Raw genomic sequence first — 288358 nt, forward strand, 5'->3', positions numbered from 1 at the left:
TGCAGTGAACCACATCCCCACAACAAGCTTAAAGGGAGCACACAGAAGTTTTATAGGACTATTTGAACAGCATTACTCAGTGAAAGCCCATGGCATCTTTCACAAAGACAGTGGAGAATAAACACCTTGACAGCCCCCCATATAAATGTTACGGTACAGAGACACAGATCTCTGGTGATCCGACTTAATCCAGAAATAAATATAAAGATCTAGAAGAACATGTATAAAGATACAGAGCATCACTTCCAAGAAAAGCTCCTTAGAGACTACTTTGCTCAGCTGAGTTTTTATTTAGAACTGAGTGTCAATTGCTACCAAATGAGAAACCAGCCTCTGGTCAGGCATTGTTTAGTTGGTATTATTTAGGATCCTCAGACATTGTTTAGGATCCTCAGATCAACCCCTCTGATGGGTATTATTATTCATATTATGTTCATGAGGGAGCTGAGGCTCTGAGAAATTAAATAACTGCTCCAAAGCCTGGCATGCTCCATTGCAAAGAGTCAGACATGACTGAGCGACTGAACAACACCACAAAGCTACCACAGCTAAAGAGGAAGGTAATAGGAATTTGAAACACAAGGCTTGGTTCCTAATTTATACTTGCTTTTTCTTAAATTATAAAAATCCTCAAACATTCAGAAAGACATAGAGATTAATATAGCAAATAGCCATATACTCACCTGTGATTAGACAGATATTCACATTTTCCCCTCTGGTCTATACCTCAACTTGCCTCCTCTTAGTGCCTCTTTCAGAGAAGGCAATGGCACCCCACTCCAGTACTCTTGCCTGAAAAATCCCATGGATGGAGGAGCCTGGTGGGCTGCAGTCCATGTGTTCGCTAAGAGTCGGACATGACTGAGTGACTTCACTCTCACTTTTCACTTTTATGCATTGGAGAAGGAAATGGCAACCCACTCCAGTGTTCTTGCCTGGAGAATCCCAGGGACGGCAGAGCCTGGTAGGCTGCCTTCTATGGGGTCACACAGAGTCGGACACGACTGAAATGACTTAGCAGCAGCAGCAGCAGCAGTGCCTTTTTGGTATCTAAGAGATGGAAACAGTAACCAAATGGACTATAGTTTTTTTCCGATTGCACCAGTAGAGAAATTTTCTTTCTGTCTTCTCTTATAAATCTCTAGTTGCTCCAAATGGCTTGGGCTGCATTATTTAAAATATATTGTACCCTTTTTCCTTTGGCTTTCATGAAGACACAGTTGGAAACTAAAACCTTAATACTGCCCTAGAGAAGAAAAAGCTCAGCTGTTGGTTCATTTGCCAACTTCTGATGAGGGTTAGTGCCCATTGCCCCTCCTACACCCCCAAAGAATCCCTTGCAACTCAAAACAGTGTCATTGGCCATTTTTTTCTTCAACTTGGCCAAATGTAAACAAAACATGATGAGAGAACATTTATTTCAAGGGTGCCATTTTCTGAGGAAGTGAGTCTTTTTATCTAAATCTAATAGTGACAATTTTAATTTAATAAGTTACAGTGAATTCAAGATCTCACAATCATGAGTAAAGTGCTGATCTGAAATGCATTTCTCATCTTTTTCCACATTTTATTTAGTGTAGACATTCTAGGCAGCCAGAAAAAAAGTAAAATAATTTTTCTATACCAAAAATAAATAAATTGAATTTCAAAAGTAAGAATGAAAAATACTTCACTTGGCCAACCCCTTAACTCACTTGTTAAAATCTCGCTGAGAGGCTAAAGACTGTTCTAGGAAGAGCAGTACCAAACACTGACAGAAATATTCATATGTATAGATCCTCTTCAAATAATTGGTATGAAACTCGACAAAGTGACTTATTTGTTACTTCATTTAAAGTTCTTAAATGGTATAGCTTTATTCTCATAACTTTCATTTGAACAATTATGACTAAATCACCATAAAATTTAAAGCTTGTGAATACAATTAAATTTGAGTTGTAGTCCTGAGTTCCAAATTTCCTACTTTTGGCAACCAAAGACTGACAAGAAATATCAACAACAATCTCTCAAAAAAGGTCAGTTTGCTCAGCAAGTTATGTGTACCAACTTATCTCAGCAAGTACTTGAAATCTTTTTTTTCCTTCTGCCAAATTGTAAAAATTGGCATTTAGCTCAAATTTTTTAAAGATTTTTTCAAAGCTCTCTTAAAGTTTGCTTGTGTGACCTCAAATAATTTTCTTTCAGATCCTTTTTCCTTTCCAGGAAGACAGTAAGTGCTTAGACTTAGCACCTAGGAATGATATAGAGTGAGAGCCAGACATAGCATGCCTGGGTGTACTGAACCAGAGACATAAAACAGTTCTGGATCCTTTGGACAAACAAAAGAAAAGTCCACAATTTTTGTGTGGTCATGTGTTTCCTGAAAATTTCAATTTGTAGTCATAAGTATTTGCAATTAGGAAGTCCTGAGTGATCTTAATGATTAATTTTCCTTCAGTTTTTGTAGAAATGCACACTGAGGCCAGAAAGTTGAAGCGGTTTGTCTCCAATCACGTGATACGGCCATGGCAGTCAGCACTTAAAACAAGCCCCGTGACTGCACACCCTCCACAAACCCTGCATTGGGTGTCTGAATTTCACAGACAATACTTCTGTTTTGACAGATGGGGAAGCAGTGGAAATAATGTCAGGCTTTGTCTTTTGGGGCTCCAAAATCACTGCAGATGGTGATTGCAGCCATGAAATTAAAAGACACTTACTCCTTGGAAGAAAAGTTATGACCAACCTAGACGGCATATTTAAAAGCAGAGACATTACTTTGCCAACAAAGGTCCATCTAGTCAAGGCTATGGTTTTTCCAGTGGTCATGTATGGATGCGAGAGTTGGACTGTGAAGAAAGCTGAGTGCTGAAGAATTGATGATTTTGAACTGTGGTGTTGGAGAAGACTCTTGAGAGTCCCTTGGACTGCAAGGAGATCCAACCAATCCATTCTAAAGGAGATCAGCCCTGGGTGTTCTTTGGAAGGAATGATGCTAAAGCTGAAACTCCAGTACTTTGGCCACCTCATGGGAAGAGTTGACTCATTGGAAAGGACACTGAAGCTGGGAGGGATTGGGAGGAGGAAAAGGGGATGACAGAGGATGAGATGGCTGGATGGCATCACCGACTCAATGGACGTGAGTTTGGGTGAACTCCGGGAGATGGTGATGGACAGGGAGGCTTGGGGTGCTGCGATTCATGGGGTCGCAAAGACTCGAACATGACTGAGCGACTGAACTGACTCACTGACTTAATGGACTTCTGTTTTCCCCTTCTCCTCCTCCTTTCCTCTTTCTCCTCTTTTTTCTTCTTCTTCTTAAGCTGTGTACTTTACCCTATGTGTGGAGACAGAGATTCAGCTCTGGTTTAACTCACATTGAAAAGACTTTTTTGTAGCTGTTCAGAAAGAATAAATCTATTTGTTTTAAAAGGCAGGTTTATTCCTCCAGTTCTTGCAGAAGCAACCATTGCCCTTCTATCTTTCTTTGACCCAATAAAAAGATGGTATAACCAGGTCAAATATTTTTAATATCTTCCCTCCCCAAAAGTACACACACACACACATACACAAAACACCCACACTGGAGCAACAAAACTGATCACTGGAAGGCAATACAACAAGAGAGACAGAGAGAGTCTTCTAACAAGGGTAGTAAAAGTTTTATTTCATCAGCAAGTTCACACCCTTGAACTTTGGTTGATCCTGCTCTAAAATCCTCCTGTTACCGTTTCTTAGTACCCCAGCTCCAACTGGACATTGGATATGGAGCAGGAATCTGTCCATTAAGGACACTGTGCCTGTAATCAAATACTAAGACAATATTATCTCAGAGAGTACACTGGTATCACTTTCTTGCTCTTCTTAAGTATTCATAGCTAAATGATTTATGGGCACACAAATGGATGTAATGTCCTATAATATATAAGAGGACTAATATTTAATGTGTTTCTTTTTTACTTTGTTTGAATAAAATCTCCCAAAATACTTTTAGCAAATGATCATTAATTATGTGCATTGTCAAATGCTCCTGGGTTCTAATAAGCAGGCCTCAGAATTTACAGTCCCCAGCTCTCTGCTAGAGCCCATAAATCCAATGTGGGTGACAGTGCTCAATAAAGTGGTCCCATCACCGGAATAGACGCATCAAATCGTTCACATTTGGATACACCACAGATTTTTTTTTTTTTTTCAATGCCTATAACCTAAGCAGAAAATACCGTTTCCAGGATGTTATTTCAAGGTAACTCCCAGATTATCTGAGTTATTTTTTTAATAGGACTCTATGACCCACAAGGGCTAAATTTGGCTGTAAGCCTGTGTATTTTATCAACTGCATTTTTGGGATCAATGGACTACCAGGGACAGAAATGAAAACCACAGTGGTTTCTTGGGGAATATTTATCAGCAAATATATTTTCCAAAAAAAATAAAGATTTTAGAGGGAAATGTTTAAATAGAGTTGTGACTTCATAGTTAATTTACTTAGTCTTCAATGTCTTCGTGAATCCATTATGCACTTGGGATGTCAGAGGGGTCTACAAATTACTAAGTTGTTTGAAGTTTGCTGCTTTCTGAAGTGGCTTTGGTCATTTATTTTCGTGGAAATGTTATTTCTTCAACTTGCAAGGTATGTAATAGCAAGGCCTTTTGAGACAGCTGTCTGAAAAGAAAATGATTATCCATGTTTCTAAAGAAAGATGACTTGTTCTTTATGTGAAGTCCTCTATGGAACATTTAGCATTTTAAAAATATGAAAATACCAAACTTCAGTTTTCAAAGTCTGTAAGAGATATCCAGGCAAAATGAGAGAAGTGCAGCAAAAATAATTAAAGAATAAATTGTTTTGATCTGAGGTAAGGAAGAAAAAAATGCAATGTACTTATTCTGAAATTCTTTTTTATCTGAAAACTTCCAACTACCTTAGATTTATAAAGAGCAATGGAAGAAGGTGTTCTTGTCTCACTATTTGAATATCAGGCTGAGTATTAAAGAAATATTTGGACCTTCAGTTTAAGCTTGAATTAATGATTGACTATAGCAAGCTAGATATTAGTATTAGAATAAATGATGAATCATATCAAGGGTTTTTTTTTTTTTTTTTTCACTCTGAAAAATCTGTCCTGTAGAGGTTTAAAGTATCCAACTAAGAACAGGAAAAGTCCTACACTTCTCAGCCTTTTAAATGTTGGAAACTGCAGAACAGAACATAAAAGCTGATCCTGGGCACTAGAGATTTCATCTGAAAGATACACGTCTAGTCAACCTCCGACCCGAGCTAACACACAATGCAACACCACCACAAAAGAGGAAAATGCATGCAATGCTACAAAAGAGAAAGAAAAAATTGGAAATACCACCTGTCCAAAAAGTTCAAAGAAAATGGAATGGAGTAAGAGAAACAAACGTTAAGACACCTAGATCCAAACATAACAATTTGCATTTGGGGAAATAGCACCCTTGGGGTATGGAACACAGGTTTCTTGATTCTCTGGCCCTTAGACAAGGCTAAATCTTTGTAAAGCTACATTGTACGGCAAACCACAAATTATTTTGGCCCTTAAGTCCTTAAGTCAATTGCCAGCCTTTGGCTAGAACCCAGCCTTCCAGTTTCTCTTTACTGAATAACAGGCCTTTCCTGGTTTAATTCGGGTATCATTTTCTATGCTGATATCACCTCCGTCCTAAAAGGAGAGACTCCTACCCCTGAAACCAAAGGAGCTCATCTAACAAGCAAGATACAGTTAACACATTTCTGCTTCAAAGACATGAAGAAATCTCCCCAGTGTGACAAAGACAAGCCACTCCTCCCACCCCAGGAAAGCAGTCTGCTCTGGTTTCCGGGATAGACAAACCTCTTTCTTGCAGCAGGCATTGCCTCATCTTCATGTCATTTGTCATTATCTGTTTCTCCCATTCTTTTGTTTCTTATTATTCTAGGTAGAGGTCAAAATAAGGAATTCCCTGGTTTCTTGAAATTTCATCTATTGTTTAGCCTTCTCTGGGTCCATTCAGGGATCTTTTAAGGAAGCTGCTTTTAAAGTCTGTGCTAATCTGCCTGCATCACTGTTTTAACAACTTGCTTGGTTTTAGAGGGATTGTGTTAAAGTTATTTGGTACAGTAAGTAAGTCTCAAGGCGCATAGTCACCATTGTTTTTCAAAAAGTATTTTGTTTCTGAGCTCTTTGATGGTTGAAGTTATTTATTTGGGTTTGAGGGTGTACTTTTAGAATGGGAAGAGGGGTTATAGGGGTCAGATATCCTTATTAAGGAAGGAATTAAACATTTAAAAAGAGCAACAGGGTAGAATTTCTCATTTTCTGAGTGATTCACCCTTCAGGAAGGAAATATTTGCCTCTCTCTAGCAGAGAGAAATTGTTTCACAATGTTCACAATTGAAACTAAGGTAGAAAGCAAGATTAAAACTAGACATATCTGAATTTAGACATCTCCGGCAGATTTTTTTCTTTTGATTCATACATTAATGATCAAGAGGTAGGTTTGGAACATGTGATGGGACAGGAAGGCATAAATAACTTCTGTAGAATGGAAAAAAACAAATTGTGAATGTTCAAAAGATACTTTAAAACCAGAGTTTTCTCTACCTTACCTAGGAAGCAGAGAACCCCTTTTGGTATAAATTGTTCAAATAGTGCAATCTGCCTGCAAAACTTGCAAATGTCAATTTGTTTAGAAGGATAAGATCAGAATGATGATTCTACCTCTATCATGTGCTCCCTTAAAGTGGAGACTCACTAACAAAAGCATCTCAATATTTTGGCAAGTTGTCACATCTGGCAATTTCATTAACCGACAAGTGTGTAATTTAGAAATGGATCCAGATGTTTCAGGAGAATTTGTATTGGATCTGAAAGAATCTGAATCCTTTTGGCGAAGTGCTATTTTGTAGACTGATATCAGACCCTCAAGTTCCATCCACATGAAAGGGCTCAGATTTTGTTTCTGTGTGATTTAGATCCATTGGAAAGGTAAAAATTCTTTTGCAATATGTGTGCTCCATCCTGATGGATCTGAAGACTTGTTCTTCTGGCTCCTACAGACCACCCATAAAAAGAAAAAAAAAGAAAAAGAACCATCCCTAGACTTTAATGCTAAGTGTAAACTTTTACTACTTTATTAGATACTATGTCCTCACAAAAACTGGCTATTCCCTGCTGAACTTAAACCAAAAGAAGCTTTTATTAATCTGAAAGTCCTAAAAAAGTGCTCTAGCACATCCCCCTACTCATCTTCTGAGCAGATTGTATTACAACAATTCTAACCAATAAAATGTCTAGCACTTTTAAAACTCCCTCCAAAAGCAGATTATGTAATCATTACTATTAATCCAATCTAGTTCTTATAAGCTCTTAATGAAAAGGAAATTGTGTTTATTTGGACTTGCTGAGTATTAACAAACTACCCTCCCTATGTTATGGTTTCTGGCTATTCCAAGAAGCAAGGGAAGAATTTACATTACTCACACTCTATGTTTCCTAACCATCAGGCCCATGTGATCCCATGGCCCAAGACATGTGAGTGATTAGTCGCACAGTTGTGTCCGACTCTTTGCGACCCCATGGACAGTAGTCTATCAGGCTCCTCTGTCCATGGGATTTTCCAGGCAATAGTACTGGAGTGGATTGCCATTTCCTTCTCCAGGGGGTCTTCCCGACCCAGGGATCAAAGCCGGGTCTCCCGCATTGTAGACAGACGCTTTACCATCTGAGCCACCCGGGAAGTCCAAGACATACCGGTAGAGAAGCTGGTACTGGGTTAATTTAATCGCATTGCCAGCCTAACTGCCCTGCTACTTTTGATGGATCCAGATCGGATTCCCATTTACAAGCTGTAAGCCTGCACGTGCATGTGTGCTAAGTCGCTTCAGTCATGTCCAACTCTTTGTAGCTCTATGGACTGTAACCCACCAGACTCCTCTGTCCTTGGAATTCTCCAGGTAAGAATACTGCAGTGGGTTGCCCTGCCCTCCTCCAGGGGATCTCCCTGACCCAGGGATCAAACCCGCATCCCTTACGTCTCCTGCACTGGCAGGCGGGTTCTTTACCATTAGTGCCACCTGGGAAGCCCACATACTGTATGGCTTTGGGCAAACATCATTCATTCAGTTTTTCATCTGGAAGTAGCAATTATAATTGTACGTACTCAATGGGATTTTTCTGAAGCAAATGGGATTATTTCTATAAAGTTCTTACCATGGCAAGTGTTCCAAAATTGCCACCTATAATAACATGCGTACTTAAAATTACATCACTTGTCCTTCCTTCATGCTCCGCTTTACCTTTATCCACACTTCATCTATCGCTCATATCTTTCACTCAGACCTTTAAACTCTTGACCACAACACAGAGATTCCCTGTATACTCATTTCAGAGCAAATGAAGCAGTCCCAGAATTAAGCCATGGGAAACTTGACATGTCCCTGCACCCAACTACCTGAGGTTAACTTTTTATATTCTGTAGATCTTCCTTAGTTCTTGGAACAAATCTATGAGATGAATAGATATACTCACAGACCGGCAGACAGCTTTACTTTAGAGTGCAGATTTCTCAAAAGACTTTCCGGCCTACAGATCACTTTGAGAAACTCAAAAGAAAGTTCATGAGAATCAGCTCTACAAAGACGGGCATGATGGTCACGGCCACCTCCAGACATGTTTGAAACATTAAAGGTTTTAGATGTGACCTGAATTAATTTTCTCTCCAATTCTTTGATGCTGTAAAGGCACAAAGTCTGTTACTATCTTCCGCACTATATTATCAGAGCCATATATCTTAGAAATAATAAAATAAAATTCACCATTACCGATAGCAATAATTTAGGACCCATCCACTGTTCCCTATAGATAATGCAGCTGCTTTTAAAATCACCTTAAGAAATAGCTGGTGACTGCTTCAACCCTGTCAGATGACTCTAATTTTCTTTTATGACAGTGTCAGACTTGCTATATTGCAGGAAAGTGATCTACATAATATAGATTCTTGATGCCGCACATATTACATGATCAGCAAATTTCGCGTGAAAAAAAAAAGCAATATCTCGAGTGGGTGCAGAAATAGCAGAAGGGAAGTAGAGTGTAGCAACTACCAAGAGAAACTATGAGAGAAAATTTACAACGTCCTAGGACTGGAGCTGCTTCTGTCTCAGTGGGGAATGGGAGTACATACATCAACATGTACTGGAGTGTTCATTAAATATTCAAATATCTGTGCCCCAGTCCACGAACCATTGAATCAAATCCCCTTAAGTGATTCTTACACACACTTAAATTGGGAATTACTACTATGGGGCCAGCTACAGTCAGTAGGATCGCAAAGAGTCGGACACAACTCAAGCGACTAAGCACAGCACAGCACTATGGGGGTTTTTTTCCCTAACGAGGAAATTTTAAGAAATGAGAACCTTTCAGCATGTGCTGAGGTTAACATAGAATGTACTTTACTTTTTGATAAAAGGGAGGAAGACATGGGAGACGCCAAGGCTCACTAACCTCTTCCTCATCTCTGCCCCTCTGCCACCTCCTCCTCTGTGGTTTGCCAGTCTCCAAGTTAGTGTGAGGATCAGGATTTTCAGATAGGATTTCAAGACAGTGTAAAGTGATGGGGGAAGCTTTGGGCTCAGAGACGTGGAGCTAGGGTAGAAGTTCTCACTCTTCTCTGTGGCCTTGGATAACTGATGGCCTTCTTATGACCTTCAGTTTTCTCATTTGATGATCTAGAACTAATTATAACGGTTCTTTTTAAAAAAATGTATTTTACTTAAGTATAGTTCATTTACAATGTTGTGTTAATTTCTACTAATCACAGCAAAGTGATTCAGTTATATACATTTTATATATATACATACCTATATATACATTTTCATATTCTTTTCCATTTTGGTTTATCATAGAATATTGAATACAGTTCCCGGTGCTCTACAGTAGGACCTTGTTGTTTACCTGAAGGTGAAAGTGTTAGTTGCTCAGTCATGTCTGACTCCTTGCAGTCCCAAGCACTGTAGCCTGCCAGGCTTCTCTGTTCATGGGATTCTCTAGGCAAGAATACTTGAGTAGGTAGCCATTCCCTTCTCCAGGGGATCTTCCTGACCCAGGGATCGAACCCAGGTCTTTGCATTGATGGTGGATTCTTTACCGTCTGAGCCACCAGGGATCGATCTTGTACGTAGTAGTTAGTATCTGCTAATCTCAAACTTCCAATCCATCTCTCCACGCTCCCCCTTGGCATATATTTATGTTGGTTTATATTCAGCTCACATCCAAAACCCTTAGTGTTCCAAATGTGTCTGTTGCAGCTTTGACATCATGCTTACCTTTGTAGACTTGATTTTCATGAGCTTTCCTTTGAGTTTCTCAAAGTGACCTAGAGGCTCAAAAGTCTTTTGGGCAAACTGCAGTATGATCTAAAGTACAACTCCCTGCAAGTCTGTGTGGATTCCTAACTTGGGTGTATATATTTGTATGTGTGTGTGTTCATATAAAGCAATAAACAAACAAATCGACAAAAGTTAAAGTGTAATCACAAAAATATCTGGGAAAGTTTTATGAGATTGTTTGCTATGAGAAGTATAGATGAAATACCAACATAACACATAATCACATATATGTGTGTGAGAGATAGAGATACAGATACAGATACAGATTCTAGATCCCAGGTCCATCTAGAAGTAAAGAACCTGCCTGACAATGTAGGAGATATAAGAGACCCAGGTTCAATGCCTGGGTCAAGAAGATCTTCTGGAGGAGGACATGGCAACCCACTCCAATATTCTTGCCTAGAGAATCCCATGGACAGAGGAGCCTGGTGGGCTACAGTCCATGGGGTCACAAAGAGTTGGACACGTCCAAAGTGACTTAGCATGCACGCGTGTAGACATACATATAGATATGCAGGTAAGTGTTTAACTACCTGCATAGTTAGGGAAAAGCACTGGTTCACAATGTTTGCCAAGTTCCATGGTGTAAATATTCCCATAAAGGCTGATTTAAAGGTAGCAATGCAACTGAACACACAAAATCTGCTTTCCTGAGCTGGCAGGCTCTAACACACACCTGCTATATCTACTTCTCTCAATTTTTCTTTGTCAAAGAGAAAGATTTAACTAGCTGACCTCAAAGGTGTTTCAACATTTAACATTATGCTTTCTCTATTTACACACACACTCTATAATTAATTGATATAGCTTGAGTAGGAAAGTAGGTGGTCCACAGTGCCTTTAATCCTACTGAAAGTAAAAAGTTTATCAAAACAGAGATGTAAAAGCCACCACACAAATTTAAGGCTTTGAAATTCATGGCTTCTCCCGAGATTTCTAACCCCTTTTGCTTGCTGAAATGGATCTTCAATTTGCCAATTTATCATTGGAATCACCCCTTCCTGTAGGATCTGCATATTTTTATGAGTTTTTCCATCAAAATGATTTTCTTTGTTTCAGATGTTAAAGTAAGACATTTTATTCCATACCCCACCAAAAAGAAAAGGGGGACAAAAGTTAATTGTATCTGAACCAAAGTATAACTATGGCCTTATTAAAGAGGTGTCGTTATAGGCTATTGATCGCAGCACACAGGAAAAGCTTGTCATGTAAAGTCAAGAGGTTAATGTAATTACAAGAATGGGCAGCAGGATCAGCTGTAGCCAGAAGTGGCGAATAACTAAAAGCTGCTTTAGAGACACATAATATTGTCAAAGCATAAATAATTCATCCTAGCATTCGAGAAGAAATTACTCCTCTGTTCCAGCATATTATTCAGCCATTAAAATCTTGCCTTCTAAAGACTTTTGATGGAGTCATATTTCCAGTTCTAAGTCATTCTGAGGCATGCCATCTTCATTAAGGCTCATATTGTGTAGTTTTCAAAGTACTGATATTGAAGAGGATGTGGAATAGATCCACAACTTGTTTAATAACCACAGTGCAGTTAGATACGAGGGAAGAAGCTGGGAGGATTTAGGCTGCACCTAGGAGCTAAGCAGGGATGAAGATGAAGCACTGTGGAGTGGAATTCTTAATTCTTTAGCTGGGCCAACTTCCATTCATTCTAGGTCCTGGCTGGCTCCAAATTCTTGCTGATTCAATGCCTAAAGCATTTCCCGAACATCAAAGAAATAGAAGAGGCATGAGAAATAGTGATGGGTGATGGGCCCCACACCCTCCTTGTCATATTTATACGTCAGCTTCTCACTGACTCAGATGAAATTACTCTGACAATGTGGTTTGAAGTTGAATCTGCTTTTTTGCATGTTTTCTTTCAGTCTGTGCATTTAGAAACAAAGTTTTGCATATCCATGAGCACTGGCTACTTGCTGGTCTCTCAAAATCAATAGCCAACTGCTGTCTATCTCAACAGTGATTACACCTGTTATTACTATGTGTGTGCTCAGCATGTGAAAGGGGGCAAATAAAACTGAGAGAAGAATGAATATATATCTGAATTCATAGACCCAAAAGTGACCTTGGAGGAACAAACAGTAATTTCACCCCAAATCCATTTTCTGCTCTTCTCTGTCTTGCCCTGGGCCCCAGGAGGAAAAGGCCTGGATCCTTGAGCCTCTGGCTCCTATTTGAGGATCAGCCAATGAAAGACCCTGGGGATCAAAGAGCAGGAAGAGGAAGATTGGAATATTTCTTCCTTGTTTGCTCCCTCCCTACTAGGGTTCACTGTGGAGGTGGCTGTGACCTCTATAGCTTCTTTGTAGGGAACTTTTTTCACATTTCTGGTTCCTTGCAGGTTTGTAAGCCCTTTTGCCATACCTTGCTCCCGCACACAATCAAGAGTTTAATACCACTGCAAGTCTTGGGGCATTTCAGCATCATATGTTGGGTCTTTATCAATAGTCCTTTTATTGTGAGTGTTAGTTGCTTAGCTAACTTGTGTCATACTCTTTGCAACCCTGTGGTAGCCCACTAGGGTTCTCTGTCCATGGGACTCTCCAGGCAAGAATACTGGAATGGGTTGCCATTCCCTCCTCCAGGGGACCTTCCCGACCCAGGGATCAAACCCAAGTCTCCTGCATTGCAGGTGGATTCCTTACCATCTGAGTCACCAGTGAAGCCCAGTCCTTTTCTTACAAGTCTTGAAAAATTCCAGTGCAATGTGCTGTATATTTTTGTCACAGATCCTGACTGATATATGCAGCTGGGCTAGAGGACACCTCCTTCTTAGTATATTTTCTAGAAGAAATGCCTCATCTACACTTCTTAAAGCATCATAACAGTGGCTAAAGTCATCATAAAAAAACTTGGAGAAAGTCATGGCAAAACAAGATTCTGAAACTCTCAGAGTGAAATTCTAAGAAAACTGTGGTATCTTTTTCAACATTCTAGGTCATACTTTCAAACACTTGATTATCATCTAACCATTCCTGCCATCAGATCAGCTTCCTCCCCAGCCATGTGAGAAATGGACCTCGCTTCTGCTTAAATGCCAAGAAGCCTAAGGTCCCCACCAAGGGAAACAACTGCATATCCCATCACTGGGTGAGCCCCACCAGTGAGACACAACTCATTGTATATTTCAGCTCCTTGTATATGACTCATTGTGTATACTTAGTACTCTTTAATTCTATCATTTGGAGGGTTTTTTATGCTTTTTATGATTGTTCCTGCCAAATTTGCAATGAAATAACATAATTTTTATTATAAAGAAAGAATAGAAAGTATTTATTTAAAATGTCCGAGACATTCTCATCCATGAAGCTTGTCAAGGGGAGTGCCCTGGGCGATGAATGATGTAACAGTTATATTGAGGGTCACCTCAAATTCTGTTCAGCTACTCTCCACAGCACTCACCAATATTTCTACTTAGTATCAAAACAACGATGTCAGCCTCAATTTCACTTTTTCTCACCTCCATGCCAGATCCATGAGCCTATTGAATCATTTTCATTTGAAACATATATCATAAGTTTCTCTATATTTGTATCATCCTTAATGTCTGGTGAAACCTACCATCCTCTTTCACTGGGATTAATATTAATGTAATAACCTCGCTGCTTCCATTCTTGCCTCCCAACAATCCCCTCTGTACACAAAGTAGCTAATGTGACCTTTCTAAAATGTAGATCAGATGACATCATCTCTCTCCATTAAATCCTCCAATGGCTCCCTTGATCTACATGGCGTCTATGTAAACTTGCAGTTTCCTTTCCTTGTTCCCCTGACTCGTGACATGCTAGCCTTGTCAGCCTTCTTTCTAAGCTCAAACACAGTTCCTTCCTCCCTTGCAGTCTTTTTGTCTTTCTTCCAAAAACAATCAGACCCAAATCTTTACTGAGCTGCCTAGGTCTTACTATGCAAATCTCAACTTAGATGCCACTGCCTTAGGGAGACCTTTGTGAGCACACTGCAGTGCCCCACACTTGAGCTGTGTGTTCCATCACATCAGACTACGTGATTTTCAGCCAGTATTTACCACTATCTGAAATATACCATTTATTTGTACTGTCTTCACACTTAAAGAATGTGAGCTCTGTGAGATCAGTATTTTGTCTATATTGTTTACTCCTTAGTCCGAACTTCCTAGAATGCCATCAACCTATAGGAAGAACTCAAAAAGTTTTGTTGAAGTTGATTCTCTTGTCTACTGCAATGGAGTAGAGAGGCAAAATGGTGTTGCTTCACAGTTATTATTTTTTTCCATATATTATCAATTAGTTCTTCACCTTATGCTCACATTATTTTGCCTCCCTACTAGAAAACATCAGCTAATCCTTAACCTGCTCCGTTCAGGGGTAGAAAATGCTAGAACTTGTGCAACAGAAGATTGTTTTCATTTTTAATGAATGTCTCACAAGGGATTTTTAAAATGTTGATTCTTACGTATAATACTAACCTACTTGTCTAGTAAAGAACATGGAATTTAAAAATACAGAAAAAGGAGCAAAATGAAGGAGACATGATGAGAACCAAAAAAAAAACAACAACAACAACTGAGATACCAGTACTTCCCAGGATGAACAGATCCACCAGACCAGGGGAGAGGAAGAAGAGTGCTGCCTCTGTCTGAAAACTTCAAAATCAAAGGTTATCATGAAAGGCTGGACATCTTCTGATCTCACTGTCTACTCAGACACACTTAACTTCAGTGTCCAGTGGGGGAAGTTATCTCTGAATCAGAGATCTATTTATTAGCCCTTGAGCAAGGTATGTCACCTGGCTGAGGCTCATTGTCCTCATCTGAAAATAAAAAGGGTGATAATATTTGCTTCCCTGTACAGGACTGAGGTGAGTCAGATGATCCGGTGTATGCGTATATGCTTTGTGGCAAATCAATCGATGCACAAATGCACACCATTGCAATCATTGCCGCTACAAGAGAGAAAGATGACTTACAGACACAAGTGGTAGAAATCGACACCAAACATTACAAGGCGCACAAAGGGCGTTCCCTAATGCTGAACATTTATAGAGAAAACAAAGAGGACATACCTTTGCAAAGGAGTGCTTCCCAGGTGGCTCAGTGGTAAAGAATCCACCCACCTGCCAAAGCAGGAGACACAGGAGACACAGGTTCGATCCCTGCATTGGGAAGATGCCCTGGAGAAGGAAATGGCAAGCCACTCCAGTATTCTGGCCTGGAAGATCCCATAGACAGCGGAGCCTAGCAGGCTACAGTCCATGGGGTCGCAGAGAGTCAGACATGACTGAGTGACTGAGCACGCACACGCACACACAGGAGCTAGGAAAGCATGGTCTAGAGGATTTTCAGAGAACGTGGACTTGAAAAAAGACCTGAAAAAGGAATGAGTCCTCCTGTGGTATATAGAAAGGGAAAATGATGATTTGAGGGAAGTAATGACTGCCAGAGGTCAGCAAGATTTTAAAAAGTGAAGCAGGAGCAAGTGTTGGTAGCATGATTAAGTCAGAGGTATATGTGAACGTCCACTTACCTGAAAGCCAGGCAGATTTGTCTGATAGAAGGACAAAAGCCAACGGTGTAACAAAAGATGACATGAATGAAACTAGAGAGAAACTAAATAGTGGAAGGGCTTAGAGATGGTAAGTAGGTCTGGAGGCAGGCAAGGGCATGATCAAAAGAATCTGGGACCACTGAGAGTGCTAACACCCTTCTGCAGCAAGAGAAGAAGTGGGGCCGGATTAAGGGGGGAGAGCCGTACTGCACTTTGTCAAGTCAGGTCACATCTGGAGAGCTGGGTTTTGTCTCAAGTGCCACATTTTTCAAAGGACATTGACTTGAAAATACCCAGATGGGGCTGGCTGGACTGGAGAGGTGAAGAAAAAGTATTCCCTGCAAGAAAGAGTGGAAAGTTCTGGTTATACGTAACCCAGAAAAGTCAAGAAATGAGAAGCAACCTTCTTTTCTGTTTGAGTTGATCTCAGCTCATTTCACAAGATCAAGGAAAATTCAAGTCTTAGGAGATGCCACCTGACTGAGAAATCTAAGTTGTGAAGTTCACTTACCTGGCAGCCAGAAGACTTGTATTTAGTTCTAACTTTACCCCAACTGGTGGGTGCATCACTCACTTTTGAATTTCTTAGTTAATTCATGTACTTTTTACAAATCTAAATAGACTAGAAAATCTCTAAAATATTCACTAGCTGGCTAAAGCAGAGGCAGAAGAATTTGTCTAATCATGCTAAGTCTAGTAGTTCATTCCCAGAAATACTGATTAATCTCCCGATCATCCTCATTTAGACTTACCTAAAAGAATGCAAAACAGAACATCAGAAATGAGAGGAGTTTGTTCTAGTGCAAACTGGGCAAAATAATCAACTCTGCATGGTATGTTGAAGCCCAATTACCCAAGAGATAGTCACAGGTTAGAACATCTCTTGGAAAGTGTGGCTTAGAGATAGGGTAGGTGGGAAGCCAGAAAGAAAGATGCTACTTCTGTTCAAACTGTGTTCAACAGAAGCTCTGTGTTCTGGACTAAAAGTTTGCTGCCCCCTCCTTCCCCTTAGTTCATATGCTGAAACTTTACCCCCTAATGATGGTATTTGAAGGTGGGGCCTTTGGGAGACAATTAGATCTAAATGAAGTCATGAGAGTGAAATTAGTGGCCTTAAAAAGAGAGGAAGAGAGACCAGAGCTCTCCTCTCTCTCTTCCAGGTGAGGACATAGTGAGAAGTCAGCCACTTACAAGCCAATAAGAAGGCTCTTTATGTGAACCCAACCATGCTGGAAGCTTGATTTCAGACTTCCAGCCTCCTGAACTGTGAGAAATAATTTTCTGTTGTTTAAAGCCAGCTAGTTTATAGTATTTTGTTAGAGCACCTTGAGCTAAGACATCTAGTGTTTCTGAATGCGCCATGTCATTACTTCTCAGAAAAAAAAAAAATGAGTAAAAAGAGTTCCATGGTCAAATTAATTTGGGAAGTGATAGATTCAACAAAATAATAGAGATTTCTTTACTGTAGTATTTCTCAGCACCTTTCATTTGTTCAAGGGTCTTGTGACTCAATAAGGACATTGTACAAAGCAGTTTCTTTCTCTTTTCTTTTAAACCACAGAGGGGACCTTCCTTCCCATAATACCCACCACTTCCCCCTTGCAAGCATTTTAGGGGAAGGAGTCTTTTTCAAACACCACTTTGCAAAAACCCTGGGGAACTCTGCCCCTGGTTTGGAGTATAAGAGCATTCAACTTTGTGGAAATAGAACAAGAATCCTTAAATCAAACACTAATTAAGCACCTACTGTTTGTCGGTTGCTGTATTGGACATAGACACTAAAACCTACTGTCACTATTCCCAGAGGTTTTCAAGATACTGAGAAAATAAAACTGGCACACATCGAAAGATAAAAACCTGTATAAGACTCTCATTTGCTAAGTGTCAAAAACAGCAGACTGCCATGGACTCTGAGTCCTGCAGGAGTCCAGAAAGCTTTCCATAACTTGGGCAGTCAGTGAGGGGGCTTCTCCAAGAGGGAAGTTTGGTGCCCTTCCTGGAAAGACAAGAACCAGATTGGCTTATAAGAGTCAAACCTTTAGTAGAGAGAGTAGTATGATCAAAGGACCAGGCAAACACCAGGGGTACAGGGGGATATTAAAGAGATGAGTCTGAAGCTGAAAGCTCAGAAACAGAGAGATAATGCAGCGTGATGGGGGGCTGATTAAAAAGAGACTCAAATACTAACTGTAGGATATCCAGCCCCCAACCTACAAGCAATGGCAAGCTGCTGAAGTTCTAGAGCAAGATCAGAACACTCATTCATTTTCAACTTCTCTGAGACAGAAGGTGCCAACTCTTCACGAGCCCTTATTTTAAGGCAAAGAACTTTCATTTCTGGAGTGAAACATTTGCTTGCTTTCAGAAGGAATTCAGGGAGAGGGTGAAGAGTGGGTTTCTGTTTTCTCTCTTCTGGCAAATAAACAATCCTTCTGGCGGAGGGAACCGCTCCGTGGACTATTTTTAGCCTCCTGCCAGTGGCCCCCTGGTGTTAGAAGACATAGCTGTGTTCTAAGAAAAGATTCTGAGATCCTGCACTTCCAGCTCTGCACACTTTTTAAGTAAACATTCTAAAAATAATACAATAAACTTATAGAACCCGAAGAAACAAGCTGTGAATTGCAAGGTGATTTAAAGGGTTTTCTCATTCATTTTGGAGATTTCTCAGAATTTCAGCCAAGAAAAAGCCACCATTGTGTCTAAAGGAAGGAGCTTCAAAAGAAGCTTGGAGAGATCTGCTTCTGAGGTATTTTTATGGGAACTGGATTGCATTTTACGGGAACACTCAGGACCTTTTCCTTGCCCGCTGGGAGCTTCCCCTTAGTGAAGAGCAGGGCAGCGTGTCCAGGAGTGGTGTTTCATGGACCCTCCTTGTGCCCATGCTCTGCCTGATCCCTAGAGGGATCTCAGTGACTTGAAGCTGATGATGGGGATGGAAATGGAGCAGAGAGAGAAATGACTGGTAGAATGACCAGGAGACTGACTGGTCCTGTATTGTCCACTCTCCAGCCTCATCCTGCCCCATCCCCATCGGCCTCACCTACCACCTGTTCAGTGATACTGTAGGACCAGCAAGCAAGTAAGCAAGTAAGCTCTCTCTCCCGCAAAAGTTTTCTTAGGTGAGGGAGTCAAGGCGTGAGGTCGTCTAGGCTGTGATATAATAGGAAAGATGTTCTGGTCTCTGATCTGAGTCTCTGATTCTAATGTTGTAGCCACGCATTCCAGAAAACAAACTCACTCAGGACAATGCAGATAGTGAAGTGCAGTTTATTACACCAGCGGGCCCAAGGCAGCGTCTCCTCTTAGCCCAGGACCCCGACCCGTTTTTGTGAAAACGTTATATACCCTAAGTGTACATGCTCATACCCACTTCCCCAAATTCTCTGAAACTAGTCTGAACAAAGGAAAAGAAAGGTACAATCAAACTTAACCCATGATTCGTATGCCTTAGGCCTAAGTAGTTAACAGTGGACAATTATCAACAGGCTTGTGGTCATACCCCAATAAGCATAATAGAATTTATGATTTTATTTGGTTACACAAATAATTAGGGTATTCTTTTAGGTGATGGAGAGTCTAGGTTCCAGCCCTGGGGCCCTTCCATGGGGAGTCTGGTTTTCCAGTTGGCATGTAGTTCCATAGATACTGGGCATATAGCTCAAAGTCCACAGTCCGGCCCAAGATGGAGTCCTGCTTTGAAGATGGAGTCTGTTCTGTCTGTTTCCTCCTTCACTAACACAGGGTCCCCTTATAATTTCTGGGGTGATTGGAGTGTCTTTTGTCCTAATGACTTGACACTTAATAGGATCCTAAAGAAGGGTTGGTGATTGGAAAGAAACCATAATTAGAAGCTTGGGATTTTCAGCCCTGATCCTCATTCCTCTGAGAAGGGAAAACGGTTGAAAATGGTCCATCATACCTACTTGATGAAGCCTCCATAAAATTCTCAATACTATGTGGTTTAGGAGCTTCCTGGTTGGTGAAAACATCCACGTACTGGGAGGGTGATGAACTCCAACTTCATGGGGACAGAAGCTCTTGTGCCCAGAACTCTCCCAGGTGGTTCATCTGGCTGTTTATCTGTATCCTTAATCATGTGTGTGGGTGTGTGCACACTAAGTCACTTTAGTCATGTCTGACTCTTTGCAACCCCATGGACTATAACCCACCAGGCTCCTCTGTCTGTGGGATTCTCCAGACAAGAATACTGGAGTGAGGTGCCATTTCCTACTCCAGGGGATTTTCCTGCCCCAGGATTGAACCTGTGTCTCATATCTCCTGCACTGGCAGGTGAGTTCTTTACCACTACAGCCATCTGGGAATCATATCCTTCAATCATATCCTTTAATAAATGGGCACACATAAATAAGTTTCCCTGAGACCTAGGAGCCTCTCTAGTAAATTAATCAAACCTGAGCAGAGGGCATTGGGGAACAGATTTGTAGCCAGTGGACAACAGTTGTGGGTAACCTGGAGGCCTACTGTTCAGGATTGGTATCTGAAGTTGGGGGCAGTTTTATAAGACTGCACCCTTAACCTGGGGGATCCAATCCAGATAGATGGTGTCAGAACTGAACTAAGTTGCGGGACACGGTCTTGTTGGCAGGGGAAAGCCTGCACACATCCAGTGACCACAAGTGGTAGAAGTAAAGGGTTCTTTATAAGCAGGAAAGAAAAACACAGGAAGAAAGAACTGGGTTTTTCCCTACATAGTAGGGAAGAACTGGATTTTTCCTGATACAGATGTCAAAGTCTTACTCTTGGGGTGAGACCCTTTGGTTACTAGTTCAAATATATTTACAAGAGTCACTTTAGACATCAGGGTTTTTTGTTTGTTTGTTTGTTTGTATGTTTTTCCTATGAATATCTCTAAATATTGCTTCCCGATAAAATACCATGTGTCCATATTGGGAAGACTTCTTTTCAATTTATATATATTTTTTATTATGAGATTCTGCAGGCCCTATATACTTTAGTTAACCTAACATTTAGAAGATCTTTCTTCTAGTATGTTTTATCATAAAGAAAAAGAAAAGGACTGATTTTGCTAGGCAAGTAAAATATCAGACATTCTGAAATTGTTTTCCAGACTCCTCTGCTGATCCCCCAGGAAATCTCCAGTTCCACTGAGCGCTAGTTAAAAACCACTGCTGCCTTTGCTTCTTACTCCTCCTTCTTGCAAATGTCACCAGCCTCCCAGCCAGAGAGGAGAGCCATCCTGGCAAGAGCATGTGCTCAGCGTCATGAATGAATGAAATCGCATGGAAAATAAGAATGAAATCCATCTAGAACAGAGAACAGACCATTGCCTGGATATTCAGTTGTCACGCCCCTCCTTTTTAAATGAAATGCCATCAACTCTCCCCCTTTGAAGGAAAAGTCTGAAAGTCAAGCGCTTTGCTTTTTTGGGTTATGCTTGTGCTAAATAATGCAATCAATCCAGCCTTGCCCTGGAAGAGACCATGGGGTGACAATATCCAATCCCATCACCAATCCAGCCAGCTCTATCAAGACAGAGCCTGACGTTCCCCTGAAAGCTCATTTATGGAAAAATACAATCAAGCCAGCCTCTGAGGAGCTGCCCCCTGGGGAACTTTTGTGTCATTACCTTGAGAAGAAAGAAATTCACCTTGAGCTGCAATAAACTGACATTCTCGCCATGGTGTTATGTGCCTGATTGAATGCAGCAAAAAATAAATCCAAGCTGCCCGTCGTCTATCCGCTGATGGCTGTGTGGGAGCAAGGAGGCAGGAAAGATGCTGTTATGTTGTTGGGACACGTGGCATTCATCTTCTTAAGATGATGAATCAGGAGACACACTATTCATCCTGTGAGAAACAAGAATCTATGAACCAGGGAAGAAAACCAGTGGCTCATTATCATTTCAAAACCACACACAGAGCAGGGGGTTGGACTAGAAAATACAAGAAACTGAGATGCAGCGCAAGAACTCCTGCCCTCTCTGTGAGAGCTTGACAGAGTGCATAAATCTTCCCCATTGGAGACACCAAGCAGTCCCCATGGACAAGGGAGTCGGGGAGTGCATTTGTACTCCCTGAAGTTCCAGAAGCATCTTTAAGGCTATTCATCTATGGGAAAACCCAGATGAAAGATGGTCTGGTCTGGAGTGGCTGCTGGAAACTGTTGAGCCCTCTTCTCCGTGAGTGCACAGGCATGTTGAGTAGGCAGGACAGCAGGTACTGAGCCGCAGGTCCCAACACTTCACAGTTCTCTCTGAAAGGGGCTGGCCTCTGACCTCACTCAAGAGTGGATTTTCAGGCAGATCATTTGGGAACCTGCCCATCATCTGGGAAAGCTAATGTATTAGAGCACAGAAAGCAAGTCACTGAAAATAAATAAGAAGCAAAGTGGGGAGTGGAGGCTAGAAGACCAGCTACTAGTCACCCAGGACAGTTGGGGAACAGAGTCACCAAGTGATGTAGAGTCCACTCAGGGATAGTCACTATGAATGATGATATAACCGGAGAGAACGGAGACGGCTCTAGCCAACCAGGATGGAAGGTCACTCTAGTTATGGACACTATCAGGAGAGAACATGAGAGTAACTTCATTTTAGCTCTTTTCTCCATGAGGAATGTCTGTGCCTATTCCCTCATTCAACTCTGGAGTCTGGAAAAAGAGAAGTTCTCACTCCAATTGGGCAGAATCTCAGGTCAAGATTAGCCATATAGGAGTGGAAGCTCCTTTGTAAATGGCATGATGCCAAAGGCTCTCCTAACTAAAGACAGAAAGACAATTATTGGATAAGATGGACCTGTATTTGGGTCCAGACTCTGGTACTTATTTAACCTCTTTAAGTCCCACCCTGGACTCCCAGGTGGTGCTAGTGGTAAAGAACACACCTGCCAAAGCAGGAGATGCAAGCGATGTGGGTTCCATCCCTGGGTTGAGATGATCCCCTACAGGGGGGCATGGCAGCCCACTCCAGTATTCTTGCCTGGGAAATCCCATGGACAGAGGAGCCTGGAGGGCTACAGTCATGGGGTCTCAAAGAGTCGGACACAACTAAAGCAACTTAGCACTCACAAGACCCACCCAGTTTTCGCACATCTGAAATAAGAAGTAGACTTCTTCTTATATGAGGTGACTAGGAAGATTCAAGGAGAGAATATAAGCTTATACATATCATTGCAACTCACAGGGAATCAGGAAGTGTTGTGCCATGTATGATTTACCTGTATTTATGTAATTATTTCTTTCACAGTAAGAGTGCCCAGCACAGAAAATAATTTTCCAAATGTGCTAATTTATTAACTTCTATGATTTTCGTCCCTTTTTCTTTCTTGGCTTACAATTTGCACTATTATAGGAAGCATGAAAAATACAATTAGAACAAGAATATGAAAAATCTTCAATATCACTAATTACTAGAGAAAGGCAAATAAAAACTACAGTGGAATATCACCTCACACTGGTCAGAATGGCCATCATCAAGCATTCTATAAACAATAAGTGCTAGAGAGAGTGCAGAGAAAAGGGAACCCTCCTACACTGTAGGTGGAATGTGAACTAGTACATCCACTATGGAGAACTGTACAAAAATTCCTTCACAACCTAAAAATAGAGATACGATATGATCCAACAATCTCATTCCTGGGCATATATTTGGAACAGATAAAAACTGAAAGCTGAAAAGATAAATGTACCCCAATGTTCCTAGCAGCATTATAAATAATAGCCAAGCCATGTAAGCATGGATGCAGAAAGTTATGGTGCTTCGTTCCTTTTTATGGCCGAGTAGTATTCCATTGTATACACATACATATATACACACATGAAATATCACTCAGCCATAAAAAAGAATGAAATAATGTCATTTGCAGCAACATGGATGGACTTAGAAATTATCACACTAAATGAAGTAAGTCAGACAGAGAAAGACAAATATCACATGGTATCACTTGTATGTGGAATCTAAAAGAAAATGATACGAATGAACTTATTTATAAAGCAGAAATAGACTCACAGACACAGAAAAGAAACTTCTGGTTACCAAAGAAAAAGGTATTGGGAGGAAGGGATGAATTAGAGTTTTGGATTAGCAGATACTACTATATAGGGAGGAGCCTGGTAGGCTACAGTCCATGGGGTCTCAAAGAGTCAGACATGACTGAGCAACTTCAATCACTCACTCACTCACTCATTCACTATATACAAAATAGATAAACAGCAAGTTCCTACTATATAGCGCAGGGAACTATATTCATTATCCCGTGGTAAACCATAATGCAAAAGGATCCAAAAAAGAATATATGAATACACGCATATATATATATATCCTGGACTTCCCAGGTGGCTCAGTGGTAAAGAATCCGCCTGCCAATTCAGGAGATGCAGGAGACACTGGTTCAATCCCTGGACTAGGAAGATTCCCTGGAGTAGGAAATGGAAACCCACTTCGGTATATTTGCCTGGAAAATTCCTAACAGCTTGTCTGGTAGGGATTCAGTAGTTTTTTGGCTTTTTTGTGCAATAGAAAGAATCCCTTTGGCACTGATTTCTTTTGTAAAAATTGTTCTTAAATTTTAAAGAAAGAATATTTGATATTCTTTTCAGTCTATCTTCCTACCTCTTTATTAAAATTGAATTTATAATTAAATTACAGTAAAATTGTCTTTTTCAGATGCACAGTTCTGTGAATTTTAATACATGTGTAGATTTATGTAAATGTGACAACAATCAGGATACAAAACAGCTCTTGCACACCCAAAAATTCCCACATGCTGTTTCTTTAAAATCAACTCTTCCTCCACCTCTACTCCCTGGCAACCTCTGATTTGTTCTCTGTCACTACACTTTTAACCTTTTGAGACTTTCATATGAAAAGAATCATGCAGCATATAATCTTTTGAAACTGCTGTCTTATTTCACTCAGTATAGTGACTTTGAGATTCAGCCAAGGTGTTCTATGTGTCAGTAGTCCATTCCTTTTTATTGCTGAGTAGTTTCCCAATATTTTGATACATCATAGATTGTTTACTCATGCATTGCAAGATAGCTGGAATTTGTCCATCATTTGGTGATGATGCATAGAACTGCTGTATACACTCATGTTCAGCTCAGTCCAGTTCAGTCGCTCAGTCATGTCCAACTCTTTGTGACCCCATGAACCGCAGCACGCCAGGCCTCCCTGTCCATCACCAACTCCCAGAGTCCACCCAAACCCATGTCCATTGAGTCGGTGATGCCAACCAACCATCTCATCCTCTGTCGTCCCCTTCTCCTCCTGCCCAGCATGTACATCTTTCCCAGCATGTACAGGATTCTATATGAATGCTAAGTTTTCATTTCACTTGGGTAAATTCCTAACAATGGGATGGATTCTGAGTTATATGAGAAGTGTATGTTCAACTGAAAAACTGTTTTCAAAATGGTCGTACTATTTCACATCCCCAACAGGCATCCATGTGTGAGCATTCCAGTTGCTCTATAGCCTCACTGCATCTGCTATTTAGGTATTTATTTTTAGTCACTTGAATTGGTATGTAGTAGTGGCTCATTATCTTTCTTTCAAAAAATTTAATTTTCTCTTTCTAAGGTTCCATTTTATACTACTGAAAACCACATCTTCTAACTCCCTAAATTCCTGGACAGAGGAACCTGGCAAACTACAGTCCGTAGGGTCACAAAAAGTTCAACACGACTTAGAGACTGAGCACGCACACACGCACATATATGACTGAATCATGTTACTGTACACATGAAACTGAAACAACTATGTGCTGTCTGACAACAACTTAATCTCAATTTAAACAAAAAAAGAATATAATTGGAACCAAATAGAGCTAATATCACTGCCCTGGAGACCTCATGATGAAACTATCTCATAATTAGACAATAAATACAGGCTAAGTTTTGTGGAGCATGAGATAGGATCAGATCGCAGAGTGAATCTGCCTTAGGCAAGACGTTTAGAGAAGGCCTTGCAGAGGAGGTAACACCTCTCCTGACCCAGGCAAGAACTTGGCACATTTCGGGACCTTGAGGGGAAGTGGAAGAGGAGGGAAGAAGAGGAAAGGGACAGAGGGCAAAAGACTACCTCAAGTAAGCCTCCAGCAGTGGATAATAGCCACTGAGGGCCTTGGGTTCCATTCATTCAAATAAATATTTCTGTGTGCCTACTATGTGCTCTTCCAGATTCCAAATGTCTGAATTTAATGGAAGAGTAATGAAAAGCCACTGAAGAGTTTCATGCGGAAGAAACATGATCTAATTACACTTGAAAATATCATTTTGATTGCCCAGTGGAAAATCAGTAGGCAAGCAGAAAAGGAATGTAAGGGAGCAGTTAAGAAGCTCCTGCTGTAATTCAGGAAAGAGTGCAAGGTGGCCTGGACTGAGGCCATCTTGATAGAACTGCAAAGAAGCGGCTGACTGGTAACATATTTGGAGATGAGCAGTCTATGGGGTCACACAGAGTCGGACACAACTGAAGCGACTTAGCAGCAGCAGCAGCAGCAGCAGCAGATATGACTTGGTGATACTGAATGTGGAGAGAAAGAAAAGTATGAAGAATAATTCTACTCTGAGCCTAGGGCCCCTGGATGAATAAAGACTGGAGAGGGTCAGGTTTGGGAAGAAAATTAAAAGTGCTGTTTGGATATATAAAATTTCAGATATTTGTCAGATAATGAAGGAGATAGCTCAAGTGGGCATATCTGTGTATGGCTGTGAAGCCCAGCAACTTGATGGACATAATTAGGAGTAGTTTGAATACATATGATATGTAAGGACAAGAATAAATGTAACTATATGGAAAACACGTAGAAAGAGAAAAGGGCAAAATGTAAAAATATTTATTTCTCCATTCCCTCATTGACCCTAAGAACCATTTTAAAAATAATGTTTGATCTTTGGCAAAAAGAAGGCATCTCATTATTAGCAGCTTGATTTTTTTACTTACCTGCCTGTGTAAGGTCTTCTCCCATATTTCTTTTTTGATTCATGAATATGCTTTTTATATTGAGGATATATACTTTCATTTCTTATGTTGCAAATCTGTTTGTCATTTGTCTTTTAAAATCCTTTTAAAACTGAGTTTGTTTCTACTGTTTTTTCAATAGTGTTTTTTTTAATAGAGAAATTTAGGCTTTTTCTTCTGCCTTTGGTACAATGTTTAGCTCATTATGAAGGTTTTAGAATAAAAATATAAAAACATAGAAGTTTAGTTCAACATTGTTTATAATATTTTAAAAAACTAGAATACCTAAGAGTACATAAAAAATTGATTTTCTAAATATGTCACTTTACATAATAAAATGCTTTTCCGATTTTAAAAATAATGTCTGCCTCTATTTACCATTTACCCTACTAAATACTTTGTGGGAAAAAAAGAATATAAAACATCATTGTAGGATGATTCCCTTTTTGGAAAATTTTTTTGTATTAACCATTTTTATCTATAGCTATTTCTATACTTCTCTGTTAGCTGAAACGGCAAAGCGTCTATCTACAATGCGGGAGACCTGGGTTTGAGCCCTGGGTTGGGAAGAACCCCTGGAAAAGGAAATGGCAATCCATCCCAGTACTATTGCCTGGAAAATCCCATGGACAGAGGAGCCTGGTAGGCTACAGTCTATGGGGTCGCAAAGAGTCGGACACTGAGCAACTTCATTTTTCAAAGAATCTGCTTACAATGTAGGAGACACAGGAGACCTGGGTTCCATCCTTGGGTCAGGAAGATCCCCTAGAGAAGGAAAAGGCAATGCACTCCAGTATTCTAGCCTGGAAAATTCCATGGACAGAGGAGCCTGGTGGGTTAGAGTCCATGGGGTAGGTAGCAAAGAGTCAGAGATGACTGAGTAAACTCACATTTCTTTAAAAATAAAGTAATTATTTTATTTATGTGTATATTTTATTTCCCAATTAGTTCTTGAGCTTATATGTTCTCCTTATGTGTTATGTATGAAAAAATTAACTCAAAGTTTAAACACATTAATAAGAGATCATTTATGATTTTAAAAACTTTACTACTAATGACGACTAGCCTTTCTTTAGCACATAATACATGCTAGAATTTGGCACACACATACATCAGTTTAGAAGGATAGAGAACTAGCAACAAATATATCAGTGAACACGGAATGAAGTTATCACTGCCTTTCACCTAATTGGCAAGTCAGACATTTTGCTGTTGACTGTCTTTTACAAAACTCTTCCAGCTCTTTTCCTGGAGGCCATCAGGCTGGGAGCTTTTCCTCCCTTTCATGGCCAGGGGCAAACATTTCAAATAATCCCGTATTGACCTTGACAGCCTCCTACCCACCTTTTTTCTCTGCTCCAGACATCTCTAGGTACCCAGAACCAGCAAACTATCCCGAGCCTCAGATTTTATTACCTACAGAGACCTCTTCTACCCTCCCTCCAGCCAGAGTTCTCTCTGACAAATTCCCTCCCTACCCTACAAGGGTCTTAGTTCTTTAGCACAACTGCCTTTATCTAGGAATCATACAGAAGGCAATGTGAATCAATTAATTTATTCTGAAGTATTAATAGCTGACAGGCTTTTGATCTTCCAGGATCTATTTGCATTGAAAATAAAATTAAGATGTAAAGGAGGAGGGAACCCTATAACAAAAATGGCTCTTACTGGTGGAACGCCAATTAAAGCGAAGAAATCCAGGCAGATGCCTGTGGACTGTTCTGTTTTGGCTAAGGGTCTAGCTGGAGGAGAGGACAAGAAAGTGAGTATGTTGGGGGTGGCAGGGGTGGGGTGGGGTGAGGACAATTTCGGGGAGAGGAAGGGAGGGCCACTTTCTTTATGATGCTGTTGATTTTTGCGATGTCTTCCTTTTCAACCTATATATCCTCAAATCTCCACATTTGGTCTTGCCATATTTTGGCTTTTCTTTGTAGACCTTTTTTCCCACTTCAATGGCAGCGAGATCTCTGGCAACAGAAAGTGACCCAAGAAGGGAAGCGGGATCCTTATGCCTTTCTACACTCACCACAGGGAAGGTCAAGGAGACACACAGTGCAAGGAAGCCCCAAACCATTTCACAGATTTGTGCTCTGCTACATCCAACCTCACATTTCCTGTCTCCAAAGAGTCTCACCATATCCTAAGCTGGCCAGGCCTTGAGAAAACTGAGAAACCACACTGTCTTGGTCCAAAGAAATGGAGACATAAGGTTGACATTTTTTTCTTCCATTAGCATTCAAGTATTTTAATGAACACCAGATTTTACTATTTGTTCCTAGGGGAGGATACTTGAGTTTTCTGTGGCTTGCTTTATTTTTAATATTTAAAAATCTTTTCCCTCAATGAGGCATAACCATAATTGCATTTGTAAGAAGTAGGTTGTATTTGTTTAGTGGAACTGTTTTATAAATGTGGTGACAAAAATTAACTTCATGTTCCTTTTGTAAAATACTTTTCTCTTTTTTTCCCTTAATTTGTCAAGACCTGAACGTTTTTAAGACAACGCAGATGTGGTAATGTGTGATTACCAATGCATAATAACTTATAAGAACCCATCTAAGCAGGTATATATAAAGGAAAACTCATGTGCAATAGAAAGGGTATTCAAATTGCTCCATCTAACCACAAAGAAAAGGAAATCATTCCCAAAATATAAAGTGGTTTAAAGACAGGGAATTGAAAACTAAATTTGAAGCTGACATCTTGACAGTCTCATGACCTAGTTTCAGGCACAAATCTATACAAGAGTGACAAATGAGGGAAAAGGAGAGGCAGATGGAAGGAGCCAGAAAAAAAAAAAAGAAGAAGAGAAAAGGTGATGCTATAGAGGGAGAAGGAAAAGCATTTAAAAAAAAGAATAAAATACAATATTTTAGATCAACTACACTTCAGTTGGGCTTTGCTGGTGGCACAGACCGTAAAGAATCTGCCTGCAGTTCAGGAGACCCTGGGTTCCATTCCTGGGTCAGGAGGGTCCCTTGGAGAAGAGAATGACTACCCACTCCAGTATTCTTATCTGGAGAATTTTATGGACAGAGGAGCCTGGCAGGCTACAGTCCATGGGGTCACAGAAAGTCAGATATAACTGATCTTCTAAGCGTAGACAATCAGATACAACTGAGCTACTAAGCATCATACTTCAATTTAAAAAAAATGAGATACTATAACACAATATAGCAGACAGATTGCCTTAAAGCAGTTCTTTGGTAGGTGATCAAAGCATGAAATAAATGTTACACATTTCAGTTCAGTTCAGTTCAGTTCAGTCACTCAGTCGTGTCCGACTCTTTGCGACCCTATGAATTGCAGCACGCCAGGCCTCCCTGTCCATCACCAACTCCTGGAGTTCACTCAGATTCATGTCCATCGAGTCAGTGATGCCATCCAGCCATCTCATCCTCTGTCGTCCCCTTCTCCTCCTGACCCCAATCCCTCCCAGAATCAGAGTCTTTTCCAATTAGTCAACTCTTCGCATGAGGTGGCCAAAGTACTGGAGTTTCAGCTTTAGCATCATTCTCTCCAAAGAAATCCCAGGGCTGATCTCCTTCAGAATGGACTGGTTGGATCTCCTTGCAGTCCAAGGGACTCTCAAGAGTCTTCTCCAACACCACAGTTTAAAAGCATCAATTCTTCGGTGCTCAGCCTTCTTCACAGTCCAACTCTCACATCCATACACGTTTAAATATTTATTATTTTTATTGTTATATTTATGAATATAAATTTACATTTTTCAGTACACTGGTGTCTAATTCTCTGCCTACCAAAACAACAATCCAGTGAAAACTGCAGGAGGTGAGATAAGTTTTAGGCTATTTCTTCCAACTTCTTAACACCAAGTACCCCAAATATATGGAGAGATTTTAATGATATATGATATGTGATATCACAACGAAGGAGGTGAACTTCCCAGGACCCTGATTCAGAGTTTATGGTTGCTGCATCTTAAATCTGTGCTTTGCTTTTGACAAGTAGATTGCTTCCAATGTTCTTTTTTATTTTGTTCACTCTCAATTCCTTTGGGTTAGAATACAACATCGGACCACAAAATAATCAGAGAGAAGAAAAAGACTACAGCATTGCTTGGGGTTTGTAGCAGTCTGTATCTCAGCTTTCAGACCAACCCCACATGTCCACTACTTTTAAGTACATAAAGGTTTATTGGAAAATTACTACTCTTAGTCCCGTTTTCTGTGCGTCTATGAACCTCCTACTCAGTATCTCTATCCTGAACTGAAGTGAAAGTCGTTCAGTTGTCTCCAGCTGTTTGCATCCCCATGGATTGTAGCCTGCCAAGCTCATCTGTCCATGAAATTTCCCAGGCAAGCATACTAGAGTGGGTAGCTGTTCACTTCTCCAGGGGATCTTTGGCATAAACCAATTGCATAATTGAAACCTGAAGAATGTTCTTTCAGGTGGGTGTTTTTCAAACATTTAGATGTTTGTTAATAGAAGAATCTTAAGAGTTGCTTGGACTGCAGGCAGATCCAACTAGTCCATCCTAAAGGAAATCAGTCCTGAATATTCATCAGAAGGAGTAATGCTGAAGCTGAAACTCCAATACTTTGGCCACTTGATGTGAAGAACTGACTCACTGGAAAAGACCCTGATGCTGGGAAAGATTGAAGGCAAGAGAAGAAGGGGGCAACAAAGGATGAGATGGTTAGGTGGCATCACCAATGTGATGGACATGAGTTTGAGTAGGCTCTGGGAATTGGTGATGGACAGGGAAGCCTGTCGCAAAGAGGCAGACAGGACTGAGCAACTAAACTGAACTAAACTGATACATACCTGTATCAAGTTTCAATTTTAGATACTCCTTTTGGTGGGAATATTGCTAAAAGCAATGTTCCAAGATGGTCAAATTTAGCTATGAACTGATCCCCTGTGGACATAGATTTATAGTAAATTAAGGGATTGATTGAAAAAAAATCAGGTATGTGTTATAGAATTAATTATATGCAGTTTTCTAGCAAACATGCATGTGTATAAAGAGTTGCTAATAATACCTAGATACATCTGCAGTGTACTCTTGCTGTTTACTGCTATAATTTCTCACTAACAAGTTCTTAGGTCCCACCCTGGATTGTTAGGGAACATGATAGTAAGCAGTATTTTTAGAATGCTCAGATGATTCTGGTACAGATGGTTCTGAGACCAAATTTAACTCTAGATTGTCATAATTGTAAAGTAATAAAGGGACTTGTAATTTTTTGCCTCTACTACTTAGAGTTCAACAGCATTTTTATTTCACTAATGCTTGAATGGAGAATCTATGGGGCTCAAACATGCTTCCCTGGTGGCTCAGTAGTAAAGAATCTGACTGCAATGCAGAGGACCGTCTGCAATGCAAGAGATGTGGGTTTGATCCCTGTGTCAGGAAGATCCCCTGTAGTAGGAAATGGCAACCCACTCCAGTTTCTGGCCTGCAAAATCCCATGGACAGAAGAGGTGGGCAAGCTATAGTCCATAGGGTTGCAAGAGCTGGACATTTAGCGACTAAACCACCACCACCGCCTAGAGTGCAACAGTATTTTTACTTCACTCATGCTTGAATGGAGAAGCTATGGTGTTCATACCTGGTGGTCAAAGAACTCAATAACAGCTCCTACCTTAAAGAATCCACTGGAGCTTAAGACTTGCATTTTGATGAGAGTAGAATTGGTTGGATCCCTCCCCCAAGAATCTGCTTGCCTCTAATTAACAAAGATGCAAAGGTCTCAGAGAGTCAGACAAGACTGGGCAACTGAACAACAGCAAAGGCGTTCCCCTGGGGGGAACCAAGACTGCATTCTGTTCTTAATAGAGAGTCAAACATGAATTCCTGATTCTTAGAATAAGCCTAACTGAGGCTAGATTACAAGAAAGACAAGAAAACTACTGTAGGTGACCTCACCACAAGTTCATACATCAGCCAGATAATATTAGGCCTAAGGGTTGCAGAAGAGAGAAAAAGGATGTCCCTAGTAGGGTGTGCAGGTAGTCCTGGAGCCAGCCTGGAAAGTTACCCAGTAGTGCATGCATCATAGTTATGGAGGAGGATGTATAGGCAGCTATCCTCTTGTAAACAGTAGAGGTGGGTCTCCCAGACATCAGTCATGATACCACAGCAGCAACAAGATGACAGAAGGAAAGTCTTGCCTGAATGAGGCAAGTTCACAACATCATCCAAAGTTTGGGCTGCAGGCAATTGGCACGAGGTATTACAGCTTGTGAGCAGCAATGCCCTAGATTGATGTGTGGACTTTATAAGCAAATCTGGGAAACCAAAGATATTTTAGGGGGATGGAAGACTTAAACAGACTGTATCTCCTGACATCAATCAGATGAGGTTTTGGAACTAATGAAAACTGGGGCTTAATCCACTCTTTACCCTAAATAGACGAGGATGGGTAAACTGGTTCCATCCATATTGTTTTTTGTTTTTTCCTGTTGGCAGAGATCCACTCAACAAAGGAAACCCTAAAGACTTTTAATTCCTGAGTGACAGCTTTAAATGCCCAAAATTCCTTTCATTAATAGTCTCCAATTTATGCTTCTTAGATGGAAGGGTTGTTATTTTAAAAAGATATGCTATGATTTAAGGTGAAAAAAAAATGTATGTCTTCCAGGTTAAGTGTTACATAGCACACTGTTATTACTCAAATGCCCATTATTCTGTTATGCTTTTTCTACTTTTTTTTTTAGCAGGGCTAGGGGTAGCAGGGACCTTTGATGTTTCAGGTTTGTGAATACAGCATGTGGATTTCAGCTCTAGCACTAACACATTCAGGCTTTGATAAGTAGCATCTCAATGTATCAGTCCAATGCTTAATTTCAAATTCCATTTAATGTCCTCTCAAGGTGTTTCAAAATGAGTGAACTGAGATTTCATTTATATGTAATTTGAACATTTTAAATCATTAAGATAAAATCTGTCATAACAAAAATGAACAACTGGTTAAGATAAATGCCTTGTCTGGGACTCAGTACACTTTTTCTGAAAAGAGCCAGTAAGTAAATATTTGAGGCTTTGTGTGTTATATAGTCTCTCTCACAACTACCCAGATCTACCATTGGAACATGAAATAAACAATGGTAATATACAAATAAATGGGTGTGACTGTGTTCCAATAAAACTTTATTCACGAAAATATGCAGTCAGCCTACAAGTCAGTTTGCTGACTCCTGTTCTAGCCCTCATATTCTGCCACAGATACTTTTGTTTTGCTTGCTGTGTTGTGTTTTATAACAACTTTAGACTTGCGTAAAGACAATAGATTTCAGAAGACAGAAGTACAGCCATTATTAGAACTGTGAAATGCCAAGTTCTGTTCAAAAGCATCTGATTGTTAAATGAACAGAAAATTAAGTTAGTTTAGTAATCAAACACTCCCCCATGTTAAGAAAAAAAAATCACAAAGGAGAAACATAGACCATGGTAAACTCTTGGTATGGAGAACTTACAATAAGGATCTGATAAATTTATAGCCTAATAATAAAATCACAGCCATGAACACAGTGAAAAGGATGATGCTGTACAAAAATCATAAAGGAACTACCTCGTTATGTGAATTGATGAATATTTGAAATGTGTGTGTGATAGTCGCTCAGTCGTGTCCAAACCTTTGTGACCCCATGGACTGTAGCTCACCAGGCTTCTCTGTGCATGGAATTCTCCAGGCAAGAATACTGGAGTGCAAGAATACTGGAGTGGATTGCCATTCCCTTCTCCAGAGGAACTTCCCAATCCAGGAATCGAACCCTGGTCTCTTGCATCAGCAGGCAGACTCTTCACCGTTTGAGCTACAGGGAAGTCTACTTAAAGTCACAACGAGCCCAGTAAGCAACAAAGCTGTGTCTCTTGACTGCTGATTAAGCCCATAAATTCTTGGGAATAATAGGTATAAATAGCAAAAGCCAAAGAGTTAAGCCAAAAATAAAAAAAAAAAAGGAACCCTCTTACTTTGCTCTGGTCTCTTTCCATGGTAAGCACTCTCAAATCCAGGAAAAGGTCGGAAGAGAAAGTTGTCTGTTAAAGAAGCCAATGGTTTTTCATTAGCAAATGTCATTTCCAAAGATAATATGTTGATTTAAACTTTCAACTTTCTTCAGGTTATATTTTTTTTACAGGTCTACATTTGAGTCAAGGCTCTCCTTCAAGCAGTGAATACGCAAATGGGGAGGGAGATGTGGCTGTTCTGTGGTTTCTATCATAATATAAACATAAATTCCTCTTGCAATTCTGCACTTTGTAGATCAGAAAAGTAGTTTTATTCCAAGTTGAAAAATAAAATGATGAATTCCTAGGAATTCAGTAGTTTCTTTGACTTCTTTGTGCAATAGAAAGAAATCCCCTTGGCACCACATTCTTTTGTAAAAATTGTTCTTAAATTTTAAAGAAAGAATGCTTGATATTCTCTTCTGTCCATCTTCCTACCTCTTTATTAAAATTGAGTTTATAATCAATATACAGTAAAATTGTCTTTTTCAGATGCACAGTTTTATGAATTTTAACACATGCATAGATTCCTTTAAAAACATAACATTTAAACACTCCATTTAAAACATGACAATAATCAGGATACAAAACAGCTCTTGCACATCCAAAAATTCCCACATGCTGTTTCTTTAAAATCAACCCTTCCTCCACCTCTACTCCCTGGCAACCTCTGATCTGTTCTCTGTCACTACACTTTTAACCTTTTGAGATTTTCATGTAAAAAGAATCATGCAATATATAGTTTCCTGAAACTGCTGTCTTATTTCACCCAGTATAGTGACTTTGAGATCCAGCCAAGCTGTTCCATGTGTCAGTAGTCCATTCCTTTTTATTGCTGAGTAGTTTCCCATTATATTGATGAATCATAGATTGTTTACTCATGCACTGCAAGATAGTTGGAATTTGTCCATCATTTGGTGATGATGCATAGAATTGTTGTAAACGTTCATGCACAGGATTCTATATGAATATCAAGTTTTCGTTTCACTTGGGTAAATTCCTAAGAATGGTATTCTGAGTTGTATGAGAAGTGTATCTTCAACTGAAAAACTGTTTCTAAAATGGTCATACTATTTCACATCCCCAACAGCCATGTATGAGCATTCCAATTGCTCCACAGCCTCACCAGCATTTGCTACTGTAAGTAATTGTTTTCAGTCATTCGAATTGGAATGTAGTAGTTTTCCCATGGATGGAGGAGCCTGGTGGGCTGCAGTCCATGGGGTCGCGAAGAGTCCGACACGACTGAGTGACTTCACTTACACTTTTCACTTTCATGCACTGGAGAAGGAAATGGCAACCCACTCCAGTATTCTTGTCTGGAGAATCTCAGCGACTGCGGAGCCTGGTGGGCTGCCGTCTATGGCATTGCACAGAGTCAGACACGACTGAAGCGACTTAGCAGCAGCAGCAGCAGCGGCATCAGTGGCTCATTATCTTTCTTTCAAAAAATTTGATTTTCTCTTTCTAGGCTTCTATTTTATACCCTCACTAAAAACCGCATCTTCTAACTTCCTATTTTGTTCTGAGTTCTACAGAATCTATGCCCTAAGGAAGATCGCACTCAATCCTTCAACATTTTTCCTATTCTTGGTGCTCCACTCTGATTGTAGAAGTGATTCCTATTTTACAAGGAACAAACTCATTTGATTAGGTCGTGCTAGTAAGTTAACAGAGGGTGAATCACCCGCTTTGGAGCAACACCCCTATTTGCCAGGAATCAGCCATGTTGATTCAGGTGTGTGTGTGGAGTATTTTAAGAGCAGAACAGCATTGTTCCAGAAAGGTAAGGTACCTACAAATTAAATCAAGGCTTGACATCTAACGCAGATTTCTAACAAATACAATGCATCTCCCTGTATGTTGACAATCCGTATAATAATAGGGTTATGCAAGTAGCTAAATACCAGAAGGATAAACTTGTCTCTGCATATCTAATATTTAGGTAAAGGGTATGTGGAGTAATTAACAATGGTAATAATGAGAGGGTGTAATTCGAGACTTAAGCGCAAGGATTCATCCTGAAAACTGCCAAGACAGAGTTGGTGGAGGGAAGAGTGAAGAGAGATATGATGCTGAGTGACCAGGGGTGTTGTAAGAAAAGTGTTTGTATTTTACTCATTGGAAGTTTTCAAGATTGTAAGTAATATATAATTTAAAGAAAATAGTTTTAAAGAGGGATAACTTGAAAGCTTAGAATAACTCGGAGAAGGTAAGAGGAAAGAGGGGAAACTTATTGAGAGACTCTTGAAATAATCTGGACCTAAGATTGTGATTCAGATTCTGCTTTGTCTCTTGTCTGGCCAATCACAAGTGTGCCAAGTCGCTTCAGTCACGTCTGACTCTTTGCAACCCTGTGGATAGTACCCACCAGGTTCCTCTGTCCATGGGATTTTCCAGGCAAAAATACTGGAGTAGGTTGCCATTTCCTACTCCAGGAGATCTTCCTGCCCCAGGGATTGAACCTGAGTCTTTTACGTCTCCTAGGTTGGCAGGCAGGTTCTTTAGCCCTAAAGCCTTCTGGGAAGTCAGTCTCTGCTGCTGCTGCTGCTGCTAAGTCACTTCAGTCGTGTCCGCTCTGTGTGACCCAATAGACGGCAGCCCACCAGGCTTCCCCATGCCTGGGATTCTCCAGGCAAGAACACTGGAGTGGGTTGCCATTTCCTTCTCCAATGCATAAAAGTGAAAGTGAAGTAGCTCAGTTGTGTCCTAACCCCTCTCTATTTTGTCTTTACATTCATATGAGCCCTACTTCAATCAGTACCTTGTTTCTTCACTCTTCAATTACAATGGTTCCATGTGAGACAGTGAGCTTGCATGCTCAGTTGTGTCCGACTCTTTACAACCCCATGGACTGTAGCCCACCAGGCTTCTCTGTCCATGGAATTTTCCAGGCAAGAATACTGAAGTGGATTGCTATTTTTGTCTCTTGGAATCTTTCTGACCAAAGGATTGAACCCAAGTCTCTTGTATCTCCTGCATTGGCAGGCAGATTCTTTACCGCTGAGCCACCTGGGCAGCCCCTGGTTCCATGATTACTAAACTTTCTCTCCTGCACAATGTATGGAACAAGTATCTCATGAGGACAACATACATATGGATAATATTTAGATGGTGAAGAGCAGAGGCTTAACAAATTTTTATCAAGAATAATTTCAGTGTAAATTTTTTATTTTGCACTTAATTTTCCATTATATGAGAAATTCAAGTTCAATGTGACATGTGTCAGCAGAGCTCCTAAACCACTCTTCACTAAATATATTACAACAGCACCACCCCCGCCCAAAAAAAAAAAAAAACTTAAAATAGACTAAGGACCCTTCTTAAGACTACTTATTCTTGACATAGCGGAAAAGAGGGTGCTGCTAGAATCTGAACATTCCCAGGGTCAGGAGCTAAGAACAACATAAAACTCTATAAAAATGGCCAGACTGAAAATTCAAGGATTTAGCACAGGCCTTGTAGGTAGTAGTTACTTAGAGTGTACTTCCCAAATTGAATTGGATCTCACCATTTTATTTGAGGCTTCCCTCGTGGCTCAGACAGTAAAGCATCTGTCTGCAGTGCGGGAGAACCGGATTTGATCTCTGAGTTGGGAAGATCCCCTAGAGAAGGAAATGGCAATCCACTCCAGTTCTTGCATAGGAACCTGGAATGTTAGGTCCATGAATCAAGGCAAATTGGAAGTAGTCAAACAGAAGATGGCAAGAGTAAACATTGACATTATAGGAATCAGCGAACTAAAATGGACTGGAATGGGTGAATTTAACTTAGATGACCATTATATGTACTACTGTGGGCAGGAATCCCTTAAAAGAAATGGAGTAGCCATCATGGTCAACAAAAAAGTCCATAATGCAGTACTTGGATGCAATCTCAAAAACGACAGAATGAGATTCATTTCCAAAGCAAACCATTCAATATCACAGTAATCCAAGACTATGCTCCAACCAGTAACGCTAAAGAAACTGAAGGTGAACGGTTCTATGAAGATCTCCAAGACCTTTTACAACTAACACCCAAAAAGATGTCCTTTTCATTATAGGGGACTGGAATGCAAAAGTAGGAAGTCAAGAAACACCTGGGGTAACAGGCAAATTTGGCCTTGGAATACAGAATGAAGCAAGGCAAAGGCTAATAGAGTTTTGCCAAGAGAACACATAGGTCATAGCAAAAACTCTCTTCCAATAACACAAGACAAGACTCTGCACATGGACATCACCAGATGGTCAAAACTGAAATGAGATTGATTATATTCTTTGCAGCCAAAGATGGAGAAGCTCTATATAGTCAGCAAAAACAAGACAGGGAGCTGACTATGGCTCAGATCATGAACTCCTTATTGCCAATTTCAGACTTAAATTGAAGAAAGTAGGGAAAACCACTAGACCATTCAGGTATGACCTAAATCAAATCCCTTATGATTATACAGAGGAAGTGAGAAATAGATTTAAGGGACTAGACCTGATAGAGGGAGCGCCTGATGAACCATGGACAAAGGTTCATGAGATTTGTACAGGAGACAGGGATCAAGATCATCCCCAAGAAAAAGAAATGCAAAAACCAAAATGGCTGTCTGGGGAGGCCTTACAAATAGCTGTGAAAAGAAGAGAAGTGAAAAGCAGAGGAGAAAAAGAAAGATGTAAGCATCTGAATGCAGAGTTCCAAAGAATAGCAAGAAGAGATCAGAAAGCCTTCCTTGGTGATCAATGCAAAGAAATAGAGGAAAACAACAGAATGGGAAATAGTAGAGATCTCTTCAAGAAAATTAGAGATACCAAGGGAATATTTCATGCAAAGATGGGCCCTATAAAGGACAGAAATGGTATGGACCTAACAGAAACAGAAGATATTAAGAAGAGGTGGCAAGAATATACAGAAGAACTATACAAAAAAGATCTTCACAAACAAGATAATCACGATGGTGTGATCACTCACCTAGAGCCATGCATCCTGGAATGTGAAGTCAAGTGGGACTTTGAAAGCATCACTACGAACAAAGATAGTGGAGGTGCTGGAATTCCAGTTGAGCTATTTCAAATCCTGAAAGATGATGCTGTGAAAGTGCTGCACTGAATATGCCAGCAAATTTGGAAAACTCAGCAGTGGCCACAGACTGGAAAAGGTCAGTTTTCATTCCAATCCCAAAGAAAGGCCATGCCAAAGAATGCTCAAACTACCGCACAATTGCACTCGTCTCACACTCTAGTAAGGTAATGCTCAAAATTCTCTAAGCCAGGCTTCAGCAATACGTGAACCAAGAACTTCCAGATGTTCAAGCTGCTTTTAGAAAAGGCAGAGGAATCAGAGATCAAGTTGCAAACATCCACTGGATCATGGAAAAAGCAAGAGAGTTCCAGAAAAACATCTATTTCTGTTTTATTGACTATGCCAAAGCCTTTGACAGTGTGGATCACAATAAACTGTGGACAATTCTGAAAGAGATGGGAATACCAGACCACCTGACCTGCCTCTTGAGAAATCTGTATGCAGGTCAGGAAGCAACAGTTAGAACTGGACATGGAACAACAGACTGGTTCCAAATAGGAAAAGAAGTACGTCAAGGCTGTATATTGTCACCCTGCTTATTTAACTTCTATGCAGAGTACATCATGAGAAACGCTGGGCTGGAAGAAGCACAAGCTGGAATCAAGATTGCTGGGAGAAATATTAATAACTTCAGATATGCAGATGACACCACCCTTATGGCAGAAAGTGAAGAGGAATTAAAAATCCTCTTGATGAAAGTAAAAGAGGAGAGTGAAAAAGATGGCTTAAAGCTCAACATTCAGAAAACGAAGATCACTGCATCTGGTCCCATCACTTCATGGGAAATAGATGGAGAAACAGTGGAAACAGTGTCAGACTTTATTTTTTTGGGCTCCAAAATTACTGCAGATGGTGATTGCAGCCATGAAATTAAAAGACACTTACTCCTCGGAAGGAAAGTTATGACCAACCTAGATGGCATATTCAAAAGCAGAGACATTACTTTGCCAACAAAGGTCCATCTGGTCAAGACTATGGTTTTTCCAGTAGTCATGTATGGATGTGAGAGTTGGACTGTGATGAAAGCTGAGCACTGAAGAATTGATGTGTTTGAACTGTGGTGTTGGAGAAGACTCTTGAGAGTCCCTTGGACTGCAAGGAGATCCAACCAGTCCGTTCTAAAGGAGATCAGTCCTCAGTGTTTTTTGGAAGGTCTGATGCTAAAGCTGAAACTCCAATACTTTGAGAACTCCTCATGTGAGGAGTTGACTCATTGGAAAAGACTCTGATGCTGGAAAGGATTGGGGACAGGAGGAGAAGGGGACGACAGAGGATGAGATTGGTGGATGGAATCACAAACTGCATGGATAACAGTTTGGGTGAATTCTGGGAGTTGTTGATGGACAGGGAGGCCTGGCATGCTGCAATTCATGGGGTCACAAAGAGTCGGACACGACTGAGCAACTGAACTGAACTGAACTGATTTTATTTGATGTAACTTTTTTTTTTTTCTGCTCCATTTTCTTCCTCACTTGAACAAGTAAAGATGAGCAGTTAGAGAGAACATGTTTTTGAAAAAGAAAAACACTAACCAAATAGCTGTTGAAATCTTAAATGGCTATAAAACTCTTGGCTTGTGGAGACCCAATTTTCATGGTGTCTTAAGATGAAGCACTGCATTGTATGTGCATAAAACTCTCTGGATGATGAGTTTGATAATACACAATCAACCTTGCCTTTATTTAGAGTTCAGAGGGAAATTTCATCAGAAATTCTTCTGATTGGCTCCCATTGTCAGTTTTTTATTCACTCTTATTTTCTACCTCTATCTAAGTAGCTAAAGGCAATACAGAAGGGGCTAAATCCTTGAATCACCTTATCTTCTCTAGACTCTGTTTAATTGTATGCTTTTGACTAACATTTACTAAATAACTACCAGGAAGTCAGATAAGGTTAATACCACTTTCTAAGCACTTCTTGGCAGTACCACTTTACCCATTTAGTCATTTCATCAATCTGTAACTCAATCATTCCACATTTTCTGAATGAATCTGCCCATATAACTTATTAGAAACAAAGAGACCCAAATTAATGCATCTGATAAGAAGTGTGTTGGCATGATCTTAAAAAAAAATCTGAATGAAAACTAATCTCATCAGTTTGGAGGTAAGGATGGCAGAATTAGCTACTTTATATATATATATATATATATATACACACACATATATACATATGCATGTATATAATAGTCTAAGATGAGTAAGTGGGGTACTATGGTAAGGAATACATTATATCCATCTGCAGTTTGTCTCTCCATCTGAAAAGGATATCATGTGCAGGGCTTCCATACGAGATAGCCTAACCAGTACCAGATTGACCTGACCAACCCCCACTGGTAATGATATCTAGTTTTCCTACTTAGTAGGGAGTATGTTTTTAATTGACTACACTTTTAAAAGCTTCTACAGGATCAGTTATATCATTTTCAGTGTTATGGCTATGAAAAATTTTTTTTTAAAAAGCTCCTTTTTGGAAAATCTTTGCATTTCTTATTCTGCTTCTATTGTCAGAATCTGAGTGTGACATTTCAGAAGAGTTACAGAAAACTATACCCACCCTGTGCATTTTTCCCTTTTCCTTTTCCCATTTATCTATATAATCACACATCTGCATATAATCCATCAAAAAGATTATCAAATGTAACCCTGGGAAAAGCCAGTGTAAGTATAATTTCACAAATATTTACAGGCTTTGTCTGAGGCTTTGCATATGGACATTTACCATTTTCATTTGTGCCAAGTTTTAGTTATATCTGGATGATCAGATTCTAAAAGAAGAATGAGAGAAATACAGGTTTTAACAGAGTCTGCTACTCATCTGAGACATGATCTTATACAGAGGACATCTTGAATCCCAGTGGCTACTTCTATAAATGCTGAAGTGAGACAACTATGCCAGGTAATCCTCCAAGCTCCCTTCATCAGCAGTAGCCTAAGACTCCAAAGATAAATTTATTTTTGCTGTCACCAATCACCATACAATTATATGCATGTTTAACAAACAAGTCAAGACGGAAGCACAGTTTCATGGCGCCATGTTTTCCCTTGCGCTCCTGGTGTCCCTGTGTAATTTCCAAGTGCAGTTTGTCTACCAGAGAGGGATCCCTAAATGACATCTCACACTTCGCTCTTTGAGGTTCTTGAGTTCATCCTTTTACTTCCCCTCTGCCTCCATTTCATAATCTCTACAATAGCCAGGTGGCCTAGTCTAAATCACGTAGGGTTAATTAGTCACTGTTTATTTGTAAGCCTCAGTCATCTCTGCTTCTAACATCTGCTTCTTGTATTCAGTGTTTAGCATCAATCACTGTTCACTGTTGCCTCTGATGAGGTAGATTGGTCATCAGAGCAAGGTTCAGGCAAATTTTAAGGCAGTTTTCTTCATGTTGGCACACTAAACAAATATTTGCTGAAAAATGACTGAATTTGGTTAGAGAGAATCTAGAGACTCATGTTAAGTCCATGGTTTCTATTAAATTTTGTATTAAATTTTGTTAAAGTTATTTACAATCATTGCATGGATGTAATAGTGGTAAAGAAAGACAGTACCATGTTTTACAGAGTTCTTTTAGTATTAGCTGCAACAAATGACTGCCTAATAGCTGGACCCTAATTTTTGTGTGTTAATTTTGTAACCTGCAACTCTACCAGACTCAGTGATAGGCTCTAGCAGTTTTCTGGTAGCATCATTAAAATCTTCTATGTATAGTATCATGTGATCTACAAACAGGAACAGTTTAACTTCTTCTTTTCCAATTTGGATGCCCTTTACCTCTTTTTCTTCTCTGATTGCTAGGGCTAGGACTTCCAAAACTACGTTGAATAAAAGTGGTGAGAGTGGACATGCTTGCCTTGTTCCTGACTTAAGAGTAAATGCTTTCAGTTTTGTACCATTGAGAACAGTGTTAGCTGTAGGTTTGTCATGTATGGCCTTTATTATGTGAGGCATGTTCCCTCTACGAGTTGGGCCCTCATTTCTACCTTGGCATCCTATTAGGAAAGAAAACTGTAAGACTGATCCTGAAGAGATTCTTATCTTGGAAAACCAACAGATCTTACCCCTCTCCAAAGAGCTTTTGGGGGCCTATGAGGCAGCTTGGCTGCACATTGTACAAGGGAGGGTCTTGACCAATTTCCCAAGTGTGGTTTAGTTAAGGTGTCTTCCAAGAGGAGCATGTAAAGATGATCCTCAAGAAGTTTTAGTCCTGTCTATCATAAATATGACTCAGGATGGCAATCCAAAAAGATTTGTGTCTACTCCCAACAATAATGGGGTTGGAGTCCTTCTAAAAGGAGAAATCAGGAGAGAGAATAAATACTGTTTTTCTAACACTATGAAGATGGTTTAAATTGAAAACAATATCTGCCATTTCAATTGCAGACAATAGCTGAAAATATTTTCAGCTACTCCACCCATTACTCTTAAGTAAAAGCCATTTTATCAAACACTGATGGACTTATTATTTGTTCTATGTCTTGAGATATTAGAAAGAAGCTTGAACTCCAAAGAATCAGGTCTGAATTAGCAGCTGATAGTGATTCCATGCTGCTTTCCAGAGAGGTTCAGCCACGGCTCAGGAATTCAAACACAAGTGGAAGTAGGAACTCGGCTTGTCTCAACATCAATAAACTTGTCTTTATAATGAAAGACAAGACTTGTTTGCCAGACCTGGAAGAAAAACATATCTGTTTTGTGTATTGCAGAAAACTGGTCCATGGACAGTGTCATGAAATGAAGGCAAAGGCCTTTCATGCCAGAAAGAAAGGTCTAATGAGACCCGAATTTGGGGCTGTGTGAGGGTCGCCTGATCTTAGCAAATGCTCTCAGATGCTGCCTTCAAAAGATTAACTGTTTTTTATCCACCACCAATTGTCCCTTTTTAGCTAGTCCTGAAATCTATTTAAATTTTGCCAGTCACATTTCTGGGGTTTGATACCAAATCAAGACAGGCTGATTGATGCTGATTTGGAACTTATACAAAGCAGGAAGAGTGCATACCTTTTCCATGTGATTTTTTTACAGGACAAAAAAATCTTAACCTGGCTTTGTTCATTTATAAGTGAAATCTTGAGGTTTATTTATTTATGTTTGTCAGTTCCTTAAAGAGAAAGGAAGAGCAAGGGGAGAGAGAGAAGCTGATTGCCTTTGCAGTGTGAGTTTCATTAAACTGTTCTAAAATGGAGCAAAATGATTTGTTTCAAAAACCCAAAATGATAATGTCCATAAACTCTCTTGGTAAGCTTGGTTGGCTGGGTATAAGAGAAAATAATTTAATTAGGAAGAGGAACCAGGAAATTGCATTAATTTAGTGATTTAAGTATGAAAATGAAGGTTAAAAAAAAGTCCATCAGCCAGATGCATTTTTCTATTCATGAAAAACACCATTTTCTTGTTTCTCCTTTTGGCATTCTGAAGCGCTCACATGAGCTGAGTAGGGAGATCTGATCTCATTAGAAGCAAGAGCTTGAGCCAGGTAACCACGGTGAGCGTATTCTTTTTCCCCTCTTGTTCAAGACAGTCTCTACTTTAAAATTCAACTATTCTGTGTTTTACCTTTTTCATTAGAAGCATGAAAAGCAGACATCAGATCCCCGAACTCAAGAGAGCAATCGCTTGTATGTCCCAGTGAGTGGCATAAGTTATTTCAGTCAGCTAGTACCACACAGTGTAATGGTTAGAGCACAGGCTTGGGGAGCATAACAAATCCCAAATTAAATTCTGACTCAGTCACTACCCTCTGGTTGAACTTGGGGAAAATGTGTGCAGTCACCTAATGGAAGTAATAAGTCTCATCTCAGAAGGCCATTGGGAGGATTAAATCAAGACCGATTTGGTCACTTGTGAGCTGTTACATGGTACCTGGCACATATGCTAGGCTCCAAGGCTGGTGATGCTAGTGGGATGTGTATTTTTTTATGTCATTTTAGACAGGAGAAAGTCAGAGATGCTATTCTAATCCTTGTTTCCATCTTACCAGTATATAAGTGGAATGCTTCTCTTCCAGTCATTGTTTAGAGCAAACAGAGAAGTTTTGCTCCCTTAGTCAAGAAAAAAGAAAAAAAATAGAATTGTTATTAGAGGTGCCCAGGAGAAGTAACAAGAATATAGTAAATGTACTAATGATTCAAATAAGAAGAATCAAAATGGAAATAATCAATTTTTCCCTTTGTCCTAATTTAATGAAAAATAAACACCAGAGGCAGATTTCTCTTGAAGACAAAGATAGCCAAGTTTCTCACTTCCTAAACACTTTCTAAGCAATGTTTACTTTCGGGCTGAATTTTGTTTTTCCTCAGAATCATCAGCTTCAAGCTGCATAAGACCCGGATCCACTCTTGTGAAAGTTGTTTCTAGTTACATTTCCTCATATTCCTTTTGCTCCTCTTCCATTCTAAACTGTTGATTTAAATTTTGAATGTGAAATTTGGAATCTGATGTGCAAAACAAACAAAAGAAAATGATCATCTGATTAACTGGCAGAACTCTCACACTCCCAAAGCGCTGACATATGTTCACTCAGCAATAGAACAATACATCACATTTGGGTTATTGCTTGCTTAGTTATAAAGTATCATTTTAAAACATTTTAATTGAAAAATAGCATATACATAAAAATGTAGGCAAACCATAAATAAATAGCCAGGTGGATTATTAGGAACTGAAGGCATTCTTGCAACAACCACCCATGTCTAATTAAATAAACAGCATTACCAACTTCCCAGAAAGCCCTCTTATACTTTGTCATATGCTTATTTCCTCCATTATTTTTTAACCTGGAAAATTCAACCTTCAAAGAAATAAAATAATACAATCAACACAGAACACATTTCACCTAGATTCATCAACCATTAACATGTAGCCATATTCCCTTGTTCCTACAACCTCCTTCCCACCGTTCTTCTTGTTTAACCATTTAAGAAGCATTCTTAACCCTAAAAATTTCATTTTTTCCTAAAAGAACATTTTCCTACATAACCACACTACCGTTATCACAATAAGTTAAATATTGATTCAGGGACATCTAATATCTAGTCCCATTCAAATTTCCCAATGTCCCCCAAATTTCCTTTTTAATTTTTTCTCCATCCATGATGGAGTCAGTGTTCCTATATTACTATTCTTCATGTTTATTTGGTCTTTCCCACTCTATAACAATCTCAACACTGTTTCACTTTGGAATATTAAAAACTCAGAATACCTAACAGAGTGTCTTACAGTGCATTTTCAAAGTGGATCTTCTGACTTTGGGCTTCTCTAATAGCTTACCTGGTAAAGAAAACACCCGCAATGGAGGAGACCCTGATTCCATTCCTGGGTTGGGAATATCCCCTAGAGAAGGGATAGATGGCCCACTCCAGTATTGCTGGGCTTCCCTTGTGGCTCAGCTGGTAAAGAATCTGCCTGCAATGAGGGAGACCTGGGTTTGATCCCTGGGTTGGGAAGACCCCCTGGAGAAGGGAAAGGCTACCTACTCCAGTATTCTGGACTGGAGAACTCCATGGACTATAAGTCCATGGACTAAAAGTCGGACAAAACTGAGCAACTTTCACTTTCACTTCACTTCTGACTTTGTTGTCATTTGTATGTATTATGTTTACTCCTAAGGGTGGTGACCTCAGATGTCCCAGGTAAGAACAGCGACTTAGTTATGGAAACTGTAAAATCAAAATTCAGGACTTCTTGTTCAAAAAGCAGGGGGAAATGCTGTTTAAGAAAATAAAATATAAACTTCTATCTTTAAAAATATTTTATTACTATGAACTGTAATAGGGATAGCAGTAATACATAAGAAATAACATAAACTTGTAAATTGTGGAAAAAAAAAAATGGGAGGACTTCCCTGGTGGTACCCCTGCCGATGCAGAGGATTTGGGTTTGATTCCCTGGTCTGTGAAGGTTCCACATGCTGCAGAACATCTAAGCCTGTACAACAACTGCTGAGCCCACACTCTAAAACCCACGAGATGCAACTCTGGGGTCCACGTGCTGCAGCTACTGAGCTTGTGCGCCACAACTGCTGAAAGCTGCACATCCTAGAGAACACACGCTGAAACTCCTGAGCCTGCACGTTTGCTGCCTGAGCTCCACTAAAGGAAAAGCCACCGCAGTGTGAAGCCCGTGCCCGGCAACAAAGACCAACCCCTGTTCGCTGCAGCTAGAGAAAGCCCGCACAAAGCAACAAAGACCCAGCGCAGCCAAAAATAAATAGCATCTAAATAAATACATAAAATGTTTAAAATAAATAAATTTTGGTGTCATATTTTTATATCATAAATAGTAATACTAATAAAGCCAATACTTTATGGTATCTTGATGGATCATGAAATTTTTCTGGCTCTTTTTTTGTCTATTTATTTATTAGATCAAATTTATACTTTTAGCAACTTTATTCTCAGTCAATAAAATTGAAAGCAACCATTTTTGGCAAATAAAATATAGGAGATTTTAAAAATAATTTTTGACTTTGAAAAGGACTTTATGCTGATACAACTATTATTACAGCTGTTAAGAGTACTTTATATGCCTCACAATATTGGGATAAATTTTTGACAAGGTATTTTGAAAGACAAAATCTTAAAATATCTAGATTGATGATTCTTGAGAAACAATTTTTCTAAAAAGATTTAACTCTTCATACACACCCATTCTGTGGATTTGCCTGAATCCTCTTGCCATTTGCCTGAATTTAATTTTAAGTGTAAATTTATACAATGGCATATTAATGTTTGTTCTGACATTTTATGTAACTTGCAGAGCTCATATGCATGCAGGCATTCTCAGTTCCTTCAGTTGTGTCCGACTCTTTGTGACCCTATAGACTGTAGCCCACAAGACTCCTCTGTCCGTGGGATTCTTCAGGCAAGAATACTGGAGTGGGTCGCCAAGCCCTCCTCCAGGGGATCTTCCCAACCCAGGGATCAAACTCACGGCTGTCTGCTTCTCCTGCATTGCAGGTAGATGCTTTACTCACTGAGCCACCTGGGAAGCCCCAAAGGTCATATAAGAAACTAAAAATGGCTTCATGGTGTGTATATAATGCAAAAGCCTATTTTATGCCTTATTCTACTGTATTGTTACTTACAGCAAAATATTCATCATAAAATTGTTTTCTTGCTAACAGATGATTCATTTAAAGCTTCATATGAAAATAGCACTCTTTTCTATCCAATGTGATAACTTTTTAATTTAATTTCTAAGTTTCTGAATTTTTGTTTTGCAATGGTGCAGAAGTTTTCGGCCACAGAGATTCTAACATTTTTGAAGAATTCTAATAACTCATAATATGTTTTGTTGCAATGTCCATGGATACACTACTGCTCTGTAGTAATTTACGGACAAAATTTACAGCTTGAGCACCATGAGTTCCTGCCCCAATTGTATGTAGCCAAAAGGCTGTTAGTCTCATCACTCCTTTGAGGATCCACAGTACCCTAGACTGCTCTGGGCATGCACATGGGCACTGGGCACCAAGGTCAATTGCGCAGCATGTAAGCTGCCCATCACCCCTCTGTGTCCAACCACCTGAGCCCATACATACTGCCAACTAGAGTATCTTCTCTGCCCACAAGCATGTTCCATTGTCCCATCACACTTCATATAAAAACCACAGAATCAAAGATAGAAGGATTAAGAATGTCAAGACAGAACAGCAGAGCAGAGAAGGAAACTCAGGACACTGAAAGTAGGGCCCTGTGACTGCACACATCACACACCCATGAAGCTGACTGACCCCAGGGACCGGGGAAACTGTTCCTAAGAAGGTCAGACAGGCACACTCATCAGTTCTACAACAGGGTCCACAGCCAGCTGGAACAGCCAAGACCAGCAAGAAAATATCTGCTTCCAAGGAACTCCGTGGACTGCTGCTGTAGGGCAGAGGGTCTCACACTTGGTGCACCAGGGTAACCTGGAGGGTGATTAAGAGACAGGTTGCTGGGCCGAACCCCAGAGCTCCTCACCTAGTAGGTCTGTGAGGGCTGTGTATTTGCACTTCTGGGTTAAGCTGATGTAGCCACTGTACTTTGAGAACCACTGCACTTTGAGAACCACGGCCATAGGGTATAATGGCTCTGATTTGCTTAATATTCTATTTTTGTTAAGAGAGAGAGAAATCCAGATTTTATGCAAAATATTTCCATTTTTTCACATGCTTTGAATGAAATCTTCCAATTGAAAAAAAATTTACTCAAAAGTTTTCAAACACCAAGTGAAACATATGTGTAGGTGGAATTTGACCTGAGTGCTCTCAGTTTATCACTCACCTGCCAGAAATTATGTTAAATTAAATGGAAATAACACTCAACATCTTAATGTTGAAAAGTCTATGAGCAAATTGGGTCAGGGATACAATTTCTGAAAAGCCATCGCCAGTGAAAGTAGAATGCATTATTTATTCTTTTAGATAAAACTGCTATTATTATTCCCCTGGACTCTAGGGAAAAAAGCAAAAATTATGAGTAAAGGCATAGATATTTTCAGACTGGTTATTTAAGTAAAAGGAAAACACATTATACAAATTAGGTGATGGATTCCCCACCGCGGGTAGAAGTTACAAGGTGAAATAGAGATGTACTGCCTTTGTAAGTCCAATTTGTTCATAAGTCCAACAAATTTAGCTCAGGTACCCAATTAATACAATCAGCTATATAGTATTGTACTGTATGTAATCGGTCTATAATACTTTTCACACAAACAATACATTAAAAAAAAACACAAAAAAATAAAGAAAAATTTTAATTTTACTGTACAGTACCTTGAAAAGTATCAGCAACATCACTGCTACTTTTCCACCTGCTTCTGAATATCCTGGGTTTGGGATAAAGATACTGTATTACTGAACTCTATACAGAACTGTACTGTATACCGAAGCACAGCCACCTGTGGAAGCACACACACGACAATGCACACCAGACGTATGACCTAACGTATGCAATTGGATATGAGAACACAAATTTGCATTTTGGAAGTTCTCAACTTGAAGGTTGGTATGTAGGCGACTTACTGTAGCATACAGTTGGCTGCACAAATCCAATATTCAACCACTCTATTTAGGACTGGGGAAAAAGGAATGAAGGCACATTTTTCATGAAGTGAAAAAACTACAGCTGAATTCATTTTACTTAGTAGCAATTAAAACACATTTGTGAATTTATAAATATTTTGTAGCATGGTTCAGCAAGTGTTTCTAATTTGAGCAATGACAGGTGTTTGTTGTTTCAAATAAAAAGTGATCCTGGGGTCTTTTACTTAGGATTCAAAATATGCCACGGTGGAAGTATGAAATTGAATGCAAGCTTCATTTTCTCCAGAAACCAGTTGTGATATGCCCTGTTGAATTAATTCTGCCGTCTGTCAGAGTAACATGGGAAAAGTACCTACTATGTGTCAAGATCTAGTTCTCCTACTTGCAGTTAACCTTCGGAGCAATTCTGAGACCTAGGTCTTAGTAGTCTCATGTTATGGATGAGGAAGCTGAGTTCAGAAAGGGTAAAATGACTTAGCCAAGGTCATATGGTCAAGAGGAAACAGATGGAATTTGAACACAAAGCCTGGATCTTAGGCATCAAATGGTCACATTCATCAACCCTAGCTCAGCTGAAAACTTGCAGGGGCTGTCCCACTAGATCAATGTCAGTCTCATACACAGTGTATGGGGACTGGGGAGCCAAGGGCTTCAAGTGAACAGTGATCCAGGTTCCTTCCTATGTTTGTTTTTGGGAGTTGATTGCAAAATTAAATCCTAGACTGTGAAGTCAGACTGTATTTAAATCCAGTCTTTGTCACTCAGTAGTTTACAACCTTTGGCAAACTGCCTAGTTGCACAAAGCCTCAGTTTCCCCCCTTGGTAAAATGAGGATGATAACGGCATATATCCCAGGGAATGCACTGAGAAGAAAAGGAGATGATGAGTATAAATCACTGGGCAATCTACTTAGCACATTGTGAAAGCTCAATAAATCTCGGTTATTATGCTATTCTTTCATTTAAAAGGATCTTTGGGAGCCCCCACATTTCCAAATATCTTATCAACACAAGATCTCCATCTGAAGCCACAACAGCACAAGTTCAGCAGGTCACTGACTCCCAGTTCAGGTGTCATTTCTCCCAGGAAACTTCCCCAAACCTTCCATACACATTTGCCTAGCATTCTACTTATCATACACTATATTAAATTCCTCTCTATTATGATGTTTACTAATGTGACATTTGCTTTACTTAGGCTGTGTGTTCTCTGAGAACAGACCTTCTTTCTGTCTTACCCATTTTTGGGTAGATCCAGAAGTACTGGGTCTTGCCCTAACTGGTTGGTCCAAGGCCCTGCCTCTGCAAAGCCACCCCTCTACCAGAAAAGCATTTCTGGGAAACCAGCAGTGTTGCTCTGCCTGGCAGGCACAGGGCCCTGCTGAGTTCTGTGAACTCAGCTGCCTCTTCCACTGGATGTCACTTCCCCTTGTCCACCCCGATCATCACCCACCAGGTTCTTTGGGAACACTCTCAGTAACAAAACTGAGTCTATAAACAAGAGGAAAGAATCTTTGTTGTCTGGATTTTGCTTCATTATAGGATTTCCCATGACCACATTGGAGTAGAACAGCAGAAAAATGGGATTGATTCAGATTTGGCAAAGGCGATACAAGGGGGCATTGCCTGCAGACATTAAAAATAATAAAACCAATTAGAAATCAATCTGCTTTTTAATTTTTTTTTCTTTTTAGACACACTGCACAGCTTGCGGGATCTCAGTTTCCTGACCAGGGATTGAACCCATGGTTGAACCCAGGTCAGTGGCAGTGAAAGCCCTGACTTCTACCACTAGACCACCAGGGAACTACTCAATCTGCTACTCAAACTAATCACTTCTGCTGCTGCTGCTGCTAAGTCACTTCAGTCGTGTCTGACTCTGTGCCACCCCATAGATGGCAGCCCACCAGGCCTCCCCGTCCCTGGGATTCTCCAGGCAAGAACACTGGAGTGGGTTGCCATTTCCTTCTCCAATGCATGAAAGTGAAAAGTGAAAGTGAAGTCGCTCAGTCGTGTCGGACTCTTCGCAACCCCATGGACTACAGCCTACCAGGCTCCTCCATCCATGGAATTTTCCAGGCAAGAGTACTGGAGTGGGGTGCCATTGCCTTCTCCGATACTATCACTATGCACTGGCAATTTCAACAGTGCTAAACTACTGCTTCCTGAAAAGCATCTTCAGTTGAGCTAAGTTCTGCACAACTGCTGCAGTTATTGTAGAGCTTTAACAATAATAATAAAACAATAACATTAGCAATAATAATAATATAAGCTCCAAACTAGCAAGTTCTGTTACTTATCCTTTAATAAACATGGTAGCTACACAAAAGTTAATCCAGAGAACTCCTAGTTTTACAGTCAATCTCCAAACACACAGATTCAATGTGTAATTTCATTTGAAGAGTTTGGAAGTGTTTGGAATAGGTCCAGCTCACTAAGACTGTAGCTTGTGTCTTCAATTCCCTACATATTCCTGCATTAAATGATAGGTTCAAAATAATAACAACAAGATGATTGAACAGACAGAATTTTAATTACTTCAATTTTATCATTATAGATGACCACTGGAACTTTTTGTGTTTGAAATTTAAAAATAGGATAAAGCACAAATTGTGGATTTTGCCTGGTAGATGCAAATTTTAGTTTATGTACCAAAATCTTTCTGAATTTTAATTTTAGTAATATCATTACATTGAATATTTTAACTGTTTTTCTAATGAATGAAGGCAGATCAAGAATGATTATGGTATGAAATTCTAAATTAAAATCTGAAAGTCATAAATTATTACTGAAAACAATTTTATTGAGTTAGGAAGTATCAGTGATCTACTACAGGTGTCATATATATTAGGAACGCTGTGAAAAGTAGTATTCCCTGGACCCTGATATCTTACAAAGAATGATCTTTCAGATATTACTGAAAACCAGAAATCTATATTATAGACTATACATACAGAAATCGTGTTATTGGCTATATGTATATTGCTGAAGTATGTTGTACAAAATATATGACGTTACTAAAATCCAGACCAGAAGTAACAAAGTCTAAGCTGGAGACAGAGATCAAACCCTTATTTCCTGGTCAAGCGTGTCCTGCTCCTCACCCTCTCCATTCCTGTTCCCAGGGTTTCTGGGCTTTGGTGCAAAAATTCCTGAGGAGCCTGCCTCACCGGTTCTCCCACAAGCCACTCACACAGCTTCAGTTCATTCTGGGACCCCTCTGCCTTTGTAACCATTTCAAGCGTAGAGCCCAACAGCGAGTAATACAGCCCGTGTTAAATGGGTAAATGAAAGAAAAAGATACGTGAAATTAAACCACTCCAACATGATTGTATGTAATCATTTCTATTTTCCTCTAGGGTGGACAGTGAGGAAATTGATGTGAGTGGAAAACAAATAAATTACTTCTGGTCACAGGTGCAAATAAAGTCTTGATGAGTGGGTACCAAGTGGTAGCTCAAAGACTCAATATCCTTCCTTCTGATGGGTTTAGCATCTTCAGTATATGGATTCCACAACTGGCATTTGTGTCTGCATCAAACCCTGAAAAGGAAAAGAGGGTGGAGAATCAGAATGAGAGTTTTTTTATGGGTCGGTGTTAGGAGTGACATATTATCGTTTCTGTTCACATTCCATTGGCTAGAACTCAGCCGTGCGTGCTGTGTCCGACTCATTGTGTCCCTAGGGACTGTAGCCCGCCAGGCTCCTCTATCCATGGGACTCTCCCGGCAATACTGGAGTGGGTTGCCATGCCCTTCTCCAGGGGAATCTTCCCTACCTAGGGGTCAAACAGGCATCTCTTACATATCCTGCACTGGCAAGGTGTTTCTTTACCATAGCGCCATTTGGGAAGCCCAGAACTCGGTCAAATGGCCACAGCTACCCTCAAGGAACTTGTAAAATGTAATATAACTGTATATTCAAGAAGAAGAGGAAATAGGCTTGGTAAGAAATTAGCCATCTGCTGCCCACAACCCCTATGCTCATTCTTGTAGTCACCATGATGTGACAATGTCCATATGTGCATTTTAGCAGGAAAACAATGGCAGACAGGTGAGCAGATAGGACTATGAATAAATAGAAGTTTTTTATCTTTTAAGGTTAAATGGCAAAAACCACGTGGTATACCTTCAAATTGCTTCCTTGTTTTTATTTTTTTAATTGTTTCCTAAAAACACCACTGGACATATCCATTTCATTATCTAAAAACAAGTTGTATACGCCATCCTATACATAAATGTGGTCATGGGCAAAATATGTCCTCTTATCTTCACAATATGGGTGTAAGACTCATTGGGGCTTTATTTTGTAATTATCTAGTAAGTAGAGTGAATCTCCCAATACATTTATGAAACAATGATCTTCAAAGGAAATAAATACAAATTAATCTGTATAGTTCCCCTGCTTGTTCGGAAGTTGAGCCCCATTGAAAGTCGCTCTCCCAGGTATTTCTTAGATTCTCCAGGGGTAGTAGCCTCCGGTGTGAACTCAGCAACAAACACACTCCTTGCTTCACTGCTTCACTGTCTTAGCAAGGCACCTGGCCATTGACTATAGCCAAGAATCCCCTGGAGAAATACTATTCCACCATGTTCATCAATTCTCCACTGGTGGCAGCTCTAAACCCTGGATGCCAAAGCTGCGCAATGGATCATGGCACTGTTTGGATCAACACTCATGACTACTTCATGAACACATATCCTTACTTTCTGGCTTTACCACTTGTGGTACATTATAATATTGTTCAGGAAACATTTATTCACTTACCCCACTCCCTCACGACAGGAGAATATGTCCACATCCATTGACATGGTTTTAAACATGTGGTTTGCTTTGACCTCATGGTGGGTGAATGGACTGTCATACACTTTGCTCTTGAATTCAACCATGTAACTTATTTCTACCATTGAGATATTAGTTTATAAAGCACATATAGAAGTCTGAAATGTGCTTGGCATTTTAAGATAACTTATAAGCAGATTATGAGTTAAGGGCCAGCTTTCATCATCTGCTATGATCTCAAAATCAGTCCTTGAGGCTGAGCCGGAGAGATAGACACCAATCCATCCATTCCATTTTTTCACCTCTTCCTCTGTTTCATTCAGACACCCCAGGACCAAACCAATCAAAATGAAACAAGGACCTGAATCCAGTTTGGGACTTAGCTTTGATCTCTTTGTACATTTAATTAACAGTGACCTGTCCACGTTCTTCACAAGTCAGCTTGTAGAATTTCTTAAAAATGGCATTTTAAAAATAAAACTTTTGAATGAGTTTTCACTATCACCTTAAAAATTCAGGCTTAACATTTCCTTTGAAAGAAACATTTACTGGAGTTTTCTCTGATTAAGCTTTCATGAATCAGGTCTTCCACATAAGCAAACTCTCCCTACAGGGTTAGTTGGGTCTTTGCTGGCAAATATTTTACAAAGCAGGTATTTGTTTCAGAAATAAACATTTAATTTGGATGAATCTTAATAGTCACAGTGCTTGATTCTGATGAAAATGTTTACTAGCAGCATTTCTGCTTTGGAACCATTTGTTTCTATTATTTTGACAGAAATAAAATTTGGTTGGTTGTTGTTTGAGATGTGAAATGGTTTTGTAAGCATTTCAGCCTGATGCCCAGGCAGGCAGTCACAATAATTCTTCTCCAAATAAATGGGAGCCACCATTTCTCTATTCATTATTTCAGTAAGAAAAGTTTAACCAGTGAAAGGATTTGCAAAACATTGCATTGTAAAAACCTTAATGAAAATGGCAACAAAAGTTAGAGCACTGTAAATATTTTTGCAAAGGTCTGGGCAATCTTTTCTTTCGATAAATACTTGTCTGCACAGTAAGAGAAGTTAAAAGCCAAATGAGAAAGATGTGTTGTCTCATGTGTAGTTTTGAACAGCAAATATTGAATTTAGCAGAGGATCTTCCTGTGCCTTATGTGTCACATGTAAGGTGGAAAAGTAGAGTAAATTTCATGCCAACATATTAGCAACATAAAGGTGACTTCTGTAATTAAATCATTTTTTAATCATCAAAATTGAAAATAAGAGAAAACAACTTCTGAAGAAGTCCAGGGTCAATCAGCTAAATAAACTAAAGTCATTCAGTCAACTAGCATTGATTGGATTTTAGCAAGATGAAATTGACTTTGCTCCAACTCCACCCACTTCACAAACTAATTAAAAAAGCACATCAGCAACATCTTCAATCAGCTAAGGAAGATAAGTAGGCTTCAAAGCAATCAACTACAAAACTCTGTCAAGAACAGCAATAGATCCTCAAAGAACTTCGGAGAGCTTTCTGAAAGTTACTCACATCAATCAAAAAAACAAAGCAAAACAAAACAAAACTCAGAGCCATGCACTTGTATTTTGGGGGGACTTTCTTGGACAATGTATTGGCCGACTTATAACTAAAAGAAAACCACACATCAGCAGGGCATATATTAGCATCCAAGATCTCACTCAACTTCAGTCCACCTAAATTCCCATCAAGCAGGAGTAATAACAATGCTTGGATCAGAAGGGCATGAAGGGTCATTGAGCAAATCATTTAAAATGTCTAGAAATGTGCAGCTCCTATAGTCCTTAAATAGAATAGAGGATTATTAGATTACCTTTTGCAAGGAACAGTGACTACAGGTCAGTAAAAGACCTTGCATTGTGAGCGTCTCATTCTTTTTACCATCCAAAACACCACAGACCATTCTGTTCATTTTTTGAATAAAGAAATGAATAAAAAAAAGCACTTGAGGTTATTTAATAGCACAAGAAATGTTTTCATCTATGTGTTTTCAGTCTCAAAGTACTGAAAGTCTAATTTTTTAAATGACAGGTATCTTCCTATTCAAAACTCTGTGCTGTTGACAAGTCTAGCAAAAAGATTCAGAAAAAGTCTGAAAATATTATTTCTTTCACTTTTGGATGATGTAAACGGAAGAAAGAAAAAGGAGTTTGGAAAAAAGGAAAGAAAAGACAAAAGTACACAGAAGACTATGCATGTCTAATATGGTGTTAAGTTTTCAGGTCATTCTTATTGGCGTTTAGTGAGAGCCATTGCTTTTCTCTATCTTAAGTGTCTTTTTTAAATGTATGTCCACGTACTCTATTCAGAGTTACTGTTACTTTATACATGCAAAAGTATTTCTAAACCTTTCAAAAAATAAACTTCCATGAAATACCTTGACTCAGTGATTGTGGGACTGCATAAGGGGATAATATGTACAGCTGGGGTAATGTGAGCCACTCAGGGTGCCTCAGAACAGAAGCCATGTGCCAACTAGCATGAAAAGTACTTAAATATACAACTGCTACAGTAATACCAGTGTGTATCTGCTAAATATCAACGCTGCCTTTCTTTTCTGTCGATGTATAAACATTCTGGAATTCAGAAATGCAAACGTAGGAACCCAGAAAGTTAAATTATACATTGAATTTTAGAGCAGAAAGGGATTCAGAAGCACAAATCCTGGTTTTAGAATAAGGAGTCATGAGTGACATACTTGCACTCATAAAGCTCTTTGTAGCAGAATTGGGGCAAGATCAAGTATCGAAACTGTACAATATTCTTTTTCAACAGCTCAAGGAGAGAGTACCTATTACACTAAGTAGATTTTCTATCACACTGGTCAACAGCTGGTGGAAAATCAATTTCAGGCCATCAACCAGAGAATTAAAAGTCTTCCTGAAGAAGTGAAATATTACTGGTTCTTATAAAAATACAAACTTCCTCTACATCCCACTCCTCCATCAAACATTCATAGATAATAATGAGAGATAATTTATACCAAAAGAATGGCTGAAACAAATGGAAAACAATACTCTCGTGGGTTTGCTTTGTGGAAATGCCACAGGAAATTACCAGTGAATCACATTTCACTTCTATTTCACTCCTTCAAGAGGCATGATGATCTCATAGAGAGAGCATCATTTTCAGTGGCAGATGGATACAGTGAAAATCTCAGTGTGGCCACTTCATAAATAGCTAAAATTTGAATTTAATTATCAGTGTTATAGCTATCTAGCTATAAGATATTGATAGAAATAATAATACTTGTAACCTGATTGTTGTAGAAATTAAATAAAAAATTTATGTATGACTCATAAGACATCAGCCTTACCTGCCTGTGGCTGCAAAATGATGTTGCATTTTCTCTTCATGTCCAGACTGTTAGGATCTGAACTAACTCCTGGCAGATGACCTCCTCAAAGTTTTCTGGGTGTTTCTCAGCATCTTGTCTCCCACGTGCTCCAGAGTAAATCTGTTAGCTTCCTCACCTACATCTGCTCCTGTGCCCTGACAGTCCCCACAATAGCAGTCCTCTTCTGGGCAGCTTTTTTTTTTTTTTTTGTTCACACCACTTGGCATGCTGGATCTTAGTTCTCTGACCAGGATCGAACCCGTGTCCTCTGCAGTGGAAGCGTGGAATCCTAACCACTGGACTTCAAAGGAATTTCCTGGGCAACTATTTTTGACTATAGGTCCCCACTGCCATCCCCTTGGTTTTATCATGAGCTTACTGCTCAACCCAACTTCCCGCATTACAATTGGGAAATGATTAGGGATGATGTGATTTACTCCCAGTTTAATTGAGGTTTAGGTTTATAGGAAATAACACAACTGCTAGCATCTCACATGCCCCAAACCTTCCTTAGCTCTGCTTCTTAGGTCAACACCCATTCTCTCCCTCAACTTGCCTTCTTGTACAAGGGCTCACTAATTCTCCCCACTGGAAATGCTCCAAATATTCCCATGCCTAGAGTCTGGGATCACCTTCACTTTCCCACCTGGGGACCCATAAAAGAAAAATGTCTTCCTCACCAGTCCAAGGCCAGTTCATACCCAGACCTAGAACTTCCTCCTTACAGGATAACTGACAGCAATTAACCCTTTCTTCAGGGCAAAATGACCACCTAAGACATAAGGTCTGGCCTGATGTCTTAGTTGTGACATATTTTGGAGTCAAGGGGATATTTTCCAAAGCCTTGTATATTCATTCTTAAATAACAACACATGTAGGACAACAGTTACTAAGACATGCCTAGCATTTTTAAAAACACTATCAAAGTGTTTTTTCCAAAATGAAATACAAAAACACAACAAAGTATGCCTCACTCATGTCATGGTCTGGACTCACATTCTAATCTCTTGTGAGCGAGGCACAGTGAAATGCAGCCACACACAGGATCTAATGAAAAGAAAAAATAGAAGAAGAAATGGATTTAGAGATAAATCATAGCCTTACCCTAAAATAAGAAACTTCTTGCAAACCTATAAATAATAGACTTTCAGCTTTAAAAGACTCTAGTGCCCCTTGGGATATAGTAATATTTGTGGCTATTGTTATTTATGATTATAATTAGTATTCATAGGAAAAATGGAAACAGTGACAGATTTTATTTTCTTGGGCTCCAAAATTATTGTGGATGGTGACTGCAGCCATGAAATTCAAAGATGTTTGCTCCTTGGAAGGAAAGTAATAACAAACCAAGACCCAGTATATTAAAAAATAGACATTATTTTGCCAACAAAGATCCTTGTAGTCGAAGTTATGGTTTTTCCAGGTCATATATGAATGTGAGAGTTGGACCATAAAGAAGGTTGAATGCTGAAGAATTGATGCTTTCGAAATGTGATGCTGGAGAAGACTCTTGAGAGTCCCTTGTACAGCAATGAGATCAAACCAGTCAAACTTAAAGGAAATCAACCTGGAATATTCATCAAAAGGATTAATGCTGAAGCTCCAATATTTTGACCATCTGATGAGAATAGCCAGCTCATTGGAAAAGACTCTGATGCTGGGAAAGATCAAGGGCAGGAGCAGAAGGTGGCAGCAGAGGATGAGACGGTTAGAGAGCATCACCACTCAAAGGACATGAGTTTGAATAATCTCTTGGGAGACAGCGAAGGACAGGGAATCCTGGTGTGCTGCAGTCCATGTATTGCGAATAGTCAGACACTACTTAGTGAGTGAACATCAAAGAAATAGGACGCAGTAGTTAGTTTGCAATATCCAAACGAAGTAAACAGAGCTCAGACACCAAATCTTAGGTGATAGTCTCGGGGGCAGGGAGGAAATATATGCATTACGTTACTAAAGTCATGGGCAATAAGATAGAGTTGCTATTTCTTAAGTGTCTATTACCATGCATCTGGCCACTTAACAACTATTTACTTTCATATAGGAACCTTAAATGTTGGACATCAGTCCCATTTTACACATGAGGAAAGCATACAAGTTGCCTAGGATGACCCAGGTAGTAAATGATGGGGCTAGAATTGATGCCCAGTCTATTTGATACAAAAGCCAATGATCTTTCTAATCTTCTCAACACATGCTTCTGCCTGCCTAATACCGAGACAGACAATGCCTGATGATGAGACATGGTGATACTGAACATGAGGAAAATGAAAAAGACCAAGAGTTTTGATAGCTTTCTCGTGATTCTCATATTTAGCATAAGAGTATGTATTCAGGGTAATGACAGAAGATTTCTTCTTTCCTTGAATTTCAGTGCAGCAAAACACATGACATGGATTTATTGTTTCATTCCTTCGAGTCACTCAGCCAGCATTAGTTAACCAGGTACCTTGTGAAAGCCATGTAGGCATGAAGATATAGACAGTAAAATGAAAAGATTTCTAAGATTCTGTTCATCTTAGAGTCTAGTAGGGGAACCAAGAGGGAGATCAATTAAGTACTTGACATTGTTAAAAACATTGCCAGCAAGATAGGGTCAAGGTGATGTAGGGTGTCATATAGCTCAGACTAAGAGGATAAAGAAGACCTCTGTGAGGCACTGACTCAGAAACTTGAAGGATGATAGTCATTAACCAGGTGGACATGGTCTATTAAGAGAATAAACAGCATAGGGGAGGCACTAAGGTGTGAAAATGCTTGGTGCATTTGGAAAACTCTAAGTAGGTCTCTTTGAAACTTCGACAAGTGGTGCTTAGAACTTAAGGCTTAGTTTCTTCACATTTGAATCAGAAGTAATAAAAGTACCATTTTATTTTGTAGGAATGGATGTTTAATTTGAGCTAAATTTGGGCTTAGCACACTTCTTGGTCCTTAGCACAGTCTTCATAAATGTTAGCTCTTATGATCATGGAGAACTTTGCAGGTCAGGTGGACATGACTTTGGTGAGCAGTAACCAGAAACCATCTGGGTCAAACTGACTTACCAACAAAGAGAGACTCTAGACTTCTGATCTGAAAAGCACCGAAGTAAGCCAAGCTTTCAGGCATGATTCAGTTGGAGATACAGCCTAAGGAAAGCTAGTAAGTGCTTAACCACTGGATCTGGAAGTGAGGAGGAGGAGGGAGAAGAGGGAAGAGGAGAAAAAAGGGAAGGAGGAAAAGAATCAGTGGCCCTGATTTTTAGTGTTTGCAAAGTTCCATGGTGTGAATACTTCCACTGTGGCCAGTTTATGTTTTAAGCTACAAACATAATGTTAACCAACTCACAAGATCCCTGAAAATTTAGCAGTTGGCTCTCATGAGCTAGCTGGTATGAACCAGCTCCAGGAAAGCTGGACCCAGCTTGGTTTCTTTGAGATTCTTTTCACCTATGTGTGCCACCATACTGAAGATGACTTTTCTCATGATCTCAGAGTGCCAGAGAACATGGTACTTTTTCTTCATGTGGGGGTGGGGGTGGGTAGGGTTCCAGAAAGATGGCTTCTCTTGCTATGGAAAAGGAGTCTCAAGTTTCACTTTGTTTGGACCTCCCCTGAACCAGTACTTGTGTTAAGCGTTTATTCTGATTCAGATCCTCTGGGGATAGGTCATGGGTCCATCCTTAGCTTCTCAGTCATGTCCTACTCTTTGTGGCCACATGGACTGTAGACAGGAAGACTCCTCGGTCAATAGGATTTCCCAGGCAAGAATGCTGGAGTGGGTTGCCATTTCCTCCTTCAGGGGATCTTCCCAATTTAGGGATTGAGCTAGTGTCTCAAAAGTCTCCTGCATTGGCAGGCATGTTCTTTACCATTGAACCACCTGGGAAACCCAAGGAGGAGTCAATCCCACTCAGATGACATAAAGAGAGGTCATAGACCTCGTGTTAGGTGCTATTAGGAAGAGAACCAAGGGAGAATGAATTCTGGTTGAACTACCAGCAAAAGCCCAGGGAACAGCCGAGGGAGTTTACACTGTATAGCAAGGGTGATGCAAAGATCCTGGGAAGACATATCATTGGAAATGTAGTCTTCCAACATCAGATGCCAATCTTTATTTTAAAAACATATCTAAAAACTATTGTTTCTAGCATCATGGCTGATTACACCAGCTGCTAAGTTGCTTCAGTCGTGTCCGACTCTGTGCGACCCCATAGACGGCAGCCCACCGTGCTCCTCCGTCCCTGGGATTCTCCAGGCAAGAACACTGGAGTGGGTTGCCATTTCCTTCTCTAATGATTACACCAGGGAAAGTGTTTATTATGTTAGCTCAGGTTTTAACTTCAGATATTTTATAAATAGCCAAGACCTAAGTTATAAAAGAGGCAATTTACAAGGATCTTCTCATTTTACAAATGAGAATTTGTTTTGATTCTCCAGGTTTCTGGCCATTTTGAGGTGGAGAAAGATGAACTCAATTAAACCTTAACTGAATAGTAAATGAGGGGGTGATTCTATTATGTCATCCACAAGATAATGCATAATCAAGAAGAACCTATAGGGCAATTAGCCTCCTGAGAGACTCTAATATTTCAATAAGTCACAGAAATAAATTCTGGGGAATTTAAAGACAAAGACTCTATTAATTGCAATGTTCTCTTATCCACAGCAAAACATGCGCATGTATGTCTTCTTGCCGTTTTTCTATCCAGTTGTTCTTGAACTTCTTTGCAACTTTCCAGCCCCTCACATTTGCCTCTGGCTGATTTTAAATTATGCTAATTGGAAGAGGGAAAAATGCTAGTAATGGAATAAAATAGAATGCTATTTCTTATAGCATCTGGTGCAATCTGAGCCATTTAAAAGTGCATCTTATGGAATAGAGATCTGAATAAGCAATGCCAGCCTGATTACAAACAACATGGGTCTCATTAGAATATGTCAATCTGATTGCTAGGTAGTGATACACTGCAGATTACTAAGCCATAATTGCCTCTTACACATTATGGGTATAATATATAGTTTCTCTGGGTGCATGTTAAAGTTGCTTTCTCTCATGGCTATCTTTTCCAGCTCTACACAAAGCAATGTCTATGTTTTACTAAGTTAATTTTAACTGGGTCCTTAAGTCCTAATTCTATTTTCTTCTAAGCATTCATGAAGTTTTCTACAGCAGCATTGTAAACAAAGAATTATATCCAAGGAGTTTGCCAGAAACAAGATATGTCAGGGGTCTATTACCCATTCAACTGGGAGCAGTCAATGGCTCAAGGCACTTCCTCCAAAGGGAAAGGGTAAAATCACTGAGGCTAACGCCCACAACATAGCTACGAGTCTTAATTAGGTTGTTGATTCAAGTGTGTGGGGTATTTTTTCATTGTTAAAATTCATTTGATTCTTTATTATGACTAGAAGAATTCAGAGATTTAGCCCAGATCATGACTGGCTCACAATGGTCATTTCATGACTTAAAACCTCCTACACAGGTTCCCAAATCAAGGCTCAACTTTCACACTTTCCAATAACACAATCTCTCCAACTTATGCTTCCACCTCACACAAGAACTGGCTCTACCCCAGCCAGAACTATAGCCCCTAGACCACCAATGAGCAAAAGGCAAATCTCTGTGCAGCTGAAAATCCAGGTAAGTCCCTGGACTCTGTGTTAGGGGGTATGGAGGTAGATGCACCATGAGCTGGGAGTCAAGCTACAAGAATTCAAAGTCATGCAATGTGGGATGCATCTGTGGTCCTCTCCTTCAGTTTTCTCATCTGAATCCACAGTGAATAGATGTCTAAATTGTGTTTCCAATAATTTTCATTCTATGGAGATACTGTTGTTGTTGTTTAACTGCTAAGTCATGTCAGACTCCTTGGAACCCCACGGACTACAGCACGCCAGCCCTCCCTGTCCCTCACCATCTCCCAGAGTTCATCCAAATTCATGTCCAAGTTCATGGACATTGAATCAGTGATGCTATCCAACCATCTTATCAACAAGAAGATATTAAGAGGGCTTTATTTTCAAATGTGTTTGGAAAAAGCTTAAACAGGCAAAATTGGTTTCTTTCCCATGGGACTTCTTAGAGTCTTTAATGTATTAAGTTAAAATGCTTTACGAATCTCCAAAAGGGATTAGTGAAATACATTACTGTTTTCCAATCTTATTTGATCATAGAATTCTTCTGGCACCAAGCTACCATTTATTTAATAATACTCATCAACATTTTATCAACCTAATGATTTATCTAAATACTTATGTACTCTCTATGGTGTCACATTTGGACAACATGGCTCATTCACATGGTCTGATTGGCTCATGTAAACATCCACAAGAATTGTCTTTAGAACTGATTACACTGAATTCTCACAAGACCCTGACAAAGAAGGGATCACCATGACAAAGAAGGCTCTCATATTAAAGATGAGTAAACTGAGTTTCAAGGGGGTTAAGGGATTTGTCCAAGGTTACACAGATAGGGTCCACATAAAGTCTGTGCACTTTTTTATTCCATCATGCTCAGTCTCTCCTTTGGTTAATTTTTCTCTCATCTTTGGACTCATCTCTTTTTTTCCTGTTTAGTTAATAACTAGCCTCTTTGTCAGAGGCCATCATCAAAATGAAGAATGGCATTTGCGAAATGTTGTCCATAGCTTTTATAATTAAAGAAAATCACCACTTCCTCCCCCACTATATATCACAGGTGGTATCTTAGCAATAGTAGATTACACTCTGCTTTTAGTGAAAAGGAAACAGTGGAAATTAATTATCATGAAACACAATGGCAAACACTGTACTTTAGCGCTTCCCTGGTGGCTCAAATGATAAAGAATCTGCCTGCGATGTGGACCATGTGGGTTCAATCCCTGGGTTGGGAAGATCCCCTGAAGTAGGAAATGACAATCCATTTTAGTACTCTTGCCTGGAGAATTCCATGGACAGAAGACCCTGGTGTATTATAGTCCATGGGGTCTCAGAGTCAGACATGACCGAATGACTAACACTTTCACTTCAGACTTTGGAAATAAATTCTCACAAAACACAGTGTGGAAGGTGAACACTGTTCTTAAGGTATAGTTTGATTCACTAGAGTTTATCGAAAATAATTAACATGACAAATCAGACAAAAGTAAGCCATCTGGCACCAGAATAGGCAAGTGGTGTTTAGGGAAGAATGTACCGACTAACATATCTGCTCCCAGTGGTGTGTAGCATCATCAAATGGAACACACCCACTGGACAAATTGATTAATTAGATAGGAGGGGGCAACCCGGCTTTATCAAAAGGTACGGTGGTGGAATAGAGGCGGCAAGCAATCTCTGGAGTTCAACTACCTGTCTAAATTTCAACCTTTATTAGTGGGGTGGCCTCAGACTAGTGGTCCAATCAACTTATGCCTTAGTGTTTTAATCCATAAAATGGGCCTGAGTGCTTCTGTCTGTCATAAGCTGTTATATATAAATAAACAGAGTTCAGTACATGGCTAGCACATGGTTCAAGTGTTTACAATGTTTAAAGGACTGAAACCCTCTAAGACTGCACTTTAGCTCTAATTCTTCAGAAGTCTCAGAACAAGCCTTCAGGGTCTTGTCCATCTGGGAGACATCAAGGGGTTAAGGTGGTTTTGTGCAATAGCTGTATCTTTATTTGGAGGAAAAAATAACACCTCAAAATTGTTGCTTGGATTAGAGTTTATTCTATGTCCCCCCCTTTCTTCCTAGGGAAACTGAGTGGCTAAGGCAATTTAAACTCTAAAAGGCAGGCACTTTTGTGTACAAACAGGAGGTTGTAGGTAGCCAACGTTGTCTAAGTAGAGATCTGTGATGCAGAAAGGAAAATACAATCCTTAAAGCATCTAGGTTGACAAGGGTGAGAATGCAAATGTTGTAACAAGTCTGAACATTGCTTGTGCTTGTCTGCATCTCTGGGAAATGGCTACAGGCACATTTACGGGAGATCAAACAACGCCTTGAGATGCGCTTGACTTCTACAGGAAGCTTTCCCTGACCCCCACTAGGTGCATGGGGCTCCTGTACTCATGATAGAACCTGGCTACCTGCTCAACTGTTTTAGTTCCTCTTCCTATGCATGCTGCCCAGCCTCCAAAGAGATCAGGTCCATGTGATTGGGTTCCGGTCAGTGAAGCAGGAATACAAGCCCTTTCCATATCTGACCATACAGTCTGCAGCACCAGCTTCCACATTCTCTTCCCCTTATGTGGTGGCCTTGGACATCGTGTGTGGCAGCCTCACAGGAGAGGAACAGTTTGGATTCCTGAGTCACTGCTTGGAAAGTTGCCAGGAAAGTCCTCTGAATCTTCTCTAGGCTGTGATGGAAATCACACTTAAGTGTGAAATCAAACTTAAGTGTGTCCAGCACGAAAAATAGGGGTCAGAAGTTAGCATGCATTACCATCAAATAATGTAAGATCCCACAACACACTTACACTGAAATTAATCTTGAAATTATTAAGATTGCATGTGGCACTCTACTAGCTCGTTCAAGAAAATGTAAGGGAAAATATTGATGATGTGATGGTTAAGTTTATGTGTCAGACTGACATGCCACAGGGTGCCCAGATTAAACATCATTTCTGGGTGTGTCTGTGAGGTGTTTTCAGTTGCGATTAACATTTGAATCAGTGGACTCAGTATGTCCTCCCCAGTATGGGTGGGTATCATCTAATATGTCAGGATATGGATGGAGGAATCCCCACCTTCCTCTTTTCCCAGCCTCACCCTTTCAGCAGAGACATTTCATCTCATTTTCTCCTGCCCTTGGACATAAATTTATACCATTGGCTCAAATGGTTCTCAGGCCTTTGAGTTTGGGCTGAATTATACCCCTGGCCTTTCTGGATATCCAATTTGCAGACTGTGGAACTTTTCAGTCTCCATAACTTCATGAACCATTTTCTCATAAAATGTCTATTTACCTATATTGTTCTATATCCATATGCGTATGCAGTCGCTCTGTCATGTCCAACTCTTTGCGACCCTTGGTCCATGGATTTTCCAGGCAAGAATACTGGATTGGGTTGCCACTTTCCTCCTCTAGGAAATCTTCTCGACCCAGAGATTGAACCTCATTTCCTGTGTCTCCTGTATTGCTGGCAGATTATTTACCCGCTGAGCAGTCAGGGAAGCCCTTGTCTCCATATAGAGAAGACATATCTTCTATTACCAGTTGCTTTTCTATCTTGTTAAATAAGTTGTGGAGGAAATGTCAAGCCTAGTCTCTTTACAATCACAAATACATTCCCAATTGCTCTACATTTCAATAAAGCTGATTCTAGATCGGTGTTTCAGTAAGAAATAAACACAAAGTAGCCAGACATAGCCCAGATTCTTTTCATTTCAAAGCCCATGTTTTAAAATGTCACTATTAACACTAAAAGGCACATACACCCCTGCTCTCTGAAGCCAGCTTCACCCAGGATTTTAATTTATTACAAGTCTTTGAGTCTGATTTTCAGTTAACAGAGGCTTAGTCAATGGTAGCTTGTTGAATGAAATAATATCATGAGGAGAACATTCATTCTTAAAACTGTGGCCTTTCATATTCATATGTTCCACACTAATTTGATGAAATTTATGTTCTCCCCATCATAACACACATATAATCATTAAACCTGCACCATGTTTTAGGAAAACTTTTGGAAACTTGGAGCTCCAGTGGTGTAACCTCAAGGGTCTATGTGAATGTTGCTCAGCTGTGTCTGACTCTTTGCAACCTCATGGACCATATAGTCCACGGAATTCTCTATGCCAGAACACTAGAGTGGATAGACGTAGACTTTGCCTTCTCCAGAGGATCTTCGCAACCCAGGGATCAAACCCAGGTCTCCTGCATTGCAGGTGGATTCTTTACCAGCTGAGCCACAAGCAAAGTCCAAGAATACTGGAGTGGGTAGCCTATCCCTTCTCCAGAGGATCTTCGCAATCCAGGAATTGAACTGGGGTCTCCTGCACTGCAGGTGGATTCTTTACCAACCGAGCTATCAGGGAAGCCCCAAGGGTCTGTGGATTCTGGAATAAAGCCCTGTGGTAAGGACACATAGCTGGTCACTTGGATCAGTAGCAATGGTATCAGAGAGGGTACAGAACTGGGAATTTTAAAGACAATTTCTATCACTAGCACCTCCTCATCAAAGTTACTGTTTGTTGAGTTCTAGCTAAAGGCTAGACACTGTGCTAACATTTTAATATATTTAGTCTTTATAAAAGCTCTTGGCATTGCAATTGCCATTCCACAAAAAAAAATAATAATAATAATAATAATAAAGGCACAGGGAAATTAGGACACATGCCCTAGTATGATGAGTAAAAGGTGCAGCCTGAATTCCCAGCAAAGTTTGGTCTTAATTAAATAGGATATAGGATCTTACGGAATCTAAGTTAGATTTCTAATAAGTTGTTCTCAAGCGCAAGGGCCATTTAGATGTCAAAATGCTTTTTATTTTCTAAATAAGTATGCTTAGAATTGAAGATTTTGTGTTCTAACCAAATGACAACCAGCAAGTAAGTAATTTAGAAACATCATGCATGCAGTAAAAATTGTTGAAAAGAGACAACTAGATTCCACGTTTGTATACGGCAACTACTTTATTATTTTCAAATGCAAACTCTTTGCATTTAGTTTGCTATTTTACAATTTACAAACTAGGTATAAAAGACCATAAATAAATGACATAAGTTATGTGTACCTAAAGTTCATGAAGGGAAGAAAAATACCTTGACAAATTAAAACAAAATAGAAAATCTCTATGTCTAACTCAAGAGATTGTTCAAATTTTGGAAAATGTATGATCCAAGCATTGTTCTGTAATTTCTTCTTCAGTATGAACTAAATTATAATATGCCTTATACATTCTAATTTTAACCACAGTCCTTGCATATTCCAACATACTTGGAGTGATACAAAAAATAAATGCACTCTTCAGTGTGTATCAATGCTTGATGTTGTTTGGAGAATGTTTAAGAAGTGAAAATATTGCTTCTAGAACTTTCCTTTCCTTGTCAGAATTTAAGTGTCTTCAGACAAATATTGAGGCTATAAGTGTGTATGGATTAATACACATATCCTTCACAGATTGAATACAAGAGGTCTCAAAAACACACACACCAGCAATGTAGCAAGCATAACCTTTCTTTAAAATAACTTTGTAAAACACACCAAAGTATTTCATTCTTAAGATTGTTAAAAATAATTTGGGGCCAGCAAACACATGGTGAAGCTACTTAATTTGGTGCAGGGGAACAGCTTAATGCTGCCTAATGATTTAGCGTCTGAGCATGACATAGCATCTGCGTTCACTAGGGCAGCATTCATTCTTGGGGCCAGATACAGCCCCTGAAGTTGGTCTCCTGCCCTGGCCTCTGGGGAAAGAAAACCCGCTCAGAGATTCAACCTCATTTCTTTATACATATTTTTTTCAGGCATCAATGCATAGGCACATCCCTTTAAAAATATATTAAAGTCCCCCAAAAGGGGTGAATTAACTTTGTCACTCTGGCATAGTTATGAGAATACAATGCCATACACCCTGTCAGAATGCAATAAATATTTATTGATGATTTTCTCTACTTATTCAACAACATAGGGTTCAGAATTTTTTCCCCATTTTTCCCTGATTTGATGTTATAGCTTATACAAATGGCCGCAGTTTCTGCAACCATAGCTTAGAATAAGCAAGGCAGCCACTCCGATTATGAAAAATGGCAGTATGTTGGCTGGAGTTTGGAATATGTATCAGACCAAAACTGAATCTTCACACACTGGACCTCAAATTCCAGGAGGCTGATGCACCTTTGAGGGCCAGAGAAGTTAGCTGCATATTCACAACAGCAGAACTTTCCATGTACACTGGGAACCTGAAGTTGCTTGAGGCCATTTCATCCCAACTATGCTAACCTCAAGAGTCACTGGCATGTATTTTTCTGTGACACTGGGAGACAAAGTATTAATCCAGGACACATCATCTCGAAGCTGACACACACATCTACGTTCATCTCCGAAAGTATATGAATTGCATATATTTCTTCGCATTCAACAAGTCCATTTATGCAGGAAAACAAAGGCTACTTGTATTCCACTGGGGGGTACCAGACAAATTCCATCCCCTTCTCTCCCTCCACCAAGCAAATGGTGATTCAGATGAGGAGTTCAATCAGAATATGTGATTTCAATGCTGGGTTGTCACCTGCATGGATTTAAATTCTAAAATCACTCCACCACTAAGGTGAAAATGCCTCTGTCCAAAGCTGTAAGATGACTTATTAAGGTTAGGGTGGCTGCTACAAAATACACGTATAGATACAGGACATTTAATGCTTCCTGGCTGTTGTTCTAAGGGGACGGGGCACGGTCTCCAGGCCCGCTGTCTCATGTGGCTCTTCATCTCAGAACAGGTGGCAAACCAGACCCCTCCATGGGTAGCATTCCACAACATTCACAGGCAGTTCTAAGCATGAGGTTATATACTCATACACACATACACACGCGTACACACAGGCACACCTATGTACACACATCAAAAGAGATAGTCAGCTCATAGTTAGTCTAGGAAAAAATATATTTATATCACTGTGATGGCACACCCTGGGTATAACGTTACTTCAGCAATGCATATCATAGGCAGCTCATGGGAACTGGCTTTGTTCTGCGTGGTGGCACCTGACCTGGTGTCCATGGTAAAACCTGTAGCCTTCAGTCATTTGCTGCCACACCAATGCAGCAGGGACGTACAGGAATGAGATATGGAGATACATATAAATAAAACCGAAGGAGTTCAGGAACAAGGGCTCTGCAGAGTTGGTGCTGCCAGACAGGACATTCCTCAGTGCAATGGGAGAACAGATGCTGAAGCTTGAATATCTGCTGTTTCTTTCACCAGGAAAGAGAATTTGAAAGTCAGAAACATATTCTTTTCATCAATGAGTATCATTTCATCAGTGTCTTTGCTCCAGAACTGTCATAGTAGAAGCAGAAGAAATACGTTCAGGAGGAATTGAGGAGGGTGTGTTTTGTTTGCTCCTGTGGGCTTTGTAATCAACAGGAAGGGCTGTGAGACCAAGATAGCAGAATCTACTCCCTGTAGAGAAAAGAACAAGACTTCAGACAAAACAGCAACTGATCTTGCCAGCCAGTTGTCAATCCATGTAAGTACAGAAATGACTAGGTAAGGAGTTCAGGAGGGAGGCCATAAATTCTCACTTTCCTCTTCTGACAAGTGATAAATAAAATAAAATAAAAACAACAAAAAAGTTTATTAACATCTTAATCATTACAACTCTGAGTAAGATACTATTCACTTTCCTGCTATATGGATGAGGACATGGAACCACAGAGAAGCTAAACAACCTGCTTGTGCTCATACATTCAGAAGTAGCAGAGCTGGAATTAGAACCTACCCAGTCTGAGTCTACAGCCAGGCTTTACCCACTATGGGAACAGTTTTTCTTTGCAATAAAAATTCTGACCTGTTATAGTTCATTTGTGCAAGAAGGACTTAGAGTTAATGAAAGAGTGCACATTGTATTATTCTAAAAAGTCCCAGTCTTTCCAAAGAGGAAACTGGTGTATTCTGGGACACATCTGGGAATATCCCAATCCATCAATATTCAACAATATGATTGAAAAAAAAAATGCCAACCATGAAATAAAAAGCATTAGGTATTTTTAATAAAGAGAAAGTGACTTCTAATGAAATATCTGATTAGTAAAGGATCCATGTAATCTGCACATAACAGGTAGAGAGAGGAGACCCAGGGCCATGGGTTCAGTGAGGGAGGTCTTGAGACTGAAGTCCACCAAGAGCTAATAAGCCACAGCTGCCCTATTGACCTAGGTTCCAATGAGGCTGGCACAATGCAATGGAACCACTCTCCTCTCGGTCGTCAAAGAATTGACTTAAACCAAAAGAAACAATTCCTCTTCTTTTCTTTTGATAACTTTCCAACAAGACTGCTAATTGGACTATAAACACAGTGGTCATGTTAAGCTGTTGCTGGCCTCAAGTGTACAGCAAAATTAAGACCAAAATGCATCTCATGACAGATAATTGCCCTTGTTTTATCAAACCCATTTATCTGCTTGTTTTGTATATGTGCATGTTTATTGTAGGAGGGAGATACATAAAACTGAGTTTCTTGGTGGTAAATGACCATTATTTAAACTTGCAGAAAATATTTGGAGAAAGAATAACAAAATTTTCTTATAAAATTTTCAGATAGATATTACTTCTTAAAGTTATAAATGTGGGTAAGGGCATAACTGCCAAGCCACTTATCAACATCATTTATTTTTGACAATTATGAAAAAAAATGAAAGAAAAAGGATCAGATTTATTTTTTGTACTGTTTTTTCCTCTGGAAGCCAGTAACTCTGTCAGACAGATATGTATTTATTTATTTACATGAAGGACAAAGTGGACTCAAATTTGACCTTAAAGACTGTAATGGAGAATAACAAACTCCTTAGGGATATGCACGTTTTTAAGGTGATTTTCTTTTACTCCTAGAAACCCCACCCTTCGAGGAGAGTTGTCTCAAAAACACATCTCCTTTGCGTCTGCCAACTTCCTTCTTCACTAAATACCTAGATGTAAATATATTTGTAATATTAAGTAGGCTATCTGGAAACTCAGTGTGTATATGAAAAGGACAGGATTTGGAAATGAGAAGTGTGGGAATGTGGAGACATATCTAGTTGATGTCAGAATGAGAGGGAGAAAAATAAACCTTTTCTTCTTTGAATTCAAGCAACCTCTTTATGGCGGAGAATTGCTTGAACAGAGACCAGACAAAGCATGTGGTCTGTGTGGGATCAGGAGTGAAAGATGTGACTTTCATGGTGACTAAATACACAAAAGCATTGTTCCTTTGAGTCATTCATGAAGACATCAAAGTGTCTTTACCAACCAGTTCTTTTCATTGCAGTGGGGTCTTGCCCATTTCACTCTTTCCAATTATAAAATAACGATTTCATACATTTTAAGGCTGAATAATACAGGAGTGATCTTCCCCCTTTTGTATAGATACACACTTACCCCCAAACCCTCATAAACCCACTGCAAGTGAACAAGCTTCACCTGGATGATTCCCTACCACTGAACTTCATTTCACCCTGCTGTGGCCTGTTGCAACAAAACATTTGGCTTCACAAGTGAAAGACAGGTGAATAACACCTGGGACACCTTGGAGGAAGAATACACCTTTCTTCTATGATGTTCAGTGTGTTCTGCATCTGAGCATGACATATATACAACAACACCATGTGTTGGGAAAGGTGTTTCTATTGAAGTGTCATTATCTCTAATTTACAGGTGGAGGAACGGAGTTATAAAGAAACTTCCCAGTGTCAACATTGCGGTTGGCTTTGGAATCTAAGCTGTCTGGATGCCAGAATCTGGCTCCACACCCTGAGAAATAATACAAACTCCTATTGTCCTTAATCTCTCTTCCAATGTGGGTAGCTTCCTGGAAGCAGTGGAGTTCCACTTTTACTGTTACTGGATATTATTTTAGCCATTTTGGGGCCCTTCCATTGGCCTGGACTCAAATTCAGACAATGTGTCAAAATTAAGATTCAGAGGGCAACCTTTGAATGAATTTCATATTCTACTTTTCTCTCAATTCACATCTGAACATTGCCAACATACCTGCTGAGATGTAACAAATCCACTCCCACACAGTATATAACATTAACGTGTTAGGATATTTTAGAATTGGCACACTCTTTTTATTTTTTTTAAATATTCTGCTTTGAAAGAGACTCACAGATTAAGAAAACGAACTTGGTGGGTTGCCAGCAGGGAAGGGATAGTTAGGAGTTTGGGACAGTCATGTACACACTGCTATATCTAAAATGGATAACCAACAAGGTCCTACTGTATAGCACATGGAACTCTACTCAATGTTATGTGGCAGCCTGGATGGGAGGGGGTTTTGGGGGGAGAGTGGATACATGTATATGTATGGCTGAGTCCCTTCACTGTTCACCTGAAACTATCACGACATTGTTAGTCAGTTTCCAATACAAAATAAAAAGTTCAAAAATATAAAAATATTGTTTTGACTATGTTTAGAAAAATACCTCAAGTCTTAAGCTGTTGATTGTAAGAAAGCAAAACTTTTAATTATTCAATGTATGAAAGGTAACATTCTCTTTTTACTCATAGGATAACACTATAATGCCACCTTATTTGAATTGGACTATGGGAATTGAAAACAAAATACCCCACAGCTTTACAGAAGGAAAGAAGTATACAATTTCTTTTTAAAAAAGCAAGTGATCTCCCTCACATTTGTCAGCTCTTAACATGAATATCCAGAACTCCTAAACTTCAGCAAAAGTGGTGATAAAACAAAAATTCTTGGAGTAGTTTAAAAAACAAATTTCACATTCCTTTTGAACAGAAAAGCTTTTACAACTAATGCTGCAAAAAGGTTTTTACTAAACTGTCATGATTTGACAGCATCAAATTTAACATTTCTTGCTCTTTAAGAAACAGCTTTCAGGATAAAACCAAGGGGGGAAAAAGGTCATTAAAATCAACCAAGCTCTTGTTTAAAAGTGATAAAAGGGAAGAGTTTAGAAAGTTAAAATCCGTCCAGTTAAAAAAGTTAGGCTATTTGCTTCTAGGAATGAATATAATCATTTGAATTCATGTGTTTTAAGAAGAAAATTCTAGAATTAAAGCACAGGTACCTAAGGCTACTGGGCTTGATGGGTGAAAAGTCTGATTTTTTAGTTGGTCACTTTCTAATAATGAATCGGTCAAGGTGACTTCCAAGTCTCACTGCTGCCATCTAGACAGGTCTCTCCCAGCTGATCTAGTTTGGTATTGGAGGCACTGGAGCAGGACAGGAACATGGCTGGGCATGTGTTTGGAGAAAACCACACTCCAAAAAGAAACATGCACCCCAATGTTCATAGCAGCACTGGTGCCAATAGCTAAGGTGTAGAAGCAACCTAAAGGTCCATTGACAGAGGAATGGATGAATATATACAATGAGACACTATTTGGCCATAAAAAGAATGAAATAATGCCCATTTGAAGCAACATGGAAGTAAGTCAGAGAAAGAAAAATACCATATGATATCACTTATGTGTGGAATCTAAAATATGACACATATCATATGATATTGCTTATATATATAATCTAAAATTAATGATGCAAATGAACTTATTTACAAAACAGAAACAGACTCACAGACTTTGTAAACAAGCTCATGGTTACCAAAGGGAAAACGTGGGGAAAGGATAAATTAGGAATTTGGTATTAACATATACACAGTACTATCCAGGTGGCTTAGTGGTAAAGAATCCGCCTGCCAATGCAAGAGACACAGGAGACTCAGGTTTGATCTCTGGGTCAGGAAGATCCCCTGGATGAGGAAATGGCAACCCACTCCAGTATTCTTGCCTGGAAAATTCCAGGGATAGAGGAGCCTGGCAGACTGTAGTCCATAAGGTCGCTTAGAGTCAGACATGACTGAGTAACTGAGCATGTTCCAAATAGGAAAAGGAGTACGTCAAGGCTGTATATTGTCACCCTGCTTATTTAACTTCTATGCAGAGTACATCATGAGAAACGCTGGGCTGGAAGAAGCACAAGCTGGAATCAAGATTGCCGGGAGAAATATCAATAACCTCAGATATGCAGATGACACCACCCTTATGGCAGAAAGTGAACAGGAACTAAAAAGCCTCTTGATGAAAGTGAAAGAGGAGAGTGAAAAAGTTGGCTTAAAGCTCAACATTCAGAAAACGAAGATCATGACATCTGGTCCCATCACTTCAAGGGAAATAGACGGGGAAACAGTAGCAGACTTTATTTTTGGGGCTCCAAAATCACTGTAGATGGTGATTGCAGCCATGAAATTAAAAGACGCTTATTACTTGGAAGGAAAGTTATGACCAACCTAGATAGCATATTCAAAAGCAGAGACATTACTTTGCCAACAAAGGTCCATCTAGTCAAGGCTATGGTTTTTCCAGTGGTCATATATGGATGTGAGAGTTGGACTGTGAAGAAAGCTGAGTGCCGAAGAATTGATGCTTTTGAACCGTGGTGTTGGAGAAGACTCTTGAGAGTCCCTTGGACTGCAAGGAGATCCAACCAGTCCATTCTAAAGGAGATCAGTCCTGGGTGTTCTCTGGAAGGACTGATGCTAAAGCTGAAACTCCAGTACTTTGGCCACTTCATGTGAAGAGTTGACTCACTGGAAAAGACTCTGATGCTGGGAGGGATTAGGGGAAGGAGAAGGGGATGACAGCAGATGAGATGGCTGGATGGCACCACTGACTCAATGGACATGAGTTTGAGTGAACTCTGAGAGTTGGTGATGGACAGGGAGGCCTGGCGTGCTGCAATTCATGGGGTCACAAAGAGTCAGACACGACCGAGCTACTGAACCGAACGGATGCATATATAAAATAGATAACCAACAAAGACCTACTATATAGCACAGGGAACTATATTGATCATCCTGTGATAAACCATAATGGAAAAGAATGAAAAAAAGATGGACACATGTATACATATAACTGAATCATTTTTTGGTATATCTGAAACTAATACAATACTGTAAATCAACTATACTCCAATCTAAAGTTTAAAATAAAAAAATTAAATTTTAAAAAGGGTATGTTACATGTCAAATACTCAAAAAAGAAAAAAAAAAAACAAAAAAAACGCCAGGAAATGAAACCAATGGAAAAGACCTTCCAGAACTCCTCAACTGAAAAAAAATTCTCCAAAGAATGGAACACATGCAGGTCAATAAGGTTAGAGGTTATTACCCAGTACCCAAAAGATGCTCAATAACCATTTGTGGCAGGAATGAAGGGCACCAAAGGGCAAGAGGACCCACACAGTATGAAAGAAAGCACAGCCAGTGGAAGTCTAGATGCTGTCCTGACCTCATATGGTTTCTATTTCACTTCTTCCTGGAAGAACAGGAGAGAAGCCATATTACTTTGGGTCTCCTCTCCCATTGAAATCTCAACCCAAACTACCTGATAGGCATGACAGATATTTACTGCTCAGTGTTTCAAATAAGATAAAGTTTAAAAAACACTTTCACTAGAGAAAGACTCATTGCTGGTTCTTTTGTCTTACCTTGTAGATCTGGGCTTGCTTCTTTAAAGGAGGAAAGTATGAAAGTTCCCTACACAAGATTGTCACAATCCACTATCCATAAGGTAGTTACGATAAGTTTGTAGAGTTCCCAAATAAGACTTATATGGCACAGCCTCGGGCCCAAAGCCCCTGGTTTGCCCAGGAAGAGGGTACGGTGTTTGGGATTTATTATTATTATTACTTTAAAATACACTTTGCTTTTCTCTCCAGCCCCTCATGTTGTCATAATCCACCAAGTGGCTGGAGCACAGGGCAGCAACACTGATGAATCACATGACGTTCACTTAGGTTTTATCCATTGTACGAACCAAGCCTTAAAAGTCACAACTGGGTCCTTTCAAAAAATGGTCCTGGGCACGGTCTTCGTTCCAGTGAAAGAAGAATGGACTGTAGTTTATGCCACAAACAAAATACTACGGTTGTAATTCCAAATGAAGAGACGATCGAGGATGTCTCAGAGAAGCTCAGCGTCTGGCAGCAAATACGGCATTGAAACTCGGAGGCGGTGGTCTATTTATATAGGTACATGTAATTTACAGATTAGTGATGGACGGATGTACTTCTGAGAAACAATTTGTTCCAAGTCTAATTCAAATGACGGTTGTCATTTCTGTAAGCCCCACGGTTTCAGCAATCTGTACACCAAGCAACGCTGCAGATTTTTTTTTTTCCTTTAATTTCAGAGGGCGAAGACGAAGTAAAAAAAGTGCAGTTCTTCAATTAAAGTGCATGGATGAGGTAAACTAATTTCAAGAGTTTTGAGTTTATTTAATACTGGCTCAGACTGGAACCATTCTGCCGTGTATCTGCTGCATTTGGGTTCTCATTGCCTGGACGCTGCTCAAGACCTTATTCTGGTGTGTGACAGCTGTGATGCCAATCCTGGCCAGGTCACTGTAAGTTGGGGGAGAAAAAAAGAGGGAGAGGAAGATATGATGAGGGCTGAGAATCTCTTCCGGGCTTCATGCAGACACACATTTGAATCAGCCACAATTAATACAGCATAACAAGGCAGGTGTATTAAAGTGTTTAATTAAGTAACTGAATGCAACAATGTAGGTGCTTTATAGAGGCTGTGCAAAATTATACTCAATCAATCAAAATGAAAGGCATTCCAGTTTTCTTTAAAAAAAAAAATGAGGATGATGATTATGCAGCTCAAAGCAAAAAAAAAAAAAAAAAGGAAAGGAAAATACTATTAAATCTAGATTTACCCTTTGTGTTACATCGCTGAGTACTTACTCCTGGTTCATGTGCACTACAGCCTCTAGCGTGGTATAACCAGCAGCAGTGAAGTTATCCTTATATCGGTCCATTTTAATAGCTTGGAGCCAATCGCCTACTGATACCATGGCGGAGAACTCAGGGGAACTTGGATCCAGCAAGGCAGTGTTAGGTCTGGAAATGGAACGGGAAAGTATAGACAGACAATTTATCAGTGAGATGGCATGACTCAGAAGTCAGATGGTCCAAGACTGGGGAGGGGAACCAAAGTACCAAGAACAGACTATAGATAGAATCACCAGCGACAAACATCGTCATGTTATTTTTCAACCCTAATTTCATAAAGCTGCAAAAGCATGTCTCAATCACCCTACTTGTTTTGAACTTCATTTCCTGCATTTGTTTTATGTGGACCTCTTAATGCATTAAGGATCAGAACAGGTCTTTTAACAACCTAGCCTGGGGCAAAGGTTGGGGGGGGGGTGGGAGGTGGGGGCGGCCCTTGTTGCTGAAACTGGCTCAGTCTTTGTAGACAGTCCCTGCCAGGACAGAGTATCACAGACTTTAGTTCAGCAGCTATGGAAACCTTAGTGAAGGATAAGTAAGGAAAACTGAGAGCTTGCAGCCTGCCAGACTTGATGGAAGGAGAGAGAACACTGAGAGTTCAAGTCCGGCATGTTTCCAGCCAGGTTCGCAGGAAGGCTCAGTTCATTCAAACAAACGGGACAGCAGGGAGTTAATCCCCTCTTTAATCAACCCAGCCTGACCAGCACGTGTGCCAAGACTGGCAGGAAGAATGGCCACTTTGATCACTGTTTGGATTGTGGAATGTGCGTCTCGTCTTCCTTTGCTGGGGCTCCTAAGGAATGATTTCAACAAATTCTAAGCACTTCTTATTAACTTATTTATTAGCTGATGCATTTCTCAGGCCAGGTGTTTTACATTAGATCACCATCAAGAGCAACTAGAGTTCAAGGTAAGTGATCTGTCATCCTTCATGAGATTCATAAACAATAAATAACCTATTCATGGAAAATATTTATTAAGTGAATTACAGTCATCTTGATCATCAACCTACTTAATAAACATGGGATAAACATTAATAGGGTATTTTATACACCTTCACTACAATTTCCTGCATAGTAACCTTGCTACTTATTAAATTCTATTTTCTTAAACTTCCTTTCCATAGAAATTATAGAATGTGGTTGCTCTTAACATTTTGATCTGATTTTCATCCTGTTCCTTGTCCTTGAACATGAACATCTAAATCAGAATTATATTATCATCCTGAATTTTCAACCAAAAAAAATCCTTTTCTTGTTAAAAAAAAAAAAATCAAGCCTATCTAATGGCCTAACTTTCTACATAGTAGAATTAATCCAATCCATTTTTATTTTAATTTTTCCCTAAGTTGTTTTGATTTGTATTACCTCTATTTTATATATTAACAAAAACTTGTTTTATCAATCAGTTCTGTCCAAATAATAGCTTGTTTATGACCTTTCTCTTTGTCCACTATATTAATTAAATTGAATTTTTCAAGTAATATTCTGCAGATTTTTATGGTAAGAATACTCAAGATTTCATTTTTTCCTCAATTTTGAGCCAGTAACAAATATGGCCACATAGAGTCTGAGACATTAGTGTTGCATGTTTACCAGGAATGTTTGTTAATGGACAAAAAAAAATAGTTTGCATTTACTTCTAACTTTAACCAAGAGCAGTAGAAGAGCAACATGGAGGCACTAGGTACCTGACAAGGTTAAAATGAGCTTAGAATGAAAATATCCTTACTCAGTATTAATTAATTCTAAGGGTCATTCTTAAGCTTATTCTGGAAGCCTTTGTGCTCTGTGTGGAACACCATGACATTCAGCACATAATTTTGTGCTGAATCCCATACCACGCTATACTACATCCCATTATCAGCAAGCAGTAAGAAGTATCAAAGCTCTGTAAGTACTATCAATGAGAAAAATTCAGAAGTGAGAAAAGTGTATCCAATAACTCAATTTGTTCTGCCTTTTGGTGCAAAGCACTATACAGAGTTAGCATGCTACCAGGAGAAGCCTCAAGTACCAAAGAGCTGGACTTGGACCTTCAGACAAACTACATGGGATCAGGAGCTGGAGATCTAAAAGGCGGGGGAGGTTTACCTTGGAACAGAAGAAACTAGCTACACCTGGAAAAGAGGTCTTAGCATCATCTATTTTCATCCTCTTGGGGAAGAGAAGAACCAAAAATAGGCCAGAAATGATGGGAGGTTTTATTTTAGGTCACTTGCAGTATCTTTATCTTCTCTCTGGACTGAAATGCTTCTTTTTCGCTCTTTCCAATGAAGTGCATATATGTGTGTTAAGTCGCTTTAACCACGTCTGACTCTTTGCCACCCTACGGACTGTAGTCTGCCAGGCTCCTCTGTCCGTGAGACTCTCCAGGCAAGAATAATGGAGTGGGTTGCCATGCCCTTCTCTAGGGGACCTTCCTGACGCAGGGATCGGACTTGCATGTTGTGAGGCTTCTGCCTTGCAGGTGGATTATTTACCTATGAGTCACCAGGGAGGCCCCTTCCAGTGAAGTAACTATTTTCTCAAATATTCATCTGCATGTTTGTAACTTGATCCTGTTTCCTTCTCCTCTTGAAAGACTCAAAAAAGAGCAATTTTAAGAACGAAAACCAGTGAATCTCTTGCCTCAATTCACATTTTATTAACTCAACTTAGAGCTGTCTTGGAATCCTTATTTTTTGTTCCTACGTTTCTTCCCCTTTCAAAATATAGCATCTAGTAGCCTGACTATCTTCCAAAAGTTCATTTCATCCCTCTCAAGTTTTCAGTTCCAGTCTCACAAAATAAGCACTTGAGCTTTTCCTTTGTTGTTTTTTTTTAAACATTTGTTTTTCTGACTTTTGTTTGAGGCCTGACAGGTACAAGGCTCTTCAAAATGACGAACGGAAAACTACCTGAAATACTCCACTCAAGGAGGAAGAGGCCACCCAGGTTGCAGACGGCTGTGACGTGGCCTCTGACTAAAAGCCAGAAATTAAAGTGAGTTACCACTTGCGTGCCACCACTGAGGTATTCTTTCATACGTCACTATTAAGAAGCAGGGCTGACCTGGAGCTCTCGGTCCCTGTCCTCTTCAAGCTGTTGGGATTGCGGATGAGTTTGTCCAGCATGTTGACAATCTGCCCAAATTTTGGCCTGTCGCTCCTCTCCTTCTGCCAGCAGTCTAGCATCAGCTGGTGGAGCGCTATGGGACAGTCCATTGGAGGGGGCAGCCGATAGCCTTCCTCGATGGCTTTAATCACCTAGCAAAAAAAAAAAAAACCCACAGAATGGTATGTTAGTTTGCCAGGCAATCTGTTGTTAGAGGTTTACCCTCCTGCTCAGCAAGTTGCCTGTCCATTAAGCTGCCAGCAAGCTTGAGCATGGGAATGGCTCCAATTCTTTCACAGAAGCCAGAGCTGGACCTGAGAATTGCTGGCAGCAGGGCAGGGAAGCCAGCTGTTGCTATGAGGGCAGGCAATACCCATCAGGAACTCCAAAGTGAAGATGCATCAGGGTTCCAAGGTGGTTAGAACCCAATCAGACCAACTACATGGTATTGGCCTGGCCCCCAGAGACCCAAGGGCAATGACCTTCTCTGTTCTTCTATCAGCTAAATGATCTTAGCAAAAGGGATTCTAGCTTAGTTAAAGGCTTTAAAGACATTCCTTAGGATGCCTCCAAAATGCAAGTCCTTTTGCTTCACTTTAAGCCTGTGTCCTCTTTTATTTATTTATTTATTTATTTATTTTGGCCACACTGCATAAGAGGCAGAATTTTAGTTCCCTGCCCGGGGATGGAACCCACACCCCTTGAAGCATATCTTAAACACTGGACCATGAGGGAAGTCCCATGTCTATGTCCTCTTGCTCAGACAGCTGATGGGTCAATATCAGAGCCCATCTTCCAGTTCAGAAGACACTACTTCTCTGAATTAGCACATTCTTCAGCTCCTCCAGATGCCCCACCATTTTTACTTTGGGAAGACCAAAATACATAATTTATCAATTCTGTGTCTCTTTCTTGGTCTCAGCTGATCCTGCTAAAGGTGCTAATAGCTAGATTAAAAAATATAAAAATAATAATTTAAAAACCTTTTTTGGGGGATTTATATTTTAAGGGGACCCTGACACATCTAAGGAAGGCAATTATAATGGTATGTGACAATTGCCACCCATAATTCTGACTTTTCTAATTATCTTCACAGATATTACAATATTTTTCTCATTGACTCTTCTCTAAACCCCTGTTCTTCAGGGTGTGATTCCCAGTAACAATGATGGTAAGCCTCCTGCCAAAGTTAAAGAGGGGAATTATTTCTTAATTTCTTGGCTACTCATAAGCTTTGTTTATTAGTATTCTATATGATTCTGGAGGTACTTTTGTTTGAGGATGTTTAAAAGTTTTATTTGTTTTAAAATCAGTCCTCCCCCACTCCCCCAAAATGATAGTTCCTAGTGAAACTGGCTCTGGCTGTAGCGACGAGTTCCCCTGTGGTGCGTCGATTACTGCTCAATGATCAGCCTTCAACAGAAAATAATCAATTCAGTTGGGTCCAGTTTCTATACAGCAGTATTCTGTGGTTCTTTTTAACCAGGATACTGTTTCCATGTAACAATTATCTTCTGATTTATTAAGCCCTCTGAATCCTTTTCTCCCATGTATTTTTGCCAACCTTCTACCATATTAATCTTAATTTACTCCTTCTAAAGCAGACTTCTATATGCTAATTTACTGAACATGCTTCTATTTATTTCTGGCAATGATATTAGGTCAGTTTGATCCTTTGACTTTCTTTTATCTTTCCAGGTGCATGGTGTTGACTCTAGACTTGATGAAAACATTTTACATTGAATTGATGGGAATGTGAGCAACACTGGGCTGACGCCAGGTGAACACAATTTGTTATAAACCCTCAGACTACTTAGTATTCTTTCACTAGCTTCCTACCCACTGCCAGCTTGGAAGATGGCTTGTGGGTGAACAAAGCATATTTTCTCAGTTTACTGCTAAATGTTTGGGGCTGGGGGCTGGGGGGAAAGAGATGATTAAAACAAATTTGATGAAAAACTTGATAAATTTAACATATTTTTAACAGTTACTTTGACTCCATTCACCATATGCCAAATGAATTCTCCCATGAAAGTAATTCTCCAGTTACATTTCCTATTGATTGCTGTTCTACACAGACTCAACACAGAGAAATACATGTGAATAATAGATCAATAATATTTGTGAGGGTGAATCGGCTTCAGATGCTTTTACATGGATAAAGGCAGACAACTAAAAGTTTAAAACAATGAAATTGTTTTAATATAATACGGAAACTGTCAAAACTAAGTCTTAAAATATTTATTTAGGGTGGGAAAAATGACATCTTTAGATATTCTGCTTTTATGAGCACTTGGCTGCTGCTCTCAACTGAAATAAACACAAGCGTAAAACATACAATAATTAAATAAGTAAATACAGACACTATTCCCTCTTTGAGGGCTTCTCTGGTGGCTCAGTAGCAAAGAATCCAGCTGCCAATGCAGGAGATGCAGGTTAGTTCCCTGGGTTGGGAAGATCCCCTTGAGAAGAAAATTGCAACCTACTCTAGTATTCTTGCCTGGGACATCCCATAGGCAGAGGAGCCTGGTGGGCTACGATCCATGGGGTTGCCAAACAGTCAGACACAACTTAGAGACTAAACAACAACAAACCCCTTCTTCTAGGTTGTTGGCCTTTGTTTCTCTGCATGTCTCTTACTCAAAGCCAAATGTTACTACAAGAAAGGTAGTTGAAGGTGTCTTCATAATCACATCAAACAGTAGATTACACACTGCTCACTTTCGTAGTCTGTCTCTGTGAGAGTTGGACTATAAAGAAAGCTGAGAGCCCACGAACTGATGCTTTTGAACTGTGGTGTTGGAGAAGACTGTTCAGAGTTCCCTGGACTGCAAGATCAAATCATTCAATCCTAAAGGAAATCAGTCCTGATTATTCATTGGAAGGACTGATGCTGAAGCTGAAGCTCCGATACTCTGGCCACCTGATGTGAAGAACTGACTCACTAGAAAAGACCCTGATGCTGGGAAAGATTGAAGGCAGGAGGAGAAGGGGACGACAGAGGATGAGATGGTTGGATGGCATCACCGACTCGATGCACATGAATTTGAGCAAGCTCTGGCAGGTGGTGATGGACAGGGAGGGCTGGCATGATGCAGTTCATGGGGCCTCAATGAGTCAGACACAACTGAGTGACTGAACTGAACTGAACTGAGTCTGTCTCCAATCTGTAATTATCTATCAGTTATGCTAGCTGTTGTCTTTCTTCCTATTTGTTATGAACCTTCCTTTATAATTTATAGGTACTACAGTATCAACACTACCATTCCTCTTAATCTGGTCAGAGAATTCTTTTTGCCCCATTGGACACAGAGTACATTAGCTTCTGTATTGCTCTAAACATTCTACTGATTAAGCAACCAGCATCCTACTTCTTGAGTGCACCTGGTTTTTCACTTAATTGCCAAGGTTTTGCAACATCCTGTTGTTTCAAGACAAGGCAAATGGTCAGGTAACATTCCACTTCAGAGAAAATTTAAAAAAAAAAAAAAACCACACACCATTTCTAAAATAGCTTTTATTAATGAATTGAGTATCACCCATTTGTAAACACACTAGATGCTAATATTTCACCTCACCCAAAAATATTAGGAAAGTTTTAAAAATGACCATTTTATTTTGCTCTGATTTCCAACCCTTCTAGAACTAATACTTTCCTAGAAATAGCTAGTAAGTGTCCTAAGAAGACCCCCCTGGTCTAGGTTTTTGTTTTTGTTTTTTCTTCTTTCTCACTGGAGATGTTTGTAATTAAATTCTATTACTCTGGAATCTTATTAGTGTCATTATTGAATGCTTTTCTAAAATTGCAGGCACTGTGGATACTCCCATACGAAGTAGTCCAGATGGTACATTTAAAGGGATGTGCATAATTTACAAAGGGTCATTTAGTGAAGCTTTATTTTAGAGTCCTCAAGGGGCAAGCTCTAATTACAATTTTGCCAGCTTTAAAATATTCAGTAGTTTTCTTCCAATAAAACTTTCATGTCAATTTCACTGACTATGAAATGCGTTTTTCATATATCCCTGCATTTTCTTACCACTCAAAGTTTAATTTTGTTTCAGTATGAACTTGCAAGCTAACCAAGTAAAAATACTGTCCCATATCACTAATCAGTTGAGCTATGCATCTATCTGTCTATCAGTCTATCTCCCACACTATACTATTAAGGCTTTGTAGTTTTGGTCCTTGAAATCAATGACCAGAAGTTTTAGCTAGATTACTAGACACATTTGTATTAAGACCCTGGAGTTTAATGTATCAGTTCACACTCAACACTTACTCCATCATGTGGTAACATGAAAGTGAAAGTGAAGTCGCTCAGTCGTGTCTGACTCTTTGCGATCCCATGGACTGTAGTCTACCAGGCTTCTCTGTCCATGGGATTTTCCAGGCAAAAGTACTGGAGTGGGTTGCCATTTCCTTCTCCAGGGGATCTTCCTGACACAGGGATTGAACCCAGGTCTCCTGCATTGCAGGCAGACGCTTTACCCTCTGAGCCACCAGGGAAGCCCATTAATATGAAACTTCCTGCATCTCAAAAAACATATCTTTCAGAACATAAAGACTCACATCTTGATTGGACATGTCCCAATAAGGTCTCTCTCCATAGGACATCACTTCCCACATAACGATCCCGTAGCTCCATACATCACTTGCAGATGTGAATTTACGATAGGCAATTGCTTCTGGTGCAGTCCACCGGATAGGAATCTTGCCACCCTGTGAACATCCAAGCTCTAGATTATTCCCCAAGTATACTGATGTGCCCTTTTAGTTTCTGAATGTTATTACTGTGTGCCAAGCAGGACAACAACATTCCTGAGATAGCTTTCCAAACAATCAAAAGATACTCACTTGTTTATTCTAAATAAAATGTTCCAGATTGAGACAGTTCTCATATGTTTTCTTAAGTTATGGGGAAGTAAACAACTAATCTCCTTAATTATTTTTTTAAAAGCCAACCTATTATCTGGGCTCTGCTTAAGGCAATACTATAGTGGAAAGGATATTTTAAGTTTTACAAAATACACATTATCTGTGGTGTATACCAATGAATGTGCAGCTGACAGTAATTTTGACTTCTTGTTGGATTCTCTTACCCAGCAGCACAAAACCAATACTTAGTACTGCTTCAGAAATCATGAACTAAGGAATTTAAATATGAATATTTCTATATACTCCATTGTCATCCAATTCTGACAGAACATAAGAAACATGCCTAACTTAGCTAGAAGATAATTTGTTGAACAGGCTCTTAGAGGAAGTCAGATAGTACCAGATGCTAGAGCCATTACTGATTTTAATGGAGGGAGGGCAGGATTTTGATTATTTAATTTTCTAAAAAGACACCTGCAAAAATGGTAAAGCAATTGAATATCACCCCCCCCCCAAAAGCTTAAAAGTCTCAAATGTCTCTTCTTGATTATGCTTATGTGCAAGGTATTTTTAACGGAGTTTCAAATTTCTTAGGGTTCCATCTGGGGAAATTAATTCAACTTTAATTCAGACCCTTAAACTGTTCAAGAGGACATCATTTAAAAGTCTTCTTTGCTTCATTAGGGCTACTAAAGAGGGCAATAAACTGTACCATAAATTTCATTGATTCGCTATACTTTACACTGTTATTACATTTATGCTTGTTCCATGCAGTGAGACACTTGTCCTGCCTTCCTTAAATATTTTGGCTATATAAATGTATCATTCAAGAAGCTTCTTTGTACTTTCCTTTCTCCAACTACTGGGTGGGGGGGAGGGTGGGGAATAAAAAGTCTTTAAAAAGTCTTTAGCATTGACAAAGGTGTATTCTTTCCTGAATGAATGGACTTAGAATTTTCAAGAAGGTATGTGTAAGAATCAAAACTACAGCCATAGAAATGGAACACTAGCAGGAAACATGCACACACACACACCAAACTATACCAAAATAAACCCCTAATGCTTACTATTACAGATGCAAAATGGTTAGCATTAAAGGAGGAAAATGGCTGGTCTGCCTCATGTTGATTTTACCAGTGTCAGCCCTAATGGCCAATGACTTTTATGATTCTGTGTTTATTCCATTAGTATCTTATATTCAGATTGTCCAGCTAAGATAGCAAAGCCATTAACTGTATACTGATAACTCTTCACCATGCCTTAATCCCAGCTTATCTACTAGTAGTAAAATGCAGGCCATTAGATACTGGGAAACCTTGTGTAGTGTAAATGTTTTATAAATCCTGTATATACATTCTCAGATTCGGTAGGCAGCTGACTAGAAACATTGTTCTGTCTTGTTTAAAATAAGATTAAAAAAAAAAAAAAAAAACAAAGAAAAGGAACCACATATAAAATCTAAAACAAACTAACTGGAAGAAAGGAAGGGAGCAAAGTAGATTAAGTGTGAAAAAATACAACAATGTGATGCTCTAAATTGTGATCATACATCTAGAGCGTATTTCAAAATTTCCCTTCGAAACATGGTTTTAAAAGGGATGCATGGCTATGAAGAGGCTCTGAAGGATGAAGTAACTTATAAATATCATAAAGGGCTTAAACATCAAGTGAGAGGAACAGTTTCATTAGAGTCAAAGCTCAGAGGTCACAAATCCTTCTTACCCTGGTGGTATATGCTGCTTCCGGATCGTCCTCTAGCACTCGGGACATGCCAAAATCAGACACTTTGCAGACGAGGTTGCTATTGACCAGAATATTCCGTGCAGCCAGGTCTCGATGGACATAGCTCATATCAGATAAATACTTCATCCCAGACCCAATGCCACGAAGCATGCCCACCAGCTGAATGACCGTAAATCTGCCATCATTCTTCTGCAGAGGAAAGGAATGGTACAATCTCATTAACATTAAGCCTAATTAATTTTCATGAAGCATTTATTACTTGGATCTTTTTTGATATCTGTATCCGCTGTGCAGTGAAATTCAATACGATTTCCGGGCCTTTTGGACCAAAGTCACTAATTCATGGGTAGAGTATGAGCAAGGAGCTGGGTTTGCTTCCTGTGATGGATGGAAATTATCCAACGGTAATGAATCTATGGCTCCAACAGCCCACAATACAAAAATAAATCAAATGCTATCCTCCTTGAATATGGACTAGTAAAGAGCCTTTAAAAATCACATCGTTCTCTCTTTCTCCTCGTCTTCCTCTGCCCCATTAAAAAAGGTCTGTGTACAACCAAACAGAACACACATTCAGAGTGTGTTAGAGTTTTCTAAATACCAACATTCTTGGGTTTAATATAAAGTAGTTACATACCCTGAGGAATGCATCCAAGGAGCCATTCTCCATGTACTCTGTTATGATCATTACTGGTTTACCTAGAGTTTCCAGAAAGAAAAACACAAAACCCTTGATGAGCACTGCAGTTAATGAGATAAAAATGGGCTGTGCACAATTTTCCTGCCAAGACACCTGTCTTGTGCGATCTAATTTAATTAAAACAAGCCAAGCTTATGCCTCAGCTGTGGGGAGCTAGGAATGAAATATTAAAAGGACGAGTAGGTTTAAATTCCATCTGGAACGTTAACCCTTTGGGTAGCTTGTTGACAAGGTCTTTAACTAAAGTGGCCTCCAGTACCCAGGGGCATGTGATGAGTATTTGCTCTCTCAACCAAATGGAGAAGAAGATAAATGATCCATTTAAAGGAAAAAAAAATCTTTAGGATAATTAATTAATTTTGCCCCAGAAGAGACAAGTGTGCAATGCTGAAAGAATCAATGAACAGAGAAAGGCTGTTTTTTGTTTTTTTTTTTTTTTTAACTTATTTAGAGAAACCCAAGTTTCCAGGAGCAGTAGCTATGCTGAATACTTCATTACCTGGAACCCATCTTAAAGCTCAAGCATGTACAATCTTAGCTTTCCCCCCTGCCTCACTCAGGTCAGGGACTATAGCCTTTCTTTTCCCTTTTCCTATCTATCAATACACTGTCTATCTGCTTCTTTAAGATGCCAACCTCAGCAGCAGCAACAACATCACAGGAAAGGGTCAATAAGTGGTTTCATCTTAGCAACATCCCAGTCCCCTTTGTAAGCAAAGAAATCAAAATGATTTTAAGGTTTGGAGATGTGGGACACACTTTCTCTTTCATTTTCTTTCTGAGGACCTAAGGAAATAAGGATGGTTCTTCAGTTTCTTAATCCCTGGCAATGGACTCAAGGTCTGAAGTTCCTTCTTCCTAAAGTTACTTGTAGGGTCACAAAGACTCAGACATGACTGACTTTCACTTTCACTTTTTCTTTTATGGGAGTGAAGAGGGAATCGAAAGTAAATCTTTGATATTTTACTAAGGCTGGGGTAAAGCTGGAGAAGGCAATGGTACCCAACTCCAGTACTCTTGCCTGGAAAATCCCATGGACAGAGGAGCCTGGTAGGCTGCAGTCCATGGTGTAGCTAGGAGTCGGACATGACTGAGTGACTTTGCTTTCACTTTTCACTTTTATGCACTGGAGAAGGAAATGGCAACCCACTCCAGTGTTCTTGCCTTGAGAATCCCAGGGACGGGGGAGCCTGGTAGGCTGCCGTTTATGGGGTCGCACAGAGTCAGACACGACTGAAGCGACTTAGCAACAGCAGCAGCAGCAGCAGGGGTAAAGCAAAGAGAATAAAAGAGAGTCCCTGGAAGGAAAATAAAATATTAGTTTGATAAATGAAACTAATTTTTGACTTATCAAAAATACTCATTGTTGTCCTTGTGGTTATGACTTAATCATGGAAACTGGACTGGGATGTGTCATTGCCAGAAAGTCCCCAGAATTATTCTAAACGGATACATTTTCACCCTAACTCTATCAAATTAGACTCTCTACTGGCATAGGGAAAGGGTATATGTCTTCATTTCAAAGGCCAAATTTTAGAAGGGCAGAAGTTTTTAATATCAGTGAAGCCCTATTTATCAATTTGTTTTTGGGATATGCATTGGGTGTTGTGCCGAAGAAATCTTTCTAAGGCAAGTATGTTGAATTAGGAAACAACACCTTGGACATTTTATTTATAGGGGATGAAGGAAAGCAGACAGAAGCAGCAGGAATCTCGGTGTAAAGGATGAATAAAACCACTTCTAATCTATTTGCCCTTGGCTGCTGGGAGAGGTCCCTAACTGCCTTGCCATCCTCCATCATATAAATAGGAAGCCTGAGTCCTTAGACTCACTGATCCTCTATATCCATGACCACACAGAACAAATGCATCTAAATGAGTTTTAATGAACCTGCCTCGATCAAATGCTACTTTGTCAACTCGTGAGAAAGGGTGATCCCCCTGGAGGTACATTAATACCTACTTCCTTTTCACCAGGCCCCTCTGGAAATGTGGGGAAGAGAGCACCAGGTTCTAAAGAGAGGCGGGTAGTGGTGAGAATTTATAGTCTCTGACCATTTACAAAGTTACTCAAGGAACTCAGACTCTCACTTCGCCTTTTCACCCTTACACCTCCCTAATCTGACAGTTGGCATCATCTTCACAATTTTTCTACATTCCTTTTCCTGTTTATTGAAAGTATCCATTTGTCAGAATCTATGAGCGCTACAAGACAAATAAAGATGAGTGTCTGCATCGGCACAGAGGGGCTTATAAAATGGTTCCTGGTTGGACTCCTGGGTGGAGGCATACCCATCCCCAGAACAGGCAGGGATGCCGTGGGGAAGGGAGAGGTGGGAGGGGAGGAGTGGGGGAAGGGGATAGCTCCTCTGGTGGAAATTTTAAATCATTTTAATTCATTGACAACTGCATTATGCAAATGCATCCAGTCATTTATAACAGTTACAGCTGTAATAGCTACGGGTTTTAGAGAGGCGCAGTGGGATTTTAGCACAAAGATCCCCTGTTTCTTCTCTCTTCTGCAGAGGTGCTACAAAAATCACTGTCTGCCCCAGCAAAAACACCCCAAGCTGAACAGAGCCTCCTTGTGAGAAAATGGACCTGCAGAAGTATTTAAAGGGAATGTTATCTTTTAATTAAAGAAGTGAAGGGCTCCGGGCAAGCCCAGAGGCCACAGGCTACAAAAAAAAAAAAAAAAATCCTGTCTGTAAAACTAATCTTAAAAAGCAAATAGAGCTATTCTATGCTAATTATAGCCTTCACCTTAGGTGGAAAATTATATACCCTTAGCACCAAGGTTCCTTTTTTAAAGGATTCCAAAGCTGGGGGAAAGATGTACTTCTTAAGACATAACAGTACCAGTTAACACTTGTGTTTTTGTTTTTTTTTTTAATTGGCTATATAAGCATTATGCCATACACCCTAAATATTTCATTCAAAATAACCTTATAATGCAAGTTCTATTTTTGTCTCTATTTTACAGATGAGGAAACTGAGAGCTTGAGCAACCAGTCAAGACCTCACAATTTACTAGCAGAAGATGGTGTGCAAATCTTTGGTCACTAGGCCAAAGAGACTCAAAGGGTGGTCCCAGGGACTACAGAGTGGCTGACCTTGAGCTCTTTAGATCGTGAGCTCATGGGCCCCTAACCACTGAATCAAACCTCTGAGGATGAGGTCCAGGAAAGTGTTTCAGTGAGTTTTCCAGAAATCTGATGGATGAAGTATGAGGACCGCTAAATGAATGTATATTTTCCGTGACTTTCTAGTAATTCCTTATTTTCCCTGCCTAAAGATTGTGTACCCTTGCACGTTATTTACCTCTTTGCCCCAGACCTAATGTCCAATGTTTATACTCCGCTTTTCCCAGGCACCTGGAATCAAATGGTACACTGGCTTCCTGGAGACATAGCCCCAGGCTTACACGATCCTTGACTTGTAGTAACTGTAGTAGGTACTAAGACTTCTGGAATATAGCCATTTTCAATAGGAACCATTTCACCTGCCTTGTTCATGTGGTGCTTTATAAGTGGGTCTTAGCCAGCCTTACAGATGTATTCAGGGTTTGCTTCGCAAAATGCATCTGTTGAGCTGTGTCGTATTTTAACTGAAGCGTGGTTCACGGGCTCAGCGAATGCTAATGGACTAAAAAAAGGAAGGTTCAACCAGGTGTTACTGGAAATAGGTGCTGAACTGCAACTGCCATAAATCAGGCCGAGCAGACAAGCAAATCCCCCAATATAACAGAATTCCAGGATGCACTCCTCGCATCTGGAACCAAAGCTTCGAGCACAAGGTGTGGCGAAGTTCTCTAGTGTTTTATAGGAAAAGTACTTAAAATTTATTTTGCTTACCATCTGCTTGCGCCTACCCTGTGACAATCGGTTTGGTCTAGCAAACATTTGAAAGATGGCGAGGCATACTAAAAATCTGCAATATTAATTTTGCTAAAATCTCACACAAGCTGCTTTGGAAATAGAGTATCAGCCTACAGCACAGACCCATTTAGAACTGACTACAAGATTAATGACTTGTCCTGCACTGATTTCCTCCTATTAGCAATCAGTGGGTCTGTTCCATCTGTCATTTCCCTGGAAAGAAAATGTGTGTTTAATTTGCCAGTAACTTCTAACTTGGCTTTGTAAAGGGAGCGACCCACATACATTTGGTGACAACTCCTTCCAAGTGAATGATATTCGGGTGATCAAACTGTCCCATGATGCTGGCCTCGCTTAAGAAGTCCCTTCTCTGCTTGTCTGTATATCCAGCTTTCAGTGTCTTGATAGCCACATAGATTTCTCTTTTGCCAGGCACTTTGAGACGCCCACTGCATACTTCACCAAATTCACCTTTGAGAGAGAAAAAGAATTGACTCTGAACCAGAAACACATTAAAAGTAAAAGAATAATAGCCAGCATTTGTGAAGTGTTTATTACACACTGAGCACTGTGCTGGTGTTTTATGTAGATTAAGGAAATTTCAGGTACACAGCTATTTACATATATAGACACACACAGTATATTCATAAGCCTTTATATAATCCACATATATCTATATTTAATATTTACGAAGAAAACAGGCTTATAGATACAGACTTACCCACTCCTATGACTTTTTCAATCTTAATGCAGGATGCGTCGATTTCTTTGGCAAATTCTCGAACTGCTTGGTTGGGATCTTCATACGTAAAGGGATCCACGTAAGTTCTAACACCTGAGTAACAGACATGCAAAAGATTGGCAGAACACTTCTATTAGTGCATGCTAAGTTGCTTTAGTCGTGTCTGACTCTTTGTGACGCTACAGACTGTAGCCAGCCAGGCTCCTCTGTCTATGGGATTCTCCAAGCAAAAATTACTGGAGGGGGTTGCCATACCCTCCTCCAGGGGATCTTCCTGACCCAGGGATCGAACCTGCATCTCTTACATCTTTTGCATTAGCAGGTGGGTTCTTTACCACTAGCGCCACCTGGGAAGCCCGAACACTTTTCAGGAACCACTGATAAACTGAAATTCTCTGGATCTAAAAATACTCGGCACAGGAAAAGTTTTCTTAGCATGAAAAAAATAGCATAGGAAAATGTTTAAAGTCTCGCTCTATGTTTTGTTAGCAGGTAAACAAGAATTGTTTGCTACGTAAGAGGCTGTAGCTCTACAGAGTTCCTGGAATGCCTTCACACTTCAAGGATGACATTTTAAAAACCACCTATCCCACGGAGGGAAAGAGAGTCTCCGTAAGGGATTTGGAATGTGTTAGCTAAACATTGTTGTTCTGGGGACTTCCCTGGTGGTCCAGCGGTTAGGTTTCCACGCTTCCAGCGCAGGGGGTAAAGGTTTGATCTCTGGTTGGAGAACTAAGACTTCCGCAAGCCACGTGGCACAGCCAATAAATAAATAATTGAAAGCAACAAAAATGACTTTAAAAAATATATTGTCCCAATCAGCTGCTCAAGTCCTATGCACCATCTCCAGCTTTCTTCCCTTAGGGAAGATTCAGAAACTGTTTCAAACGGTCGGGCTACAAGGTGTCACATTTTGCCCATATCCACCAACAATTGATAACAGTAAACAAAATAAGCCTAGGTTAAATGGACAAGAGGGATAATTAATCTACTAGTGGATTTGAAAATGCAAACTCTATATTGGAGTTCCACTTTTATTCAGTTTTGGAAAGAAGGTGCTGTAAGTAAAGACACTGAATTTCACCTGGACACTTCTGTTGAAGAAAATACTGTAGCTGAATCATGAATGCTTTGAATACCAGGAAGGGTAATTCAGCCACACCCTACAGTCACTTGTAAGCTGAATTCAGAATGTGAGCACCTAGGCAGCCAGAAATGTCTGGGACAAGATGCATTAGAAATTAGTGGGGACTTTCCACTGGCATTCACACCTTGCCTTTCCCTTCTGGAGCTCCTGGAGCTTTGGGGCACTGAGAGGTATAGGATACAGGTATAGGATACAGGAAATCCCCTTGATTTCCCAAGACTGTCAGTTTTGTCCTCATCTCAAAGAAAAAAAAAATTATATCATTTTTGATATTAAAACTATATACTACATGCAAATGAGAAAGTGTGCTTTTAGCAAAGGAACAAGATGAACAAAGGGAAAATTACCGGATATCCCATGACCCTTCATCACTTGGTATGCTCTAGCCAAAAAAATCTTTCTCAAGATTATTCTTCCTGCCTTGCCCCCTGCTAACAAGGTAGCTATTAACCACTTGGTACTATTTAAATGAAAATTAGTTAAAATTAAATGAAATTAAAAATTTACTTCCTCATTCACGACTAGCTAATTTTCAAGTATCCTACAGTGTGTGGTCACTGGCTAATGAATTGGATGGTGCAGATAAAGACCTACCATCACATCAGCAAGTTCTAGTGGATGGTACTCCTGAAGAGTCACTAACCACTGTCCATCTCAGAGTCCTCTATCTTCCTCAAGTCATTCAATTCTTTGAATTTACTCTTTGGAGCCACTTGGAACATCAAAATAGCTAAAGTCTACTAAAGAAATATTGACAGTCTTGATTTCCATAGCACAAATTCTGCTGTGTGTGTTCAATTCCTTATTGTATTTGTCCCCCAAATTTTTACTTCAGAAAAATTGTTACCTGTTAAATCTTGCCACCAAGCTAGAAAACTGACCCAGCTACCAAAACTTTTTCAGGGTGGAGGGTAAAATAAGGGGAAAAAGCATTTAAGGAAATCCCCCAATCTCCATCTTTAATCTCACCTTAAACAAACACCAATCACCTATTTTAGTTAGATATGCTGAAGTATATTATTTGGATAATTCCATGAACAGAAAATAATATTAATAGCCAAATGAATATTATTTAGACATTTCTAAACTGAAAACACAAGAAATGCTCTAAAAATAAAATTACTTTTATCCCAATTTTCTGTACCTTGGTTCAAATGTTTCTCTTCATCTGCTTCTTGCTTTGCTTTACTGTATTTACTCCGTCTGTTAAAAGATAAAAAATATATATTTTTTCAGAAGCTGTAAACCACAAGTTCTTTGCTACCATAAGTCAGGTAGTATACACATTTCACAGATGAGAAAACTGAGGTTTATGGGAGGTAAAATAATAGGGTGAATAACTTGTCACCTTGATATTAACAGTAAACAATGGTTTCAAATACAAGCAGAGTCCAGAGTCTCTACTCTTAACCACAGTATTAAACTGAGGTGATAAAGCAAATATCTTATAATTAGAATTTTAAATCTTCAGGAGAAATTTATTGTATTGAAGATAGATTATAATTTACTGGCTAATTTCCCCACATATAATCTCCCTACTTAGTTTCTCTAAGTTTGGTATTGACATGTAAATAGTGCCACATTGAAAATGGCTAACTAACAAGGTCCTACTGGATAGCACAGGGAATTCTGCTCAATATTATGTGGCAGCCTGGATCAGAGGGGAGTTGGGGGAGAGTGAAACATATATATGGCTGAGTTCCTTTGCTGTCCACCTGAAGCTGTCCCAACATTGTTAATCGGCTATACTACAAAACAAAATAAAAAGTTAAATAAAAAATAAGTTTCCCTTGGTGAATTCTGCACAAGGCAATAATGGTCATTATGTGATAAGCAACAGTAAGCCCTGTTGCTTTCACCACAATAACCACTTCCACACACACACACACACACACACACACACACACACACACACACACCCTCATTATCTCATTATCATGTTATATGATATCCTTAAAACAATAGTTTTGTGGTTACTGGCTTCAATTGCTGCATACAAATTCCTAAATTATTAATGACAATTTAAGAGGTAAATATTTGCTTCATACTGGATTATATTCCTTAAGAGTTTGTAGACAATACTGCAAGAGTAAAAATAAGTTTCCATTTGTAGCTAATTCTTTTTTCTAGAAAACAGTGTATGGTCTTACAGTTGGCATTCTACTCTCAATGTCCCATAGGAGTGATATCTGACTTGGTTATAAAAAGTCTTGGGAAAAAGAAACGTTGAGTATATATAAAGCTTTAATCAGTAATCTTGATACATTATACATATACACAGGTGTCCATGTGTGCATGCTAAGTTGTCTTAGTCCTGTCCAACTCTTTGCAACCCTATGGATTGTAGCCCGTTAGGCTCCTCTGTCCATGGGATTTTCCAGGCAAGAATACTGGAATGGGTTGCCATGCCCTCTTCCAAAGGATCTTCTTGACCCAAGGATCGAACCCACATCTCTTAGGTCTCCTGCAGTGGTAGGTGGGTCCTTTACCACTAGCGCCACCTGGGAAGCCCCGTGTCTACAGGTAAATATATTAAATAAACTGGAAAATCAACTCAGTTGATGTTAGAGCTCTCTAAAGTTGGGAAATGAGACCACATTAGTGAATAAAATATGTGCATTTATGTTTCAGCCAAAAATGTCAAGTTTACATTGCAGTTTATAATCATCTTGTAATTTTCTTAGCTCTTTAAAAATGAGGTCAGTCAAGACTCTTACATATGTGGAAACTGAAGCTCTGTGGTGACAAAGGATTCCCTGATGGCCACGGAGGGTCGAAGCAGTGTGGTCCTGTCTGAATCCGATAACCTGAACCCCTGCACCTTGAACAAGCTGAGAAGGGCGGGATGATCATGGAAGAAAGAGGGCCACACAGACCAGAGAACAGCCCCATCACAGTCACATATCCCAGCTCCTCGCCCACATTCCTCTCCAAATTATCAGCAATGCAGGAACCAGCTCTGCAATCAGACCCTCGGAGCCTACAGATGTTTCTCTGCATGCATAATTCCCTTGCAAATAATAATACCTTGCCTTTTTACACTGCATTTAACTTTTCAAAGTGCTCTCATTACACATATTATCTCCTCCCCTAACTGTTTGTAAAGCAGGGACCAGCTTAGTAAACACAGACCTCAGACCTCTAGAAGTTACTAGAGTTCACTTCGAAGGCAAGTTGCTCAGTCTTAAATAACAGCTTGCATTTTCACTTTGCATTTAACCTTTAAAAGAACCTTCACATGTATTATCTCATTGCATCTTCTCAACAACCCTATGAAAGCAGTCCGGCAGACAGACACATGCTCAGTCCCACTGTACAGATGAGAACAATGGAGGCAGAGGGGCAAGCGTTCACCCATGACTCTCCAGCAAATACAGGAGTGTATCTGCCACATCCAGCTCACTGCCTCTCACAGTGGAGATGAAGTTACATGATGATATCTGGCGAGAGTTAATTATAAGTAATAGCACATTTCATATGAGTAAATCCACTTAAATTGGATTCCACTTGCTCTCAAAAGCCATCACTTCATCAAAGAAGCTAAACAGGTTTAAACAACCTGAAATCAGACGCTTGTATGAAAGATGTAGTTCCCTCCAAGCCTCCCCCCTTTCCTCTCCTTTTAAAGGAAATACAAGCATGTTAGGTCAGGGTCTTTGAAAACATTTTATGTCAGGGAAACTCGTGGCTAGGTCCCAAGGGTGTGATAGGGCCCTGCCAGCCCAGGAGATTGTATCTTATCAGAGCTCCTAAAAGCATTATCTAAAATTACAAGTATATCTTTTAAACCACTTTACATCAAGAATACTGATCTGAATTTCTTTCCTTTAAAGAAAAAGAAAAAAAAAAATGCATTGTGCAAAGAAGCTTTTCTCCCAACTTTAAATTGTCAGTGAGTTCGTCAAAAACCCTGATAGATACCAGAAGAAAGAACAGTCTCAAGAAGCCTAGGAATGCTGATTTCCATCAACACTTTCATGAAATCTGTGCAAAGCCAGAGGAAACGCAGAACGGCAAGAATCATTCATTACAAGGTTGACCTGCCTGTCCCTTCCTCATACTTCTAAACACAGAAGGAGGAAGTAAATTAGAAGAGAAGGTGTATTTTTAAAGAAACTTTACTTGGAGTGTTACTTGGAAAAGTCTCTAGAGGAGTACAAGGAATGCTGACAAAGAAACACAAGGATTACTGTTCAGGGGCTAATTGTAGCCTATTAGCTACTTAATAATACCTTGAAAACTAAAAAGCCTGAGTCCTGCTCTCCCTTTGTCACCTGATGACCCTTTCTCCTTTGGTTCGGGGTAGGACAATGCGTCCGTTATTGTCCAGAGAAAGAAAGCCCACTGGAGCTTATCACTGGGTCAGCCAGCCCACAGGAAACCACACCATCTAAAAGGGTTCGAAACTGACATCTGAGGCAGATCACCTGAATGACAGAAGGGAACCTTTGTGGAAGATTTTCTAATTATTGAGATGTGGGCAAGCTGATTAAACAAACAAACAAAAAACTGGTAAATAGGGGAGTGGTTTGTGAGTGAATGCTCCAGAAGGAAATACACCACCTTTCAACGAAGTTAAAGGGATTTGTCTGCAGGTGAAACTTTGAAAGCTGTGAATAAGCCCACTGGAATTGGGGTATTAACAGACAATGTCCAGGAACAGTAGGAGCCCCTGGTGCTGCCCCCACAACCAACATGTTGCTCCTGGCTCCTTGACTATCCCATAAAACCAACAGAATAGTAGAGGGAAGTGTGGCAGGGCCCAATATACAGCCCACTTTTATGAAAATACTAACTTCCCTGATCAAGTCAACAGATTTGATTGATGGGGTTCACTGTTCCAAAACTAATTAGCAAAAGGTAAGTAATTTATTCAGCTAAAGTGCAAATTAAAGAAGATAAAGCAATGTAATAACTAGCATGGCTCCAGGAGGACCCTTTCCAGTGTTTAACGGCATCACCCACGAAGATTCATCGAAGTCATCCTTCTTTTTCCCCTTCCTTAAGCTGTCATTGTTCCTGCACCAAATGATGGCTAAATGCTCTTCACAAGCAACATTTTGAAATGGGTGGAAGTGAACCGTACGATTGCACACAAATTGTTTAGAAATGTTCCCGCAGTACCATCTGCCCCCTAATTGTAGAAATTTACATGACTTCATCAGAGCCAATTTAGGCTAACATTTAAGTGTATTCATTCTTATGTGATCATAATATTCCAATTAGGACACCAGGAGAGATAGAGACTGAATGATAACTATTTTAGCATTATGAAAAGAGTTTCAGCTCCAAAGTGGAAAACTGTAACCTTCAGAATACAACACCAACTTGCAAAGTCTGACTTCTTAATAGCATGCATTAGAAACACATCAAATCACAGAACACAAATGTACCAACATCACATCGTGGAGAAGACTCCTGAAGCTCTGGTTCGCTACAAGTGTCAATGTTAGCATTTGATGTAGGTCTATTTTCCAGTTCAAAAGATATTAACATAATCTATCTAGACGCAATATTGGAAGTCAGGAGGGATGGACTCCTGTTCTGATCAAGCAACTAACTATCTGTGTGACCTTCTGTAGTTAACTGTTTAACCTCTTCTCCAGGCCTCAAATTCTTAATATACAAGATGCCAGCAATTTCGTACCCTGAGCCATCCGTGTCCCTCCTTTACAAATTGTGCCACAGCCATTTCATTTTTTTCTTAACATCAATTCATTACTGAACTTCGTTGGTGGTACATAGGATAAGAATCTGCCTGCCAATGCAGGGGACCCGGATTCCGTCCCTGGTCTGGGAAGATCTCAGATGCCTGGGAGCATTAAGCCCGTGCACCACAGAAGGCCCTGTGCCTAGAGCCCACGTGCTGCAACAAGGGAAGCCAGCGCAATGCAACCAAAGAGTGGCCCCACTCTGTGTAACTAGAGCAAGTCTGTGCACAGCAACGAAGACCCAGGGCAACCAAAAAAAAAAAAAAAAAAATCAATTCACTATTTTTCCTTTAATTCAGGTAAGAGGGGTACTTTATAACCCTAACATAGAGAGAAACCCAGCAGCACTAGCAATGATCAGAAGATCAGTATAAAAGCCACCTATGGCTGGTTATCAGGCAATACTTGTGTCTGATCACCAAACTGTCCTTTAGAAGAGAAGGGCTCGCCTTGCATTCTAGTCCTTTCTTAAAAGTGTTTCTCATACATACTAAACAAACAAACAAAAATACCATTTGGGGGAGACACACTAACCTAAAGCAACCTGAATTAAGACTATTCAGGACACCTCTGGAGGTAAACTGATGAAGTCATTAACAGAAAAGGGTGGGGGAAGTTGTCAGAGGAATTTAACATGGCCAGTCACTAGGATCATTAGTCCTGAGGCTATGACCTTACCACTGCATTTTATGATGTCATTGCTAACAGTCAAAAATCAATTTTAAAAGCAATAAAGTAGTTACACTGCGGCAACCACAAATGTACACCTACAGGAATATAAAGAAATGGTGCCATGTTGCCAATGGAATGTACATACGCAGTCTAGGAGAAGATTTCTAGGGACAACATCACATAAATATAAGAAATGCTGCACCTCTAACAACCCCAGATGGTAGATATAATTACATGCTCTGAAAAGCTGACAGAATCCTTAAATTATAACTTATATGATAAGTGACACAGGAAGACACTGACCAAAGATGCTTATTAAAAATGTAAGTTAACTTCCTCAACATAATGTGGATGGTAAAAACATATAATAGGTCTAAGTCAATGTATTCTGTATATCATTTTAAATAAATAAAACTTATAAACTTTGAAGTCTGATGCTTTCACTGAGATCCCCAAATTTTACATTTCCAAGTTGGTCAAAAGGAGAAAGTGGATCTTCTCATTGGAGAAATCAGAGATTAACTCTGATTTGCCTAAAGCTCAGGCTTCTCAGTATAAAGTAAACACAGTGAAATAAAAAACAATTGTTATATAGTTAAAAAAAAAAAAACTAGCAGGACGCTGGCTATGAGCCTGAGGACATTTTTTTTTTTTTAATGACAAAAACTAGCATTTTTTTTTTGAGCTAATCATGAGGACTAAAGTTTTTGTCACTGTGTGGGTCTCTGCTCATTCACATCTTTAACCTCCCCTGTCATCACAGGAGACACAAAGGTATAGGGAGTCACCGTATCAGCAGTAACATCTCTTGCATCCAAATTGCTATCGACCATCCAGGGCTTCCCTGGTGGCTCAGGTGGTAAAGAATCTGTCCGCAATGCAGGAGACCCAGGTTCGATCCCTGGGTTGGGAAGATCCCTTGGAGAAGGGAATGGCCACCCGCTCCAGTGTTCTTGCCTGGCGAATTCCATGAATAGAGTAGTCTGCCAAATGACAGTCCGTGGGATCACAAAGTGTCAGATCAACTGACCCCTTCTCTTTGCACCCGTGGCTGTAGGAGGCAAGAAGCAGCCCCATCCTTTTCCAGGCAAGGATGTTTTATCTGTTCCTTTCCCATATGGCTGACTGCAGCGTGGGTTTTAGGCATACCATTTACCATCTTTCATTTGCACTCTCACTAAAAGCATGGACCGGATTTTGGTCTGCACTATACCTGTCTCCTTTCTCCTTACCTGATCTTATTCCATTCAAACATCTACGGTCGTCATGACAGAGCACACAGCCTGCACGCGGAAAAAAAAATCAGCTGAGTGTGCACCCGCCACTGCAAAGCCTGTCAGCTACCTGGCTCCAGGCAGCCTTTCCTTGACAGCTTTATGTCTGACACTAAAGAAGAATCAATAGGAGGCCAAAGGGTTGACATTTCATTTTCTAAAAAGTGATCCATTGAGGACCAATCACCAAGCAGTGTTTATCAGCCTTGGAAAGTGACTTATTTTTTTTAAATGGGGAAGAAGGTACAGGAATCATGGCTGGGTAACTTGACAGGCTCAATTCTCTAAGGTGGGGACTCATAATTGGAAATTCGATCAATCCTGCCTTAAATAATAAAGTGTTCAATAAAAGCAGAAAGGAAATTAAGTCATCAAGCTTGTGATGCTATTTTCTATAGCTACAGATTTTAATAAACTTGTCTTCCTGCATTACATTTTCATCTGCTTTTCCTTTTCCTTTTTTTTTTTTTTGTTTTGTCAAAGAAGAACATGGGGGAAAAAACACACTTATAACGAGGCAAACTATTTCTAATTACTCCTATCTGACTGCTGTATTTAGGGCAACTTAAAATGCAAAAAACAAACAAAGAAAGTCATGCTAAAGGAAATCTAGACTACAAATAGAGAATTCTCCCAGCCAAAATCTTGGTTAAGACTCAAGATGAGATCTGTTGCTGTTCAGTTGCCCAGTCATGTCTGACTCTTTGCCACCCCATGGACTGCAGCACGCCAGGCTTCCCTGTCCTTCACCATCTCCTGGAATTTGCTCAAACTCATGTCCATTGATTTGGTGATGCCGTCCAACCATCTCATCCTCTGTCTTTCCCTTTCTGCTTTCTATAAGCAAGTGTTATCTCCAATGGTTCTGAGCATTCTGGGGAGTTGAATTTCAGTTAAGTATTTTTTTGAGGTGGCAGTAATGAATGATTTTATTCCTCTTTTTAGACTTTTAAATGTCTTTGTTTTCCAACGACACAAGTAGTTTATATACAATGTAAAAACTTCAAATATAGAAATATGTAATGAAAGTAAAAGGGCTTCCCTGGTGGCTCAAACAGTAAAGCATCTGCCTGCAATGCTGGAGACCCAGATTCAATCCCTGGGTCAGGAAGATTCCCTGGAGAAGGGAACGGCAACCCATTCAACATCTTTATTTTCCAATGACGGAAGTTTTTATACACACTGTAAAAATTTCAAACGCACCAAAAGCAAATGCTGATGTACTTTCAATATACTGCTCATCCTGCTCTATCAGGCCTGCTGTCAGACGGATAGAGATTAAGGTGTGTAATTTTCATGTTTATGAGCCCGACATGTGTATATGCACAAAGTCAAATGGCAACGGACAAGAAAGAGGTCCATCTTGAACGACTGCCAAAACCAGAAGCATGGGGAGGAAAGAACTCTGGGAATTCAGATTCTGCTCAGGCCAAGGTGAAGTTTCCAAAGTCTAAGGTGTACTATTATACAGAGGGCAATGGGCATGTCTAGATGTATGTCCGTATGTGTGTAGGGTATGACAGCAATGGGACTGAATGTGGTGGATTTAACTTCTTCAAGACAAAATTCAGTGCTGTACTCCAACAGACTTTGCATCAGAAAGAACAGTCATAATGGCAAACGCAGGTGCCCACACTCAATAAGGAGCTTTTCTCTACTATGTGAGCGTGATGATGCTCGAGCTCTATATTCCAGGACATTCTAGAGAGTGAGAATAGATACATGATATTAATAAATACCTGTGACAACTCAAACCACCCAGGCAAACGAAGATGTATGGTCATCGTGCTAATTATAATGTATCATAAAGTGAGAGAAAATCATGGTGGCTGGCCCAAGCCAGTGGAAATAGCCAAAGGCAGTGTTCTGATACCAATGAGCTGGCCAACCAAAGAGGCAGAAAGAGACAGTGCCAACAGACAGTGGCCTGAGGCCAAGCATGGCGGTGGTGGTCCAGGAACAGATCTACTGCTAAAGCAACAGGGTGATTCTGGACAAGGACTACAGTTTTCTGAGTATCAGTTTCCTCTTCTGTAACATGAAAAGATTTATAATTAAGATGATCATTTTGATATCCTGGGTTCTACATTTTTTCTTAAAAGCCCCACCTTACAAAACAGTTGATGGCATAGGGAGGGTGAAGGTTGGAGAAGGGGAAGGTCCCCACATGTGAGACAAAGAAGGCCTAGATGTGGACACACACTGAAGATGGGCTGCTGCTGCTGCTGCTGCTAAGTTGCTTCAGTCATGTCCGACTCTGTGCAAAGCCACAGATGGCAGCCCACCAGGCTCCGCCATCCCTGGGATTCTCCAGGCAAGAACACTGGAGTGGGTTGCCATTTCCTTCTCCAATGCATGAAAGTGAAAAGTGAAAGTGAAGTCACTCAGTTGTGTCCGACTCTTAGAGACCCCATGGACTGCAGCCTACCAGGCTCCTCCGTCCATGGGATTTTTCAGGCAAGAGTACTGGAGTGGGGTGCCCCCCAAATCCCTCCCATTCTTCGGGAGGCTCCAGGCATTGCTGAAAGTAGGTGGAGACGATGACAAGGTAAGAAAAACTGGGTCAAAAAACAATATGCTGTCAAACTCATTCTAGTTCTCTTTTCTAGATTGTTTCTCAAGTACCAAGTTAGACTGCAAACTCTCATAGAGTAAGTAATTGCTGTTTTAGATCCTTTTCCAAGAACAATGCCATGCCCACAAAGCTCTCAAAGGGTACTCTCTGGAAAAGTCTCTGGCTTTCCCTAAGGGAAGATGGCGCATAGGACCTGCTTTCTTGCTTTGGTTACTGTTATTATGAACCAGTATCTTGTTAAACCAGCACCTGTGTGCTGGATTATCTATTTTGCCTATCAAAACTCTCCTGTCAATAGCTCTTAGAGACAGGTATTTTATTACCCTATTTCACAAAAAGGAAACAAAGCCTCAGAGAGGTGAAGTAACACAGGCGACAGATGGCAGAACTCAAAGTTGAGGTCCAAGTCTTCTGGGGTTTTTTGGCCTTTGGCCATCAGTCCAGGCTTAAGAGAGGTATAAATATAACACCTTTCAGCCTAGAGAATCTAGAAAGCTCCCAAGGGCCTGTTTTCAGTTTGGTTCCCTGGAATTAGCTGCGTCTTTCTAGGATTCTCTGCAGTGAGGGCTGCCACCAAGGCCCACAGCTCCAGCAGGGGTGTAGGGAGATCAAAGCAAAGAGGAGCGAGTTGGTGATGCAAATGCTGTGTTTATGATGCTAATCAAAAGACTCAGCTTTGTGTGGAGGAGACAAAAAGCTCCCTCAGAAAAACTGGGAAGAGGGTGGGGGCAGTGAGTGGCTTTAGTGCTTACCTCCTGCTGATGACAAAAGCTGCGATGAGAATAACCACCAGCACCACGCTGCCCGAGACAGAGACAAGCAGGACAGTGGAGTTGGCCCCGTCTCCGATGATCCTGGAAGGCACTGGCAAAGAGAGTTACACAACCGTCACCTTGGTGAGGTCCTAAGAGTTAGAACTTCTGACTGTCACAAGTTTCGACTCTCTGAAACCATTTGAAAGGCTCACGGCCTACTCTGCTCTTCATGAAGTATTCAGGCAACAGCATTTTCTTTCTAAGACATCCTTAATAAGACAAAAACACTCTTTATAATTGCATGAAAAACTTCAACCAGAAAACTCGATGAAGGCCTGTCGTAAATATTTCCACTCGTTGCCTTTTCTTCTTTTCCTTTCTACTCTCAACCTAAACTCTAACTCAAGGATCTGATGAATTCCTTAGTGAGAAAGACATTTGGAAATTTCCAAAAGGACAAGTATTTTTGAATGATCCTCTCTCCCCCTACCCACACCCCAACTAGTAAAAAACCTGCCTATTATTGCCCATCTCAAAAGCCACTTCCTCCTTGAAGCCTTCTAGGATAATCTCAAAGGATGTCAAACCTCTTCAGATTTAATTCTGAATTTTCTCCTTTTTTTTTCTTATTTTATTTAATAATTTGTGAATAAAATCATTTTGTAGAACTGATGTAGAGAATTCTGTCCCAGTAGCTTCTTATCTACTAGGCTCAGTTTTGGTTTGTTAATTATGAAGGGGAGTTATGTAAATTGCTTATTCATAGGTATGCCCTCTATTAACATTTTGATTTAATCATTCAGTTGGTACAACTCATAATGTTGAAAGATTGATGTAGTTGTCTAGAGGGCCTTAAAAAAATAATAAAAAAAAAATGATCTGACTTGTTTTGAACAGATTCCTAGAAATAAACAGGAGAGAAAAAAAAAAAAAAAAAAACAACTTGGTGCCTTCTCTCATCCTCCCAGGGAGAAAACTCCCCAGCTTAATGTAAGATAGTTATGCAACTGTCAATTAGTCAGTCTGACAATCCTGTTTTTCACAGTTTATAAAAGGCTTAGCACAAGAGAAAAAGAAGATATTTCTCAATCATGTGAAAAAACAGATCAGATACCAGTATGAAAAATGGTCTTTTCCAAATACCAAGAGGTATTCTATGTTACAGATACTGGCTATCTAATTTTAAGCAATAGCCTCTGAAACAAAATGTTTGCCTAACCAAAAATTTTGTACAGCCTCTTAGATTTCAACAGAATAGGATTTGCCCTGGATTGTACAAAGAATCTCAGAACTCATTACCTGTGTTGGTTGTGACTTCCAGGGGCTCGCTGAAATCTCCATAGCCAGCTGCTGTCCTGGCTCGGACATGGAAAACATAGGAAGTCAGAGGGTTCAGGCCTTTGATATCTGTGTTCCTGGCAGCTGTCCTGACGATCCGATAGCTTCGTTCATTCTGATCCTACATTACAAGAGAATAAGATGAAGGAAGGTGGCAAAATAACTCCTCCACTTACTCTAGACACAATATTAAAGCAGCTGAGCCAGTCCACTCAGAGGCTGAAAGTAAATGGAGACTGATGAACTCTAAACACTATATTCGGTTCAATGTTAGAAGTACTATTGTGACTTAGATGTTAAAAGAAATGTGAAGTTCAGGTATGATCGCTATTGACATTGACCATATCCAGATCTTTTTTTTGAAAAGAACATTAGATGATGGTTGGTGGCTTTACTCACTCCACACCCAGCAATTTAACAGAAATAACACCTGTAAGAAGGTCCCTTTTCTGTTTTCTATTTTCCATCTAGAAAATGTCAAAAATGTTATAATCTGGTTTCAATGGGAAAAAAAAAAGCTTGTCCTTTTCCTGCTTTTATTAAGGAAACCAATAAGTGATTATCTTTAAAATGGAAAGAGAAGACAATTGTTCATTTTCTCGACAACCTTGAATGCAGACAGCTCTCTTCAGAATTCTATCCTTTAAGAGGTAAGTTATTTGCAAAAATAATGTCTTTCTATAACTTTAAGAGGCTGCAGAATGTAATTTTCTTTCCCCGATTTTCTATTAAAAGTCATCAAAATCCACACCTTGATTCTGAATAGCAGTCATCTACTTAAACAGATCATTATTTCAACTTTTATGAGTCATTCTCCCTGATAGAAGGTTTATAGATTAGACCTTGTTAGCTATCTTGACTTTCATGACTAGTAAGAAAAAATAGTTATATTAGAACATAATGTATTTTTTCTATTTTTTAAGACTAGCAACTTAATGCATAAAATTCACAATTGGACTTGACTGGAAAGCCAAATACATTTGGCTTTGAGATTTACTAGTATTCCAGAATCTGTAACTGGCCAAAAGCTATAGAGAAAAAGAGAAGAAGGAAGGAAGGAAGAGGGAAGGAGGGTAAAAAGGAGAAGGAGTAGCAAGGAGAAGAACCTTGTTCATTCGAGTAATACCTTCTCATAATACTTGACTTCATACTCCAAGATCACCCCGTTGGGCCGATCTGGTTCCAGCCAAGCCAGAGCGACACTGTATCTTGTAACTTCTTTAGCCTGGACCAAAGCAATGGATGAGGGTGCTATTGGGACCAAAAAAAAGAGAAGACAATATCTTACATTAGCGGGAAAAAACTGGTGACATCAGTCAATAATATCATCTTATCTTAGAAAACTGTGAAATATTGACTTACCTTCCTCCAGATCCCTATTTTCCTCATCCCAGTTCAAACACATCCCATTTTATGGTTCTCTCCAGCATTTTGGGGACATACGATCTGTCTTAGAAAGACAATCTCTAAAGTAAAGTCTAGTAAGTCCACAGTCCTACAGGGTCACCTCTACAGCTTCTGTAGCCATTCCTCAGAAAGCCTATAGTGTAGAGGATGCTGGGGCTTCCCTAGTGGCTCAGCAGAAAAGAATTTGCCTGTAATGCTGGAGATGTAGGTTAGATCCCTGGTTCAGGAACAGCCCCTGGAGAAGGACATAGCAACCTACTCCAGTATTGTTGCCTGGGAAATCCCACTGAAAAAGGAGCCTGGTGGGCTACAGTCCATGGGGGTCACAAAGTGTGGGACACAACTGAGCAACTAAACAACAACAATAGAGAATGCTATCTGCTTGTTTCCTTGGTGGCTCAGATGGTAAAGAATCTGCCTGCAATGCAGGAGACCCAGGTGTGAATCCTGTGTCAGGAAGATTCCCTCATAGCTACCCACTCCAGTATTCTTGCCTGAAGAACTCCCTGGACAGAGGAGCATGGCAGGCTACAAACAATCCACAGGACTGCAAAGAGTCGGATTCAGCTGAGCCCCTAACATGATACTATACTCTATCTGTTTGTTTATTTTTTTGCAAGCCATAAAAGCTTTTGGAAAATCTCCTCTTGAGCTCAGAGGAACTACATCTCATCCCACCTCCAAAGTATCGAGTGTTGTCTTACTGATCTTTAATTTTTTTAAAATATATATACAAGGAAGAGACAGTGTAACTCTTCCAAGGGTACTGCAGGGAATGCCAGAAGGCAAATAATTTACATACTTTCCAATATAAATAAAAGTACCACTTAATTATAGTAAAGAGTTTCCAGTTTGAACATAACCATACAAATAAAGCCACAATAGTTTCAGGACACGGATGGCATTTTCCAACTATTTTACACGAGTTGAAATACTGCTTTTGCCTGTTGAGTAGAAAACCTTTCTACTAAGAAGGACAAAAAAACTGTCCTCCACTGGGTGTTTTATCATAATTGGGGAGAAAACACAGCTTTGAGATTTATCAACCCATGCTGCCTAACCCCTTGCTTCGGCACTGTAGTTGTCACATCTCCAGCCAGTTGTCATCAAGCTCTGCATGACTGACAATGGCACAAATGTGCCATCTCCAGGGAAAAGAGGCAGCATTCACGAAATGCACAATTTTATCTAACAAAGCTGGTCTGCAGAACCAGAGATTAGGGGTCGTCCTAAATCAAACGTATATGTTTTATTCATTCTTGAATTGTGAATACATATGAAAACAAGCTGCACATGAACTTGAACAAACTCTGGGAGATGGTAAGAGATAGGGAAGCCTGGCATCCTACAGTCCATGGGGTTGCGAAGAATCAGACGCCACTTGGTGACGGAACAGCAACAACAACAACATGAAAACAAACATCCAAAAATGAGCACTGAGGAACCACAGAGCTGTGCGGGGTCATCTTCCTGCCCTTCCCCAAGACACACAACTTCCAAATCCTAACTCAGAGGGGAAAAAAGAGAAAAAGTGAAATAAATGATCTGCAAGTGGAATGGAGCTGGCTGCAAACCCACCTGACCATATCTGACAGGTTCGCCGGTGGCAAGGGACACAACCAGACCCACCAGAGTCACATGTCACACAAGGGAATCTTCCTGCTAAAGCTCATTCAGCAGAGTACCTCTTGGAAGCGGCCATCTAACAGCCTGGCATCTCTTTTAGAGGTGTCTGGAGATGGTAGTGCGAGTGTGCCACGCACACGCACACACACACACACACACACACACACACACACGCTTCCCCATTTCTTCTTCTCCCTCAATCTGTTCCCAAAGCTATTCCAGATTGGATCTCAGGCATAAATGCAAGTGAAGCTTCGATACAGTGAACACACATGTCCTCCATCAAAGGCAACCCAAGGTTAGTTAATACCAAACTGAGTGAACAGAGTTGCATGCAGCAGACACATGGAAACCACCGAACATCTGAAGAAAATGAAAACCGGAAATGTGCTCGTTAACTGTATTAAGGTTCCCTGCCCCAACAGACACACACACGCACATACACTTTCTCTCTCTCTTCCTTTACTGGGTGACACAGAGCCATTGTCTAGCGCAATGCAAGGAGTGATTTTCTTAAATGTAGAGGCAGCAAGGAGTTCAGGACAGTTGCCTGGCTGTGAAAAGCCATTTCACTCCAGGTAATAAATATATTGCCTAACAGAGCATTTTAGCATCCACTCCATAAAAAGGGGCTCTTTCAACTCCGATAGTCAGGATGGGGAAATGAAATAGAAAAGTGAGGCTGTTAGAAAGAAAGCAGGAGGGAGGAAAATCATAAAGTTATAATGTGAACTTATGCTCAGAAATGTTCTGGGTCAGAGCCTGATAATCGACAGATTTCTCGGGAAAGAACTGCCTGGCTGCCCTTGGAGTGAGTGCACTGATTAACTAAGATGGTTTCTCTCTGGCTGGGTTATCCCTGAACTACTTACTGTATGTGGGAAATGAACCTGATTTCCAATTCGGGAGTTGGAGCAGCAGAGTTTCTGTGCCCATTCAAAGGGAATATGAGCTTCACCGGAGCGCTCACAAAATCTCAGGCAGGCTGTTAACAATATCATCGTGTTAACTAATAGAATAATCCTAATGCAACTCCACTTGGAGAATCATAGGCACAAACGTGAAAGGAAACCAGGAGAGTGCCTGCTGACTCAGCTGTTGTAATAATGGAGGAAGATGAGATTAAAGAGGAAAGAAGAATAAATCGTGGTAATTGACAAAAAATACGATGTTGTGTGGCTGTAAAGTCTGATTCTTTCTGAACAGATGTTTATCAGAAGAGCATTTTTATCTCACCATGGTGACAAAAGCAACCCATGACCAGCTGAGATTGAGAATCAGTCCTAAAACGGGAAAGTGTATGGTAATAGTAAATAGGGCAGCCATTCCTCTCCCTGGGAGAGAGCTTCTCCAGCAAGAAGAACATCAGTTTGTGAAAAACTTGGGTTTGTCATACTGCCACTTTGGAGAGAAGAGGCAACTTGGATGTCCTCCATGTTACAATCCACATAAGGGTTCTTTCCTCGCCTGGCCTAGCCTGCTTCCAATACAACCTCCAACGTTACATCTGGAAGCCATCATCATGCCTTGTGTGCCTGCCTGCGGCTCATTTCCCTGGAGGAGGCATTCGGCAATGGCATTTCTCAATCATTTCCTTTCCCCAGTGGTTCTCAAGCACCAGTCTTCTCATGCCACCCATGTAATTGCTGCCACATCCCTCCCTCTGCAACTTGGACTATGATTTAAGCAACATTTTTCTTAAAACGATACACTTTATCTCTCAAAAGACAACGTTTCACCACAGTTATCACTTGCAATTAATGGCAGGTAACCACAGAAATATAAATAATGCATCCATAACAATATGCAATAATAGTGTAATTAACACAATATTAAAAAAAAACAACCTAAATGCTCTTGCATCTCTATGCTTTGCCAAAGAAAAAGAGATTAGCCAGTGTTAGAGAAGTATTAAGGGTAATCCTGACACCAGTTTGGGATTTTGACCTTGGGGAAATCAGAAGAACTGAGAGAGAACTGAAAATTTTCACACAGGGAAACTCAGAACTGCATAACATTCAGTCTAGGTTTTCCCCAAAATTCATCTCTGATGCCACCATTGGTCGATGTCCACAAGCTGGTAAACACAGCCAGATGCTACTCAGTTTAGAAGTGTTTCAGATTCTGAGTCCTAAAACCTCAGAGTTCTTCCCTTAGCTGACAGAATTAAAAGAGGAGATAAAAAAGTAATAAAATAATAGCTTGAACGTTCATCCCAAATACCTGGTTTAATAGTAGCTTTAACAAATCAACGCCTTAGTTCAAAACAAGGCTTCCAATCACACTGTGAATTTTGGTCAACATAAAAAGACTATGCAGAAAAAAGGTCCTGCTTGCCTCCCAGTGGGCCAGTTTACATTTCCAAACCTAAGGAAGGCAGGCAGACTTGGCTCTTCCTCCATACTGACTCATCCACCAAGCACAAACTTCAGGAGCACCAATGAAACAAGGCCAAGATGGAAAAGGGCAAACAAAGCTAAATTAAATACAATCTTTGGTATCCAATTAAGTGCTATCTTATCCGTTAGCTTCTTAATTGAAAAAAAAAAATTGATGGAGAATTTTTTTAATAGTCTTACAGAGAAGACAGGCTTCCCCAGTGGCTCAGCTATAAAGAATATGCCTGCAATGCAGGAGACGCAGGTTCAATCCCTGGGTCAGGAAGATCCCCTGGAGGAGGAAATAGCAACTGACTCCAGTATTGTTGCCTGGGAAATCCCATGGACAGAGGACCCTGGTGGACTACAGTCACAAAGAGCTGGACACAACTGAGCAACGGAACATGCACACACACTCACACACAAGGCACTCTTTTTTGCCAACCTAGAGTCCGTTTCCTAGAACTGAAGAAACAGTTCCTGCTAACATTCTTATCCAGTAAGAATATCTCATGGCAATGGGGAGAACCAAGAGGTGGGGACTTCCTCCTCATACTGTGTCCTCCGACGCACCATACGCCTGCAGAAGAGTAAGAAGCTGGGAGGAAGCTGAGGATTGATGTAACTAGGCTCATTAAAAGGAAAAGGCACATCTTAGACTGAAAGGCATTCCTCTCTACCCACAGACTTCCTTCATAAAAGAGATGTTTGCTTTAAGGAAACTCTTGTGCCCCTGGACATAAGCAGGCTTCCTTTAATGGCTAATATTTTGACATAGCACACAACCAGAAGAGCTGGTCATGCTAGTCGACAGTAGTATAGTTAGTGAATGATGACAGATGGAGGCAAAAATCACAAAGGCAAGAACTCCTAAAGAGTATTTTTTAAAGAAAGATTTGTGACCTAATTTAATAAAGCCCTTAATTTTTAAATTTTTGAAGCAGAATTTTCAATGTCCATTTTCCTGTCTTGAGATGAAAGTGTCTGAGACCACCTTTTCCTAGCACTCTCAAGGGGATTTCAGTAGTTTTGAATCCAAAACATGGCATCCATTCCTTCTTCTTTTACTTACAAATCATGCGGATACAACCATTCAATCCTCGTGAAGTCATTCTACACAAGTCCTGTAAGTCTTTGCTTGTGGAACTTAATTTAAAGTGGACCTGAATTGGCATTTATGTTTAAAAACTTTAAACACTTGGCTAGGCAGTAAGTGGGATAAGAAGCCAGAATGTGGAGGGCTGCACTGTGGATTACAGAGAACCACAGAGGATTTCAATTTAGGCTCAGGAATTGTGGTCAGGATTGATTTGTTGGGCAACAGAGCTGTACACGTGACTGGAGAATTCAGGAAATCAGCAGCACCTTGGCTCTGCAGGGGCGCATCTAAGGACATGTGAAATGAGGTGAAAAAGAAAAAGCCTTCTGATCCAGATGAAGTCTTCATTTTACTAATTTGGTGGTGGGGGGGTGGGGGTGGGAATCAATGAATTGAAAAAGAATTTTGGATAAAATTCCAGGTTTGAAATTTACTAGCTGCCACCTTGGACAAGTTACTTAAATTTCCTCACCTCTGTTCACCCATTTGTAAAACCCCTTCTTCCCAGATGCAGGCATGTCAGTTTTTAGAAAGTATGCCCTATGCACACAAGGCTTATCTTTATATGTCCACTATTCAAGATCTTATCTGGCATACAGTGGTGCTCAATAAATTTGTCAAAGGAATAAATGTGAACTAAATGTTGAAACACATCTTAAAAAAAAAAAAAAACTCTTTGTAGCCAGCAAAATATTTTCTAGATATAATGTATCCAAAGTAAGTCATCCTTAAAACAACTTAATATCTGCACCTGTTTCAGATGACCTTTTGCGGGTTCAGTTTTGCTATTTAGGTTAACAAAGATATTGACAATTACGAGTGAGACAAATGACAATTCTAATTTTAAATGGAGCCTCTGTTTCCTAAGGGGTTTACAATGCTGCTGAACTTTTTTTGAACATACAGGCTGTAAAATGTCATTCAAAAGTAAGTTAACATGAAAACTAGTTTGCGCTACACCTGTTACAGACGGCATTTTAAGAAACTGCTCTTTCCCTGGATGAGGATGTTGACAATCTGTTCGATATTTCTCCTCTGTATCTGGAGGGCATGTGTAAATAGTTTTCCAGACTTCTCATCTACAAAGGTGAGTGGTGTTAAATTCCCTTCAAGTTAGAAACCTAAATCCCAAAAGAGCCCCAATAGCCCTCTAGTTTGACAAGACCAGAGTTATCTCCAAAGAGACAGTGTTTGTAGTTCAGTCCTAAGTCCTGTCTGATTGTTTACAACCCCAAGGACTGCAGCATGCCAGGCTCCTCTGTCCTTCACTATCTCCCAGAGTTTGCTCAAATTCATGACCATTGAGTTGGTGATGCTATTTAACCATCTCATATTCTGCTGTCCCCTTCCCCTTTTGCCTTCAGTCTTTTCCAGTATCACGGCCTTTTCCAAGACACACTAGTGTAAGCAAAGTCCCCACCAGGGGCTGCCCTTAGTACTGTATCTATCCTTGAAACCTCAGGGAAGTCAAGGGAACAGAGTAGGGAGCCCTCTGCAGTTAGGGTGGAGGCGGCAAGATTACGTGTGTGAAAGAGACTGGAAACAAGTAAAATGGTAGGAAAACATCACTTTTTAAAGCTGGAGCAACAACCCAAGAGGATCAAAGGAAACTTTCACTGAAGCTTGAGTTTGAATGGTCTGAGCTTTCCACTAGGAAGCCATGATAAATTCTCTCCCCCTCAAACAAAATTTCACATACCCCTGAGAAACTGCAAATGCTTTTGGCATAGAATCCGCCTGGGCTATGTACCTGTGATTACATTTGGTTTGAGAGCAGACCACAGCGCATCTGGGAGGTACAGGTGGGTTTTATCTCTGTGTGTGTTTTGGATAAACAGACACAGCATAGATTCCGGGCTCCATCACGACTTTCTAACAGTGGTGCGTCTCACAATGAAGAATTACAGGAGGTGCTTTGATGTCAAACAGAGGTTGCTTCTTTTAGGAAAATGGTAAATTTAACCTTCTTTGGTTCAAAGCTCAGCAGTTCTTCCCGCACCCCACTGATGTGAATGCTGCAATTTTCTTTTATTCACTTCCTCAATGACTTGCCATCAAACACCTACAAGTCATTTTACTGCAGCAGTTTGGTCCTTGTGACACCCAAACAGGATGGAGAAGAGAAAAAGAGACATGGGGAAAAGAAGGGGAGGAGGGAGTCAGCCTTCACTTGTGGGGCCCCGCATCACAAGCATTGAATTAAAAACAGTTTGGGGAACCTTGGGTGTGGGAATAGCTGAAACAGACACACTGCATTTCACTACTGGCTCTAATTAGGGCGGGGGAGGAAGGAGTTAGGCAGGAAATAAACAGAAGCAACAAAAAGATTCCAGCCTGTGTACAAAGAAGACTGGAAACAGCCCTTTATGGACCTTAGGAAACCTAAAGTAAAGGATGACAGTGGTTCTCAAAGCCCATGTTTTGGAGGGAGATAACGTCTTAACCTCAGCAGGGTTTTGTTTCCCTCCCCAGGATCTGAATTTAAAGAGGAGATGTTTACTTAAGGAGGTCTTTCCCTGATAAGAAAAATAAACCCACAGCTTATACATATCTCTGCTTAATACAAATAGCATATTCAAAATGAATTACTTGGAGCTTAAGGTGGTTTTTGTTCCCTCTTTCTTTCTCATTTTAACTCCTCAGCTCTGATTTGCTCTTTATCAAAGGTTGGTGCATTTTAAAATGCTGTCAAGCATCAAAATTAAATGCTTCAGAGTACTAATGATATCCTTGTGATTAAGGGCTTTGCCGTCACAGAGATGCTAAGAACTCGGGTGCTGATATTAATTGCTGTCTTCCACATCTCACTAAGGGAAGGAAAGGATCCCTCCTCTGAGTTTTGCACTATAGCTACGTACGGTACCAAACACCACTGAGCAGGTTTTATTTTTTTATATTACACTGTAGTAGTTTACAGCGCTCAACAGTGCACAGAGTGCTTTCCTAGACACATTATCTTGTTTGAGCTACATTCAGTCAATCAGCTGGGTTAGTTAGCCCTCTGCTAATCCTTAGGTAAAAATCATTAATGACTGAATCCCTATCCACCCTCCCTTGAACATCAGTGATGTTGTAAGAAGTCAGTTTTGGACCCCATAGCTTATAGCTGCTGTATCATTAATAACCACCTAGGCACACTTTCTCATAGTCAAGAACTGAAAAACAAACAAACAGACAAAAGGTATGGAAAAACTTGATTATGCCAAAATTGATACAGAATTATTTTCCTATTCAACAAGAGACATGGAGCCAAATTCTCAATTAAAGTCTTCAGAAGACTGAATTAAATGAAGTTCATTTACATTTAAATATGGAAATATTAATATTAATTAAGCTTATACTTAAAATGTATGAGGGATGCCCTTTTTTCACATAAAATGATTTGCAAGGTCAGTACACACAGAACCTATTTTAAGCAAATAAAATAAAGCAGAGTGCAGTAACATTCACCTAAGGATATAACAGACTCGTACTTCCAGGGATGGTCAGGATCCGATTTGGGGAACACTAATGGCACTTTAACTAAGTGATTTAAGAGCAAGACTTGACAAAGCGTTTAACTCAGACTCTATTTATTTCTGTAGAGAAATGAGTCGCAGATTGTCTCAGACAAATTTTTTATAGAGAGCTATTACCCAAATTTTAAATAATGGAGTGTGATACAATTCTTAGGTCCACGTTAAGTGTTTGCACACAGAAGTTGGAACCTCTCAGGTGGTGCTAGTGGTAAAGAACCTACCTGCTAATGCAGGTGACAGAAGAGGCAAGGGTTCGATCCCTGGGTTGGGAAGATCCCCTGGAGGGGGGCATGGCAACCCACTCTAGCATTCTGGCCTGGGAAATCCCACGGACAGAAGAGCCTGGTGGACTACAGTCCAAAGAGTCGAAGAGAGTTGGACATGACTGAAGTGACAGTCGTGCGGATGCACACACACACACACAAATACAGAAGCTGAAGGTCTTGAGATTGGCCTCTGGCTAACTGCACAAACATGGGAGCTCCCCCAATAAACAACTGTGTCTGGGATGGAGCTGCTAAGACAAGGACTACATTTCTTAGACTTCTTCATGTGTAGGATGGTTCATATGTCTGAATTCTGGGCAATAGAGTGTGGGTTGAAGCGGTGACTCCCCTTGGGTCCCTCCATCCTCTCTGACCCACCGTCTGCCAGCTCCATGTTGGTGCCCGAGTCCATCTCAGAAGTGCCCCATCGACTGTTCCCCTCTTCACCACCAACTGCATATGACCTGAGTAGGAAATAATTTTCTATTGTGTTAACCTGCTCCCTGACATCTGGGATGACAACAGCCCATTCTGTTAAAGTGGAGCCATTCAGGAAAAACAGGGGGCATTTTCAAATACAAATGGCCTGAGATTTATGATAGTTCTGGTTTGATTTATAATTTTCTGACTTTATGATGCTGTGAAAATGATGTGCATTCTGTTGAAACCATACTTTGAATTCTGGATTCTGTTCTTTCCCTGGGCTGGTAGATGAACTCAAAGAACAGTCCTGTTTTTCACTTTCAGTATTCAATATAATTACATGAGTCAATCAACACTTTATTATAAAACAGGCCTTGTGTTAGATGATTTTGCCCAATATAAGTGTTCTGAGAACATTTAGGATCAGCAAGGCTGAACTATGATGTTTGGTGTGTTAGGTGTATTTTCAGCTTACAATGGGTTAACTGGGGAGAAACTCCACTGTAAGTCAAGGAAGAGCTATAATAACATTATATAATAACTACCTAAAATAAAGTATAGGAGTATCATGGCCGACAGAAGATGGAGCTGCAGTTGAAAACTGCCTGAATGGCCTCCCTCTTAGAAACTCCAGCTCCTGGGCACTGACAGTGATAAGAGAGTCACTCATTTGTGCGACACTGGCTGAGTGCTGTGTGGCATCAGCAATGCCAGGAAAAGACTGCAGCTTTGCAGAAATGCAAGACATAAGCACTGTCCCCGGTCTCCGAACAGACTGAAGTCTGTAGAATCACGAAATGCTAGTCTAAAAGATTCACCTGAGCTTGCTTTAATATGAAATGGGAAAAGACAGCAGAGTTCTCAAAATGGCTTGGTTTAGTTTTCCTTTTAGAAAAAAAGTGTAGTCGTCATTGCATAGTTGACAGCTCACACAAGTAAAGATTTGAGCCATGTGAATCAGAGTTAAACAGAGAAGAATGGGCACATGAGCAAAAAGATGCTTTTGGCCTCCTCTGCAAGGCACTTTCGGAGAAGGCAATGGTACCCCACTCCAGTACTCTTGCCTGGAAAATCCCATGGATGGAGGAGCCTGGTAGGCTGCAATCCATGGGGTCGGTAAGAGTCAGACATGACTGAGCGACTTCACATTCATTTTTCACCTTCATGCATTGGAGTAGGAAATGGCAACCCACTCCAGTGTTCTTGCCTGGAGAATCCCGGGGATGGGGGAGCCTGGTGGGCTGCCGTCTATGGGGTTGCACAGAGTCAGACACGACTGAAGTGACTTAGCAGCAGCAGCAGTAGCAGCGAGGCACTTTGACATACTCAACATCATTTAATCTTTGCAACTCTCTGAAATCCATAGTTATCATCAGCAGCTTTGATTTTCTATTTGGAAACTCCTGGAGCACAAAGTAATGAAATGATGCAACCAAAGCTATAAAGTGAGATTTTTAAACCCAAGTCTGCCTGACTCAAAAGTTTTGTAATCCTCTCTCCCTATCACATGTCTGTAAAAACATACACACAGAACTAGTATTTATGGTGCAACTATTTAATACTATGTGCCAAGCATTGTTTCAAATCTCTTGAATGGATTAATTCATATACCTCACAAATACCCTCCGAGGCAAGTACCACTATTATTCCCATTTTACAGGTTAGAAAAATAAGGTAAAGAGAGTTTGAACAACTTGTTACAAGTTATAGCATATGTGGTGAATTCAAAAGTCAGGTTCTAGGAGCCAGTTTCACCCACTGATCTATAAAATCCTCTAGTTCTAGTCTCTCCCCTCCTTTCACTGATAAGAAATTAGGGATTCGATGGCTAAATGCCATCTTCTTCCACAGCATCTGCTGCACCAGTAACAGGGCAAATCTTAGGTCTGGTATATGTTAGGTTCAGGGCCATCTATGTACACAGCTGGATGCTAGAAATCCAGAGATAAATTAGGTATATGACATTTGTTAATAGACAAAGTATAAAGCTTTGGGTGATTAATCCCCTCATATTAGAACTACCTACAGAGCTAAGAAGAGAATCAGCTGAAACTGAAAATTTAATTACAAAATAAAATAATAGTATTTGAAGTCAGGGAAGAAGTAGAAGCAAAAGGGAAACAGATTTCAAGAAGGCTGGTGGTGGTCTATTCTTTGACCTGCTTACTGGCCACATAGGTATTTGCTTGTGATAATTCATTGATGATACATTTGTCTTGTCTATTTTTCTATATGCATATATATTTCACAATAAAAAGGTTAAAAAAAATAAAAGTGCTGGCTAAGAGTATAAAAGTTGGAATATTAAAATTAATAACAGATTGATTCACAATTTGTAGTTAACACTTTGGGGTTGAAAAAGAAAAAAACTAAAAGTTCCATAAAAGATTCAAGTTTTTGCAAATTAGGGCTTTTATAACTTTTTAATCACTATGTTGAATACCTGAGCCATACAACAACAACTGTCCTTGAAAGTAAAGGGACTTCCTTGGTGGCTGGTAAGTGGTAAAAAAAAAAAAAAAATATGCCTTCAATGCAGGGGACCCAGGTTCGATCCCTGGGTCAGGAAGATCTCCTGAAGAAGGTATTGACTTACTCACTCCAGTATTCTTGCCTAGAGAATCCCATGGATAGAGGAGCCTGGCAGGCTACCATCCATGGGGTCGCAAAGAGTGGGACATTACTGAGAAACTAACACTTTCACAGTGAAGTAAATGCGTTCTTTAAAGGCCTATTTTCCTTTTTAAAATAACTATCTTGAATTAGCATTCCTACATGGAGAGTCATATGATGAGCTGTAGAACTATGGATGTCTCAATGTGAAACCAAAGCCACGTCCCCAGAATTGACTGGAGATGACTTCGGAGGAATCCAAGTGTCTATTATGTAGCACGTGTGTCTTCTGTTTGGTCTGAGAGCTGCTTGTTTTACTTTCTGTTTGCTTACTAAGAAATTTGTTGGCAGGTTCTGTCAAGGATAGTCCAACACTTGCCAACAGAAACATAGCAGGATTCAGTGTATATTTCCTGTTAAATGAGAATGCCAGTTTGAGGCAAACAAGAAAACAAGTCTTTCCACTGGAAGGTGATGTATAAGAATTTGCCTGAGCAAGACACCATTTTAAGATAAGAGAATGGTGTAAAGCTAGAAGCAACAGAAAAAATTAAATAAATACTTTTTTTTTCTCTCAACACCTCTAGGAAGAAGAACCTCCTCATTGCATCTCAGTATGCTGGAAAGTGTCTGTTATAAACTCTTGTTGAAATTATTTTATAGATTTCTTGCTTAGATAAAACAAAGAGCCCTAGGCAATATATTCCTCTCTATGACTGACAATGCCCTCCAAAATTAATCTGGAATCCGAAAGATGGTGTCAAGGAAAAGTGTTCTCCTATTGAGCAGAAGCGCAGCAGACAGAGTGGAAAAGGATTATCTGCTGTGAACCAAGGCTTCTGTTCCTTTAGCTGTCAAGCCCACTGGAGAGCTTCAGGCATCCCAAATCTGGAAAATAAAAGCTGTGCTGTGGGCTTCAGGTTCTTTTGTTACTCAGACAGCTGCTAATCGTCCTGCTGTGTTAGGAACCAATGAGACAATGCTGTAACATTAAGCTTTCTGACATCCAAGGCATCTAGATCCATCCCCAATTAAAGATGTATTAATCACAAGGACTCTAAAAGCCGGGATGATAGATGCACCCAGTAAATCTTCGCTCTTGCCTTTTACTTTCACACTCAGGTTTCTACATTTACAGGCAGAAATGCTTAAAAGCCTGCTCCAGACACTGACCAATAACAAGCCTTGTTCATTACTCTCTATCAGATAGACGCTTGACGATTTCCCACGCATGCCTGAAAAGCCTTTCAGAAGGAGGTAAGACATTGATCATTCTGCTAAGAGTCTGTCTGCTGCAATAAATAGACCCACTGTGGCTGTTGTCATCTTGACTTTTTAAGTGTGATAACTAATTCAGGAGGGTGGCTTTGCCACTTGCTACAGGGACATTCAAATCATCTGTGTAGTTAAAAACAACAACAACAAAATGCCCTTAGATGAACCTAGGAAACCTAGTATTAATAATACTAACGACGGGCTTCTCAGGTGGCGCTAGTGGTAAAGAAGAGATGTGGGTTGGAGCCCTGGGTCGGGAAGATCTCCTGGAGAGGAAAATGGCAACCCACTCCAGTATTCTTGCCTGGAGAATTCAATGGACAGAGGAGATTTGAGAGCTACGGTCCACAGGGTTGCAAAGAGTCAGACAGAATTGATTTGACTTCACACGTACAATACTAATGATACTAATAATCTCCCTAGGTCATGGCCCCAGTGAGAGTGAATAAATTATGACACAGATACCTGGAACAACAGAAAAGGGTATGGATTGGATGAAGCCCCTTGAATTTTGTGCTTTGAAATTTATGTTAATAAAAGCCTCAAGTTACTTTTTCCACATTGGTTTCCATTTCACAAGGGCACTGATGATAGCCTTATTAAATTCTCCATCAAAGGGCATCATCCATATCATTTGTTATGAATAAGTAAGCTGGTAATCAACCACAAAACAAAGGAAAAATAGCAAAATAAAAGCAGAGAATCTAACTGCTTTAACATAGAAGCTAAGAATCCAATTTCTCTCTCTCTCTTTTTTTTTGTCCTTACATATAATTTTCATAGAAGGCATCTAATTACTATAATACAAAATAAAGAGAAAAAGCATCAACACATGAGGCTCATGTAACCTCAAAAAAGCAGTGTTCACCATTCTGAGTTAATGCAAACCTTTTCAAATTAGATTCCTTTTTTTTTTTTTTTCTGAGGTTAATGAAACTCGAAAGAGACAAGTATAATATTTGCAAGGTGCCAGGTTGGTGCCAGCTCAAGGAACTGAAGTCCTTGGCTTTCAATGGAGCCTGAATATATCATGAATAACTCCTTTCCCATCACAGTCTCAGTGATGGTCCACTGTCTTCCCAGTCAAAAGATAGGAAGTCAATTAGTGTCACTTATGATGTGAACACCTGTCGACTAAGACCTGGACTGAGACCAATTCCATTACCACAGCCACTCAATGGCTGCCAGATGACCAGGCCTTGGACCACTTATGATATAGTCCAGAGAGAGGAAGGTGACCTAAGGACAGAAAGGTCCAGAGTCCCATTAGTCATCTCCTGAGCCATCACCCAATTCCCCATCACATATACAGTTGGAACAAGATATCTATTTTTCCTAATAGTTACTTTAAAAGACCACATGAGCTGTTCAAAAAAGAAAAAGTCATGGTGGCCCTAAATTGATGATATAAACTCCACAGATGGTAAGCATTTTCCGCAGTCATTGTTATTTTTATCTTTGAAATTACTTTTTTAATAACTCATCTTTCTTTCTGTTATTACATTTTGAAACACATAGGCAGAAAAGAGAAAGAAACAGAAATGAAAACTATCTGACAAAGAATAAAGCGGAGCATGAAATTATAGGCTATAGCTGATCAGTGACAGGCTGAGACAGGCAGAGGAAACATTGCAATACGACTCTGGTTGCAAATCTACCTCCAAATGTGGCTTGGTTGAAAGAACAACAACTAAATATTGAGTAGTGATGGTCACGGACCATTCTGCTTGTAGAGTAGATTGCAGTTACGAGTGGAAAGAGAGAGAGACAGAGAAAAACAGAGAGAAGACCAATCAGGTGAAGACCTGAGCCTCTCCATCTTATTTTCAGTCTGGTTTCATTATATGGATCATGGTATGGAAGTCTGGGAAGGTTCTGAACGCAGAGAATCAAAACTCAGGGAACAAGATCCATGAACCACAGCATGCTGAGGAATTGGGGTTTAGTACTACCTAAGGCGAGCGACCTAGAGGAGATAACCCCACGTCCAAGGTCACAGAAACCCCAGTAAGATTGTAGGCACTGAGAGAGGGCATCAGAGGACAGACAGACTGAAACCACAATCACAGACAACTAACCAATCTAATCACATGGACCACAGCCTTGTCTAACTCAATGAAACTAGGAGCTATGCTGTGTAGGGCCACCCGAGACGGACGGGTCATGGTAGAGAGTTCTGACAAAATGCGGTCCACTGGAGAAGCGAATGGCAAACCATTCCAGCATTCTTGCCTTGAGAACCTCATGAACAGTATGCTGCTGCTGCTGCTAAGTCGCTTCAGTCGTGTCCGACTCTGTGCAACTCCATAGATGGAAGCCCACCAGGCTCCACCGTCCCTGGGATTCTCTAGGCAAGAACACTGGAGTGGGTTGCCATTTCCTTCTCCAATGCATCAAAGTGAAAAGTGAAAGTGAAGTCACTCAGTCATGTCCGACTCTTCATAACCCCATGGACTGCAGCCTACCAGGCTCCTCCATCCATGGGATTTTCCAGGCAAGAGTACTGGAGTGGGTTGCCATTGCCTTCTCTAATGAACAATATAAAAAGGCAAAAAGATAGGACACTGAAAGATGAACTACCCAGATCGGTAGGTGCCCCATAGGCTACTGGAGATCAGTGAAGAAATAACTCCAGAAAGAATGAGTAGACAGAGCCAACGCAAAAACAATACCCAGCTGTGGATGTGTCTGGTGATAGAAGCAAGGTCTGATGCTGTAAAGAGCAATATTGCATAGGAACCTGGAATGCTAGATCCACGAATCAAGGCAAATTGGAGTGGTCAAACAGGAGATGGCAAGAGTAAACGTCAACAGTTTAAGAATCAGCAAACTAAAATGGACTGGAATGGGTGAATTTAACTCAGAGGACCATTATATTTACTACTGTGGGCAAGAATCCCTTAGAAGAAATGGAGTAGCCATCATAGTCAACAAAAGAGTCTGAAATGCAGTACTTGGATGCAATCTCAAAATGACAGAATGATCTCTCTTGGTTTCCAAGGCAAACCATTCAATATCATGGTAATCCAAGACTATGCCCCAACCAGTAATGCTGAAGAAACTTAGGTTGAACGGTTCTATGAAGACTTACAAGACCTTCTAGAACTAACACCCAAAAAAGATGTCCTTTTCATTATAGGGGACTAGAATGCAAAAGTAAGAAGTCAAGAAGCATTTGGAGTAACTGACAAATTTGGCCTTGGAGTACAGAATGAAGCAAGACAAAGGCTAATAGAGTTCTGCCAAGAGAACACACTGGTCATGGCAAACACAGTCTTGCAACAACACAAGAGAAGATTCTACACATGGATATCACCAAAATCAGATTGACTATATTCTTTGCAGCCAAAGATGAAGAAGCTCTATACAGTCAGCAAAAACAAGACCGGGAGCTGACTGTGGCTCAGATCCTGAACTCCTTATTGTCAAATTCAGACTTAAACTGAAGAAAGTAGGGAAAACCACTAGACCATTCATGTATGACCTAAATCAAATCCTTTAGGATTATACAGTGGAACTGAGAAATAGATTCTGGGGATTAGATCTGATAGGCAAAGTGCCTGAAGAACTATGGACAGAGGTTTGTGACATTGTACAGGAGACAGGGATCAAGACCATCCCCATGGAAAAGAAATGCAAAAAAGGAAAATGGCTGTCTGAGGAGGCCTTACAAATAGCTGTGAAAAGAAGAAAAGCAAAAAGCAAAGAAGAAAAGGAAAGATATACTCATTTGAATGCAGAGTTTCAAAGAATAGCAAGGAGAGAGAAGAAAGCCTTCCTCAGTGATTAGTGCAAATAAATAGAGGAAAAGAATAGAATGGGAAAGAGTAGAGATCTCTTCAAGAAAATTAAAGATACCAAAGGAACATTTCCTGCAAAGATGGGCTCAATAAAGGACAGAAATGGTATGGACCTAACGGAAGCAGAAGATATTAAGAAGAGGTGGCAAGAACACACAAAAAATCTATACAAAAAAGATCTTCACAACCCAGATAATCATGACGGTGTGATCACTCACCTAGAGCCATGCATCCTGGAATGTGAAGTCATGTGGGCCTTAGGAAGCAGCACTACAAACAAAACTAGCAGAGGTGATGGAATTCCAGTTGACTTCCTTCAAATCGTAAAAGATGATGCTCTGAAAGTGCTGCACTCAATATGCCAGCAAATTTAAAAAACTCAGCAGTGGCCACAGGACTGGAAAAGATCAGTTTTCATTCCAATCCCAAAGAAAGGCATTGCCAAAAAATGCTCAAACTACCACACAATTGCACTCATCTCACACGCTAGTAAAGTAAAGCTCAAAATTCTCCAAGCCAGGCTTTAGCAATACGTGAACCATGAACTTCCAGAAATTCAAGCTGGTTTTAGAAAAAGCAGAGGAACCAGAGATCAAGTTGTCAACATCCGTTGGATCATGGAAAAAGCAAGAGAGTTCCAGAAAAACATCTATTTCTGCTTTATTGACTATGCCAAAGCCTTTGACTGTGTGGATCACAATAAACTGTGGACAATTCTGAAAGAGATGGGAATATCAGACCACCTGACCTGCCTCTTGAGAAATCTGTATGCAGGTCAGGAAGCAACAGTTAGAACTGGGCATGGAACAACAGACTGGTTCCAAATGGGAAAAGGAGTACGTCAAGGCTGTACATTGTTACCCTGCTTATTTAACTCATATGCAGAGCACATCATGAGAAACACTGGGCTGGATGAAGCACAAGCTGGAATCAAGATTGCCAGGAGAAATATCAATAACCTCAGATATGCAGATGACACCACTCTTATGGCAGAAAGTGAAGAAGAACTAAAAGCCTCTTGATGAAAGTGAAAGAGGAGAATGAACATTCAGAAAACAAAGATCATGGCATCTGGTCCCATCACTTCATGGCAAACAGATGGGGAAACAGTGGAAACAGTGGCTGACTTTATTTTTGGGGCTCCAAAATCACTGCAGATAGTGATTGCAGCCATGAAATTAAAAGACGCTTACTCCTTGGGAGGAAAGTTATGACCAACCTAGACAGCATATTAAAAAGCAGAGACATTACTTTGCCAACAAAGATCCATCTAGTCAAGGCCATAGTTTTTCCAGTAGTCATGTATGGATGTGAGAGTTGGATTACCTAGAAAGCTGAGCACCGAAGAATTGATGCTTTTGAACTGTGGTGTTGGAGAAGACTCTTGAGAGTCTGTTGGACTGCAAGGAGATCCAACCAGTCCATCCTAAAGGAGATCAGTCCTGGGTCTTCATTGGAAGGACTGATGCTGAAGTTGAAACTCCAATAATTTGGCCACCTCATGTGAAGAATTGACTTATTTAAAAAGATCCTGATATTAGGAAAGATTGAAGGTAGGAGAAGAAGGAGACAACAGAGGATGAGATGGTTGGATAGCATCACTGACTCAATGGACATGAGTTTGATTAAACTCTGGGAGTTGTTGATGAACAGGGAGGCCTGGCGTGCTGCAGTCCATGGGGTTGCCAAGAGTGGGACACAACTGAGTGACTGTACTAAACTGAAGGAAGCCTACATTTTATTTATAGTGAAATCATTCTTACCCAGTTTCTTGATGGCCATGTAGACAAGCACAAAGAAGTGACTGGTAAGGGGAGAGTAGCGATACAGACACTTTGGGTTAAATTACAGTGAGCACCATGTGAAAATGCTTCCTATACAAATGGTCACCACATGCTGTGTTCTCAAAAAACGTAGCCATGACATGATATTCTTGCAGGCCTCGTATCTGAAACCCTATCTCTTTTGGCCTTTCTTTTAAAAGCTATGATAGAGGTTAGAAAAAGGAGCAAAATTTATGAATAGGGATTTTAAGCTTGGGAATTGGCAACTATAAAATTATTTTTTTTTAATTTTGGGGTATCAGCCAGAAACCAAACTGTATGTGCCAGAGTTTAAATTCCTATAGGCATTATAAGACTGAGGCTGAGAACAACTGAGATGTGAGACTTTAAAATGTTATTAAGGCCAATGGATGTCTCCAACTGGATTTGAGCTTGAGAATCCAAGATGACTTTTGTAGTCATAAAGAATAACAAAGGACGTATTAGGAAAGTTATAACTGTTTTAAGACCTGATTTTTTTTTTTTTTTAGCTAGAAGGTTCACAGCATCTCATTGGGGCCTTTCTAACAGAACTTGCTAAAGTATAAATTTCAATATTACTAGCTCCACCCAGGAGTCAATCTATAAATACCAAAAAGACCTTATTAGAACAACATCTCACCCAGAAATAGTCCCATGGCAGGGTCTCTAAGAAAGATATTGGAACAGGGCTCCAGTACACTAGGGGCTGTTTTATGGATTTTATTTTATGTGTGTCCTAAAATCAGAAGGGAGAAAGAAAAGAGAAAGAGAGAGACAAGAAAGAGTGAAAGCCAGCATTCAAAGAACCCACACAGTTAAGGTTATACCCTTGAAAAGTTAACAGTGAGATGCTTCCCATTTATCAAGCTCACCAAACAATACATTTTTACATTATATCAAGATTCCTTAAATATATTACCAGTCTCTTAGAGTCACACCATAATGAGTCGACTAACCGGCAATGATGTATACAAGGAGGGCTGTGAGCACAACTGATGTGTTTTAAAACCTATGACTACTGTTCTGGTTACAAAATGACACTCAGTGTTCATAAGGCAAGATTCTGCTATACTTGTACTTTATGCTTTCAGTGAAAAACAAAGCAATAAAAATCCTGATTACATAGTGTAATGGCCATCCTACTCCTGTTTTAAATGGGAAGAAATGAGATATTGTTAGCAATAAGAACTCCCAAGTCTCCAAAATCACCCTCCTAGAAAGTTTCCTAAAATCTTGCCCTCTGGAATCAGGATCAGTTTCAGCAGGTCTCAGTGCAGACAAGGGCTCCTCCAGCAACCCTTAGGATCACCTGCAACCTTCATATGAAAAAAAAATCAAGCCTTGGATTATCTTAATGGAAGGAACATTCGATTAAGCTTTCAGCTCGTTGCATATTCAAAATCACAGGCCTGTTTATATGTTTGCCCTGGCTTTGATAAAAGGACATGGAGGAAGCGGTGCTCTCATCCACTTTCACACTTTATGCTCAAAATACACACTTACTATGTTATAAAAAAGGGGGAGGGTGGTTCAGGAGGCAGATTTATGGCTTGCAGTACGTTATCTAGACAACAGCAACTCTCCAGGGAGCCATTGTGAGCTTGGCCCTTTCAGTGTTTGTTCTAATGGATGGATGTTATCCAACCCTGTTACATACAGCGAACCTGTTAGAGACAGGTCCCTATTTAGCACCCACTGTGAAGTGGGAGCTACACATTTAAGTGTTGTCTGCACAAAAGTGGAAGCAGTGACAGATTTTATTTTCTTGGGCTCCAAAAATCACTGTGGACAGTGACCACAGCCATGAAATTAAAAGAAGTCTGTTCCTTGGAAGAAAAGCTATGGCAAACTAGACAGTGTATTAAGAAACACAGACATCACTTTGCCAACAAAGGTCCATATAGTCAAAACCATGGTTTTTTCAGTAGTCATGTACGGTTTTGAGAGTTGGACTGTAAAGAATTGATACTTTCGAATTATGGTACTGGAGGAGACTCTTGAGAGTCCCTTGGACTGAAAGGAGATCAAACCAGTCATTCCTAAAGGAAATCAACCTGAATATCCATGGAAAGAACCAATACTGAAGCTGAAGCTTCAATACTTTAGCCACCTGATGTGAAGAGCTGACTCACTGGAAAAAACCCTGATGCTGGGAAAGATTGGGGACAAAAGGAGAAGGGGATGGCAGAGGATGAGATGGTTAGACAGCATCACCAACTAAATGGACATGAGTTTGAGCAAACTCCGGAAGATATGGAGGACAGAGGAGATGCTGTCCATGAGGTCGTCAAGAGTCAGACACAACTTAGCCACTGAACAACATGTGCACATGACACGGACAAAAGGTCCCAGATAAGAAACTTTACAAACACCAACTCCACAGCCTTTGTCAGAGAGTCTTTTTGACCAAACTGCCTGAGAAATTCATGTGCATAGATGCTCAGTAGGAAGATGCCAGGCAAAAAGGAGTGGCCCACCCTTCCTCGTATTCCCTCCCTTCCCTTCCCTTCCCTTCCAAGGTAAGTGTGCTAGTTGCTGTCGTGTCCAACGTTTTGTAACCCGATGGACCATAGCTACCAGGCTCTTCTGTCGGCTGGGAATTCCCCAGACAAGAACACAGGAGTGGGTTGCCATGCCTTCCTCCAGGGGATCTTCAAAACCCAGGGACTGAACCCAGGTCTCCGGCATTGCAGGTGGATTCTTTACCAGCTGAGCTACATGGGAAGCCATTCCAAGAGTGATAGTAAATTCCTATCATTTTTCCCTATAAGATATCTTAGATAGATTCTGCTTTAGAAAGTAGCTCCCGCGTTTTGTCATAAAGCACCTAAAGCACAGGAGAGCCACCATAGAGCTCCTCGAGCATAGGCAGACCAATCTATCAGAATAGGGAAAGAAGGAATTTAATGTCAGAGCTGTTTTTTCAGCTATGAGTCTATATTGGCAGCCATTCTGTTGAATGTTCAGAGGTTCCAGCACTCTGGGTACTAACCTCCACATGTGGGAAACATCATTAGTGACGTTTCCCAGTGAAAGCCATGGCTTCATGAGACAAATGATGTCTGGGATCAACTCTCTTTTCCTGTCACTGCAGTTTTGGGACAACCTACGGAAATGTTTGGGGCTTCCCAGGCGGCATTAGTAGTAAAGTACCTGCCTGCCAATGCAGAAGACGTAGGAGATGCAAATTTGATCCCTGGGTTGGGAAGATCCCCTGGAGGAGGGCATGGCAACCCACTCCAGTATTCTTGCCTAGAGAATGCCCATGAATAGAGGAACCTGGCGGGCTACAGTTCATAGGTTCACAAAAAGTTGGACACGACTAAATCAACTTAGCATGCATACATGGAAACATTTTGTATTTTAGGCTCAAGCTAAGGAGGAAAACAAATGTTTGTTGGTGTGTGTGCACATATGCACCTGTGTATGTGTTGGGGGTGAGAAAGTAGGCAGTGGGAGAAGATCCATCAAAAAGAAGAAAGAGAGGGATTTTTAATACTTACAGAAATAGCTAGGTAAGGTTTGCCTATCTCGACAGATTAAAGTATAAAGAAAAAAACAAAACCCTCATGAATCTAACTGAAGACAACACACAAAACGCCCTCTTACTGTACACCAGCCTGAAAACAGCACCCGGACACTGAGTTTCAGAGAAGGCTCTGTACCGGGGGGGGGGGGGGGGGGGGGGGGGGTGGTGACAGAGACAGGTGTTTTAATTAGTCCCTGAAGATTTAAGATGTCGCCATGCAGGATTAGTTCTGCAGCACAGCTCTTGGTTTTCCCAATGTTTAAAGAAAAAAAAAAAAAAAAACCTCTTTAAAGACATCAGTATGGGGTTAATGGAAGCCTTGATAAAAGTTTCTCTGGATCTCTTTATTGATGCTTAATTGCAAGCTGGACGCTAGAGAGTCTCTTCTGGCTCCTCTGAGGAGACATTCATTCAGCCAGTGGGAGTCACAACTAGATAATTTAGAAGCCTGTCCAAAACCTTTGCTCGCCCTGTGCTTTTTATTTCTCATCTCAGTAGGGTGCTTATTTCCAAATCTCTTGATGGTTTCTCCATAGGGTGTAAAAGTTGGCGGTACTGTCCGAAGCAACAAGCATATAGCACTGAAGAATGAAAAACCCATCAGCATTAAGACTGTCGAGTGCTTAGTGAATGCTGGTGAAAGGATTTTTCGTTCTCAGAAATGAACATGTGTATATGCTTAGGTAGGACAGAAGGGGAAAAGAAAATCAGGAAAAATAATGTTCTCGGTTCTGGATATATAAATAAAACTTTCATTTTCTTAGAGTGAAATATTCATCTCTTTAAAAATGCAACCCAATTTTTACTTATATGCAGTAATTACCTCTCAACTGTATAGACATACTGTTTGTCTGTTCTGTTCAGTCAGCCTTGAAGCTGGATAATTTAGGAGGTTCCTTTGGAAGGCTTCTGTTTTTTTCTCCTCACCAAGACTTGTGGCTTCCACCTTGAATACAAATTCATGGACTCTCATGCCACATGCAAGAAGCTGTAACATTGTCTACCCTATTAGTTTATGTTATTCTTCATTATGATCATAATTAGTGAGCTTGCTTGTGGCAACAATATTCCACAGACATGAAATTATTTTATGTGTAAAGTTAGAATCAAGAGATTGTTCCCTTAAAAAAATAACTGTATTGCGTGTTTTAAAAATGTACATTTCCTAGGCATTATGAACTAAACCAGAAGCCCTTGGTTGGATCAGAAATGTTAATGAGAAAACCACAGCCAGGCTTCTCTGAAGCCCACTGTGTGCTTGTTTAGGGCTACAAGGACCCTGGTACAGAAAGGACTCCCCAGCCAGCTTCTACCTTAGAGGTCCTACGGATTGCATACCAACCACTGAGGATGTATAACCAATTTTTCAGCAAAAGTTCTCAATAAAATTGATTTATAATTTGTCTGAAAAATTTTGAAATGTGCCTTTAGGAAGATTTCTGACTTATAGATTTCACTAGTTTTATTAAGTGATTTTTTTCCTTTACATTTCTTAGGAGGAAGAAAAAGAAAAAACATCATTGACTTGAGATCAAAGACAAACAAGATGTCATCTCAGTGAGGGAGCAACCTTAAAAAGCAGCAAAGATGATTATTTTTTAAAAATGCTGCCAGCATCTAGGAACCATACAACAGTGCCAAGAATGCATGTTTTCAAGAAAACCGGAACACTGCCTTCTCAGAATAGTCCACCACGGGCCACGTTCTATATTTAAACCTGAGTGTCAGTGGGGAAAGATTTGTCGTACAAGAAAGCAAAGGCCTGTTTGAAATCCTAACTGTTTTTGTGAATTCTTATTCATAGAGTTAAAACCTCTAGAAAAGAGGTTGTCCTGCTAAATATCACAGTTGTTCAAATGTGAGATGAACCTAAATGTTAATCCACCTCATCCTTTGCCAGAGACGTTTCTGACAAATGACACCAGTATTTCAGTATCTCACTGGTCCTTTTCAACTACAGCAGAGGGGTAGAGATTTGAATTAAGATTTCCAAATAATGATTTTAAACTTCTTTTAAGGCAAAATTAATTGGATATCTGCTAGAAGCTGGGCGTGTGATTTCACATTTAGTCTTCACCATAAACATGTGAGGATAAAACAAGATGATATGATGTGGATAATGGTTAAGAATATGGATGCTGGGACTTCCCTGGTGGTCTAGTGGTTAAGAATCTGCCTTTGTTTGGGATGAATATGTATATACTGTTATATTTAAAATGGATAACCAACAAGGTTCTACTGTACAGCACATGGAACTCTGCTCAATGTTATGTGGCAGCCTGGATGGAGTAGAGTTTGGGGGAGAATGGATACATGTATGGACTTCCCAGGTGCGGCTAGCAGTAAAGAACCTGTCTGCCAATGCAGGTTCAAAGAAAGAAACACAGGAGGGCATGGCAACCCACTCCAGTACTCTTGCCTGGAGAGTCCCATGGACAGAGGAGCCCGGCAGGCTACAGTCCATAGGGTTGCACAGTCAGACATGACTGAAGGGACTTTGCGCAATGCACATGCAGATACGTGTATATATATATGTATGGCTGAATCCCTTCTCTGTTCACCTGAAACTATCACAACATTGTTAAGGGGCTATACCCCAATACAAAATAAAATGTTAAAAAAAAAAAGAATCTGCCTTTCAGTGCAGGGAACCTAGGTTCAATCCCTGGTGAGGGAATTAAGATCCCACATGCCATGGGGCAAGTAAGTCTGCTCACCACAGCTAGAGAAAGCCCATATGCCACAATGAAGACCCAGCGCAGCAAAAAAAAAAAAAAGCAAAAAGTAGAATGTGGACTCAAAAAGTCAATTACCTTCCAATGCAAGGATTGGCTCTGGCCCACTGCTTGACATTGTAAATTAAGTTGGGAGGGGGGGGACACAGCCACACCCATTCATTTACATATTATTTGCAGCTGCTTTTGCTTTACAATGCAGAGTTGTATACTTGCAATGTCCTATCCTTTTGATTTAGTCCTCCGGAGCAGGGATCAACAGACTTTTTCTGGAAAGATCTAGATGGCAAATATGTTCACAGGCATCTCTGCCAAGGGAACTCCACTCTGTTGTGGTTCTGGAAAAGCAGCCTTAGGCAGTGTACCTTTGTTTCAACAAAATTTCTTTATGGACACTCATATTTGAATGTTATATAGTTTCCAAATTTCACAAAACATTATTATGATTATTTATTATTCTCAGCCCTTGAAAAAAAAGATTCTTAAGGGGTTTCAAAGTGAGGGATCAAGATTTGGGCTCTTGTTTGCCAAACCCTGCTCTAGAACACTAACTCCAGGAGATAATGAAGGACAGGGAAACCTGGTGTGTAGCAGTTCATGCTGTCACAAAGAGTTGGACATGACTCAGCAACTGAACAACAACAGCTATTCCCACAATCACCAGGACTGTGTTTTCTGCTTGTTAACTTGATCTTAAACCACTTATGAGGCCCACCCATAACTGTCCCCCACCCTGAACAATAGGCCAGAACCACTCCAGTATGACACACTTCATCACCTTACCTATTAGTCCAACTGGACTTTCTGAAATCTCTACTTTCTTCGTGTTTGTTTGCATGTCTAGGCATACTTACACAAGAGCCCCTTTATCAGACAACTGCATGCATCTAAGAGGCAGGATTTTATATACTGAAATTAAGAAAGCTTGCAAGGGCTCTTTCCAAAGCTCTTCATTTGATATGCGCAACTCTGTAGATTCTTCCCCTGAAATCACACAAAAACTGTCTAGGCTTCAGACCCCACAAAACCTGTTCCACTCTACCACGCCTGGAGCACACTGCCTCACACAATTGCTCTAAGATGTTTCCCTTTCTTCCACCATCTCCTTAAAGCTGAGCTCTCACTATCTGTAAGACAGGTAGCAATTATACCCAGTGGGGATGAGAATTCCCACTGCTCCCCATTATCTCACTCAAATAACATAATATGTCTAATTAAAAGACGGCCAAGAAACAGAATGGGAACAGAGGAGTTGAGTAATAAGAGACAGTAGGCCTCTCGTAGTTGGTTATTTTCTTTTCTCTACTCATTATTTTGGTTTTATTAACTTTATCACTACTTGACAAAAGAGGGTTCACTGGTTGTTTTTACTGTAAATAAATGTGTTAATCAACAGATGGGTGCTGAATATCTGCGCTGTGCACTCGTATGGGTGCTGTGCACTGGCATTATAATAAGGTTCCTGCCACTTTATCACCGATGTGATGTTTTCTTACAGTTTTCGTAACGGTCCATCCTAGAGAACAAGGCCAGTCTGACAAGCAGCACCAATTCATCTGATGGCAAAGACCCTAGGATTCTTTCCAGGAGGCCCCCAAAGGGCCTTTTATAACAGTCTATCCTCTGACAACAGCGCTGAGAGCCCTGCATTCCCAGCAGAGTGATGGAACCCAGCAAAGACAGGTCGGCGATGGAATGCCGAAAGGTGGACCTTGCTATGAAGTCATGAAATCTGTTTCTCAAATATATCACTAGACCAGAGTTTCTCAGTCTTGGCACCATGGACTGTTCAGGCCAGATATTTCTTTGTTGGGGGAAGGGTAGTATCATTTGCATTACAGGATGTTTAGTAGCATCCCTGGACTTAATGTTGTAGATGCAATAAGCCTCTCCCCGCTCCTAGCTTTGACAACTGAAAAATGTCTCCTGACTGTTTGCCAAATGTCTGGAACACCTATACCTTCGGCACAGACAGCTTGGAAGGACTGAGGAGAGGCAACATTGAGATGCATCCTGACAATTCAGCTGAAGCACTTTTGGAATGCGTTCCCTCTCTTGGAATGGCCTTAAGAATCAGTTTTGAAACATCATAGGGAAACTAAACTTTCTTTCTTCAAGCCCATTGCTTCTGGCTACAATTTTTGGAATCAGAGAATTTTAGAATTAGAAAGCATCTTAGAGACGAGCTAGGTTCAAATGATTATGCAATCTACTGAGTATCGGAATTCATCCAAATCCAGTGTTAAGAGATGTTTCGTCACCAGGACAGGGCAGTTGCGCCTTAGAGAGGTTATCAGATGTATTTCCTTGTAAAGGGCATCTAGAACAGCAGCATATGCAAGGTAAAAGTCAAAAGTATAGGTGTCCTGGATACACTGTGGGGTTAGGAGAGAATATGAGCCACAGAGCTTCACCAGAACTTAAACAAAACAACCTAGAGCACAGTCCAGCCCCAGAGCTGGGAGACTGGTGGGGGTTTAAGGGGTGCAGAGTGGAAACTGGTTTGGTGCTAATATTCAGGTCTACTGCTGGCTGCCATCATGGAATTTTTAGCATAAACATCCACATCTCTGTTGCTTGGTCAGGAAAACCTTGTTTCATTTATACAGCATTTCTCTCTCCTAGGGACACATTCTGTATTCATTTCCCTCAGATGGTCCACTTAAGTAAAAGTAAACTGAAGGAAAGTCATCTAGAAAACAAATCACCCAGCAGTCAGACTATGCATTTTTCATAAGCATCAAAACCATCTCTTCCCAAACAAAAGACGGAACAGTTACCAGAGGATGCAAGATGGAGGAAGGAAAACATGAGTTTTCAAGGGAAATCTCATCTTGTTCCTTTTGGACTGCAATGGAGTGTAGGGAGGGAGAATGTCCATTTTCTTGTGTGATCTTTACCTACGGGACCACTTCAGCGGCAGCCACATTCCCGCTCCTCTTCTCAACTTTCCTTCATCTTCTTGGCATGAGGCAGGGGGTGGGGTAATGGAGGAAGAGAGTTTGGGAGAAGTCATCCCCTGCTGCTCTCTGATCTGCCTCCTGGCAGAGCATCCATTTGGGTGACCTGAGCAGAGCAGGCTTTGTCCTGGCAGGGAGCCGGCAGTCAGCCAGCTGGGCTACCCTGTCCCTGGGTGACACAGGGTAAGTGTCACCAGAGTCAGTCCGTTTGGCCACAGATACAAAGCTCACATCCTTTCATCAGCTCATCAGCAATAAAGCTGGCACTTTTGAGTTCCCTTTGTCTTGTCCTGCCTTTTATTTCAATTGGGTTTGAACTCAGGAGGGGAGGAAAAGGGTGCTATTAGCCCCGTAAGACACCAACTGTAAGACTGGGGTTAGGATGGCTTAAATAACCACATGAGAACACCGATCCATTCACACTCTATATGCCAGCTACTCTCACAACTACACCACATTCACAACTACAAGATCAAAGCCCAATTAGACCGCCATCTCTAGGCTCAGATACTCAGAATCTGGTCTCACAAAAGCCAGTTATCTATCAATTTTAAAGAAAGCAACTTTTTCCTTTTGGAAGCATGATTCTCCCTGGGTTCAAGCACTGGCTCTGACACGAGCTTAGGTGAATTTCACCTTCATAGTGCTGTTCAACTGTGACAGTCTCATTGACGGTGATGATAAAACCAGGAATTCTAGGTTTTATGCGTGTTTGTTTCTAAGTATCTTACCAGTGAGAGAAAGAACCCTGTGAAACAGGACAAATTGCAGAATCCATGAAACTTGGTGGACTCCAGGTGGTTAAAGCTAACATTCATTTATTCTATGTATTCCTTATAGAGTGAGACATCACTGCCTATAGAGGTCCCTAAGGAATTTAATTTAATGAAATGATCAGAATGACAGCAATTAGAATATAATTGTGAGCAAGTAAATATGCATAGGGGAACTTTGATAGAGTTTATGGCTGCTACATTCACCCGGAATTTTTGACCTACATTATTAATCTGCACTACTATGAAGAAAGGGTTTGTTAATCAAAGATAAACTATCCCGATGATTCTGAATTAGTAAATGCCAAAACGGCATTTGTGCCTCGCAGCAGCATAATGAGGCAATGCTGTGCACACAGATATCTCTCTGCTAAGTGGAAGCTCTCTGGCTGGCCACATAGGAGGTCTCTCCTTACTGAAAAATTTCTTTTTAATTTTGAACCTCTTCCCATCATTACCCTTCACGAAAATTAAAATAAGAAGCTAGAATTTTGTCCTATTCAGCAAACCGTCTGGCAGGACTGCTTGCCATGGCAGAGAAAATCTCATTGTGTCAGAGGAATTTCCTGTTCACCTTCTTCCTAGATCTAAAAGAATTACACCTACATTTTTAATAAAACTTTGACTTTGTTTCCTTCCCTCGCATAACATTTCTGCACATTTTCCTCTTTTGGAGGATTTTTGGCTGGTCTTCCTTCTGTGCTTTGTGCCTCCTGGCTTGGTAGGGGTTGCCATAATCCCTTGGCTTGAATCCTTAGGTACACAGAGAAGTCTCCCCACAAAATCTGTGGGAGCCAAGCCTGTGCTCAGCACATCTCCTAGAGGCTGCCCTCCACCAAACAGAATGATTTCTGTACAGCTGAGGCTTCAAAAGGTTCCTTCCTAGTATTAATCCCGTTAAGAACACAAAGTAAGTAAGTGAAGTCGCTCAGTCGTGTCTGACTCTTTGAGACCCCATGGACTGTAGCTTACCAGGCTCCTCTGTCCATGGGATTTTCCAGGCAATAGTACTGGAGAGGATTGCCATTTCCTTCTGCAGCGGATCTTCCCGACCCAGGGATCGAATCCAGGTCTCCCACATTGTAGATAGACGCTTTACCATCTGAGCCACCAGGGAAGTTCTAAAGTTGAGATGTACTGGTGGGAAGCCGGAAGGGTACGGGGTGGGGTGGGGTGGGGTGGGGGGGTGGCGCGTGGGCAGAAAATACTGACTGAATCATAGAACAGATTCCCCAGGGGTTCGCAGACCACCTTCCCAGCTCCCTGGATCTCGGACATTAGACATCCTAGGTTTCTGAGGATCTATGGGCAATGTTTCCATTGCCTTCTTCCAAAAGCCAACTAACAAAAGGCTGCCATTCAGAGTTCTTGTGACGCTATCAAAACCTCCTAAATCATACTACCCATTGTAAAGAAATAAAACTGGTGACCGTACAGTGCTCACATCCTCAAAGTGCAGAAATAAAAGGCAAACACATAACCAGAGGACCTGTTCACACCACATATATTAAGAGACTGGTCACATCTGTGTAACTGAAACTGCTTTCCGGGAAGGTCTGCCATTCCAGAGCCAGTTCAAAATCCCGTTCCCTCCTTCCTGCCCCATTCTTAACTTTTTATTTATTCTAGAGAGTTCAGGGGAAAGTGAGAAAAGAATGGCTTGGGATTGGAATACTGTAATAGTTCTCACTATAGAATCAATTAGCACAGATATATTTTACTTAACTATTGAGTGCACTTACTGAAACATTCATTTTAGAGAGAAGTGGAGCAAAAGGCAATAGGGTTGTTAGCAATTTATAATCCTTTCCCAGTGAAGTGTGTTGTTCTTAATAGCTTCACAAATGAACAAACCATGGTCCTTTCTTCCTCCACCCCTTTAAATCCCCAAAAATAAATAACAGGGAGCCGGCAATGTGAAACACGTGGTAGAAATCCAGAATGGAAAATTAGTATGATAAAGTGTGGAGACTGCTTTGTGGGAAGAATGGGAGTAACTGGGTCAGGAGCAGAGCCTAGAAATCTAGATTCCCATTCACACTTTGGAAAATCTGATATTCAGGACTGGATAACAGTTCTGAAATGAACTCAGCAGAAACACCCCAGGAACAGAATCTGTTTTCTAGTCATCTGCTTTAGAAGGGAAAGTGTGCAGGAAATGAGGCAAATTAACTCTCCTCTCCCACCTGTCCGGTGTGAATGTAACTATGAAAGTGGCTCCAAAAGCAGGATGTGTTTGAAGGAAAATTTTGTCAACCACACAGATCAAGCTCCCCATTAAACCATTCATTGTTCACAGGCTTATAGGGCAATTCTAACAAAGACCTATGTCAATATTAAAAAAAAAAAAAATCAAAACTACAGCTGCTAACGTTTTTGTTGGAAAATACAACAAAGTGTAGCACTCTGCTTGCTAAAAATCAATTTTGTATTCCTAAATAATCTGTAAATGCACTGATATCCAACCATGACTTTGTGATTAAAAAGGCCAAGACAAAAAAAAAAAAAAAAGCCAAGACACATCCCTTACATGAGAAGTCCAGCACAGAGTGACCCAATTCACTGTCATCTGTTTTCAACCAGTGTCCTAGACTTCATTTATTCTCCACCACCTAGTACAATGCATGCTATACAGCTGGTACCCAAAAAAATATCTGCTGAATGAATAAACATCCTTCTAAGTATTATTTGTATTATAATACAACTCACATTTACGATTAGATCCCTGTAGTTCTTCTTCAAGGGCAGAACGTAAGCAACAAGCACAGATATCAACATAAGCGCTTTCTCTATACACATTTAGATCCTACAATAAAGTGGATGTGATTCCTACCTGCTTGGTTCGTGGTCACAGTGACGGACACGGATTGGTCTGGGCTAGGGTTATACTTGGACACACCATTCACTGCCCAGATTTCAAACGTGTAGTTGGTATGGGCCAGGAGGTCAGTGATGGAGACCTTGGTGGTCTTCAGGCCGTTCTGCTGTGGGGTGTAGTGGACCCCACTTCCACAGGGTCGGCACTTGCTGGAGTCACCTGCTCCACACTTCTTGCACACAACATTGTAGGAAATGTCCTGGCGGCCACCTGTGTTCTGAGGACTGCTCCATTCCAAGTTCACAGAAGTCTCATTGACATTTGAAATCAAGTTGAGAGGAGCAGATGGTGGGCCTGGAGGGAAAAAAAAACCAAAACATACTATCAAACCAAGAACTGAAACGAGCCTTTTGGAATCTCTCAGAACTTACATTCTTTTCTGCAGCTATAAGAAATAAGATGAGCCCATTTAGCAAAGAAAGCCAAAAGCAAATTAAGCCAGCAAAAATCATTTAAAAGAGCAATACGGCAGAAGGCTGTCTGTGTGAGTGTCATTCTCTTTTCTGTACAAACAAATACAGCAGTGACCAGAGATGTGAAGTAACTCTATATCAAATAGGCTCCAAATGGCTTTCTCTCTGAAGTGACCTGGCTATTTTTCTCATAACTTGCCTAGCCTTACTCTTATCATTTGAAAGATGTATACACAATTGTGTTTCTAGTTCCCAGGGCTGCTGTGGGACTCTGGTAAACTACTAGTTATATACCACTTTTGAAGATAAATGATGATTCCTAAGTACAGTATGTTATCAATATGGAATAAAATTAACTGAATGGCATAGATATCCCTCTTCCGTCCGACACAGCAGTTGAGAGTTAAACTATTTGTGGGTAATTAGTAGGAACTGGTTTAGCCTGGCTGCAGAGAAGTCAAAGGTACAGTTGTTGAGAAATCTCAACTCCACAGCAGGATTGTGCAAAGGTGCCCAAATCTCCATGGCCTGATCTTCAGCTGACCAGGGCTGCACCAGGCCCTTCTCATTTCTACTGACATCAAAGATTTCCAAAATATATCTGGCGGTCACGATTCTTTTGAAACAGAACTGATTGCAAACAATATAGTACTTAGTTTAAAAATAGTAACAATAAATAAGAGCACAGAACCCTCTCGATTCTTACTGTAGATTAGTCTCTAGGCCAAGATGTTATGAAACAAGCTGCCTTCAGGGAGAAGAATCAGGATGGGAGAGAAAAGAGGGGATTTTCCTGATCTGACCTGATTCTAAAGGTCTAAAAGATGCCTGCCACACTCTAATGAAAAATATTGATTCACTGCAACAACTGGGAAGTTCTCTTTTTGCTTCCCTCTTTCCCATTTTGGTCTTCAAAGAAAAGAACCGAAGTAAGTATCAATGAAAAATTGAGACTTCTTGCTTATTGTTTCTATTCTGCTGCTAATTTACTTGTAATCATTGCTTTCAGGGAAATCTGTCCTTGTTACTCAGGAAAAGAAAGTTAAAAGGAAGTAACTGGCAGGCTTCCTTATCTAGTCAATCATAATGGAATATACTGTCCCAGAGTAGCCACTGCCAGAGAATTGGATGAGGTAACTTTACGAAGGAGGAGTAATACCCAGTATTACTGAGTTCACAGTGACGAATGGCTAAAGGATTTTGGTAGTAATATTGAACAAAATAATTCATCTCCTTTTCTTCTCATACAACTTAATTGAAGACTGTAACAGGGTAGGCAGGACCTCCCAATTTCCTTGGAGACTAATTACTGACAACCTCTCTCTCTTAGTGTTAAGACTTGATCCTCATCCTAAGAACCTTAAAAGAAAAACAGTGCTGTAAAATTTGTGTTAAAGGACAAGACTGCCCCACAGAAGTCTTCAGAAATAAATGCACAAATTTCTTTCTCATTTAGATTTTAAATTTATCTCTTTGGTCCTTAGTAGAGTGAGCGTTAATGTTTTTTTTGAATAACATGATTAGAGCTATTTGAAATAACAGACACTTAGGGCCAGATAAGATGTTAAAGATCACTTGGCTGAATAGTTTCATTTTATAGATGAGGAAATTGAGAGCCAGAAAGTGGAGCTGATAATACTGAAAGTTCGTGCAATCTAATTAGTAACAGAGTTCGACTAAAATCCCAAAGTACTAACTCCCACACAGTGGGGTTATTCCCACATTAAAGATAAAATAACAACAAAATCAGGAGCTTCCACCAAAGTTTGAAAGGCAAAGACAGGAAAAAGGACCAAGTGTCTTCAATTTTGTTCACATTCTGAGATGTTTCTTGCCATCCTAGTGAAACTGATTGCTAGTCTGCTGCTAAAGTTGACCACAGCTTGGTTCATAAAATGGGTCAAGCCACTGGTTCTTATTTTGCTGTGACTTTCAGGGTTAAATAAGAGTGACTCTTAAATCCATTAACCTCCTTGCCAAGGTTCCTAGTCCACTTTCACATGGGAAAATGTGACACAATGAATCAAGCACTGCAGAAGCAAAAAGTCAGTAATTAGTATGTAGGACGGGACATGGCAGTGTCTAAACAGAGAAGAAATGGAGCAGAAAACTAAATGGTCACAGGACTCAGAGATATAACACTGCCACGTGAAAAAGAAAAAAAAAAAAAAAAAGATGCTGCAGGGTTTCAACATGGAGGGCTGGCATGATAACAAGACACAGTCCGGAACAGCCTTCTTCCTTTGGGCAGTGATTCTTCAAGAATCTACCCTGGAGCAGGTGCTCAAAGGAGGACAGAATTAATAAGCAAGCTCAGAAGTTCAATGCTGCCTCCATGAATGGTTTGGTGAATTTGTACTGCATTTGTTTCACGTTTTGTTGCCATAAGGAGTGATGGCTCCATGGTGGCACAGTCGCAGAAATTTGAAAATTGGACTATAACTGGAGATTTAAGGTGGGGGGAATGAAATAAAAGAAATGTGTACCCAATATGATTGTTGGCCTACATAAGCTTGGGGAAAGACACCTGGAAAAGGAATTTTATAAATTAAACTCATTATGGTGGTTGTATTGTATCTGTGTTTTCCCTTTTTTTGAAAATTCTTGCCAACTATAAGATGGTAAATACATCAAGTATGTTTTCATATATAGGGAAAGATCATCTCTTCCTCAGAAAGGAAGGCACATTATTCTCAAGAAAATGAGAAAAAAGCATGGACTTTAATACAGCCAAAAGTCAGTCTGGGCCAAACAGTCATCCTTAACAGCAGCTTCTTAAAATAATTACCTATAGAGATGACTGAAGAGTTAAAAATAAGCATCCTTAGCAACATGAATAGTTCTCAATAAACACAAGGCATCCAGAAGGGAAAAAAACTTACATTTTTACATACTTAAAGTTTACATTATCTTTTTTTTCTATAAGTACTGAAACCAAGCAGGAACTATGGACAGATCCCTGTGGCCCCAGCGTGCAGTTTATAGGAAAGTTTTAGCCAGCCTCCTGAGCCTTCCTCAAGTTCCAAACAGCAAATCTAATCAGAGAAGAGAGAATGCACAGAAACAAAGGAAAACAGTCAAGCAAGAAAAAATAATAATCATTTGGCCATAAAACAAAGTCAAGGACGTTTAGTTCCTCCTCAGTTCAGTTCAGTCACTGAGTCGTGTCTGACTCTTTGTGACCCCCATGGACTGCAGCACACCAGGCCTCCCTGTCCAACACCAACTCCCAGAGTTCACTCAAACTCATGTCCACTGAGCCGGTGATGCCATCCAGCCATCTCATCTTCTGTCATTCCGTTTTCCTCCCACCTTCAATCTTTCCCATCACCATCATCATCTTTTCAAATGAGTCAGTTCTTCACATCAGATGGCCAAATTATTGGAGTTTTAGCTTCAGCATCAGTCCTTCCAGTGAATATTCAGGGATGATTTCCTTTAGGATGGACTGGTTTGATCTCTTTGTAGTCCAAGGGACTCTCAAAAGTCTTATCCAACACCATAGTTCAAAAGCATCAATTCTTCGGCACTCAACTTTCTTTATGGTATGACTTTCACATGTCACGTGATGTGATGGATCATGAAAAAAGCCATAATGGAAAAGCCATAGCTTTGACTGGATGGACCTTTGGTGGCAAAGTAATGTCTATGCTTTTTAATATGCTGTCTAGGTTAGTCATAACTTTCTTCCAAGGCACAAGTGTCTTTTAATTTCATGGCTGCAGTCACCATCTGCAGTGATTTTGGAGCCCCCAAAATAAAGTCTGTCATTGTTTTCCCATCTATTCGTGATGAAGTGATGGGACCAGATCCCATGAGCTCAGTTTTCTCAATGTTGAGTTTTAAGCCAACTTTTTCACTCTCCTCTTTCACTTCCATCAAGAGGCTCTTCAGTTCTTCTTCACTTTCTGCCATAAGGGTGGTGTCATCCGCATATCTGAGGTTATTGATATTTCTCCCGGCAATCTTGATTCCAGCTTGTGCTACTTCCAGCCCAGAGTTTTTCATGATGTACTCTGCATATATGTTAAATAAGCAGGGTGACAATATACAGACTTGACGTACTCCTTTACCTATTTAGAACCAGTCTGTTGTTCCATGCCCAGTTCTAATTGTTGTTTCCTGACCTCCACACAGATTTCTCAGGAGTCAGGTCAGATGGTCTGGTACTCAAATCTTTTGAAGAATTTTCCACAGTTTGTTGTGATCCACACAGCCAAAGGCTTTGGCACAGTCAATAAAGCAGAAATAGATGTTTTTTGGAACATCTCTTGCTTTTTCCGATGATCCAACAGATGTTGGCAATTTGATTTCTGGTTCCTCTGCCTTTTCTAAATCCAGTATGAACATCTGGAAGTTCACAGATCACGTACTGCTGAAGCCTGGCTGGGAGAATTTTGAGCATTACTTTGCTAGTGTGTGGAAGTGTAAATGAAGTCGCTCAGTCGTGTCCAACTCTTTGCGACCCCATGGACTGTAGCCTACCAAGCTCCCCTATCCATGGGATTTTCCAGGCAAGAGTACTGGAGTGGGTTGCCATTTCCTTCTTCAGGGGATCTTCCCAACCCAGGGATTGAACCCGGGTCTTCCACAGTGTATGCAGATGCTTTTACTGTCTAAGCCACCAATAATGGTCAATAGCGTGTGAGGTGAATGCAATTGTCCAGTAGTCTGAGCATTCTTTGGCATTGCCTTTCTTTGGGATTGGAATGAAAACTGACCTTTTCCAGGTCTGTGCCCTGATGATTTTTCCAAATTTGCTGAAATATTGAGTGCAGCGCTTTCATAGCATCATCCTTTAGGATCTGAAATAGCTCAACTGGAATTCCATCACCTCTACTAGCTTTGTTCGTAGTGATGCTTCCTAAGGCCCGCTTAACTTTGCATTCCAGGATGTCTGGCTCTGGGTGAGTGATCACACCATCGTGATTATCTGGGTTGTGAAGATCTTTTTTGTATAGTTCTTCTGTGTATTCTTGCCACCTCTTCTTAATATCTTCTGTTTCTGTTATGTCCATAATATTTCTGTCCGTTATTGTGCCCATCTTTTCATGAAATGTTCCCTTGGTATCTCTAACTTTCTTGAAGAGATCTCTAGTCTTTCCCATTCCATTGATTTCCTCTAGGTCTTTGGATTGACCACTGGGGAGGCTTACTTATCTCTCCTTGCTATCCTTTGGAACTCTGCATTCAAATGGGTATATCTTCCCTTTTCTCCTTTGCCTTTTGCTTCTCTTCTTTTCACAGCTATTTGTAAGGCCTCCTCAGACATCCATTGTGCCTTTTTGCATTTCTTTTTCTTGGGGACGGTCTTGATCCCAGCCTCCTGCACAATATCACAAACCTTAGTCCATAGTTCTAAAGGCACTCTATCAGATCTAATCCCTGGAATCTATTTCTCACTTCTACTGCATAATCATAACAGATTTTGATTTAGGTCATACATGAATGGTCCAGTGGCTGTCCCTACTTTCTTCAATTTAAGTCTGAATTTGACAATAAGGATCTCATGATCTGAGCCACAGTCAGTTCCCGGTCTTGTTTTTGCGGACTGTATAGAGCTTCTCCATTATTTGGCTGCAAAGAATATAATCAATCTGATTTTGGTATTGACCATCTGGTGATGTCCATGTGTAAAGTCTTCTCTTGTGTTGTTGGAAGAGGGTGTTTGCTATGACCAGTGTGTTCTCTTGGCAGAACTCTATTAGCCTTTGCCCTGCTTCATTTCGTACTCAAAGGTCAAATTTGGCTGTTACTCCAGGTATTTCTTGACTTCTGACTTTTGCATTCTAGTCCCCTATAATGAAAAGGACATCTTTTTGGGTGTTAGTTCTAGAAGGTCTTGTAGGTCTTCATAGAACCATTCAACTTCAGCTTCTTCGGTGTTACTGGTTGGGGCATAGACTTGGATTACTGTGATACTGAATGGTTTGTCTTGGAAACAAACAGATCATTCTGTCATTTTTGAGACTGCATCCAAGTACTGCATTTCAGACTCTTTTGTTGACTATAATGGCTACTCCATTTCTTCTAAGGGATTCTTGCCCATTGTAGATATAATGGTCATCTGAATTAAATTCATCCATTCCAGTCCATTTTAGTTCAGTTCAGTTCATTTCACTCACTCAGTTGTGTCTGACACTTTGCAACCCCATGAATCACAGCACACCGGGCCTCCCTGTCCATCACCAACTCCTGGAGTTTACTCAAATTCATGTCCACCGAGTCAGTGATGCCATCCAGCCATTTTATCCTCTGTTGTCCCCTTCTCCTCCTGCCCCCAATCCCTCACAGCATCAGAGTCTTCCAATGAGTCAACTCTTTGCATGAGGTGCCCAGAGTACTGGAGTTTCAGCTTCAGCATCATTCCTTCCAAAGAACACCCAGGGCTAATCTCCTTTAGACTCAACTGGCTGGATCTCCCTGCAGTCCAAGGGACTCTCAAGAGTCTTCTCCAACACCACAGTTCAAAAGCATCAATTCTTCGGCGCTCAGCTTTCTGCACAGTCCAACTCTCACATCCATATTTTAGTTCACTGATTCCTAAAATGTCAGTGTCCACTCTTGCCATCTCCTGTTTGACCACTTCCAATTTCCCTTGATTTATGGACCTAACGCTCCAGGTTCCTATGCAGTATTGCTCTTTATAACATTGGACTTTACTTCCATCACTAGTCACATCCACAACTCGGTGTTGTGGTTGCTTTGTCTCCGTATTTTCATTCCACATCTTCATGTGTTCCTCCTCAAAAGAAGGATATTTTCCTAAACCGTAACCTTGAGTTCTGCAGATACAAACCCTCATCAGGTAGAAGTTAACTGCATGGAGACCATAAGCACTAGACCTCAGACCAATTTGAATCAGAAGATTGATGACTGAGATTCTGGATACATTACCCTGTTACCTCGCCATCAACCAATCAGAGAACTGAGCATGAGCTGATCACATACCCCAAGACCCTCTCCCTTACACTGTCTTGAGAAACTCTTCCCTCAGTGTTTTTGAGTGTTAGCTCTCCATTCTGCTCACTTGGTGCCTGGTTATAAACGCTGTACTTTCTTTCACCACAACTTTGTGTCAGTAGATTTGCTTTGCCGTGGGTCAGGCAAGCAGGCACATGTTTGGTTTGGTAAGAGCATATCTAGATATTTAGGAATCATTGAATTTCTAACAAATGATTGCCTTTCTCATCAGAAATATGCCCACCTCTTAATGTCTCCAATTGCATATATGAGATTTATAATTAAGAGAGATAATCATACTATTTAATTTTCTAGTCTCTATATTGATGTCATATCTAAACACATACCAATATCAGGGAGCTGTAGGTCATTGTGAATTATGTTTTATGTCTTCCCAAACTGCCCCACTACTGGCCTGAATGTAGGACTGGCAGTTATCCTGCTTATATTATTTCCTATTTCAGGTCAGCTATCAATATTTCTGGTTCTCTTTGAACATGAAAGGATAAAAAGGTCTTGCTCAAGCTGGTTTTAGAAAAGGCAGAGGAACCAGAGATCAAATTGCCAACATCCACTGGATCATGGAAAAAGCAAGAGAGTTCCAGAAAACATCTATTTCTACTTTATTGACTATGCCAAAGCCTTTGACTGTGTGGATCACAATAAACTGTGGAAAATTCTGAAAGAGATGGAAATACCAGACCACCTTATCTGCCTCTTGAGAAACCTATATGCAGGTCAGGAGGCAACAGTTAGAACTGGACATGGAATCAACAGACTGGTTCCTAATAGGAAAAGGAGTATTTCAAGGCTGTATATTGTCATCCTGCTTATTTAACTTATATGCAGAGTACATCATGAGAAATTCTGGGCTGGAAGAAGCACAGGCTGGAATCAAGATTGCCAGGAGAAATATCAATAACCTCAGAAATGCAGAGAGCTTCCCTGGTGGCTCAGAGTTTGAAGCGTCTGCCTGCAATGCAGGAGACCTGGGTTCGATCTCTGGGTCGGGAAGATCCCCTGGAGAAGGAAAAGGCAGTATTCTTGCCTGGAGAATCCCATGGATGAAGGAGCCTGGTGAGCTATAGCCCACAAGGTTGCAAAGAGTTGGACATGACTGAGCAACTTCACTTTCACTTTCAGAAATGCAGAAAATAAAGAAGAACTAAAGAGCCTCCCGATGGAAGTGAAGAGGAGAGTGAAAAGTTGGCTTAAAACTCAACATTCAGAAAACTAAGATCATGGCCTCTGGTCCCATCACTTCATGGCAAATAGATGGGGAAACAGTGGAAACTGTGGCAGACTTTATTTTTCTGGGCTCCAAAATCACTGCAGATGGTGATTGCAGAAATGAAATTAAAAGACACTTACTCCTTGGAAGGAAAGTTATGACCAACCTAGGGAGCATATTGAAAAGCAGAGACATTTCTTTGTCAACAAAGGTCCGTCTAGTCAAGCTTATGGTTTTTCCAGTGGTCATGTATGGATGTGAGAGTTGGACTATAAAGAAAGCTGAGCACCGAAGAATTGATGTTTTTGAACTGTGGTGTTGGAGAAGACTCTTGAGAGTCCCTTGGACTGCAAGGAGATCAAACTAGTCCATCCTAAAGGAGATCAGTCCTGGGTGTTCATTGGAAGGACTGATGTTGAAGCTGAAACTCCAATACTTTGGCCACCTAATGCAAAGAGCCGACTCATTTGAAAAGCCCCTGATGCTGGGAAAGATTGAGGGTAGGAGGAGAAGGAGATGACAGAGGATGAGATAGTTGGATGGCATCACCAACTCAATGGACATGAGTTTGAGTGGACTCCGGAAGTTGGTGATGCACAGGGAGGCCTGGCGTGGTGCAGTTCTTGGAATCACAAAGAGTTGGACACGACTGAGTGACTGAACTGAACCAAACATACATTTGATATCTGTTTCTATTACAGTTTGTGTGATAGCAGAATTGATGTCTTCATCACTTCCTGGTGTTTCCTATTATCCCTAGTTCATAGCAAGCTCAATAGCTGTTTGAGGAGTCATGAATGACTGGCTGGAAATAAGGTCCTCTAATGCATCTTCTATCCCTCCACCTACAATGCTATTTTAAGCCTGTGAATTAATACAGGCTTTTCTGGGCTAAGCCTGTATTAGCCAGCTTTTCACATACAGATTCATTACCATTAAGGCCTGTAATGGAACATCTCAATGTAACTAGTTTAATTCAAGTTTCTCTTTGCTACAATTTAAAAACACTCTGAGCAAGTAGGAAGGGCTATGCATCATCTAGAGGTGGTGACATCTGTTGGGAAGGATTGTGGAGCCACACAATTATTCAAGAAATACCTACTGTGTCCAGTTTTACTTACCTGCTCTAGAAGAAGGAAGAAAAAGAAATATTCTGATTCATTGTGATACCTCCCTGGATAGGGAGGGGAAGGGGCATGAAATTAAAGAGGGAAGGAAGAGACTAAAGAAAGTTAAATATGGATAATATGAGCCTCAGGAGAATGGATATGTAAGCATCCTGCCCTCTTCTTGTTTTTATAGCTCCATAACCAGCCAGTATAACTGGAAATTTAAAATGTGGGCTCTGTCTAAGCTTTGTTAATTTGACAATGTTTTTTATGACCTTTCTTTTTCCATCTTGATTTCAGGTGATGATTTCTTCAAGCAAGGAACTATGGCAAACTTTATCTCTGAAGCAAGTTAATTTCATGGGCCTTTTCCTTATTAGCTTTTATAGAATTATGGTTTCTTTTTTTCTTTCAACTTTACTTTTACAAGCAAAATTAAGACAATTTTAAATACAAATCAATCAAGTACTGAACCATATTTAAAGGGGTAATAAATGTCCTCCCTTTACATTTTTGGCTCTTTTTGTATAACCTGCTTAATATTCATATATAAGCCTAAGGTTCTATCTTTCTTCATCAAAGAATGGGTCCGGCATGCTTAGCTATTTCAAAGTTCTCATGTTTAGAATGCCTTTCACATTTTAAAAATAATTTAGTGACATGGGTAATAGGTGAACTAACAGAAAGAAGCAAAAGTCAAATGTAATAATCCTTAACTTACTAACCCTTGATAACAGTGTTCAGCAAGCTTCTCTGTAAAGGGTCAGATAGATAGTCAATATTTTAGGCTTTATGGGCTATATGGTCTCTCTGGCAAATGTTCAACTCTGCATGGCTCTTGAGAGCAACCACAGACAACACCTAAAAAATGGGTATGACTGTGTCCAGGAAAATTTGATTTGCAAAAACAAAGGCAGTTGAATTTGATTTTCAAGCCATAGTTTACCAAGCCCTGCTACAGAGAATTTGATGGGAGCAAATATCCTCTTCCTAGAAAGATTATCACCAATGATTTTGCATAGAATTCTAGGGATTTCAAGCATACTCTGAACTAATCTAAGGAGACTGCACTCATGATTTACACACTTATACAAGGCCTCTCAGATCTTGGTAGTGGTAAAGAACCCGCCTGCCAATGCAGGAGGCATAAGAGACTTGAGCTTGATGCCTGGGTCAAGAAGAGGAGGAGGAGAGGAGGTCGAGAAGAAAATGGCAACTCTCTCCAGTATTCTTGCCTGTAGAATCCCATGGACAGAGGAGCCTGGTGGGCTATAGTTCATGGGGTCGCAAAGAATCAGACACAACTGAACAATTGAGCTCATATGCAGGCACAGGTCAGATAACAACTATGGCTTCTAAAGTCCAAATTACACCTACATTTTATGACTAACAAAGGAATAAAATGCAGTATGTCTTATGGTTTATGTTTCGGTTTTCTCGTTGCTCTAAAAGCAATGGCCCCTGTATTTCTTGCCACTGTGGATAGATTTAACGAACATCCATTTGCTTCGCTGGTGTGAAATACTTTCTGTATCGCACAGCAGGTACTGGTGGAAGGTGCTACAGTGGGTAATTATCATTTTCTAGTGGGATGTCAACTTGCATTCAGCTGACAGGAGTTTGACAGCGTGAAGTTCCCAGGAAACCAAAGCCAAATTACAGCAGAAGCAAAGAACTACTGCGTCATATCATGTTACATCATAAAAGAAATTTTGATCTTCCTTAACCTACCGCATACTTTCCTCTGGGAAAAGACAAGCTTTCACGCTATCTAGAGAAATTAAGCGAATGTGACATTTAAGAAGGGCAATATTCCAAGCATCAAAGAAAATTCTAGTAATTCCACAAAACATAATTCTTCCCTCTTGTGGATTAGAAATTCCTGAGTGAAATTCCTGAGTAGTTCAGAAAATATGCTTGATGGCTTATGCCAGGATTTAAAGTAGACCGTTTAGACATTCACGTGAAGTCTACAGGAACCTTAATAAAGTCATTCAAAAAGGTCAGCCAACACTAAACCCAAAGCCAAAAAAATGCCTCCAGTGTGAACTAGGCATTTGGTGTAAACCATCCCATGGAAAGTCTAGGCCAGAGTAACTGCCACTGGGCACCTTACATAAGGTAAAATTCACTTCTTTGTTCTGAAATTTCACTTCAGAAAACTGAAATTTCAGCAAAAGATGGACACCTGCTTTGAGAAATGCATTTAAAAGTATGTTCTGCCAGGAACCTCTCTGGCCTGGCAGTTCAATGGTTAAGACATTGCCTTCCAACGCAGGGCATGCAGGTTTGATTCCTGGTTGCGGAGCTAGGATCCCACATGCCTCGTGAACCAAAAAAAAAAAAAAAAAAACCATAACATAAAAACAGAAGCAATATTGCAACAAATTCAATAAAGACTTGAGAAAATGGTCTACATCAAAATCTTAAAGAAAAAAAAAAACAAAAAAAGTAGGTCCTGCCAAAGTATTTAAATCTATATGGACACATGGTGTAATGTGCCACAAAAACCTGAAATTTCTGTTTCTCACAACAACTGAAATTAAAATGCCAACAGACTCCAAGACCAAGAGGTTTAAAATAAGTCATTTTAAAACTCACATTGTTAACAAAATTTTAAACACGCAACTCAAATTCTTTAGACTTGGTAGCTGTACCTGGAATTCTCTCCCCTGGCTTCTTCCTTGCCCCCTGGGTCTCAACTCTCAGCTCCTCGGTCCTGACCACTCCTTGCAAAGTGAAATCCTTCCCTTTCCTCTGTTTTACCCTATGATATGCTCTTTTTTCCCCCCCTCTTTCTTATAAAAATTTTACATTATCTTGTGTATCATTTATATTCCCATTAGAACAGAAGCTCCATGAGAACAATAATCTTTTTTTCTGATTTGTGAGAGTCCCCCAGCCCTTAGAAAGAAGTCAAGTGTACTAGGTGCTTATGGAGAATCTGCTGAACAAATAAATGAATGAATGAAGATTCCTTAAGCCCAGTGCAGCTTACTCCTCAGAACTGTCATCACCATGGCACTCCGGATTTATCACATCACAAAAGTTGATGAAGAAAAAAAGGCAATCACGTGCTAAAAGGTTTTTTTTAAAAAAGTCCACAACCAGGGCTGGCAGATAGCTGATACGACATCAAAGGAGCCAGGCTCTTGTATAAAGCAATTTCCAAATCTATCATAGACTTTTCATACTGAACTGATTTTTAATCACCATTTTAAAGTTCAGTGTTGTTGTTCAGTCACTCAGTCATGTGTGTCTGACTCTTTGCGACCCCATGCACTGCAGCATTCCAGAGCTCCCTGTCCCTCACTATTTCCCCAAGTTTGCTCAAACTCTTGCCTCTTGAGTCAGTGATGACATCTAACCATCTCATTCTCTGTTGCTCTCTTCTTCATCTGCATTCAATCTTGCCCAGCATCAGAGTTTTTTCCAATAAGCCAGCTCTTTGCATCAGATGGCCAAAGTATTGGAGCCTCAGCTTCAGCGTCAGTCCTTCCAATGAATATTCAGGACTGATTTCCTTTAGGATGGATTGGTTTGATCTCCTTGCAATCCAAGGGAGTCTCAAGAGTCTTCTCCAACACCACAGTTAGCAAGCATCAGTTCTTCGGTGCTCAGCCACAATCACAAAAAGATAACCAAAATGATAACATGGATCACAGCTTTGTGTAATTCAATGAAGCTATGAGCCACGCTATGTAGGGCCACCCAAGACTGTGGAGGTTATGGTGGAGAGTTCTGACAAAATATGGTCCACTGGATAAGAGAATGGCAAACCACTTCAGTATTCTTGCTTGAAGAACCCCATGAAGAGTATGAAAATTCAGTGCCTGGGTCATGAAATTAATTCTGGATATGGAAAGAAACATTCTTCCAGCGCACAGACAGAAATGCAATTCGTAAGTGATCAGTTTCTTGAAGCGCTCCTGTCACCCTTCTGATACACCAAGGCAGCCAGTGCAAGACAGAGTTTCTGAGGAAGAGACGCCTTGGGTCTTGAGTCCCATAAGGCTTCATTAATCATGGACAACTTTTTGACGGTCCATAAGACTTCAGTGCCTTAGCTGTAAAACCTTCTAACCCTTCAGATCAGCCTTTGTTAATCTCTCTCCAGCTGCAAGACAGGTTATAAGGCAGAATAAACAGTTGGGGTGTGTAAGTTGTGACTCAAACAAAGTCGTGCATCCTCCCTGACAGCTGTATATGCTGTCACTGCTAATTGCCTTCTCTCAGCCTTTTCTGCTGTGGGTAAGTTTACATGAAGACGGCTGCTGGGACACCTCTTCTGAAATGTAGGCACAGGGCATAACCTTTTATCACAGCAGTTTATGCATTTAACAACGGCTAGAGCCAAAGCAGGACAGCCCATTATTAAAAATCTGAGTCTTGCAAACACATCAATCCTTTATTGCTGTCCCCAAAAAAACTTGGGGTCCCAGCCGAGGTCACTCCTTACTGAAATTTTGCTACCACTTATTTTTCAGTATATCTAGTATTTTTTTTTTCATTCTACACCCAGGAACCGTTTGCTTTTTCTTTACCAAGTTAACTGTGGTTGAATTTTCTCTAAGATGACTAGTTTATGGCTGAAGTGCTCTATGCAGTCAACTCTCAGTTATCCAGAAAGAAGTCACAATAAGGAAGCCCATGAAAAGTAATTTAATAAAAAAAGCATGAACATTTTCCTTTAGAATTAGCTAGTGTGTGAATTCATCTCTTGCAAAGTTCTTTCTCATCCTTAATCTCCTTTGCTCCCCATAATCACATCTGGTAGAAAAGTATGTGTTACCTGAAGCAATCTGATGAGCAAAAACTAAGATAGGAGAAGTGAAGCAACTCACCCAAATTCACCCAGTCAATAATGTGCGATGATAGGATCAGAAAGACTGATTCAAAGGCTAAAAGGATCCCATTCCCCGATATATGCACAATCCAAAGGAAAAAAATGAAGTGTATCTACGCATTCTCTGTGGACCCAGCTGGGACCTCTCACATTTCTCCTGGCTGTTTTGCCTTTCAGGCTGACGTTTGCTGGCATTACTTCCTGTCAGGTGCTCTGGTCTTAGCTAAGATGTGCTGTTTCCCTAGTTTCTACATTCCAGTCCAGAGCAGGGGTTTTTATTAAAGGCTCTTTCCTGGGTGGAAGGTCACAGGAGGGTGGGGGGCAATTCTACGCATGCAACAGGGCTCTCCCCTCGGTCCATCTTCTGCCAAGCTATAGATGGCTTGTAGAACAAGAGTTCACTATGACGGCAAAATCAAAATGCTGATAGCAGAGAAGGTATTCACTTCTCACCCCAGGGGATCTCAGGAAAGTGTCTAATTGACCTTGTTTCACAGAAGCATGCTGTGCACAGCCAGGGTATGACTTCCATGAGTAGTGTCAAAAATGCTACCCAGAAATGACAGGGCCTGGGTGATAACAAACCATTCTTAATTATTCATGGTGATGGAAAAATTTTAATAACCTGGCTAAATGATACTGGCAGTTGAGTCAAGTTTTTCACTTGGGCTCACAATCCTGCCCCTCAAACATCTACATTTCCCAGCTGAATCTACAATGTACTATTAATCCTGATAAAATGTCCACAATGGACTATTTATCTGTATATAACCAGAAGTAGGTTGGAGGATAAGATGGAGGCTAAAAGAGCATTGTCAAAAGATAATTCAATAAGATGATATCTGATCTTCCTTAAATAACCTAGAACTTTTAAAATTTTACCAAATGGCAAGTTATCAGCCTGCAGTCCATCTAGTGCTTTTCATTAAGCACACTTGGTGCTTCTCCTCCCCACCACCATCCACCCCATATCCTTGTATTTAGACAAGAGTTATGCACTGAATTTCTTTAGAGGTAATTTTTCCTATTCACAGTCAAAATGCTACAAGGTAACCCAAAAGGAAGAAACAAAGATGTGCTTTACTCACTAACTGATATCAGACCTCAAACTAAAGCTCTAACTAAAAAATCAGTCTAGAAATAGAATGGATAGAAGGTTGCATCTCAATCATGGAAATGTCTTTGGTTGCTTTGACCAGCTTTTATGGTCCAGAGGACAGACACGTTGTTGGCCTATCAACTGGCTTAACAGGCAGTGGACCATACGTTCTGCCTGGAAAACCATGTCTCATGACCTGGCAATGGAGGGGGGAGGGAACTGATGTCTCAAATTTACATTTTTGTCCTATGACAAATGAAATGTAGCATGAAACTGCACTCTAATATTGCAAATTTGATAAATGACATGAAATAACCAAATCTTAGATACAAGAATTTTCATAAAAATATGTTCTTAAAAAAATGATTACCTGGATAATAAAATGTGACATGGTTAGGGATCAACCAATGGATCTTCTGAAATACTTTCATGGACAAAACTTTAGGAATATTTGGCCTTTATTCTCACTCTGCTACTAACTGATCTGTCACCAGAACTAACTGCAGTCTCATTTATCAATTTCGCATAAATGTCCTTCCTCCAATCATTATATTATTTAGTTACTTGTAGTTCTAAAGCAAAAAGAAATATGCTTTGGGGTGGGGGAAAATGTACTTTACTTGAAACCAAAGGCTACCTTTTATCCTATGGTTTATAACATCAAAGCTTTGTGTTAGACACCCCTCCACACATCCCTTAGCCGATGTGAGCGTGTAAATCTTTGGAGGTAGAGAACTGAACTGAACATCAGTGGAACCTTCAAGGGCTTGCTTGAAAATAGATATGAGATTTCCAAAATTAAAGCACTTAAAAAAATCTCTCTCTTCTCCTGACCTTGGAAACAAGTAAGGACGATGTTATTTTAATTTGCATTCAAATGTTAACAGCACAGTCACACAGCACCACTGGGATCCACACTGGGTTTCCACTGAAGATTGCTCATCATTTCATTACGGTTCATTATGTTGATAACTGTCAGAAAGCATTAGAAGTGAGGGGGTTTGACTAATAGAACTGGAATGGTAATTTTAAAACAATACACTTTCTGGAGGAAATACAGTGGTGCAATAAATTCAATTAGAAAAGGCAAATGTAAAGACAGAGTAAGTGGTGTTTTGCTGTTTGGAGCTGGACTGTTTCAATTTCTTGATAACCTATGCCTACAGAAAGCTTTCTCAAATCAAGACCTTTCCTCATAGATCTTGGTAAATTTGCCCTTATTAGCACTAAGCTCCTCCAGTACAAATTGTCTTAAAAGCTGTAATTTTGGAATATTTTAGGCCATATCAAAGTATCAATCAATCGCTCTTTGTTTGTTTGGCATAGCTGATTGAATTATTCAAGGGTGTTCACTTACAGACAGATTCGCGAAGGCCCTTTGTGTTGGCAATCTAACATAAGTGAAGCCGCTCAGTCGTGTCCGACTCTTTGCGACCCCATGGACTGTTGCCTACCAGGCTCCTCCGTCCATGGGATTTTCCAGGTAAGAGTCCTGGAGTGGGTTTGCCCCCAATCACGAGGCCCTAATAAGTTTCATCAAACAAGTTAAATAAAGACCCCACAACACAACAACTGATTTCCAATTGAAAAGGATGGAAAACCACTCCGGTAATGGTGCTCAGAAGTCAAAGGGGCAAAATAACAAATTAGTTATTTTGTTCTAGATATACAAAGCCAATCTGCTTCTGCTATAAGGCATTTTTTCAAAACCTTTTGAAACACAAGAAAGAATCAGAAAGTTACCTTAAATCTAACACTGGTTTGGTCTCCCAAAGAGGGAAAAGAAGACTCATTAGAATCACTGAACAAGCAACTGAATGACTAAGACATCAAGATCCTGCACTGGTCTCCTAGCACTGCTGATCACCAGACTGCATTCCTGACTACAAGGAAAGGTACAGAGAGAGGGAAAGAGATCTGGAAGGGAGGGGTTGCTGATCAGCAGAGTTAAAGGACATTAATCACATTAACAGAAATCACACTTATTGGTCAGAATGGCCATCATTAAAGCATCTACAAATAATAAATACTGGAGAGGGTGTGGAGAAAAGGGAATCCTCTTGCACTGTTGGTGGGAATGTTCATTGGTGAAGCCACTATGGAGAATAGTATGGAGGTTCCTTAAAAAACTAAAAATAGAGTTATCACATGATCCAGCGATCCCACTTCTGGGCATATTTCCAGAAAAGATGAAAACTCTTAAGTTGAAAAGTTATAATACATGTATCCCAATATTCCTAGCAGCACTATTTACAATAGCCAGGATAAGAAAACAGACGAACGGATAAAGATATGTGTTTGTGTATACGTGTGTGTATATACATAGACATATTTAAATGGAATATTAGCCATAAAAAAGAATGAAATGCCATTTGCAGCAACACGGATAAGCCTAGAGATTATCATACTAAATGAAATAAGTCAGAGAGAGACAAACATATAACACCATTTATATGTGGATCTTAAAAAATGATACAAATGTACTTATTTACAAAACAGAAATAGCGTCACAGACATAGAAATCAAATTTATGGTTACCAAAGGGGAAAGAATGGAGGGAAGGATAAATTGTGAATTTGGGATTAACAGATACACACAACTATACATAAAATAGATAAACAAGAGGGGCCTACAGTGTAGCACTGGGAATTATATTCAGTATCTTGTAAAAACTCACAATGGAAAGGAATCTGAAAAGAAATATAGATATAGATATAGAACCAAGTCACTTTGCTGTACACCTAAAACACTGTAAATCAACTATACTTCAATTTTTAAAAATCACATTGAAATTTTTTCCAAGAAATGATTCATGAAATCAAAACCCCTTCATCAGCTTAGATGGCATCCTTGTATTATGGAGGTCTGTCTTGCTGGCAAAGTCACCAAAAACCCTGTCGACTTTTTAACTGATACGTGTGTCTCAGAAGACTGACATTTCCACTCTTTGGCTGTAACCTAGTAACCTGTGGAGACTACAGTGCCCGTGTTTGATTATGCAACCCCAAACCAGGAGATTTTCTTCATCTGAGGGACAAAGGAAGTACTCAGTTTCCATTAAGGGAGAATGTTCATAACCTTTGAAATATCTCCACTAGAGCTACCACTGAACTAAAGAAACGGCCTGTAAGTGACAGGCATTGAAGAGCACATCTCCCATCATGTGCCTTCCATCAGGGAGGCTCTAAATTCCTACTGCCTAAAGATGGTCCAGGCTCCCCAGGTGGCTTAACGGTAAAGAATCTGTCTGTCATTGTGGGAGACTTGGGTTCTATCCTTGGGTCAGGAAGATCCCCTGGAGAAGGAAATGGCAACCCACTCCAGTATTCTTGCCTGGAGAATTCCATGGACAAAGAAGCCCGGCAGGTTACAGTCCACAGGGTCACGAAGAGTTGGACATGACTTAGTGACTAGACAACAAAACAAAGACAGTCCACCACAACAGCAGCATCCGGGGACTTGTGAGAAATGCAGAAAGTCAGACTTGACCTCTCCAACCAATCCTTAGGTGACTTCACATGATTTCTATGCACATTCACCTTTAAGAAGCATTGGTAAAACTCTCTGAATCCCACGGATTGGATGGATGGGAATGGATTATTTTCTTGAATTATATGATGCTTCCATTGAAACCCTGCCTGTCTCACTCATAGCCATTTACGTCCACCTAACCAGAGGCTCCAGTCAAAAAGTCCTCCAAGAGATAAAGTTTATTCGCCATTAAATTCTGAAGTTTTCCAGCAATGCTGATGGTGTGAAGAACGTCTTAGGCGTTTCCTTCTAAATTAGCCGATACGACTTGTATTCACCTGGTCTAATCATTCGCCAAGTGAACAGAAACCTGATTTTACAAGCCAGTGGAGCAGTCTCTTTCTTTGGCTAGAAGAATGATTCTCAGAGAGAGTGTTTTATTTCTTCATTAGTGTGCCGTCACAGTGAGCGCTCACTAAACGCAGGGCTGCATAAGAATGTTGGGGTTAAAGACAGCATAATGAACAAAAGAAGGTCCCTGATTACCACGGCTGTCAGCGCAAGGGAATTGGGCTTGTCACCTGGCTTAACCAACTGGGAAGAGCTGATTAGAGGCTGAAATCACTTTGAAAGGATCCTTGATGTTTATGTTCCTTTCCATCCCCACATCTTGTCAAGAGAAGCCAATAAACCTGGGGGTGGGGCAAAGGGGAAGGGCTTCATTTTACAGGTTATTTGAACAAAAGATTCTTTGAGAAACTCCCACTGTCTTCTCCATTGAAAAATCTGCTACCATACTGTCTGTGCACTGGAACTTTCTGTGATGGCAGAAATATTTTCTAGCAGTGCCATTCAGTATGCTCACGACATGTAGCTATTGAGTCTTTGCAATGTGCCAATTAAAATAGGCCCGGTGGCTAATATGCTGGACAATGCAGGTCTACTATTCACCAGGATGGGAGAAATTTAGAAGAAGAGGAACAGGTCAGAATGGATTCTAATTCTGCTGGTTAATTCACTAGTCTATCCATCAGCAAAATATGGTCACCTCACAGATCAGCCATATCTCAAAGAGTCTTAAGAGTCTTTTGTGTAGTTAATATTTATCAAGTTAGAAAAAAGTTAAAATTTTAACTTCACAGAGGAATGATCTCAACCTTGTCTGTATAGTAGAATGAGGAGGGCAACTTTTGAAAATACTGATGTCTGAGTTCTACCCCCCAGGGCTTCTGGAGTACTGTACAGCCATTGGTAGCTTAATACTATAGTCAAGTGAGAAAATCTCTTTAGAGGGGCAATGAGATGCATGGACCATCTGCTGTGGAGGTAGTTTGGAGAAGGGAGTGACCAGCTTGGAATAAAAGAAAAGAAAACAATGATTAGATCCCTATTTTGTGCCAGACTTTTCCAAATATCTTCTTGTTTAATTTTTAAAATGACTCCACAGGTAGCTAGTGAAGAATCCCATTTTACAGATGAGTAAACTGGGGCTTTCATTCTGTCTGCCCTCTGACGCTGGATTGAAACTTAACATTCAAAAACTAAGATCATGGCATCCGGTCCCATCATTTCATGGCAAATGGGAAAACAATGGAGAAACAATGGAAACAGTGGCAGACTTTATTTTCTTGGGCCCCAAAAGTCACTGCACATGGTGACTGCAGCCATGAAATTAAAAGACACTTGTGCCTTGGAAGAAAAGTTATGACCAATCTAGACAGTATATTAAAAAGCAGAGACATCACTTTGCCAACAAAGGTCCATCCAGTCAAAGCTATGGTTTTTCCAGTATGGCTTTTTCCATGACCCATCACATCATGTATGGATGTGAGAGTCGTACCATAAAGAAAGCTGAGCACAAAAGAATAGACGCTTTTGAACTGCGGTGTTGGAGAAGACTCTTGAGAGTCCCTTGGACTGCAAGGAGATCAAACCAGTCCATCTGAACGGAAATCAGTCCTGAATATTCACTGGAAGGACTGATGCTGAAGCTGAAACTCCAATACTTCGGCCACCTGATGCAAAGAATTGACTCACTGAAAAAGACCCTGATGCTGGGAAAGATTGAAGGTGGGAGAAGGGGACGACAGAGGATGAGATAGTTAGATGACATCACCAACTCAATGGACATGAATTTGAGCAAGCTCCAGGAGTTGGTGATGGGCAGGGAAGCCTGGTGTGCTACAGTCCATGGGGTCACATAGAGTCTGACATGACTGAGCAACTGAACTGAACTGAAACTGGGGCTTGAAGAGATTAAATAGCCTCGCAAGTGTGCGGTGTTAACATCAGTACCATGTTTCCTCTTAACTCAGAGTCAGAGATGAAATAAACGCAAGGATCCCATTAGGAAAATGTCAGAAACTCACATGTACTTTCATGGGTCTCTTATCAATGACAAAAAAAAAAAGCCATTTTTCTTTCATTGATGAAACCAGTCTCTGAAAAATGCAAAAGTTACTTTAGTATTAAAACTTTCAGATCTACCCACAGGCTAAAATCAATATTTTCCTTTTCTTATTTGCATAGTTAAGGTAAAGCTGACTATGTAATTCCTATAAAAACATAAAATTTCACGGGTTCAGAAACCACTTGTACACATATGGCAAATGTGCCAGTAACTCAGGCATGTACCAACTTTTAGGGTCTCCCTGAACTCCCACATGGCAAGCTGCAGGAATTAAGTGATCGGCCCATGGTCCCCTAGGATGCAGACAACAGATCAGAATCATAAGACTAAAAGCACCTGGGAGAAAAAGCCAGGTTGTCTTGCCATCAGAGGAGACTTTTATGAGGTTCATGACACAGTCAAGCCCTGGCCTAGAGAAAGACTTTATCTGTTTGAAAAGTAGGAGTTGGGCTGCATGATGCAAAATGAGGCAAATTAGCACATTGTTGTCCCACAGAGTTTCCCTTTGAGTTTGCCATTGTGACCTAAAATCACAACTGGAGAATCATTGGAGAATCAACTGGAGACAGAGGAGAAGTTGTTATTAACCTAATCTCACACAATGGAACATTAGAGAAGGATATGTAGATTGGAAAAGAAAAAGGCCGGGACTGGAGCACGTCAAATCGACCCGGCATCCAGGGCAGCAGGTAGTCTATGGAAGGAACAGAGAAAAATCAGGAAATCTCTGCCCTGTTGTGCTCACACCTAAGGCTGCCCTAATAACCTTCCTTCTGGAAGTTTGAGCTTGAGCTAGGGGAGGGATAAGAGTGCCTCCAAATAAATAGAAACTCTGCAAGAGTCTTCTGGTCTTGCAGAGCCATCACTCAGCTGGGGTGGATGCTGGGGCTGGCAGTTACTCTCTAAAATGAAGATAATATCTATCTCATATATTTGTTATCTTGTGAGCCCTATGATAAGGTTAATGGAAAGTGTCTAATACATTACCTGGATGTGATGATAAAAAGGTTGCTGTTATCATGATTATAATTACTATCATCTCTGGTTATGAAAGGAGCTCCTGCTGCTGCTGCTGCTGCTGCTGCTAGGTAGCTTCAGTCGTGTCCGACTCTGTGCGACCCCATAGATGGCCTCTCACCAGGCTCCCCCGTCCCTGGGATTCTCCAGGCAAGAACACTGGAGCGGGTTGCCATTTCCTTCTCCAATGTATCAAAGTGAAAAGCGAAAGTGAAGTCACTCAGTCGTGTCCGACTCTTAGCGACCTCATGGACTGCGGCCTACCAGGCTCTTCCATCCATGGGATTTTCCAGGCAAGAGTATTGGAGTGGGGTGCCATTGCCTTCTCTAAGGAACTCCTGAGGGTAGAGCAATTTCAGCACAAATTTGGGACTGCCCTGAAGTTTCTCCACCTGCTCCTTTTAAATGTGGTCCTTGACTGGGCAAGAAAATGCCCCCACCACTGACCCAAATACCTCCAAATCAGAAAATACTCCTGTCTGCAGTGTTATTTTCAGGCCAGCCAAGGTAGACTATACGGTAGTTAAGAAACAAAATAATGGAAGTCTTAGTGATAGTAAAAGCTAAAATCTATCAAGTGGCATGATTTTATTCATTATGCACAGTATATAAACGTGAAGGTGTTGAGTAGGAACAACCGTGAAGGAGGTACTATTATTACTCCATTTGACAGATGAGGAGACTGAGACTTAAAAGGCTCCAGCAGTCACCTGGGTACTAAACAGTGGGCTGGGAAACAAAGCCAAAACCTGTGCAAAGCCTCTGTGCCTGGCCACTCGATTCTGACCCTCCAAACACAGACTTGGCCAATGAGAACACAAGGGCACCCAGGCCCATCACTCCCTCTTCTGGTCAAGGTCATAGCCATTGCAGTATTTATGAATCCCAGAGTATGAATGAAAGCAATAGTAACCTTTAGGACCACTGTCCATATAGAGTGTGAGAAAGAGTTCTCTGTTCCCTTGCATCCCAAGGTGCGAACCCCATTCATTCCTTATCCCAGAGTGTATTCAGTGCCCATCATTCAACAAGCATTCACAAGGATCCAGGCCTAAATGTTATGAACACAAAACTATGAGGAAAGAAGAAAAGTAGTGAAGGGAAATGACATCGCAAGCCATGAGGTCAGCACACAGAACTGAAACCACCTGCCCACACGTGATCCCATCCTTTACTGTTTTCCCCTGCAGCTGCCAAACTTCCCAAGAGTCCGTGATGACATGTTAAAACCATTTATAAATTCCCATCTCAGCTCTAATTACACTGTCTCACAACCCCTGAACATACCATCTCTGCTACAAAAACTAGTCTGTTGGCAGCTGTGCACTCTGAAGGCAACAAACTCAGTGAGAATGAGCCATTCTTTTCCTAAGCATTTCTCCTGCTCTGAGTGAGAAAAGACGCACGTTTGATTTCATTTGCCCCCCTGCACCCTTATCCTGGGAGAAGGGCTGACAAGTGCCCCAATGACGGTAATGGAAGCTGCTGGCATCTAAGGCATGGGAGATGAGTGTATAACTTACGGGTGCAGGGCATGGAGGCGGCATCGTTGTCCGCTCTGAAGAAGCCTCGGTCACAGGTACACGACGTGGCACCTTCCCAGACAGAGTAGCTGTGTGGCGGGCACTTAGCACAGGCGGCATCCGTGGAGAGGGCCTTGTAATATCCAATTTTGCAAGCTAAAGGGAAGCAGAAAAAACAAACCGATATAAACCCCTGGATAACAAAGCAAAGCAAAGTAAGATGTCACTTTCTTGATTCAGAAGGAGATATTTTTTGCTAATCTCACTGACTCAATGGACGTGAGTTTGAGCAAGCTCTAGGAGATGGTGAAGGACAGGGAAGCCTGGAGTGCTGTAGTGCATGGGATTGCAAAGAGTGGACATGGCTGAGTGACTGAACAACAAGTGAGCATCTGGCTGGAGATGCAGGTAAAACAACCCAAAATATTCGTTGATAACAACCACTCTTTAACAGTCTTTAACATGACTGGTCAGGTGGCAAAGCCCTATGAAAAAAATTTTCTTAAAACCAGTTGTATCAATAAAATCACACCTAAAGTTTACCCAAGTGCTTCCTACATGCTTATATGCACAACATTGTTTGATCTTTACAGCTCTCCATTTCCACAGGCACTGTTATTAACCTTACCTTAGAAATGAGGAATACCAGCTTTGAGCAGTAAATTGTCAGCACCAGACCACGCATCTGGTAAATGTCAGAGACCAGCTTTGACTGCAAGTGTTCAGCCCCCAAAGCCTATACTTTTGGCCCCATGCTATGGAATCTAAGAGCATGGTCTTGAACCAACCAGTTGAAAGTGTAGCTCAGTGCCAACCAAAAATTGGTAGGTGATTATTTCTTAATTATATCCAAAGTGAAAGACCAACATAAGAAACCAAACATAGAAGAGTTGGTAAGACGTAGATCATAATTTCAGGGGAAAGTAATATAAACTACCCACAGAATATTTTGGAATATAATACGTTAAGGTTTTTTTAAGATCAGCAGATACTCTGTGTTTATTTTCAACTTCATAAAACCCTCCTGTTTTCCCCTTCCTCCATTTTTCAACACCTCCCTCCCTCTGCACACACAGCCCAAGTGACTGGTGGGGAGAACATGGACCGTATAGTTCCTCATGCACCTGACACGCTTTCCATGACTTCATCTTTATAAACATCATGCTGACACTGAGGACTGCTTTGACTAATGTGGAAAACCTCAATAATTCTGGGAAACCTCACAATAAAAAATAATTAATAGGGTCTTACTCTCCCTTTTTCTCTCCCCTATGCCCTTCAAGATCACCTCCCAAATCAGTCTCAACCTCAAATAAAAATTGACCCACACCATCCATATTAAACCCACAGTGACAAGGCCATTAAAAATACAGTTATTTTATAAGACCAGAGGTACCATTAAAAATGTGACAGTTACAATCTTTCCAGTATGATTCACTCTCAATTTTTTTTTCCATTTATCACATACTTTGGGTATTTCCATACTATCAAAAAATCATCTGGGAGAAGTTCCATCAGTGTGACCACCTCAAGAGACCAATCGTGCCAGCAGTCACCAGATTTTACTCAAACCAGAAGAAAAAAAGATGCACAGAACTATGTGATTCTCTGAGAGATATGGCCACATTCCCCATCTCATTACTCATCCATCAAGCATCCGTATGGCTTCCAGTTGAAGTCTGTTCCTCCCTCCAGCACATCCTGTTGGTATTTTCTTAATCATGCTCTGCTAATAGGCAAGCGGAAAGGGAGTTGAGCAGAAGCTCCAGAAAGGTCCACAGTGACTTCACCATTATTAACTAATGTTGTTTATGGAACTTCCTTTAACGAGCCAAAACTTTATGATGTGTGTAGCGCCGACAATAAAAGCGCTCGGAGATCAATCTCTCCCTTATTTGCTTTTGTCTTTCACTGGACCGGAGCATCTTAGAAAAACAAGTTGCCCCAGTGGCTGAGATTTATGCTGTCTCAAGTTTATACACATCATATCATTAGATAAGGTTCAACATGCAAGTACTTTCTGGTCACGCTTAAAGATGACCCTGCATTTTCGATTAAAATAAAAAACTCCAGCTTTGGCAGGAAGAAGCACTGAGGGTTCAACTTGACCTTCCCACTTCAAACACAATGGTTCCTTGAACTTGACACAAACTCACTGGGTCACATGTCACTCAGTCAGTCACAGCCCACAAAGGCAACTTGTGGAAACGGGTCGCTCCGGGCTGGGACTGGCCAAAGCGATAAATTGCTTTTATTTGTTCACATCTGGACATTGGAAGAAAGCTTTCCACGTTCCTGACTGATCCTTGTGAACATTCTTTCATCAGGCATCAAATGTAAAAACTTAAAATGGGAGTGGAATGTTGAAAACAAAAAATTGGTCTATGACTGGTTCACTGCCATGTGAAAACAGAACACATTTCAAAACTTAAGGAAAAAAAGCATTGCTGCTTCCGCAATGTCTATTCTGATAAGAATACTTTCAGTTAGAAAATTAAATTCCTAGATGACAAAAATAAAATTGAAGGATGTCCTGAATTTCTCAAAGTTCAAAAATTAGTTGTGTAGATACGCATGTTCATTTAAGGAAGAAATGAGTTTTTAATTTTATACTTCTTTTCTGTTTCCTTGAAGCTAGTATATTAATGTTATCAAGAGTAAGTATTTGTGAATTCATCTGAGGAATACTGAATTTTATATCTACTGGGGATATTGAAAGCTGCTGTTCTTTAAATACACTGACTATTTTTACTCTTTTCCTCTTGCTTTTATAAGCAAGAGTAGAAATACAAAATTGTCATTGTGCAACTCTCAGCAACCCTTGCTACCCTTAACACATTCCTTTGTCTTCAACTACATTAAGACCATGTTATTAATATTTCAGGATTCTTAGAAAGGATCTCTCAAAATATAGTAGTAGTTTTTCATGCACACAGCCATTTCACTGCCTACACTCAAAATGACCTTCTAAATTGATGGCTGAGTACATTTCTTCGCTCTGTGTGGTTCATAGCCTTGCAGCATTTGCTGCATGAATGTGTAAGTACATCCCATGTTTATTCACCACTTATTTGCATTTTAAAATCTATACTACATCTTCCATTCTAAACAAAATCTCCATGAAACGTGTATAGCAAGCGTTGACATGTGCTATGCTTTTCCATCATTCTCTTTTAGGTGGAAACTATTCCACTACAGTTTTGAAGGATACTGACTTGGTAAGTGTGTTTGGAGAGAGCACACCCAAGAGATGCTTTCCTTCTTCTGCCCTCTTGCTGGTGAGGATTCACTAGATGGGGTGCAGTAGAAGGAGTGCTTTACTGAGTTCATATATGCCATTGTGGGAAAATGAGTTCACATATGCCATGCAAAGCTTTCTTTTCCTTTAGCTTTGCCTTAATAATTTTTTTCTGCTGTCTTTAAATAAAAGAAGATATTAATAAATGAGAATGCAGAAGAGAAACAAAAACTTTTCTATCACTGGCTCACCCAGTACCATGCAGTAGCAGGATAACCTTCTGTACACGTTTCCTTGTGGAATATAGCATTTACATATAACTACTTTTGTTTAAAAACAGTACCAAAATAGTTCTTAAGGCAAGGTAGTATCTGCAGGATTTCTTAGTGTATAGAGGAGGTATGGATTTCCCTGGTGGCTCAGACGATAAAGAATATGCCTTCAATGCAGGAGACTTGGGTTGGATCCCTGGGTCAGGAAGATTCCCTGGAGAAGAGAATGGCTACCCACTCCAGTGTTCTTGCCTGGAGAATTCCATGGACAGAAGAGTCTGGCAGGCTACAGTCCATGGGGTCACAAAGAGTCAGACACAACTAAAGGACTAACACACACACACATACACATACACACACAAAGTGTACTACTCAATTTAAGGAACTAGTCATTACATATAAATATTTAGTCATTTTTCTCCTTTTTAGAGAAATACAGAAAGATTTATAGTACCTGATTGCCTTTATAGTTCATCTTTTAAGCTATTTTAAAAAAACTTGCTAATGATCATACCAATTGTGATGATATACCAAGCATTCATTGAACATTTATAATGTTTACATGCATTATTTCATTTAATCTTCACAACAATCCTGCGAGATTGAAGCTTTTCATTTTCTATTTGGCAAAGGAAACAGTTGAGGGTTTTGGGTAATGGTCCAAGGTCACACAGTTAAGTGGTGGGGTCAACATCAGGTTCTTCTAAAAATGTTTATGTAGTTATACAAAGTTATGACTGACTTCAAGCAAAAATGTGACATTGATATAATTGAGTACTGGGGAAACAGAGGTGGTACTATCTTCTATTTGTTCACCCCTAGGCCATCCGGTTGCTACCTTCACCAGTCACATAACTGTGACTCACTTTCCAGATCCACATCCTTCAAAGCTGCCCTGTTTAATAAGGTAATGACTGGCCACAGGTGGCCATTTATTTATCTGAATAAATGTGAAATACACACAGGATTTCAAAGGCTAGAGATAAGGGTTTGATCCCCAGGTCAGGAAGATTGCCTGGAGAAGGAAATGGCAACCCACTCCAGTATTCTTGCCTGGGAAATCCCATGGACAGAGGAGCCTGGTGGGCTAGTTCATCGGGTCACAAAGAGTCAGATAGGACTCAGCACACACACACACACACACACACACACACACAATTCAAAGCTTTAGTACTCAAAAAGGAGAAATAACAATAATTTTTATATTGATTATATATTGAAGCAATATTCTGGATATGCTAAGTTAAATAAAATACCATTAAGTTTAATTTAACCTTTTAAATTTCACATTTTTGAATTTGGCTACTAAACCCCATACACTCTATTTCTATTGGGCAATGTTATGCTAGAGTCTGGACTATGAAGTCTCGTGTGTGTGTATGTATGTGTGTGTGTGTGTGTGCACGCGCGCACGCACGTGCGCAAGTGAGAGTGCGCGACTCTCTTGCAAATGATGGGGTCTGACTGTGGTGGGGGATTTAACACCATCACCCAAGGACTTTTATTCAAACTGACCCTAAGCCCACCTCTGGGAGGCTGATTCACTTCTATTTAAGCACTGCTCTTAGGCAGCTGGCTAATTTGAAAAAAACCTAATTTGTGCTAAAGTACTAACAAATAAACATTAATGTGTTAAAAATTACCTTCCTAGGTAACGAATTTGCATTTTAATTTGGAGTCTCCAGAAGGTCAAAGCTGAAATTCCAACAGTGGCTCCCTTGGGGAAATCTGAGCCCTATATACAAACTGACTCTGGGGGAACATTTCGCTCTGGGAGGCGTGTGGGTCCCTCTAACTGCATCGTGTGGGTGGGACATTAGGCACACACTTCCAGACCTGTGGGCTTCCCTGATAGCTCAGTTGGTAAAGAATCTGCCTGCAATGTAGGAGACCCTGGACAGATTTCTGGGTCCGGAAGATCTGCTGGAGAAGGGATAGGCTATGACTGAATCGACAGCGTGCATGCATGAAGACCTGTACTACAGGAAGTCCTGCCTTTTGTGTACTGAATATACAGTAGCTTCAATATGCTTAAGAATTTGTTTTAAATATATCAAAGTTAAGTAATGGCCATTACCAAGTTGAAAGTGAAAGTGTTAGTCACTCAGATGTGTCCGAATCTTTGCGACCCCATGGACTGTAGCCTACCAGGCTTCACTGTCCATGGGATTCTCCGGGCAAGCAATCCTGGAGTGGGTAGCTATTCCCTTCTGCAGGGGATCTTTCTGACTCAGGGATTGAATCCAAGTCTCCTGCACTGTGGGCAGATTCTTTACCCCCTGAGCCACCAGGGAAGCTATTGTTACCAAGTTAGTTTCAGATTAATTGATTCACTTGTTAAACTGTATATTATATGACTAAGAGGATTTCTCAAGAGGAAAGAAATCTGTCATAGAAAGTTTCTGGGGACTTCCTGGGTGGTCTAGTGGTTAAGACTGTGTGCTCCCAGTGCCAGGGACAAAGGGTTCAGTGCCTGGTCAGGGAACTAAGATCTTGCATGCCACAGAGCAGAGCCAAAAGAAAAGAAAAATATATACAAAAATAAAGTTTAAAAACATGAAAACAAAAATTAAATGAGGTCTCTAAAGAGGGTTTCTGGGCTTCCCAGGTGGTGCTAGTGGTAAAGAACCTGCCTGCCAATGCTGCTGCAGGAGACGTAAGAGACATGCCTTCGATCCCTGGGTTGGGAAGATTGTCTGGAGAAGGAAATGGCAACCCACCCCAGTATTCTTGCTTGGAAAATCTCATGGACAGAGGAGCCTAGAAGGCTATAGTCCTTGGGATCACAAAGAGGTGGACGCAGCTGAAGTGACTTAGTAGGAAGTCAAGAAACACCTGGAGTAACAGGCAAATTTGGCCTTGGAATGTGGAATGAAGCAGGACAAAGACTAATAGAATTTTGCCAAGAAAATGCACTGGTCATAGCAAACACCCTCTTCCAACAACACAAGAGAAGACTCTACACATGGACATCACCAGATGGGCAACACTGAAATCAGATTGATTATATTCTCTGCAGACAAAGATGAAGAAGCTCTATATAGTCAACAAAAACAAGACCAGGAGCTGACTGTGGCTCAGATCATGAACTCCTTATTACCAAATTCAGACTCAAATTGAAGAAAGTAGGGAAAACCGCTAGACCATTCAGGTATGACTTAGATCAAATCCCTTATGATTATACAGTGGAAGTGAGAAATCAATTTAAGGGCCTAGATCTGATAGAGTTCCTGATGAACTATGGAATGATGTTCGTGACATTGTACAGAAGACAGGGATCAAGACCATCCCCATGGAAAAGAAACGCAAAAACGCAAAATGGCTGTCTGGAGAGGCCTCACAAATAGCTGTGAAAAGAAGAGAGGCGAAAAGCAAAGGAGAAAAGGAAAGATATAAGCATCTGAATGCAGAGTTCCAAAGAATAGCAAGAAGAGATAAGAAAGCCTTCTTCAGTGATCAATGCAAAGAAATAGAGGAAAACAGAATGGGAAAGACTAGAGATCTCTTCAAGAAAATTAGAGATACCAAGGGAACATTTCATGCAAAGATGGGCTCGATAAAGGACAGAAATGGTATGGACCTAACAGAAGCAGAAGATATTAAGAAGAGGTGGCAAGAATACACGGAAGAACTATACAAAAAAGATCTTGACGACCCAGATAATCATGATGGTGTGATCACTCACCTAGAGCCAGATATTCTGGAATGTGAAGTCAAGCGGGCCTTAGAAAGCATCACTAAGAACAAAGCTAGTGGAGGTGATGGAATTCCAGTTGAGCTGTTTCAAATCCTGAAAGATAATGCTGTGAAAGTGCTGCACTCAATATGCCAGCAAATTTGGAAAACTGAACAGTGGCCTAGGACTGGAAAAGGTCAGTTTTCATTGCAATTCCAAAGAAAGGCAATGCAAAAGAATGCTCAAACTACCACACAATTGCACTCATCTCATGCTAGTAAAGTAATGCTCCAAATTCTCTAAGCCAGGCTTCAGTAATAAGTGAACTGTGAACTCCCTGATGTTCAAGCTGGTTTTAGAAAAGGCAGAGGAACCAGAGATCAAATTGCCAACATTCGCTGGATCATGGAAAGAGCAAGAGAGTTCCAGAAAACATCTATTTCTGCTTTATTGACTATGCCAAAGCCTTTGACTGTGTGGATCACAAGAAACTGTGGAAAATTCTGAAAGAGATGGGAATACCAGACCACCTGACCTGCCTCTTGAGATATCTGTATGCAGGTCAGGAAGCAACAGTTAGAACTGGACATGGAACAACAGACTGGTTCCAAATGGGAAAAGGAGTATGTCAAGGCTGTATATTGTCACCCTGCTTATTTAACTTCTATGCAGAGTACATCATGAGAAACGCTGGGCTGGAAGAAGCACAAGCTGGAATCAAGATTGCCGGGAGAAATATCAATCACCTCAGATATGCAGATGACACCACTCTTATGGCAGAAAGTGAAGAGGAACTAAAAGCCTCTTGATGAAAGTGAAGGAGGAGAGTGAAAAAGTTGGCTTAAAGCTCAACATTCAGAAAATGAAGATCATGGCATCCAGTCCCATCACTTCACGGGAAATAGATGGGAAACAGTAGAAACAGTGTCAGACTTTATTTGGGGGGGCTCCAAAATCACTGCAGCCATGAAATTAAAAGACACTTACTCCTTGGAAGAAAAGTTATGACCAACCTGGATAGTATATTCACAAGCAGAGACATTACTTTGCCGACTAAGGTCCATCTAGTCAAGGCTATGGTTTTTCCTTGTGGTCATGTATGGATGTGAGAGTTGGACTGTGAAGAAGGCTGAGTGCCGAAGAATTGATGCTTTTGAAGTGTGGTGTTGGAGAAGACTCTTGAGAGTCCCTTGGACTGCAAGGAGATCCAACCAGTCCATTCTGAAGGAGATCAACCCTGGGATTTCTTTGGAAGGAATGATGCTAAAGCTGAAACTCCAGTACTTTGGCCACCTCATGCGAAGATTTGACTCATTGGAAAAACTCTGATGCTGCAGGGGATTGGGGGCAGGAGGAGAAGGGGACGACCGAGGATGAGATGGCTATATGGCATCACGGACTCGATGGACGTGAGTCTGAGTGAACTCCAGGAGATGGTGATGGACAGGGAGGCCTGGCGTGGTGAGATCCATGGAGTCGCAAAGAGTTGGACATGGCTGAGCGACTGAACTGAACTGAAGTGACTTAGTAGTGGATAGCAGTGGGAAAGAGGGTTTCTGCTTTCAGATTTTTGCTAAACTGTGCAATCTCCAGCCATCTTTGGGGAAGCTATAAACATTAACAGATCCCCCCACAGTACAGATGGGAAAACTAAGGCAGAGAGGTTAAAGATGTGCCCAAGGCAAGGTTGCTTTTCTAACCTTGGCACTGTAGTTGAACCTATAAATCAGGCATATAAATCTCTTCTCATGCTTTTGAAAACTATAGGTAAAGACGCAGTTGTTACAGGGAAATGGGGCTATGCTTTGGGACCACCTGACTCTATTTCATTCAAAAATAGCAAAACAGTGGCAAAACCACACCGTCCAGTCATCTGCCTTCCACAACTGGTTTTCCTGATACATCTTTGAACTGACCATTTTAAGAAAATTTCCTGATCATCTAATCCAGGAGTAGGCAAAGATCTCTGTAAAGAGCTCTCCTGTGTGCTCAGTCACATTCGATTCTTTGCGAAACTATGGCTGCCCTGCCCATAGGATTCTCTGGGCAAGAATACTGGCGTGGGTTGCCATTTCCTCCTCCAGGGGATCTTCCCAACCCAGGGATCGAACCTGAGTCTCCTGCGTCTCCTGCAATGGCAGGCAGATTCTTTACACTGAACCAGCTGGGAAGGCCTGTAAAGAGCTAGATAGTAAATAATTTAGGCTTTGCGGGACAAGGGGAAGACCAAGAATATTAAGAAGGTACTCATATAACAAGATAAAATTCTGAGAAATTTTTACAAGTTTTTACTGATAGAATTCAAAATATAATAGTAACAGTTAAGTGCTATTTGCTCATGAGAATGGAATTCCTAACTGGAGGGATATTTTCCACAATTGGGGTTCAAAGAAAATTTTCGTTATTATTAAATCAATTGCAAATGCCATCTATAAAAATCATTCTTAGCTCTTAGATCATAAAAACAGGTGTCAGATCTTTGTCAACATTAAATGTAGTGCAACATATTCAATTTTGAGATGAAGGACTTGACCACCCCACTCCTTCTGCCGGATGCCAGGACCAAGCCTGGAATCCAAGGTTCCTAGACCTCTGTTGTCCTGCAGTGTCTCCTGGAGTTCCAAGCAGCTACTAATCTGAGACATGACAGAATGCAGAGGCAAAGGGAAGGCAACTGAGCAAAATTACTTCAACAATAGTTCAGAGATAAGACAGAGCCCAGGTTCCTCCTCCAGGGCTATACAGGACAACTGGATAGACATCTCTGAGTTCTTTAGGAACTCAGGTCCCCACCCAGATGGAAAACAGGAACTCCAGAGACCCCAGCCTGATTGGAATCAGAAAGTTAATAATTATAATTCCTGGAACACTACCTCACCACTAACCAATCAGAAGAAAGTCATACACCCTGCAGCAGTCACCCCAAACATTGCCTTTCATAAACCTTCCTGGAAAACCAAATTAAAAGTAAATGTCCTTAATCTAGTACTGAGTCAAATTAGTCAAATTACCCTACCGGGAAGTAAGATAATTAATAGAAAGTTTATTCTTTTGTACCAATGGTTTAAGAAAGGGATGCAGCCTGATGTGAGGGTTGATGTGCTGATTAAGTGAGATAATAAATATGAAGTAAAGCACAGTGTCCAGTGTGTATTAACTGCTCATTAAAAGGGTAACTTATACTAAAGTAGGATGTAACAGGCTGCAAAGGTGCAGACAATCCATACATTTAAAAACATATAATAAATTTATCAAACTCTAGTTTTTATCTCTTTTTTAATAGAACTGGATATAATTTCGAAATCATTGTGAGATAACATGTTCAGTGTTTTATTTCCCTTGTTAACATGACATGGAAAACCTTGGATTGAATTCTAGCTCATAGTAGCTTATTTGGACAAGATCATTTTATTTTAAAAATATGTAAACACATTTTTAAATTAAGTAAATCACTGAGTTGGGTTTTGAGGTTTCTTTTTTCTGTCAATAGTTGATGAGGCAGATGATCTCCTACAGCAAACCACAGTTCTGTCCTATTTTCTACCCTCTATTTCCTTCCATTGTTTCCACTCCTACCTTGGAGTTAGCTTTCATAAAAACAGACAAAGAGGGTAAAAAATGACAGAAAAATCTACACCAAAAATTGACTTGCTCTTTTGAGAACAGAATGCAGTATAATCCCATAAATAGGTAGGTAATTCTAAAATGTCAGTCGTAGACGGTTTTCACATAAGACGCAATAAATCCTCTAGAAGCAAGTTCACATAAAGCCTGCTAAATTTAAATTAACTCCATAAAAATTATCGAACACAAGCAAAAAGAATGCAATAGAGAAATGACTTATTATTTTCCCTGCCTGCCTCAAAAACAGACAGTCTAATTACTTGAGGAGCTATTTCTCTTCGGTGAATTTGCTGGGATTCAGCGTGAACAGCAGAAGTCCCAAAGAAGACAAAGTGGAAGTTCCAAAGAAGACAAACACGGAGGAGAAGAAAATTAATTAGTAGACTCAGCATAAGGCATAATTCCACTACCAGAAACTGCTTAGAAGAAGCCCTCTTCTGAATACCTGTAAAGGAACTGACTCAGATGAAGGCTGCTAGCTCTAATCTTTGGCGGTATCAGTTTGGGATTCTCTCTCAGGGGAGACTTGTTAAGGGCTCCAACAAAGGCAGTTAGGCTTCCAAATTTAGATGTAAGTGACTTGACTGGTAGGACAAATGAAGGGCTTCAGTATTTTTGAAAGAGACTAGAATCTATTCTAATCTTAAAGCCCAGAGGTTACTACCAGAATTGATCGCATTGAAGCTAGAAACTTTAGCTTGACCTTTACAATTTTCTAAGATGTGAGTTATTAATATGTATTTATAATAAATCAGAGCAGAGAACTGCTAGACACAAATAAGTTATTTCAACTTTACAGGGGACAACAATGTTAAAATAGAGGCAGCATGCAAACTATGCAAATCACTACATACATATTTAATATGTGGTTTGTCAAATAAAGATTCTTTATTCTCACCTCTATCCTTTGTTCTTATGCTCCCCCTTAAGGCACTGAACATTTGCTATGTGTAAAAAAAATCATAGATTTCAATATTGCCTTCAGAAACAATTAGACTGTTTCAAGGAAACAATCTAATCCCCAGAGCTCTACAAATTTTGTGGATATTTTCTTTTTATTTCAAACTAAATTTCACATATCAACAACTGTGACTTTCTTTGGTAAAATTTGAGATTAAAGATTGATTTCTTCTCAATTTATTGTTCCAAATTTATTGAAGATATACATATGAGTGTGTTGAGCAGAACTTGAAAGATTTATTTTGATAAGTCTTTCTTATTTCTTACTTTTCTAATATATAAAAGTTTATATTGGGGCTTCCCAGGTGGCTCAGTGGTAAAGAATTTGCCTGTGAATGCAGAAGATGCCGGAGATGTGAGTTCAATCCCTGGGTTGGAAGATCCCCTGGAGGAGGAAATGGCAACCCACTCCAGTATTCTTAGCTGGCAAATTCCATGGACAGGGTCTGGCGGGCTAGCACCCATGGGTTTGTAAAGAGTCGGACATGACTGAGCAACTGAGAACACGTGCACAAAAGTTTAAGAAAGGAAACACGTGTAAGGTAAAAACCATCCATAATATAAAGAAAAAAATATCAAGAAAACCAAATACTGAAGATAAACTAAATGTAGAAAGGGTGTAATTATGTTTTTACTTTTTATTATTATCATTAAGTTGTCATTGTTTGGTCGCAGTCATGCCCAACTACTTGCAACGCCATGGACTATAACCAGCCAGGATCTTCTGTCCATGGGATTTCCCAGGCAAGAATATTGGAGCAATTTGCCATTTCCTTCTCCAAGGATCTTTCTGACCTAGGGATAGAACCCGAGTCTCTTGCAATGGCATGCGGATTCTTTACTGCTGAGCATGCAGCTTGTGGGATCTTAGTTCTCCAACCAGGGACTGAACCTGAGCCCTAACAGTGAAAAAGCTTAGTCCTAACCACTGGATGCCACGGAATTCTCTAACTGTGTTTTTAAAAACACGTAATCCCTGCCTTGAACTTGAATATAAAAATTACTGAAAATATATGGGTTTATAGAGCAGCAATAAATGCTACTATATAATGCTCCATCGTCACCACTGATCATATATTAATCACAATGATGACATGCGACTGTGAAGCCATTAACACTGAACTTGATTACCCCTGGCATTTCAAAGAAGGACCACCTTTTCAACGAGTTATGCTATTGCCTTCTTTGCCCCTTGATATTTGGGGTACATAAAGACCAGTGATTCATTACACATCCACTGATTTCAAACACAAGGTCAGAGCACTGAATAAAGGAAGCAGCTATGTTTTCTTGCACTCCTCACACTACAGCGTCTGAATTTAATACTTGAATCATTCCATAAAAAAGTCATCCATTAGTAGGTATGCACATTCATTTGACCACTCATGTTCAAACAAACATTTATTAATTATTATTATAATACTTTTGTTAAGCCTTTATAATAACAGTATTAGTAACACTGATAGCAAGTATTTGTTGAGCATACACTAAGTGCAACAGGGTTGGGAAATGTGAAGCTGTTGCCTTCAGGAAGGGAGCCGACCATGGCTCACATTCCCGTCTCAATGATGCTTTCTGGTAGAGGGCATCCTTTACGGGGGCCTTTCCTATGCACCTAACCCAAGGCTATCTGCTTATAGAAGGAACTTGAGTAGAAAGACGGCGTCTATAAGAACGGGTGACCCTTCAAGCAGAGTGTTCCCGAAGGAAAAAGAGTTTGGTCACAAAGCTGATTCTACCCAGAAGAAAATAAAACAAGACTTAGTGACTGATAGCCAGGGATAGATCATGGTGGTGGGCACTCTGTTTTTACCCGACTGATTTAGACAAGTCCCCTCTTTTTAGGGGGATCACAGCCCAGTTAGGGATTCTCTCATTAACTCAATGTACATCCCACACTTGCTGTTTCTCCATTTAGAAGCAAAGGTTATAAGGGAACAAATGAAATATGTTCCAAAGCCAAGGCCAGACCAAGAGAAACACATGTTAAGTAATCATTTGATTAATTCCGACAGCGTCGCCAGTCATTGTCATCCAAACGACTTGCCAGCCTGAATTGTCACAAATCATGATTTATTTGGCTGAAATGACTACAGTAATAACTGCTCAGTGCCCCCTCATCTTTTTTGTTATGTTGACGGGGCCGGAGGAGCTCAGAAGAAGAGGAAGAAAAAGAAGCTTTACAAGATTCACCATTGCAGTTATTACCAACGCATTACAATTCTCTGCTGAGGTTTTTGATTGTGGGTCTCTTCACATTTACTTCTTGAATATTATTGTATTGTATTGAATATTTTTTGAGGGAGTTTTAAAATTCTGAGTACTCATGACTAAAAAGGGATTTATACAAAATGGATATGATTGGGTTAAACAGTTGTTTTGGTTTTGGTATTGCATGTGGTAGATCAATGATTTTATTTAACTATCTGCCAGAATTGAATATTATAGATGTCTATTTCAACATTGCTCACAGCTGAGGAGAACAAAAACAAAATCCCAAGGAACTCCTTCCAGAGGCCTAGTCTAGACTAAGTGAAATTTATGGGGCATGTATGTGCACCGTCTGTTTTTGGTGCGGTATACAAACAATATGTACCGCACCAAAAAAACAAACATACAAACAATATGGGACTTCCCTGGTAGCTCAGATGGGAAACCGTCTGTCTACAATGCGGGAGACCCGGGTTCAATCCCTGGGTTGGGAAGATCCCCTGCAGAAGGAAATGGCAATCCACTCCAGGACTACTGCCTGGAAAATTTCATGGACAGAGGAGCCTGGTAGTCTACAGCCCATGGGGTCGCAAAGAGTCGGACACGACTGAGCGACTTCACTTCACTTCATGAACAATATGAGAGATCAGAGCAAGAACCATGACTTCACTATTATACAGAATAGTGCAAAAGAAATATCGCAGATTAACACATACATGTAGAATTTAGAAAAATAGTGTGGATGAAATTCTCTGGAGAGCAGAAACAGAGACCCAGACATAGAGAACAAACATGGATACCAAGGGGGAAAGAGAGGTACGATGAACTGGGAGGCTGGGATTGGCATATATACACTACTACCTATAAAATACATAATCAATGAGAACTGACTATATAGCACAGGTAAGTCTACTCAATGCTCCGTGGTGACCTAAATGGGAAGGAAATCCAAGGAAGATGGATTACTAACACAACATTGTAAAGCAACTAGAGTCCCACAGGATAAAATAGTGTCTAGCACTATACTTTCTAATCTGGTAGTGTCCTACTGACTCAGTTATACTCCCGCAAGCTGCAGGGCGGGGGATGGGGCGGATTTGATCACTTATCTAATGGTTTTTGAACACACCAGGTTGACAGAGCAGGGTCCCAAGAAATCAGTTTGAATTTCTAGCAGGAATACGTAACTTAATAGGGAGAGCCCACGTGCAACCACCTGGCCAGTGAAGACCTAACAACTGGCCTGGGCTCACCTCTGGGTTTTCCACAGGACCACTTGGACAAAAGGGAAGCAGCAAAGCTGCATGTTCACAGATCTGAGCCCCACAGCACTGGGACAATCTCTTTGCTTTCATCAGATCTCCTCTAGTTAAAGCACAAAGAGCAGATCTCCCTTACAGTATATGGTCCTTACAGTACGGCAGGTGGGGCTGGTAAGGGCCAGTCTCCAGGTCCTCCTTACAGTGTGACAGGTCAGGTAGGCCCCACCCTCAGGGGCTCTGGGAGGTTCTTTGGCTGAAAGTGTTTCAGCAGACTCAGCTTTCTCTGTCATCAGTTTGAATTCATGGGAAAGGGCAAGACGCCAAAAGTGCTTGCAGGTGAATTCCTTGTCGCTTTCAAGTGCATCTGACTTACACAGATGACTTATATGGGTGTTTATCTTATGTTGGGAAGGATTATCAGTTAGGTCAGTAAATCTCTTCCAGGTATAAATTATAAATCACCAGCAAGAATGCCAGGGGAAATAGAAGTCATAATCTGTTTGTATCTCATCCCAAATATCAAACACAAGTAATCACGATGAATACTGATGCTAATAAAAACAAAAACAAGACTATGATGCTGACAAGTTCCCACAGTGTTGGGTCATGAGGAAAGAGTGGGACAACTCTTGTGTGTAACATACAGATGGGGTGACAGTGAGAATTAACCCATTTAAAGCCAGGAACAGAACAAATCAGGTTTATTGACAAATACAAAAGAACTGAATTTTACCAACATAACCTAAATTCATTTCAGGCAGACAAAAGTCCTTATTGATCTAAAACAAATTTCTGGAGTAACTTTTAAAAATGATTATAAGCAGTATGGGAAACAAAACCTTTTGTTAGGATTCTATAGGTATTTATAAGACTGGAGCCAACCTGGATTTGGGGAAATAGTTTAATTTCCTTACTAATTACACTTTCTTTCTGTACATCACAAACCAGTTGAAAATCATTAAAAGTCCCTCAGAACAGCTGTCACAAGTAGATCAGTTTTGTGTCTGGAAAGCTGAGACCAGGAGAAAAGCTGTATTTTATTTATTAGAATAGAAAACTTTTTCCTAGCCCTGAGGAAGGATCATTCTGAATGAGGTCCAGATTTGAAGACGCTAAAAAAAAAAAAAAAAAATGAAGTCATAAATCCTCCTCCCAGAAGAGAAAAAAAGGGAAAGCATTAAAAAAGTTTAGCAGGTGGGTGATCATCTCCATGAACAAAATGAATCTTTTTTCCTCACGGCTATGTCAAGGTTACACTTGGTATGTCAGAAACACGACCGGGAATTCATTCCTAGCATATGTAGAAGCGCATGAAGTGAGTCCAAACGCCAGGCTGTGGGGGGACCAGACCTGGGTTCCAGTCGCAGCATTCACCAACTGAAGGTCTCTGGGCCTCCGTTTCCTCTGAGGACACCAGACTACATAATTTATAAAGTCTCTTTTTAACCTTCTAAAGTTCTACGTCTATATTCCTCCTGTGATCTGATAGACACAATGATTCTGACTGCCAAGCACCTGGCTCCTCTGCCCACGGGATTCTCCTGGCAAGAATATTGGAGTGGGTAGCCACTCCATTCCCCAGGGTATCCTCCCGACCCAGGGATTGAGTCCATATCCCAAGCACTGCAGGAGGACTCTTTACCATCTGAGCCACCAGGGAAGCCCTGTTTTAATACACACTAAAGTAATTTACAATTTGGTTCAAAGGCTGTTCAGCAGATGAGTTCAGAATATTTACCTTCCTTTCCAGGTTTGATGAGGGCTCTGCCACTGAACTCAGTACCTGAGCTCGGCCACTTACCAAACATGAGAATATGAGTGAGAGGCTGTTTTATTGGCTTATCTAAACAGCTTCTCCCCATAAATTCATAACTTTAAGCTCTTTGTTTTAAAGATTTTTTTGATGTGGATCATTTTTAAAGTCTTTACTGAATTTGTTACAATATGGTTTCTATTTTATGTCTTGGGTTTTTGGGGGGTTGTTTTGGCCTAGAGACATGTGGGATCTTTATTTTAGCTCCCTGACCAGGAACTGAACCCACACTCCCTGCATTTGAAGCTGAAGTCCCAACCACTCTACCAGGGAAGTCCCCGTAACTTTAAACTGTTTACTGAATTTTCTCTTACCTCTCCTAGCAGAGATTTCTGAGTATTCCTGTGTGCTTTTTTCCACTTACTTAAATCAGAAAAGAGAATGAAGAAAAGAAAGCTTGTGGGTCAATGTTACTCACTCCACATGTACAGTTGAGCAGCTACATATGCCTGGCACAGGAAGGGGAGGACGGATGGCGGGTATGTACTGTGAGAAAGCACCCACTCCAGTGGTGCCCATATTAACATAATTACAGGGGAACAAAATGGTGAAGTAAAAGGAATGGGCGGTAGCGGTGAAGGGGCTTAGAGCTGGTGTATTTAGGGCTTCCCAGTGGCTCAGTGGTAAAGAACCCACCCGTCAATGCAGGAGACATAAGAGACATGGGTTCAATCTCTGAGTCAGGAAGATCCCTTGGAGGAGGAAATGGCAACCTACTCCAGTATTCTTGCCTGGAAAATCCCATGGATGGAGGAGCCTAGAGGGCTGCAGTCCATGGGGTCGCTGAGGGTCGGACACGACTGAGTGACTTCACTTTCACTTTTCACTTTCATACATTGGAGAAGGAAATGGCAACCCACTCCAGTGTTCTTGCCTGGAGAATCCCAGGGACGGGGGAGCCTGGTGGACTGCCATCTATGGGGTCGCACAGAGTCGGACACGACTGAAGCGACTTAGCAGCAGCAGCATGCACACATGGGAGGTGGGAGGTAGGAAGCACCAGTAGAAGCAGGGTCACCAGTAAGGAGGCTGTTGAGGGAGACCAGGAAGAGATGATGGTGACCTGGACCAGGGTGGGGGCAGAGGAGCTGGGATCAGTGCTTGGGTTCCAAGTGAGTGACATAAAGGACTCACTGTTTTCTTCACTGTGGTCACAAAATATTCCTGGGTGTGAACTTAAGATACCAAACAAGTGACATAGGAGCAAATCTTGGTTTCCCCCTTGTCTCTGTCCTTCTACATGAGTCATGTCTAGAACCACCTGAGCAGACTGGGCCATGGCTCCCAGCGCAGATGACACAATACCGCCTGGGAACACAATGGTCTCTTTGGGGATGGTAATCAGGTCCAGGGTTCTGACCACTTAGAGGCGCCACACCTTGATAGCAACTGCTTGATGACGCTCACTTACTCTAAGGAACCTGCCTAGGGGCCAGATTCCCGAGCATGACACAAATTGCAACTAGGAATGCAACCGACAAGACATTGTCAACAGCAGCAGAAGGAAAGGAAGAGCTCTTAGATTTTGAGTTGACATTAAGCAGCTGTTGGTGTGGGCAGGTTCTGTAGGTTTCCAAGTGAGGTCTTTAATTTCCTGTTTCTGCACAGAGCTGATGCTGACCTAATTGGGAGACTGCAGACAGCTAGCTGGTATCCAGGAAAACTGAAAAGATGAGAGTAGAATTTTCAGATCTGGTACCTTTTTTCCTGATAGTTTTTGTGGTCGTATAGCTCAGTCCTTAGCCCACAGTGCAAAACAGTCATCTCCAGCTTATAAGGAGATGTCTCGATTGCTGATACCAGCCACAAGAAAAGCCTTTCCCTTACAGACTGCCTTCTCACCCCCACCTTCTGCACAACTATCATTAAGTAATAAACTGTGTGTTTAGAGGTTCCTTGCCCATCTCCCCCTGTAGAATGCATCCTCTGATCAACAGCAGTGGTAAATGTGCCTGTTCTGTTTGCAATGGTATCTCTAGCACTGAGTATACCATCTTATATCGGTAGCTGTTCAGGACATATTGGCACACTGGATAAATGAACAGCTGAATTGCCTTTAGCATCTAAACCTTGATGATCAGCCCTAGAAGGCTAAACACATGACCAGACCTCCCTTGACTCTATGAACCAAGGTTTGTGTGTTAGTCACTCAATCATGTCTGACAGTTTGTGACCCAATGGACTGCAGCCCACCAGGTTCCCCTGTCCATGGACTTCTCCAGGCAAGAATACTGGAATGGGTTGCCATTCCCTTCTACAGGGGATCTTCCTGACCCAGGGATGCAACCTGGGCCTCCGGCATCGCAAGCAGATTCTCCACCATCTGAGTCACCAGGGAACTAAAGCTTTATAAAGATCATTTGGGGCTCCTCTTCCTGTTCTATGTTTATTGGTCACTGGGACTCAGATTTCCCTTCAAATAGCCTAGCAACATTACAGCTTCTGCTGAAAGTTGCCAAAAGGGAAACAAGACAATCCCAACCCAGGCAGGCAGAAAGGTTTGCTGATAAAACTTTGGGGGGGGGGGAAGGGGAGGCAAAATTTGAATGTTCTGCTTTGAGTACTTGGTACTCGAAGCAATAGGAAACTCATGGTTCAGGTCACCCACCAGAAAATGAATCCAGAGAGCTGATTCGTTTTGAAAAGTTAAAATGTTTAGATATAAAAATGGGGAGAAAAAAGTAATAAATGTTGGAAGGGGCAGGGCTGGTGAGGGGAGAATAAGTCATATCAAAGGCAGCCTTGAGGCCTCGGGCAGATAGAAGAGATAAGTCTCCTGGCTAAGTTAGTCACACCCACCTACACACAATTCTCTTGGCAAAGGTTCCTTTACTAACAAAGCAGGCACATGTTTTAAACAAAACAGTGCAGTGTAACAGCTAGCGTGCCTATAAATGTAGTTTTAAATAAAAAAAAAAAAAGAAGAAGAAAGAAAGAAAACATCAAAGGGGGCAGAATATAATAAAACATGACCCATGGTTTGAGAATACAAGAATACTGAGAATATTAGAGTCCTATGGCCACAAAGAAAACTCAAATTTCCTCAAAGTATTTTAAATGATGTAGTTTTTAATAAAGGGTGTTTGGACCTTGAGTCACAGACTGCAAAGTTGACATTCATTCCAAATGCACTGTGAGGTGGGAAACACATGGTGATTCAGAGCAAGAATCAGAGGGAAAGAGAGAGAGAGAATAGGAAGGGACATTGAGAAAACTCATTTGCTTTTCTTCAGCTCTTCAGGCTAATCCAATGGAACAACTTTCTTGTGAACCTGCTATAAAGACATCCCACTTAGGAGACTGGTCTTGGAAGGTGTTAATGCTGCTGGCATTGCCACTCAATGTTTATACAACTAACCAACCCCTAGGAAAGGAGCCTCTCAGGGCTTAAGAACAAAAGAATATGAAAAGATTTGGGCATAGTGGTAGACAAACAAATTGACTTTTCAAATGCAAGGCAAAGATAGCATTCTAAACTCCCAGACCAAGTAAACAAAAGCAGGCTACCTCCAACACAACCTAGAGTTCCAACCATATTTTTTCTAACTTCTCAACCAACATCTTTTTACTTCCACTATAATTTCTCAGTTTTTCTGTCTCTCTCCTTTTAATATCTACTTTATGCTTCCACTTCTTTCATTGGTAATCATCTAGATTTCAAGGTCATTTTTAAATACCCGTTTTGGATAATAAATAAAATACAGTGTCACACTGATCATCTCATGGCCGTTTAAAATCTTTCGAGATGTCCCACTACGTACCCCATCAAATTCCAACAGAAGAGTCGAGATACTCAAAAACCTCATATCCAGCCCCAATTTGTCCCTCAGATATCCTACACTTCAATCATATCAGATTGTGCAGCATTTGTTCTCACTTGAATGCTTTACACATTCTCCATCACTTTCAAATAATAAAATCTTAACCTCTCTTCTGCAGAACAAAAACGTGCTGTCTACAATTTCAATAGACAAGGGATGTTGCCCACTATCAAGCAATCAGCCATCAATGACAGTGTACCCTGTGGGGAAGTCAGGATGTAGAGAAACATGATACTAACCCTAAAACAGTGAAGATATATATCTAAGGAAGAGTTTTGATGAGCCCACACTCTTGCATCTTCTCATACATAGACAAGCACTAAACTGTTAAGATGTCTATTTTTTTGTGGTCAGCAATAACCTCCTGCTGTTCAACTATGTAGTTTTCGGGTTTGTTATTGTTGTTGTTGTTGTTTTCATTTGTTCTTTTCAACAGAAACTCTTAGACACACACACATGGACAAAACCTATCTTGGTGAAAACAGATGAGAGTTCTAAATTTACTAGTCAAGCATTTTGAGATTTTCAATTCTGATTTCTCTTCCCCAAAATCTAATTTTTGAAAACTCATATAATCTCTGACTTTTCTTCTTCCTATGCATTTGTGACTCTGAACAAGTGAAAAATCAATAATCCTTGAAATCCATGTTTTATAATATGACATCATAACATTTGATGAAACCTCCAAACACTTGCACCTTCAATAGGAATTATTTCAAGTTATACAATGACAAAAGGCTACTACACATTCAATAACTCTTTAAAAAAATATTTCCATTTTATTAACTATGGTAGCACCTGCATATATTTGAAAGCTAGATTGTAAGAGACTCCATATAGAACAAGGTTTGGCCTCATCCATACAGCATTAACCAGGCACATTTTGCAGTAATTTCTAGCCTATTCTCAACTCCACAGACTCTGTGGTGTACTACTGTGAATGCCAATGAAGTAGCCATTGCTTGGCCAAACTTCAAGCTGGCAACTTTACTTCTAAACTTGTTCTTGAATGAGGAAAAGAAGAATGCTCTATCCAGGAGCAAACCAACAGTTCTGATGAGATGTTGCAGGATATAGAAAAAGTGGAATTGAAAGTAGTACTAAGGTTTCTAGACTAAATACATAAGAGAAAAGATACCATAACCAGAATAGGGACTAGAGGAAGAGGAGCGGGTTTAGCAAGGAAGGGCATGAGGTCACTAGGTGGTCACTGGATCTGAGATGTTTGAATTGAGATGTTCAGGAAGCAATTGGAAATACAGGTCTGGAGGTCAGCCAATTAGAGGTGGAGATTTAGAAAACATCTGCAAAGAGAAAAAGAATCACAGGAGTAGAGATGTTGTGGATTCAGAAAAAGTTTAGGACAGAATCTTGAAAATATCTTTCAAAGACAATTGGAAAAAATGTTGAATTAAAAAGGCAAGACAGATAATAGAAAGGGAACTGGCATTTATTGGCCACCACCAGGGACTAGGCTAGGCACTTAAATGTGTGATCATATTTAACCCCCACAATTTGCTCTTGTTGCCAGTTATGCCCATTGTGTGTGCAAGCACCTGAAAATCTCAGTGTCCACTGCCACAGATCAAATGCTACATTCACTGTGGAAGAAACAGGATGGTGCACGAGGAAAGCTAAAGGAGATCAGAATTTCAAACAGCCAAGGAGATTATTGAGGAGGAAAAGGCATAGGCAGAGGCTTGGATTGTCACCATGTCTGTATTCTTTGAGCAGAGTCTCTGGTGAGGGATGGAGGAGCAGCTAAGTTGTAAGATTGGTCCCGTTGATAAAATACAATGAGTCAAAGAGTTAGTAACAATTCTTATGCAATGACCAATCTAGAAATTACATTAAGGCAGTAGGTTAACTGTTAACAAGTAAGCCCCCTATTACAGGGATTTAAGCCCAATCAACATACCCAATAAACACCCACTCCAAAACATGGCTCTAGCTGGGTCTACCACACTTCACTGACTCATATTCCATTTTCAGTTTTATCTTCTGAAAGTTCAATCATATGCTTAATTTCTTAAAACCCAATATCCCCTGCCATAAGTTGAAGGTGACAGTACAAATAAAATTCTGTTACATTATTTTAAAACTCTGCATCACCACCTAAAACTTGAGAACCTCAATGTCATCAATAGGCCTCCCAAAAGATATATTTCAATTGAGAAAAATGAGGTGCCCAAACAAGGCTTGACTGGGAGAGGCAATAAAATATTTATTAAGTGGTGGATGGGAGGTCAGATGCAGAGAGAATGGCTCCAGAGCCAAGACTCTCATCTCTCCTACATGCTGCCTCCTGCCAGGTGCCCCCCTCCCTCCTCAGTACCAGAACTCCACAAGAATTTAAGTAGTAAACCCACCAGATTCTGCCTGAGTGTACTTTAATGCCAGGCTGCTGGGTGGAAGAAAGAAACATGAAACTTGAGAAAGTGTAATCATGTGTAGTCAATAACGTAAGTGGTAAGTTAAATGATCATTTCTCCAGTGTTTGCCTTTCTTTGCAGGTGTTTTTGCTAAAACGAGAATGAGAATATAGCTGTACGTCATCATGACCCACTGAGTTAGACTTACAACTAGTTTTACATGAGAATGATTGTTACCTGGGAAGTACAACTGTCACTTCTGAATGAAGGCTGTATCAAATGAAAAGGCAAACTAGAAAAGGTAAGGCAATGCAGTCCTAGAGAGTGACCTTTCAGAATTTCCCCAATGCTTCACCATCTACATAAAATTTAAATACATCTTAATGGCTTTACTTAAGCTAGAAAGACACAACATATAAGAAATTTGTACTTGGACTTCTCAATACTTACAACAGCTCAGGGTCCATTCAGATTACTAAACACAACCTGAATCCATTGCCACATAAAAAATCTTTCTTAGCATTTCAAGCATTTGATTTGATCACATTTTAATATTGCCAGTGAATTACTACTACAAACAGGCTCATATCTGAGATACACATTTCCCCAATTCAGAGATTTAAAACAAAGTTTTTTGAATAATGATTATGATTTTATAACTCTTTAAATCTCCCAAACTGCCCTATCTATTGTCTGATTCACGTGAGATAAATGGCAAAGGAGAGAGGAAAAACATGGGAAATTTCATAAGTCTATAAATATGTAATTTTACAGCTTTCTGAAAGAGCTTACTATTTATTTTCAATACTCACCAAATTACATGCTCATGATAGAAATTTCTATTTCATAAAAGAATGTGATAAAAATTGATGATGTAAACTAGACCCATCTGTCAAGTAACGTGGCATTCACAATGGCCTCAGGGCAAAGCAGCTGCAAGACGGTGCATCCCCTCTAACGTGTACACATAGAGGACATTCATTAAGCTGCATGAAACCTACCATTGAGATGAATGAAAACTGGCGCTAGACTGCATAAACGACATATATATTAAGTTAAAAGGTAAATTTTCTGACTGGTGGTCTGGATATTAGGGCTGTGGAGGAAAACGAGCTATCATATGCCTCTTAAATTACCTTGCAGTGAAACAAGATAAGGAGGTGACCAAGGGATGTGTCCTCTACTTAGCGCCATCAGTTCCAGCGGTGGGGATGCCCATGCTCCTGGCTTCCCCTGTGTTTCCTCAGCGGCAGTAGGACAACTCAGGGGTTAAGCACACAAGTCAGACAGACTCAAAGGACGGAGCTGATGCTCAACAATGAGATGTGAGACTTAACCCTCAGCCCATTTCCTCAGTGAAACTGGGACAACATTGCGTGAGGAATACTGGAAAACTGCCCAGCAAGTGTTTGGCAGGGCACTCAGAACACACTGCTACCAGGCTGCCCTGAGGGCCTCGGCAGGAAACATAAACGGGGAGCCTATATCCTCTATACAGAAGTGTGTCTTCCTGAGAGTGACATTTCCTGAAAACACGTTGCCAAGGAAAGTGGCTAGGAGTGAGGAAGGAAAAAAAAACTATGGAGTGCTTTTAGATGTGCGTCCCCCAAAATGCTCTTTACAACTAGGAATTAGATACCGTTTTCCCCATTTTATTTTCTAGATGAGAAAAGAGAGTTTCAAACAAAGGTTCCAGTTAGTTAAAAACGGCCAAAGCGTAAGTCAAATTGAGGACTGCCACATTCTAAAAATAACTATAACTACTCTTTATTGAATGACCATGGCTCAGAATCTTACATGCATAATCTTGCAAAGTACTTGAGACAACCTGATGAATAAGAAAATGTATGACCTCTATTTTAGACTACGGAAACTGAGGCATGCAGAGTTAAGCAAGTGCTGGAGTGTGGGTAATAAATTTTAGTGTTAGTATTTGAACCAAGGACATATAATTCCAGAACCATGCATGTCTCGAAAGCTTCTCTTTCCCCTGTGTGCTCAGTAAATAATAGGTTCCAGAGTCAAGAAAAATTCACACATACCTTCCCACACCCACACCCACCCACACTCACTTTATACACACACATATATCATATATACACACACATATACCACATACACCTAATAGACACACACACACATACACGCCCGCATTTAAAATGGGAAACACTTTTAAAAAGTTAAAAGTCCTAGTCTACTAATCTGCTTTGGAATAGCATAAGGAAAACAATCTAGAATGGTGTGGAAACCACGGTAAACTCAACAAGCCCCCATCTTTTCTTGGTTCAGAGGATTCTTATTAAAAACATGTTCAACTCTTCAATAAGTGTCTTTGGTTAACGTCCATATGTGCAGAGCCACCAGCCCAGTTTCTCCTTGAAAAATGTGAAGAGAAAGGGAACAGGAAAGGAGAAATACTTAACCTTGATGCGGGGAAGAGGCAGCTGCAATGATCGAATGTATTATCCAGGTGACCCTAGCAGTAAAGAACCTGTGTGCCAGCGCAGGAGACACAAGAGCCACGAGTGTGATCGCCGGGTCCGGAAGATGCCCTTGAGGAGGGCATGGCAACTCATTCCAGTATTCTTGCCTGGAGAATCCCTTGGACAGAGGAGCCTGGCGGGCTACAGTCCATGGGGTCACAGAGATTCAGGCATGACTGAAGTGACTTAGCACACATGCATTCCTCAAAAGATTCCCTGGACAGATCTTGATAATGTCCAGATTTAGGACAAGACCCAGCCGCACAGTTCGAAGGGGTCACTGCTCAAGATGTAGCCCTGACCCTCCACCCTCCTTCCTGCCTAGAAGTGTGCTGCCAGGTTGGGCCATCCCCTGCACAAGGGAGGCCCACAGGGGTCTGTGCCCCACTTGTGTGTGCTCAGAGTCAGACCCTGGAAGCCCATACTGCCTCAAGACCATTCCTCAAATCCTTCCAGAGGAGTCAACGCAAAGCTGGCAAGAGGTGGTCCCGAAGATATATCAACGGCATACTTATCCCACAGTAGCCCTAGGAGCTGGATACTATGGTTATCACCATTTACCAAAGAGGAAACTGATGCACATAAAGATCAAGTAACTTGCCTGTCACATAGCTAAGCTCTGGATGGGACAGCGTGTATAGACTGAGGCAATCTGACTCCACAGCTCTCGAGTGAAAGCATTAGTCCCTCATGTCTGACACTTGGCGACTCCATGGGCTGCAGCCCACCAGGCTCCTCTGTCCATGGAATTCTCCAGGTAAGGAGAATTTCCTCCTTAGGGCATCATCTGGACCCAGGGATCAAACCCGAGTCTCCTGTATTGCGGGCCGATTCTTTATCATCTGAACTGCCAGGGAGCTCTTGAGGCTGCCCTGCAAACCCCTTCTTTTCATATTCCTTCCATTTCTGAAGCTCAGAAGCAGAGACAGGGAAATTCTTTCACATATTAAAGGTGTTTAGACACCTTTCCCAGGCCCTACCCCCACCCAATTACTCCCTCTTCCCTCTCTCCTCTTCCTACACACACAACATAAACCTTATCTGTTGTTTAAAACACAGAGCTCTGCCTGTCCAGCTCACCCTTGTGTAAATGCAGGGAGATTTCCGATATGGAGGCCTGTAATCCCTCAGCAAAACTCTGATATGGGTCCCTTAGGTGAAAGAGCAAACATATTAGCTTTACAGGAGAATGTACTTATTGAGTGAAAAATACACAGACGAGAAAAGGAGGAGTGACCAGAAGGGAATAGCAAAGAAAATCAACCTACTTGCAGGCCAGATAACCACCTCCACAGAAAGTCCACAGTAACCATTAAATGCATTAACAACAACAAAATCAGACCCGACAATTAAACCTCTTATCTGCTCACTTGCCTAAAACTCCCAGTCACCTCCTTTGGTCACTTTATTCTTATTCCCTTTGAATCACCAGGGCCAGCCCGAACACCTTTTTTATTATGATGCTATTATTATTATCTGATTCTTGCAGTGCCTGCTTACAAACCACTTGCACAAACAGTACCTCATATAATAAACTGAATCATCGGTACAACCCAGAAAAGCTGGAGTTCTCCCATTTCCCAGATTAGGAAATAGAGCTTTAGGGAGGTTACCCAGCCCAGAGAGCAGGAAGCTGATCTCCAGATTCTATAATAAATACACTGCTGTTCCCATTTCGCCACTTTCGGTCCTTTTGATGGCCACCTCCACACTCTTCTTCCTGCATCCCAGCCTTCTGGTCCTATGTCCTTCTGTGTCATCCCCAAATTGCTACATCCCAGAATTTCCAACAGTGTTTACTCACTCATACAACTAGAGGCATGATCTTAGCCTGGATCAGATATGCCCCTCTGAAACAACCAGATCAAGAATCAAATTAGCTCGTGCAGTCTCAAATAAATTAAAAGCAGAGAGCATTAAAAACCATCTCCATATGCTCCTCCACGCTCACCCCTCCCTGCCAAACAGGGAGAAAATATACTTCAAGAATATACACAGTCTAGTACTAGTGGGTCTCACTGAGTGATGGGATTGTAATTTTCTTCATCACAATACTTTATACTTTCTAAATTTTCTATAATTAATATATCACATACTGACACTGGAGGGAAAAATCACTTTTTAAAATGTTAAGTCATGAAAACATTGAGATGTCATGTCTCTTGAGGAAGGAAGGAAAGGGACTTATCTTGCTGGGTCATGTGGGGGCTGTGAAGGCGGGGGTGAAGCTGGCACCCACCATCCCCAGAGCACGTGGTGGGGCAGGGAAACTGAGTGGACAGCTCCTTCTCTCCACTAGAGGCTCTGACTTCTGGGAACAGCTGCCCCTCCCTAAGGGCTGCCAACCCTTTCCACATCTAAACGCTCTGACTTGTACCAACAGAGAATGCCTATCCTTTAAAACAAGTTTAAAGACTGTTTGGATCTGGGCAGAGACGGGGTTGATTTTCCCTTAGGCAGAGCTAATTATTTTGACCTAATGCTTCGAGATCCCCCTGGTATCAGATCTGACTCAACAGCATCTCAGAGGTCATCGTACCTGGTCTTGAAGCCCAGACTTAAAAGCAACATTTGAGATGCTGCCAAAGGGCATAACCTCTCCAACTCTCAGTGGCCTCACATTCACAGCACTGAAGGTGGCAGAATTTTCAGTCACCAGCTATGACACACGGAGCTTTTGGACGCCAATCCAACAACTGGGCAAACCCACAGATATGGTTTCTCAATCTGAAGACAGAGCACCAGAAACGGAAAATGTGTTTTAACCTGAGTGTTACATTCACAGGAGGAAGTCTGACCTCCCACAAACCCACTCATGAAAAGGGAGAAAAACAGATTCAGAAAGAGAAAGCATTTCAAGTGTGATATTAACTGAATGTCAAAATAATAAACACGCAAAGCAGACAGGCCAGCAGGAGCAGGTAATAAATCAAAACACTTGTGGGAATCGGACCTCATTAGGTTTGAAAAAAGGACACTGTTTCACAAACTGGCTATTAACACAGGGCTCTCTCTCCCTCCCTGCCTTTTTTTTTTTTTTTCCCTCTTTCAAAAAAAAAAAAAAACAAAAAAAATTGGGACGCGGCCCAAATCTTTAATACGTAATTTCTTTCCTTATTGTACATGTCTCAGCAAGTCGCCATCAGCTGTTATTTGTTATTAAGGATCTGTGTAAACATAAAGCCAGGAGACTGACTCATGCAGCAGAACAGGAAGAGAAAGGATTTGATCACACTGTTACTTTCAGCTGCCTTCATGTTCAGCAGCATCCATTAGGGAGGAGATGGCAGTTCACAGTGAAGCATTTGAGTGCAGTTGGAAGCCAGTTCTAGAATGAAACAACGCAGCAGCAGGTAACCACAGATGCTTGGAAGGACTTAGGGATGGGTGAAGATCTGAGCCTGGCATGGGACAGGAGGTGACTCACACAGTAGGATCCTACAGGGGAACAGGGACTCGGGGGGCCCACGGCATCCTTCTCAGAAGGAGAACAGCTGCTAGGAAAACCTGCTGGGCTCAGCATCCTTAAACACGTGGGCTGAGGGCTTGATGTTTATGATTTGGGAACGGGGGACGGGAGAAAGCCTGTTTTCCAGCTCCACTGGGTACTCCGCAGCTCTGGGGGAGCCAGGAAGGGAAGAATTATAGCAGGACATTTGCAGTCACCAGGAAAACATGTTTTTTTTTTTTTTTTTTTTTAGTCCAGAAAGTATTACATCCTACACTCAGCCCAGATTCCACTACTCCACTGTGTTATGGGTAAATGCAATTCTCTGAGCACCTGCCTCCATTCCTGGGTACCCTGGAAGTCCTTCAAATGCCAGTTGTAAGTGGCTGAAGACAGAACTGACACCTCCAAGGCCTGGGAACTAACTTAAAAATGTTAATTTGGAGTCACATGATCAGCCCTGTTGTACCCAGCTACAATCAAGTTAAGAAAAGAATGAGTTAAGATACAACTGCTTCAATTGCAGCAAGTATGTTCTAAGACAACTCAGGGTTTCCCTGGTGGCTCAGACAGTAAAGAATCTGCCCACAGTGCAGGAGACCGGGGTTCGATCCCTAGGTTGGGAAGATCCTCTGGAGAAGGAAATGGCAACCCACTCTAGTACTCTTGCCTGAGATAATCCCATGGGCAGAGGAGCCTAGCAGGCTACAGTCCATGAGTAGCAAAGAGTTGGACATGACCAGACAACTTTCACTTCACTTCAAGACAACTCAGGAAATGTAAAAGACACAGGTTCAATCCCTGGGTTGGGAAGATCCTCTGAAGAAGGGTGTGGCAACCCACGCTAAGTCCCTTCAAGGACATGACTGAAGCAACTTAGCACACACATGCAAGATAACTCAAGAAAGCAAGGTCAAGAAAAAATAACTATTAGAAAAGTCCAGTGTGGCCTATCCATGTGTGTGCTCAGTCGTGCTTGACTCTTTGCAACCCCATGGGCTGTAGCCCACCAGGCTCCTCTGTCATAGGATTTCCCCAGGCAAGAATACTGGAAGGGGTAACTATTCCCTTCTCCAGGGGATCTTTCCAACTCAGGGATCAAACTTGCTTCTGAATTTCCTGCATTGGTAGGCAGACTCTTTACCACTGAGCCACCTGGGAAGCCCCCTTCTAACCAAACTTAGGATCAAAAACTGCAAAATTAGAAAATAAACATTCAACTCTCTATTATATAAGCCTACAACACCAAAATCTAGTTAGAAAGTGTTCATGCTGGGATTTATTACCCTAGTATAGAGCAGATTAACTAGTTCAATGTCTCTAAAACACTAATCATTTCTTACATTCTTCAAAGCATTAGACTTGTTTCTGTTTGCAAATGCCATGTGTACTTTTTAAAGTTAAAGAGCCAGGATGGTTGGGACTCAGAATCCTCTTTCAAAGAAGTTTGCATTGTATTATTTTGATAAGATTTTTGGCAGTCCTCAGGCAGGAATTTCATAGTAATCACAAAAGGAAAAAAAAGATATTTTAATTCAAGATTGAACCATGATAGAAATGAAAAATATAAAAATATATTTCTGGTACAAATAAGTACATTTGTCTTGTAACTCAGGGCAGGTTTTTAATGATACTCTTTTCCTTCATTGATGAATATGAAAAACTTTTATTCTTTTTTTAAAGAACAAAAAGCAATCACAGTTATACCCATTTAGCTGTAGCATACCTAATCTGATCTAAACAATTTTTATGTATCTAGATATAGACAAAAACACTTCATCTAGACGTGTATTTTATTTTTACTTTTTACACTGCAGCTATTCAATAGTGTGAAAGTCGCTCAGTCATGTCCAATTCTCTGTGACCGCATGGACTATATATAGTTCATGGATTTCTCCAGGCCAGAATACTGGAGTGGGTAGTCATTCCCTTCTCCAGGGAATCTTCCCAACCCGAGGATCAAACCCAGGTCTCCCACACTGTAGGCAGATTCTTTACCAGCTGCTGCTGCTGCTAAGTCGCTTCAGTTGTGCTGAGCCACCAGCTATTCAAACCCAAAGAGAATTCTGTATTTGAACAAAGGCCGTGGTCCTGTCAGCAAAGTAGAGACTGAAGGGCAAATGTCTGCTTAATGAAGGGATGGATGAATGAGGAGAGACTGCATGCAGAATTTCCCAATGAAAATGTGTCAGAGGAATTTCCTGGTGGTCCAGCGGTTAGGGAGCTTCCCAGCTGGCTCAGTGATAAAGAACCCACCTACCAATGCAGGAGACATGAGTTTGAGCCCTGGGTCAGGAAGATCCCCTGGAGAAGGAAATGGCAACCCAGGCCAGCATTCTTGCATTGGAAATTCCATGTACAGAGGAACCTAGAGAGTTACAACTCATGGCGGCTGCAAACAGTCGGACATGACTGAGCAACTGAGCATGCACCAGTGGTTAGGGCTCCCAGCTTCCACTGCACTGGGCCCAGGTTTAATCACTGGTCGGGGAACTAAGATTCCACAAGCCATATGGAACAGCCAAAAAACAAATGAAAGGTGTCAGAAGCAAGAACCTCTAGCTGCCATCACTGACCCTTTTCCTTTTTCAAAGTGCAGCCAGTGCTCTTTCAGAGAGGAAACATTGAGACAAACCAACGGTATTACAGTGTTTGCAAGGGAAATTTCAAACAACCATCGACTGTCACCAAGATAGTTAAATGTATCCTATTAAAAGATCAAAAATGGATCAGTTGATTCCACAATCAATTCTGCTTGTTGGCCACCTGTAATTTCCTAAGTAGGCACATGCTTTAACCAAATCCCTTCTCATTCTAAGGGCAGGTTATTAACTTCCAGTTCCTGCTTAAGGAATCAACAATTTGAGCCAATTTATGAGCTTCCAGGAGATCAGTGTAAAAATAAAGCAGTCTGCTACGTTTCATTTGAGCCAAGCAAAAGGCCTTGGTATGGAAACTAAGAGGAAGTTCTGTTTAACAATGGATATACCTTGTAGTAAGCTTGATGGCTCAGTGGTAAAGAATCTGCCTGCAATGCAGGAGACAAGGGGTCGATCCCTGGGTTGGAAGATCCCCTGGAGAAGGGAATGGCAACCCACTCCAGTATTCTTACCAGGAAAATTTCTGGTCAGAGAAGCCTGGCGGGCTACAGCACATGGGGGCCATAAAGTCGGACATGACTGAGCACATAGTAAATCATTATTTATCCTATCATCTGGCAGCTCTACTTCTCTAAACACTGGCATTTTTTGTTCCAAATATATAAACAAATCATAAGGCCTTATTGGTTTCTCGTTCTGTTTGTGGCCCTTCGCTGAATGTTTGAATGAGGCAATGGAGACAGTAGCAGTCACCACCCCTTACCCCTGCCTCCCACAAATATCAATAAAGGACACAGACATGTACTTGACTAAGGGGGTTGATGACTCTTAGAGAAGAAAGCTGTTGTGCTCAAAGCAAATGTGTGAGAAGGGTTATAAGTCTTCTAGTCTAAGACACATGAAAATCTCCTAAGGGATACAGATCAAAAGCTGAAAGAAAAACAATCATGACAAACCAACAGTACCTTTTTTTTTTTTTTGGTTTTCAAACAACTGATTTGTCATTTTCTCCTTTTGCTTAAATAAAGCAAATCCACCTTTAAATATAACCTCCATGTCAACTTTACTGGGAAGCTTTATCTTTTTTCTTAATGCCTTAATGGTAGAACAGAGGTTTGAGTAAACATCACAAATCTTCGTATCAACGAAACATTCCCTTTAGCTGAAGGAAATATCTAGAGTCTTCTATGCTCAGTCAGTGGTTCTCAATGGCTAGAAGGGAGCAGGCAATCAAGGACTATATAGTGAATGAGCAAGAGAAGAAACCAAATCCTTCCTCCACTCTTCAAAGTCTTCCAAAAATCTAGTGTCCTCAGGCCCAGGCGTGATAGTTAATTCCCTATTCTTAGCTCAAGAGGTGTTCATTTCTCTCCTACCACCTTTATTATCTCAGTTTTATCAAGTTCCTCTTCTCCCTGAAAACCTTTCCAGATAACTTGTCAACTTTCCCTACCCCCTCACCCTGATCTCCATAGAACCAGCATTTAATACCTTATCAAACATTTTAACAACAAAGAGCTAAAAGGCATCCTGTAAAACACTTATTCCAGCTAATTATTTTCTACATGTGGGAAAGTTAAGAAACTTGCCCATGATCAGATAACTGCATACTTTCAAACAGAGATTTGAAGCTCACTGTTACCACCCTAAAGTACTCCTCAAGAAGACTACAGACTTTTCAGGGAGCTTGGGCTTTAGATGAGAAATTACTTTAAATAAATGTACTGGTGGTTTACCCTTTCATTGAAAGCTAACCATTATGTTCCTTGCATAAAGTTGCTCTGCAGTAGACCCTCGATCTTTATTTCCCCAAACCCCATTAGTTCCTAAATTAGAAAATCCCTATCAGATATGCAGATGACACCACCCTTATGGCAGAAAGCAAAGAATTAAAAAGCTTCTTGATGAAAGTGAAAGAGGAGACTGAAAAAATTGGCTTAAAATTCGACATTCAGAAACCAAGATCATGGCATCAGGTCCCATCACTTCATGGCAAATAGATGGGGAAACAGTGGAAACAGTGTCAGACTTTATTTTCTTGGGCTCCAAAATCACTGCAGATGGTGACTGCAGCCATGAAATTTAAGAGACACTTACTCTTTGGAAGAAAAACTATGACCAACGTAGACAGCATACTAAAAAGCAGAGACATTACTTTGCCAACAGAGGTCCATCTAGTCAAAGCTGTGGTTTTTCCAGTCTTCATGAATGGATGTGAGAGCCGGACCATAAAGAAAGCTGAGCACTGAAGAAATGATGCTTTTGAACTGTGGTGTTGGAGAAGACTCTTGAGAGTCCCTTGGACTGCAAGGAGATCAAACCAGACAATCCTAAAGGAAATTAATCCTAAATATTCATTGGAAGGACTAATGCTGAACCTGGAAGCTCCAATATTTTGGCTACCTGATGTGAAGAACTGACTCATTTGAAAAGACCCTGATGCTAGGAAAGATTGAAGACAGGAGGAGAAGGGGAGGACAGAGGATGAGATGATTGGATGGCATCACCAATTTGATGGACATGAGTTTGAGTAAGCTCCAGGCATTGGTGATGGACAGGGAAGCCTGGCATGCTGCAGTCCATGGGGTCGCAAAGAGTCGGACATGACTGAGTGACTGAACTGAACTGATTATAAAATATAATTTTGTCAATTCTTTCAATTTGACTATATCAAACTTCTGAAAAGGATTTCTATAATCCCAATTTAGGATGATTCAAAGTATAATGTGAGAACATGTATCCAACCAGAAAAACAAAGACACATTGAAAGAAAGCATAGCACCATGGTTTAGAGTGTAAATCAATAGCCAGACTTCTCAGGTTGAGTCCAGACTCCACATTTACTAGCTGTGTGGCTTTGGGTAAGTTGCTTTGTTTTTCTGGGCTTTACTTTCCTTATCTATGAAAAAAGGAATAATGATAGTCACTACTTCAACCAAGTTGTAAAGCTACCAAGAAATAAAGCAAGAAAAGAGATTACCATAGAGCCAGATTCTCAACAAGTGTGCATGGTGACCGTAACAAAAATGATTTAAAGCAATGGCAGAAAGTTTAAAAAAATAAATAAATAAAATAAACAAGATAAACTGCTATATGTCCAAGGGCCTATGAGTGCATTTGTGAACCGCTGTTAACATTCATTCATGCAAGTTTCCATTCACTCACTCATTCATTTCAACAGCAAGTACATACCAGGCTCAGTTCTAGGATTCTGAGGATTCAAGAGGGAATTAACTAGACCTGATCTCATAGAGGTTACACTGTGATTGATAGCTAAAGCCAAGAATGCTGGACTACACCCTTATTCCACTAATTTAACCATGGCTGCAAACACTTCTTTTGAAGCTGTATTCATAGTAGGATTACTCATGAAAATAATTTGTTACAACGCAATCACTCATTGTTCTTGAATTAACAAATACATATAACACAGCATGATTGATCTCACCTACCACAATCCTGTCTATAAATTATTTGATTTCCAAAAATGAAATCCATCTTAAAGCACACAATTATCCAGTACTAAGCACATCTGAAAAGAAGGCAGGGATTTTTTAAAAGGCAATCCCCAAATTTTCAAGTCATAGCAGCAATATATTAATTCTATAACACTGTCAAGGTGACCACTTTCAAGGATCCATTTGCATAAAAGTCTCTGTATGGGCTCTCTGAAATAAAATCATGCTGTACTTGAGAGTTACACAGACTTTTGTGTAAGTACACTGCTCAGCAAAACTGAGTGTCTAGCATACAGCAAGCACGAAATGAGTAATTTATTGAATTGAACTAAGAGTCTAAAACATACTGGAATGAAATAGATGTGTGAAAAGGGTTATAAGTCTTCTATTCTAAAACACAAATGAAAATCTCCTTAGGGATACAGCTCTACCTGTAATTTATTTCTACATTATTCTTGTGTGTAATATTATTTTTGGCATGTTAATGTATTATCAAAGAATTCCAATCCAGTGACATGACAAAAGCTGTATTTCATTCTGGAATGTAAAAAGTGTGAAAATCAATTGAATTATATATCAATGACAGGCAATAAGGATAACCAGTATATTCTGGGTAATGTCAACTTTTCCAAAATGATTAGCAGCCTAGAGCTATTAGATTAATTACTAGAATTTTATTCTTACTCTTATAATCATTTGGATTTGCTGAAGGGAGATAAAGACTCAAAGCCCTTTTTACTCCCCTCCCCTAAAAGAAAAAAAGTGATTTGCCAGATTCCACATAATTCAGATGATTAACTTCTTTTCTTGGCACTTGACTAAACCCCTGAGTTTATGCTGGCAAATAAAATAAGTGCTGAAAGTTGAAGTCACTCTTTGATCTAGTAAATAAACCCACAGAAAATTTACCCTCAATTACACTCTTTAAATTTATGACATATCTAGTACTGTAACAAGATGGTGACAAATAGTGATTTCCTACTGAAAAGACATGATGCACTCTGTGAGTGTGCTTTAAAAATCAATAGGCCTCTTACAAACAGACAAAACTGCAGTGACATTTTTCTTTTTACATTGTTTATTCATTCATCTCAGTGGTCATATATGGAGTACCAGGACAGAATAGAACTCTGTGTACTATATTTTAGGGACTAGAAGAGATGCAAAGATAAATGGAAAATACACTCAGGCCTGGAAGAACATAGATTCTGACTGAACTGTCATGTACAGTTGTATAGGTTGTTCACTGAACAAAGGCATCAAACTGAAGGGGAAACTGAAAGGAAAGTGGAGTCTGAAATGCAGCTAAAATGCTGCTTACCACGCTCTGGGCCTTGAAACAAGACTATAACAACTACTAGTAGTAGTATTAAGAGCTTATTTTTACTGAGTAGTTACTATGTTCCAGACATGGTTCAGGTGCTTTGCAAGTAGTTACATGTCTAATCCATACAACCACCTATGGAGGAGGCACTATTACTATCTGCATTTAATATATAAGTAAATCAAGCACAGAGAAGTAAACTGATTTGCTGAAAAGTCAAACAGGTAATAAGCAGTAAGGAGTTGACTCACTAATACACTGTACCGTGAAAAGTAAGAAAATGTTAATAGAAAGTATAAGCAACATTAAGAAGCACAATCAAAACTCTCAGGAGAGTTCAAAGGGAAAGGTGCTGCTTGAGAGGGCCTTGAAGGATGTGTCAGGCAGTGACAGGCAGGGAAGCCTGCTGGGCAGTGGAACCCTATGGACAGAGCCCCTGAGGTTGCTTCTTACAGCACTGAAGCATTAAAGAGAGAAAACATGAAAGACTCTGGACCACCTTGCCCTGCAGGGTCAGAGGTAAAAGTCAAGGGTGATTTCAGAGTGGGAGGGTCACATGATCAACACTCAGGGTTGGGAAGATGAATAATCCCAGCCTATATGTTTCCCATTATAATTATATAATCCAGCCTACATCATAAAGGCTGGATGGGTCTGGAGGATCAGAGAGAAGAGGGAACAGACTTGTCATTATGCCTAAATACCACTTCATTTATTAGCACTTGTCCATTTTTATGAGATACTTTTCTTAATTAATAAATTCAATAAATACTCTCTATTCGTAGCAAAATATCCAGCCGCTGCTCTTGAGATGACTCAAGTTTCCACGTGCAAAGCAAAACAAATACACATCCAACTGGTGATAAATTGTAGCTAGTGAATCAAACCTCCCTTAGTCTTGATATCTGATAGAAGTAAATAGGGTCAATACATATTTTAAATATTTTGGCCAAGACAATTTAAATTACCAAATAGTCACACTTCTGATTAACACATTGCTTTTTCCTCCTTTTGTAGAATATGACATTTTTAAAATGTGATTTTACATTCAATGGGAATTCAGCAAGCCTTCTATACCAATCTGTGTGTTCTCATCATAGGATCAGAAAAATAAACAAGAAAATTTTTACTGAATCTGTGAGTGGGAGAGGCAATTACTATTGAATTATAATCATCTTAAAATTATAAGGGATCAGAGTAGTTATTCCGGTCCTTCTCTCCAGTGTGGGATACTTGCTGAGTCTTCTCTTACCAAAGACTCCCTCTAGTTTCTACTTAAACATTTTCCATGGCATAGAGCCGCTTATCTTTGATGGGTTGGCTGTTCAGACTCGTAAAACTTCACTGACACAGGCAGCAGAGGGAGATGACTCCCAGGAGACTAGATCTAAAGAAAGTGACCAAATTCTTGTCCAAAATATCATGAAGAACCAAGTCTTGATTGGGGACAACATCAGACTCTCAGAACTCCCAGCTAGAAGCAGCTAAAGAAACGTCCTCAGAAGGTACCACCCTGGCAGCTGGGTAGGCGACCCACATTCAAGTTCGGGATGATTCAGAACAAGATTCTGTGGGATTGAGAAATAGGGCGCAACCGTCTATGGGAAGGGATCAGCAAGCGCATTCACAGAGGATTTTGGGGTTCCAGCCAAAGGTGCTGGTCCCATTGGGGAACTGGAATGCAGAGCTGGAAAGAGAAAGGAGTAGCTGGAAGCTGCAACACCACAGACGTAAAGATGCCAATAATTACTCCAAGCAGGACAGGAATGCAGCCTACAACAGCAAAACCAATCACCTACCCAGGAAGCAGGTGATTCTAATGAAGCACTTTCTTGTTTTGCACTGGCAGGAGAAAGGAAAAGCCAAGTCCCACCAGGCAAACAGAGAAACATCATTCTGCATTGAGGCAAGGACAGCAAGAGGCCAGAGGATGGTACAGGGGTGATGCCAAACGTGACTTCTGGTTTTCTTTGTGTGTATTTCCTTCTCTCATTTTCCACATGCTCTATAATGAACAGAATTCGTTTCATAAATAAAATGTGATAATTCACTTAACAGGGGAAAATCCATCAAAACTAACATGCTTTTATTTTTTCACATCACTAAGAGATGAGTGGATGAAAGAAGAATGAATGTTACAGGTTTGAGGAAATGCATGCAAGGTTTCACTGTCCTTGGAGACACTATTTCCAAATGACAGGATCTTCCAGTTTAAAGCCAGTGTGTGCAGGAGCGCTTCACTGAGAAAGATAGAGGCAAAAGGAACTGATGAAGGTGGGAAAGAAAGGATGCAATGTTTTTCTATATCCCATCCATGCAACTGGAGAAATAACTTGCAATGTTTACCTTAAAACTAAACTGCATAATTAGTATCCCATGGTGAGCAAGTCGGTCCTAGGAGATAAGTGCAGGGAATGCTCATATAGGCATTTGGACGGCCCAGTTTAAGGGTGTTAAATCTCTGGAGTGTGACAAGGTAAATTTTAAGGCCACAGAAACAATTGATTACACAGCAATCAGTGAATCAGGGCATTTAACTCATAAAGAGGGAGAATTAGCCAACCCTACAGGTATTTGAAAAGCTGGTTTCTGAGAGTGGACATGCTTTAGAGCTCACACATAGTCCATGACGTCATTTTCCTTTCCAATTGCTGAAGCCCTGAAGGCATACTGTAAAACTATAAGAAAACAGTCTCTAGGGGATTATATGAAGCAATCAGCCTCATCAAGCTCACTTTCACAATGCCTTTATGAAAGGCAGTGATTCTCTGAGATGCAAAAGCAATTATGTTCGTTAGATAGTAGGAGAGAAAATTTAAAGGAGATTTAGAGGCAATAATGTACTTCAGGTGACTACACTGTATAATCATTTATATCAGAGAGGATCCTTTATATTGGGCTTCCCAGGTGGCACAATGGTAAAGAATCCACCTGCCAGTGCAGGAGGTACAAGAAATGTGAGTTCGATCCCTAGGTAGGAAGATCCCCTAGAGGAGGAAATGGCTCCAGTATTCTTGCCTGGAAAATTCCACGGGCAGAGGAGTCTGTAGACTACACTCTGTTAGGTCACGAAAGAGTCAGACGTGACTGAACGCACACACACACTGAACACACACAAACACATACATCCTTCATATTAAAGGGTAGTTACAAACAGCTATCACAGATAGCCAATGAGTCCTATCTTTGTTTAAAATAAGCTTAAAAGTTAATTGCTTTTTTTTTTTAGGATGAAAAGAAAGCATCTGTAGGCAAAAGCCTTAAGTTTTATCACATGCGAGTGCTAATGAGTAAAACTACCTCCACTTTGGAGTTCACCTCATTAATGAGGATTGTATGGAAATTATCACATGATCTCACTGAAGGTATGCTGTTTCTCATTGTTTCAAGCTTAGGTAAGCATGTTATCTCAAAACTGCGTCCTTTTCAACAATATCAAAGCCTCTAAAACTGCACATTTTTCAAACTAACAGTTATTAGAAAATAATTAAGCCTATATTTGAAGATGTTGCTTAAGGATATTCACAATGTTACTACACCACACCAAAAGCAACCTAAAAGCTCAACAATAGAGGATAGGTGAAGAAACTGTGCCTTACCCAGGGAACAGAAATCTCTGCAGCCCTTAAAAGTCATGTTATGAAGCTGTATTTTATCATCATTCCTTATGATAAGTAACTCAGTGAGTGTGCGTGCCTGGGCATACACCAAAACCTGGAAGCACAGAAACCAAAACAGTGAGTATGACTCATTATGTGGTGACATTATAGATGATTGGGCCAGTTTTTTCTACTTGCCTAGGGTATTACCATATTTTTCTCCAAAAAGCATGAATTTCTCATGATTTTTTTTCTTTTCTGATCACAATAACTTTGTGATTCATCAGTTCCTTTCAACATGGTTTTAAACCATACTTAGGTACTCCAGTAAGTAGAATGCCCCATGGTACACAGCAGCTATGAAGGTGAAAGTGGAAGTGTTAGTCACTCAGTCCTGTCTGACTCTTTGACTGTAGGCTTCTCTGTCAATGGGGATTCTCCAGGCAAGTGGGTTGCCATGCCCTTCTCCAGGGGCTCTTCCCAACCCAGGAATCGAACCCAGGTCTCCCGCATTGTGGGCAGATTTTTTGCTGTCTGAGCCACCAGGGAAGCCCTGTTTGAAGTATAATCGACTTAAACCATTACATTAGATCCTGGTGTACAACACAAGGATATTTCTATACATCACAAACGATCACCATGATAAATCTAGTTACCATCTGTCACCATGCAAAGATATTACATTATTATTGACAATACTCCCTCCCTAGTACATTTCATTTCTGTGACTCATTTATTTTGTAACTGAAGTTTGTACCTCTTTATTAATTTATTATATACTTTATTAATCTGAGCCTCAGTTTCCTCATCTGGAAAATGAAAAGCATGAATTAAATAAAGGATTTCCTTCCAGTTTGAATATTCTTTAGCTCTAAGAAGAAACACATCCCACTTCACCAAGCCACAATATGGAAGAGGGTTTCTGTCAGCAACAGAACCAAACCAAACTAATCTATCTTGCCATCAGGATAAGAAGGGAGCGCAGCAGTTGCTCGGTCGTGTTTGACTCTTTGTAACCCCATGGCCTTTCCATGGAATTTCTAGGCAAGAATACTGGAGTGGGTTGCCATTCCCTTCTCCAGGGTGTCTTCCTGACCCAGAGATCAAACCAGGGTCTCTGGCATTGCAGGCAGATTCTTTCCTGTCTGAGCCACCTAATATATTTGCTATGTGAAACATTTGTGTATAGAAAACTGGTTTCATGTTAAATTAATGACCTCCTTTATCAATTAGCATTGTGTTGCAAGCAACAGAAAACCTAGTTCTAAATGATTTAGGAGTCCCTAAAAAAAAAAAAAAAAAAGAGAGAGAATTTTTGAGACTTGCAGAAAAGAACAATTCAGGATACAGCTGGTGTTAGGTGTTGAAAGGTGAGCCATTTCCACTGAAGCCACAAGGTAGCAACACGAGGGAAGGAGGGTGAACAGCTGTGTAGGTACTGAAGGAACCACGTATGCCACCATTTGCAATGCTGACTCCACCTTTCTTCTCCTTGCACCCAACTGCAGAAATGAATTGCGTTACAAATGTTTCCGTTGCCATTTTTTTCCTGCACATTTGCAAATAATATGCTACCTGAACCAGCATAAAAGCACAAATCCAACATTTAGATTATTAAAAGTACATCCTCTTTTTAGATTGATTTTCCAGGTCAATAGCCCTTGGATTTATTGTACTGCCTTTGAGAAATTTAAAAAGTTATTCGGTTCAGCTATCCTCCAGTTAAGAGGAGATGATGTTCTATCTTATGTAGACTTGGGTCTATGCTTATAACCTCCCTCTGTGCTGTGATTCAGAGTCAAAATAAGAATAATTTGCTCAGTAACATATTCCATGACAAGGTCTTCAGCTTTAATAATTGCAAAGTCACATTTTGCTCTTTGCCAGGCCATCTGAAATAATACAAAGGCCACCCATTGAAAGAGGAGTATTTGACAAATCTTGGAGTAAATACAGAACACTGTTTACATAAGTTTATAACTCAGGCATTTAAAATATTCTTCTTACCTTGTAAGAATGCAAAGCAGATTCCATATTGTTAAGTTAACTTAGGAGGATGTTTCTTGATTTCTAACAGTTCTTACCCAGGAAAAGTATGGCACAGAGTTGGCAACTTGGAGGCTGGAGCCAGTCTACCTGGTTTCGACTCATTTTGAGTAGCGGTACAGAACCTTGGGCACCCTTCCGTGACTCAGCCTTCCCAACTGTAAAATGGGGATAATAACACTCTACCTGCCTGATAAAGCTGTTTTAGGACTAAGTAAGTTAGTAGAGAATTTGGTGGATGGTCATCATTACAGACGCTTTTATAAAATGTGAGTAATTTCTTCCAGAAGACATCCCCATCTCCTCCTATACTTGGTGCCTAGTGGGGAAACAGATGAATCTGACTTTGTGATGCTGTGGTGTACATCTGCATGCATGCGAGCTCAGTTGCTCAGTCATGTCTGACTCTGCAACCCTATGAACTATAGCTCACCAGGCTCCTCTCTCCATGGAATTCTCCAGGCAAGAATATTGCAGTGGGTTGCCATTTCCTTCTCCAGGGGATCTTCCCAATCCAGGGATCAAACCCACAACTCCTGCTTGGCAGGCGGATTCTTTACCACTGAGCCACCTGGAAAGCCCCATGGTGTACACTTAGGTTTAAGGAAAATGAAAACAGAGAAATTGGTATCTAGGACTGTTTGAAGAGCTTTTCCATCTTTCCTACAACTACAGGATCCTACACCTGGGCTACCTACCCTATAGGAAATATGCAACCTTTGTAATAAGGACTATCCTACTATCTTGGAATCTTAAGAGCGGTAAATTATCTTACAGTTTGTCTAGTCCAGAAGTTTGCCATATCAGTATCCACATCTGAGGCAACTGAACAAGTGAAGGGAAGATCTAGCCTGTCACAGTGATTAGAGGATACCACCAGTATTTACTCCCCAGGGACTCCTCAGGACCCAAATGCCTTGCAAAGTGCATACCCACCATGCACAGGATGGATTCACAAGCCTTGATAAATACTGCACTCACAGAAGAATCGTCCTGCCCAAAATGACAATGGTGCCCCTTTTCAGAAACAAGGATCAGACCTGCCCAGTGACATGACAGAAGGGGGAAAAAAAGAAATGAAAGTGTGATTTGCTCAGTCATGCCCAACCCTTTTTGACCCCACCAGTCTCCTCTGTCCATGGAATTCTCCAGACAAGAATCCTGGAGTGGGTAGCCATTCCCTTCTCCAAGGGATCTTCCTGTCCCAGGGATTGAACCCAGGCCTCCCACATAGCAGGCAGGGAATCCTCCTGCAAACGCAGGGGACATAGGTTCAAGCCCTGGTCTGGAGAGATTCCACGTGCCACAGAGCAGCTAAGCCCATGTGACACCACTACTGAGCCCGTGCTCTAGGGCCTGCAAGCTGTAACTACTGAGCCGGCGAACTCCAACCACTGAGCCCCACGTGTGGAGAGCCTGTGCTCCCCAACTAGTGAAGCCACCACAATGAGAAGCCCACACGCAGCAATGAAAAGCAGCCCCTGCTTGCTAAAACCAGAGAAAGCCTGCACGTAGTAAAGACGACTCAGGGCAACCAAAAAATAAAATGAATAAATGAATTTAAAAGATAAAAAAAAAAAAAAAAACACAAAATCTCCAATCTCTTACTGCAAGGATATACACTTAAATGCCCTAGGGTCATCCAGCTAGTTTGATCACCCGCTCTAAAAGAGAACGCATCTTCTCAAAAGTCATCACATCCACCTGGGTCCAGTTCAAAATATCAGATGGTTCTTTCCTTATAGTGAGGCAGTACCTGTCCTCTGGTCCTCGTTTTGTTTCCATGTGGCCCACAGAATAATTTGAAATGAACAAAATGAAACTTACCCATCCTCCAAACCAATATAAAATATTTACACATTATGATGTCAAAGTCATGGCTCTAAGGAACACCAGATGTTTCTAGGACAGTGAATCTGTCATTTCACATTTTTTCTCCCTCAGTTAAAAAAAAAAAAAAAAAAGCAAAGCATCACAACTCAGAGGTGCTGCAGTGAAATGCAGCTTTTCCTAATGAGATTAATAATAAATATGATCTCAACTAGATCCTCATTAACAAGCAGGATCCCGATTTATGCCTAACCCAACCATGCCTGTGCACTGACTCCAGGCTGAATATCCCATTGCCTTTAACTTCTATGTTTAAGATATACACAAGTAATGAGAAAGCTCAATAGTGTAATTATGGAGGAAAGCAACGTGGCATCTGCACTTTCCACCCAGCAGAGACGGGGAACAGCCCAAATTCAGAGAACACATCCACTATGGATTGGAGAGTCATTTATGTGACTGGGAAAGCAATGGAATGAAGTTTCAGAGTCAATTTCCTTGTGGCTTTTGCCTTTTTTTTTTTTTTTTTTTTACCCGAAGTCTAGCAAATATACAGAAAAGAAGTGTCCAAATCCTAAGTGAACAATCTAGAGCCAGTTTGAATGGTGAAACCTTTCAAACTTGCAGAGTAAAGCTAGAGTCTCTGCACACTTTCTGCAATACTAATAAAAGATGGAAAACTATCTTAACTTTATATATCAATTATAATCCTAAAATCTGCTAAGAATAAGAGGAAAGAGAGAAAGAGATATAGTCAGAAAGAAAGAGGAAAAGAGAATATAGGCTAATATCAATCAGTTATTTGTTAAAAATTCAAAACAAAAATAATACAAATTTCTATTTACTCTCAAATTTCTCAAATCTATTTACTCCAATTTCTATTTGCTCTATTTTACTGAGCACTGAATAGATGTCACTTCCTAGCAAGACTTACACTGTCTTATTTAATCCTAAGGATACCTACGGGGTGAGTGAAAGTCACTCAGTCATGTCCAACTCTTTGCAACCCCAATTCTCCAGGCCAGAATACTGAAGTGGGCAGCCTTTCCCTTCTCCAGAGGATCTTCCAAACCCAGAGATCAAACCCAGGTCTCCCACATTGCAGGCCAATTCTTTACCAGCTGAGCGACAAGGGAAGACCAAGAATACTGGAATGGGTAGTCTATCCTTTCGCCAGTGGACCTTCCTGACCCAGGAATCAAACCAGAGTCTCCTACACTGCAGTCAGATTCTTTACCAACTGAGCTATCAGGGAAGCCCTAACTACGGGGTAGTTGTCATTATTCTCTTATTACAGAGGAGAAAAAATAATAGAGCACTAAAGTTAAGTACCTAGAGCTGGTAGTCACCACTGTAAATGACAAAGCTGAGATTAAAATTAAATTCTTATTCCAAGGCCCTGGCTCTTCATCACCACAATTAACACATAGAATGTAAGAAACTTTTAGCCAAAATTTACTGCTACCTGATAGGGTTTTTTTCACAGATGCAAAGAGAGTTTATGGATTATTTTTTTAAATCTACAAATATATTCAATATTCATAATGCTGAATAAACGCTCATAAACACACATCAGAAAGATCACATATCTGAAAGAGATATTTGAAGTAATCTAACAAAATTCAAAATCCCTTCTCTTAGAAATGTTTAAAAATATCTCATAGCATGCTTAAATTATGTCCACTAAAGCTGGCATAAAATAAAGATGCTTACAATCAACATTATTATTTTTCTCTGGCCTAAAAATTCTGATCAATGTTGAAAGATAAAAATCATAAATAAGAGGTCTAGTTTTTAAAAAGAAGGAAAAATATATAATTGCTTGCACCTCAAAATATTGGTTCTCCAAAAAGTCTAGATAATTAACTGAAAACCTATTAGTATTCACAAGACAGTTCAGTAAAAAGATTGGATGCAAGATAAACATACAAAAATCAATAGCTTTCCTGTAGATCACTGATAACCAGCCAGAAGATATAATGGAAAATACTGGGAAAACTCAATAGGTTTCTGTATCTCAATCATTATCCATAGTAGAAGTCAATGATCCTTTTGTGGGGCTTAGGGTTCTTTTTAGTATGTCTATTTTTTGAAGTTGCAATAATAGTTGTGATTTTTCACAAGGTCAGACATTACTTCTTTTTAATAAATGACTTTGTTTCTCTAATAGAAAAGGAAAGATCCAACACTGGTTCAGTACAATTGCTGAAATCATAGTGCAAAATTCTTGCCATATCAAGAACCCATTTAAGAATTAGTGAAATAGTACAGCAACAACATTCTGTAAATAAGGACCCCAGAATCTTTCCTGAAGGTTAGAATAAATGATGTAATGGGGTCTGTTTAGCTTAGTACAGTAGCTGTCCTAAAGGAAGACTATGTGAGACCCTCAGGTGGTGTGTTTCAAACTTTTTTCAAAGCTTTTTAATCTCGCAATGATAACGTTCTCATTTTTCCATCAACATGAGTTTCCTAGTGCAAAAATACCACACTTTTATAATGTTTTACTGTAGCCCTGCATTAGGCTAATTGAAAACTCTAGGATAAACAGAGAAGCAGTTCCTAAAGAAACTGCTATAAAAGAAACCTGAATGTTCAAATATTACTTTCAGCTGCATTTCTTTGCTGGCACCTCGTTAGAGAACCAAGTAATGAAATCTCAATTTCTCCCATTAGTTAATTAGCACCTTTGCATCTTAAGTACTGAAAGTGTTACACTGTTAATTACCTACGAGTCTGCTCTCAAAAATCAGTGGCTGCTTATGTTTTTTTATTATTTTTTCTTATGCATGGGTTTACACAATCCTAAAAAAAAAAAAAAAAACACATATAGTCTTCCATGTGCATTGGCTAAATGTTACAAAATGTAGTGTTTAACAGCTAAAGGTGAGTTCAAGTCAACTAGCGCCCCTGTATTGATCTCTTATTTCTCCCAACACTTTTCTTCTAATCCTCTCCATAATTACATGAACTGCAAGAGCTTTCCTGACACTGTCAATTCCTCCTGCATCCATTTTCAAATGGCTAGCAGAGAAGCCGTTGGGCACTAGATCAAATTGTCAATGTTCCCCACTTGGGGCAATTGACAATCCTCTTGAAGTCTCCTGGCACATCTGTCAAGAGCCTCCCAGGGTTCTTCCAAACTCTTTCCCCTTGGAAGAGAGCAAGGAGGGTGAAGGAGGCATAAAGGTATTGATCCATTCTTTTAACATGCTAATTGGCCCAGGGGCTGCTTCAGTCATTGCCAAACTGGACACTTCAAAAGGAAACTGTTTTTCAAAGTGGAGATGTCTTTTTCAAACACTTAAAACTGAAAACAAATGAATCTAAGCATCAAGTTCATGGTACAATGTGAAGGAGGTTGGACAAACAGAAATGGGGAGAGTGATCTATGCAAAAGTAGCCTTTTCATTGATTAGTTGATGGTAACAATAAGTTTAAAAGTTTGAAAGACACTTTAAACTTCTAGAGCCTGTGTGTCCCCCATGAACAATCAGGATATAACCTACTATGTAGCTTACAACATTCCTTGGGAGAAGAATAAACACTGATATGATTAAACTGACACAAAATGGTAATAGCATTGATGTTGATGAATGCTTAGACATCTCCATAATGGTGAAAATGGAATAAAACTGTTTGTTTAATTATAGCTGTAACTGGCAACACACCGTGATGGCTAGATGGAAAAAAAAAGTAGGGTGGGTAAGAACACCATTATTAAAGGAACTTTGTCTACCGCCTTTGCTATCAGTTTATTATTTCATCAATGAAACACACAGTACAGATAAGACTGCAAGACATAATTAAGTGCATAAGGTTGCAAGTATTGTTAACGCTTGTAAAATTAATTCATCAAACATGATGATTTGCTCAGTTTTCAGGTCATGTATTTCTGGGGATATATTGTTATCTGTGAATGGTTATTAACAGAGAAAGCCATAGGAAAGAGAGATGGCAGCTTTGGTAATGAAGAAGCCCCTGTGGAAGGAAGGCAAGAGCTGGGAAACTCAGCCTCTCAAATCAGGGAAGTTCTTAAGGACAAAAGCCCATGAGAAAAGCATTCCTTACTGAGCTGCGTCTTAACTGATCATGAGGTTGGCCCATATTTACCTGCCATGGTATTATGGAGGAAATCAGTATTCTGTTAACCCCTGACCCCTCGGATTTGCAGCAGACAAAGGACCAATCTGGAGGCCTGGGAGAACACCGCCAAATGTCAAACAGCAGGGAAGCGATTGTTACGGAAACAGTTGGCTTGGGCACAGCCAGCTTCATTGGGGCAAACTGCTATTCACAGAAACAAGCCATGAGGAGATAACGCCATAAAATATGAACCAAATGGAACCTTTTTTGCCTTACTTCTAAACTGTTGGCTTTATGGGACTTCATGCTGAACAGTATGAAAAAAATCCAATTTGCTTTGAAGCGCATTACTCTGTCTAACATCCTAATTATTGTTTACATTGCCATTTGCCTTCTATTAAGAATTGAATAATTACCCAGCACTTCATAGTTTAAAAATACAAGCAAACAGGATTATCGGGGTAATTAAGAAACTGTACCGTAGCTTTGTACCAATGTGGAAAATATCTGTACATGGAGGGGGAAATGATAATTATCAATCAACTTACTTCAAATGGTATTTTCAGGATTCTGAGCAATTGGAGATCTGTAACTTATTAAGAAGAGGTTAGTAAGATCACCTTTGAGAAGTGTGAGTCTGTTTAAATCCATCCTTAGAAACAAGAGCCAGATAAGCAGCTGAATTTTCTCATCCAGTAATGACACGACAGAACATACCAAGTACAGAGCCTTCTGCTGTTCTTTAATCCTAATAATCCACCCCAAATGGACTTTGAACAGCAGCATCATCAAATTTTGTCAGGCCATGTGGAGCTGAACCAAAGCTCTTCCACATTTAGATGTTGTTTTAGCTGACCCTGCCTACACTTAATTACACTGCAAAGTCTGGATCTGCCCGTTTGCTGCCCTGTGAAATTAGTTCGAAGTCAAAACTAATTGAACTTCAAAAACATTTCATGCCAAGTCCTCTTCTTTTAGTTTATAGAATACATACAATCAGGGCCTTCTGAAGACAGTACTATTTTCAAGATGAGAGTGAAGTTTGTAGGGTTAAATATGTATTGTACTGGCATTTTCATTCTGAGGGAATAAAGCAAAGGTTAAGTAAATTTGGAGACACTGGTGGGATGGGAAAACAGGAATTCAAAAGGCAACATTCAACCCAAAGCAAATACACATACAGAATAAGGAACAGAATTAGCGTCAATACAACTTTGAAAGAAATGTATGTGGCACAGGAGTGAAAATAAGGGATTTTAATCATGATTTTAGGTATGCAGCTGGTTGTCTTCATTCATGGATGTATGACACTAACATGCTGAAAATACCAGTGATTTGTGCAATCTACACTTTCAGGATCTATTTGTTGAAGGGATGAATAGGTTCTAGCCTACAAGTGACCTAACACCTATATTTTCAGAACTTTCTGAGATCTGACAATTCTTTCTCCAAGAATTTTATCTTTTAACTTGACAATTTTTGAAAACCCTTTGTTGGGCCACTTCTAAGCATTCCTAGCATAATCTGCACAGTGCTATCTCCTGCCTCCTCAGAAAAAAAAACAGGGAGATTCCTGCTGAAATTGTCAGGAAACAGACAAGCCAAAGGATTCACCAAGACTAGGTTCCTTCCCAAAGGTCAAAATAAAATGAGCAGCAGGAGCTTGGGTTGTTTCACATGGGGCAAGGGGCCCGGGGAGTGACAACCAGCCACACTGGGGGAGGGCCGGCGGTGGCGGGGGAGGGGGGGCGGGGTGCACAAAAGGGGCCCTGTGCAAACACCCCACTCTCCGCCTTCCACCCCCAATCTCTGGAAGCATTCAAATCAAAACCGAATTAATTTGCATGGTGTCTAAATCATTGGGTTCTGCATAAACAGAAGGAGATTTTGGCTGGAGTTTCCAAAGGAAGCTCTCTAGCCTTTGTGAAAGGGGGAAATGGGTGTGCTGTTTTGCATGAGGGCGCATACAGAATATGCAAACGAGGGATCTGCTGCCGGCAAAAAAGCAACCCTAGGCCGACAGCTGACGACCCGCATTCACCCAGAAATCGCTCTGGGTCTCCAAAGGGAGTTGTCAGCGGCACCAACCTGATTGTTTCCCCAGAAGCCCAAATAGACCCTGAATATTCATAAAATGTCCATTTAGTCATGGGACTATTAATTACCCTCCAGATCCTGGGACCCAGTGACCTCACCTGCTCCCACCCCCCACCACAAATGGCCCAGAGGTACCAGCTGTAAGGGAGAAAGGTTTTATGCCCTCAGTGAAAAAGATACAGTCTCTCAGGGTCCCATGGGCCAGCTGAGGCTTTCCTTAATCATTCCTTCTCGCAAGCACAGTAAAACTAAAGAGAGCACTGAGGCATGTTATTGGACGCAGATAAACCATTTTTAAAAAGCTAAGAGCTACAAATTGCTGCCTGATTTTATAGAAACATCTGAAGGGTAGAATAAATGTCATCCTTCTAAGCTACCTAAATCTCCAAGATTCTGAAAGTTTCCAGAGCTTCCGGATCTATTTTGATTCTAAAAGTGTCTGCAGACGACCCAGGTACACTTTCTGTACCTGCAGGAGAAACAAAAAGCTGACACTTTTTGTGCAGCACTTCTCAAACTTCTGGGTCTCAGGACCCCTTTACACACTATTTAAAAAGACTGAGGATGCCAAAGTGCTTTTGAGTATGTGAGTTAAAGATACCAATACTTACCATTGGCAACTGGAACGCAGATGAATTTATTTTAAAGTATTGATAATTAAACTCATTACATGTCAACACAAATAATACATTTTAATGGAAAAAGAACCAAATTTTCTAAAACTAAATTAGGGACAAGAGTGACATTGTCAATGTCTGGCTTAATTGAGGATGGCGGGATTCTCATATTTGCTTCTCTATTTAATTTGATGAGATATCACATATCAGGTAGCCTCTGGAAAACTCCATTCATGAGAAAAGGGGAGGGAAAAGGCAAATAGCATATTAAAGTTTTGATCTGTAGACTACAGGATAGGGTCTTGGGGGAACCCACCTGCAGTAAGGGCCACTACAGTAAGCTGAGGAACAGAGGACCTGACCGATAGGGACAAGACCAGTCATTTCATATTGCCCCCTACACTTGGATTTTTTACCACTGCCCTCACCTCTCCACGCAAAAAAAAACTGCTTCAAAACCTAAACCATTGTTGGACAATGACCAAATAGCCTATAGTGTCACCATATTTCTACTGAACGAACAACAAAAATAACAATAACATCTTCCACTTCTTAGGCACTTAACGATTCTAGGCACAGTGCTAGAGCCTGTATACATACATGTGTGTGTGTGACAAGTCACTTCAGCCGTGTCTGACTTTTTGTGACCCCCTGGACTGTAGCCTGCCAGGCTCCTCTACCCATAGGATTCTCCAGGCAAGGATATTGGAGTGGGTTGCCATGCCCTCATCCTTATATGTGTGTCTCATACATAATAACATATCATTGTCACCAATTTGCAAATATAGACTTGAAGTTAGGGAGGTTAAGTTAGTGACCATGATCATCCACCTAGTTAAGTAGCACACCTACAAACTAAACTCAGGTCTCAAACTCCAAAGGCAGATCTTAGCCATTTCGTACTAATAATTATGTTAGTGCGTAGACTAAAGAGATTTTTGAACATCCAGGTGTAGAGATGGTTCATAAATACAATGAAAATAGCTAAGACCCAACTGAAGTAGGAATTATAAACAAGGAGTTCATTAATACATGTCACATACAAAGATCCTGATATATCATGTTGACTCCCCGAAATGTTACTCCACCAAATAAATGTTTAATATGAAACAGGCCACAATTCCTTCTGCATTTATTTATTCATTCATTCAATGAACATTTAATGAGACACAACTATGCTCCTTAATTGTCAGCAGTGTTACTTGTCTGGTTGTCCTGGACTGAACTCCTTCAGTATATATGCTCATGGTCAAGAAGGTTTATTAAAATTATATGTCCATGAAAAAGCCAGAAAAATAACAAAGCAAGGTTAACCAGCCAATTTTTTTTAAAGTATATGTATGATTTACAAGTTAAGCTGTCGGTTTAAAAATATTACCAGAAAAAAACAAGATCCCCGAACTATCCATCAACAAAGAAAAAATTAAATAAAGTATGATATATTCACACTACAGAATATTAATTATCAATTATGAAGGATGGAGAAAAGTTATATTCTCTAATATGGAATAAGAAGATGACTCCATTTCAGTTATTTTTTAAAATATACTGTATAGATATATTTGGGTTGTCTACTAAATCATAAAGACTGATAAATCAGAAATAAGCTGGAGTAAGAGATTGAAGCATACAATTCTTTTGTAATGTTAAATTCATCGATTAAATGCAAAAAAAAAAATGCTCCCAAAACCTAAGTATTAAAATTCAATGAAAGTCAAATATATATCATGACCACCCCTGCTTTGCACAGTGGTAGCTGAAAAGCCATTTAATCGGTCTTTCTCCCAAAGACTCAAGTCTTAACAGAATAATTATGTCTTAATTCATCTTTGAAAAGTACAAGGAAGCTCAGTTAGATTAAAATAAGTCATCAAATCTTAAATACCAGATTCAAAAATCCCTAACTGAGATAATTCCTACGTGATGCTTTAGTGAATCCAAAATAGACCATTGCCTGATTCACTCACAAAAGAAGCCTGGTCACATGTAGAAGGGAAAATAAAAAAGTATAACAGAAAAAGGACAATAATTAAACCCTGCTCTTCTCGGATATAAAGAATCGCGTCTTTCAGTGATCACAGCCATGCTTCAAAGTCAGAGATAAAAGCAACCATGTGACTTAAGCAATTGATTCTTAAAGACATGATTCAAAGGTGGAAGAAAAATTTCAAAAGTGGAAAGAATATAACAGCATCTCTCTGAACTATATTTTAAATGCATCCTTTCTGGTACTTCTTTCTCCTAAGGTTCTTGTATAATATATTAGGAAAACAAAGTAGTCATTTTTTTAAACATAGACCTCTCTCTTTTTTCAGAGCATGAATATAAAATATTTCTATTTTATAGCCATCAAAGCATTTCCATCTGGTTTTTTCTCAGAAGAGCTTTTAATAAGAAGCTTTTACTGATATGAAGGCATCATATATGTAATGATCCATAATAGAGGTCCCTAACTATATAGGACCACAAACAATTTACAGCAAAATTATATATCTAAGCAAGGTTTGATTCCTACCCAGCTTAGTTTTGTCACAGTTGTGATTATTTGTCCTTAAGTGACTTCATAAGACTGTTTTCTTTTTATTAGTATTATTTTTATACATGCTGTCTGAAAATGCTGCTTATTACTGTTTCAGAGTAAATCTGTAACTTCCCTTTCATTTTTCAGATTTTTAATTAAGCAAAAAATAAGGTAATAAAGAATCTTTTCGTCTCTTCCTCCAGCTTAATATTTTTGAAGTAATAAAAATAATCCTGTAAAACATCTGGAACATTCCCTCACGGAGGGGCAGGGTTCGTACTAGGGGAGAGGGAGACATGTCTGAGGTGGATTTTTTTTTCCTTTCTCTGACTAACTGGAACAGTTTCTTACCCTCTGCAGCCCATCACTAGGCAAGTTCAAACTACTGCTAATGCCAGCCAGACATTCTCCTGCAGGAGACAAATGAGTGGCTTCCACTCTTTTTTTGTCCTGCTGAGACTGAGCCAAATCATTTCAGAAAATGTTATTCTAGGGGAGGGTGAACTTGCAGCTGCTGCAGAGGGCAAGCCCGCCATCGCCCTGCCACTCCTGACACTTTTGACGGGGCTCCTCGCCCTCCGTCTGCATTTGCATGTACTGCTTGGAGGTAAGAACTCCAAGAGGAAGTGTCCTTCTGGCTTCAAGGTCTCTGGAGGATTCTGGCAGATGATCAGGGTTAGATTTAAACAACAGCATACCCCAGGCCCCCACCGGCCCTGGCCATTTTTGCCCAGGGATCTTTTGTCAAACATTTAAGATCTTAATCAATCTTCACTCTGACCTCCCAGACCCCAAGGAAGATGGATGAGGAAGTAGGTGACCTTTCACCTGTCCTTCTATTTGTCCTGCCACAGAAGACCCATTGAAAAGACAGTTGGGGAGGGGTCTGCTGCCAGAGTTCTGAAGACTTGCCCATTCTCTTTTATATCCTTTCTTAAGCTTCCTTTACACCCTGGTCTTTCTTGTTCCGCTCCCAAATCACTTTTCTTTCACTCAAAGGAAAAGTTCTCTTTCCTATAGCAGAGGGGGGAAAAAAAAGACACTCTCCAAATATCATTTTCAAATGATCCTTACTCATTGTTAGGGCAAAGGCAATGCTTCCTATCTTTGTCCTTGACTTCTAAGAGTGGCTTGAAGATGGACTTCCTTTTTACCGTTTCAACTCAACACCCTTAAAAGTCAACAGTTATGACCTTGGTAAGAGTGATAAAAGAAGCTAGCATTAACATCAGTTTAATGCTTTATGATCTAAACAGTGGTTTTTTTTGGTTTTGTTTTGTTTTTTACCAATTTTACATCACTGTGTCCTCTAAGTCTCTAAGCTAAGTACAATTATTATCAACCCATTTTATAGATTAACAAACAAAGGCACAGAGGGTTTAAGACACATGCTCAAGGTCATGCAGCTAAAGTGACCAAACTGAGACATATTTCCTTATGTGGATGTTTTTCTGCTCTACCTAGATAATCCTGATACCCCAGTAATGATGGCACATGCCTGTGTGCATGAGTGCAAAGTTGCTTCACTGGTGTCCAACTCTTTGCGACCCCATGGACTGCAGCCCTCCAGGTTCCTCTGTCCATGGGATTCTCCAGGCAAGAACACTGGAGTATGTTGCCATTTCCTTCTCCAGGGGACCTTTCCAACCCAGGCATTGAACCCACGTCTCTTATGTATCCTGCATTGGCAGGCAGGTTCTTACCACTAGCACTACCTGGGAAGCCAATGGTGGAACAGATGGAACCAACAATTTCTTATTACTCTTAAGATGTTTACAGACTTGACTTATCTCTTTTAAAAAAAATCTCACTCAAGTTTGGGATTTAAGAATTCTTGTGATTCAAGTTTTTTCTTCCTCCCTAAATTTACCAGAGATTCTTACCTGATAGTGTTTAAAAACAAGCAGTGCAAGGTTTTGTGCAAAAAGTGTCTTCTTGAAAGATTTAATCTTTCTACAAGTAGCAAAGAAAGTATGTGGGTAGCACGAGAGAGTGCAAAGAATGAAGATTCTCAACAATAGCTTAATCAAATTTTCACTTCCATTAAATATCTAGTCTTGTGTTAGGAGCAGTTTGCTCAGAAATGTACTGAACCTAAGCCATGCAGCCTCAACCTTTCTATGAATCACGTGATGATGAACTGTATTTCTAAGATTATTTCCATAAAGCCTTCCACTACCATGTTCAATTGCCTTTGCATTCACTCCCTCCTCCATCTTTTTCTCTTTTCCTTCTAATTTGGGTTGTAAAGATGTCAAGGAGTTTCAAAGTGCAGCAATGTATGAGTTACTGAGCTGTGTGACAATCGAAAATCAATGACATTAGTTACAGAGAGATGTAGTAATGCCAGCAACCTGAACATCTGAGCGAAAAATGGAAGACAATGTGTTTTTTAAGAAACATATATGTAAGAATCTTGACATGTTAAGATGTGCAAGTCTTGTCTTACAAAAATCAAGAAAGAAGAACAATTTACTCTAAGATGCAAAGCAGTATTATTACCCTATTCATTTCACTCTTCCTGCTATGATGATTATAATTTAGGTGCCAACAATGCACTCATATTTTTCTAACATTAACACTGGAATATACTTCAGGGTTTCCATTTGGTACAGCTTACCTAGTAGTTGCTAAGCAAGAAATTAACCTTTGTTAAAAACAAAACAAAACAAAACAAAAAAACCTTGAAATTCAAACGTCTAAATTTTCAACTTTACCTTTTGACTCAAAGTCAACAGAAAAGGTTGCCAGTCTTTATCCTGTTTTATATTTTCAATGCATTTAAAAGACATTCATTGTTAGCTACTTCTAGAAATAACTATAGCACGTCAAGAAGAACACTTATGATCTCTGACAGGAGAGATATATAACCTCTCTCTATGACACCAAACTGCCCTAAATGCAACTTTCTTTAGGTTATAACTGTTGATTTCCAACTGGTCAAGTGGATTGCTCTATAGTCAATCCCACCCTGTCATTAAAATGGTTGAAATGCCAGACAAATTGTTTGGCAGTCAGTTATTTCGGACTCTTTAATCACCAAATCAGATGAACCATGTGGTAGTACAGTCTCCAGCTCAACAATCACCCTGAGAAGAGATTAATCTGATCTGTTCCAGAGATGGGACCCAAAGTTACACGCTTGAGTAGTAACTGTAACAAGACTGGCAGCAGCAGACTATTGATAACCACTGAAGATAAATACCAAGCAAAAATACAAGTCTTGAGATAACTGATTTTTGCAAGCCTTAATTCACATGTGATATGAGCAGTCCATATAAATATGGAATACTCCCAGCCTTTACTCAAAAACAAAGCTACTATAAGAAGTCTGCAGACTCTCCCCAAAAGGGGAAATAAGGGAAGAGGGAACTGCAGACAGGGTTAAATGAGAGGAAAAGAAGTCACCTTAGTAATATGATAAATAGTCATTAACATGACCAAAAAATCCCCAAACAAATCTGGATTTCTTCAAAAACTCAATAATCAAAATGGATCACAATTTACTACTGCCTCTGACCACAGATCCAATAAGAAGACTCTTACTAGCTCTTTGTCACCTCCTCAGGGAAATCAAGAGGTCTTCCATCAAGATTCAGTTCACTCAGAGACCCCATCATGGGAGCTCAACGAAACAGAAGGCATGTGAAACGCTGTCACTCCGCTTTGCTGACCCATGTCTACACTGCTCCACAAGGCAGGAAAAACTGGACTTTCCTCACACAGTTCGATTTTAATCAGCAGGAGGAAACTGGAACAACAAACCCTAATTTGACATTGAAATCATTCAGGGACATATCCACAGGAGGAGAGATGTTTACCAACAGGAGAACCAGGGTTCGAAAATGTGTGGGTCCTCTTGAAGCAAGGATCAATCAGGGCCCTTTCTTCAGCCTGTTCATTTACATTTCAGAGGGCACATCAAGCCGGTTCACATCTGAGTGCCTGTTAGCAAATGTGTTTGGCCTTCTGCTGATTACAGCAGTATTATTTATTTTGTCAGTATTAGAATCGTCTTAGCTTTGCCACCTGGAGCTGCAGCACTTACTCATTAGACCCCTCTGTCCCACCACATCCCACAGGGGCTGCTAATTACTGGCTTTACTCCATTTAGTCTCATCTCTGATTTAATTACGTGCACTAAGCCCTAATGAAAAGTACAATATGGCTCTCCTTACCTTGGCATTCTCCATTCCGCTCTTCATGCCCGGCATTGCATAGGCAGTTGCCAATGGGTACCAGCCATTCACCATCTGCCCCGCAGTACATTTTTGGCACATCCTTCTCTTCTGAGTTGTTGACACAGGAGCCTCGAACTTCCACCAGGGAAGAAGTATCAGCGCCCGTGACGGTGTCCGGAAACTGGGCCAGATTGCGAACGGTGAGCGGACACTTCTTGTAGAACACGCGGACCGATACCAAGGCGATGCACGCCCCCACATCCTGAAAAGCCAGATAGAACCCCTTTTTGCTCAACGGCCCCACATCCCGGATCTCCGTGTTTAGCTTCATGATTCGGTCGCCAATGTCTACTTGGGTGAAGCTCTCGTCGGCTGCGATGGTGTCAATTTTGGCAAACTGGCTCTCTCGGATAAAACGCTCTTTGTCGTTGTCTGATTCATAGTAGTACAGGTTAAACGTCTCCTTGCAAGTGCCCATGACACCCGGGAGGCTGTTGCAGTCCCTCAAGGTGAACTTGATCTCGATGTACACCCTCTGAGCCCCTTCTCGGGTGATCCAATCAGTTCGCAGCCAGTTATTCTGGCTGGGCTCCATCACGTTGCAGACTTGGTAGGTTCGGATTGGTGTATTTTTTTCATCCATAATACTCACTTCCTCCCACTGCAAAGAGCCAAAGGAAATGCGTCAGTTGCAAACATGTCATCACACAGTGATTTACCAGTTCTGTTCTCCCCTCATAGGACAGTGATGATTTTTGTTTCGATAAGAAAGAAAACTACCGAGCACCAATTCCTCATCAAGATGGTACTGTACTGGGGAGCTATTTTCTTGTCACTGTTTCACTCTTTTGCCTAAAATTCCAGAGGTATTACTAGATTGATTGCTTCTGAGTTCTCAGGCAGTTCCTGGTGGTGGTCTAACAACCTCAAATTCACCTATTACAACAGCTGCAATTTCAAGTGGCAACAGTTCAAATTTACTCATAAATGAAAAACCAGGGATGTGTATTGTTCCAACAACTGAGCAGAGACCTGCAAATTAAGAGCAGGAAGAGCAGAGTTTGCCAAAGGAAGACAATTATCAGTTAATTAGTGGTGCTCCTGTCAGAACTTTGCTCTCTAATACCTAAAAAAAATGGCAGTCAATTTTGTTTTTTCTTTTCTTTTTGGCATTGTCATTACTCTTTAAAGGGGTAAAGAAAATCTCACTATTCTAGTTTCGGTAATCCTGGAAAGACAAGAGGGTAAACTTTATGGTTGGATTTCTCAAATACACTGTCATTTAAAATGGTAGGACACTTTCAAGAGCATGTATTCAGTCCAAAAGTTTGTATACTGTTCTTATTTTTAAAAGAAAGCCGCATTAAGTAAACATGAACGTACAAATGCATTGCTTCTAAATAGTCTGTGGATATTGAGAAAAAAATATACTAAGTGGTGTTTATGATAGAAAGCCCAAGAAACTTAAAGCATGGTAGGGTTTTCTTTCAATCTACTTTGTAACATAAAGATTCTCACAGTGGGATAATCTGAGTTAAAATTCACTGTGACTAGCATTCTAGTTTCATTTTTGCTGTGCTTTTAAAACAATCCTAAAAGCAGCAAGATAATTTGGGGGCTCCTACCAGACTAGTAGGCAGCCTCCAATTCTTCATTAGCATCTACAGTAATGGCTTTATATAGAGCTGGTATAAATCAGCTTAAATATCTAACACATGAATATAATTAGAAGAAAAAAGATAGTTTAAAAAAATCATATTCTATAATAGCTCCACTTAAAGTTCCATTCAATCCAATGAAGTACATAGAATCATAATGTATCTTTTAACAGGTTTCCCATCTGTGCATTGGAAAACTATTAATGGATGGAAATGTTACTATGTGAAGGGCCATAATACATAAAATTCTGCATCCCTTTCATCTGCCACCATTATGAAAGTTGGAACTGAAAGAGATAAGTGCCCTGTGGTGATTAAAATTTATTTTTATCCACTAAGCAATAAATCACCAGTAATTTACTTATTTGGGGAAATTCATGTAAATCCAAAAATAGATCCCCACCTTCAAAAAAACCTACTCAGCATGCTTCTCATCTCAGAACAAAGGAAATATGGAAAAACACATTTATCAATGTAAATGAAAGCACATAGGGACATCTCCACAGTTCATACAGATAATTCAGATCTAATTCAGATTTTCCAGCCAAACTTAATTGTCTAAACACATTGATCAATTCACCAGAACAATGACAAATCTCCCCTTAGTTTTGCATTTTACAATCAGTGTCAGAAACTCAATATTCTCCTTTAAATGAATACTGCCAAGAAATTAGGTTTTTGCTACAATGTTGCCATCAGGAGTCATCACTTTCCATTATTTTCATGTTCTGCTTAGCTGTTCTAATGGAAAAATGAAACCATAACTCATTTTTGACCTGGTGGTATTGTCAAATAAGGTTTCTTTTTAAAGATAACAATAACAACAAACAAATGTATGTCATTATTGGTCAAAATTATAATTTCAAGTTTCCAACCAAGGTGTGAACTGTTCTAAGGATAAGTAGAGATTTCAGAATAATTAAAAAAAAAAACCCTCAAATATGCTTTTACACTAAAGAAAGAACTTTTAAAAGCCAATCCATCTCCTACTTGGTAGATATCCAATTTATCCCTTCATTCTAAGTCTACAAATGTCTTCTTTATTACAAAAGCTAGAAATTAATTAAACTTTATAATTTGGCACATAATTTTTCAAAGGCTACTATATATTTTAGAAGGACTGATTTTCTTACAGATAAGTTCATTTCTTACCTTTCATAATAATACTTAAAACATTACACATACATGGCATTTCAGGAAAGGGAAAGAGAACATTCTATATTCAGAAGTCCACATTCTGCCCATAAAAAGTTCTGGGTTGTGTATAATCAGCTATGCACAGTATTTTTTTTAAGGGACATCAAGACAACCAAAAGAAGTTTTGTGTCTAGAAAAAGTGATCAGATGGTCTTTCAACAGTTCTCAGGAGTTGGGGTGTGGGGAAGGAGATGTCTATGGCATGTTAAATTACAATAAAAGCTTTCCAAAAACAAGACAGACCATGAACTACACTTAAAAAATGTGCTACTCCTTGCTTTTAAATAGATCGCATGTACATTGAGTGTAACAGGTCATATCCAAAATCATGCTAGATATGTCCTCTCTTTAAACTTGGGAACAATCAGTAAGAAAAATAAAGCTCATTATATTTTTTAATGCAAGTACTGATACCTTCATTCTCAGTTTTGCCAGCAGTTCTAACACTTTCAACCTACAGAGCAAAACCCCTGGTGTAGCATGGGAAAGCCTCCTTGAATCAGTGACCTTTCCAGGGTATAGGATTAACAAGAGTCTGACTCTCACAAGATAAAGCTGTACCTTTCTTCGCATTCAAAGGATGAGGGCAATTGCCTGCAATCAGCGGTGAATACAGCCTGTCTACACTGCCAGAGACCTGCCAATCACTCTCCCTCCCATTAAAAAAAAATAAAAATGGTTTTGAGGGCAGACTAGAATTTTTCAGCAGAGACCAAACCAACTGCAGTCAAGTTCAGGCTGAAAAACAGGAAGGCAGGGCAATCTCCCTTTTATTTCAAATGGATGACAAGACTGGCTTTGGAAAAAAACAGCCTAAAATTCTCCTTTTTCATGTCCGCTTTCTTGCCTTATTTGTGACACCTATCTTCCAAAAGTTTCTATGAATTTTTGTTTTTTTTTTTTTCAATCCTTTATTGTTTATTCAATGGTCAGGTGTGAAGCGCCACACTGTGTGCTGGCATTACAATTGTTGCCTGATAAGAACTCCTAATCTTTCACCCCTCCCACTGCTTTTAATCAAATGACTGAGTCATAGACTATCAAGCGTGTAAAGGTAGGATGATATGCTTAATTCTTAAAACATTTGAGAGTTATTTCAATTTGGCAGAAGCCAGAGTTACACGTTGTACTGATTTCTTTCCAAAGCCGATTCATTCTGACCTCTTATTAAGGTGTTGGGGACAAGGGGATAGGGTAGGAGAATGAGACTATCGACCTAATTCTATTCTCAGAATCTTCTGATATAGGCAGTGATGGCAAATTCAAGAAGAAATGAACAGTGATGCACCCTCTCAATACTTTAAGAATCCAGTCTCCCTGATCCAGTCTCCCCCAAAGATCCAAGATTCCAAATACTTTAACTGTCTCATTTAATACCAACAATGCACAAACATGGGGCTTTTTTTTTTTTTCTTTCTGCATAGACATTGCCCCTGGTGCAACACCTATGCAGGTTCATAAGGCTTTCTCTCAGTGTGCAAGTGAACAGCAGCTGATTTAAGGTCCTCATAGCAAGTTACAGAGCCCCCCACTGCTCACACACAGAGCTAAACCTGCTTCCGGTACAATTGGAAATGTTTTCTCTCTGGTATCTTTATTTATTCATTTTCCTCATCTGGAACATAACAATTGCTTTAAAATTAACTCTGTCAGGATTTCACAACTATCACAGGAATAGGCATCAATTCTAATTTGGTCCCCAGATCATGTTTCTTGTCGGTGTTTTAGTTTTAAATGGGCATCTGAGGCGATGCCTCCACCAGTCTCCTAGTTTTGAAACCCCTTTCTGCCCTTTTGGATTCCAGTTCTGCCATGACAGAGCTATCCAAAGGGAGTATAGGATTTCTCCAACAAAGCGTAATTCACTTCATAGGCCATGGTGGAAATCTGACCCCCTGGCCACAATCAACAAGAATCAAGCCATTAGGACTCTCAGAAAGTGGCTAATCACTCCTTTTTACCCTGTGGATCAGAGAGCAATTCGAAAAACTTACCCCTCCTTCCAGAGGGCTGGCTATCCACCCAAGTTCTCCCTGAACAGATCTGGAATCCAATAAGGTAACTGCAAAAAAAAAAAAGAAAGAAAGAAAGAAAGAAAGAAAGAAAACCAAAGAAAAATAGATTAATTTCCAATTGCAAAAAGCCAATACTACAAAAAACCATTTGCCTGAGCGTTTCCATATGTGCCGAGGGTGTGCATATCCAGCTCTGATCAAAACCTAAACTCGGTCTCACTTATGTAAATAATCATTACTCACTTGATCTTCTCCCCTCTTTAAATCTGCAGGTTCTTATTTATTTAACTTGCTTAGCATTTAAAATTCCATCCTGGGACTCAGTTGATTCATTTTCTAAAAAGGATGAATAGAGAATCTCAAGTACAATTCAAAAAATAAATATATCTATGTAAGGCAGTTACACTCCAGAGCAAAATCTGCATTCATCTCTGTCTGGTATCTACTAGAGTTATTTGTTTTTGCAAGTTTCAGATGACCGCATAACTCATCATCATGGTGACAGAGCCACAAGTGAATTCTATCAGAGAGTACTCAAAGGGTCATGAAAAGGCTCTCTCTCTTACCATTTTTTTCCCCCCTCCACCACCAAATAAATAGGCTCTAGATGTGGTATCCGCTGTTTTTTCAAATATCAAAGTTTCAGAAGGGAGGGATGGCAGACGTGTGGACTTAGGATGCAAATACACTTTCAGTATTCGCTTTCCCAGGTCTTTTTGAGGACAATTGGAGACTACTCCTTTGGAAGGAAGGATTTCCTCCAGGAGGAAATCACTGGTTTAAATTTGAGATGTGGAGGAGAGCTGCCGAAAAGATTTACTGTGCTTGTGGTACACCTATGAGCATGCATCCAAGCTTGGGACGACCCGGAGGTCGACTACACACCCCGCCCAAGCTGGAACAGTCCTAGGCACGGAGGGCATTGAAAAGGACGCCATGAATTCCTGAACTCTCCACATTCTCTTTCCCACCGAGAGCTGCAGGCCTGGGGTCGAAAGGCCTATCTCAAAGAAACCACTGGGTTATTAATTTGATCAGCGAAGATAGCTCTTTGGTCTGGGGGAGGGGTGGGAACGCGAACCCTTCATTCTTGCTCCAGCTCACCCCAACTCTGTCTTGCCCCCCGGCTCCTGAATTCTGCCCACCTCCCTATTCATTTCACCCCGACGTCAAAGTAGTTAAACCGAGCCTCTTTCTCCTGATTTTCTCGAGAAGTCTGAATTCCTAGGGTCTCTTAATTATTTTAAAATGTAGAGCTTTCCCTGGTTTGCTCCAGCCCGGAGTTGCGCCCCCCTCCTTTCTCTCCTCTCGGTCCCTAGAGAAAAGCCCGCTACATCCATTTGGATTTATGTAAGGTGGATTAGGGACACAAAGGGAACAATAAGACCCAATTTACAAAAAAAGGGAGGGAGTAGAAAGGGAGGGTAAAAGGGAGAAAAGAAAACGTGATGGGAATAAAAAGCAACAAAATGAATTAATTTTTAAGGGGGAGGAGGGGTCGGAGAGGGGGTGACCCCCCCCCACTTTCGACAGCAGCCTACAGCTTCATCAGCGCCTTTTTTTGTCTAGGTTTCCCAAGTTTTCCTTCCAAAAGAAAAGGCAAGGCGAGGGTGGGGGGGGGGGGGTAGGAAATCTCTACGTTTGGTGCAGAAAGGTCTTGAGGGACGTCCTAACAAGAGTGCGAAGTAGGAGGAGAACGCGGGATCCAGGATTCGGCTCAGAGGAACGCCTCTGGGGACTGAGGGGCAGGAGCGACCGAGACGGCCCTTCAGAGGGAGGGAGGAGACCAGGAGGGTAAGAGAGCGCCCCTTTCCTCCCAAGCCGAGCCGTGTCTGCCGGCAGGTGTGTAAATCTCTGGGAGCCTCCGTCTGGCGAGCTCTGGGTACCGGCTGCCCAGATGAAGCTAAGTTGGTTTTTGGCTCCCTCCTTCGGAATAGGGAAAACGATAGACCGTACGGGAACCGATGGACGGATCCTGGAGAGACAGACAGACTGACGGATGGACGGATGCGTGGATGGGGGAGGGTGGGGAGGTGGAGGAGTAGACGAGACGGATGCGCGCAGGCTCGAGGGCGAGCATCACCAGAACACACGCGCGCCCAATCGGGGCACTCGAGCTCAGGCACACAATTGTCCGCGTCCACGCGGGCACCCGCGCACCCACATCCACGCATATGCGCCCGCGCGCAGACACACACGCGCACGCAACTCGCCTTTCTCTGAGATCATTGGAAACTAAATGATCAACCCCCACCTCCACGATACAGGCACACACACAGTCCTCCCAGCACGTCCAAACCGACGCGCAGAAAACTGAGCACCCGCACGGAACCAGTCGGTCCCGCACGTTCCCTCCAAACTAACCCGGGGTACAGTTCTTGGGGCCAAAGCTAAAACTCGAGTACATTCAACTTGCCAGCGGGTTCCCCAGGTCTGGGGATGACTTAAGTAGCTTGGGGCCCCCTCAGCCGACAATCGCACCCCACAGGCTCGGGGCCCCAGTGGGGAGAAAGGTGTTTAACGCCGGGTGCTAGAAATCAGGTCACCGGCGCCCGCCGAGCGGCGCCACGACCGCTGTGCGGCGGAGGCTCGGAAGCCGGGTCCCGGGAAGCGCAGGGCTTGGGAAACTTTGCAGAAACCAGAGCTCGTAAGGCTTTCGCAAGAACCCGAGAGCACCACGATACCCTCAAGGAGCTCTTTCCCCCTCGACCTGAGCGCAGTTGGGAAGTGGTAGTAGGAATAGGTCCACAAATTTTATTTATTTATTTATTTATTTATTTATTTATTTATTTATCTTGGCGTTGTCTCCTGTGCGTCCCCTCGGGGCGCATCCACGGGCTGCCCTCGCCTGTGGATGCCGATAAACTTCGTCCTTTCGCTACAAACTTGGGCAACCCCTTCACACGTATGGGTCACCGCCGCGCAGCAGGCTGCCCGGCCTCTTCCCGCGGTCCCTTCGTGGTTCCCCCTCGTTCCAGCTCCCTTCTCCAGAGTCAGGGCGCACTACTCGCTCCGGGATCCCCCCGCACCCTCCGGCTTCGCACTCCCGGGGACCAGTCAACCGCCGATCGTCGCTTCTCTGTCCCAAACCGCAGAAAGGTCGCCCCGCTCTTACCTTCATTCGCGGGATACACTCTGGAACCGGTGACAGCGTCGCAAATCCCAAAGAGAAATGAAAAGAGGACAAAATAAAAAATCCCAGCCATGGTTCGTCGATGCCAACGCTGCTCCAGCCGCTTCTATCCCAGTGGAATAAATGCTTAACTTAGGAGTGCAGCAGGCTGAAGACATTGCCAAGGGGGTGGGCCCGACCCGTGACGTGCACCCGCCAGTCCGGGGTTCTCGGCCAATGGTAGCGCAGACGGCGGTACCTGGCCCCGCCCCTGATGAGCAGAGCCTGTCCCGGAGCCCCGCCCCCTCTGGGCTCGGCGGGGCGTTCGGTCTCCGGGACTGAGGGGGAGAGTTTTGCCGCGTTCCTCCCCCGCTGGACGGAAGAAGCGGGGTCCCCTGGTCGCCTCTCAGGGTTCCAGCCCCTGAGCGGCGGAAGGAGCTTTGAGAGACTCTGAATTGGTTGTGGGGGGGGGAGGTCCGAAGAAAGGTTGGGCACCCGGTGTCCCTCCTCGGGCGGTTTGAGATGGAGGAAAACGCTCTTTTATTGCCATTGAAAAAAAGTATCAAGTTGACCTGCCTCTTTACTGTTGCTTTTTTCTGAGGGTTGAAGTGTTCGCGTCCCGCGCTCCCCGACTAGGACTGCTCAGTCACTCCTGTGCGCGGCCACCCCCGCCACTCTGCTACCTTGCCCTGTTTCGTGCCTTTGGGGAGCATCTCCATAAGAAATGCTCTTTGGCGAGAGTTTTGGTACTGGGTTATTCCTTTATCCCAGGCTCCTAGTTGCCTGGAAAGCTGGACCTAATCAGTCCCCAACGTCGAGTGCGGCGCTCGGCCAGAAGCAAGGCTCTGTCCCTGTCTCCGGGGGCTGAACGAAAGACTTCGTAGCAACGGAGAAATCCCCTGGGGAAGCATCTCCGCACTCAGCCGTAGAGGTTCCCCCCCTGCCCCCGCCCCGGCTCCGGACAGGACTCCCCACCCCGGCAAGACGCCCGGAGGTGGCCTTGACTGCCGGGAACCGACTGCGTGCTTCCCGGTGGGGAGTCCCTGGAGCCGGGCCTAGCAAGTCCGGGGAGCAAAGGGTTGAAGCGAAGAGCTGATGAGGGAGTGCAGGGACCAACTGTAGTGCAGACGGGCCGCCCACCCGAGCTCAGGAGCTGGCCCGAGCCCCGGCTGCGGCTCGGCGCTCGGGGTCGCTTCCCCTGCGCTGGTCCGGACACTTCTTGCCGCCTCCAGGAAGACGGTGTGGGCGACAGGACTCGCAGAAATCCGCGCAGCCGCCCCTGCTGGAGTGTTCGAGTGTCCCTGTGGCCCTTCTAGGGGAGCCGGCAGCACTGGGCCCAGGTTTGTCCCGCGATGCCCCGGCCGCGGGCTCAGAAAACCGAGCGCTGCCCAGAGACCGCAACGCAGCAGGCGGCCTGGTGCCCGGCCCCCGACGCAACTCTCCGGACGTTGGAAGACGCCCCGACTCCTGACGACTTCTCCCCTCTTCCTTCCTCCCAACTGCCCCTCCTCTGACTCTCTGTGGGGTGAGGCCGGGTTTTCCTCCCGAGCCTGGGTCCCAGCGGGAGGGCGACCGCCGGGGGGTGGAAGCGCCTTTCCCCTCTCGGGTGGCGGCTGATCGTGAACCAACCGCGCCACCTGCCGGCCACTACAGGAAATGCGCGGCAGCCCCCCTACTCCCGCCCCCGGAAGGGCAAGCGGACAAAGACAGCACCACGCAGCCCGCCGAGAGTAGGTATGTCGGTATCTTTTCACCCACCCTTCCCTGTCCCGAGCCCCCGGGCCACACTTGTGGAGCTGTGACGGGAGGCCGTAGAGAGGACCCGGGAATCCTGTCGCACTTCTCGCCAGCTGGATGGCAGAAGACGAAATCAGAAAGCGTTTCAAGGAGAAACTCCTAGTCAGTATCCCAGGGGTAACCTGAATAGCTGCTATCCCTGAAAAATCCTAGATAAAGCGGGAAGGGTGTAAGGCAAGGTGCAGGAGAGAGGAGATCTCGTCCACGGTTTCAGATCATCGGCTTCTGGAGCACATCGTGTCTCCTCCCCTTGTGAAAATTTAGACCCGGAATAATATGAGCAACTTTTACTTGAGCGCTGCTGGGTGAGGCGCTGGGCAGTAGCTGTGTGAGCCTGGTGGCTTGGAGGGACAGCTCGTGCGGCTGCAGAGGTTTTGATTTCTCCGTGAAAGACCTGCTGAAATGTCACAGTCTGAGGAAGTGGATTTCAGTCTTTGTAGCTACTGATTTTACACAAGTAAAAGGGGGCAAAGAAATGCACACTTGGGATATACGTGTGTGTGTGTATAAATTATTTAACAACTATACGAAGCCCTTTAAAGGAATGCATTTCTAGGTTCTTTCATGCCCTGAGTTTCTAGGAAAAGGAGATGAATATTGATCCCTGTCATTCTATACACAGATGCAGCAGATAAAAGGAGCAATCTGAATTCTTTCTAAAACGTTTTTGAAACAATAGTTGCTAGTTGCCTCTCTGCAAGATTTGATTTTTGCATATATGGGTAGTTGAAATGGGAAATTGACTGCCTGCCTTCTTAAAAACAGTAACATTTCTAAGACTTGAACCAACCCTTCCCCCCTACCCTATATGCACACTGAATTTTAAAATGTTCCTGGCTACAGCTGCCTGAAAGCAAGGCTTCATTTGCTAGAGGACATTCAGTGACTTCGGTCCCCTTTTTTCTTCCCATTTCCCTTTTCAAGACCCAAAGCAGCCCAATAATCTGGAAACCCAAGAGACAGGAAATGCTAACTCGGAAAAACTGAACTATAACTTTCTCTTTAAAACATTTCTGGGCTGAAGATCAGAAATGAGCTGTTGCATACTGAAGTATTTAGGATAAAAGTATATGATAGCTTGGCTTTCTCTAGAAACATTCCAATTTAAAAAAAAATGGAAAAGAAAGAAAAGGTATAAGGGAATAAACAGATAAAACAGTATTGGAAAATTTGGTGTATTTTTAAGTGCTGAATAACGGGACTTGTGAAGTCATAACACTATCCTTTCTATGCTTATGTTTATTCAGTGTTTTCCATTAAAAAGTTGTAGTAGAATTTAAAAATAAAAGGAAAAAGAAATGTTAGTCACTCTGTTGTGTCTTACTCTTTGGGACCGCATGGACTACAGTAGCCCACCAGGCTCCTCTGTCCATGGAATTCTCCAGATAGGAATACTGAAGTGGGTAGCCATTTCCTTCTCCAGGAGATCTTCCAAATTACTCTTGTGACAACCTAAAGGAAAATTGTCCTAATCTAATAGACACCAATCTTCCTTAAAAAAAAAAACAAAAAACAAAAAACAAAAAACAGGGCAACAGTGAAAAATGATAGGGTCTTAGTCCATCAATGGACCAAATGGTGTTGGTCCATCCACCTTCTATGCAAACCCTCTACTTTATTAGAAAACACCTTGGAGTTTTCAGACACTTGAGAGTACTTAAAATAAATCACTCAATGGAGTCACAAGCATACAATAGAATACTACATCAAAAGCACCTAGAATCACCTGCTTTTAATATAAATTGGCTTGCCTCGAGTACAACTAGCCTCCTAACTGCTGTAAGAAGTTGAGAATACTTTGAATCCAATAAGAAATATGTCAAAATATATAGTCTTATAAGCTTAATGAAAATAATAATTCAATAATTTGAATTTTTGATAAAATTTCTCTTTTTTTATTGCCTAGCATAGAAATTTGAGGTTCAAAGTACATTTTAAACGCTTATTTGAATGAAGGTTGAATTTCAAAAGTATCTTTAATGTGTAAAGACATTTTAAAATAATACCAGGTCTCTTAGAATATCTATCTCTAAGTGTATGGCCAGTTTTACCAATGTAACAAGACCTTTGGACAAATGAGCAACAAGAAAGAAAGTGCATGGAAGGCTAGAGAAAAGGTCAGAATGAGAATAGAAATACACTCTGCCTTTTACTAGATGCTCCGCCAGAGTATCTAGCTAGTGTAGCTGGACTTTCCTGGACTTCAGTCCGTTTACTATAAAATGGAGCTTCCAACAGTGCTCCAGTGACTTCCTGTCATTGCCAGAACCAGGATTTCCAAGACTGAAATCCTTACTTTGGCATTCTAACAGCTCTTTTACTAGCTGTGTGTCTCTGGGTAAGTTACTTTAACCTCTCTGAGATATGGTTTTCTTATCTGTGAACTGGAGATAGTTACATGATGCTTCTGAAAATTGAAAAAAATTTATAGAGCAGATTGTATGGTATTCAGCTAGTGGTCAGTAACTATTATTACTTTCAAATAATATCTCATTAGTAAGGATTAATATTTACTAAATGAGCAATCATTTGTTCAGCTTGAACCTTCTCTTCCACGAGGAAACCAAACTCTGTGATTTATCTTTTGCTCCCCATGAGGGGAGGAGGCTTTATTTCACCAACTCCTGGAGTAGGTATGGAAATAAATTCTAAGTGTCTCCTTTTCTTTCACTGTTGATTTATTACAGCTCACACTTGACTGCTGTGCTAGGTCACTCAGTTGTGTCCAACTCTTTGAAACCCCATGGACTGTAGCCTGCAAGGCTCCTCTGTCCATAGGGATTCTCCAGAATACTGGAGTGGGTTGCCATCCCCTCCTCCAGGGGACCTTCCCAACTCAGGGATCAAACCAAGGTCTTCTGCACTGTGGGACAGATTCTTGACTGTCTGAGCCACCAGCGAAGCCCATGAATACTGGAGTGGGTAGCCTATCCCTTCTCTAGAGGATCTTCCCAACCCAGGAATAGAAGTGGGGTCTCCTGCATTACAGTTAGATTCTTTACTAGCTGAGCTACCAGGGAAGCCCCTTAACTCTTGTATCCCTACATGATTTAACGAGATTTGAATCTAGGGATTGTAGCTGTCTTTAGAGGTAATATTTCAAAAATAATTAAATGAAACAAGGTGTCAGGAATCAAAAATGCTACCACCAAGTCAAGAAGTTGGTGATATTAAATAACCTAAGCTCTCATGAAATATCCACTTTCATCAGAAAAAAATGCTCCAAACTTCACCATCACCTGAAATACAGTGACCTGAAACATCAGGCGATGGGCTTCCTAAAGGTCCCAGGGAACTTTGTTGGAGATTTCATCTTTAGATGTCAAGGCTTTGATACTATTTCTTGCTAGCCCTTGACACCTGATGGGGAAAGTGAGCCACAGAGCTCAGGTCTTGACTGTTCAGAAAGGGTGAGAAACCAAGACACAGGAAAAGACCTTCAGAATTGCTGAGGCAGAAAAAGACAAGAAAGATAGGATGGGGATTATTACTCAGCCATTAAAAGAATGAAATAATGCCATTTGCAGCAACATGGATGGACCTAGAGATTGTCGTACTGAATGAAGTAAGTCAAACAGAGAAATACCATATGACAGCCTTTACTGCAGAATCTAAATAGAAATGATACAAATGAATTTATTTACAAAACAGAAACAGACTCATAGATTTGGAGAAGAACTTATGGTTGCCAGGGGGAACGACAGGGAGAAGTGTCAGTTAGGGATTTTGAGATTGACATGTACACACTGCTGTATTTAAAATGGGAAACCAACAAGGTTCTACTGTATAGTACAGTGAGCTCCACTCAATGTTATATGGCAACCTGGATGGGAGGGAAGTTTGGGAGAGAATGGATACAGGTATATGTATAGCTGGGGACTGGAATGCAAAAGTAGGAAGTCAAGAAACACCTGGAGTAACAGGCAAATTTGGCCTTGGAAAGTGGAATGAAGCAGGGCAAAGACTAATAGAGTTTTGCCAAGAAAATGCACTGGTCATAGCAAACACCCTCTTCCAACAACACAAGAGAAGACTCTACACATGGACATCACCAGATGGTCAACACAGAAATCAGATTGATTATATTCTTTGCAGCCAAAGATGGAGAAGCTCTACACAGTCAACAAAAACAAGACCAGGAGCTGACTGTGGCTCAGATCATGAACTCCTTATTGCCAAATTCAGACTTAAATTAAAGAAAGTAGGGAAAACCACTAGACCATTCAGGTATGACCTCAATCAAATCCCTTATGATTATACAGTGGAAGTGAGAAATAGATTTAAGGGTCTAGATCTGATAGATAGAGTGCCTGATGAACTATGGAATGAAGTTTGTGACATTGTACAGGAGACAGGAATCAAGACCATCCCCATGGAAAAGAAATGCAAAAAAGCAAAATGGTTATCTGGGGAGGCCTTACAAATAGCTGTGAAAAGAAAAGAGGCAAAAAGCAAAGGAGAAAAGGAAAGATATAAGCATCTGAATGCAGAGTTCCAAAGAATAGCAAGAAGAGATAAGAAAGCCTTCTTCAGAGATCAATGCAAAGAAATAGAGGAAAACAACAGAATGGAAAAGACTAGAGATCTCTTCAAGAAAATTAGAGATACCAAGGGAACATTTCATGCAAAGATGGGCTCGATAAAGGACAGAAATGGTATGGACCTAACAGAAGCAGAAGATATTAAGAAGAGGTGGCAAGAATACACAGAAGAACTGTACAAAAAGATCTTCATGACCCAGATAATCATGATGATGTGATCACTAATCTAGAGCCAGACATCTTGGAATGTGAAGTCAAGTGGGCCTTAGAAAGCATCACTAAGAACAAAGCTAGTGGAGGTGATGGAATTCCAGTTGAGCTGTTTCAAATCCTGAAAGATAATGCTGTGAAAGTGCTGCGCTCAATATGCCAGCAAATTTGGAAAGCTCAGGAGTGGCCACAGGACTGGAAAAGGTCAGTTTTCATTCCAATTCCAAAGAAAGGCAATGCCATAGAATGCTCAAACTACTATACAATTGCACTCATCTCACATGCTAGTAAAGTAATGCTCAAAATTCTCCAAGCCAGGCTTCAGCAATATGTGAACCATGAATTCCCTGATGTTCAAGCTGGTTTTAGAAAAGGCAGAGGAACCAGAAATCAAATTGCCAACATCCGCTGGATCATGGACAAAGCAAGAGAGTTCCAGAAAAACATCTATTTCTGTTTTATTGACTATGCCAAAGCCTTTGACTGTGTGGATCACAACAAACTGTGGAAAATTCTGAAAGAGATGGGAATACCAGACCACCTAAACTGCCTCTTGAGAAATCTGTATGCAGATCAGGAAGCAACAGTTAGAACTGGACGTGGAACAATAGACTGGTTCCAAATCGGAAAAGGAGTACGTCAAGGCTGTATATTGTCACCCTGCTTATTTAACTTCTATGCAGAGTACATCATGAGAAGCGCGGGACTGGAAGAAACACAAGCTGGAATCAAGATTGCTGGGAGAAATATCAATAACTTCAGATATGCAGATAACACCACCCTTATGGCAGAAAGTGAAGAGGAGCTAAAAGCCTCTTGATGAAAGTGAAAGAGGAGAGTGAAAAAATTGGCTTAAAGCTCAACATTCAGAAAATGAAGATCATGGCATCCAGTCCCATCACTTCATGGGAAATAGATGGGGAAACAGTAGAAACAGTGTCAGACTTTATTTTTGGGGCCTCCAAAATCACTGCAGATGGTGACTGCAGCCATGAAATTAAAAGATGCTTACTCCTTGGAAGAAAAGTTAGTTAGACCAACCTAGATAGTATATTCAAAAGCAGAGACATTACTTTGCTGACTAAGGTCCGCCTAGTCAAGGCTATGGTTTTTCCTGTGGTCATGTATGGATGTGAGAGTTGGACTGTGAAGAAGGCTGAGCGCCAAAGAATTGATGCTTTTGAACTGTGGTGTTGGAGAAGACTCTTGAGAGTCCCTTGGACTTCAAGGAGATCCAACCAGTCCATTCTGAAGGAGATCAACCCTGGGATTTCTTTGGAAGCAATGATGCTAACGCTGAAGCTCCCATACTTTGGCTACCTCCTGGGAAGAGTGGACTCATTAGAAAAGACTCTGATGCTGGGAGGGATTGGGGGCAGGAGGAGAAGGGGACGATTGAGGATGAGATGGCTGGATGGCATCATGGACTCGATGGACGTGAGTCTGAGTGAACTCTGGGTGATGGTGATGGACAGGGAGGCCTGGCGTGCTGCAATTCATGGGGTCGCAAAGAGTCAGACACGACTGAGCAACTAAACTGAACTGAACTGAATTGAGTCTGTTTTCTGTCCACTTGAAACTATCTCAACATTATTAAATGGCTATATGCCAATACAAAGTAAATAGTTTTTTTAAAAAGAGAGAAAGGATGGGAGTTTTGAGTTCAGTTCAGTTCAGGAGCTCAGCTGTGTCTGACTCTTTGCCACCCCATGAACTGCAGCACATCAGGCCTTCCTGTCCATCACTAGCTCCCGGAGTTTACCCAAACTCATGTTCACTGAGTCGGTGACGCCATCCAACTATCTCATTCTCTGCTGTCCCCTTCTCCTCCTGCACTCAATCTTTCCCAGCATCAGCGTCTTTTCAATTGAGTCAGCTTTTCGAATCAGGTGGCCAAAGTATTGGAGTTTAAGCTTCAACATCAGTCCTTCCAGTGAACACCCCAGGACTGATTTCCTTTTGGATGGACTGGTTGGATCTCCTTGCAGTCCAAGGGACTCTCAAGAGTCTTCTCCAACACCACAGTTCAAAAGCATCAATTCTTCTGCACTTAGCTTTCTTTATAGTCCAACTCTCACATCCATACATGACCACTGGAAAAACCATAGCCTTGACTAGATGGACCTTTGTTGGCAAAGTAATGTCTCTGCTTTTTAATATGCTGTGTAGGTTGGTCATAACTTTCCTTCCAAGGAGTAAGCATCTTTTAATTTCATGGCTGCAATCACCATCTGCAGTGATTTTGGAGCCCAGAAAAAGAAAGTCTGACACTGTTTCCACTGTTTCCCCATCTATTTTCCATGAAGTGATGGGACCGGATGCCATGATCTTCATTTTCTGAATGTTGAGCTTTAAGCCAACATGTTCGCTCTCCTCTTTCACTTTCATCAAGAGGCTTTTTAATTCTTCTTCACTTTCTGCCGTAAGGGTGGTGTCATCTGCATATCTGAGGTGATTGATATGTCTCCTGGCAATCTAGATTCCAGCTTGTGCTTCCTCCAGCCCAGCGTTTCTCATGATGTACTCTGCATAGAAGTTAAATAAGTAGGGTGACAATATACAGCCTTGATGTACTCGTTTTCCTATTTGGAACCAGTCTGTTGTTCCATGTCCAGTTCTAACTGTTGCTTCCTGACCTCCATATAGGTTTCTCAAGAGGCAGTCAGGTGGTCTGGTATTCCCATCTCTTGAAGAATTTTCCACAGTTTATTGTGATCCACACAGTCAAAGGCTTTGGCATAGTCAATAAAGCAGAAATAGATGTTTTCTGGAATTCTCTTGCTTTTTCCATGATCCAGTGGATGTTGGCAATTTGATCTCCGCTTCTTCTGCCTTTTCTAAAAGCAGCTTGAATTTCTGGAAGTTCAAAGTTTGCGTATGCTGAAGCCTGGCTTGGAGAATTTTGATCATTACTTGACTAGCATGTGAGATAAGTGCAGTTGTGAGGTAGTTTGAGCATTCTTTAGCATTGCCTTTCTTTGGGATTGGAATGAAAACTGACCTTTTCCAGTCCTGTGGCCACTGCTGAGTTTTCCAAATGTGCTGGCATATTGAATGCAGCATTTTCACAGCATCATCTTCCAGGATTTGAAATAGCTCAACTGGAATTCCATCACCTCCACTAGCTTTGTTTGTAGTGATGCTTCCTAAGGCCCACTTGACTTCACATTCCAGGATGTCTGGCTCTAGGTGAGTGATCACACCATCATGACTATCTGGATCATGAAGATCTTTTTTGTTCAGTTCTTCTGTGTATTCTTGCCACCTCTTCTTAATACCTTCTGCTTCTGTTAGGTCCATACCATTTCTGTCCTTTATTGAGACCATCTTTGCATGAAATGTTCCCTTGGTATGTCTAATTTTCTTGAAGAGACCTCTAGTCTTTCCCATTCTATTGTTTTCCTCTATTTCTCTGCACTGATCACTGAAGAAGGCTTTCTTATCTCTCCTTGCTATTGTTTGGAACTCTGCACTCAAGGGTCAAGACTTTTCTGTCTGGTGCTGTATCTGAATTTGTGTTCAACTCTCATGAACACTTCTCAATTGCCAAAGATCATATGTTTAAGATGTAAAGTTGTCTTTTCAGCCCAGAGCAGGCAGGGCACCCACTCGTGGGGGTGGGGGGACCCAGTTGGAACCCAGTAGAAACCATCAGGTAACTTTTGTTCTCCTGGGAGCTGCAGAGAGTGAGGTGGAGAGAGGGGAAGACACCCAGTTCAGTTCCACAGCGACTCTGGAGCCCAAGACCAAAATTTTCAGAGACAATTCACCTCTCTTCAGAATAATGCAGAGCAGATCATTTACATCGTTTTTGGCTGCATTGGGAACATAAGTCAAACATCAAAACTATTTTATTTTTCAGGCATCAAAGCCATGCCCTGGAAGAAATGGAAATGCTTTTTACCTGGACCCCTGTGATAAAATACCTTGGAAATGGTGTTCACTCATTTTTACTCAAAATGCCAATGTAAAGCTTCAAGTTACAATCACTAAATATTTTAGCTATTAAATATTGCAATGTTAATAACCATGTTGATTTGTGATTATTAAAAGAGCCTTTGGAATTAAAAGTGTTTCATGACTAAAAACTTTTAATAATATATAGGGTCTCCCACATTGCAGGCAGAGCCGTTACTGGCTGAGCCACCAGGGAACCCCAGTATATATAGGACTATCCTCCAATTAAAAATAAATTTAAAAAATATTGAGTTAGCATAAACTGGAACTTTTTTAAAGCAAGAGAAGTAATTTTCTGGTTAAAGAACCAATTTTCTGAATGTACAGCAACAGCCATTCCTCCCCCCGCCTTTTTAAAAAAAAAAATTTGTTTCTGAAAAACTATGTGTAATTGCAGTGAAATGCTGCATGTAAGAAAAATAGTAGGATCATAAATATAATGTATGATTTAGTGTATAATGAGAATGCAAGTTTGGAAACCTAAATCTCTTTTCCTCCATCATCGTGTAAAGCATTTGTATAACGCTGGCACTCCAAATATTTATTTTGTAATTTCAAAAGATCTCTGAATATTCTAAAGATGTCTAAAATGTCAGCTATATACTGTGAACAAAACACTGTTGGCTGCCAATTCAGTAAAAAATGAACGTCATTGGCCATTGAGTCATCAGCCACAAAGCCACCTCCAAGGGCACACCCTGGGGGGGATTTAGGATAGAAAAAAGCAGGAGGGCAGTCTTAAGATGGCAGAGGAATAGGATGGGGAGACCACTTTCTCCCCCACAAATTCATCAAAAGAACATTTGAATGCTGAGTAAATTCCACAAACCAACTTCTGAATGCTGGCAGAGGACATCAGGCACCCAGAAAAGCAGCCCATTGTCTTCGAAAGGAGGTAGGAAAAAATATAAAAGATAAAAAGAGAGACAAAAGAGGTAGGGATGGAGATCTGTCCTGGGAAGGGAGTCTTTAAAAAGAGAGAAGTTTCCAAACACCAGGAAACACTCTCACTGGCGAGTCTGTGGCGAGCCTTGGAACCTCAGAGGGCAACAGAACTAGGAGGAAAAATGAATAAATAATTAAAACCCGCAGAATACGTGCCCAATGGTAACTCCCAACAGAGAAGAAGTGCAGAGGCCCGCGTCCGCCACAAGTGAGTGGGGGCTGGGCAGGGAGGTGCCGGCTGCATTGCTTAGAGTAAGGACCAGGCTTGAATGCCCTGGGGGGCAATCTGAGGCAACTAACTGGAGATAGCAAACCAGACTGTGGGATAGCTATCCCAGGAAAACCCTTAACCTCAGACACCGCCAGGCCCGCTCACAGAACAAAGGACTGAGCAGAGCTAGCCAGCTGTGGACTGGCCTATCCCCTGCCAGAGACAGGCAGGTGAGGGCAGCTAGAGCTGGAAGGGGGCAATCGCGGCCCCAGAGAGGCATCGTCTACCAAACTGCAAGCAGGCTTTGTTGCTAACCAAGACTTCTTGGGATTCTGGATGGTCAACATCCACTGGGAGGGTCGCAGCCAGAGATCAGCTCCCCAGAAGAGACACACAGCACCCCTGAGAAGGTGCACCAGTTGTACACCCAGAAAACCGAGTGGCAGGGACAGGGGAGGCGATAAGTTGCAGTGACCACGCTTGCCAAGCACCTGGTCACCTGAGCTGCTCGGACCTAGGAAGGGGACAAAACGCAGGCCCAACCGAGTCTGCACCTTTGTGGAGTACCTGAGTACCTGAACCTGAGTGACTCAGACCTGGGAAGTGAATACAACCCAGGGCCAGCTTCAAACAGTTCCCGGAAGAGAAACCTAGAGCCTAAGCAGTGTAGACAGGGAAAGCACACACGCCGTGAGCAGGGGCAAACCCAGTGTGGCCGAGACACTGCAAGCACACGCCAGTGTTATTTGTTTGCATTGCTCCTCCCTCCCCACAGCACAACTGAACAAGTGAGCCTAAAAGAGTGCCCACCACCGCCCCCTTGTGTCAGGGCAGAAATTAGACACTGAAGAGACCAGCAAACAGAAGAAGCTAAAACAAACAAAGGAAGTGACAGGTGCAATTGATCAAAACCCTGTAGTTAGGACCGACTACATAGGAAGGGGCCTATAGATCTTGAGAAGTGTAAGCCAGATCAAGGAACTATCTGAAAATGAACTGACCTCACACTGTCCACAACAACACCAGAGAAAGTCCGAGATATATTTTTACTATTATCATTTTTTAAATTAAAAAAATTTTATTTTTAAGTCCTCTATTATTCCTTTAATTTTCATTTTTATAACCTACTATTACTTTGCCAAAAAAGACCCTATTTTTTAAAGCAAACTTCATATATATATATATTTTATAACTTTTGTGAGTTTGTTTTTTTCTTTATTATTGTATTTTTGAGAATCCAACCTCTACTCTAGATTTTTAATCTTTGTTTTTTGGTATTTGCTATCAATTTTGTACCTTTAAGAATCCAATCTTCGGTACCCATTTTTACTTGGGAGTGAGATTACTGGCTTGACTGGTCTCTCCCCCTTTGGACTCTCCTTTTTCTCCACCAGGTCACCTCTATCTCCTCCCTCTCCCTTCTCTTCTCTACCCAAATCTGTGAATCTCTTTGTGTGTTCTGGACTGTGGAGAATACTTAGGGAACTGATTACTGGCTGGATCTGTCTCTCTCCTTTTGATTCCCCCCTTTATCCTCCTGGCCACCTCTGTCTTCTTCCTTCCTCTTCTCCTCTGTGTAACTCCGTGAACATCTCTGAGTGGTCCAGACTGTGGAGAGTACATAAGGAAGTGATTACTGGCTAGCTTGCTCTCTCCTCTTTTGATTTCCCCCTCTTCTCCTCCTGGTCACCTCTATATCCCTCTTCTCTTCTCCATGTAACTCTGTGAACCTCTCTGGGTGTCCCTCACTATGGAGAAACTTTTCATCTTTAATCTAGACGTTTTATCATCAGTGCTGTATGGATGGAGAAGTCTTGAGGCTACCGTAAGAATAAGACTGAAAACCAGAGGCAGGAGGCTTAAGTCCAAATCCTGAGAACACCAGAGAACTCCTAACTCCAGGGAACATTAGTCAACAGGAGCTCATCAAACACCTCCATACCTACACTGAAACCAAGGACCACCGAAGGGCCAACAAGTTCAAGAGCAAGACATACCATGCAAATTCTCCAGCAACACAGGAATATAGCCCTGAGCTTCAACATACAGGCTGCCCAAAGTCACACCAAACCCACTGACATCTCATAACCCATTACTGGACACTTCATTGCACTCTAGAGAGAAGAAATCCAGCTCCACCCACCAGAACACCGACACAAGCTTCCCTAACCAGGAAACCTTGACAAGCCAACCATACAACCCCACCCACAGCAAGGAAACTCCACAATAAAGGGAACTCCACAAACTGCCAGAATGCAGAAAAGCCACCCCAAACACAGCAATATAAACAAGATGGAAAGGCAGAGAAATACCCAGCAGGAAACGGAACAGGATAAATGCCCACCAAACCAAACAAAAGAGGAAGAGATAGGGAATCTACCTGAGAAAGAATTCCGAATAATGATAGTGAAAATGATCCAAAATCTTGAAAACAAAATGGAATCACAGATAAATAGCCTGGAGACAAGGATTGAGAGGATGCAAGAAAGGTTTAACAAGAACCTAGAAGAAATGAAAAAGAGTCAATATATAATGAACAGTGCAACAAATGAGATCAAAAGCACTCTGGAGGGAACCAACAGAAGAATAATGGAGGCAGAAGATAGGATTGGTGAGGTAGAAGATAGAATGGTAGAAATAAATGAATCAGAGAGGAAAAAAGAAAACAGAATTAAAATAAATGAGGACAATCTCAGAGACCTCTGGAACACTGTTAAATGTCCCAGCATTTGAATCATAGGAGTCCCAGAAGAAGAAAACAAAAAGAAAGATCATGAGAAAATACTTGAGGAGATAATAGTTTAAAACTTCCCTAAAATGGGGAAGGAAATAATCACCCAAGTCCAAGAAACTGAGAGTCCTAAACAGGATAAACCTAAGGCAAAACACCACAAGACACATATTAATCAAATTAACAAAGATCAAACACAAAGAACAAATATTAAAAGCAGCAAGGGAAAAACAACAAATAACACACAAGGGGATTCCCATAAGGATAACAGCTGATCTTTCAATAGAAACTCTTCAGGCCAGGAGGGAATGGCAGGACATACTTAGAGTGATGAAAGAAAATAACCTACAAAAAAAAAAAAAAAAAAAAGAAAGAAAGAAGAGAACCTACAGCCCAGATTACTGTACCCAGCAAGGATCTCATTCAAATATGAAGGAGAAATCAAAAGCTTTATAGACAAGCAAAAGCTGAGAGAATTCAGTACCACCAAACCAGCTCTCCATCAAATGCTAAAGGATCTTCTCTAGACAGGGAACACAGAAAGGGTGTATAAACTCGAACCCAAAACAATAAAGGAAATGGCAATGGGATCATACTTATCAATAATTACCTTAAATGTAAATGGGTTGAATGCCCCAACCAAAAGACAAAGACTGGCTGAATGGATACAAAAACAAGACCCCTATATATGTTGTCTGCAAGAGACTCACCTTGAAACAAGGGACACATACAGAATGAAAGTGAAGGGCTGAAAAAAGATATTCCACGCAAATAGAGACCAAAAGAAAGCAGGAGTAGCAATACTCATATCAGATAAAATAGACTTTAAAACAAAGGCTGTGAAAAGACAAAGAAAGACACTACATAATGATCAAAGGATCAATCCAAGAAGAGATATAACAATTACAAATATATATGCACCCAACATAGGAGCACAGCAATATGTAAGACAAATGCTAACACGTATGAAAGAGGAAATTAACAATAACACAATAATAGTGGGAGACTTTAATACCCCACTCACATCTGTGGATAGATCAACTAAACAGAAAATTACCAAGGAAATACAAACTTTAAATGATACAATAGACCAATTAGACCTAGTTGATATCTATAGGACATTTCACCCCAAAACAATGAATTTCACCTTTTTCTCAGCACATACAGAACCTTCTCCAGGATAGATCAAATCCTGGGCCATAAATAGAGCCTTGGTAAATGCAAAAAAATTGAAATCACTCCAAGGATCTTTTCTGACGACAATGCAGTAAGATTAGATCTCAGTTAGAAGAGGAAAAACTATTAAAAATTCCAACATATGGAGGCTGAACAACACGCTGCTGAGTAATCAACAAATCACAGAAGAAATAAAAAAGGAAATCAAAATGTGTATAGAAACGAATGAAAATCAGAACACAATAATCCAAAACCTGTAGGACACTGTAAAAGCAGTGCTAAGGGGAAGGTTCAGAGCAATACAGGCACACCTCAAGAAACAAGAAAAAAGTCAAATAAATAACCTAACTCTACACCTAAAGCAACTAGAAAAGGGAGAAATGAAGAACCTCAGGGTTAGTAGCAGGAAAGAAATCTTAAAAATTAGGGCAGAAATAAATGCAAAAGAAACAAAAGAGACCATAGCAAAAATCAACAAAGCCAAAAGCTGGTTCTTTGAGAAGATAAATAAAATTGACAAACCATTAGCCAGACTCATCAAGAAACAAAGGGAGAAAAATCAAATCAATAAAATTAGAAATGAAAATGGAGAGATCACAACAGACAACCCAGAAATACAAAGGATCATAAGAGACAACTACTATCAGCAACAATATGCCAATAAAATGGATAACTTGGAAGAAATGGACAAATTCTTAGAAAGTACAACTTTCCAAAATGGAACCAGGAAGAAATAGAAAATCTTAACAGACCCATCACAAGCACGAAAATTGAAACTGTAATCAGAAATCTTCCAGCAAACAAAAGCCCAGGTCCAGATGGCTTCACAGCTGAATTCTACCAAAAATTTAGAGAAGATCTAACACTTATTTAACTTATATGCAGAGTACATCATGAGAAACTCTGGGCTGGATGAAGCACAAGCTGGAATCAAGATTACTGGGAGAAATATCAATAACCTCAGATATGCAGATAACACCACCCTTACGGCAGAAAGTGAAGAGGAACTAAAAAGCCTCTTGATGAAAGTGAAAGAGGAGAGTGAAAAAGTTGGCTGAAAGCTCAACATTCAGAAAACAAAGATTATGGTATCTGGTCCCATCACTTCATGGGAAATAGATGGGGAAACAGTGGAAACAGTGGCAGACTTTATTTTGGGGGACCCCAAAATCACTGCAGATGGTGATTGCAGCCATGAAATTAAAATATGCTTACTCCTTGGAAGAAAAGTTAGTTAGACCAAGCTAGACAGTATATTGAAAAGCAGAGACATTACTTTGCCAACAAAGGTCCATCTAGTCAAGGCTATGGTTTTTCCAGTGGTCATGTATGGATGTGAGAGTTGGACTGTGAAGAAAGCTGAGCACCAAAGAATTGATGCTTTTGAACTGTGGTGTTGGAGAAGACTCTTGAGAGTCCCTTGGACTGCAAGGAGATCCAACCAGTCCATTCTAAAGGAGATCAGCCCTGGGTGGGTGTTCTGTGGAAGGAATGATGCTAAAGCTGAAGCTCCAGTACTTTGGCCACCTCATGCAAAGAGTTGACTCATTGGAAAAGACTCTGATGCTGGGAGAGATTGGGGGCAGGAGGAGAAGGGGATGACAGAGGATGAGATGGCTGGGTGGCATCATCAACTTGATGGACATGAGTTTGAGTGAACTCCGGGAGTTGGTGATGGACAGGGAGGCCTGGCATGCTGCGATTCATGGGGTCACAAAGAGTCGGACACAACTGAGCGATGGAAATGAACTGAACTGAACTGAACACCTATCCCACTCAAACTCTTCCAGAAATTACAGAGGAAGGTAAACTTCCAAACTCATTCTATGAGGCCATCATCACCCTAATACCAAAACCTGACAAAAATGCCACAAAAAGAGAAAACTACAGGCCAGTGTTACTGATGAACATGGATGCAAAAATCCTTAACAGAATCTAGCAATCAGAATCCAACAACACATTAAAAAGATCATACACCATGACCAAGTGGGCTTTATCCCAGGGATGCAAGGATTCTTCAAAATCCACAAATCAATCAATGTAATACACCACATTAACAAATTGAAAAGTAAAAGCCATATGATTATCTCAATAGACGCAGAGAAAGCCTTTGACAAAATCCAACATCGATTTATGATAAAAACTCTCCAGAAAGCCGGAATAGAAGGAACATACTTCAACATAATAAAAGCTATATATGACAAACCCACAGCAAACATTATCCTCAGTGGTGAAAAATTGAAAGTATTTCCCCTAAAGTCAGGAACAAGACAAGGGTGCCCACTTTCACCGCTACTATTCAACATAGTTTTGGAAGTTTTGGCCATAGCAATCAGAGCAGGAAAAGAAATAAAAGGAATCCAAATTGGAAAAGAAGAAGTAAAACTCACTGTTTTCAGATGACATGATCCTCTACATAGAAAACCCTAAAGACTCCACCAGAAAATTACCAGAGCTAATCAATGAATAGAGTAAAGTTGCAGGATATAAAATCAACACACAGAAATCCCTTGCATTCCTATACACAGAAATCCCTTGCATTCCTATACACTAATAATGAGAAAATAGAAAGAGAAATTAAGGAAACAATTCTATTCACCATTGCAACGAAAAGACTAAAATACTTAGGAATATATCTACCTAAAGAAACTAAAGACCTATATACAGAAAACTATAAAGCACTGGTGAAAGAAATCAAAGAGGACACTAATAGATGGAGAAATATACTGTGTTCGTGGATCAGAAGAATCAATATAGTGAAAATGAGTATACTACCCAAAGCAATCTATAGATTCAATACAATCCCTATCAAGCTACCAATGGTACTTTTCACAGAGCTAGGACAAATAATTTCACAATTTGTATAGAAATACAAAAAACTCAAGTAGCCAAAGCAATCTTGAAAAAGAAGAATGGAACTGGAGGAATCAATCTGCCTGACTTCAGGCTCTACTACAAAGCCACAGTCATCAACACAGCATGGTACTGGCACAAAGACAGAAATACAGATCAATGGAACAAAATAGAAAGCCCAGAGATAAATCCATGCACCTATGGACACCTTATCTTTGACAAAGGAGTCAAGAATATACAATGGAGTAAAGACAACCTCTTTAACAAGTGGTGCTGGGAAAACTGCTCAACCACTTGTCAAAGAATGAAACTAGAACACTTTTTAACACCATACACAAAAATAAACTCAAAATGGATTAAAGATCTAAATGTAAGACCAGAAACTATAAAACTCCTAGAGGAGAACATAGGCAAAACACTCTCCGACATAAATTACAACAGTATCCTCTATGACCCACCTCCAGGAATATTGGAAATAAAAGCAAAAATAAACAAATGGTACCTAATTAAAATTAAACCTTCTGCACGACAAAGGAAACTCTAAGCCAGGTGAAAAGACACCCTTCAGAATGGGAGAAAATCATAGCAAATGAAGCAACTGACAAAGAATTAATCTCAAAAATATACAAGCAACTTCTGCAGCTCAATTCCAGAAAAATAAATGACCCAATCAAAAAATGGGTCGAAGAACTAAACAGAAATTTCTCCAAAGAAGAAATACAAATGGCTAACAAACACATGAAAAGGTGCTCAACATCACTCGTTATCAAAGAAATGCAAATCAAAACCACAATGAGGTACCATTTCACGCCAGTCAGAATGGCTGCTATCCAAAAGTCTACAAACAATAAATGCTGGAGAGAGTGTGGAGAAAAGGGAACCCTCTTACACTGTTGGTGGGAATACAAACTAATACAGCCACTATGGAGAACAGTGTAGATATTCCTTAAAAAATGAAATAGAACTGCCATATGATCCAACAATCCCACTGCTGGGCATACACACCGAGGAAATCAGAACTGAAAGAGATACATGTGCCCTAATGTTCATCATAGTACTGTTTATAATAGCCAGTGCGTGGAAGCAACCTAGATGTTGCTTTGATGAATGGATAAGAAAGCTGTGGTACATATACACAATGAAGTATTATTCAGCCATTAAAAAGAATACATTTGAATCAGTTCTAATGAGTAGATGAAACTGGAGCCTATTATACAGAATGAAGTAAGCCAGAAAGAAAAACACCAATACAGTATAATAACACATATATATGGAATTTAGAAAGATGGTAACGATAACCCTGTATGTGAGACAGCAAAAGAGACACAGATGTATAGAACAGTTTTGGACTCTGTGGGAGAGGGAGAGGGTGGGAATATTTGGGAGAATGGCATTGAAACATGTGCATTATCTATCATATGTGAAATGATTCGCCAATCCAGGTTCTATGCATGATACAGGATGCTCAGGGCTTGTGCACTGGGATGACCCAGAGGAATGGGATGGGAGGGAGGTGGGAAGGGGATTCAGGATGGGGAACACATGTACATCCGTGGAGGATTCTTGTTGATGTATGGCAAAACCAATACAATATTGTAAAGTAATTAGCCTCCAATTAAAATAAATAAATTTACATTAAAAAAAAGAGTCTTGCACAGAGCGGAAAAAAAAAAAGAAAAGAAAAGAAAAGAAAAGAAAAAACAGGAGACTGGCCCTAGGTAGTTCAGATGCATATCAAAGGAATAATTTCAACTTGCACAGGATCTTGCATCTTTCCATACATAGAAAAGCACTAAAGCGCTAAAATAAAATGATTAACTCAAGATGTCTGGGTTTTGTGATTAGAAGTAGTCTTTTGATGTTGGACAAAATGTTTTGTTTTTTTTTTTTGCTTTTTTGTTTGTTTCAAGAAAAACTCATATATTCTGGCTCTTCCCTTACCTCTTTGTAACATTTCCTCAGAGCTTTCTGAGAAGGTCGCTTTCCCAGCCTATAGTTCTCAGTAATTCCCCAAATAAAACAGGATTCTCGACTTTTAGGTTGTGTGTGTGTGTATGTGTTTTAGTCGACACTGTTTATTTAATTAATGGAATTTTTATAAGCATATTTTTAAAGGAAATTTTGCTTTTGAAATTATGTTTATATTTTATCTGTTTAACCTAATCATTTATTTTAATTAATAAATATGGAAAACCTTTTCCCTAAAGATTATGCCTCTTAGCTATTTATTCAAAAGGACTAAAGGGGAAACTCAGTAAAAACTCCAAGAAACAGTATGTGCCTTTTTTCCCCCTGAATTACTTGAGGCCTAATGTAAATCATTAAAACCTTATTAAAATCAATTGTATGCTAGTAAACTTCCTATTTTGGGCTTCCCAGGTGGCTCAGTGGTAAAAGAAATAATAATAATAGTAATTATCCTGCCATTTCAGGAGACACAAGAGACTTGCGTTTGATCCCTGAGTCAGGAAGATCCCCTGGAGAAGGAAATGGCAACCCACCCCAGGATTCCTGCCTGGAAAATCCCAAGGACAGAGGAGCCTGGCAGGCTACCATCCATGGGGTCGCAAAGAGTTCGACATGACTTAACAACTAAACTATCATCATCACCACCACCACTACCAAATTCCCTATGTAAAGAATCATAAAATATTTACAAAATATAATACAGAAGTGAGATTCATAAACATGATTTAATTATAATTGGCATTATTTGGACATAGAATATTTAAAAACAATGAAAAATTCATATGAAATAAATGCTAATTCAGGAGTCTATGCACAAACCTATATCATACCATATACAACTTTAAAATATATTAAGCAGCCCTCATCCACTTAGTTATATGTGGAATCACTTTTTCTTAGATCATGCCTGTATTTGCACAAATAAACCGGCTGAAATTCAGGCTAACAATGAGTTATTGAAGTAGGGAGGTGAAAAGAAATTCAGTTATTAACAGATCATTTGACTCAAAATGATATTTAAAGTATATCAATCGGACCATTTGTTTTTCTTCTTATTCAGTTCTATATGTACATATCCAAGGTTTTCTTTCAGTGGTGCAATCAGAAAAAAATTAATAATTAGGCATTACCACACAGAGAATGGTAGTCCCATGCCATTTCTTGTTTAAATTTTTGCCTTTTAGACTTTAAACTTTTTATTTTATGTTGGGGAATAGCCGCAGATTAACAATGTCATGGTAGCTTTAGGTGAACTGTGAAGGGACTCAGCCATACATATATATGTATCCATTTTGGAAGAACATCCTTAAGCATCTCTAGCTGGATTGGAGACTAAGTCGTTCCAGTGTGGGATAAATCTTTCTTCTATATAGAATATTTGTACTTGATAAATAGTATAGGATTTATCTCCTGAGACTTGATGCTCCACTCTTGACATTCAGGATTAACATGTGGGTTAAAATATATGACCTGACTTTTCAGTCTTTATCTCTGAATTAAATTTGAACCAAAACATGCACAGGTGATTATAAGAGGTGTTCTAATATGCATGAACTTTGAGAGTGAGTTCCCACTGCAGCAGCTTTAACCTACCTATTTATATGACATTAGGTACCTAGGTAATTGATCATTGGCAGGAAATTATTCAAGTCCCTTACATAAAATAGTCAGTTGACTACAGCTCAGTAAAGTTGGGCCCCATTTCCTCCATGTGTCTCACTATATTCTCATCTGAAATTTTATAGTTTTCAATCAGATTATCTTTTAAAATACTTTGATAAATGCCTAGTTGTATCTATACTGCTTAGCAGGTCACCCTGGTTAAGTGACTCTGAGAAGTATATTTACAATGCAGAAACAACTGCACAGACTGAACAACTAAGGCAATGAGGAAATTCAAGATGCTTTGGGCCTTGCCATTTATAGTTTTCTTTAGCAAAACAGTTCTTGTGCCACCTTATAATATGTATTTTTATGTTATAGATATCCATCTATTTATAAACTTGGATACTTGTTTTAAAACCTGACTTTGATTAAAAATAAAACTAGCTGGCTTTAAAGCTTCTCATGGTTGCTAAGCCTGGAAGGGTGTGATTTAGAACCTTCCTCTTGCAGTATTCTGAATGAATCTGCTCAGTTCTTCTGTTTTTTCCATGTCCTCCTACACACAGCTGTCCATCTCCCGGCAACCTTTTTGCTGTCAGTCAAGTGACAGCCTTGGATGGAAGCTTTGTGTGCTAAGGCCTCCTGAGACCCAGAACTACCTTTAGATAGAAAAGGGTGGTGGTGGTGGTGTCAGGGGGAGTGTGGGGGAGACGTAACTAATTCTTCTTGAAAAGTTAGTGATGAGAGACTACCAGAGGGAGGGTTTGGTCCACAGTTCTACAGAAACTGCTTTCTCAAACACAGGCAAAAATGCAAGCACATACATACACCAAACTCCCACATCTGTAGCCCAGCATCCAATGTGATGTCAAACACTTTGGGAAGGCAAACATTCCAAGGGTTGTTGATGCAAAGAATAAAGCTCCTTTGCTGAATTTTATCGGGGGTTGGTGCAATAGTTTCTCTCTTAGTATGAATGATCAGAGGGTCTAGCTTTTCCTTTCTTGGATTGACCGAGTCTTAGCTGACCTGTAAGTACTGATATCTCTTCATAAAATTACTCGGGAACACTTGTTTTTGCTAACTGGAAAGTAGCTGAAGGAATCTTATGCTTGTGACTTTGCACGGACTATATCTTGTATAATGTAATGTCTTAATATTGGAAGGAGGTTGCATTCTACAATATGAAGTCCTGCCATTGAGATGTTTCCGTTTATACATTAGATTACTTCTCTGAAAAGTTAGATATGTTATTAGCACAAATTACAATTTTAGTCTCTAGAAAGAATGCCTGGGTTAAGATGTCTTACTTTAATTACTTTGCTTCTATTTGGGGCCATCTGCATTCTGATTATAAGAGTCTCTAAAATTTAGCATCATATTTCCTGATCAACTAAAGTTGCAGGATCTTTAAACAAAATGCTTCAAGTTTACAATAACATTGCTAGGAAACCTGATAATCTCTAAAAATAAGCAGATTAATTTTCACCTTATCACACAAATGAAGTATATTTGTCTGTGTTTCAATTAAGAAAATATTTAACATTTTAAATACTTAATAAATTATAACACTAAATATAAATATAAAATACATGGTAATTTATTATAGTTTACTTTTGCATTAGTTATACTCAAGTTTTACTTTTACTATGTGTCTATTTTTAGCTTTTGTTTTCTGGGAGAAAAGAAGATGTAAAAGTAAAAAGCATGGAAGGTATAGATTTGAATATTATGGCTTATCATCATGTATAAATTATCTATTTTGTTGTGGTTCCCAGAACACAGTCACTTGTAACAACTGGGTTTCTGGTCTACCAGGAAAAAGGCAGGCAGTAGTTTTTCAGGGGGCAAGAGTGTAACCAATAAACCTGAGCAAATAATTTTATAACCCTGGAGCTTATTTGGGATGTTAACACAGATGGTTGGCAAATCCATGGGGAATGTTTGAGTAAATGTTTGATTCACCAATGCCTTAAACCTGTTGAGTGCAAAGCTAATAATTACCAAGAAAATAATTTTGTGATTCTTTTTTCTGAACACAGCTAATCTTCAAAAACAGTGCTTCTTTTGGTACTCAGTATAAAAAGAAAAACTAATCTAACTGTAAAGATTTCTGGTAAAATATGCATATACATAACTAGGAGTTCCAAAAGTAGGAAAGTCTTTAACTTTTGAATTAAAGTCATATTATTGATTATTCTCAGTTTATACACATCCTCATTCAAAGATAATTTACCTATTTATAATTCTGTAATATGTTTTGCTCTTCATGTTCTGATGAAATACACATGCATAATTTAAATCTAATATCACTTAGAGTTGAACTTTTTTGACAGTTGATTAATTTTCAAATTGATTTAATTGGTGAGAACAAATGAAGTAGTACTTAGAATTAATATTTTAACGCTCTTGGAAACCTGCAACAAATTACACTTGCTTGTGAATAGAAATAGGCTTTTAGTAAATTGTCTTCTTAGTAAGATAATACCAAGAATAATATTGGTCTTTAGAATTCAATTTGGGTTGGTTTGGTGTATTTTAATACAAAGTGTACTTGGAGATTATCTGTACAAATATCACACACACATATGCACACACATAGGCACAAACTCACAGAAACCCAGAAATACTCTTGGCAAGCCATTAGATTCATTATCTCTAAAGAATATGCTTTCAAGTAATACCATCTTGCCTTCTAAGTCAGAATAAAAGCAATTTATGTAAAGAGAGGGAAGGATGGTTGATTGTTAAAGAAAAAAAATAAACTCCCTAAAAATTGACATCTGTATAAAATTGCCTCTTGAAACTTCAAAATAAGTTATTGATTTTCTCTTTCAACTTCATATTATTGAATTTCTCCTTAATTCTTTCTTCATCATGGAAAACTTACATTTTCCATTTATGTTCAAGGTATTTAATTTGGGAAATAATAACCATAGAAATGAATTTCAGTAGACAGTCATATTGTGCATGGAGTGGTGTTTTCCTATATACATATACATATATATATATATATATATATTCATCAGTGAATCAGGTTATAATTAATCTATGCCATAAAATGCAACTAGCTGATGGTAAAAAATTTTCCCCAAATTTTAGAGGTTTACTTCTTTTCTCTGACAACATAGGATTTACATTGACTTTTCTTATATGTCTCATTAATAATAGCCATTTGGGGAATAAATGCAATTTTTTTTTTACACAATTACTTGCTTCATGCCAAACCAAAATGAATGGTCTTTGACCAAATTGGACAAATGTGCACACTTTTGTAAACAGAGAATCTAATCACATTCCCCGTTGTCTCTGTAGTCTACTTTTGATTTCAAGAGCTTGAAGCCTGTCTCCAAATGCTACCAAAACTAACTTCTCCTTTTAGATGATTATTTGACTGCCCCCAACATAGAAAGGAATAAAACCCAAAACAAACACAAATAGCTTAGCTATTAGCAAATGTACTTAAAATTTGGATGGTTTAAAACATTTAAATTTGTGATTAAAATGAGGTTCAAGGAAACTAATGCTTTTACATGTTTTCCCTGTTCTCAGTTTTTGTCAGGAATCAAAGAAAATTTAGAATTTTTTGACCTTTGAAAAATACTGTCAGAATTAAACATTGTATAAAAATCAATTTCTTCATGGATGTAGCATAATAGATTTATAGAAAGATTTAACATTGAAATGTTTGACCATTTCAGAGTAACCGTGACTGCCCATGATGTGATTTGTAACTTTACTGAGACCCAAATTCAACTTATGCATCGATGGCTGAAGCAAGAGAGTCATTTAGTAAAAAGACTCTAACTGTGCATCAATATTCAACTTCATCTCAACTCTCATGTTTTCTGTTCTTCAAGTCACACACAGTAACTCTACATTTATCACATTCTAGGGGGAAATGGCTGCTCCAGTGAAAGCCTCAGTTTCTTCATCTGTAAAATGGAACTAATAATATTGCCCACTTCAGGATTGTTATAGGGATTCAGGGAGATGCTCTATACTCAGTCATAAGCAGAATACTTTATGCATGCACATAAGAATACCTTATGCACACAGGCCCACACACACACACACAAACTGCTTCTTTGCCTTTGGAGTCAAGACTTCTTTCCTATGTCTGAAATTTACATGGAAGTAAAGATATAATTCAAAATTTCTCTCTCCCAAACACAGATAACAAAATCTTAACTAATGGAATGAAGAGACTGGTTATAATTTAACAAAGGAGAGCAAAAATTAAACAGTTTAACTCAGGGTACTACCATTGAAAACTACCACTGAAAACCATCAGTGAAAGAAATGCCATATTAAGAAAAGCAAGAATCTTAGACTCTGGATTTTTGGATATTGGACAAATAATCACATCTCTTGATGCCTCAGTTTTTTTCTCATTGGTTCCTTTCAATGCTAAAATAATATAATCCTAGTTGTACCAATTTTCACACTTCTTCCTTGAGGAAGACTAAATCTTCATATTCAATCACTTCAAAGTAATTATCTACTGTTCATAAACAAAGCAAACATCGAATGGGTCATATGCAACTTGATGCTTTTGTTTGTAAATCCTAATTTCTATAAAAATTCCATAAGGAGAATTGTTAAAACCTGTTATGCATTTTATTTAAAAAAGCTCTATTTTCCAAAATTACATGTTTAAAAATTCAAACCTATTAAAGAAATATATGTAACACTCTGTATATTTAACTTTTGTTTTAATGCTAACCTTTATTGTGTTGATGAATGCAAGCTTATGAATTCATAACTCTTCACAGTTAAGGGTCTTCATAAATAAAACAACCCACTTAAATCTGCATTTTTCAAATAGCAAGGCAACAAGCAAACCAACAGATGGATGCATTTTTAATTAGTCAATCTATTGCTATCTTTTAGTTAGAAAATTTTCTTGTAGGTTGTAACAAAATCTTCTATTGGGAGCAAAAATAAGGACAATCTCAGAATGACAGGTTTCCTAAAAGAATTATATTTCAATACTTTGATAACCTATTCACATTTTCTATGGTGATAAATTAAACTAAATTATTGGTGGAAAAACAAATCAAACAAAATAATTTGAGGTTATTGTAAATCAGAGACATGAATAAAATTACCATCAGAATCTAGTTTCTTTCATGTTTACAGATTTTAACTGTGTTAAGTAAGCCTGTATGATCTAGTTCAATTCAAGGCTGTTTTTGCAATATTGTAAAGAATAATTTACAATATTATGCTTCAATTTTTCATTTGCATTATACTAACAAATAACTTGAGAAAAAAGATGCTTTGTTTTAGAAAAATTGCTGTAAAAATGAGAAGATAATATTCATCAAAAGAAGCCAGATGAAAAATTGTGAACGGTTTTCAGAGATTATATTGGGTGGTTCCCAATTTTAAAAGCTGTCTTTTTATAATAAGAAAAAAACAGTCTATCAGATTATCTCTTCATATGCACAGGATAACAGCAATGGAGAAGTGAAGTAATTATTTCCATAATTTAGGCACTTAAAACTTTCTTCTGAAATATCCTAATGATTGATATGATAATTTTGACTGAATTAGCCAAATTACTCTTTCACAGTTTGCCTTCTTATTACATGACTACATACAATCTAAGTGTGGATGTAACATTTATAAATTCAGAACACTAAACTCATAGCTTACAGCACCTTTCAAGATTCATCCAATTATATATAATCACTTACTTTTTGGCAACATAGATAGTAATAATTTGTCATTCTTTTTTTCAAAAGCACCTATTTAGAACTTTTTCTCTGGGACCGTGTAGCATGGCTATACAAAAGATTTCAATGTGCAACGTTAGACCATTATAACCATACAACTGTTGCCAGCCTCTGTGGCACGTAAATATATGAAATATAGTTAATGCAAAAATTGGCCTAGGAATTGAATGAATAATGAGTTAAGCAATATTTTATCAGTCCATTTAATAATGTCAGGATAATGCATGCTTCAGCAGAAGCTACCAAAAAAAAAAAAAAAATCAGTTCTAACTTAGAAATTCAATGGAATTTTTCCATAACAAGTCTGGTGATAATTTGTGTAATTTTTCATTTTAATTGATGATATTTTTACATCTTTCTCAGTTAAAAATGTAGTATAAAATGGAAGAACAAGTATACAAATCTCCAAATGATCTACTAGTAAATTCAAGTTCAGAAACTGAGAAAGACTTCTGCAATCTAACCTCATTATTTTGATGAAAGTTATATATAAAATGAGTTGTACCTTCGGAAAATAAATAAAGAACATATTTGTTGATAATGCCTGGGAAAATGCTTTAATATTAATATTAAAAGAAAGAAAGCAGAAGACCTGTTGAGCTTAGTTTTCCTTCTTTTTCACTGAGATGAAGAGATAACTTTCAAACTGGAAAAGGAAGGAAAAAAGATTGAACATCTAATTAGTCTCTATATTAGGTGCCAGGCTACCATGATAACTAAGGCATATACAATTTTCCCAGGATGAGGGAAAGAAAGAAGAACTATAGATAATTATAAATCTCCAAGTACAGTTCAATTCTTCTGCTGGAAAATAAAATAACTCACAGGTATGATTGTAGTATAATGACTGATAGCCTTCAAGACACCTTGAGGATGGATGGGATATGAAAAAAGTGGCAAGCTGCAAATGATGTCTTGGTATTTGAAAAGTTAAAAGGTTGAACAGAAATTGTAAACTAGTAAGACCAATAATGAACTCTGAAAAAATGTTCTAATATAGTCCTAAAAGGTTGTTAAAAACATAGCTTGGGAAAGTATAGAGAAAGAAGAAGTGATCACTAGGCCTCAGAACTGTTTCACTGAATTCAAATCATACCTCAATGCCTAGAAGATGTAGGCACACAATAAATAGTTATTGACTGCTATTCTTTTCTGGTAGAATAGTTTGATCAGATAACGCCATAGTGCACAGTGCATCTTGATTTTAGAAAGACAGTTGACAAAGTCTCTTTATTAATGGACACGATGGCTCTGTCTAGTTCAACACATTTATCAGTAGTAAGATGGCATTAAAAGCAGGTTTATCATGCCTCTGACTGGCACACAACTGAGAAGCATGGCTAATGTACTGAATGAGAACCAGGGAAAATTACCTTGGAATACAGCACACAAGCAAAATTTTACAGATACAGACATAAAGCCTTGGGTTTTTGATTTTTAAAAGATCAGTTATAGAAGCCTGAGATAAAGAAGCTATGACTTCCTAACAGTTTATGTGAAAAAAGATCTATTAGGTTGAGTGGATGAGAAATTCAATATATGTGAACAACGGGAAAGAGAAGGTAATGACAGAAGCAAAGAAGTAGCGTGAAGAAACCAAACTCTTGTGTCTGGATGAAGAGGTGCAAGAGGCTTACTGTCTCTACACAGTGCGCACCAAGTTTGGAGTTGGAGGTTCTTTTCTGGATTCCTCATTTTTGCAGAGACATTGACAAATGACGAAAGTCCGGAGGAGGGCGGCAAGGATGGTTGAGCCTTGAGGCCATGACTTATGAGAAATTGTTGAGGGGAGTGGGTAATGTTTAACAAAGAAGCTTAGCTTAGCAGACCATGACAGCTGTCTTCAAGTAAATGGAAGGCTATCATGTGGAAGACAACGACCCTTACTTTACTTTTTTTCCAAGGGCAGCACCAAGATTAGTGAGTAGATTCTATGAAGGCAGCTGACTTCTTGCCAATGTAAGGAAAAGCAGTTTTATAATTTGAGTTTGTCTTTATCTGATGTTCTGTAAAGCAGGGCCCCCAAGGAAAGACTTGAGCAGAACCTGGTTAATCCTCCATCAGCATTGCTTTAAGAGGGAATTCCTGTGTTGACAGGAAAATCGAATTCTTTAACTCTGAAGAGTATTTACGAAATGATGGCTAAAACAAGCAAATTGCTAGGCAATCCAGAAAGAATTAGGTATGGAAATTCTGTGTGGATGCCAGTTATTGTAAATGTCTGTAAAGATTAAGAATGCAGTACTGATCAGAGAGGAGATTTAGAAGAGAAATCTATCATCTAGAACAGTGTTGTCCATAAAAATATAATATGGAACACACATATGAGCCACATATGTAATTTTAAATGTTTTAGTATACAGTTTATAAAATAAAAGAGCTAATAATAAATTTTATTTGATCCCAGATATCTGAAATATTACTATTTCAGTAAAGAATCCAAATTTTAAAATTAATTGAAATAATTAACACTCTTATATTCATGCAACATCTTTGAAGACCCTTGCATATATTACAGCTTCTTATGGCACATCTCAGTTTCAACTACTCTTGTTTTAAGGGCTCAAAAGCCGTATGTAGCAATTGGGAGCTAAAATCCCTAAGCATGGCTAGTTAAAGTAAAATAAGTTTTTAGTAAAATCAGGAAGCACTGTACAGGTTACCAAGACATTCCAGAAACACGGCCAAAATGAAGGTAAAACTGCAGGATGTTTTCTTCTGGCAACCACAAGAGGTATAAGAGCCAGGAATACAGGTGGAGGTTGACCAAACAACCATTTGAGGCTGAACTGCACCTGCCCCACTCCTGGTTGCTTTGGAAACCAGACTCCCTCCCCATGCTAATGACATTATAATGAGAACATCCACATGCAAATGAATTAAGCAGTAATTACAGGCAGATCCATGCTTGTTCTACTAGCTCCGCTTAAGGGGGTGGTGGTTGAGAGAGTATTTGGGGAGAGTTTGATACCACACTGAGGAGATGTCAACAGAAAAAGATTTGACTTATGAAATAAAATGGTCATCTGGAGCCTGTTCATCAGGCAACAAAGTCATGTAGCCACATATCTGTGTTGTCCCATATTTTCTGCTTTTCCTGATGTTACCATCACTTAGGGAGAGACAGACCACCCAGGGGAAAGAGGGCAAAGAAAAAGGAGACAGCAGCAACTTCACAAGAAGGCCAGGTTTAGGGAGAAATGATGACCCCTTTTTCTACCCCTCACCAACTTCAGAATAAATTGCTTACTAACTGCTCCACCTTTCAACCCACCCATGGGGAGCTACATTGAAAAATACTGAAACTCTGGGAAAAGATAAAATGGAGAAAGAAAGCCTGTCATTTTCTTGGGTCTGGTTTGCTCTTAATTGCTTTTTACAGTTTTCCCAAGTAGATCAGAATCGTGTATTAATTAATAGTGAACCAATTGAATGCTAAACTTTAGAAACTTGATAACCCTGAAAACAAGAACTTGGTTGGTGTAGGAACAGTGAATATACTGAGGCTTTGCATCTTGTAGGAATTTTTAGGTTTCCAGAATCTTTTAAGGTCTCTCAGAAAAAAGAAATTATATATATATATATATATATACATATATTTATATATATATCGAGTTGCTATTTTCAGAAAATATTCAGCAACTGATAAAGCAACTAGACATGTATGAAAGGGCGTATAACTTTGGCTACCATACCAATAAGTATAATAATATTAACAGTGTATATCAGTAATAGCTGCAAATACGGGTTTATAGAAGTGAAATGAAGTTGCTCAGTCGAGTCTGACTCTTTGCAACCTCATGAACTGTAGCCTACCAGGCTCCTCAGTCCATGGAATTTTCCAGGCAAGAATACTGGAGTGGGTTGCCATTTCCTTCTCCAGGGGATCTTCCCAACCCAGGGATCGAACCCCGGTCTTCCACATTGTAGGCAGATGCTTTACCATCTGAGCCACCGGGGAAGCAAGGGAATAATATATCACTCTTTTCTTTTGAAATAGTAGAGAAGATTATAGTGCTTATAGTGCATATAGTGCTTTACTACATGGTAGGGACTGTTCTAAGCTACGCAACAACTCTATAAGGTAACCATTATTATTAGCCCATTTTACAGATGGGGAAATAAAGTAACTTACCTAAGTTCATAAGCGGTGGAGACAAGAACTAATTCCAGTTAGCTTGGCTCCAGAATTCTCCAATATGTTACAAAGTATCTAAGATAGAATCTTCAAAGAGGTAGACCAATTTTTGTTAATGATTAACAGATCAACTTTTTCTTTTTCTGTCTATTCAATAGAACTACTAGTTAATCCAGTGGAATTATTTAATCAGTTACAGTATTTAGAGGAGACAATGGAATACAGACTAGGCCAATTTGGCAGAGTGGGGAGTTCACATAAAGCCTTAAAGGAAGATGGTGGTAAGGGCTCAATTGTTAAGGAATCTTAAGACAAAGAGGCTCTAGAAAGTCGTCTTTGAACATCTTTGATGTGGAAGTATTTGAGGAAATTTAATTTAGCAGCAGAGTGTCAAACCAAGAGGGAAAAGAGATTTGAATGTTGAGAGCAGTGAAACTAAGTGCTTTCATGCAACTAAATACTGTGGTGACAGAAATAAAGAAAATAGTCAGTGAACAGAAATTTTCGAGGAAAAGAACTCAAGTGAAACTCTGGATAGTGGATGAAGTGGGAAACCTGAGGAAAACAGAAAAGAAATAACTCAGGGTTAAAAAAGAAATATATATATATATATATATATATATATATATATATATATACATACACATATACATATACACTTTTGCGGTATTCTTTCAAAAAAGAGAATCCTAGAATGACATTAGGCACACCTTTAAAAACACTTTATCTGTGGATATGGGATTGTACAAAAATTGGGCTTTTACCAATTGTCTAGGGGCTTCCCATGTGGCACAATGGTAAAGAATCTGTCTGCCAATGCAGGAGACACAGGAAATGCGGGTTCCATCCCTGGGTTGGGAAGATGCCCTGGAGGAGAGCGTGGCAACCCACTCCATTATTCTTGCCTAGAACATCTCATGGACAGGGGAGCCTGGTGGATGACAATCCATAGGGCTGCAAAGAGTTGGACACAACTGAGCATGCATGCATGTTGTTTGGATGCTGAAGTTAGACAAACATAGTGTCAGAAGTAAGTGTGTGAAAGGGGAGTACCTCTCATAATTGGGAAGAAAAGGAGATTTTTAAGTTTTTGGAATCATCTACTTTTTTGTTTTACTTTATTCAAAGTATAATCCTAAATTCCCCATAAGACTTTTTAACAAATGAAATCACTCATTATGGGAATTTACCTTCTGCTTTTATCAACATTTCCATATATCTATACATTTAGAGCTAACTAGAATTAGAGGTGTTTACTACATAAAAATGTTAAGATTGTTTTAATTTAGTGTTAGTTTTTCTAAAATTATGCACACTCACTGAAACTTTTAAAATAGTATATTTGCAAGAAAATCTCCTCATTCATCACTGAAGTTGCTTACCCACAGCAAATCTAATGTAGACATTAATAATGCATCCTTTTGGCAAATGTTAACATTATATAAAATTCAGGAATCTAAGTATTGACTACAACATGCTGAACTTGGTTTCATTTAATTGATTTTAAGGACCTTTATTTCTTGAGTCATGGAATAATACCTTGAGGATTTCAGAAATTTTAATCATAAAGCTTTATTATGTGTTATCTATAACCTTCTTTCAAACTCTCTTTTCAGCCACTCTATGGAAAAGTATTTATTGAAAATGAGTTACTGAAAAAGATTATTTGTGCAATGCATACTAAGATACTCTGTGTAAAGCACTTAATTTGAATGAAATATTTTACATTACAACTGACGATAGAAGATCATAATTGCACACATGAAAAGTCTTCTTGGTGTTCTTCTCTTATCTCTTTTCAAAAGAACATATGGATTTCATATACATTTGCACTTTTTTTTTTTCTTTGAGTCTCAGGCACTATGTGAAGCAGTAAGAATACTGTAGGGACCAAGTATCAAAGTCCCTGTCCCCTTAGAGGCCACTTTTAGTGGGGGAGAGGGACAATAAAGTGAATGAACAAATCTCATCATGCAATAAGTCATAAAGGCAATGGCAGCTGAAGGTGGAGCCAAATTATTGTTACAAAGATAAGATGTCAGAGAAGTCAGCTCAGGAGGTAGTATATCCATATACGAGCTGTGTTCTCTAGTATATCCTCAGTGTCCACATATGCAATGTATAAATTACATTTTCATACTCTTTATGCTGAGTTAAACCCTTACTCAACAAAGTTAAAATGTCAGTCTCCTAGGGCCTTGCCAAAAAGAAAGAAATATTTAAAATGTTGATTAATTTATTTTAGCGTAACCTCTTACTTGCATTTGATCTAATTATATAAATTATAGTTTAATTCTAACAAGAAAACGTGGTTTATAGAAAACATGTATTGAATCAATTTTTTGTCCTTAGGTTCATATTTTTTTGACTTATATTTTAAGAACTGGGTTATATACCCTATTTTTGTAACTTGAATAACATCAATATGTTCTTAATACTTACTAATAATCATGTGTTTCATTTTGCTTTGCTCCTTTTTCCAACCTACATTTTGGTCCACAATTCATAAATGAGCACTAAATCAGAATTTTCCAACAAGCAGAGTAAGAACTTGTCATTTCCACTGGGTAATCTCTACCATTAATATCCATGATAAATATAAAATATTTTTATTGAATCAATGCCCCCAGATAAGAGTTGTTTCAGGATGCAATACAATACCAACATTGTACCAAGTCTGGGAACTCAAGCTAGAGAATATATTTAGAAATGGATACAATAACTTGACTGCAATATAAATTAACTCTTTGTATGTGTGTGGAAAATGAAAGAAGAAACAAGAATAGCTAAAACCTAGGAAGAAAGTGATTGATATGGACATATTCAAAAAATGCGAGAATGGAGATGAAAACACTGAACTATGCAATTGCATATTTTCCCAGGTAAACTCGAAGTGTCAGCTTCAGTATAGGGTTGGTATTTTCATAGGATTGTTTCCCAACACTACATTATATTCAGTCAGTCAGAGTCCCAATTATTTTGCATTCAAACAAGTTATTGCTTTGGAGAACTGTCCTTTATTCGTAATTTAATGGATTCCTATGATTTAGTAACAAATACACCTAGATGTACCACAAATGGGCTATTTATACTATGGTATAAATAAGCCTGGGCTTCCCTGGTGGCTCAGTGGTAAAGAATTCAGGAGTCTGCCAGTGCAGGAGACACCAAAGACTCAGGTTCAATCCCTGGAGAAGGAAATGGCAACCCACGCCAGTATTCTTGCTTGGGATATTCCATGGACGGAGGGACCTGGCGGGATATAGTACATGGGTTCACAAAAAGTCAAACACCATTCAGCGATTAAACAGTAACATAAATAAGCCTACAATATGAAGTGTCAGCACAGCTTTCAGAGTGTTAACCTGCAAAATCATTCTCAACAAGCATAGGACTTTCAGGCTACTGATACCCTTAATTTAAGTGATAAAATTGAACTGCTTAGCTTTATATTTTTTTGATATGAGCTATTTGATAATTTCCAACCTTGTTTCTTCACTCTGCATGTTGTCTTCAATTTTCTTATACAGTCTTAGGAAATATTAAAAACAAATGAAAGTAAAAGCTTTTAATAGGTTATTAAGCAACTCACGTTTTAATATTGAATTAGGCCCTGTGAGGGCCAAAGAGGCACGAGTACCCATGGCCTCTGCACTTGGAGAGTTTGTAATTTTGTTGGTAACATGAGATAAAAGTTTACAGAAGTTAAACAACAAAAGATCATAGAAATTTAATTATAACTAATTCTAATGTTAAATGTGTGTGTGTGTCTTCAGGCCATGTGGTACTTTTAAATTAAATGAAAAAGCACTTAGATGTACATGACAGGTTGCCATCATACAAGTGATGTGAAACCATAGCTTATTTATTTTTCTTGCTCCTCTTAACCCAATCCATATTTTATATATTTGAGATGATTACTTTAGAGAGTAGAGGAAGTAAACCTGGGCTTATTCTCTGTGTCTCTGAGCAGTTGTCCCCATGAGCTCTTCTGAGCACCCATGGGTCCTTGCCTGGGCCCTGTTACTCTGACCTCCTGGAACAGCATGGTCGCGCTAACCCAATTTATGAGATGCAACAACATCTGGTGGCATTGGCATCCTTGTTCGGCTCTGATTGTCACTCTCTGTCACCAGATGAATTGTCCCAAGTGGTTGTTGTGGTGTGTGATAATAAAGACGGCATTAGCAAACGTTGGGGTGGGGTGGGTAGAGGCATTCTTGAACCTCCCCGGGCAGGACAGCAAGAAAGGGGAAGTGGCAGGATGCACAAAAGTGCTGATGCCAGAAGGCCTGACACGCTGCAGGCGGTACGTGACATCTTGTGGCTTTTGGCTGTTGTTGGGTGTAAGGTATGTCAGAGTCATGATGGATGACTTTCAGCTCTTTCCCATTATATCATATCTGTAAGAAATCCCCTCTTCCTCAAATGTCTTTTTGTTCCCTTACCCTGAGCTGCAGATGGCATCTACCCACGCATCCCCATTGTGGGAAGCCTACAGAGGACTCCACCATTCTTCTGGGGATCCTGCTCACGGTTGAATTGCTAGCATTCAATTAAGACTCGAAATTATGGCTTTGGGCAGTTTAACCTCTGTTAACACAGAGTAATGGTAGTTTAGGAATTTCCAGGCTTGCCACTGATACATTTCATTACAATCTGAAAGGAGAGAATCAGTGGGTAAAATCAAAGTGATTGTTTTTTCTATTCACTTCAGAATGAAATTATTCTTTAGAAAGAAAAAAAACTATCTTTGTGAATAAATCCATTTGTATACATACCTGAATTCCTCACAACATGTGAAGGGATCTTTCTATTATAAATTCCAGCCCAGGAATATTGATATTAGATGCAAAGATTAAACGTACATGAGCTGAAGCAAAGCTGCTTCTTTCTTTTTTTCTTTAGCTCCGTGGAATAGATTTTACATGTCTGATTTATGTAGCAAATACTTTTACTTAGAAAAAATTGCAATAATGAGTAATATGGAAAGGGACAGACTGATTATATACAGCTTTTCCTATTTCTTGCTTATGATTTTACCAAGCATTATATAAAAGAGAATGTAAGCTGTAGTTATGGATAAATCAGTGAATGAGCACAAGGATTTCTTCTGAATTAGAGAAAAAATCAATATGTCTTCTGGGTTGCTCCCAAGTTCAACATAACCTCTATGTCATGTACATGGTGTGGGCTCAGACAGCTCAAATGGAACATTCCAAACTAATGTTCAAATATTTGTGGATTGTGGTGACATTAGTTCAAGAGGGTGAAACCCACAGATCCTAGGAAAGCTCAAGGTACAGGTAAATTGGGTTTAGAGGGTAAGATCAAGGTACACACCTTGATGGTTATCAATGGAATGTTAGAATTCCCAGGAAGCATTCCTTGTCTGCACCGATAAAGAATTAAATGACTCTTGGAAAAGTCAGTATCAGGAGGAACACTTCAGTTAAAAGAAGAGATAAGAAAGCAATCAAAATAGGAGAGTTAATGAAAACAAGACAGGAATTTGTCAAATACTTGAGGAAAAAGAAGAGTCATGGATGCAGTTAAGCACAAGGCTCTGGGTCACTGACTGAGAAGACTAATGATTTTTGAAGGCTGACCTTGTGAAATGATAATCCTTATCTACACCAGGGACGATGGGAAAATTATAATATTTAACACTTTCATGCTTACTATGTGCCAGAAACTCTTCTAAATGCTCCGCATGTATCCAACAACCTTTTGAAAGATAGGTATCAAATCTATTAATAATTTAATATGATATCTTTCGTAGCCTCCCACATATGTGCATTCTCTTAAGGCACGGTTTCCAAAATTACCAAATTGTATGATTCCCTGTTGTTCGTTTGCTCAGTTGTGTCCGACTCTTTGTGACCCCACGGACTGCAGCAGACCAGGCTTCCCTGTCCTTCACCGTCTCCCAGAGTTTGTTAAACTCATGTCTGTTGAGTTGATGTTTCCATATAACCATCTCATCCTCTGTCGTCCCCTTCTTCTGCCTTCAATCTTTCCCAGTATCAGGGTTTTTTTCAATGAGTCAGTTCTGGGTGCTATTTAAAAATATAGATTCCTAAGGCCCTCCCACAAAGGTCTTATTTGGGCTAAGAGCCTTTACTTTTAACAGGTAACCCAGATAATTTTCTTATGCTCAGAAGACTTTGGAAAACACTGATTTTAAAAGTTTTTTAGATTTCTTACATCAGAAGTCTAGCAAAAATTTATACTTCAGATATATTTTAAGCAGTGAACATTCAATACACCTTTGCATGATTGTATGAGCACTTTGGATTATAGAATATTACTAAAAAAATGTAGCCTAAAGTTCAAGGGTAACTTGACAATGGATAAAAGGATTTTCAGGTAAAAGTCTTGCCTGATGGGTTTTATTAAAGTTCTTAGAAATAAATTATAATGAGTACAGTGCTCATTATGAAATGGCCTCATGACGTATTGTGAGTCTTGTCACAGTGTGGCGATCAAAGCTGGCTTCTGAGACCATAATAATGACCAGGGCATCTTTCTTATTGAACTAGGAAGTATCTAAAAGAGGATTTTGTGTTCTATTGAAATGTCACACTACACTGTTCAGGCAAGCTCAAAATCTTCTCTATCACCTCTACAGCGTCTAGAATTCTGACTTGATTTAGCAGGATTTTATGAGTCAAAAGGACTAGAAAAGAGGAGGGTTTTTTTTTTTTTCCCTTAAATTCTGACCATAGTAATTCTCCTATTCAAAATAGTTATTTGAGCATCCAGAGAAAATCACCAGATGTCTGTCTTAGTTTTACAGGAGAAAATGGAGGTATAAAGGTGGTTGAAAATCACTTCTTCTTTTGTAAAGGCCATAATTTATAAAAATCAACTAAGTTCCAAGGTAAATGTTATCAGTAAAGTGCTGGGCTCTCAGAAAATCCACACACAAAGGAAAATGTAGCTGTGTGGGTTCATAGAGCTGCCAAGCCATTTCTGGGCATCAGATCCCTAATCACAAGAGGGATGCAAGAGTGAAATAACCATGTGGGGTACCATTTCATTCTAACAAAAGGTTTGGGCTAAAGCCCAGTCACTAAATAATGAATCCGAAAAATCAAGCTGAATATTTATGAAACTTTAAATTTTCAATTCATGAATTTGAAGTGTCATTATTGTCAACGGATTATGAATATCTGATTGTCACCCAAGAAAATTTGTGATTTGATTATGTTTAAAGAAAATATAAGCTTTATCGCTTAGTAAAAATGTGTTCATGAAACCAAAGGACAAGTGGAGGAAAAACGGGGGGACCATATAATACACCGTCTCTCAACTTCTGCATTGTTGGCATTTTAGGTTGAGCTCTTCTTGTTTGATGAGGATTCTGACTTGTGTGTTGAGGACATTGAGCGGCATCTCTGGTTTCTACTTACTAGACCCCTGGAGCACTCCCCACCCTCCTGGGCAATCAAAAATATCTCCCAACATTGCTGCATGTGCCCGGGTAGGGGGGAGCAGGTAGGGTTATTCTTAGTTAGGAACTACTACTGTTCTATAAGCACCCCTCAGAGGAATGCTATTCCATTTTACCAAACTGCTGTATTAGTTTCTCAAGAAAATAGTCACAAGAGTATTTGTGATCAATGGTAGTATAACACTGTTCTTTTTGGCTAGGATACCGTGTCTTGCCTCCCCGCCCCACCCCTTAACCTAACATTTCTAAAATCCCTGAAAATGGATTCAATAGAAGCCTCCAAAGCATTCTGTCCATAGCAAAGCTAAAAGAAATGCATGGATGGAGGAAAGAGATTTTCCTTAGAAAATCCAGATGCTGCAGGAAGTGGACTTACTCTTCAGTTGTTGTTTAGTCGTGAAGTCATATCCAACTAGTTTGCCATCTTATGGGCTGTGGCCCACCCGGCTGCTCTGTCCATGGGATTTTCAGGGAAGAACACTTGAGCGGGTTGCCATTTCCTACTCTGGGGTATCTTCCCAACTCGGTGGTCAGACCCAAGTCTCCCACATCTCCTGCACTGCAGGCAGATTCCTTACTGCCGATTCAGTGCTGTGCTGTGCTTAGTTGCTCAGTTGTGTTCGGCTCTTCCTGACCCCATGGACTGTAGCCCACCAGGCTCCTCTGTCCACAGGGATTCTCCAGGCAAGAATACTGGAGTGGGTTACCATGCTCTCCCCAAGGGGATCTTCCCAACCTAGGGATCGAACCCAGGTTTCCCACATTGCAGGCAGATTGTTTTTTTTTTTTTTAGTTTTCTCTTCTGGGTCAACTAGTGAAGAATCCACCTGCAATGCGGAAGACCTGGGTTCGATCCCTGGGTTGGGAAGATCCCCTGGAGAAGGGAAAGTCTACCCACTCCAGTGTTCTGGCCTGGAGAATTTCATAGACTCCATAGTCCATGAGTTGGACCCCGATTGAGCAACTTTCAGTTTCTGTACCTTCTGAGCCACCAGGGATTCCCAGGGAAGCTGATTCAATAGACCATACTTATCCTTCCAACAAATAGTACAGGATTATTTGCTACTGGGAAACACATTTTTATTGTGCTTGTTTTACCATACTTAGAGCTAAGAAGACATAGGCCTCAGTGTCTTTATAGGTTTATTTATAATGTCTTGTATTCCCTCCTTAAATGTAGCCCCTTGTATATTCCACTCAACACTAGTTTTCTTCTACTTCAGACTGCAATTGAAACCTCTGTGGCAAGGAATCTCATGTCCTTGAATAGTGCTTTGTTTTATGTAGGTGCAGGCTGCGTTTTGCTTGCAGGTGAAGGAAGCACAGAAAACTAGCCTATTAAACGTGTAAAGAGCCTTGGTCAGAATAAAAGTCAGAAAATACTCAGGATCTAGAATGATAGGAAAATGCTGCTCTTCATGATAACTTTACAATATTAGGAATAGCCTCAAAATGAATGCTGGTACATTTAATTTGTTAAGGACATTAGCCTCGTAGAAGTAGATTGTACAAAGTTCATATTATTTTTCAAAAAAGTATTTTCAATTATTATATCCATATTCTAAGAGTAAAAAGTACATATCTGTTAATGAATATATTTATAAATCAGTATCATTAGCAAGGCTTCCCTGGTGGCTCAGCAGTAAAGAATCCACCTGCAATGCAGGAGACACAGGTGTCAAGGGTTCGATCCCTGGGGCTGGAAAATTCCCTGGAAAAGGAAATGGCAGCCCACTCCATTATTCTTGCATGGAAAATCCCATGGATAGAGGAGTTTGGTGGGCTACAGTCCAAAGAGTCATACACAATTTAACAATTAAATAACAACAAAATCATTAGAAATGCAATGTTTCCTAAGTGTTTCTTTTCTTTTTTTTCGCTACAGAGAATCAAGTAAGCACTTTCAAGGCTAAGCTATCTGAGCAAACTACCTTGAATCATACATTTGTCTTTGTCCTGGTAGGCTGAATAGAATCATGGGTTATTAATTTGCTATGTCTCCTCTTTCTGCAGCTATGAGCTTGCATTTCTGATAACCATCTGCTCTCACGTGTTCCCTGTCCCACTCTGTGTCACACGCCCTCTCCCCCACCCTCTCCCTTACACCCTCTTGATGTAGAATGGTAGAAAAGAGTTGAGTTCATTGGCTTGAATGAGATGAAAGCTCTTTAAGGTCAGAGGCAGAGACACATTTTTAAAAGACTGAATTACTTAAAATTACATGCATGCAGTAAGACTCTCTAAAAGAGCAGTGTCTAAGAGTCCCAAGAACTTTCTCCCCCCAAGAAATCAGCAGTTGTTATTTAGTGTAGAGTACTACTTAATATTCACTTCAATCAATGTCCCATCTCTAATGATTGCTTCTCTGAGTGGCATCCACCCAGGGCTCCAGCAATAAATATTTAATAAAGGGAACTCCTTCTACTTTTTCTTTCTTTTTCCCTTATGCATTAAATGAATTACATGATTTTAACAAGCAGAGCTGCTCTCTCAAATTCTACTATGTCAATATTTCACACTCCTGAAAACTCTCTCTGTACTGGGTTGATTTACAGTGAAACATTTAGAAACGCTGAAGTTTTGGGGCTGGATTTGGACAAGGGGGATAAAAACACCCGTAAAATTTAGACACTTAGCTCACAAAGTAGAAAGGTTCTTCACCATTGGTGGGCATTGCTCCATATTTGGTCATTTCAATGGTAGGTCATAGAAATTTTGCTTACTGCAGAGGGGAAAATAAAGATATTTTACTGGCTTTGTGGAGGGCTTGATTTCCTAGAGACCTTTTTTTTTTCCCCCCTCCTTTTCTTCTTTTTCTTTTTTTGGTAGAATTCTCTGTGTGCTGAAGACATTCTGTTCTGGTGAGCTCTGCACTTCTTATTCATGGCAATTATGTTCACATCTTTGATCTTGGATGAGATCTCTTGTGCATATTTTGTTCTATTTATGTCTTTGATCTGGTTTCTTGTGATTTTTTTTTTTAAGGTTGTGTTTTTACTCGAAAGACATTCAGCCTATGATATCTAAAAAGGAAAAAGAGGTGAAATTTATTTTATCCATATGACACTGTCTTTTTAGGCATATGGATAAATTAGACTATGTACCTCTCAATGCCTTCTTCCAATATGCCGATAATTTGTGTTTTTTCAGCTGTCATAACAGTGAAAAGCTCAACAATCAGATGGATTGCAGCACAGTGGATCAAATTCAGCTCAACAATTTTGCAATCTTGCTATTGCATTTGTCATAAAAGAATCAAATCGATCTTCCAATGATATGGACTGTGATATAGCTAGAGAATAGTAACAGAATAAATTCATAGAGTTCTTGCTTATGGATAGCTTAAGGAGTCTTATTTATGTGTTATCACCATGATCATTTTATTTAATATGAATTTATTTTCTTGTTTATGTAACATCATTTCTGTTCAGGTTTCGAGAATTCACCCAGGTAGCTTCAGGGTGACATATATTACTAAGGGGAGATTAGGTAATCAGATAACAGCTAGCGGTCGCTGTAGTGATGGCAAAGTGCTATGAATAAGGGGGCTGCGCGGGACCTAGGAATGTACATGACAAAAACTGGTCACCATGGCAACATCTGAGCAGTGGGAGACAGGAGCTGAACTGAGCAACACAGAGCTGCAGTGGCCTGATTGAAAAGAACTGCCTATAATTTAGCTTGACTGACTTGTTATGTAATATGTTTTTTGTACTATGCAAATGACTATAGAAATGTGAGAATCCAAAACAGTCTATAAATTTAGACTGCAATAAAAAAATACACCTTTCTTTGAAAACAAGGTTAGGAATTCCAATTTGTAGCAAGCAAGCCAGCAGGTTTTTTGTTCCTAATGATCTTAGACTGTAAGCATTATCACAGGTATTTCTCTATAAAGCCATGTCAGTAAACAGGATTTCCATATTTTAGAAGCTTATTTATGCAAACGTTAAATATCATTTTATAAAAGCAAGTAAAACCAGAATTAGAAGGCAAAGAAAAGTGGCACAAATATAAGAAATTGTAAGCTGAATAGCTCCATGGTGAGCTTCATCATAGAAAATATAATTCAACACAATTTTTCTTTTAATTTCTTTCTAGCGAGTGTTTGCTCCTTGAATTAGTTGGATAATTGTCCTTATTTTCCTTTTCAATTGGTTTGTGTGGCACAGAGTTAGTTACACAGATATAAGCGACCTCAAACATCCATGTGATCTAGCAAACAAAAGCTGACTAGTGTTTTTCAGTTTTATGCGTAGGCTAAGGGAACTGGAATATATGTGGATTAAGGACAACATGAATACAACCTATTAAAAGTGTTTTAGAAACAATGATACCTCAGTCAATATATCTTCTAAGCGTGGTATCCCTTCTTGAGACTCAGCAGTATTAAGAAAACAAGCACTTTATATATCATTTAAGCAGAATGATGAAGAATCATATAGTTTAATGGCCATATCTCTGCTAAACTGTGCATGTGTTAATGATAATATACTTATTAGTAGCTATAGAAATAGATCTTAAATTTACTGAGCATTTTGTATGTGCCAGGTGGTTTGTTGCCTTGTCTAATCCTCCTAAAAGTGTTGCAAAGTAGGAACAAACATTCCCCAGTTTTGCAGGTAGAGGCTTAGAGAGGTTAAGTAATTTGCCCAAATTACACAGATAGTAAAATTTATCTGATTAGAACCTAGGGCCAGGAACCTAGTGACGGCAAAGTGCTATGAATAAGGGGGAACCCATCTGGTTCCAAAGCCTTGTTTTCTAAGCATCGTTCCTTATTACCACGTATTCAGATTACTTCTTAATAAGGTCTTTCTTCTCTATTCCTATTACTAACACTTTTCTCTGCCCAGATCATGCCATATCAATTTATTGCAGCCCTTCCTTGATGAATCCCAGTTTCCAGTCCTACACCCAGACACTGGGAACTTAACCTCTTTGTTTTATAATCTGAAACTCACAAACTTGCCTCTTATAAATTTTCTAAAGTTTTCTTCCCTTATGATAATGTGTCACTTAGACTTTCCTTCTATTTTATTTGGCCAAACTAGATTAGCAAGAAGAATTTGTCTTTGTTTAAGTCTTGAATGTCCTCATTCAAGTAATGTTTGTGTATAGATACCATGAAGGGATCAGGAAGTGAAAATGAAGAACTGGCTAGGATTGAATAGAATTCAAAACTGACCTAGGCTGGAAGCAATGAGTCAGAGGGTTTCTCTCTTCTTGTCTCTGGTTCCTGTCACTCAACATCATATTTGTGATTATTCTTCCATGTTGCTTTGTGTAGCAGTAGTTTGTTATGTGTCATTTCTGCACAGTATTCCACTGTCTGATCATTCTGCGATTCATTTATCTTGGTTGTTTTTAGTTTGGGGCTAATATGAATTGCTAGCATATGAAAAATATATGCTCACATTTCTTTAGGTGCTGTAATTGGTGGTCCATGGGAAAGGCATCTAATCAACTCTTGGGAGTAAACACTGCCTCAGAATTTTCAAACACCATTATACCACTGGCTTTCCCACCAGCAAACAACACAGGAAAATTCCATTTGTTTCACATCTCAACAACAGTTGGTGTGGTCAACTGTTTTAATTTTAACCATTCAGAGGTTGAGAGGTGGTACTGTTTTTGATCACTATTGAGACTAAGCATTCTTTCACATGTATGTGGTCCATACATACATCTTCTTTTATAAGGTACCTTTTCAGGTATCTTATTCAGTTTTTCTATTTGGCAATCTGTCTTTCCCTTATTTATTTTTAAAAGTGTTCATTTTAAGTCATAAACCAATGCATTGACAAATTATTTACATAGGAAACTATTCACTCTTTCTCTCTTTTTACCTTCTTTCAAGATCTTTATCTGTTTTCTTCTTTTATGGAATTTGGGTATTAGTTAAACTACAATCTAGTCAATGATAATAAAAATTCCAGAATGCAGTGGCTTAAATATGGTAGAAATGATATCTTTCTCATTTATCCATCTGAATAGCCCAGGATGTTGAGAAACTTGACTGTGTCAGGGATCAAGTCTCAATTGATGTATCTGAAATCTTGAAAGTGTTGCTTTTGTCCTGAAGGTAGTTTCATCACCACTTTCAAACTCAAAGTGAAAAGTAAAAGTGTTAGTTGCTCAGTAGTGCCTGACTTTGCAGCCCCTGGACTGTAGCCCATCAGGCTCCTCTGTTCATGGAATTCTCCAGGCAAGAATATTGGAGTGGATAGCCATTCCTTTCTCCAAGGGATCTTCTTGACTGAAGGATCAAACCTGGGTCTCCTGCATTGCAGGCAGATTCTTTATCATCTGAGCTGCCAGGGAAGCACTTTCAATCTCACACTCAAGGGTAAAAAGAAGAGAGGTATATGCCTTCTCCTTTATGGGTAAGGCTCAAAGGTTACATACCTCAACTCACATCCCATTAGCCAGATTCTAGCTTTATGGCCAAACTTCTCTACTAGGATAAAGGCTGGGAAATATACACTTAATGGGATGCTGGCTTTACTTATCTAAAGCCCCTGTTTTATGGAATAAGGGAAGAAAGAATATTTTTGATCTTTGCCATCGCTTCAACTGCCAAATCTCTAATTTTTGAATTTAGAGATTAGGAAGATTTATTTAGTAGGTATCTCCAGTATATTTCTTCAGTTTACAAGACTGGAATCTGAAAAGTACTTGATATCCCTTGCAGGTAGCAGTCTCCAAAGGGATAGCATCTCAAAAGTGTTCTAGTGTATTAAGAGTTTGCTTAAAAACTTCACCTGGAAATAAAACTCAGATATATTTAGATTGTCAATTAGGGTCACATCATTTATAAACTTGGAGGAGGTCATGGCAACCCACTCAGGTATTCTTGCCTGGAGAATCCTATGGACAGAGGAGCCTGGCAGGCTATAGTCCATGGGGTCACAAAGAGTCAGACATGATTAACACACTGGGTGACCTTATTTAACTGAATTACTTCTTTAAAACTCTATCTCTAAATGCAATCACATTTTGAGGTACAAGAGGTTAGGATTTTCATAAATGAATTTGGAAAGGGACACAATTCAGCACATAACAGGTATAGAAATTATACTAGTTGACTATGGTGGTGTTAGTGCCTACACAAATAAATATTTGTTGTTGTTGTTCAATCGCTCAGTCATGTCTGACTCTTTGTGACCCCATGGACTGCACCATGCTAGGCTTCCTTGTCTTTCACTGTCTCCAGGAGTTTACTCAAACTCATGTCCATTCAGTCAGTGACGCCATCCAACCAGCTCATCCTCTGTTGTCCCCTTCTCCTCCAGACTTTTATCTTTCCCAGCATCAGGGTCTTTTCCAATGAGTTAGCTCTTCCCATTGGGTGGCCAAAGTATTGGAGCTTCAGCTTCAGCATCAGTCCTTCCAATGAATATTCAGGGTTGATTCCCTTTAGGATTGACTGGTTTTATCTGCTTGTTGTCTAAGGGACTCCCAAGAGTCCTCTCCAGCACCACAGTTCAAAAGCATCAATTATTCCGTGCTCAGCTTTCTTTATAGTCCAACTCTCACACCCATACATGACTACTGGAAAAATCATAGCTTTGACTATACAGACTTTTGTAGGTAAAGTAATGTCTCTGCATTTTAATACACTGTCTGCTTGTCATGGCTTTTCTTCCAAGGAGCAAATATCTTTTAATTTCAAGGCTGCAGTCGCCATTCACAGTGATTTGGGAGTCCAAGAAAATAAAGTCTGTCACCGTTTCCATTGTTTCCCCATCTATTTGCTATGAAGTGATGGGACTGGATGTCATGATCTTCAGTTTTTGAATGTTGAGTGTTAAGCCAGCTTTTTCACTCTCTTCTATCACCTTCATCAAAAGGTTCTTTAGTTCCCTTTTGCTTTCTGCTGTAAGGGTGAAATCATCTGTATATCTGAGATTATTGATATTTCTCCCTACAATCTAGATTGCAGCTTGTGCTTCATCCAGCCCATCATTTTCCATAATGTATTCTGCATGTAAGTTAAGTAAGCAGGGTGACAATATACAGCCTGTACTTCTTTCCCAATTTTGAACCAGTCCATTGTTCCATGTCCAGTTCTAACTGTTGCTTCTTGACCTGCATAGAGATTTTGCAAATAAATATTGACCAAAGACAATATTATCACAAATAAATATTAACCAAAGAAAAGAAAGGTTTACAAGATAGTCCAGTCTAACAATTTTCAATCAGGTTATACAAAGTCTATATAACTTCAGAAACAATTTCTAAAATTTTCAGAGAGTGACATCAAGATGACCAAATAAGACATTCCTTACTTATATCTTCCACCCAAATAATTTGGCATCCATCCAGGGACAAAGGTGCTTTGCCGGAGCTGAGGGCTCCAGATGGGGAGTGAAACATTTAGTCCATGAATGAAAAGAGAAGCTTTGAGAAGACATCTGAACTGCCAATTGTGATCCCAGCTGTACACCTGAAAACAGCTCTCTGCCTCTGAGGGCTCAGTTACAGACATTTTTGGCTTTATTTCTGTCACCAGCACCATAAACCCAGGACCCAGAAGGAATCTCCACCCACCTATGTGTTAGGTAACAAGCTTGCAGACTTTGGTCTTGGCTGTGGACCCAGAAGTGTCTCATAAACTGGCTCCAGCCCTTCTCCCCTCTGGGATCCCATGGAGAACACTTTCAGACAGTTATCCTTGAATGAGAAAGCTCTTGTGAAGTTCCAGAAGTCCAGTGAGAAATTCTAGCACCGTGATGGGGGAGAAAAAAAAGAAGGGATGCATTAGAGAGGGTAAGAAAAACAATCTCACTTAATTTAAGTCAAACAATTTGACTTAATCTAAATCGCACCTTCCCCAAGGTGGCACAGCTCTGTACCAAGAGAGTCTTTTTTTGGCTTATGATTTCTCCTGTAGGGGAAAGTGAGTGAGCACGTGGCTTCCCCAGCTTTGCTAGTCACTGCCTAAAAGGCCTATTTTTCTCTTGTCACATCCATAGTACTGTGTTGCATTCCTGAGGGCATAAGTAGCTGGCAGAACAGCAGCCAGGGCTTAGAACACAACATATAAAGTGGTAGTGGATCCCCCTAACCACATCAGAGACTCAGTGAGAAGACCTGCCCATGAGCCACTGTGAATACTTTGCCTACCGATCCCCCAAGTTGATCCATAGGCATCTCCAACACTCCTTACGATTCACTCACACACCTCTGTACTCTGCCTGACTTCTTGTATATATTCTGCTGCTAAGTCACTTCAGTCGTGTCTGACTCTGTGTGACCATAGACGGCAGCCCACCAGGCTCCCCCATCCCTGCGATTCTCCAGGCAAGAACACTGGAGATGTTCTAGATGGTGGCAAAAGCAAGATTTTACAGATAGCTAATAACAGAGCATGCCCAAATATGCAGGCCTGGAAGAGACCATTCTTGGGAAAGCAAAAGAGCGTTCTCAGCACATGGCCTGGCTCTAAAGGATCTGTTGTTGTCGTTCATTGCTAAGCAATGTCTAATTCTTTGTGACACCATGGACTGCAGCGCTCCATACTTTCCTGTCCACTAGCTCCTACTGTTTGCTCAAATTATATCCATTGGGTCAGTGATGCTATCCAACCATCTTGTCCTCTGCCACAAGAGGGAGGGAGCAAGAAGTGTAGAATAAGTATATCTACAGAAGGTCTGAGAAAGTTTCAGAATACCTACCAGAGATGATGGAAGGTATTTCTCTCCTAAAATCAGTCAGTAGAGACTGGAGAATGTGACGGCTACTTTAAATGTGAAGACAACAATGCAAACCTTTAATGAACATGAAAAATCAGGGAAACACCATGAGTAAATATAATAATTTCTAGTAACTTACCTTAAAGACATGGAGATCTGTGTTTTACCCCACAAAAAATTCAGAATAGTTGTTTAAGGAAGCTCAATGAGTTACTAGAAAACATAGCAAGACAATTCACTGAAACAAGAAAAACAATACACATTTTTTTTAAAGTTTAGCAAAGAGATAGAAACTGTAGAAAATATCCAAACATTCTTCTGAAGCTGAAGAATACAATGAATGAAATGAAAATTAGTAAAACAGAGAGCATCAGTGTTAGAATGGATCAAGCAGAAGAAAGAATATGCAAACTGGAAACCAGTATACTTAAAATTATCCACTCAGAAGAGAAGAAAGAAAAGAGACTGAGAAAGAATGAATAAAGCCTACCTGATCTATGGGATATCACTGTTAGAAAAAACCTGAGGTTGATGGAGCCCAAAAGAAGTGAGGAAGAAGGCAGCAAAAAACTTAAAGAAATAATGGCTGAGAATTCCCCAAATCTGGGAAGAGATTTAAACATTCAAGTTTGTGTAGCTCATAGATTCCCAAGCAAATTCAATTTAAAGATGGTCTCTCCAAGACACTTATAATATAATAAAATACAGTAAAGTAAAAATGCAAGAAACATCATCATAATAATTAAAAAAAAAACCCAAAGAGACAATCTTAAAAGCAGCAAGGAAATAGAAGCTTTCAATTTATAAGGGAACCCCCATAAAGCTATCAGTTATTTTCTCAGCAGAAACCTGACAGGCCAAGAAGGAGAGGGATGATATATTCAAAGTGCTGAAAAAAAATAAATAAATTTGCCAACCCAAAATATTCTATGCAACAAAGTTGTCCTTCTGAAATGAAGAAGAGAAAGACTCTCCCAGACAAACAAAAGCTGAGGGAGCTCATGACTGCTAGATTTGATTTATAAAAAATGCTGGTTTTCCCAGGTGGCTCTAGTGGTAAAGTACCTTCTTGCCAATGCAGGAGATGTAAGGGATGTGGGTTTGATCCCTGGGCAGGGGAGATCCTCTGGAGAAGGGCATGCAACCCACTCCAGTGTTCTTGCCTGGAGAGTCCCATGGATAGAGGAGCCTGGTGGGCTATGGTACATAGGGTCACAAAGAGTCAGACATGACTAAAGCGACTTCAGAAATCAAGAAACAAATGAACAAAATCATTCTCAAAGGAATCTTCAAACTGATATTAAAGGATAGTAATTAGTAACATGAAAACATACAACACAGTGGTAAATATATTGTCAAATTCAGAATACATTGATATGTGATGTGTTAACTACTTCTAGTACAAATGTTAAAGAACAAAATTATTAAAAGTAACTGTAGCTACCATATTTTTAAATAAATATATAATATTAAAAAAGTAAATTATATCATTAAATATAATATATAAAAGAGGAGATTAAAAGTATAAAATGTTTCTTATGATAAAAGTTATTAGCATAAAATAAATAGTTATATCTATGGGATGTTTTAAGCCCCATGGTAACCACCAGACAAAATCCTGCAGTAGATACACAAAGATAAAATGAAGGAAATCAAAGCACACTCCTATTGAAAATTATCATTTCACAAAGGAAGACAGAGAGATTAGAGACTAAAAGAAAGGAATATGGGCCAGAAAAAATAAGATTAAAATTTGTAAGCCCTTACCTATTAATAACTACTCTAATGTAAATGGATTAAATTCCCCAATCAAAAGGCAAAGAACAGCTGAGTGGGGAATAAAAAAAAAAAAAAAATGAGACCTTACTAGACATTGCCCACAGGAGACTCACTTTAGCTTTGAGGACATTTACAGGCTCAAAGTAGGCTTTCAAGCCCTAAGAGATGTGCAAGTGGAAACCAATAGGCAACAAAGGTAAGTATGCTGTTAGCAAATAAAACGGGATTTAACTCAAAAGCTGTAACAAGAGGTAAAAAGGGCCATTATATAATAATAAAGGTGTCCATTCATCAAGAGAAGAGAACAGTCATAACTAGATCTGCACTGAACATGGGAGAACTCCAAAACATTTTAAGCAAATACCAGCAGGTCTGAAGGGGAAAATAGACAAAAATGCAATAACAGTAGGGGACTCTAATATGCTACTTCGCTAATAGATAAATCACCCAGGCAGAAAAATCAATAAAGAAAGGGAAGATTTGAACTGTACTTTAGACCAAATGGATTTAACAGATATATGGAGAACATTAAATCCAAGAGCAGCAGATCACTTATTCTTCTAAAGTACAAATGGAGCATTCTCCAGGATAGGTCACATATGAGGTCACAAAACAAGTGTCAGCAAATATAAGAAGATTTAAAACATGCCAAGTATCTTTTATGACCACAGTGGTATGGAAGTAGAAATCAATAAGGTGAAGAAAACCAAAAATTTAATAATATGTGAGAATTAAACAATACAGTCCTGAACAACCAATGGGTTAAAGAAGACATCAAAAGGGAAATAACAAAAAAAGGAAATTTTAAAAAATCTCCAAACAAAAATGAAAAAAATGATATGCCAAAACTTATGAGACACAGCAAAAACAGTTCTAAGAGGAAAGTTCTTATAAACACCTATGTTATAAACATGTGTTCTTATAAACACCTATAGTTGTAAACACCTGCGTTAAGAATTTTATTCAACCATAAAAAAGAAGGAAATTCTTCCATCTATGACAACAGAAAAAGACAAATGCTCTGTGATTTCATTTATGTGCGATCTAAGAAAGCTAAACTCAAAACAGAAAGTAGAATGGTGGCTGTCAGGGCTGGGGGACGGGTGAGGGAAAAGTGAAGCTGTGGGTCAAAGTGTTCAAACTTTTAATTATAAGATGAATAGGTTCTGAGAATCTAATGTACAGCATAGTGATAATAGTTAACAATACTATGTTATATACTTGAAAATTGCTGAGAGTAAATTGTAAATATTCTTGCTATACACACATGCACAAAGTAATTACATGAGGTGAAGGAGGTGTTAACTAACCCTATTGCGGTAATAATTTTGCAATAGATACATTCATGAAATCATCACATGTACATCTTAAAGTTACACAATGTTATATATAAAGTATGTCTCAATAAAGCTGGTAATTTTTGTCCAACGTTTGCAAGTTTCCTTTCTTCCCTTGTGAACTTGGATATGAATGTTTGTAGGGGTTATCCCTTCTTCCCCTATTCTTACTTAATTACAAATGTTCTTTGTGTGTTACTGAAGATTCCAATCACCAACCATTACTACATTCCTGTGCAAAAGTGCATTGCTACAGCCAAGAACACACCTACACTTAACTTCAGGCTTAGGAATGAGTGCAGAGGTTTCTTCTCATATCCGTCAACTAGGCTGTGTTGCTTGTAGACTTGAAGGTACTGATAGGGGTTCCTATGGCCAGACAAAGAAGACATGGGGCTTGTAATAAGAAATTTTTATGCTGTGAGTTTAGAAACCAGAATATGAACTCTGAATTAAGATGAGCATAGAAACCAGAACTCTGAAATGAGGTAACTAATATGAGGGGAACACTGAGATCCTAGGACAGATGCAATGAAAATAACAGTGGAGTGAGTACTGAGGATGAGGAGAAATGACAGTGATGGACAGGGAGAGCTGTGATGGAGAGTGGATCTTAGCCACGATGATGTAAACAGGGCAGGTGGTGATCCTTTTTTGTCTTTGTCATTCTGCCTCACCTCTCTCTTGTCATCACTGACAAGTAGGGAAGAAGGGTGTTTGGAAGAGTGGAAGGTATACATGGCTGGAAGGAAAGAGAAATGTAGGATATACAGTAGCTGGAAGAAAGAGGGGCTGATCTAGAAGTGGAAAGAACAGAGAGATTTTGCAGCAATGTAGCTGAAGTTTTCATCCTTGTTGTCACTGTTATTCAGCGACTCAGCCGTGTCCAACTCTTTGTGACACCATGGACTGCAGCACGCCAGGCTTTCCTGTCCACCACCATGTCCTGGAGCTTGCTCAAATGCATGTCCATTGAGTCAGTGATGCTATCCAACCATTTCATCCTCTGTTGTCTCCTTGTCCTCCTGCCTTCAATCTTTCCCAGCATCAGGGTCTTTTGCAATGAATCAGTTCTTCACGTCAGGTGGCCAAAGTATGAGAGTTTCAGCTTCAACATCAGTCCTTCCAATGAACATTCAGGACTGATTTTCTTTGGGATGGACTGGTTTGATCTCCTTGCAGTCCAAGGGAGTCTCAAGAGTCTTCTCCAATACCACAGTTTGAAAGCATCAATTCTTCAACACTCTGCCTTCTTTATGGTTGTCATCCTAGACAAACCTAAATGTAACTTTTAGTTCCCATCTCATCATAGTAAACCTACATAATCTTTTAATCATTTATACTTTTCTGTTGTTTTTTTTTTTTTTTAACCAGTACCATGGTGATAGGGCTTTCGAGCCCTAACTTTAGGTAATGTCAGTTAAAGAACCTGCTTGCCAATGCAGGAGATGTCAGAGAGGCAATTTTGATCCCTGTGTCAGGAAGATCCCCTGGAAAAGGGAATGGCAACCCACTCCAGTATTCTTGCCTATAAAGTCCCATCAACAGAAGAGCCTGGCAGGCTGAAGTCCATGGGGTCGCAAATAGTCAGATAACAACTGAAGCAATTTAACACACATGGTAATGTGCTCATTCTTTCAAAAAAAGAAAAATAACATCACAAATAAGGGCAGATTACTTTAATGAAATTTAAATTTATTTAGACGTTATGAGACTCAAAGCCCCTTTTGGAAATTCTATGTCTTATATTTAATTCTGAAAAAGCACATACTTTAATTTGATATAACTGAAACATTATAGAAATGGATGATTTTGTTTTCTTTGACTATTTTTCCTCACTAGATATTACAAGAAAAGAGCATGAAGTCATTCAGATATAAAAGTATTTGAGTTCTCTCCATGCATCTATATTTTTTTCATTTGCATCTCTCTGTATACTTAGTGCATCAGTGTCAAAGAAGCTCATTCCATGCTCAGGGCCATATTCCCACGGGAGCCATTACCTACATATGGAAAAGATATAATTTTAAACAAATAACTAAGCCATCACCTAACTTTTCTTTTGTTTCCTCACTCTATTGCCTGTTTGTATCTCTACACTGAATGCTTCCTGGAAGAAAACCACCATGCTAGCTAGCAATGATGAGGTTTTACCTGGTCTGAAGAAATGCTCTTTGCCCTTCAGCAATTTAGGAAGTAAGTGGGGTGACAGCCATCCCAATTCCCAACCCATATGTCAGGGGAGAGGACTGTCATATGGCTACATAATAATGATCACTCTGTAGAGGTTCTTTCCTCTGTAGGCACAGAACTCTGTGGCCTGCTCAGACTCGACATATATTAGATTTGCTGTCTGGAAGATCTGTGCCATCTGGGACCTGGTGGAATGGGCCGAGAGGATGACACAGGGTATAGTTTCTGTGTTTTTGTTCAGGCAGCTGAGCAGCAATGCTGCATGAGTTTATAGGAGTCCCCTGTAACAAGGGTCTTAATACACATGGAACTGGAGATGAGAGGAGTTCTCTTTCCTCTGAATAGACCTTAAAGGGAAGGTGAGGTGAAGTTCCTGGAATAGAAGATACAAAGGAGGGGGGGACAGAAAGGAACACAGTTTTATAAATTAGCTATTGTTTGTACATATTTACAATGCAGTCAAGGTCACAGGCTTTGGAATAATTCATTCAGAAAGGACTTTTTTAAAAAAGAAAAGACTTATAGCTGGCATAGTGCCTAGTGTGTACCAAGTACTGTCCTACATTCTGGGTGAACATGAATGAAGAAAACAAAGAAATCCTCTGCTTTTGTGGAGTCTATGTTTTAATGGAAAGAGCTGCAAAGCAAGAGAAATAAATAGGTGTGTTATATATTGTCTTAGAAGGTGACAAGTGCTGTGGGAAAAAAAGAAGTTGGCTTATAGGATGGAAGGTCACAGGAAAGAATGACATTTGAGCAGAGACTTGAAAGAAATGAGGGTGGTAAGCCATGGATATAATGGGACAGAAGAAACAAGAAGCATAAATGCCCTGGGGTGGCAGCAAGGATAACTAAGAAGAAGGCCCAGAGCAGAATGAGCAGAGGGAGGGCAAAGTGCTGACATTCAGAAAGGAAATGGAAGCCAGACTATGTTGGCGCTACTTGGACTCTTTGACTTTTACTCTGGGTTAAGAGGCAAGGCTCTGGGGCATTTTGAGAAGCAAAATATGCTCATGCATCCAAATATTTGATAAGCTTATGTTTCAGATTTGGTTCCCAGTGTGTTGGGGAATTTTGTCCCTGGTGCCACCTAATGAAAGGCCATGGCAGGCTGGGAGCAGAGAAAGGATTTAGTTGGCACAGAGTCTTAGATGTGAGGAGTACCTTGATCAAATGCTTTGAGAAGCATTAGAAACATGATTCAAGCCTCTTCTTTAGTGAACGTCCCCAACCTCTACAAACCACACTCTGGAAAATAGCATTTCCTTGGGATGGTTTTCTACTCTTAGAAGCCTGAAGTGCTGGCAGGTGCCTTTATTATATCTCCTATAATAAAATAAAATGCTTTTTCAGGGAGGAAGAGTTGGTCTTTATCTTATCTGGTACTGTACCTTAGTGAAAGGAGTTTGGGTTCTTTCCTTTTCCTTTTGCTTTGAAGGACAAAAAGAAGCAGAGTCTGAAATGACTAAATGTTTGAAATGGAGATGAGGGTGGAAGAAGGGGACTTAAAATCATACTATATGGTGACACCAAACATATGCTTCTCCTGGGGCACAGAATAGTAGGACATGGACTGTGTGACCATGTAGTAAAGTTAAACAGGTGTAAAGAAGGTAACCCAGGCAGTGACAAGAGCTATGGAAGGAGTTGGAGGGGAAATGAGTGAACTTAGACAACAATACAGAAGCCAAATCATTACCAATTGGTAATAAACTGAATAAAATGTGCTAAGACAGGATCTCCTATTTGTTACAGTGCTTTCTGAATATACTAGCATATTCATTTCTTCAAGAATGCTCCAAAGTTTCAATATCCCTTTATGGTTTGATTCCCATTGGAATTTCCTTTTGGAACAACCTAATACCTTAAGTGATTGCAGCCATGAAATTAAAAGACGCTTACTCCTTGGAAGAAAAGTTATGACCAACCTAGACGGCATATTTAACAGCAGAGACATTACTTTGCCAACAAAGGTCCGTCTAGTCAAGGCTATGGTTTTTCCAGTGGTCATGTATGGATGTGAGAGCTGGACTGTGAAGAAAGCTGAGCGCCGAAGAATTGATGCTTTTGAACTGTGGTATTGGAAAAGACTCTTGAGAGTCCCTTGGACTGCAAAGAGATCCAACTAGTCCATTTTAAAGGATATCAGTCCTGGGTGTTCATTGGAAGGACTGATCCTAAAGCTGAAACTCCAGTACTTTGGCCACCTCATGCGAAGAGTTGACTCATTGGAAAAGACTCTGATGCTGGGAGAGATTGGGGGCAGGAGGAGAAGGGGACTACAGAGGATGAGATGGCTGGATGGCATCATGGATGTGAGTCTGAGTGAACTCCGGGAGTTGGTTATGGACAGGGAGGCGTGGCGTGCTGCGATTCATGGGGTCACAAAGAGTAGGACACGACTGAGCGACTGAACTGAACTGAACTGAATTGAATATCTTAAGTCTATTATATATATATATATATATATATATATATATATATAAATATATATAAGTGCTGAAAAAAGAAAGAGAGAGAGCAAGGAAGCTTCCATCTTATTTCTAATTTTTTGTTTGTTTGTTAAGGAAGAAAATACCTAAATATTTTATACATTCGGTGAAGAGCTGCCAAACAATTTCCATAAAGATCCAGGTAATTATTTTAGGCTATACATTCTCTGCTGCACTACTTAGTTCTATAGTTGTAGTGTAAAAGCAGCCGCAGATAGTGTGTAAGTCAATGAGTACGGCTGGGTTCCAATAAAGCTTTATTTATAAAAACAGGCTGGGGGCCAGATTTGGTGTTACAGCCAGAGTTGGCCATTTCCCAAATTACATTACCATCTTAAAAATCTGCCTCTGTTGAAGATTTTTTTACTTGTGACTATCTGCTGTTCAGTTGATGCGATTCATTTTTCATTTTCATTCATATTCTGTATCATATTTTACACTTAAATGTAATGATTTTAACAGCATAAATTTTAAAAGGTTAAAGATTTTCTTATTTTCTTTTTAGGTTAAATTTCAGTCTTCTGTGAACTTTTAGGATAGATACAAGCAGTGGCAAAGCTTTTAATTGTCCACCTTCTCTTCCCTGAAGGAAATAAAATTCATCATTTCTTGTGTCATTTTTATGCCACAGCAGCTATGTCATCACTAGTTTTCCATTGCAAATGTAATAAAAAAACTGAAAATTAATTTTCTATCGTTTGAATCAGTGTCCCGATGCCTCAATATGGTGCTAAAGTAAAACTGTAAAGTTAATGGAATATTATAATCTGCAAGATGCTCTTTTGTTGAAGAAGGAAAATTGGCTCATCCTCTATGGTTTGAAAGGTTTATAGCAACAGGACCAACTAAATCAGCAATTAACAGTAAAAACACCAGATGA

At 40.1% G+C, this 288358-nt stretch overlaps 1 protein-coding gene and 1 long non-coding RNA gene across 5 annotated transcripts; one reads left to right on the plus strand and one right to left on the minus strand.

Moving 5' to 3' along the window:
• Window positions 1-53685: 53685 nt before the first annotated feature.
• EPHA4 (EPH receptor A4) lies at window positions 53686-230800 on the minus strand. 4 transcript variants are annotated; one of them, XR_009599651.1, is made up of 19 exons: window positions 230654-230800; window positions 227518-227585; window positions 222666-223329; window positions 165130-165285; window positions 141003-141341; window positions 109089-109213; window positions 107924-108083; window positions 106622-106733; window positions 96782-96840; window positions 94470-94583; window positions 94034-94219; window positions 89809-89870; window positions 89151-89360; window positions 87123-87272; window positions 82511-82704; window positions 79410-79565; window positions 78147-79061; window positions 59020-60087; window positions 53686-54443 (listed from the first exon to the last, which is right to left on the minus strand). XR_009599651.1 is itself a non-coding variant. In XM_060411342.1 (17 exons), the coding sequence occupies exons 1-17, from the start codon at window positions 230742-230744 to the stop codon at window positions 78947-78949; spliced, it is 2961 nt and encodes a 986-aa protein (XP_060267325.1). In that variant the 5' UTR covers window positions 230745-230800; the 3' UTR covers window positions 72527-78946. The 4 variants fall into 4 exon arrangements, 2 of the variants coding, with proteins under 2 accessions (XP_060267325.1, XP_027821037.2); XR_009599650.1 differs by lacking the exons at window positions 53686-54443; window positions 59020-60087 and adding an exon at window positions 69605-72112; XM_060411342.1 differs by lacking the exons at window positions 53686-54443; window positions 59020-60087 and having other exon boundaries at window positions 72527-79061.
• A 975-nt stretch (window positions 230801-231775) lies between these two features.
• On the plus strand, window positions 231776-241229 carry LOC121818756 (uncharacterized). Its single transcript, XR_006058851.2, has 2 exons — window positions 231776-232384; window positions 241061-241229. It is a non-coding gene; the product is annotated as an uncharacterized LOC121818756 (long non-coding RNA).
• Window positions 241230-288358: the final 47129 nt, after the last annotated feature.

Source organism: Ovis aries, chromosome 2, assembly GCF_016772045.2.
Source record: "Ovis aries strain OAR_USU_Benz2616 breed Rambouillet chromosome 2, ARS-UI_Ramb_v3.0, whole genome shotgun sequence".
Taxonomy (NCBI): domain Eukaryota; kingdom Metazoa; phylum Chordata; class Mammalia; order Artiodactyla; family Bovidae; genus Ovis; species Ovis aries.

Bases quoted from the DNA above. Each gene is read 5' to 3' on its own strand.
- EPHA4 (XM_060411342.1), bottom strand. From the start codon at position 230,744: ATGGCTGGGATTTTTTATTTTGTCCTCTTTTCATTTCTCTTTGGGATT. The intron at 141,342-165,129 runs GTAAGTTATACA...TTTTCCCTCCAG, and splicing joins CGCCTCCATGCCCTGCACCC to GCCCACCATCTGCTCCTCTC. The intron at 89,361-89,808 runs GTATGTAACTAC...TTTCCTCTGCAG, and splicing joins CCTTGGATGCATTCCTCAGG to AAGAATGATGGCAGATTTAC.